This window comes from Petromyzon marinus, chromosome 74 (assembly GCF_048934315.1).
Source record: "Petromyzon marinus isolate PM22_M1 ecotype Great Lakes invasive population chromosome 74, UKy_Petmar_22M1.pri1.0, whole genome shotgun sequence".
Lineage (NCBI taxonomy): Eukaryota > Metazoa > Chordata > Hyperoartia > Petromyzontiformes > Petromyzontidae > Petromyzon > Petromyzon marinus.
In genome coordinates, this window is record NC_133740.1 from 7,820,386 (window position 1) to 8,085,260 (window position 264,875).

The 264,875-nt window shown below is 54.5% G+C and overlaps 7 protein-coding genes across 13 annotated transcripts in view; 5 read left to right on the forward strand and 2 right to left on the reverse strand.

Moving 5' to 3' along the window:
- Positions 1-6,960: 6,960 nt before the first annotated feature.
- Positions 6,961-39,683, reverse strand: RPAP2 (RNA polymerase II associated protein 2). The gene is made up of 13 exons (XM_032980770.2): positions 39,408-39,683; positions 36,102-36,159; positions 35,482-35,597; positions 33,964-34,062; positions 33,096-33,161; positions 31,389-31,477; positions 30,344-30,379; positions 26,277-27,078; positions 18,796-18,996; positions 18,095-18,201; positions 14,596-14,676; positions 12,073-12,141; positions 6,961-7,480 (listed from the first exon to the last, which is right to left on the reverse strand). Exons 6-13 carry the CDS (start codon positions 31,454-31,456, stop codon positions 7,333-7,335), a joined length of 1,512 nt encoding a protein of 503 aa, XP_032836661.2. The 5' UTR covers positions 31,457-31,477; positions 33,096-33,161; positions 33,964-34,062; positions 35,482-35,597; positions 36,102-36,159; positions 39,408-39,683; the 3' UTR covers positions 6,961-7,332.
- A 1,743-nt stretch (positions 39,684-41,426) lies between these two features.
- Positions 41,427-56,953, reverse strand: LOC116958238 (allograft inflammatory factor 1-like). Its single transcript, XM_076056060.1, has 7 exons — positions 56,489-56,953; positions 54,794-54,860; positions 52,344-52,405; positions 48,020-48,086; positions 47,487-47,528; positions 45,534-45,699; positions 41,427-43,079 (listed from the first exon to the last, which is right to left on the reverse strand). Exons 2-7 carry the CDS (start codon positions 54,804-54,806, stop codon positions 42,995-42,997), a joined length of 435 nt encoding a protein of 144 aa, XP_075912175.1. The 5' UTR covers positions 54,807-54,860; positions 56,489-56,953; the 3' UTR covers positions 41,427-42,994.
- A 6,239-nt stretch (positions 56,954-63,192) lies between these two features.
- On the forward strand, positions 63,193-108,015 carry KIFC1 (kinesin family member C1). 2 transcript variants are annotated; one of them, XM_032980764.2, is made up of 18 exons: positions 63,193-63,373; positions 68,289-68,402; positions 69,155-69,265; positions 70,209-70,350; positions 71,158-71,283; positions 74,672-74,728; positions 78,737-78,935; positions 81,859-82,057; positions 84,355-84,522; positions 86,919-87,041; positions 88,378-88,494; positions 91,030-91,209; positions 93,761-93,970; positions 95,914-96,052; positions 96,429-96,568; positions 96,739-96,812; positions 99,530-99,605; positions 103,639-108,015. In XM_032980764.2, exons 2-18 carry the CDS (start codon positions 68,382-68,384, stop codon positions 103,681-103,683), a joined length of 2,127 nt encoding a protein of 708 aa, XP_032836655.2. In that variant the 5' UTR covers positions 63,193-63,373; positions 68,289-68,381; the 3' UTR covers positions 103,684-108,015. The 2 variants fall into 2 exon arrangements, with proteins under 2 accessions (XP_032836655.2, XP_075912176.1); XM_076056061.1 differs by lacking the exon at positions 63,193-63,373 and having other exon boundaries at positions 68,268-68,402.
- An 8,459-nt stretch (positions 108,016-116,474) lies between these two features.
- On the forward strand, positions 116,475-140,161 carry LOC116958234 (uncharacterized). 5 transcript variants are annotated; one of them, XM_076056066.1, is made up of 5 exons: positions 116,475-116,546; positions 125,471-125,614; positions 127,570-127,716; positions 130,705-130,905; positions 136,126-140,161. In XM_076056066.1, exons 2-5 carry the CDS (start codon positions 125,563-125,565, stop codon positions 137,094-137,096), a joined length of 1,371 nt encoding a protein of 456 aa, XP_075912181.1. In that variant the 5' UTR covers positions 116,475-116,546; positions 125,471-125,562; the 3' UTR covers positions 137,097-140,161. The 5 variants fall into 5 exon arrangements, with proteins under 5 accessions (XP_075912181.1, XP_075912178.1, XP_075912177.1 ...); XM_076056063.1 differs by having other exon boundaries at positions 116,495-116,669; positions 127,591-127,716; XM_076056062.1 differs by having other exon boundaries at positions 116,497-116,669.
- A 1,410-nt stretch (positions 140,162-141,571) lies between these two features.
- On the forward strand, positions 141,572-225,989 carry DHX9 (DExH-box helicase 9). Of its 2 annotated transcripts, XM_076056067.1 has the most exons (29): positions 141,572-141,678; positions 145,376-145,524; positions 146,744-146,884; positions 148,068-148,209; positions 151,053-151,207; positions 153,878-154,026; positions 168,470-168,516; positions 169,785-169,921; positions 171,687-171,776; positions 174,206-174,367; positions 176,005-176,082; positions 180,831-181,022; positions 184,354-184,495; positions 190,213-190,295; positions 191,370-191,526; positions 193,393-193,496; positions 194,530-194,743; positions 199,263-199,357; positions 201,361-201,434; positions 202,204-202,356; positions 205,611-205,771; positions 210,244-210,355; positions 211,670-211,831; positions 217,174-217,301; positions 218,481-218,710; positions 222,696-222,811; positions 223,825-224,061; positions 224,769-224,881; positions 225,381-225,989. In XM_076056067.1, the coding sequence occupies exons 2-29, from the start codon at positions 145,414-145,416 to the stop codon at positions 225,668-225,670; spliced, it is 3,975 nt and encodes a 1,324-aa protein (XP_075912182.1). In that variant the 5' UTR covers positions 141,572-141,678; positions 145,376-145,413; the 3' UTR covers positions 225,671-225,989. The 2 variants fall into 2 exon arrangements, with proteins under 2 accessions (XP_075912182.1, XP_075912183.1); XM_076056068.1 differs by lacking the exons at positions 141,572-141,678; positions 145,376-145,524; positions 146,744-146,884; positions 148,068-148,209; positions 151,053-151,207 and adding an exon at positions 162,046-162,110 and having other exon boundaries at positions 153,955-154,026.
- An 11,270-nt stretch (positions 225,990-237,259) lies between these two features.
- LOC116936975 (laminin subunit gamma-1-like) lies at positions 237,260-263,556 on the forward strand. The gene is made up of 6 exons (XM_032944105.2): positions 237,260-237,771; positions 245,627-245,795; positions 254,143-254,477; positions 254,916-255,046; positions 255,848-256,011; positions 263,278-263,556. The coding sequence occupies exons 1-6, from the start codon at positions 237,283-237,285 to the stop codon at positions 263,394-263,396; spliced, it is 1,407 nt and encodes a 468-aa protein (XP_032799996.2). The 5' UTR covers positions 237,260-237,282; the 3' UTR covers positions 263,397-263,556.
- A 775-nt stretch (positions 263,557-264,331) lies between these two features.
- Positions 264,332-264,875, forward strand: part of LOC142907103 (uncharacterized) — a 16,801-nt gene continuing 16,257 nt past the window's right edge. The window contains exon 1 of the mRNA XM_076056183.1: positions 264,332-264,345. Within this exon, the coding sequence (XP_075912298.1) occupies positions 264,332-264,345 (14 nt within the window). The remainder of the gene's footprint in view (positions 264,346-264,875) is intronic.

Sequence of the window (264,875 nt, forward strand, 5' to 3'; positions counted from 1 at the left end):
AATCACCACTACCACCATCATCATCATCACGTCTCAATCACCACTACCACCATCATCATCATCACATCTTCATCACCACTACCACTATCATCATCACCACGTCTCAATCACCACTACCATCATCACCACATCTCAATCACCACCACCACCACCATCATCATCATCACGTCTCAATCACCACTATCACCATCATCACATCTCAATCACCACTACCACCATCATCATCATCACATCTCAATCACCACTACCATCATCATCATCACCACGTCTCAATCACCACTCCCATCATCATCATCACCACATCTCAATCACCACTACCACCATCATCATCACCACGTCTCAATCACCACTACCACCATCATCATCACCACGTCTCAATCACCACTACCACCATCATCATCATCATCACGTCTCAATCACCACTACCACCATCATCATCACATCTCAATCATCACTACCACCATCATCATCACGTCTCAATCACCACTACCACCATCATCATCACATCTCAATCACCACTACCACCATCATCATCATCACGTCTCAATCACCACTACCACCATCATCATCACATCTCAATCACCACTACCACCATCATCATCACATCTCAATCACCACTACCACCATCATCATCACATCTCAATCACCACTACAACCATCATCATCACATCTCAATCAGCACTACCACCATCATCATCACATATCAGTCACCCCTACCACCATCGTCACCACATCTCAATCAGCACTACAACCATCATCACGACATCTCAATCACTACCACCATCATCATCACATCTCAATCACCACTACAACCATCATCACCACGTCTCAATCACCACTACAACCATCATCATCATCATATCTCAATCACCACTACAACCATCATCATCACATCTCAATCACCACTACAACCATCATCATCATCACATCTCAATCACCACTACCACCATCATCATCACATCTCAATCACCACTACCATCATCATCACATCTCAATCAGCACTACAACCATCATCATCACCACGTCTCAATCACCACTACCATCATCATCATCATCACATCTCAATCAGCACTACTACGATCATCATCACCACGTCTCAATCACCACTACCACCATCATCATCATCATCACATCTCAATCACCACTACTACCACCATCATCACCACGTCTCAATCACCACTACCACCATTATTATCATCACATCTCAATCACCACTACCACCATCATCACCATATCTCAATCACCACTACCACCATCATCATCACATCTCAATCACAACTACCACCATCATCATCACATCTCAATCACCACTACCATCATCATCATCACATCTCAATCACCACTACCACCATCATCTTCACATCTCAATCACCACTACCATCATCATCACATCTCAATCACCACTACAACCATCATCACCACGTCTCAATCACCACTACCACCATCATCACCACGTCTCAATCACCACTACCACCACCATCATCACATCTCAATCACCACTACCACCATCATCATCACATCTCAATCACCACTACCACCATCATCATCATCACATCTCAATCACCACTACCACCATCATCATCATATCTCAATCACCACTACCACCATCATCATCATATCTCAATCACCACTACAACCATCATCATCACCACGTTTCAATCACCACTACCACCATCATCATCACATCTCAATCACGACTACCACCATCATCATCACCACCACATCTCAATCACCACTACCATCATCATCACAATCTCAATCACCACTACCACCATCATCATATCTCAATCAGCACTACAACCATCATCATCACATCTCAATCACCACTACCACCATCATCATCACATCTCAATCACCACTACCACCATCATCAAAACTCAATCACCACTACCACCATCGTCACCACATCTCAATCAGCACTACAACCATCATCACCACATCTCAATCACCACTACCACCATCATCAAAACTCAATCACCACTACCACCATCGTCATATCTCAATCACCACTACCACCATCATCATCACATCTCAATCAGCACTACAACCATCATCATCACATCTCAATCACCACTACCACCATCATCATCACATCTGTGTTAGTGTGCGAGTGTGTGTTAGTGTATGTTAGTGTGTGTTCGTGTGTGGGGAGCGATAGTGTAGCGGTTAGTGCGCTGCGCTATGAACCTGGCGACCCGGGTTGGATTCCCGCTCACGGCCAACACCAGTGACGATTATCTGAATCGGTCCCGGGCCTCCCCTAGGTCGACTCAGCCTCAAATGAGTACCTGGTGCGGTGTGTAAACATCGCCACTAGGGAGACAAAGGCGGTCGGGCGTGGTGCTGGCCACCCACCCCCTTGTGTACCATTCCGGCCTTCATAGGTGCTCGCTAACAGCACTTGCCCCTACAGTCTGTTAAGGCTATATGGGGGATCTTTGTTAGTGTGTTGTGAGGAGCTCGCAAATCCTTGAAAGATCTGGGCAAGGTCCCATCGGTGAGTTCCTCCGGCAGGCAAGGCTGCGTTGGCTGGGTCATGTAGCCCGCATGCCCAGCCACCGCATGCCCAGCCACCGCATGCCGAAACAGCTTTTGTTCGCCCGGATCGAGGGGGCTAAACGGGCGCGGCACGGGCTAGAGAAGAGATGGAATGACGTGGTACAGGAGGATGTGGTGCTGAGTGGACTTGCCGATGACTGGTACCAGCGGTGTCAAGATCGGCCTCTGTGGAGGAGGCTCGTGCAGGACGCTACTGGGCAGTTGGAGGTAGTCGCCCTCCAACAACAACGGAGGGCGGAGGAGCGACGCTCACAACAACAAGCTGAGGGCCGGGTGGCTAAAGCACAGCAGGTTGGCACAGTAGGGGGCACAGGTGGTGCACCAGCCAGCCATCTCAGTCAGTCGACCCGTGGCACCTGGGTCTGCCCCGTGACCTCCTGCCCACGGGCGTTCGACACTTCACGTGGCCTCAAGGTGCACATGGCCTGGCACAAGAGTCGTGGTGACGTCACCGCCACTTAGTGGCGAGTTGCTGGTGTGTGTGTTAGTGTGTGTGTGTTAGTGTGTGTGTGTTAGTGTGTGTGTGTTAGTGTGTGTGTTAGTGTGTGTGTGTTAGTGTGTGTGTTAGTGTGTGTGTGTTAGTGTGTGTGTTAGTGTGTGTGTGTTCGTGGTGGCAACAAGATTTGATTTCGAAGCGCATTTGTTGACTTCAACTTTATTGTCATCACGCGAGACGGAGACAGCTGCGATTGACCCAGCGCCGACTGGAAGGTCCCAGCTGGATTGGTCTACAGTGGGAAGGCGCTGGTGATGGTGGTGGTGACCATACTACTCACTCATTAACTCACTCACCCACTCAACCACTTACTCACCCACTCATTCATTCAATCACCCACTCACTCATCCACTCACCCACTCACCCACCCACTCACTCATCCACTCACCCGCTCACTTACCCACTCATCTACCAACTCACTCATCCACTCACCCAGCCACTCACCCACCCACTCACTCATCCACGCACCCACCCACTCACCCACTCATCCACTCACCCACCCACTCACTCACTCATCCACTCACCCACCCACTCACTCATCCACTCACCCACCCACTCACTCACTCACCCACTCACTCACTCACTCATCCACTCACCCAGCCACTCACCCACCCACTCACTCATCCACTCACCCACTCACCCACCCACTCACTCACTCACCCAGCCACTCACCCACCCACTCACTCACTCATCCACTCACCCACCCACTCACTCACTCATCCACTGACCCAGCCACTCACCCACCCACGCACTCACTCATCCACTCACCCACCCACCCACTCACCCACTCACCCAGCAACACACTCACCCCCAACACACTCACCCACCAACACACTCACCCACCAACACACTCACCCACCCATCCACTCACCCACCCACCACACACTCACCCACCCACCACACCCACCCACACCACCCACCAACACACTCACCACCCACCCACTCACCCACCCACCACCCACTCACCCACCAACCACTCACCCACCCACCACACCCACCCACCCACCCACCCCCACCACCACCCACCCACCCACTCACCCACACACACTCACCCACCCACCCACACACTCACCACCCACCCACCCACCTCACCCACCAACACACTCACCCACCCCCCCCACCCCCCCACCCCCCCACACACTCACCCACCCACCACTCACCCACCAACACACTCACCCACCCACCCACTCACCCACCCACCCACTCACCCACACTCACCCACCACACACTCACCCACCCACCCACGCACCACCCACTCACCCACCAACACACTCACCCACCCACCCACTCACCCACCAACACACTCACCAACACACTACCCACCCACCCACCACTCACCCACCAACACACTCACCCACCAACACACTCACCCACCCACCCACTCACCCACCACACACTCACCCACCAACACACTCCCCACCCACCCACCACCCACTCACACCCACCAACACTCACCCACCCACCCACTCACCCACCAACACTCACCCACCCACCCACTCACCCACCAACACACTCACCCACCCACCCACCCACCCACCCACCACCCCACCCCACCACCCACACTCACCCACCAACACACTCACCCACCAACACACCCCCACCAACACACTCACCCACCAACCACTCACCCACCAACACACTCACCCACCCACCCACTCACCCACCCACCCACCCCCCACAACACACTCACCCCCCACCCACTCACCCACCACACACTCACCCACCAACACACACCCTCACCCCCCACCACTCACCCACCCACACTCACCCACCACCCACTCACCCACCAACACACTCACCCACCCACCCACCCACTCACCCACCAACACACTCACCCACCACTCACCCACCAACACACTCACCCACCAACACACTCAACCCACCAACACACCCCACCAACACACTCACCCACCCACCCACTCACCCACCACCACACTCACCCACCAATCCACCCCTCACCCACCAACACACTCACCCACCCACCCACTCACCCACCAACACACTCACCCACCCACCCCACCACCCACCAACACACTCACCCACCCATCCACCCACTACCCACCAACACACTCACCCATCCACCCACTCACCCACCACCACCCACCAACACACCACCCACACACACCACCCACCCCACCAACTCACCACCAACACACTCACCCCCACCCACCCACCCACCCACCCACTCACCCCACCCACCCACCCACCCACTCACCCACCAACACTCACCCCACCCACCCACCCACCCAACACCCACCCACCCACCCACTCACTCACCACACACCACCCACCAACACACTCACCCACCCACCCACTTACCCACCCACACACCCACCCACCAACACTCACCCACCAACACACTCACCCACCCACCCACTCACCCACCAACACTCACCCACCCACCCACTCACCCACATAAACACACTCACCCCCACCCACCACTCACCCACCAACACACCCACCCACCCACCCACCCACTCACTCACCAACACACTCACCCACCCACCCACCCACTCACCCACCAACATACTCACCCACCAACACACTCCACCCACCCACCAACACTCACCCACCAACACACTCACCCACCCACCCACCCACCAACAAACTCACCCACCCACCCACTCACCCACCAACACACTCACCCACCCACCCACCCACTCACCCACCAACACACTCACCCACCAACACACTCACCCACCAACACACTCACCCACCCACCCACTCACCCACCCACACACTCACCCACCAACACACTCACCCACCAACACACTCACCCACCAACACACTCACCCACCCACCCACTCACCCACCAACACACTCACCCACCCACTCACCCACCAACACACTCACCCACCCACCCACTCACCAACACACTCACCCACCCACCCACCAACACACTCACCCACCCACCCACGCACCAACACACTCACCCACCAATACACTCACCCACCCACTCACCCACCAACACAATCACCCACCCACCCACTCACCCACCAACACTCACCCACCCACTCACCCACCAACACTCACCCACCCACCCACTCACCCACCAACACACTCACCCACCCACCCACTCACCCACCAAAACACTCACCCACCAACACACTCACCCACCAACACACTCACCCACCAACACACTCACCCACCAACACACTCACCCACCAACACACTCACCCACCCACCCCACCCACTCACCCACCAACACTCACCCACCCACCCACCCACCAACACACTCACCCACCCACACACTCACCCACCAACACACTCACCCACCCACCCACTCACCCACCAACACACTCACCCACCTACCCACCCACCAACACACTCACCCACCCACCCACTCACCCACCCACCCACTCACCCACCAACACACTCACCCACCAACACACTCACCCACCCATCCACCCACCCACCAACACACTCACCCACCCACCCACTCACCCACCAACACACTCACCCACCAACACACTCACCCACCCACCCACCCACCAACACACTCACCCACCCACCCACTCACCCACCCACCCACTCACCCACCAACACACTCACCCACCAACACACTCACCCACCCACCCACTCACCCACCCACCCACTCACCCACCCACCCACTCACCCACCAACACACTCACCCAACAACACACTCACCAACCCACCCACTCACCCACCCACCCACTCACCCACCAACACACTCACCCACCAACACACTCACCCACCCACCAACACACTCACCCACCAACACACTCACTCACCAACACACTCACCCACCCACCCACCCACTCACCCACCCACCCACTCACCCACCAACACACTCACCCACCAACACACTCACCCACCAACACACCCACCCACCCACTCACCCACCAACACACTCACCCACCCACCCACTCACTCACCAACACACTCACCCACCAACACACTCACCCACCCACCCACTCACCCACCAACACACTCACCCACCAACACACTCACCCACCAACACACTCACCCACCCACCCACTCACCCACCAACACACTCACCCACCCACCCACTCACCCACCAACACACTCACCCACCAAACAGTCTTGGAATGGGCACATCTGTTGTGCTGCGTGGTCGGGGTGGCAACAAGCCGCGACCGAGACTTCGGTCGCGGCGGCGATGTCGGGGAGAATTCTGGGTCGCTGTTGCGCTAAAGAGAAGGGGGGGGGGAGAGTGGATCTCCCCCCTACTCCCCTAAGGGGGGGACGAGAGGCAGGGGGGGGGTGAGGCGGGGGGGGGGGGGGGGGTGGCACCATCACGACGGGGGGAGGAGGTGGAGGAAGCGGCGGTCCAGATCCCCGGGATCCCCGTGGAGGCCGAAGCGGTCGAGGAGTTTGGAGACGTGGGCCCGGGAGGCCGGGAGGCTCCAAGCTTGGCCCAGGGGCCCCCCACGGACGGCCAGTCTGGTGGGGGGGCGGGGGGGGGTGGGGGGGCGGGTGGGGGGCGGGTGGCCATGGCGAGTGAAAGACAAAACACGAAAGGGCGACGCGCCAGCGCTAGGAGGAGTATAATGAGAGTGATGAATAATGGACGAGCGGAACGCCCGGTGATTTGTGGCAGCGCAGACGCGCGGGGGCCCACGGCGACTACCCCGGTACCCACGGCGACTGCCACGGTCCCCCACGAAGCCTAGCCAGGTACCCACGGCGACTACCACGGTACCCACACGCCTAGCCAGGTACCCACACGCCTAGCCAGGTACCCACAGCACCTACCTCGGTACCCACGGCGACTGCCACGGTACCCACGAAGCCTAGCCAGGTACCCACGGCGACTACCACGGTACCCACACGCCTAGCCAGGTACCCACACGCCTAGCCAGGTACCCACAGCACCTACCTCGGTACCCACGGCGCCTAGCCAGGTACCCACACGCCTAGCCAGGTACCTTCACGCGCCTACCCCAGTACCCACGGCGCCTACCACGGTACCCACGGCGCCTACCTCGGTACCCACACGCCTATCCAGGTACCCACACGCCTACCCCGGTACCCACACGCCGACCGAGGTACCCACACGCCTACCCCGGTACCCACACTCCTACCCCGGTACTCACACGCCTACCCCGATACCCACACGCCTACCGGGCCTCCCCTAGGTTGACTCGGCTTTAATTGAGGGCCTGCTGTGGTGTTGTAGCAGTAGTAGACGTTAGCACTGGAGAGACAAAGGCGGCCGGGCGTGGTGCCGGCCACCCACCCCCTCGTGTACCGTTCCGGCCCTTCATAGGTGCTCGCTAACAGCACTTGCCCCTACAGTCTGTTAAGGCTATATGGGGGATCTTTGTCTTTTTTTGTGATTGTGTGTGTGAGATTGTGTGTTTCTATGCGATTGTGCGTTTGTCTATGTGATTGTGTGTGTGTGTGATTGTGTGTGTGTGTGATTGTGTGTGTCTATGTGATTGTGTGTGTCTATGTGATTGTGTGTGTGTGATTGTGTGTGTGTGATTGTGTGTGTGTGATTGTGTGTGTGTATGTGATGATGTGTGTGTGTATGTGAATGTGTGTGATTGTGTGTGTCTATGTGATTGTGTGTGTCTATGTGATTGTGTCTATGTGATTGTGTGTGTGTGATTGTGTGTGTGTATGTGATGATGTGTGTGTGTATGTGAATGTGTGTGATTGTGTGTGTATGTGATGATGTGTGCGTGACTGTCCCTCTCTCTCTCACCCCACACGCACACGCACCTGGTCTCACCCATCAATAATTCAGCTTCCGGGGTTCAGGCAACTCTACACCTGCGGATCACGTGTCCCACCGCTGCCCCCCCCACCCTCCCCACCTTACCCCCTCCCCTCTCACCCCAATCATGACCGCACGCACACAGGTGAATTGGCGTGCACGACCTGTACACAAGTGTACTGTGTGTGTGTGTACTGTGTGTGTGTACTGTGTGTGTGTACTGTGTGTGTATGTACTGTGTGTGTGTACTGTGTGTGTGTGTGTGTACTGTGTGTACTGTGTGTGTGTATACTGTGTGTGTGTACTGTGTGTTTGTACTGTGTGTACTGTGTGTGTGTACTGTGTACTGTGTGTGTGTACTGTGTGTGATCTGTGTGTGTGTGTACTGTGGGGACTAAACGGGCGCAGCACGGGCTAGAGAAGAGATGGAGTGATGTGGTACAGGAGGACGTGGAGCTGAGTGGACTTGCCGATGACTGGTACCAGCGGTGTCAAGATCGGCCTCTGTGGAGGAGGCTCGTGAAGGACGCTACTGGGCAGTTGGAGGCAGTCGCCCTCCAACAACAACGGAGGGCGGAGGAGCGACGCTCACAACAACGAGCGGAGCGCTGGGTGGCTAAAGAACAGCAGGTTGGCACAGTAGGGGGCACAGGTGGTGCATCAGCCAGTCATCTCAGTCAGTCGACCCGTGGCACCTGGGTCTGCCCCGTGAACTCCTGTCCGCAGGCGTTCGACACTTCACGTGGCCTCAAGGTGCACATGGCCTGGCACAAGCGTCGTGGTGACGTCATCGCCACTTAGTGGTGAATGGCGGTTGTTGTTGAGGCGAGGTAGTTAACACCTCCTAGCCACATGCAAACTCCAAATTTTCAGCAGGCGTCGTCAGGGTCAGGATCAAACCCACGACCTCCTACACGGGGAGATGAGACACTGGGAGGGAGACTTCACGGGGAGATGAGACACGGCGTGGGAGACTTCACGGGGAGATGAAACACGGGGTGGGAGACTACACGGGGAGATGAGACACGGGGTGGGAGACTACACGGGGAGATGAGACACGGGGTGGGAGACTACACGGGGAGATGAGACACGGGGTGGGAGACTTCACGGGGAGATGAGACACGGGGTGGGAGACTTCACGGGGAGATGAGACACGGGGTGGGAGACTACACGGGGAGATGAGACACGGGGTGGGAGACTTCACGGGGAGATGAGACACGTGGTGGGAGACTACACGGGGAGATGAGACACGGGGTGGGAGACTTCACGGGGAGATGAGACACGGGGTGGGAGACTTCACAGGGAGGTGAGACACGGGGTGGGAGACTTCACGGGGAGATGAGACACGGGGTGGGAGACTTCACGGGGAGATGAGACACGGCGTGGGAGACTTCACGGGGAGATGAGACACGGGGTGGGAGACTTCACGGGGAGATGAGACACGGGGTGGGAGACTTCACGGGGAGATGAGACACGGGGTGGGAGACTTCACGGGGAGATGAGACACGGGGTGGGAGACTACACGGGGAGATGAGACACGGGGTGGGAGACTACACGGGGAGATGAGACACGGGGTGGGAGACTTCACGGGGAGATGAGACACGGGGTGGGAGACTTCACGGGGAGATGAGACACGGGGTGGGAGACTACATGGGAAGATGAGACACGGGGAGGGAGACTTCACGGGGAGATGAGACACGGGGTGGGAGACTACATGGGAAGATGAGACACGGCGTGGGAGACTTCACGGGGAGATCAGACACGGGGTGGGAGACTTCACGGGGAGATGAGACACGGGGTGGGAGACTTCACGGGGAGATGAGACACGGGGTGGGAGACTTCACGGGGAGATGAGACACGGGGTGGGAGACTTCACGGGGAGATGAGACACGGGGTGGGAGACTACACGGGGAGATGAGACACGGGGTGGGAGACTACACGGGGAGATGAGACACGGGGTGGGAGACTTCACGGGGAGATGAGACACGGGGTGGGAGACTTCACGGGGAGATGAGACACGGGGTGGGAGACTTCACGGGGAGATGAGACACGGGGTGGGAGACTTCACGGGGAGATGAGACACGGGGTGGGAGACTACACGGGGAGATGAGACACGGGGTGGGAGACTACACGGGGAGATGAGACACGGGGTGGGAGACTTCACGGGGAGATGAGACACGGGGTGGGAGACTTCACGGGGAGATGAGACACGGGGTGGGAGACTACATGGGAAGATGAGACACGGGGAGGGAGACTTCACGGGGAGATGAGACACGGGGTGGGAGACTACATGGGAAGATGAGACACGGCGTGGGAGACTTCACGGGGAGATCAGACACGGGGTGGGAGACTTCACGGGGAGATGAGACACGGGGTGGGAGACTTCACGGGGAGATGAGACACGGGTCCGTGGAGGTGTGGAGGGAGTGCCGGGTGTCCAGGTACGCGAGAGAGAGAGCGAGCGAGCGAGTGAGATTAGGTCGGATTTATCTAATCCTGATTGGATGGGCGCTGCGGAACAAAGGGACGGTGGAGATTCGATGAAACATAAAGCAGACAAAGAAATCACATCCGATTTCCCGGGCACGCACGCAGACACACGCACGCACACACACACGCGCGCACACACGCGCGTTCGGCTGCCCATGCGCGTGCGTGCGTACGTACGCGTGTGTGTGTGTATGTGTCACTTGGGCCGCTATTGGGTGTCATCTCCAGTGTCAAACTTCAACAATGAGGTCTCGAGCTCACGCACACACACACACACACACGTACACACACACGCGCGCGTACAGACATACGCACGTACACACATACGCGCGTACACACACACACACGCGTGCGTACACACGCGTGCGTACACACGCGTACACACACACACACGCGTACACACACACACACGAGTACACTCACACACACGCACACTCACCCATACGCAAAGTTCCCCCGTGAATCCTGAACAGGCTCCAGGGGCAAGTGCTGTGAGTAGCAGCAGCAGCGGTAGCAGCGCCTCTGAAGGCTACCGGCACTGTGGCGACACACGAGGGGGTGGGTGGCTACCAGCAACCACGCCCGGCCGCCTTTGTCTCCCCCAGTGGCGACGTTCACTACGCTACAACGCAGCACCAGGTTCTCGTTTGAAGCTGAGTCGACCTAGGGGAGGCCCGGCACTGGTTGAGAAGATGGTGGCGGGCGCACGAACCACTGTGCCCGCCCACCGTCCCGTGCCCCCCACCGTCCCGTGCCCCCCCCACCTTCCCGTGCCCCCCACCGTCACGTGCCCCCCCCCACCTTCCCGTGCCCCCCACCGTACCCGTGTAGCAGTGCGAGGGCGATGAGGGTCCAGGTGGCAGCCCTGTGGACGATGTTGGTGGGGCTCAGCCTGTGGTGGGGGGGGGGGGCAGTGGGGGGAGTGGTGGGGGGGTAGTGGGGGGGAGTGGTGGGGGGGAGTGGTGGGGGGGGTAGTGGGGGGGAGTGGTGGGGGGGAGATGTTTATGCTCCGTGATGGTGTTTACAGTGGCAGCACAAACGCATCCCAGCCTAGGGGCGATAGCCCCTTGGGAGGGGGGGGAGGTGTGGGGGGAGTAAGGGGGGGGGGTGTGGGGGGAGGGTGGGGAGGTGTGGGGGGAGCAGGAGGAGGTGTGGGGGGAGGGTGGGGAGGTGTGGGGGGAGCAGGAGGAGGTGTGGGGGGAGCAGGAGGAGGTGTGGGGGGAGCAGGAGGAGGTGTGGGGGTATTCAAAACGTGACGGAAAAATCACCCATCACAACCACCACCACGACCACCACCACTACCACCACCACGACCGCCATCACAACCACCATCACAACCACCACCACGACCACCACCACTACCACCACCACGACCACCATCACAACCACCATCACAACCACCACCACGACAACCACCACCACCACCACCACGACCACCACCACCATCACAACCACCATCACTACTACCACCACCACCACCACGACCACCAACACCACGACCACCAACGCCATCACAACCACCATCACTACTACCACCACCACCACGACCACCAACACCACGACCACCACCACCATCACAACCACCACCACGACCACCACCACTACCACCACCACGACCACCAACACCATTACAACCACCATCACTACTACCACCACCACCACGACCACCACCACGACCACCACCACCATCACAACCACCATCACTACTACCACCACCACCACCACGACCACCAACACCACGACCACCAACACCATCACAACCACCATCACTACTACCACCACCACCACGACCACCAACACCATCACAACCACCATCACTACTACCACCACCACCACCACCAACACCACGACCACCACCATCACAACCACCACCACTACTACCACCACCACCAACACCACGACCACCAACACCATCACAACCACCATCACTACTACCACCACCACCACGACCACCAACACCATCACAACCACCATCACAACCACCATCACTACCACCACCACCACCACCAACACCACGACCACCATCACAACCACCACCACCACGACCACCACGACCACCATCACAACCACCACCACCACTACTACCACCACCACCACGACCACCAACACCACGACCACCAACACCATCACAACCACCATCACTACTACCACCACCACCACCACGACCACCAACACCATCACCACCACCATCACTACTACCACCACGACCACCACCACCACGACCACCAACACCATCACAACCACCATCACTACTACCACCACCACCACGACCACCATCACAACCACCACCACCACGACCACCACCACCACGACCACCATCACAACCACCATCACTACTACCACCACCACGACCACCATCACAACCACCACCACCACGACCACCACCACCACGACCACCACCACCATCACTATCATCCTCCTCCTCCCATGCCTCCCGCTCCTCCCCACCCTTCCTCCTCCCCCTCCCCGAGGGACGCGGAGAGAAAATCCCCCAGGGCCTAATCCAGACACAAAGGCCACAGAGACAGGGGGACACGGGGACAGGGGGACAGGGGGACAGGGGAACACGGGGGACACGGGGACAGGGGGACACAGAGACACGGGGCCAGGGGGACAGGGGGACACAGAGACACGGGGACACGGGGACAGGGGGACAGGGGGACAGGGGGACACGGGGACACGGGGACACGGGGACACAGAGACACGGGGACACAGAGACACAGAGACACGGGGACGCGGGGTGACAGGGGGACAGGGGGACACGGGGACACAGAGACACAGAGACACGGGGACGCGGGGTGACAGGGGGACAGGGGGACACGGGGACACAGAGACACGGGGACAGGGGGACACAGAGACACGGAGACACAGAGACACGGGGACGCGGGGTGACAGGGGGACACGGGGACAGGGGGACACAGAGACAGGGGGACAGGGGGACACGGGGACAGGGGGACACGGGGACAGGGGGACACAGAGACAGGGGGACAGGGGGACACGGGGGGACACGGGGACAGGGGGACAGGGGGACACGGGGGGACAGGGGGACACGGGGGGACACGGGGACAGGGGGACACGGGGACAGGGGGACAGGGGGACACGGGGGGACAGGGGGACACGGGGACAGGGGGACAGGGGGACACGGGGGGACACGGGGGGACACGGGGACAGGGGGACAGGGGGACACGGGGGGACACGGGGACAGGGGGACAGGGGGACACGGGGGGACACGGGGGGACACGGGGGGACACGGGGGGACACGGGGGGACACGGGGGGACACGGGGACAGGGGGACAGGGGGACAGGGGGGGACAGGGGGACACGGGGGGACACGCTCCCCTCTCACCGCAAGTTGAGCACGAGGCTGGAGATGTCCCCAGCGATCTCGCGCAGCGATAGTTGCATGGGAGCCAGGATAGCGGGCAGCCTGGCACAGTGTCGACATCGTCGTTATCGTTAACATCGTTATTAACATCATCATCGTCAACACCATCATCATCAACATCAACACCATCATCATCAACATCAACACCATCATCGTCAACACCATCATCATCATCATCAACACCATCATCATCATCAACACCATCATCATCAACATCATCAACACCATCATCATCAACACCATCATCATCCACACCATCATCATCAACACCATCATCATCATCGTCAACACCATCATCATCAACACCATCGTCATCATCATCAACACCATCATCATCAACACCATCATCATCATCAACACCATCATCATCCACACCATCATCACCATCATCATCGTCAACACCATCATCATCAACACCATCGTCATCATCATCAACACCATCATCATCATCAACACCATCATCATCAACACCATCGTCATCATCATCAACACCATCGTCATCATCATCAACACCATCATCGTCATCATCAACACCATCATCGTCATCATCAACACCATCATCGTCATCATCAACACCATCATCGTCAACACCATCATTAACATCATCATCGTCAACATTGCTGTGGCTAGCTATGTGGGGAGCGCTGTGGGGAGCGCTGTGGCTAGCTATGTGGGTAGCGCTGTGGCTAGCTATGTAGGTAGCGCTGTGGCTAGCTATGTGGGTAGCGCTGTGGCTAGCTATGTAGGTAGCGCTGTGGCTAGCTATGTAGGTAGCACTGTGGCTAGCTATGCAGGTAGCGCTGTGACTAGCTATGTGGGTAGCGCTGTGGCTAGCTATGTAGGTAGCGCTGTGGCTAGCTATGTAGGTAGCGCTGTGACTAGCTATGTAGGTAGCGCTGTGGCTAGCTATGTGGGTAGCGCTGTGACTAGCTATGTGGGTAGCGCTGTGGCTAGCTATGTAGGTAGCACTGTGGCTAGCTATGTAGGTAGCGCTGTGGCTAGCTATGTGGGTACCGCTGTGACTAGCTATGTGGGTAGCGCTGTGACTAGCTATGTGGGTAGCGCTGTGACTAGCTATGTGGGTAGCGCTGTGGCTAGCTATGTGGGTAGCGCTGTGGCTAGCTATGTGGGTAGCGCTGTGGCTAGCTATGTAGGTAGCACTGTGGCTAGCTATGTAGGTAGCACTGTGACTAGCTATGTAGGTAGCGCTGTGGCTAGCTATGTGGGTAGCACTGTGGCTAGCTATGTGGGTAGCGCTGTGACTAGCTATGTAGGTAGCGCTGTGGCTAGCTATGTAGGTAGCACTGTGGCTAGCTATGTGGGTAGCGCTGTGACTAGCTATGTAGGTAGCGCTGTGGCTAGCTATGTGGGTAGCGCTGTGGCTAGCTATGTAGGTAGCACTGTGGCTAGCTATGTAGGTAGCGCTGTGGCTAGCTATGTAGGTAGCACTGTGGCTAGCTATGTAGGTAGCGCTGTGGCTAGCTATGTAGGTAGCGCTGTGGCTAGTTATGTAGGTAGCGCTGTGACTAGCTATGTGGGTAGCGCTGTGGCTAGCTATGTAGGTAGCGCTGTGGCTAGCTATGTGGGTAGTTAGCTATGTAGGTAGCGCTGTGGCTAGCTATGTAGGTAGCGCTGTGACTAGCTACGTGGGTAGCACTGTGGCTAGCTATGTAGGTAGCGCTGTGGCTAGCTATGTAGGTAGCGCTGTGGCTAGCTATGTGGGTAGCGCTGTGACTAGCTATGTGGGTAGCGCTGTGGCTAGCTATGTGGGTAGCGCTGTGGCTAGCTATGTAGGTAGCACTGTGGCTAGCTATGTAGGTAGCACTGTGACTAGCTATGTAGGTAGCACTGTGGCTAGCTATGTAGGTAGCGCTGTGGCTAGCTATGTAGGTAGCGCTGTGGCTAGCTATGTAGGTAGCACTGTGGCTAGCTATGTAGGTAGCGCTGTGGCTAGCTATGTAGGTAGCGCTGTGGCTAGTTATGTAGGTAGCGCTGTGACTAGCTATGTGGGTAGCGCTGTGGCTAGCTATGTAGGTAGCGCTGTGGCTAGCTATGTGGGTAGTTAGCTATGTAGGTAGCGCTGTGGCTAGCTATGTAGGTAGCGCTGTGACTAGCTACGTGGGTAGCACTGTGGCTAGCTATGTAGGTAGCGCTGTGGCTAGCTATGTAGGTAGCGCTGTGGCTAGCTATGTGGGTAGCGCTGTGACTAGCTATGTGGGTAGCGCTGTGGCTAGCTATGTGGGTAGCGCTGTAGCTAGCTATGTAGGTAGCGCTGTGACTAGCTATGTAGGTAGCGCTGTGGCTAGCTATGCAGGTAGCGCTGTGGCTAGCTATGTGGGTAGCACTGTAGCTATCTATGTGGGTAGCACTGTGGCTAGCTATGTAGGTAGCACTGTGGCTAGCTATGTAGGTAGTGCTGTAGCTAACTATGTAGGTAGCGCTGTGGCTAGCTATGTAGGTAGCGCTGTGGCTAGCTATGTAGGTAGCGCTGTGGCTAGCTATGTAGGTAGCGCTGTGGCTAGCTATGTAGGTAGCACTGTGGCTAGCTATGTAGGTAGCGCTGTGGCTAGCTATGTAGGTAGCGCTGTAGTTAGCGCTGTGGCTGGCACTGTGGCTAGCGCTGTGGCTGGCACTGTGGCTGGCGGTGTGGGCAGCACTGCGGGTAGCGCTCTGACCAGTGCTGTGGGTAGTGCTGTGGCTGGTGCTGGCGCTGTGGCTGGCGCTTTGGGCAGCTGTGAGTAACGCTCTGGCCAGAGTAACGGTCTGAGTAGCGCTCTGGCCAGTGCTGTGGGTAGCGCTGTGGGTAGCGATGTGGCTAGCGCTTTGGCTGGTGCTGTGGCTAACCCTGTGGCGAGTGCTCTAGCCAGTGCTGTGGCTAACCCTGTGGCGAGTGCTCTGGCCAGTGCTGTGGGTAGCGCTGTGGTTAGCGATGTAGCGAGCGCTTTGGCTGGTGCTGTGGCTAACCCTGTGGCTAGCGCTTTGGCTGGTGCTGTGGCTAGCGCTTTGGCTGGTGCTGTGGGTAGTGCTGTGGGTAGCGCTGTGGCTAGCGCTTTGGCTGGTGCTGTGGCTAACCCTGTGGCGAGCGCTTTGGCTGGTGCTGTGGGTAGTGCTGTGGGTAGCGCTGTGGTTAGCAATGTAGCGAGCGCTTTGGCTGGTGCTGTGGCTAACCCTGTGGCTAGCGCTTTGGCTGGTGCTGTGGCTAGCGCTTTGGCTGGTGCTGTGGGTAGTGCTGTGGGTAGCGCTGTGGTTAGCGATGTAGCGAGCGCTTTGGCTGGTGCTGTGGCTAACCCTGTGGCTAGCGCTTTGGCTGGTGCTGTGGGTAGCGCTGTGGGTAGCGCTGTGGTTAGCGCTGTGGCTAGCGCTTTGGCTGGTGCTGTGGCTAACCCTGTGGCTAGCGCTTTGGCTGGTGCTGTGGGTAGCGCTCTGAGCATCGCTGCGCTGTGTGCACGGGGCTACGCACGCTCCGTTCAGCTGCTGCACCACGAGGCGCCGTCGGATGAGGCACTGGGAGATGGAATCGACTGCAGGGACTACCACGGAGTAGTCCTCCTCCTCGTCCACCTCCTCCTACACACAGACAAAGGTCCCCCGTGTAGCCTCAAACAACCCGCCGGGGGCAAGCGCTGTTCAAAGCAAAGCTGCACACAACTAAAAAACTTAAGCAAAATTTTTTACTTAAAACTTTCGTGACTGCAGGGAATTAACATTCTTGGTGGTTCTATCGGTAAAGTGACGTAGATACAAAAAAATAAAATTAAATTAAAACAAATGCAAGCTATTTTTTTTTCGAATGAAAAATAAAAATACAACAAAAAATGAATTTAAAAAAAAAACATTTACATTTGATTTCTATTCTATTTATGATTTTCTACCTGCGTGACTTTACCGAAATAACCAACAACAAAACGAGAAACTACTTGATTTATGTCACCAGGCACGGCACCCACTCCTTCTCATCCACCTCCTGCACACAGACCAAGGTCACTCTCCCCCCCCCCTCTCCCCGCGCAGCCCCAAACACTCCGCACGGGGGCCAAGTGCCGCCAACACTAAAGCCATCAACCGTTCAACATTTTACCGCGTCAAGGCCCAACTCAACGCGAAGTTTGGCTCGTCACCCCCCCCCCCAAATGCCCCCCCCCCCGTGATCGACCTCCGAACCTCGTCCCCGCCGCTGCCGTGCGGCGCGAGGCGCCCGCCGTAGAACTCCGTCACGCGGAGCTCAGCCGCCCGAGTGTCCCTCCGCAGCGCCGCGTAGTCCGGCACGGGGCGGCTCGTGACCCCGGCGACCCCGGCGGGGGGTGGGGGTGGGGGTGGGGGTGGACACGCCGCTCCGCCGCTGCCCACAGTCCCTCGAGTCGCCTGGGGGGGGGCGGGGAGGGGGGGGGGCAGAGGGGTTCACGCGGTGAGAAGGGGGCAAAGTGCGCGGGACTCCATGTGTTCCAGCGTCGTCGTCAGCGTCGTCAGCGTCGTCGTCAACATCGTCGTCAGGGTCGTCGTCAACATCGTCGTCGTCATCAACATCGTCGTCGTCAACATCGTCGTCAACATCGTCGTCGTCGTCAGCATCGGCGTCGTCAACGTCGTCGTCAACGTCGTCGTCAACATCGTCGTCAACATCGTCATCAACATCGTCATCAACATCGTCATCAACGTCGTCGTCAACGTCGTCGTCATCGTCATTAACATCGTCATCAACATCGTCATCAACGTCGTCGTCAACGTCGTCGTCATCGTCATCAACATCATCATCAACATCGTCGTCAACATCGTCATCAACTTCGTCGTCAACTTCGTCGTCAACATCGTCGTCAACATCGTCGTCAGCGTCGTCGTCAACATCGTCGTCAACATCGTCGTCAGTGTCGTCGTCGTCAACGTCGTCGTCGTCGTCAACATCGTCAACATCGTCGTCAGCGTCAACATCGTCGTCGTCAACATCGTCGTAAAACCCCCCTCCAGAGTGGACAATGTTGGTCACGAAAGCCCCACGCGTTAAAACAGTTACCGCGGTGTTAACCAGGGCGGCCGTTGGGATTCGAACCGTCAACCTCAGCAACAAGCAGAGGGAAGAGAGGGGGGAAGGTGAGGGAGGGAGGGAGGGGAGGGAAGAGAGGGGGGAAGGTGAGGGAGGGAGGGAGGGAGGGGAGGGAGGGAGGGAGGGAGGGGAGGGAGGGGAGGGGAGAGAGGAAGGGGAGGGAGGGGAGGGAGGGAGGGAGGGGAGGGAGGGAGGGGAGGGAGGGGAGGGGAGAGAGGGAGGGGAGGGAGGGGGGAAGGTGAGGGAGGGAGGGAGGGGAGGGAGGGAGGGAGGGGAGAGAGGAAGGGGAGGGAGGGGAGGGAGGAAGGGAGGGAGGGAGGGGAGGGAGGGGAGGGAGGGGAGAGAGGAAGGGGAGGGAGGGGAGGGAGGGAGGGAGGGAGGGAGGGAGGGAGGGAGGGAGGGAGGGGAGGGGAGGGAAGGGAGGGGAGAGAGGAAGGGGAGGGAGGGAGGGAGAGAGGGGAGGGAGGGAGGTAGGGAGGGAGGGAGGGAGGGAGGGAGGGGAGGGAGGGAGGGAGGAGGGAGGGAGGGAGGGAGGAGGGAGGGAGGGGAGGGAGGGAGGGGAGGGAGGGAGGGGAGGGGAGAGAGGGAGGGGAGGGAGGGGGGAAGGTGAGGGAGGGAGGTAGGGAGGGAGGGAGGGAGGGAGGGAGGGAGGGAGGGAGGGAGGGAGGGGAGGGAGGGAGGGAGGGAGGGAGGGAGGGGAGGGAGGGAGGGAGGGAGGGAGGGGAGGGAGGGAGGGGAGAGAGGGAGGGGAGGGAGGGGGGAAGGTGAGGGAGGGAGGGAGGGAGGGAGGGGAGGGAGGGAGGGAGGGGAGAGAGGAAGGGGAGGGAGGGGAGGGAGGAAGGGAGGGAGGGAGGGGAGGGGAGGGGAGGGAGGGGAGGGGAGAGAGGAAGGGGAGGGAGGGGAGGGAGGGAGGGAGGGAGGGGAGGGAGGGAGGGGAGGGGAGGAGAGAGGAGGGGAGGGAGGGAGGGAGGGAGGGGAGGGAGGTAGGGAGGGAGGGAGGGAGGGAGGGGAGGGAGGGAGGGAGGGGAAGGAGGGAGGGAGGGAAGAGGAGGGAGGGGAGGGAGGGAGGGAGGGGAGGGAGGGAGGGAGAGAGGAGGGGAGGGAGGAGGTAGGTAGGGAGGGAGGGAGGAGGGAGGGAGGGGAGGGAGGGAGGGAGGGAGGGAGGGAGGGAGGGGGGAGGGGAGAGAGGGAGGGGAGGAGGGAGGGGAGGGAGGGGAGAAGGGAGAGAGTCTGCTCGCACAGGGAGTGTAGCAAACAGCACCACCTGCTGTTTACACCAAAAAAATCACAACTCGCCACACAGACACGCACACACGCGCAGACACGCGCAGACACACACAGACACAAGCGCACAGACATACGCGCAGACACACGCGCAGACACACGCACAGATACACAGGCACACGCACAGACATACACGCACAGACACACGCACAGACACACGCACAGATACACAGACACACGCGCACAGACACATGCACAGACACACGCACAGACACACACAGACAGACACACGCACACACGCGCACAGACCACAGACGGACGCACAGACACACACAGACACACACACACATGCACAGACACACGCACAGACACACACACAGACACACTTGTGCCAGGCTATGTGCACCTTGAGGCCACGTGAAGTGTCGAACGCCCGCTGGCAGGAGGTCACGGGGCAGACCCAGGTGCCACGGATCGACTGACTGAGATGACTGGCTGATGCACCACCTGTGCCCCCTACTGTGCCAACCTGCTGTGCTTTAGCCACCCGGCGCTCCGCTCGTTCTGAGCGTCGCTCCTCCGCCCTCCGTTGTTGTTGGAGGGCGACTGCCTCCAACTGCCCAGTAGCATCCTTCACGAGCCTCCTCCACAGAGGCCGATCTTGACACCGCTGGTACCAGTCATCGGCAAGTCCACTCAGCTCCACGTCCTCCTGTACCACATCACTCCATCTCTTCTCTAGCCCGTGCCGCGCCCGCTTAGCCCCCTCAATCCGGCCAAACAAAAGCTGTTTCGGTATGCGGTGGCTGGGCATGCGGGCAACATGATCCAGCCATCGCAGCCTTGCCTGCCGGAGGAGCTCACCGATGGGACCCTGCCCAGATCTTTCAAGGATTTGTGAGCTCCTCACACAATCCAGTCTGGTTAAACCCAGGATGGATCGTAGGCAGGCCAGCCTAAATATTTCCAACCGGCGAAGATGTTCCATTAGGGGGGTCCACGTTTCGCAAGCGTAGAGAAGGGAGGGAATGACCGTGGCCGAGAAGACCTGAAGCTTAGTGCGGAGCGACAGACCAGGTAGCTTCCACACAGCGTTACGCAACCGATGAAAAGATATTGCCGCTCGACTGATTCGGAGTGAAACCTCTGCTGTTAAACTGGAGCCAGTCATAAGCACACTGCCCAGGTATGGGAAACTCTCCACTCTCTCCACAACTGCCCCATCACCGATTGGGAGTTGTGGGGGTGGAGTGTCCGATGGTACAAAATACCCAGGCAGGTGCTTAGTTTTGGTGAAGCTGATGGTAAGGCCCGACCTCTTAGTGGCACGCTCCAGTCTCAGCAGCAGCGTCTCCAACTCCTCCTCTGACTGAGCAGCTATTACCAAATCATCAACATACATAACGTGGTTGAGCAATAGGGAGCCATCCTTTGACCGCACCCGGGCATCGATTAGCCTCCCATTATATCTGTACCATATGGAGATTCCCCCGGTACAGCTATTGAAGGCTTCACGAACTACGTGGTCAAAATAGATGTTAAATAATGTGGGAGCCAGAGGACATCCCTGTCGCACCCCAAGGTGTACACGGAATGGCTCTGACTCCCGGCCACGTAGTTTTACCCGGGCCCGCTCACCATCATGAAGGTCCTTAATGATCGTGAGCAGAGGGTCAGGTACTCCAAAAGCACGAAGAACGACCCAGAGCCCAGGCCTACTGATGGTATCATAGGCTTTGACCAGGTCAATAAAGCAGAGATGTAGGTCTTGTTGGAATTCCCTACACCTCTGCTGTAGCAGACGGACAGAAAATATGGCATCTGTGCAGGACCGCCCTTTCCTGAAACCGCATTGGGGCTCCGCAAGCCTCTCCTCAGCGTGCCTGGCAAGGCGATGCTGAATAAATAATCCTTGCCAGGACCTTTCCCGGCACACTGAGGAGTGAGATGCCCCTGTAGTTGTTACAGTCTGTGCGGTCCCCCTTCTTAAAAAGGGGGACCACCAGGGCATCCTTCCAATCCTGCGGAACCCGTCCAGTGGTCCAGACTGTTGTTATGATGTCATATAGAGCAGTCTGTGCACAAACGCCACCCTCCCTCATCATTTCGCTTGGGAGATCATCTCTGCCCGCTGCCTTTCCTGGTCTCAGACTCCGGATCGCCTTCAATACTTCCTCAGCAGATGGCACCTCAGCCAGCCACTCACAGGGGGTGACTTCTTCCAATATTTGAGGCACCGCAGCCTCAGCAGGTTCATCCTCACTTTGTGCCACGATGTTTTCCTGGCTGAGAGATTTTCCCTCCCCCAGGACCTCACAGAAATGCTCAGCAAATCTGCGAACCTGTTCCTGGGGGTCGGAGATTGGATCACCGTTTTTTCCCCTAATGATGGTAATAGGTGTGGCGCTGCAGGTTACTTTTTTGATGGAGTTAAATAGAGATTTGTGATCACGGGCCACTGAGGCAGACTCCATCTCCTCAGCAACCCGCGACCACCACCCATCCTTGCAGCGCCTCACGGCTCTCCGAACCTCCGAGCGAAGGCTGCGGTAAGCCTCCTCATTCTCTGACGTGGGATTCTGTAGCCGATGACAGTGGGCCTGTCGCTTTTTCTCAACCATCCTGAACACCTCCTCTGTCAGCCAGGGTCTCTGGGGAGGTCTGGACCGCGTACCCAAAGCAGCCATTGCAGCTGCATGAGTCACAGTCCTAAACCTCGCCCATTTACCCTCGACATCAGGAGGAGTCGGGGACGATGCCAACCCCAGCCGCAAGCGATGATGAAATTCTCGCTTGCAACTTTCATCAGATAACTGAGACCAGGCCACTTTATGTTGGAATGGGGTCCTGGGTGTACACCCACCACCGGAGTGGAAGAATGGCAGGCGCATCTTACAGATGACTAGTCGATGGTCAGAGGGCAGATCAGCTCCACGGTAGGTCCTGGTGTCAAGGACATGGGCTCGCATTCGCTGGTCCGTCACTATGTAGTCCAACAGATGTTCTTGCTTGGACCCGGCATGCATCCATGATGTTGTGTGGATGCGCCGATGCCGGAACAGCGTGTTGGTAATTACAAGCCCATGGGCTGCACAAAAATCTAGCAGCCTCCTACCGTTGTTATTGAGCTGATCTGGCCCATGCCCTCCAATCACTCCAGACCAGGTGCCAGTATCATGACCAACTCGGGCATTGAAGTCACCCAACATGATGACTCTATCCCGAGGGGCCACTTTAGCCAGCACCTGTGACAGGAGGTCATAGAAGGCATCTGACTCATCGGCTTTGCCTGCATCCCTCCACGGATGTTCATCTTCGGTGGGGGCATAAGTAACCACGACCACCATTCCTCGCCTCTGGTTGATGGGAAGGCGAGCCCAAAGTAGCCTGGGGCTTACAGCTTCCCACACCTCACCGCCACACTCCCACGCCCCCTTCATTCTTTTGTTCAAAAGAAGACCCACACCCTGTTGTTTGGCAGTCTGCTGCCCCGAGTAGAGGACTGTCCACCCCTCATGGTGGCAGGAGCCAGAGCCGGTCCACCGGACCTCCTGAATGCCGCATAGATCCAGGCGGTACCGGTCCAGCTCCCGACAGAGGAGTGGCAGCCTCTCCTCTGCAGTGAGCGTTCGAACATTCCACGTGGCCACCCGTAGTGGCTTTTCGTTGTTTCTGGAGTAGCCCCGAGGGTAGGTATTCAATCTCCTGGCTCCGCCAATTGGGGTTTGGCCAGGAGACGTCATAGACCTCTGGCCCCCGGGGCCTCCGGCACAAGCTTATTAGTTACATATTTCAGTTTAATTCGTGGTTTCGTGGTAATTAATTGAAGGTGGAGGGGTTACCAGCCCCTCGCACCCGTCCAGAGCCAGTGTTTAGCCCCAGTGGTGGACACATATGACATGAGGGGAGGATCCAATCAAAATTGGATCTCCCCCACAGTACTGTCCACGACAGAGTTGCCTGTCCGGCACCACGAGGAGGTAGGGGGTTGTTTTGCCACACACACACACAGACACACACACACACATACACACACGCATACACAGACACACAGGTGCATCAGCTGCCTCTGGGCTATGCTGTGCGTGCGTTGTCCTCATCAGCGATGGCGGTGGGTGGTGATGTTGGGGGGGGGGGGGGGTGGTGAGGTTGGGTGGTGGTGGTGAGGGTGGGTGGTGGTGAGGGTGGGTGGGTGGGGGTGGTGGTGAGGGTGGGTGGGGGTGGTGAGGGTGGGTGGGTGGGTGGGTGGTGGTGAGGGTGGGTGGGTGGTGGTGGTGGTGAGGGAGGGTGGGTGGTGGTGGTGAGGGTGGGTGGTGGTGGTGGTGGTGAGGGTGGGTGGGTGGGGGTGGTGGTGGTGGTGGTGAGGGTGGGTGGGTGGGGGTGGTGGTGGTGGTGGTGAGGGTGGGTGGGTGGGGGTGGTGGTGGTGGGTGGTGAGGGTGGGTGGTGGTGGTGGTGGTGGTGGTGAGGGTGGGTGGTGGTGGTGGTGGTGAGGGTGGGTGGGTGGTGGTGAGGGTGGGTGGGTGGTGGTGGTGAGGGTGGGTGGTGGTGGTGGTAGTGAGGTTGGGTGGTGGTGGTGAGGGTGGTGGTGGTGGTGAGGGTGGGTGGTGGTGGTGGTGAGGGTGGTGGTGGTGGTGGTGAGGGTGGGTGGTGGTGAGGGTGGGTGGGTGGTGGTGGTGAGGGTGGGTGGTGGTGGTGGTGAGGGTGGGTGGGTGGTGGTGGTGAGGGTGGGTGGGTGGTGGTGAGGTGGTGGTGGTGGGGTGGTGGGTGGGTGGGTGGGTGGGTGGGTGGTGGTGGGTGGGTGGGTGGGTGGTGGTGAGGGTGAGGGTGGGTGGTGGTGAGGGTGGGTGGGTGGGTGGTGGTGGTGAGGGTGGGTGGGTGGTGGTGGTGAGGGTGGGTGGGTGGGTGGTGGTGGTGAGGGTGGGTGGGTGGGTGGTGGTGGTGAGGGTGGGTGGGTGGGTGGTGGTGGTGAGGGTGGGTGGGTGGGTGGTGGTGGTGAGGGTGGGTGGGTGGGTGGTGGTGGTGAGGGTGGTGGGTGGGTGGGTGGTGGTGGTGAGGGTGGGTGGGTGGGTGGGTGGTGGTGGTGAGGGTGGGTGGTTGGGTGGGTGGTGGTGGTGAGGGTGGGTGGGTGGGTGGTGGTGGTGAGGGTGGGTGGTGGTGGTGAGGGTGGGTGGTGGTGAGGGTGGGTGGTGGTGGTGAGGGTGGGTGGTGGTGAGGGTGGGTGGTGGTGGTGGTGAGGGTGGGTGGGTGGTGGTGGTGAGGGTGGGTGGGTGGTGGTGGTGAGGGTGGGTGGGTGGTGGTGGTGAGGGTGGGTGGTGGTGGTGGTGGTGGGTGGGGGGCGATGAGGTTTGGGGGCGGGCGACGACTCCGCGTCTCTCTCACCCGCACCGCCGCCGCCGCCGCCGTCGCCGCTGCCACGGCGGCGGTGACGGGGGCCGGGAGGTCGTCCTCATCCAGCCGCTCGTCACGCCGGGCAGCGTCGCGACGGAGGAGGAGAGCGACGGCGTCGCGCGTCGCCCACTCGCTCAGCGCCCGGCGCGCCACCTCCACCGCCTCCACCGCCTCCACCGCCTCCACCGCACCGACACCGACACCGTCCCCGCCGGCGCCGGCGGCGGCGTCCCCCGGCGCCGGCGCCCCCTCCACCGCCAGCGGGCACGGCGGCGCGGGTGCGGCGGCGGCGGCGGCGGCGGCGACGGCGGTGCCCCGCGGTGACAGCGGCGCCCTGGCGCGCGAGCGAGCGATGGCGGCCGCCAGCGCCGCCGCCCCCTGCCGGCTTATCCCACGCGAGTCCCGGGGCGCCGTCGTCGCCGTCGCCGTCGTCGCCGTCGTCACGGAGACGAGCGGCGGGGGGCGGCAGCAAGGGGGGGGCGGCACTGCCACCTCCAGCTTCTGGGTGCAAGGGTCCGCAGGTGCAGGCCGCGCGACCTCCTCCACGTCGTCGTCGTCATCTCCGCTGGAGGTGCCGTGGGGGGCAGCGTGGGGGGCAGTGTGGGGGGCGGCCGTGGGGGGCTGCTCCACGTCGTCGTCATCATCATCGTCGTCATCTCCGCTGGAGGTGCCGTGGGGGGCAGTGTGGGGGGCAGCGTGGGGGGCGGCCGTGGGGGGCGGCGTGGGGGGCTGCTCCACGTCCCCCAGGGAGAGCCGCTCCACGCTGAGCCGCACCTCTTCGCCGGGCAGCCCGCTGCTCGCACACAAAAACAAAGGTCCCCCGTGTAGCCTGTGACAGACTGTGGGGGCAAGTGCTGTTAGCGAGCGGCACCTGTGAAGGCTACCGGCACTGTGGCGGCACACGGAGGGGGGTGGGTGGCCAGCAACCACGCCCAGCCGCCTTTGTCTCCCCCAGTGGCCATGTTCACTACGCTACACCAGGTACTCATAGGGGAGGCCCAGGACCGACTCAGATAATCGTCACAGGTGTTGGCCGTGAGCGGGAATCGAACTCTGGTCGTCGGGTTCATAGAGCAGCGTAGCGCTAACCGATGTCCCACCGCTCCCACACAGACACACACAGTGACACACACAGTGACACACACAGACACACACAGTGACACACACAAGCACACACAGGCACACACAGACACACACAAGCACACAACAACCTCCATTCGCCACTAAGTGGCGTTGAAGTCACCACGACGCTTGTGCCAGGCTATGTGCACCCTGAGGCCACGTGAAGTGTCGAACGCCCGCTGGCAGGAGGTCACGGGGCAGACCCAGGTGCCACGGGTCGACTGACTGAGATTACTGGCTGATGCACCACCTGTGCCCCCTACTGTGCCAACCTGCTGTGCTTTAGCCACCCGGCGCTCCGCTCGTTGTTGTGAGCGTCGCTCCTCCGCCCTCCGTTGTCGTTGGAGGGCGACTACCTCCAACTGCCCAGTAGCATCCTTCACGAGCCTCCTCCACAGAGGCCGATCTTGACACCGCTGGTACCAGTCATCGGCAAGTCCACTCAGCTCCACGTCCTCCTGTACCACATCACTCCATCTCTTCTCTAGCCCGTGCCGCGCCCGCTTAGCCCCCTCAATCCGGCCGAACAAAAGCTGTTTCGGCATGCGGTGGCTGGGCATGCGGGCTACATGACCCAGCCATCGCAGCCTTGCCCGCCGGAGGAGCTCACCGATGGGACCTTGCCCAGATCTTTCAAGGATTTGTGAGCTCCTCACACAATCCAGCCTGGTTAAACCCAGGATGGATCGTAGGCAGGCCAGCCTAAATGTTTCTAACCGGCGAAGATGTTCCATTAGGCGGGTCCACGTTTCGCAAGCGTAGAGAAGGGAGGGAATGACCGTGGCCGAGAAGACCTGAAGCTTAGTGCAGAGCGACAGACCAGGTAGCTTCCACACAGCGTTACGCAACCGATGAAAATATATTGCCGCTCGACTGATTCGGAGTGAGACCTCTGTTGTTAAACTGGAGCCAGTCATAAGCACACTGCCCAGGTATGGGAAACTCTCCACTCTCTCCACAACTGCCCCATCACCGATTGGGAGTTGTGGGGGTGGAGTGTCCGATGGTACAAAATACCCAGGCAGGTGCTTAGTTTTGGTGGGGCTGATGGTAAGGCCCCACCTCTTAGTGGCACGCTCCAGTCTCACCATCAGCGTCTCCAACTCCTCCTCTGAATGAGCAGCTATTACCAAATCATCAGCATACATAACGTGGTTGAGCACGTTATGTATGACCGCACCCGGGCATCGATCAGCCTCCCATTATATCTGTACCATATGGAGATTCCCCCAGTACAGCTATTGAAGGCTTCACGAACTACGTGGTCAAAATAGATGTTAAATAATGTGGGAGCCAGAGGACATCCCTGTCGCACCCCAAGGTGTACAGAGAATGGCTCTTGACTCCCAGCCACGTAGTTTTACCCGGGCCCGCTCACCATAATGAAGGTCCTTAATGATCGTGAGCAGAGGGTCAAGGTACTCCAAAAGCACGAAGAACAACCCAGAGCCCAGGCCTACTGATGGTATCATAGGCCTTGACCAGGTCAATAAAGCAGAGATGTAGGTCTTGTTGGAATTCCCTACACCTCTGCTGTAGCAGACGGACAGAAAATATGGCATCTGTGCAGGACCGCCCTTTCCTGAAACCTCATTGGGGCTCCGCAAACCTCTCCTCAGCATGCCTGGCAAGGCGATGTTGAATAATCCTTGCCAGAACCTTTCCCGACACACTGAGGAGCGAGATGCCCCTGTAGTTGTTACAGTCTGTGCGGTCCCCCTTCTTAAAAAGGGGGACCACCAGGGCATCCTTACAATCCTGCGGAACCCGTCCAGTGATCCAGACTGTTGTTATGATGTCATATAGGGCAGTCTGTGCACAAACGCCGCCCTCCCTCAGCATTTCGCTTGGGAGATCATCTCTGCCCGCTGCCTTTCCTGGTCTCAGACTCCGGATCGCCTTCAGTACTTCCTCAACAGATGGCACCTCAGCCAGCCACTCACAGGGGGTGACTTCTTCCAATATTTGAGGCATCGCAGCCTCAGCAGGGTCATCCTCACTTTGTGCCATGATGTTTTCCTGGCTGAGGGATTTTCCCTCCCCCAGGACCTCACAGAAGTGCTCAGCAAATCTGCAAACCTGTTCCTGGGGGTCGGAGATTGGGTCACCGTTTTTTCCCCTAATGATGGTAATAGGTGTGGCGCTGCAGATTACTTTTTTGATGGAGTTCAATAGAGATTTGTGATCACGGGCCACTGAGGCAGACTCCATCTCCTCAGCAACCCGCGACCACCACCCATCCTTGCAGTGCCTCACGGCTCTCCGAACCTCCGAGCGAAGGCTGCGGTAAGCCTCCTCATTCTCTGACGTGGGATTCTGTAGCCGATGACAGTGGGCCTGTCGCTTTTTCTCAACCATCCTGAACACCTCCTCTGTCAGCCAGGGTCTCTGGGGAGGTCTGGACCACGTACCCAAAGCAGCCATTGCAGCTGCATGAGTCACAGTCCTAAACCTCGTCCATTTACCCTCGACATCAGGAGGAGTCGGGGACGATGCCACACAGACACACACAGTGACACACACAGTGACACACACAGACACACACAGTGACACACAGTGACACACACAGACACACAGTGACACACAGTGACACACACAGACACACAGGGTAGGTGCACGAGAAAGTCACGGAACAGACCCAGGTGGCGTCATTCATTGACTGCTGTGCCAGGCTAGGTGCAGCAGGTCACTGGACAGCTCCCACGTGGTGCCACGCGTCGACCGACCGAGACGACTGACAGATGAGCCACCCGTGCCCCCTGCTGTGCCAACTTGCTGCTCATTGGCCGCCCGGCGCTCCGCTCGTTGTGCCCCCTTCTGCTGTCGTTGCTGGAGGTGACGACTGCCTCCAACTGGCCGCGTCCATGGCAACATCCCCAGGGGGATGGGGGGGGTGAAGGGGAGGGGGGAAGGGGGCGAGGGGGGTAACCTCTCACCTCTCACCGTCCCGCAGCAGCTTGAAGTTCGGGGTCCTGATGGTATCGAGGGACAAGGCACACACGCACACACACGTACACGCACACACGCGTACACGCGTACACGCGCACAAACACATGTACACACGGCACACGCGTACACATGTTAGTGGGCGAGTGAGTAAGAGCGTGGTTGAGTGGGTGGGTGAGTGGTTGAGGGAGTGAGTGGGTGGGTGAGTGGGCGAGTGGGCGAGTGAGTGGGTGAGTGGGTGAGTGGGTGGGTGAGTGGGTGGGTGAGCGAGTGAGTGGGTGGGTGAGTGGGTGGGTGAGTGGGTGAGTGAGTGTGTGGGTGGGTAAGTGGGTGAGTGGGTGGATGAGTGGGTGAGTGGGTGGGTGAGTGGGTGGGTGAGTGGGTGAGTGTGTGAGTGAGTGAGTGAGTGATCGAGCGAGCGAGTGAATGCGTGAGTGGGTGGGTGAGTGAGTGTGTGACTGAGTGGGTGAGCAGGTGAGTCAGTGAGCGGGTGAGCGGGCGAGCGAGTGGTTGAGTGATAAGAGTGCGGCAGTGGGTGATGAGTGGTTGAGTGAGCGAGCGAGCGGGTGAGCGGGCGGGTGAGCGGGTGGGTGAGCAGGCGGGTGAGCGGGTGAACCCATGGCTCGTGCGGGTGGTGCCACATGGGTGAGTTGGGGATCTGAGTGGGTGAGTGGTTGAGTGAGTGGGTGGGTGAGCGAATGGGTGAGTGAGCGGGTGAGCGAGTCAGTGGAAGCGTGAGTGGGTGAGCGAGTGAGCGAATGCGTGAGTTGGTGAGCGAGTGGGTGAATGGGTCAGTGAGTGGGTGAGTGAGTGGTTGAGTGAGTGCGTGAGTGGGTGGGTGAACGGGTGGATGAATGGGTGAGTGAGTGAGTTGTTGAGTGAGCAGGTGAGCGGACGGGTGAGCGAACGGTTGAGTGAGCGAGTGTGTGGATGGATGAGTGGGCGAGTGAGTGAGTGGGCGTTGAGTGAGCGGGTGAGCGAGTGGGCGGGTGAGTGAGTGGGTAAGTGAGCGGGCGGGTGAGCGGGTGAACCCACGGTTCATGCGGGCGGTGCCACATGGGTGAGCTGGGGATCTGGGCGAGGAAGGAGTTGGAGGCACGCATGCAGAAGTTGCTGCAGAAACTCTGACGGAGTGAGGAAGGGAGAGACAGAACATTGTGCATCTCACACAGGATCTTTCGCCTAGCGCATAGTAGCAGGCTTTCGCGACCACTATCTATCTAAAGTGAGGGAAAAAAGTATTTGATCCCCTGCTGATTTGTACGTTTGCCCACTGACAAAGAAATTATCAGTCTATAATTTTAATGGTAGGTTTATTTGAACAGTGAGAGACAGAATAACAACAAAAAAATCCGTAAAAACGCGTGTCGAAATTTTTATAAATTGATTTGCATTTTAATGAGGGAAATAAGTATTTGACCCCTCTGCAAAACATGACTTAGTACTTGGTGGCAAAACCCTTGTTGGCAATCACAGAGGTCAGACGTTTCTTGTAGTTGGCCACCAGGTTTGCACACATCTCAGGAGGAATTTTGTCCAACTCCTCTTTGCAGATCTTCTCCAAGTCATTAAGGTTTCGAGGCTGACGGTTTGGCAACTCGAACCTTCAGCTCCCTCCACAGATTTTCTATGGAATTAACGTCTGGAGACTGGCTAGGCCACTACCAGGACCTTAATGTGCTTCTCCTTGAGCCACTCCTTTGTTGCCTTGGCCGTGTGTTTTGGGTCATTGTCACCCCTGTTCTAGGCTCCTTGCCGGCAAGATAGAAAGCTGACATGTGGTACCCGGGTAGATTTTAGGACACAAACAACGGGGGAGAGCTGGGACTTCTAACGCGCTACTTGAATAAAAGACCATAATCTGTGTGTAGCTTTTAACAGGACCGTGGGGTGCAAGCGCTGTTAGCGAGCAGCAGCAGCAGCAGTAGCACCGATTCCCCGTGCAGACCTACGCAGGCTGCGCTACGAACCCGGCGACCCGAGTTTCGATGCCCGCTCACGGCCACGAACGCCGGTGAGGATTTAGGATTTATCTGAACCGGTCCTGGGCCTCTCCTAGGTCGACTCAGCCTCAAATGAGTACCTGGAGCAGTGCGTTGCGTCGTAAACGTGCGTGTGCCCGTGTGTGTGTGCCCGTGTGTGTGTGTGCGTGTGCCCGTGTGTGTGTGCCCGTGTGTGTGTGTGCGTGTGCCCGTGTGTGTGTGCCCGTGTGTGTGTGTGCGTGTGCCCGTGTGTGTGTGCCCGTGTGTGTGTGTGCGTGTGCCCGTGTGTGTGTGCCCGCGTATGTGTGTGCGTGTGCCCGTGTGTGTGTGTGCGTGTGCCCGTGTGTGTGTGTGCCCGTGTGTGTGTGTGCCCGTGTGTGTGTGTGCGCGTGTGCCCGTGTGTGTGTGCGTGTGCCCGTGTGCCTGTGTGTGCGTGTGCCCGTGTGTGTGTGTGCGTGTGCCCGTGTGCGTGTGCCCGTGTGTGTGTGCGTGTGCCCGTCCGTGTGTGTGGTGCCCGTGTGTGTGCCCGTGTGCGTGTACCCGTGTGTGTGCCCGTGTGCGTGTACCCGTGTGTGTGCCCGTGTGTGTGCCCGTGTGTGTGCGTGTGCCCGTGCATGTGTGTGCCCGTGTGCGTGTGCCCGTGTGCGTGTGCTCGTGTGTGTGCTCGTGTGTGTGCCCGTGTGTGTGTGTGTGCCCGTGTGTGTGTGCTCGTGTGTGTGCTCGTGTGTGTGTGCCCGTGTGTGTGTGTGTGCGTGAGCACCTTTCTCCGAGTGATGTCGTACACTCTGTTGCTCCGCACCGAGATGGCGTAGCGCTGCTTGGGAACCTGCGAGGCACGGCCACCACGTAGCCAACTGTGCTAATCGGAGCTGAGGGAATGGTGTATGTGTGGTATGTGGTGTGTGGTGTGTGTGCGGTGTGTGGTGCAGTGTGTGGTGTGTGGTGTGGTGTACGGCGTCGGTGTAGGGCATGGTGTAGGCTGTGCTGGTGTGGTGCGGTGCAGACGTTGACCAGGGCAGTGGGTACCCACGCAGGTGTGGTGTGCGGTGGTGTGGTGGTGTGCGGTGGTTTTGTGTGGTGTGGTGGTGGTGTGCGGTGGGTGGTGTGTAGTGTGGTGTGTGGTTTTGTGTGGTATGTAGTGTGGTGTGGTGGTGTGTGGTGGTGTGGTGTGTAGTGTGGTGTGTGGTTTTGTGTGGTGTGGTGGTATGCGGTGGTGTGGTGTGAAGTGTGGTGTGTGGTTTTGTGTGGTATGTAGTGTGATGTGCTGGTGTGTGGTGGTGTGGTGTGTGTAGTGTGGTGTGTGGTTTTGTGTGGTTTGTAGTGTGGTGTGGTGTGTGGTGTGTAGTGTGGTGTGTAGTGTGGTGTGTGGTTTTGTGTGGTGTGTAGTGTGGTGTGGTGTGTAGTGTGGTGTGTAGTGTGTAGTGTGGTGTGTGGTTTTGTGTGGTGTGTAGTGTGTAGTGGTGTGTGGTGTGGTGTGTAGTGTGGTGTGTGGTTTTGTGTGGTGTGGTGTGTAGTGTGGTGTGTGGTGTGGTGTGTGGTTTTGTGTGGTGTGTAGTGTGTAGTGGTGTGTGGTGTGGTGTGTGGCGTGGTATGGTGTGCATTGGTGTGGTGTGCGGTGTGGTGCTTACGTTGACCAGGGCGTTGTTGCACAGTGGGTACCCACACAGATGCTCGATGCTCCTCTCCTCCACCACATCCTCGTAGTGCGAGGGCAGGATCCTCGATCCCTGAGTCACACACGGGGGGGAGCAAGGCCGGCCCAGGACCGCTTCAGATAAATAATCGGCGGCGGCGGTTTCGGTGGGCGCGAGCGGGAGTCAAACTTGGTCCACTGCCGGGTTCGGAGCGCAGCGTGGCGCTAACACCGCGCCACCGCAGCCACACAAACCACACAACTCGGCCTGTGTGTGACTGCGTGTGACTGTGTGTGACTGCGTGTGACTGTGTGTGACTGCGCGTGGCTGCGTGTGGCTGTGCGTGGCTGCGTGTGACTGTGCGTGGCTGCGTGCGGCTGTGCGTGGCTGTGTGTGACTGCGTGTGACTGTGTGTGGCTGTGTGTGACTGCGTGTGACTGTGTGTTACTGTGTGTGACTGCGTGTGACTGTGTGTGGCTGTGTGTGGCTGCGTGTGACTGTGTGTGACTGCGCGTGGCTGCGTGTGGCTGTGCGTGGCCGTGTGTGGCTGACTGTGGCTGACTGTGGCTGACTGTGGCTGCGTGTGGTTGCGTGTGGCTGGCTGTGGCTGACTGTGGCTGACTGTGGCTGCGTGTGGCTGACTGTGGCTGCGTGTGGCTGCGTGTGGCTGACTATGGCTGACTGTGGCTGCGTGTGGCTGCGTGTGGCTGCGTGTGGCTGACTGTGGCTGACTGTGGCTGCGTGTGGCTGAATGTGGCTGACTGTGGTTGTGTGTGGTTGCGTGTGGCTGACTGTGGCTGCGTGTGGCTGCGTGTGGCTGCGTGTGGCTGACTGTGGCTGCGTGTGGCTGACTGTGGCTGTGTGTGGCTGAACTGTGGCTGCGTGTGGCTGACTGTGGCTGGCTGTGGCTGACTGTGGCTGACTGTGGCCATGCGTGGCTGACTGTGGCTGGCTGTGGCTGCGTGTGGCTGACTGTGGCTGACTGTGGCTGACTGTGGCTGCGCGTGGCCGTGTGTGGCTGACTGTGGTTGACTGTGGCTTCGTGTGGCTGTCTGTGGCTGCGTGTGGTTGCGCGTGGCTGACTGTGGCTGCGCGTGGCCGTGTGTGGCTTCGTGTGGCTGCCTGTGGCTGCCTGTGGCTGCGTGTGGGCTGACTGTGGCTGCGTGTGGCTGACTGTGGCTGTGCGTGGCTGACTGTGGCTGACTGTGGCTGGCTGTGGCTGACTGTGGCCGCGTGTGGGCTGACTGTGGGTGTGCGTGGCTGGCTGTGGCTGACTGTGGCTGGCTGTGGCTGACTGTGGCCGCGTGTGGCTGACTGTGGCTGTGCGTGGCTGGCTGTGGCTGACTGTGGCTGGCTGTGGCTGACTGTGGCTGCGCGTGGCTGACTGTGGCTGACTATGGCTGGCTGTGGCTGCGTGTGGCTGACTGTGGCTGCGTGTGGCTGACTGTGGCTGACTGTGGCTGACTGTGGCTGGACTGTGGCCGTGCGTGGCTGCGTGCACGCTCGACCCACACACTCCAGCAGCTCTCCGGCCGTGATGTTCCTCTCGAGGAGCCGCTCAACGGGCACGCTGCGCCAGCTCCTCGCACGACAGGCGGATCCTCACGGCGCGCTCCGTCTCCTCCCGCCTCGTGCGCCCAGCGCCACCACCGCCACCGCCACCACCGCCACCACCGCCACCACCGCCACCGCCACCACCACAAGGACAAAGGTTCACCCGGGAGGTCAGGTCATGCTCTCGTTTGCCACAAGTGCTGTGCGCGGTTAATGCAGTAATTGATGCCTTGCACGGGGAATCCATTTGGCGTTTGAGCATCCCAACACGGCGCCTTGCCAGAGAAGGGTCTGCAGCCGCTTATTCTTATTTGGATGATGACTCCGACGATGACCACGATGACGACGATCACGATGACGACGATGACGACGATGATGATGACGACGACGACGATCACGATGACGACGATGACGCTCACGATGACGACGACGACCACGATCACGATGTACGATCACGATGACGACGACGCTCACGATGACGACGATGACGATCACGATGACGACGATCACGATGACGACGATCACGACGACGCGGAGCGTTGTGACGAGGTGCGGGCGCAGTGACGGCGATGTTTTACCTCCTCCTCATCATCTCGTCATCTCCTCGTCCCGCGGTGCGAACGCCACACGCTCTCTCTACAGGGTGAGAGAGAGAGAGAAGGGAGAGGCAGGGGGAGATGAGAGAGAGGCAGGGGGAGATGAGAGAGGCAGGGGGAGATGAGAGAGAGGCAGGGGGAGATGAGAGAGAGGCAGGGGGAGATGAGAGAGGCAGGGGGAGATGAGAGAGAGGCAGGGGGAGATGAGAGAGAGGCAGGGGAGATGAGAGAGAGAGGCAGGGGGAGATGAGAGAGAGGCAGGGGGAGATGAGAGAGAGGCAGGGGGAGATGAGAGAGAGGCAGGGGGAGATGAGAGAGGCAGGGGGAGATGAGAGAGAGAGGCAGGGGGAGATGAGAGAGAGGCAGGGGGAGATGAGAGAGGCAGGGGGAGATGAGAGAGAGAGAGGCAGGGGGAGATGAGAGAGAGGCAGGGGAGATGAGAGAGAGAGGCAGGGGGAGATGAGAGAGAGGCAGGGGGAGATTAGAGAGGCAGGGGGAGATGAGAGAGAGAGAGGGGGAGATGAGAGAGGCAGGGGGAGATGAGAGAGAGAGGCAGGGGGAGATGAGAGAGAGGCGGAGATGAGAGAGGCAGGGGGAGATGAGAGAGAGAGGCAGGGGGAGATGAGAGAGAGGCAGGGGGAGATGAGAGAGAGGCAGGGGAGATGAGAGAGAGAGGCAGGGGGAGATGAGAGAGAGGCGGGGGAGATGAGAGAGAGGCAGGGGGAGATGAGAGAGGCAGGGGGAGATGAGAGAGAGAGAGGCAGGGGGAGATGAGAGAGAGGCAGGGGGAGATGAGAGAGAGGCAGGGGGAGATGAGAGAGGCAGGGGGAGATGAGAGAGAGAGAGGCAGGGGGAGATGAGAGAGAGGCAGGGGAGATGAGAGAGAGAGGCAGGGGGAGATGAGAGAGAGAGAGGCAGGGGGAGATGAGAGAGAGAGGCAGGGGGAGATTGAGAGAGGCAGGGGGAGATGAGAGAGAGGCAGGGGGAGATGAGAGGCAGGGGGAGATGAGAGAGAGGCAGGGGGAGATGAGAGAGAGAGGCAGGGGGAGATGAGAGAGAGAGGCAGGGGGAGATGAGAGAGAGAGGCAGCGGGAGATGAGAGAGATGCAGGGGAGATGAGAGAGAGGCAGGGGGAGATGAGAGAGAGAGGCAGGGGGAGATGAGAGGGAGAGGCAGGGGGAGATGAGAGAGAGGCAGGGGGAGATGAGAGAGAGCGGCAGGGGGAGATGAGAGAGAGAGGCAGGGGGAGATGAGAGAGAGGCAGGGGGAGATGAGAGAGAGGCAGGGGGAGATGAGAGAGAGAGAGGCAGGGGGAGATGAGAGAGAGAGGCAGGGGGAGATGAGAGAGAGGCAGGGGGAGATGAGAGAGAGAGAGGCAGGGGGAGATGAGAGAGAGGCAGGGGGAGATGAGAGAGAGGCAGGGGTAGATGAGAGAGAGAGGCAGGGGGAGATGAGAGAGAGAGGCAGGGGGAGATGAGAGAGAGGCAGGGGGAGATGAGAGAGAGGCAGGGGGAGATGAGAGAGAGAGAGGCAGGGGGAGATGAGAGAGAGAGGCAGGGGGAGATGAGAGAGAGGCAGGGGGAGATGAGAGAGAGAGAGAGGCATGGGGAGATGAGAGAGAGAGGCAGGGGGAGATGAGAGAGAGGCAGGGGGAGATGAGAGAGAGAGGCAGGGGGAGATGAGAGAGAGAGGCAGGGGGAGATGAGAGAGAGGCAGGGGAGATGAGAGAGAGAGGCAGGGGGAGATGAGAGAGAGAGAGGCAGGGGGAGATGAGAGAGAGGCAGGGGGAGATGAGAGAGAGGCAGGGGAGATGAGAGAGGCAGGGGAGATGAGAGAGAGGCAGGGGGAGATGAGAGGGAGAGGCAGGGGGAGATGAGAGAGAGGCAGGGGAGATGAGAGAGAGAGGCAGGGGGAGATGAGAGAGAGAGAGGCAGGGGGAGATGAGAGAGAGGCAGGGGGAGATGAGAGAGAGACGCAGGGGGAGATGAGAGGGAGAGGCAGGGGGAGATGAGAGGGAGAGGCAGGGGGAGATGAGAGGCAGGGGAGATGAGAGAGAGGCAGGGGGAGATGAGAGAGGCAGGGGGAGATGAGAGAGAGGCAGGGGGAGATGAGAGAGGCAGGGGGAGATGAGAGAGAGGCAGGGGGAGATGAGAGAGAGAGAGACAGGGGGAGATGAGAGAGAGAGGCAGGGGGAGATGAGAGGGAGGCAGGGGGAGATGAGAGGGAGAGGCAGGGGGAGATGACAGAGAGGCAGGGGGAGATGAGAGAGGCAGGGGGAGATGAGAGAGAGGCAGGGGAGATGAGAGAGAGGCAGGGGGAGATGAGAGAGAGGCAGGGGGAGATGAGAGAGAGGCAGGGGGAGATGACAGAGAGGCAGGGGGAGATGAGAGGGAGAGGCAGGGGGAGATGAGAGAGAGAGGCAGGGGGAGATGAGAGAGAGGCAGGGGGAGATGAGAGAGAGGCAGGGGGAGATGAGAGAGAGGCAGGGGGAGATGAGAGAGAGGCAGGGGGAGATGATAGAAAGGCAGGGGGAGATGAGAGGGAGAGGCAGGGGGAGATGAGAGAGAGAGAGGCAGGGGGAGATGAGAGAGAGAGAGGCAGGGGGAGATGAGAGAGAGGCAGGGGGAGATGAGAGAGAGAGGCAGGGGATATGAGAGAGAGAGGCAGGGGGAGATGAGAGAGAGAGAGGCAGGGGGAGATGAGAGGCAGGGGGAGATGAGAGGGAGAGGCAGGGGGAGATGAGAGGGAGAGGCAGGAGGAGATGAGAGAGGCAGGGGGAGATGAGAGGCAGGGGGAGATGAGAGAGAGAGGCAGGGGGAGATGAGAGGGAGAGGCAGGGGGATATGAGAGAGAGGCAGGGGGAGATGAGAGAAAGAGGCAGGGGGAGATGAGAGAGAGGCAGGGGGAGATGAGAGAGAGAGAGGCAGGGGGAGATGAGAGGGAGAGGCAGGGGGAGATGAGAGAGAGGCAGGGGGAGATGAGAGGCAGGGGGAGATGAGAGAGAGAGGCAGGGGGAGATGAGAGGGAGAGGCAGGGGGAGATGAGAGAGAGGCAGGGGGAGATGAGAGGGAGAGGCAGGGGGAGATGAGAGAGAGGCAGGGGGAGATGAGAGAGTTGTAGTGTGGCTGTAGTTGTTGTGGTGTGTGGCTGTGTTTTTTGTAGTGTGGCTGTTGTTGTGGCTGTAGTTTGGTTGTTGTGGCTGCAGTTTGGTTGTTGTGGCTGTAGTTTGGTTGTTGTGGCTGCAGTTTGGTTGTTGTGGCTGTAGTTTGGTTGTTGTTGTTGACGCACCTGGTCGCGAACTCATCGCTCTTGATCTCGCACTGTATCTAGCGGGTCTCGCACTGTACCCGCGGCGACCCCTCACCCCGGCGCGTGACGTCACGCGAGGCGCTGGTGACACGTGACGTCATGCGAGGTTCCGAGGGAGACGTCACGCGAGGCCGACCGGCGAGACGTGACGTCACGCGAGGCCGACCGGCGATACGTGACGTCACGCAAGAGCTTGCGATACGTGACGTCACCGCCTCAGAGACAAATTTCCCGCCCCGTGAATGAGCGAGTGGTTGAATGGGTGAGTGGGTGAGTGAATGGGTGAGTGAATGGGTAAGTGGGTGAGTAAATGGGTGAGTAAATGGGTGAGTGGATGAGTGAATGGGTGAGTGAATGGGTGAGTGAATGGGTGAGTGGGTGAGTGAATGAGTGGGTGAGTGGATGAGTGGGTGAGTGAATGAGTGGGTGAGTGAATGAGTGGGTGAGTGAATGAGTGGGTGAGTGAATGAGTGGGTGAGTGAATGAGTGGGTGAGTGGGTGAATGGGTGAGTGGGTGAGTGAATGAGTGGGTGAGTGAATGAGTGGGTGAGTGAATGAGTGGGTGAGTGAATGAGTGGGTGAGTGGGTTACAGCATGAGTGGGTGACTGAATGAGTGGGTGACTGAATGAGTGGGTGAGTGAATGAGTGGGTGAGTGAATGAGTGGGTGAGTGAATGCGTGGCTGAGTTAATGAGTGGGTGATTGGGTGAATGAGTGGGTGAGTGAATAAGTGGGTGAATGAATGAGTGGGTGAGTGAATGAGTGGGTGAGTGAATGAGTGGGTGAGTGGGTGAATGGGTGAGTGGGTGAGTGAATGAGTGGGTGAGTGAATGAGTGGGTGAGTGGGTTACATCATGAGTGGGTGACTGAATGAGTGTGTGACTGAATGAGTGGGTGACTGAATGAGTGGGTGACTGAATGAGTGGGTGAGTGAATGAGTGGGTGAGTGAATGCGTGGCTGAGTGAATGAGTGGGTGAGTGAATGAGTGGGTGACTGAATGAGTGGGTGACTGAATGAGTGGGTGAGTGAATGAGTGGTTGAGTGAATGAGTGGGTGAGTGAATGAGTGGGTGACTGAATGAGTGGTTGAGTGAATGAGTGGGTGACTGAATGAGTCACTCCCCCCGCATCTCTGATTTAGCAACGGTTGGCTACGTACGGTGCGAAAGAAGTTCAAGACACATACACTGCACAACACTATACGGGTATATACTACGCTACACTACACACTACACTAGTATATATTACAATACACACTACACAACTATACACTAAAATAACACACTAAACTATAAACTACACTAATATATACTACACTACTATACACTACACTATACACTACGCACTACACTATACACTACATTATACCACTATACACTACACTACTATACACTGCTATACACTACTATACACTTCACTGTACACTACACACTACTATACACGACACTACACACTACTATACACTACACTATATACTACACTACACACTACTATACAGTATACCATACACTACACTACTATACACTACTATACACATTAGTATATACTACACTATACACTACACAATACACTACGCAATGCACTACACACTACACTATTATACACGACATTACTATACACTACTATACACTACACTACTATACACTATACTATACACTACTATACACTACACTAGTACACACTACACTACACACCACTCTACACTACACTATACACTACACGAGTACACACTACACTACATACCACTATACACTACGCTATAAACTACATTGACAATTAACTTATTTAGAACTGATGTTTGCGTGTTTGTTTGCTCCCAACTCCGGATCTCGTCACGGTTTGGCTACGTACGGTGCGAAAGAAATTCCAACACACGCGCACACACACACACACAATTGCTCAAGTGCAAACCACACACTGCACGTGCTGGGAAAGGACCGGCACCCGCCAGAGGAACGTGGAATTTGTCTTCGCAAGGAAGGAGGGAGCAGTAGCCAGTGGCGATTAGCGGCGATTTAAAGATCATCCAAACAACATCAACAACAATCAACATCACATTGAGTTACGTCTCTAGACGATGTGCGAGTGGGTGAGTGAATGAGCCAAGTGAACGGATGAATATGTAAATGAGCGAATGACTTCAATGTGCGAGCGAGTCGGAGGGAGGGAGGGTGAGTGAATGAGCCAAGTGAATGGATGAATATGTAAATGAGCGAATGACTTCAATGTGCGAGCGAGTCGGAGGGAGGGAGGGTGAGTGAATGAGCCAAGTGAATGGATGAATATGTAAATGAGCGAATGACTTCAATGTGCGAGCGAGTCGGAGGGAGGGAGGGAGAGTGAATGAGTGAATGAGTAATGAGTATGTTGGTCACACGTCTGCCAGGGCAGGCCGGGCGCGGTTCTCTTGGAAGGGGAATGAGTGAATGAATGAAAGTGAGTGAATGAAAGCGAACGAAAGAAAGTGAATGAATGAGCGAATGAGGCGTCGTTCGGGGCTGGCTGGACACGGTCCCCCTCTGGCGGAATGGACGAGCGAATGAAGGCGGGTGAACGAAAGTGAATGAATCAAAGTGAGTGAACGAATCAAAGTGAATGAATGAACGAATGAGGCATCGTTCGGGGCTGGCTGGACACGGTCCCCTCTGGCGGAATGGACGAGAGAATGAAAGCGAATGAACGAAAGTGAACGAATCAAAGTGAGCAAACGAATCAAAGTGAATGAATGAGCGAATGAGGCATCGTTCGGGGCAGGCTGGACACGGCCCCCTCTGGCGGAATGGACGAGCGAATGAAAGCGGGTGAACGAAAGTGAACGAATCAAAGTGAGTGAACGAATCAAAGTGAATGAATGAGCGAATGAGGCGTCGTTCGGGGCTGGCTGGACACGGTCCCCTCTGGCAGAATGGACGAGCGAATGAAAGCGGGTGAACGAATCAAAGTGAGCGAACGAATCAAAGTGAATGAAGGAGTGAATGAGGCGTCGTTCGGGGCTGGCTGGGCACGGCCCCCTCTGGCGGAATGGACGAGCGAATGAAAGCGGGTGAACGAATCAAAGTGAGCGAACGAATCAAAGTGAATGAAGGAGTGAATGAGGCGTCGTTCGGGGCTGGCTGGGCACGGCCCCCTCTGGCGGAATGGACGAGCGAATGAAAGTGGGTGAACGAATCAAAGTGAGCGAACGAATCAAAGTGAATGAATGAACGAATGAGGCGTCGTTCGGGGCAGGCTGGACACGGTCCCCCTCTGGTGGAATGGACGAGCGAATGAAAGCGGGTGAACGAATCAAAGTGAGTGAACGAATCAAAGTGAATGAATGAGCGAATGAGGCGTCGTTCGGGGCAGGCTGGGCACGGCCCCCTCTGGCGGAATGGACGAGCGAATGAAAGCGAATGAAAGCGGGTGAACGAATCAAAGTGAGTGAACGAATCAAAGTGAGTGAATGAGGCGTCGTTCGGGGCTGGCTGGGCACGGCCCCCTCTGGCAGAATGGATGAGCGAATGAAAGCAGGTGAACGAATCAAAGTGAGCGAACGAATCAAAGTGAATGAACGAATGAGGCGTCGTTCAGGGCAGGCTGGACACGGTCCTCTTGGGAGCGACCCCGCTGGGGCGAGCCTCCTCCTCCTTTTTCGACTCGAACATCATGATCCTGGCGGGACACACAGACAAAGGTACCCCCGGTAGCTCTCGACACATTGTAGGGGCAAGTGCAGTGCAATACAATGACTTATTTGTATTTGATTTGTGTGCCAGCTGAGGTCCAAACACCACCGCGCGTCCCACCCACCCACCCCTACTAGGCTATGTGGCAGCTTATTTTGTTTCAATGATAGCAGATCAACGGAGCGTGCGACTCATGATCATCGACGTCGTCGTCATCATCATCAGCACGGCGTGGAAGTGTCGAGCGGCTGGCGAAGAGAGAGACGCAGACTCCAAATATACAGCAGCAGCAGCAGGCAGCAGGCATCGTCAGGGTCGGAATAGAACCCACGACCTCCTGTGTACCAGGCGAGGTAGTTAACATCTCCTAGCCACCGTGATGATGGAGAGAGAGAGAGAGACACGCAGACTCCAAATATACAGCAGCAGCAGGCATCGTCAGGGTCGGGACAGAACCCACGACCTCCTGTGTACCAGGCGAGGTAGTTAACATCTCCTAGCCACCGTGATGATGATGGGAGACAGCGAGAGAGAGACACGCAGACTCCACTTATACAGCAGCAGGCAGAAGGCATCGTCAGGGTCGGGATCGAACCCGCGATCTCCTGCGTACCAGGCGAGGTAGTCAACATCTCCTAGCCACATGCAAACTCCAAATATACAGCAGCAGGCGTCAGGGTCGGGATCGAACCTGCGACCTCCTGTGTACCAGGCGAGGTAGTTAACATCTCCTAGCCACATGCAAACTCCAAATATACAGCAGCAGGTGTCAGGGTGGGGATCGAACCCGCGACCTCCTGTGTACCAGGCGAGGTAGTCAACATCTCCTAGCCACATGCAAACTCCAAATATACAGCAGCAGGCGTCAGGGTCGGGATTGAACCCGCGACCTCCTGTGTACCAGGCGAGGTAGTCAACATCGAGCGACTAGCAGCACCTATTAAGGCTGACATGGTGCGTGACCAGCGCCACGCCCGCCCGGCCGCCTTTGTCTCCCTCTTGGTGATCTTTAATACACGCACCGCACCAGGTTCTGTATTCAAATTTTTTTAAGGCTGAGTCGACCTAGGGGAGGCCCAGGACCGGTTTAGATATTCGCCACTGTTCTTGGCCGTGAGCGGGGATCGAACTTGGGTCTCTGTAGTAGGGGGGGGGGGTTCACAATGGCCATGTTAGAGACACTGACCCAGCACCACTAAGACCCTGGGTTCAAGCCCTAGGTCTGGGTGTCTCTAGTAGGGGGGGTTCACAATGGCCATGTTAGAGACACTGACCCAGCACCACTAACACCCTGGGTTCAAGCCCTGGGTTTGGGTGTCTCTCTAGTAGGGGGGTTCACAATGGCCATGCTAGAGACATTGACCCAGCACCACTAAGAGCCTGAGTTCAAGCCCTGGATGTCTCGTGGAGGGTTCACAATGGCCATGCTAGAGACACTGACCCAGCACCACTAAGACCCTGGGTTCAAGCCCTGGGTCTGGGTGTTTCTCTAGTAGGGAGGGTTCACAATGGCCATGCTAGAGACACTGACCCAGCACCACTAAGACCCTGAGTTCAAGCCCTGGGTCTGGGTGTCTCTCTGGTAGGGGGGGTTCACAATGGCCATGTTAGAGACACTGACCCAGCACCACTAAGATCCTGGGTTCAAGCCCTGGGTCTGGGTGTCTCTCTGGTAGGGGGGGTTCACAATGGCCATGTTAGAGACACTGACCCACCACCACTAAGACCCTGAGTTCAAGCCCTGGGTCTGGGTGTCTCTCTGGTAGGGGGGGTTCACAATGGCCATGTTAGAGTCACTGACCCAGCACCACTAACACCCTGGGTTCAAGCCTTGGGTCTGGGTGTCTCTCTGGTAGGGAGGGTTCACAATGGCCATGTTAGAGACATTGACCCAGCACCACTAAGACCCTGGGTTCAAGCCCTGGGACTGGGTGTCTCTCTTTAGTAGGGGGGGTTCACAATGGCCATGCTAGAGACATTGACCCAGCACCACTAAGACCCTGGGTTCAAGCCCTGGGTCTGGATGTCTCTCTCTAGTAGGGGGGGTTCACAATGGCCATGCTAGAGACACTGACCCAGCACCACTAAGACCCTGGGTTCAAGCCCTGGGTCTGGGTGTCTCTCTAGTAGGGGGGGTTCACAATGGCCATGTTAGAGACATTGACCCAGCACCACTAAGACCCTGGGTTCAAGCCCTGGGTCTGGGTGTTTCTCTTGTAGGGAGGGTTCACAATGGCCATGCTAGAGACACTGACCCAGCACCACTAAGACCCTGGGTTCAAGCCCTGGGTCTGGGTGTTTCTCTTGTAGGGAGGGTTCACAATGGCCATGCTAGAGACACTGACCCAGCACCACTAAGACCCTGGGTTCAAGCCCTGGGTCTGTGTGTCTCTAGGAGCGGGGGAGAGGGGAGGAGTCACGACGGCCGTGCAGCGCTCACAGCTTCAGCACGGCAGACTTGTTGCCGAGCATCATGCGCAGGAAGTCTCGGTAGGAGATGGAGTCGAGCGACGCGGACGAGGACACCTCCTGGATCATCTTCTTGAGCTCCAGGTGAGTCCGCGCCTGCCCCAGGCGCTCCAGCATCTGCTTGAGGCCCATGAGCTCTGCGGAGGGAGGGGAGGGAGGGAGGGGAGGGAGGGAGGGAGGGGAGGGAGGAAGGGAGGGGAGGAAGGGAGGGGAGGGGAGGGGAGGGGAGGGAGGGAGGGAGGGAGGGAGGGAGGGAGGGAGGGAGGGAGGGGAGGGAGGGAGGGAGGGGAGGGGTGGGAGGGAGTGAGGGGAGGGAGGGGAGGGAGGGAGGGGTCAGAAGGAGGGAGGGCACCACCGTCATCATCCACATCACGAGCGGCATCATCATCATCAGCAGCGGCATCATCATCAGCAGCAATAGAAGCGGCAGCAGGGGCATCAGCAGCATCATCAGCAACGGCAGTAGCATCATCAGTAGCATCAGCAGTAGCATCATCATCAGCAGCAGCATCATTAGCTACAGCATCATCATCAGCAGCAGCAGCATCATTAGCTACAGCAGCATCATCATCATCATCAGCAGCAGCAGTAGCATCATCATTAGCAAGCACTTGCAACATCACCACCATCATGATCTTTATCAGCAGCAGTAGCATCATCATAATCATCAGCGGCATCAATAGCAGAATCCAGTTGAGCAATAAAGACCAACATCATCATCAGCAGCGTCATCGCAAGTAGCATCAGCTGAGCAACAGTGAGCATCGCCAGCATCATCAGCTGAGCAATAGTAAGCATCATCAGTATCAGCATCATCAGTATCAGCATCATCAGCTGAGCAATAGTGAGCATCATCAGTATCAGAATCATCAAGAAAGCAACAGTGAGCATCAGGAACATCGGTTCAGCATAAATAAGCAACATCGTCATCATTAGCATCATGATCAGCCGTGCTGCTGCTGATGATGATGATGGTGCTGATGGTGATGATGCTGATGGTGCTGATGGTGATGATGGTGCCGATGGTGCCGATGATGATGGTGCTGATGGTGCTGATGATGATGATGGTGCTGATGGTGCTGATGGTGGTGATGATGGTGCTGATGGTGCCGATGGTGATGGTGATGATGGTGCTGATGGTGCCGATGGTGATGGTGATGATGGTGCCAATAGTGATGATGATGGTGCCGATGGTGATGATGATGGTGCCAATGGTGATCATGATAGTGCCGATGATGGTGATGATGGTGATGGTGCTGATGGTGATGGTGCTGATGGTGCTGATGGTGCTCATGGTGCCGATGGTGATGGTGATGATAGTGCTGATGGTGCTGATGGTGATGATGGTGCTGATGGTGCTGATGATGATGGTGCTGATGGTGATGGTGCTGATAGTGATGGTGCTGATGGTGCTGATGATGATGGTGCTGATGGTGATGATGATGGTGCTGATGGTGCTGATGGTGGTGATGATGGTGCTGATGGTGCCGATGGTGATGGTGATGATGGTGCTGATGGTGGTGATGAAGGTGCTGATGGTGCCGATGGTGATGGTGCTGATGGTGATGATGATGGTGCTGATGGTGCTGATGGTGATGATGATGGTGCTGATGGTGCTGATGGTGATGATGATGGTGCTGATGGTGCTGATGGTGATGATGGTGGTGATGATGGTGCTGATGGTGGTGATGATGATGAAGCTGATGGTGGTGGTACTGATGGTGCTGATGATGATGGTGCTGATGGTGTTGATGGTGATGATGATGGTGCTGATGGTGGTGATGATGGTGCTGATGGTGCCGATGGTGATGGTGATGATGGTGCTGATGGTGATGATGATGGTGCTGATGGTGATGATGGTGGTGATGATGGTGCTGATGGTGGTGATGATGATGACGCTGCTGTGAGACATCAACACACTCACCAATGTCTCCTTCGTCATTCACGTCGAACTCCATGTACTTCTCTGCAAGAAGAAACACAATTTAGTAGTGTAGTGTATAATGTAGTGTGTAGTACAGTGTGTAGTGTAGTGTGTAGTGTAGTGTAGTGTGTAGTGTATAGTAGTGCAGTGTATAGTGTAGTGTGTAGTGTATAATGTAGTGTGTAGTACAGTGTGTAGTGTAGTGTATTGTGTAGTGTATAGTGTAGTGTATAGTGTGTAGTGTAGTGTATAGTGTAGTATAGTGTAGTGTATAGTGTAGTGTGAAGTCTAGTGTGTAGTGTAGTGTATAGTGTATAGTGTACAGTGTAGTGTATAGTGTAGTGTAGTGTGTAGTGTAGTGTATAGTGTAGTGTATAATGTAGTGTATAGTGTAGTGTGTAATGTAGTGTGTAGTTTATAGTATAGTGTAGTGTATAGTGTAGTGTATAGTGTAGTGTATAGTGTAGAGTAGTGTGTATAGTGTAGTGTATAGTATACTACGAATATAAAATGTAATTAATAACACCATTTACTTTTGAACGTCTCCAGTTTAGCTCCAAGGTCTTCCACGTCATCGTACTTAGAGGACTCCAAAAACTCCTGCACACAAAGACAAAGACCCCCCCCCCTCCTGAGTGTAGCCTCAACAGACTGTCGGGGCAAGTGCTGTCAGCGAGCAGCGGCGGGGTGGGTGGCCAGCACCACGCCCAGCCGCCTATGTCTCCCCAGTGGCGATGTTTGCTACACACAGCACCAGGTGCTCATTTGAGGCTGAGTCGACCTGGAGGTTGCCCACACACGGACACACGCACAGGTCCCTGGGCAGCCAACATGAACCCGCTAAGAGAGGCACCCGGACCCAGGGCTCGAACCCAGGGTGTCAGTGTCTCTGACACGCCCATGATAAACCCCCTCTGAAAGAGACACCCAGACCCAGGGCTTGAACCCAGGTTCTCAGTGTCTCTGACACGGCCACTATGAACCCCGTCTGAGAGAGACACCCAGCCCCAGAGCTCGAACCCAGGTTCTCAGTGTCTATGACATGGCCATGATAAACCCTCTGAGAGAGACACCCAGACCCGGGCTTGAACCCAGGATCTCAGTGTCTCAGACACGGCCATGATAAACCCCCTCTGAGAGAGACACCCAGACCCAGGGCTTGAACCCAGGGTCTCAGTGTCTCTAACACGGCCATGATAAACCTCCTCTGAAAGAGACACCCAGACCCAGGGCTTGAACCCAGGATCTCAGTGTCTCTGACACGGCCATGATAAACCCTCTGAGAGAGACACTCAGACCCAGGGCTCGAATCCAGGATCTCAGTGTCTCCGACACGGCCACTATGAACCCCCTCTGAGAGAGACACCCAGACCCAGGGCTTGAACCCAGGATCTCAGTGTCTCTGACATGGCCATAATAAACCCTCTGAGAGAGACACCCAGACCCAGGGCTCGAACCCAGGATCTCAGTGTCTCTGACACGGCCACTATGAACCCCCTCTGAGAGAGACACCCAGACCCAGGGCTCGAACCCAGGTTCTCAGTGTCTCTGACATGGCCATGATAAACCTCCTCTGAGAGAGACACCCAGACCCCGGGCTTGAACCCAGGATCTCAGTGTCTCTGACATGGCCATGATAAACCCTCTGAGAGACACCCAGACCCAGGGCTCGAACCCAGGTTCTCAGTGTCTCTGACACGGCCACTATGAACCCCCTCTGAGAGAGACACCCAGACCCAGGGCTTGAACCCAGGCTCTCAGTGTCTCTGACACGGCCATGATAAACCCCCTCTGGGAGAGACACCCAGCCCCAGGGCTCGAACCCAGGTTCTCAGTGTCTATGACATGGCCATGATAAACCCTCTGAGAGAGACACTCAGACCCAGGGCTCGAATCCAGGATCTCAGTGTCTCCGACACGGCCACTATGAACCCCCTCTGAGAGAGACACCCAGCCCCAGAGCTCGAACCCAGGTTCTCAGTGTCTATGACATGGCCATGATAAACCCTCTGAGAGAGACACCCAGACCCGGGCTTGAACCCAGGATCTCAGTGTCTCAGACACGGCCATGATAAACCCCCTCTGAGAGAGACACCCAGACCCAGGGCTTGAACCCAGGGTCTCAGTGTCTCTAACACGGCCATGATAAACCTCCTCTGAAAGAGACACCCAGACCCAGGGCTTGAACCCAGGATCTCAGTGTCTCTGACACGGCCATGATAAACCCTCTGAGAGAGACACTCAGACCCAGGGCTCGAATCCAGGATCTCAGTGTCTCCGACACGGCCACTATGAACCCCCTCTGAGAGAGACACCCAGACCCAGGGCTTGAACCCAGGATCTCAGTGTCTCTGACATGGCCATAATAAACCCTCTGAGAGAGACACCCAGACCCAGGGCTCGAACCCAGGATCTCAGTGTCTCTGACACGGCCACTATGAACCCCCTCTGAGAGAGACACCCAGACCCAGGGCTCGAACCCAGGTTCTCAGTGTCTCTGACATGGCCATGATAAACCTCCTCTGAGAGAGACACCCAGACCCTGGGCTTGAACCCAGGATCTCAGTGTCTCTGACATGGCCATGATAAACCCTCTGAGAGACACCCAGACCCAGGGCTCGAACCCAGGTTCTCAGTGTCTCTGACACGGCCACTATGAACCCCCTCTGAGAGAGACACCCAGACCCAGGGCTTGAACCCAGGCTCTCAGTGTCTCTGACACGGCCATGATAAACCCCCTCTGGGAGAGACACCCAGCCCCAGGGCTCGAACCCAGGTTCTCAGTGTCTATGACATGGCCATGATAAACCCTATGAGAGAGACACCCAGACGCAGGGCTTGAACCCAGGATCTCAGTGTCTCTGACATGGCCATGATAAACCCTCTGAGAGACACCCGGACCCAGGCTCGAACCCAGGATCTCAGTGTCTCTGACACGGCCATGATAAACCCTCTGAGAGACACCCGGACCCAGGGCTCGAACCCAGGATCTCAGTGTCTCTGACACGGCCATGATAAACCCTCTGAGAGACACCCGGACCCAGTGCTCGAACCCAGGATCTCAGTGTCTCTGACATGGCCATGATAAACCCTCTGAGAGAGACACCCGGACCCAGGGCTCGAACCCAGGATCTCAGTGTCTCTGACACGGCCATGATAAACCCCCTGACAGAGACACCCAGACCCAGGCTTGAACCCAGGTTCTCAGTGTCTCTGACACGGCCATGATAAACCCTCTGAGAGAAACACCCGGACCCAGGGCTCGAACCCAGGATCTCAGTGTCTCCCACACGGCCATGATAAACCCCCTCTGAGAGAGACACCCAGACCCAGGGCTTGAACCCAGGTTCTCAGTGTCTTTGACATGGCCATGATAAACCCTCTGAGAGACACCCGGACCCAGGCCTCGAACCCAGGATCTCAGTGTCTCTGACACGGCCATGATAAACCCCCTGACAGAGACACCCAGACCCAGGCTTGAACCCAGGTTCTCAGTGTCTCTGACACGGCCATGATAAACCCCCTGACAGAGACACCCAGACCCAGGCTTGAACCCAGGTTCTCAGTGTCTCTGACACGGCCATGATAAACCCCCTCTGAGAGAGACACCCCGACCCAGGGCTCGAATCCAGGATCTCAGTGTCTCTGACACGGCCATGATAAACCCCCTCTGACAGAGACACCCAGACCCAGGGCTCGAACCCAGAATCTCAGTGTCTCTGACACGGCCATGATAAACCCCCTCTGAGAGAGACACCCAGACCCAGGGCTTGAACCCAGGATCTCAGTGTCTCTGACACGGCCATGATAAACCCCTTATGAGAGAGACACCCAGACCCAGGGCTTGAACCCAGGCTCTCAGTGTCTCTGACACGGCCATGATAAACCCTCTGAGAGAGACACTCAGACCCAGGGCTCGAATCCAGGATCTCAGTGTCTCTGACACGGCCATGATAAACCCCCTCTGACAGAGACACCCAGACCCAGGGCTCGAACCCAGAATCTCAGTGTCTCTGACACGGCCATGATAAACCCCCTCTGAGAGAGACACCCAGACCCAGGGCTTGAACCCAGGCTCTCAGTGTCTCTGACACGGCCATGATAAACCCCTTATGAGAGAGACACCCAGACCCAGGGCTTGAACCCAGGTTCTCAGTGTCTCTGACACGGCCACTATGAACCCCCTCTGACAGAGACACCCAGACCCAGGGCTCGAACCCAGGTTCTCAGTGTCTCTGACATGGCCATGATAAACCCTCTGAGAGACACCCGGACCCAGGGCTCGAACCCAGGATCTCAGTGTCTCCCACACGGGCATGATATACCCCCTCTGAGAGAGACACCCAGACCCAGGGCTTGAACCCAGGTTCTCAGTGTCTCTGACACGGCCATGATAAACCCCCTCTGACAGAGACACCCAGACCCAGGGCTCGAACCCAGGATCTCAGTGTCTCTGACTCGGCCATGATAAACCCTCCGAGAGACACCCGGACCCAAGGCTCGAACCCAGGGTGAATCTCAGTGTCTCCGACACGGCCACTATGAACCCCCTCTGACAGAGACACCCAGACCCAGGGCTCGAACCCAGGTTCTCAGTGTCTCTGACATGGCCATGATAAACCCTCTGAGAGACACCCGGACCCAGGGCTCGAACCCAGGATCTCAGTGTCTCCCACACGGGCATGATATACCCCCTCTGAGAGAGACACCCAGACCCAGGGCTTGAACCCAGGTTCTCAGTGTCTCTGACACGGCCATGATAAACCCTCCGAGAGACACCCGGACCCAAGGCTCGAACCCAGGGTGAATCTCAGTGTCTCCGACACGGCCACCATGAGCCTAACATGGTGTCCTCACCTTGTTGATGCCCTCCAGTTTGTCTTCCTGCTGCTCCTTGAGCAACCCGTACGCCTTCCCACCTGGCAACAAAGACAAAGATCCCCCGCGTAGCATTAACGGGATGCTGGGGCAAGTGCTGTTAGCGGTCACACCTATGAAGGCCGGCACTGTGGCACACGAGGGGGTGTGGGTGGCCAACACACAACAAAAAAAAACAACCGCCATTCGCCACTAAGTGGCGGTGACGCCACCACGACGCCTGTGCCAGGCTAGGTGCACGTTCAGGCCACGTGAAGTGTCGAACGCCCGCTGGCAGGAGGTCACGGGGCAGACCCAGGTGCCACGGGTCGACTGACTGAGATGACCGAGATTACTGGCTGATGCACCACCTGTGCCCCCGACTGTGGCAACTTGCTATGCTTTAGCCACCCGGCGCTCCGCTCATTGTTGTGAGCGTAGCTCCTCTGCCCTCCGTTGTTGTTGGAGGGCGACTGCCTCCAACTGCCCAGTAGTCGCGTCCTTCACGAGCCTCCTCCACAGAGGCCGATCTTGACACCGCTTTACCGGTCATCAGCAAGTCCACTCAGCTCCACGTTCTCCTGTACCACATCACTCCATCTCTTCTCTAGCCCGTGACGTGCCCGTCTACCCCCTCCTATGCGGCTAAACATAAGCTGCTTGGGCGTGCGGTGGCTGGGCAGGCGGTGGATGGACGTGCGGTGGCTGGGCGTGCGGGCTACATGACCGAGGGGATCACACACACATGTATCGGTAATAATCGCCCACTACTGCCAGCAGACTGATGGCACCCCAGGTTACGCTTTAGAATATAACTGGACCAGCCCTGGGTCTCTCTGTCTTGATTTTTTTTAACCTTGTTAGACGAAATCGACTTGAACTCTCACACTCACTCACCCGAGCAATTACCCACACACCCACCATCTCACTCATTCACTCACCATCTCACTCAACCACCCACCATCTCACTCACTCACCCACCATCTCACTCACTCACCATCTCACTCACTCACCCACCATCTCACTCACTCTCCCACCATCTCACTCACTGACCCACCATCTCACTCACTCACCCACCATCTGACTCACTGACCCACCATCTCACTCACTGACCCACCATCTCACTCACTCACCCACCATCTCACTCACTCACTCACCATCTCACTCACTCACCCACCATCTCACTCACTCACCATCTAACTCACTCACCCACCATCTCACTCACCCACCATCTCACTCACTCACCCACCATCTCACTCACTCACCATCTCACTCACTCACTCACCATCTCACTCACTCACCCACCATCTCACTCACTGACCCACCATCTCACTCACTGACCCACCATCTCACTCACTCACCCACCATCTCACTCACTCACCATCTCACTCACTCACTCACCATCTCACTCACTCACCCACCATCTCACTCACTCACCATCTAACTCACTCACCCACCATCTCACTCACTCACCCACCATCTCACTCACCCACCATCTCACTCACCCACCATCTCACTCACTCACCCACCATCTCACTCACTCACCATCTCACTCACTCACTCACCATCTCACTCACCCACCATATCACTCACTCACCATCTCACTCACTCACCCACCATCTCACTCACTCACTCACCATCTCACTCACTCATCCACCATCTCACTCACCCACCCACCATCTAACTCCCTCACCATCTCACTCACTCACCCACCATCTCACTCACTGACCCACCATCTCACTCACTCACCATCTCACTCACCCACCATATCACTCACTCACCATCTCACTCACTCACCCACCATCTCACTCACCATCTCACCCACTCGAGATAAACCGAGAGATAGAGAGAGATCTAGAGAGAGAGAGGGGGAGATGGAGAGAGGGGGAGATGGAGAGAGAGGGAGATAGATATAGAGATGGAGAGAGAGATAGAGAGAGGGGAGATGGAGAGAGATAGAGAGACAGAGAGAGACAGAGAGAGAGGGGAGATGGAGAGAGAGGGAGATAGGGAGAGAGATAGAGAGAGAGATAGAGAGAGAGAGGGGGAGATGGAGAGGGGAAAGATTGAGAGGGGAGATGGAGAGAGAGATAGAGACAGAGAGAGACATAGAGAGAGGGGGAGATGGAGAGAGAGATGGAGACAGAGAGACAGACATAGAGATAGGGGGAGATGGAGAGATATAGAGAGATGGAGAGAGAGATAGAGAGAGGGGGAGATGGAGAGGGGGAGATTGAGAGAGATAGAGACAGAGAGAGAGAGAGACATAGAGAGAGGGGGAGATGGAGAGAGATAGAGAGGGGGAGATGGAGAGAGATATAGAGAGAGAGATAGAGAGAGAGAGGGGAGATGGAGAGAGAGAGAGAGAGAGGGGAGATGGAGAGAGAGGGAGATAGGGAGAGAGAGATAGAGAGATGGAGAGATAGAGAGAGAGAGGGGGAGAGAGTTACCTTGTCGGTTCATGGCTGCCTCGGCAATGGAGCAAGCGAGTCAGTTCCCTTGCTGAGCTTGGTTCCGCTTACACACACACATACACACATTCACATACACACACATTCACATACACACATACACACACATTCACATACACACATACACACACATTCACATACACACATACACACACATTCACATACACACATACACACATTCACATACACACTCATTCACATACACACATTCACATACACACATACACACATTCACATACACACATACACACACATTCACACATTCACATACACACATACACACATTCACACATACATACACACATACACACATTCACACATACATACACACATCCACACATCCACACATTCACACACTCATACACACACATACACACATTCACACATACATACACACATTCACACACTCATACACACACATACACAGACTCATACACAACAACAACCGCCATTCGCCACAAGTGGCGGTGACGTCACCACGACGCTTGTGCCAGGCTATGTGCACCTTGAGGCCACGTGAAGTGTCGAACGCCCGCTGGCAGGAGGTCACGGGGCAGACCCAGGTGCCACGGGTCGACTGACTGAGATGACTGGCTGATGCACCACCTGTGCCCCCTACTGTGCCAACCTGCTGTGCTTTAGCCACCCGGCGCTCCGCTCGTTGTTGTGAGCGTCGCTCCTCCGCCCTCCGTTGTTGTTGGAGGGCGACTGCCTCCAACTGCCCAGTAGCATCCTTCACGAGCCTCCTCCACAGAGGCCGATCTTGACACCGCTGGTACCAGTCATCGGCAAGTCCACTCAGCTCCACGTCCTCCTGTACCACATCACTCCATCTCTTCTCTAGCCCGTGCCGCGCCCGTTTAACCCCCTCGATCCGGCCGAACAAAAGCTGTTTCGGCATGCGGTGGCTGGGCATGCGGGCTACATGACCCAGCCAACGCAGCCTTGCCTGCCGGAGGAGCTCACCGATGGGACCGTGCCCAGATCTCACATATACACACATATAACAACAACCGCCATTCGCCACTAAGTGGCGGTGACGTCACCACGATGCTTGTGCCAGGCCATGTGCACACACATATACACACATACACACTCATCCATTCACTCACCCATTCACTCACTCGCTCACCGACTCATCCATTCACTCACCCACTCGCTCGCTCACCTACTCGCTCACTCATCCATTCGCTCACCCACTCGCTCACCCTGAATCCATTCACTCACCCACTCAACCACTCATCCACTCGCTCGCCCACTCGCACACCCACTTATCCACTCGCTCACCAACTCATCCATTCGCTCACCCACTCGTTCACCCACTCATCCATTCGCTCACACACTCATCCATTCGCTCACCCACTCGCTCACCCACTCATCCACTCGCTCACCCACTTATCCATTCGCTCACCCACTCGCTCACCCTGAATCCATTCACTCACCCACTCACCCGCTCAACCACTCATCCACTCGCTCGCCCACTCGCACACCCACTTATCCACTCGCTCACCCACTCATCCATTCGCTCACCCACTCGTTCACCCACTCATCCATTCGCTCACACACTCGCTCACCCACTCATCCATTCGCTCACCCACTCGCTCACCCACTCATCCACTCGCTCACCCACTGATCCATTCGCTCGCCCATTCACTCGCTCACCCATTCACTCACCTGCTTAACCACGTCCTTGCAGAGTCGCTTCCACACACGAATGCAAAGACCGGTTCAGATAATCGTCACCGGTGTTGGCCGTGAGCGGAAATCGAACCCGGGTGGCCGGGTTCATAGCTCAGCGTAGCGCTAACCGCAGCGCCACCGCTCCCCACACACACACACAAAGATCCCCCGTGTAGCCTTAACAGACTGCAGGGGAAAGTGCTGTTAACGAGTAGCACCTGTGAAGGCCGGAACGGAACACGAGGGGGTGGGTGGCCAGGAACACGAGGGGGTGGGTGGCCAGCACCACGCCCGACCGCCTTTGTCTCCCCAGTGGCGATGTTTACTACACAACGCACCAGCTACTCACACATACAAAGCTAAAGATCCCCCCGTATAATATACACAGACTGTTAGGGCAAGTGCGGTTAGCCAGCACCACAAAGGCACAGACACACACCACCACATACCCACACAACACACACACACCATACCCACACCACACACACACCATACCCACACAACACACACACACCATACCCACACCACACACACACCATACCCACACCACACACACACACCATACCCACACCACACACACACACCATACCCACACCACACACACACTATACCCACACCATACCCACACACCATACCCACACCACACACACACACACCACACACCATACCCACACACCACACACACACCATACCCACACCACACACACACCATACCCACACCACACACACACACCACACACCATACACCATACCCACACACCACACACACCACACACACACCCACACGCGCACCATACCCACACACCATACCAACACCACACACACACACACACACCCACACACACACCACACACCATACACCACACACACACCACACACACACCACACACACACCCACACGCGCACCATACCCACACACCATACCAACACCACACACACACCCACACACACACCACACACTATACACCATACCCACACACCCACACACACACCCACACACACACCACACACCATACGCACACCACACACCACACCTTTCCACACCCCCCCCCACGCCTACCCACGCCCCCCACACCCCCCTACCCCACACCCCCCCACTTCACACCTCCTCACCCCACGCCTCCCCACACCCCCCACCCCACACCTCCTCACCCCCCCCCCACCCCACGCCTCCCCACGCCCCCCACACCCCCCCACCCCACGCCTCCCCACACCCCCCCACCCCACACCTCCCCACACCCCCCCACCCCACACCTCCCCACACCCCCCCACCCCACGCCTCCTCACACCTCCCCACACCCCCACCCCCCCCACACCCCCCCACCCCACGCCTCCTCGATGGCGCAATCGGCAAAGAGAGAGGAAATGGGAAGTGGAAGTGAAAAGTGGAAGTGAAAGTGTCACAGCTTCCACCAGCATCGCACACACACACACGCGCACACGCACACACACACACACACACGTACACACACACGCGTACACACACACACGCACACACGCGCGCACATACACACACACACGCGCACACACACACACACGCGTACACACACACACGCACACACACGCACACACGCGCGCACATACGCACACACGCACACACACACGCACACACGCGCACGCACACACGCGCACACACACAAAAGACAAATATCCCCCGTATAGCCTTAACAGACTTTAGGGGCAAGTGCTGTTAGCGAGCACCTATGAAGGCCGGAACGGTACACGAGGGGGGTGGGTGGCCAGGACCACGCCCGACCGCACATACACACACATACACACACAAACATACACACGCACACACATATACACGCACATACACGCACACACATACAACAACAACCGCCATTCGCCACTAAGTGGCGGTGACGTCACCACGACGCTTGTGCCAGGCTATGTGCACCCTGAGGCCACGTTAAGTGTCGAATGCCCGCTGGCAGGAGGTCACGGGGCAGACCCAGGTGCCACGGGTCGACTGACTGAGATGACTGGCTGATGCACCACCTGTGCCCCCTACTGTGGCAACCTGCTGTGCTTTAGCCACCCGGCGCTCCGCTCGTTGTTGTGAGCGTCGCTCCTCCGCCCTCCGTTGTTGTTGGAGGGCGACTACCTCCAACTGCCCAGTGGCGTCCTTCACGAGCCTCCTCCACAGAGGCCGATCTTGACACCGCTGGTACCAGTCATCGGCAAGTCCACTCAGCTCCACTTCCTCCTGTACCACATCACTCCATCTCTTCTCTAGCCCGTGCCGCGCCCGCTTAGCCCCCTCAATCCGGCCGAACAAAAGCTGTTTCGGCATGCGGTGGCTGGGCATGCGGGCTACATGACCCTGCCAACGCAGCCTTCCCCGCCGGAGGAGCTCACCGATGGGACCTTGCCCAGATCTTTCAAGGATTTGTGAACTCCTCACACAATCCAGTCTGGTTAAACCCAGGATGGATCGTAGGCAGGCCAGCCTAAATGTTGCTAACCGGCGAAGATGTTCCATTAGGGGGGTCCACGTTTCGCAAGCGTAGAGAAGGGAAGGAATGACCGTGGCCGAAAAGACCTGAAGCTTAGTGCGGAGCGACAGACCAGGTAGCTTCCACACAGCGTTACGCAACCGATGAAAAGATATTGCCGCTCGACTGATTCGGAGTGAGACCTCTGCTGTTAAACTGGAGCCAGTCATAAGCACACTGCCCAGGTATGGGAAACTCTCCACTCTCTCCACAACTGCCCCATCACCAATTGGGAGTTGTGGGGGTGGAGTGTCCCATGGTACAAAATACCCAGGCAGGTGCTTAGTTTTGGTGGGGCTGATGGTAAGGCCCCACCTCTTAGTGGCACGTTCCAGTCTCAGCAGCAGCGTCTCCAACTCCTCCTCTGAATGTGCAGCTATTACCAAATCACACACACACACAAAGCACACACACATACACACGCACACACATACGCACACACACACATACACACGCACACATACGAACACACGCATACAGACGCACACACGCACACGACCACGCAGGATCGGACGAAGGGGGCTCTGGCAGCAGCTGTGGGTGCAGGCGACCCACGGACTCCGCGGTTTCAGGGAAGTTCCAAAGACAAAAGGTCCCGTGTGGGGAAATAAGAAGTTAGGAAAACAAGAAATAGGGTTTTGATATTATTATTTTTATTTTCAATTTATTTTAATTTGTAAAAAAATGTTTATTTTATTTTACAATTTTCATTGTGGGTTTTTTTTTTGCTTTCATTGTTTTCAATTTATTATGTTTTACTTTATTTGTATTCTTTCTAATTGTAATTTTATTTCGTTTAAAAAAAAATCTTCTATTTACGTGACTTTACCGAAAGAACCAAGAATATAGGCGTTCAGACGACGGCCTAATGCCAAGTGGATGCCTCTTGCGAGGAATCGTGGACTGCATGAACCACACACACACACAGGAATTGTGGTGAACATTACAAACATGGCTCTGATGATAATGATAATAATGTTACTTGGCCATTGACTTTGAAACTGATTGGTCCACAACAACAACAACAGCAGCAGCCGCAGGCTTCTCTCTGGCCACGTTTCACCACCGGTGTCAGAGCAGAGAACAACGCCTTAAGACGAGCAGGACAAGGGCAATGCCACACGTAGCCCAGAGCATTCAGAGCTCGGGGCGAGGCAGCTATGTCATGGGAGACACCTTTCTGCCTGTATCAAAGTATGAAAATTAAGAAATAGGTTCGGCAATTCCACCGCTGGATTATTATTTTTCTTTCCTCCTGAGGACGATCGCTCGTTGTGTTGCCCTCGAAACGTCACGTGATTTATTTTATTATTTTTTGTTTTTAAATTTTATTTTTCTACCCACGTGATGACTTTATCGAAAGAATCAAAGAGCGTGGATTCCTGCGGTCACGAAAGCTTCAAATCGAGATTAATAAATAGGGGTTAACAAAAAAACACAGCAATGTAATACAATAACACTGTTAGACATTATTGTAAAAATTTTTTATAAGAAGTCCATCCCACGTGTTAGTGAATTTTTTAAATTATATTTTAGGCAGGAAATTCGTTTTCAAATTTAGATTTTTTCTGGGGGGGGGGGGGGCCTAATAGATTTGGTCCTCCCCCCAATGTTGACTCCATGGCTAGGGCCTTGGTTAAGACGGCGGTCTAACACCAAGTGGATGCCTCTTGCGAGGAATCGTGGACTGCATGAACCACACACACACACACACAGGACTTGTGGTGAACATTACAAACATGGCTCTGATGATGATAATAATAATGTTACTTGGCCATTGACTTTGAAACTGATTGGTCCACAACAGAGGGCAGCGGCAGCGATAGGCTTCCCTCTGGCCTCGTCTCACCTCCCGGTGTCAAGAGCAGAGAACAACGCCTAAAGGGGAACGTGCATAAATGACGTCACGCACCTAGGGGGTCAGACATTTGTGACGCTGTGTGACGAGGGGGCGGGAGGGGGTTTGAGAAATGTGACGTCACATCAAAATGCGCAACTTTATAAATAAATATAGACAACACGTTCTACTTAATTAAATGGACTTCTTTAATAAATGTTTTCTCCTACAATATCAGAGCGCAGCGCCACATTAAATACGCACTACTACAATGACAATAGTTTAAAGCGATTTGAAGCATGTTTTATATATTTTTTTGGGGGGGGGGCGAGGGGGGGCAGAGCTTTGTGACGTCATTTTTGAGGGGGGGGGTCTGACTTTTTGTGACGTCGTGTGACTAGGGGGGGGGGGGCTCAAAAATTGTCCAAACTCGCGTGACGTCATTTATGGACGGCCCCGAAAGGCGAACAGTACAGGGACAATGCCACACGTAGCAGTGCATTTAGAGCTTGGGGGAGAGCAGCTTTATCATGGGATACACCTTTCTGCCTGTATCAAAGTTTGAGACATATACACGGTCCCTGCGCGTGTGGCCTTTAAACAGACGGTTTGGGCAAGGGCCATTTGCGAGCATGTACACAAATCTGAGGTTATTATTTTTTTAAGAAGCTTTTTGTTCTATATTCTGTGTGTTTGTGTGTTTCTCCCTTGCGATGGGACTTTGTAGGACGAACGCTGAGATTTATAAGGGGCACGGGGTGACCATTCAGGTCTGAGTTGTTCTGTAATCAGGTAGAGGGCACTGATCAGGGGGAGCAGGGGGAGGGGGGCGTGATACGGGGGGGGGGCGTTTTGAGGGAGGAGGGGCGTGTTGAGGGAGAGGGGGCGTGTTGAGGGAGAGGGGGGCGTGTTGAGGGAGGGGGGGCGTGTTGAGGGAGGGGGGGGCGTGTTGAGGGAGAGGGGGGCGTGTTGAGGGAGGGGGTGTTGAGGGGGGCGTGTTGAGGGAGGGGGGGGCGTGTTGAGGGAGAGGGGGGCGTGTTGAGGGGGGGGCGTGTTGAGGGGGGGGGCGTGTTGAGGGAGAGGGGGGGGTGTTGCGGGGGGTGGGCGTGTTGAGGGAGAGGGGGCGTGTTGAGGGAGAGGGGGGCGTGTTGAGGGAGGGGGGCGTGTTGAGGGAGGGGGCGCGTTGAGGGAGGGGGGGGGCGTGTTGAGGGAGAGGGGGGCGTGTTGAGGGAGAGGGGGCGTGTTGAGGGGGGGGGGGCGTGTTGAGGGAGAGGGGGCGTGTTGAGGGAGCGTGTTGAGGGAGAGGGGGCGTGTTGAGGGGGAGGGGGGGGCGTGTTGAGGGAGGGGGCGTATTGAGGGAGGGGGGGCGTGTTGGGGGAGAGGGGGGCGTGTTGAGGGGGGGGCGTGTTGAGGGAGAGGGGGGCGTGTTGAGGGGGGGGGTGTGTTGCGGGGGGGGGCGTGTTGAGGGAGGGGGTGTTGAGGGAGAAGGGGGCGTGCTGAGGGGGGTGGGGGGCGTGTTGAGGGGGGGGGGCGAGTTGATGGGGGGGGGGTGTTGCGGGAGAGGGGGGCGTGTTGCGGGAGAGGGGGGCGTGTTGTGGGAGGGCGTGTTGAGGGAGGGGGGGGGCGTGTTGCGGGAGAGGGGGGCGTGTTGTGGGAGGGCGTGTTGAGGGAGGGAGGGGGTGTTGAGGGAGAGGGGCGTGTTGAGGGGGGGGGGCGTGTTGAGGGGGGGGCGAATTGATGGGGGGGGCGTGTTGAAAGAGGGGGGGTGTATATTTTACCTACGTGACTTTACCGAATAAAACCAAAGAGTAATGAATCCTTGCAGTCACGAAAGCTTCAAATCTATGGGGGGGGGGGGTGTGTTGGAGGGGGGCGTGTTGAGAGGGGGGCGCATTGAGGGGGGGGGTGTTGAGGGGGGGGTGTGTGTTGACGGAGAGGGGGCGTGTTGATGGGGGGGGCGTGTTGACGGAGAGGGGGGCGTGTTGATGGGGGGGCGTGTTGAGTGGAAGGGGGCGTGTTGATGGGGGGCGTGTTGACGGAGAGGGGGGCGTGTTGATGGGGGGGCGTGTTGAGTGTAAAGGGAGCGTGTTGATGGGGGGGCGTGTTGACGGAGAGAGGGGCGTGTTGATGGGGGGGCGTGTTGAGTGTAAAGGGGGCGTGTTGATGGGGGGGCGTGTTGAGTGTAAGGGGGGCGTGTTGATGGGGGGCGTGTTGACGGAGAGGGGGGCGTGTTGATGGGGGGGCGTTTTGAGTGTAAGGGGGGCGTGTTGAGAGAGGGAGGGGTGTGCAAAGGCGTGGCCCGGCGACCGCGGCACAAAGCGGCGCATCCGATTGGCCGCGACAGCGAGCGCGGGGCTTTTAATTGGATGGGCCGCGGCCGCGCTCGGCCAATCGGGGGCCGCCTTTGAATTTTCAAACCCTCCCGCCCTTTGTGGCGGTTTTTAACGGTCGCGCGCCGAGTGGCACCGCGGAGGTCGAGACGAGGCGACTTTTAATCAAAGTTATTATTATTTTTTTAAATTAAAAATCAAACAAATCTTTAAGGTGAGTTAGTCGCTTTTATTGTTACGTTCACATTTTTTTGTTGTTTGTTGTTAAATATAGATAATCGCGAAACGTGTTTGTTTATTTAAACGCGTTGTGTGTGTGTGTGCGTGTCTCTCGTAACATTAACGCAATTGACAGTCAACGTGTAACTGTGTGTTTGACGGGGATTCATTGAAGGCCAAACCCCAGGGCCGCCTTTGTCTCCCTCATCAGCTGCGATGTTTAACTCGGACATACACACACGGCCACCGGGTAACTCTGTTTAAGGCTGAGGCGACCTAGGGGGAGGCCCGGTTCAGATAAATTTTCGTCATCCGCGTTGGGTTTTTGTTGGACGTGAAGCGAGCGGGGAGTCGAGACGGGCAAGTGCTGTTAGTTAGCGAGCGCCTATTAAGGCGGCGGGCACCGTGGCTGGCACACGAGGCGTGTGGTGGTGTGGCCGGGGAAAAAAGCAACCACGGTCCCCGGCCGCCTTTGTCTCTCCCGGTGGCGATGTTTGAATCGCACACCCCGCACCGCGTAACTCGGTTTAAGGCTGAGTCGACCCTAGGCGGTGGTGGGTGGTTGTAGTGGTGGTGGGTGGTGGTGGTTGTGGTGGGTGGTTGTTGTGGTGGTTGTGGTGGGTGGTGTTGGTTGTGGTGGGTGGTGTTGGTTGTGGTGGGTGGTTGTTGTGGTGGTTGTGGTGGGTGGTTGTTGTGGTGGGTGGTGGTGGTTGTGGTGGATGGTGTTGGTTGTGGTGGATGGTGTTGGTTGTGGTGGTTGGTTGTGGTGGGTGGTTGTGGTGGGTGGTGTTGGTTGTGGTGGTGGTTGTGGTTGGTGTTGGTTGTGGGTGGTGTTGGCAATCGAACTTGGGTATCTCGGAGCGCGCTAACCGCTGCGCCACCGCTCCCCGTCGCCACCACCACCACCCACAACCACCACCCACAACAACCACCACCCACAACCAACACCACCACAGGCGTGGCCGGCCTCGCCTGCCCGATGATGATTGGGAACCTTGTCCGGATCTCTGGCTAGGAGATGTTAACTACCTCGCCTGGTACGCAGGAGGTCGTGGGTTTGATCCCGACCCTGATAATGTCTGCTGCTGCTGTATATTTGGAGTTTGCATGTGGCTAGGAGATGTTGACTACCTCTCCTGGTATACAGGAGGTCGTGGGTTCTATCCCGACCCTGACGATGCCTGCTGCTGCTGTATATTTGGAGTCTTCGTGTCTCTCTCTCTCATCATCATCACGGTGGCTATGAGATGTTGACTACCTCGCCTGGTATACAGGAGGTCGTGGGTTCGATCCCTACCCTGACGATGCCTGCTGCTGTATATTTGGAGTCTGCGTCTCTCTCATCATCATCACGGTGGCTAGGAGATGTTAACTACCTCGCCTGGTCTATAGGAGGTCGTGGGTTTGATCCCGACCCTGACGACGCCTGCTGCTGCTGTATATTTGGAGTCTGCGTCTCTCTCATCATCATCATCACGGTGGATTGGAGATGTTAACTACCTCGCCTGGTATGCAGGAGATGGTGGGTTTGATCCCGACCCTGACGACGCCTGCTGCTGCTGTATATTTGGAGTCTGCGTCTCTCTCTCATCATCACGGTGGCTATGAGATGTTGACTACCTCGCCTGGTCTACAGGAGGTCGTGGGTTTGATCCCGACCCTGACGACGCCTGCTGCTGCTGTATATTTGGAGTCTGCGTCTCTCTCTCTCATCATCATCATGGTGGCTAGGAGATGTTAACTACCTCGCCTGTTATACAGGAGGTCGTAGGTTCGATCCCGACCCTGACGACGCCTGCTGCTGCTGCTGCATATTTGGAGTTTGGGTGTTTCTCTCTCTCCCTGTGGTCGCTTGGATTTTTCTCCAGGTCCTCCGTTTTTTTTATTCCATATTTAGATATAAACTTCCACGTGGTGATGTTTATGACGATGATCAGGCCACTAAGTTGAGCTGTCATTTGTGATATGCAGGTCGCCTCTGAAAAAGCACTACACAGCTCTGTGGGACTTGTATGTTGTTCCAATGTCATTCATACTCGTTTCCACTCATATCTCTGTGCTATTGAAGGGCCGTTGCCCAAAACGTCGCCTGTTTATATATGTACAGTGGCATTCTCATGAGGCCCCACGCGGTGTAAAACGAGTGCAAGTCTTCAACTCGTTTCCACTCTCATCTCTCTGCGCTGTTGAAGGGCCGGTGCCCGAAACGTCACCTGTTATAGAACATTGCCTCTTTTCAGGCCCACCGTGTTATTGACGCCTGAATCAGAATATAAATACTTTTGTTTAAACTGGAGGAATCCGAAGAGCTACAGAGCTCTTTTATCCGTCACCACCCAACACAGCCAACAAGTGAGGGTTAGTGCCACGTAAACAGAATGTGCCAATTGTCATTCCTACTCGTTTCACTCGTGCCAATGGGACTCCGGATGTTGGTCGCGAGAGCCTACGTGTTAAACAGACTCGACATTACTCTTTGGTTCTTTGGGTAAAGTCATCACGTAGGTAGAAAATTAATAGATCCCGACGTTTCGATCGCAACACAAGCAATCGTCATCAGGTGGTACAATCGGCAGTTTTTTTTCTTGCTGTGGTTGTCCCACCTGATGACGACTGCTTGCGTTGCAACAAGCTCTTTCTCCTACGTCAGCAGCTCCTCCTGCTGTGTTTGTTTCGCCTGATGACGGTCGCTTGAGTTGCGATCGAAACGTCGGGATCTATTATTTTTCTACTTACGTGATGACTTTACCCAAAGAACCGAAAGTGCGTGGATTCCTTGCAGTCACGAAAGCTTCAAATCAATATTGAACCGTGATCAGGCGAAACAAACGCAGCGGGAGAACTGCTGACGTCGGAGAAACAGCTGCTGCTTCTGCTGCCGCCGCAACAAGCTCTTTCTTACGTAGAGAGAAAATTAACAGATCACGACTTTTCCATCGCAACACAAGCAACCGTCATCAGGTGGGACAATGGGCAGTTTTTTCTTGCTGTGGTTGTCCCACCTGATGACGATTGCTTGTGTTGCAACAAGCTCTTTCTCCTACGTCAGCAGCTCCTCCTGCTGTGTTTGTTTCGCCTGATGACGGTTGCTTGTGTTGCAACAAGCTCTTTCTCCTACGTCAGCAGCTCTCCTGCTGTGTTTGTTTCGCCTGACGACGGTCCCTTGTGTTGCGTTCGAAACGTCGGGATCTATTATTTTTCTACCCACGTGATGACTTTACCGAAAGTACCAAAGAGTATGGATTCCTGCAGTCTCGAAAGCTTCAAATCAATATTGAACCGTGATCAGGTGAAACAAATGCAGCAGGAGAACTGCTGACGTCGGAGAAACAGCTGCTGCCGCAACAAACTCTTTCTCACGTAGAGAGAAAATTTATAGATCACGACTTTTCCATCGCAACACAAGCAATCGTCATCAGGTGGGACAATGGGCAGTTTTTTTCTTGCTGTGGTTGTCTCACCTGATGACGACTGCTTGCGTTGCAACAAGCTCTTTCTCCTACGTCAGCAGCTCTCCTGCTGTTTGTTTCGCCTGATGACGGTCGCTTGTGTTGCGACCGAAACGTCGATCTATTAATTTTCTACCCACGTGATGACTTTACCGAAAGAACCAAAGAGTATGGATTCCCGCAGTCACGAAAGCTTCAAATCAAGATTGACACTATGCATTATTGACAGCGGACAACTTTGGCCCCCCTTGTGGAGTGCTTGCCAAGTTTTATCGCTGAATGCTGCCAGTGGTGACGTGGTGTCACCGTTGTCTTTGGCTGTGATTTAATATTTCCGTCTTCTTGGCTTCGGTACAGCACTGTACATTTTTTAACAAATAGTTTTTTTCATTTTTGGTGAACCCCCCCAATGTTGCTTCACTCGTGCCAATGGGACTCTTGTCGTCTGAGTCTCGAGGCTTAAGCGAAATCGGCTTCATTCACTCATTCACTGACTCACTCTTGCCAATGAAACCATATCCTGGTCTCTTGAAGTTGGGGCAACCGTGGTGGCTAGGAGATGTTAACCACCTCGCTTTGTGTGCAGGAGGTCGTGGGTTCGATCCCGACCCTGATGATGGCTGCTGCTGTATAGTTGCAGTTTGCATCTCTCTCATCATCATCATCACGGTGGCTAGGAGATGTTAACCGCCTCACCTGGTCTGCAGGAGGTCGTGGGTTCAAGTCCCGACCCTGACAATGCCTGCTGCTGTATATTTGGAGTTTGCGTATCTCTCTCTCAGTGGCTAGGAAATGTTAACTACCTCGCCACACGGGAGGACGTTGGTTTGATCCCGACCCCGACGCCTGCTGTATATTTGGAGTTTGCTCGTCCCTTTCTCGCTCCCCGTGGTCGCGTGGATTTTTCTCCGGATCCTCCAGTTTTTCCGTCCCCATTTAGAATCAACTCCGCGCGTTTAGAGTATTTGGCTGCTATACATTTCCACGTGATGATAAGCCATTTCCTTGAGCTATCAATTGTGATTGCCAGGTCGCTTCTGAAAAAGAGCATGTCCTCTCTTCCACGGGGAGAGAGGACACCGAACTCCAAATATACAGCAGGCGTCAGGGTCGTGATCGAACGCACGACCCGCGTACCAGGCGAGGTAGCTAACGTCTCACCACGGGGAGAGAGGGCACGCAAACTACAAACATAAGCAGGCGTCAGGGTCGTGATCGAACGCACGACCTCCTGCGCACCAGGCGAGGTAGCTAATGTTTCGCCACGGGGGAGAGAGGAAATGCAAACTCCAAAATTCCAGCAGGCGTCAAGGCCGTGACCGAACCCACGGCCTCCTGCGTATCAGGCCGAGGTGGTTAACATCTCCTAGCCACCGCGGCGCCCCTTTGTTTTACAGGCCGTGTCTTCTTGTTTCTCACGCGCTTCGCACGTATGTCGAACTTCTTCCGCAACGCCCGCAGCCCGACCGTGCCAATCGGAGGTGCGGGTTTGACCACGCGGGCTCCACCACCGTCTCGCCCCCGTCGTCCCTTCTGCCCGGACCTCGAGTCGCGATGTCGTCGATAAACATCCGCGTAAGTTGACCCGGCCGACCCGGTGGTTTGACTGCGCTCGTCGGCTTGGCAGAGGGAGAGAGACGTGAGAGAGCGTCGGGGTCAACGCTGCCTCGCGCGTTGCTGGGGGAGCCCTCGTGATGCGTGCGTACGTATGCGTGCGTACGTGTGCATGCATGCGTGTGTACGTGTGTATGCGTGCGTACGCGTGCATGCGTGCGTTGAACTTCTTTCGCGCCGTACGTTGCAGACCGCGCCAATCGGAAGGGCGACAAGGGAGACGCAACAGCAAGTAAACCTAGAGACATGAGTTTGCAATGGTGTAGTGTACAGTGGTGTAGTGTATAGTGTAGTATATCGTGTAGTGTATAGTACTGTAGTGTACGGACATTGAACTTCTTTCGCACCGGATGTATTTGACCGCGCTAAGCGGAGGTGCGGGGGGGGAAGACCACAAACCAGACACAACAGCGAGCAGTTCTGAAGAAATGAGTTGGTCAATCGAGATGATGATTTCAAAGTGCAGCGTAGCTCCCAGCGGCTTCCGCGACATCGGCAAGGGGAAGAGCGTTCCAGACGGACGCAGAAGCGCGCGGATGCGGCGACCGCCGTCTGTGTTTCGACCGGTTAGCCAATAGCCGCCGCCGCCGCTGCTGCTACTCCGAGGATGACGACCGGAGTTTTGCGCGTGGGTCGGTCGGTCGGTCGGTCGGTCGGGCCGGTCAGCGTGCGTTGTCCCGCGTCAACGGCCAGCGCCGGCGTGCCTCCCGCAGGGGTGCGCCGACGGGGAGACGTCAGCGGAGGACGTGCCGGCGTGCGGCCCCACCTCTCGCCTGCCCGTGCGCAAGTTGGCCAAGCGCCCCCCAGAGGTGGACGGGGAATCCGTGAGTTGTCGCTCGCTCACTCGCTCGCCTCACTCCCCGCTCCGCTTCCCCCCCCCCTACGAACGCGACGCTCGTTTCGCCTATCGCCGAAATGGCCGCGGTACGACCTTGAAAGCGGACTTGGAATGCCGGGGCCGTAACGATAGCCGTTCAAACGAAGGAGGGGTCCGGCGCGCCACGCGGCTGCCTCCGTCCGAACATCGCTTGGCAGCGCGTCGACATTCGCAGGAGGCTGCTTGCCCGGTCAACCTTGCGCCGGGTGCCGGATCGGCCGAGCCTCGATTCAACGATCCGCGACACAACAGACACACAAAAAAACACGACCGTCGTGTATAGTATTGAAACGGTGAACACATCGCTTTAACAAAAATAAGCATACAAATAAAACTACGCTGTTATTTTTTTTTTTTTACCGGCATCAAGACCACTGCGGGAGGACGTGCGATGCGTTAAATAATTTACGATGTTCAGAATCGGAATGTTGACTTATTGCAACAGGAGGAATCCTGTGAGCTATAAAGCTCTTTGTCACAGGTGTTTAGTCGGGGGGGGGGGGCGGGGGGGCACGCGGTCAGAGCTTTACAACAACAATTGCAAAAACACAATAGGAGTGCAAAGTATGGGAAAGGTAAACTAATCGCTTTGAAAAACTATATACACACAAATGAAACTACATTCTTATCATGGAGGGGGGGGGGGGTGGGCACAGGGTCAGAACGTTAGAACAACAAAAACATGATAGTAGTGTGAAATATGGGAAAGGCAAATGAATCCCTTAAAACAAATGTACACAACTAAAACTAAACTGTGTTTTTAATACCTTACCAGGTAGTGCCCACTGCCACGGGAGGTCGTGCAGTGCGAGCTGCCTTGCTTGTGTCTCACACCCCCCCCCACATCCCCCCCCACACCCCCTGTCCGCTGGCCCTGTGCCGTGCGCCAGGTCGGCAAGAGGCAGCGTCTGGACGGCATGTTGCACGCGGACGGGGTAGGCAAGGGTCAGCAGCAACGCTCGCTCTCCACGTTGTCGCTGTACAGGCCCAGCGCGGCCACGCGGCCCGCCAAGGTCTTCTCGGCCATCACGTGTGAGTGTGGGGGTGTGTGGGTCTCTGTGTGACGTGCGTGTGAGTTTGTGTGGGTCTCTGTGTGAGTGCGTGTGGGTCTGTGTATGGGTCTCTGTGTGTGTGTGTGTGGGTCTCAGTGTGAGTGTGTGAGTGTATATTTGGGGCTCTGTGTGAGTCTATGGGGGTCTGTGTGAGTGTTTGTGGGTCTCTATGTGCGAGTCTATGGGGATCTGTGTATTAGTGTGTGTGTGGGTCTCTGTGTGTGAGTTTATGGGGGTCTGTGTGCGAGCATGTCTGTGTGTGTTAGTGTCTAGGTCTCTGAGTCTATGGGGGTCTCTGAGTGTGTGTGTGTGTGGTTCTCTGTGTGAGTCTTTGGGCGTCTGTGTGTGAGTGTGTGGGTCGCTGTGTGCATCTACAAGTTGGCACAGTAAGGGGGCACAGTGGTGCATCGGCCAGTCATCTCAGTCAACCCATGGCACCTGGGTCTGCCCCGTGACCTCCTGCCAGCGGGCGTTCAATACTTAACCTGCACACATAGCCTGGCACAAACGCCGTGGTGACATCACTGCCACTTAGTGACGAGTGGCGGTTGTTGTTGCATGTGCGAGGGTCTCTGTGTGTGTGAGTGTGCGTGTGTTTTTCGGTGCGAGTCTATTGGGGCCTCTTTGTGAGCGTGTGTGTGTGGGTCTCTTTGGTGGTGGTGGTGGTGTTAGCGGTGTGGTGGTGTTCCTAGTGATGCTAGTGGTGGTAGTAGTGTTAGTGGCGTGGCGGTAGTGGTGGCGTCAGTGGCGACGGCGGTGGTGGGGGCGGCCGTTTCTCTCTCTGCAGCCCGCCACACGTCGGCGCCCCAGCACGCCAAGGCCGCCGTCCAACCGAGGCACTTGGCGGGCCAGCTGTCCCGGGCCTCGCACGCTCGGCCGCCCGCCAGCGTCCCTTCCGCCGCGGTCGCCCGCGGTACGTTGACGGCGCTCGGCACAAAGGGGCAGCCGCCGTCGTGAAACGATTTGGTTTCGGCATCCGACTCTACGGCTGTCCGTGGGAGGATGATCGAGGATGCGCAGCACTCGAAAATAAGAATGCTTGAGCTGTGCTTGAGCTGTCATTGAGATGTCATTGAGCTGTGTATGAGTTGCGTGAGCTGTGATTGAGATGTCATTGAGCTGTGTATGAGTTGCGTGAGCTGTGATTGAGCTGTGTATGAGTTGCGTGAGCTGTGATTGAGATGTCATTGAGCTGTGTATGAGTTACGTGAGCTGTGATTGAGATGTCATTGAGCTGTGTATGAGTTACGTGAGCTGTGATTGAGATGTCATTGAGCTGTGTATGAGTTGCGTGAGCTGTGATTGAGCTGTGTATGAGTTACATGAGCTGTGATTGAGCTGTGTATGAGTTACATGAGCTGTGATTGAGATGTCATTGAGCTGTGTATGAGTTACGTGAGCTGTGATTGAGCTGTGTATGAGTTACATGAGCTGTGATTGAGCTGTGTATGAGTTACATGAGCTGTGATTGAGATGTCATTGAGCTGTGTATGAGTTGCGTGAGCTGTGATTGAGCTGTGTATGAGTTACGTGAGCTGTGATTGAGATGTCATTGAGCTGTGTATGAGTTACGTGAGCTGTGATTGAGATGTCATTGAGCTGTGTATGAGTTGTGAGCTGTGATTGAGTTGTGTATGAGTTACATGAGCTGTGATTGAGATGTCATTGAGCTGTGTATGAGTTGCGTGAGCTGTGATTGAGCTGTGTATGAGTTACATGAGCTGTGATTGAGATGTCATTGAGCTGTGTATGAGTTACGTGAGCTGTGATTGAGATGTCATTGAGCTGTGTATGAGTTACGTGAGCTGTGATTGAGATGTGATTGAGCTGTGTATGAGTTGCGTGAGCTGTGATTGAGCTGTGTATGAGTTACATGAGCTGTGATTGAGATGTCATTGAGCTGTGTATGAGTTACGTGAGCTGTGATTGAGATGTCATTGAGCTGTGTATGAGTTACGTGAGCTGTGATTGAGATGTCATTGAGCTGTGTATGAGTTACGTGAGCTGTGATTGAGCTGTGATTGTGCTGTGTATGAGTTACGTGAGCTGTGATTGAGCTGTGATTGAGCTGTGTATGAGTTACGTGAGCTGTGATTGAGATGTCATTGAGCTGTGTATGAGTTACGTGAGCTGTGATTGAGATGTCATTGAGCTGTGTATGAGTTACGTGAGCTGTGATTGAGATGTGTATGAGTTACATGAGCTGTGATTGAGCTGTGTATGAGTTACATGAGCTGTGATTGAGATGTCATTGAGCTGTGTATGAGTTACGTGAGCTGTGATTGAGCTGTGTATGAGTTACATGAGCTGTGATTGAGCTGTGTATGAGTTACATGAGCTGTGATTGAGATGTCATTGAGCTGTGTATGAGTTGCGTGAGCTGTGATTGAGATGTCATTGAGCTGTGTATGAGTTACGTGAGCTGTGATTGAGATGTCATTGAGCTGTGTATGAGTTACGTGAGCTGTGATTGAGATGTCATTGAGCTGTGTATGAGTTGTGAGCTGTGATTGAGTTGTGTATGAGTTACATGAGCTGTGATTGAGATGTCATTGAGCTGTGTATGAGTTGCGTGAGCTGTGATTGAGCTGTGTATGAGTTACATGAGTTGTGATTGAGATGTCATTGAGCTGTGTATGAGTTACGTGAGCTGTGATTGAGATGTCATTGAGCTGTGTATGAGTTACGTGAGCTGTGATTGAGATGTGATTGAGCTGTGTATGAGTTGCGTGAGCTGTGATTGAGCTGTGTATGAGTTACATGAGCTGTGATTGAGATGTCATTGAGCTGTGTATGAGTTACGTGAGCTGTGATTGAGATGTCATTGAGCTGTGTATGAGTTACGTGAGCTGTGATTGAGATGTCATTGAGCTGTGTATGAGTTACGTGAGCTGTGATTGAGCTGTGATTGTGCTGTGTATGAGTTACGTGAGCTGTGATTGAGCTGTGATTGAGCTGTGTATGAGTTACGTGAGCTGTGATTGAGATGTCATTGAGCTGTGTATGAGTTACGTGAGCTGTGATTGAGATGTCATTGAGCTGTGTATGAGTTACGTGAGCTGTGATTGAGATGTCATTGAGCTGTGTATGAGTTGCGTGAGCTGTGATTGAGATGTCATTGAGCTGTGTATGAGTTGCGTGAGCTGTGATTGAGCTGTCATTGAGATGTCATTGAGCTGTGTATGAGTTGCGTGAGCTGTGATTGAGATGGCATTGAGATGTCATTGAGCTGTGTATGAGTCGTGATTGAGCTGTGTATGAGTTGTGATTGAGCTGTGTACGAGTCGTCATTGAGCTGTGTGTAAGTCATCATTGAGCTGTGTACGAGTCGTGATTGAGCTGTGTATGAGTCGTCATTGAGCTGTGTATAAGTCATCATTGAGCTGTGTATGAGTCGTCATTGAGCTGTGTATGAGTCGTCATTGAGCTGTGTATAAGTCGTGATTGAGCTGTGTATGAGTCGTGATTGAGCTGTGTACGAGTCGTGATTGAGCTGTGTATGAGTCGTCATTGAGCTGTGTACGAGTCGTCATTGAGCTGTGTACGAGTCGTGATTGAGCTGTGTACGAGTCGTGATTGAGCTGTGTAGGAGTCGTCATTGAGCTGTGTATGAGTCGTGTTTGAGCTGTGTATGAGTCGTCATTGAGCTGTGTATGAGTCGTGATTGAGCTGTGTACGAGTCGTGATTGAGCTGTGTACGAGTCGTCATTGAGCTGTGTACGAGTCGTGATTGAGCTGTGTATGAGTCGTCATTCAGCTGTGTATGAGTCGTCATTGAGCTGTGTATGAGTCGTCATTGAGCTGTGTAGGAGTCGTCATTGAGCTGTGTAGGAGTCGTCATTGAGCTGTGTATGAGTCGTGATTGAGCTGTGTACGAGTCGTCATTGAGCTGTGTATGAGTCGTGATTGAGCTGTGTATGAGTTGTGATTGAGCTGTGTATGAGTCGTGATTGAGCTGTGTACGAGTCGTCATTGAGCTGTGTATGAGTCGTGATTGAACTGTGTATGAGTCGTCATTGAGCTGTGTATGAGTCGTCATTGAGCTGTGTACGAGTCGTGATTGAGCTGTGTATGAGTCGTGATTGAGCTGTGTACGAGTCGTGATTGAGCTGTGTACGAGTCGTGATTGAGCTGTGTATGAGTCGTGATTGAGCTGTGTACGAGTCGTGATTGAGCTGTGTACGAGTCGTCATTGAGCTGTTTATGAGTCGTGATTGAGCTGTGTACGAGTCGTCATTGAGCTGTAATTGAGCTGTGTGTGATCCGTGCCCGCGCTGTGTTTGTGCCGATTCCTCCTCTAGACAAGAAGTCCCTGGTGGCTTCGTCTGCTGCGACCTCTGCTGCACCTAAAGCAACAGGTGAGTGTGGTGCTGGCCAGCCACCACCTCGTATGCCGTGCCAGCCTTCATAGGCGCTGTTCGCAACAGTCTGTTGAGGCTACACGGGAGACCTTTGTATTTGTTGTGCGGTGGTGCAGCGGTTAGCGCTACGCTGCGCTAGGAACCCGGCGACCCGAGTTCGATTCCCGCTCACGGCCAACACTGGTGACGATTATCTGAACCGGTCCCGGGCCTTCGTGGGCCATCGCTGGGACTGCCACGATGTAAACCTTCTCAAGATCCGATTTCATTTTGCGTGAGCGGGTGATTATGGCCGTTGCCAGTATAGTTTCCGCGATGTTACGATTGGCCACCGGCCTTGGGACCATCAGCTCAGTCTGTGTGAGTCTAACTCGGTCAATGTAAGCCTGTGGGTCTCTATGTGAGTCTCCGGGTCTCTGTGTGAGCCTATGGGTCTCTGTCATTTAATGGGTCTCTATGCGAGTCTGTTGGTCTCTGTGTGAGTCTTTGGGGTCTCAATGCTAGTCTTTGGGTCTTTACGTGAGTTTATGGGTCTCGATGCGAGTCTGTGAGTCTGCATGCGAGTCTGTGGGTCCCTATGCGAGTCTTTGGGGTCTCAATGTGTGCCTATGGGTCTCTGTCATTCCATGGGTGTCTATGCGAGTCTGTGGGTCTCTATGTGAGTCTGTGGGTCTCTACGTGAGTCTTTGGGGTCTCAATGTGTGCCTATGGGTCTCTGTCATTCCATGGGTCTCAATGCTAGTCTTTGGGTCTCTACGTGAGTCTGTGGGTCTCTACGTGTGAGTCTGTGGGTCTCTACGTGAGTCTGTGGGTCTACGTGAGTCTGTGGGTCTCTACGTGAGTCTGTGGGTCTCTATGTGAGTCTGTGGGTCTATGTGAGTCTGTGGGTCTCTACGTGAGTCTGTGGGTCTCTATGTGAGTCTGTGGGTCTCTATGTGAGTCTGTGGGTCTCTGTCATTCCATGGGTCTCAATGCTAGTCTTTGGGTCTCTATGCGAGTCTATGGGTCTTTACGTGAGTCTTTGGGTCTCTACGTGAGTCTATGGGTCTCTATGTGAGTCTATGGGTCTCTGTGCGAGTCTTTGGGTCTCTATGTGAGTCTGTGGGTCTCTATGTGAGTCTATGGGTCTCTATGTGAGTCTATGGGTCTCTATGTGAGTCTGTGGGTCTCTATGTGAGTCTGTGGGTCTCTGTGTGGTGAGTCTATGGGTCTCTATGTGTGCCTATGGGTCTCTGTCATTCCATGGGTGTCTATGCGAGTCTGTGGGTCTCTATGTGAGTCTGTGGGTCTCTACGTGAGTCTTTGGGGTCTCAATGTGTGCCTATGGGTCTCTGTCATTCCATGGGTCTAATGCTAGTCTTTGGGTCTCTACGTACGTCTGTGGGTCTCTACGTGAGTCTGTGGGTCTCTACGTGAGTCTGTGGGTCTCTGTCATTCCATGGGTGTCTATGCGAGTCTGTGGGTCTCTATGTGAGTCTGTGGGTCTCTATGTGAGTATGTGGGTCTACGTGAGTCTGTGGGTCTCTACGTGAGTCTATGGGTCTCTATGTGAGTCTGTGGGTCTCTACGTGAGTCTGTGGGTCTCTACGTGTGAGTCTGTGGGTCTCTATGTGAGTCTATGGGTCTCTATGTGAGTCTTTGGGTCTCTATGTGAGTATGGGTCTCTGTGCGAGTCTTTGGGTCTCTACGTGAGTCTGTGGGTCTCTGTCATTCCATGGGTCTCTGTGCGAGTCTGTGAGTCTGCATGCGAGTCTGTGAGTCTCTATGTGAGTCTGTGGGTCTCAATGTGTGCCTATGGGTCTCTGTGTGAGTCGCTTGCGACCGAGCTGAGACCATCAAATCTCTACACTTGGGAACTCCGTTTAAGAATGAGAATTTGTATATGTTATTGGAGGAATCCGATGAGCTATGAAGCTCTTTTATACACAGGGGCGGAGCCATAGGGGGAGGCTGGGGGGGGGCTCAGCCCCCCTGAAATGTTGGGTAAATCGGTAATCGGGATAACCGGATATCCGGCTGCTGCAAAATGCTGGCGGCTGCCACCTTGTGTGCTGCCCTGCAGACTGCTACCTCGTGTGCTGCCCTGCAGGCTGTCACCTTGTGTGCTGCCCTGCAGGCTGCCACCTTGTGCTGCCCTGCAGGCTGCCACCTTGTGTGCTGCCCTGCAGGCTGCCACCTTGTGTGCTGCCCTGCAGGCTGCTACCTTGTGCTGCTGCCCTGCAGGCTGCTTGAGCGGCAGCCTTCTGAACTTATCGGCCACGTCAGCGGCCCCGACCTATTAATAAACTCCGCGTTCAAATCCAATAAAATTCGTTTTATAAATTTGTGGTGCCCATTGGAAAAACACAACACACTGGATATCTAATATTGAAGTCATCCCCCCCCCCTTCCCCCCCAAAGTCAAAATCCCGGCTCCGCCCCTGTTTTACACACATGTCCGGTAGCGGCCGTGGGGTCAGAGCGTAACAACAACAACGAACAAACAATGCAAAACCGCGATCGTGCAAAGTATAAGGGGGAGATGACACAAAATCACTTTTAAAAAAATATACGCAAATAAAAGTGACGTGTTTTAAAAAATAAAATAAAAAATAATCTCGCCAGGTGAGGCCCACCGAGCTGTTAACTCAAGTAACCAGTTCTAGATTTGAAGCTTTCGTGACTGCAAGGATCCACACTCTTTGCTTCCGTTCGGTAAAGTCACGTGGGTAAAAAATAAAACAACAAAAAATCACGACGTTTCGACCACAACACAAGCGGCCTTCATCGGGTGAAGCGCTGTCCTCCAGACAGTCTCGTCCCTTCACCTGATGAAGGCCGCCTGTGTTGTGGCCGAAACGTCGTGGGAATTTAATTGTGTTATTTTATTTTATCGACTTATTATTTTATTCTCATTCTACGCGGTGACTTTACCGAAAGAACCAAAGAAGATGAATATACCGTACCATTGAAAATTAGTGTTTAATGTTTCGGTTCGATTTAGAACATCTTTCCAATGATTGCTTAATTTGAAACCATCCATAATTTTGAAACCTGGCCACAAAACGCGAGCTCAACAAGAGTGGCTTTGTCGCGCGGGAATGCGTCGGCAGCAAAGTTCGCCTCGGGAACAGGAGACCCGCGCGAATGTGACCCGCGTGGAGGCTTCATCCGATTCGCGGATCAACCCTGGCGCCTGAGATTTTTTGACGCAAATCAACGAGGTCAACATTTTTTTGCCGTAGTAATTTAACGTGTTGCGGCCGTTCCAACTCCCCCAACACGCGCCGTTCGGTCTTTCTTTTTTCTTTCTTTTTTTTCTCTTTCTTTCTCTTTTTCTTTTTTTTTCTTTTTTCTTTCTCTTTTTTCTTTCTTTCTCTTTTCTTTCTTTCTCTTTTTCTTTCTTTTCTTTTTTCTTTCTTTCTCTGTTTCTTTCTTTTTTTCTTTCTGTTTCTTTCTTTTTTTCTTTCTCTTTTCTTTCTTTCTCTTTCTTTTCTTTTTTCTTTCTTTCTCTGTTTCTTTCTTTTTTTCTTTCTGTTTCTTTTTTTCTTTCCTTTATTTTATTCTTTCTTTCTCTTTTTTTCTTTCTTTTTCTTTCTTTTTTTCTTTCCTTTATTGTATTCTTTTTTCTCTTTCTTTCTCTTTTTCTTTCTTTCTCTTTTTTCTTTCTCTTTTTTCTTTTCTTTTTTATTTCTTTCTCTTTTTATTATTTTCTTTCTTTTTCTTTCTCTTTTTCTAATTTTTTCTAAATTTTTTCTTTTATTCTTTTCTTTCTTTTTCTTTCGTTCTTTTTATTTCTTTAGCTTCTTTCTTTTTCTTTCTTTTTTTCTTTTTCTTCTTTCTCTTTTTCTTTTCTTTCTTTTTCTTTCTGAAATTTTCTATCTTTTCTGTTTTTTTCTTTCCTTTTTTTCTTTCTTTTTCCTTCTTTTTTTCCCCCTTGTTCTTTTTTTTTTCTTTCTTCATTTTTCCTCCTTTTTCTTCATCCCTTTCTTTTCCCCTTTCCTCTTATTTTTTTTCCCCCGGCAGCGAGCGGCACGGCCCGGAAGCTGCCGGCGTGGGACATCAAGGGCCGCCTGGGCTTGATGGAGGCCAACTGGAGCCAGGACCAGGCGCGCATCAAGATGCTGGAGCAGATGGTGGGCGATCTGGAGGGGGTGCGCGTCCTGCGGGAGCGTGAGACGTCCGTGAGCAGTGAGCAGGTGTCGCGCCTACAGTCGGAGCTCAGGTGAGCGGTGAGCAAGGTGTCGCGCCTACAGTCGGAGCTCAGGTGAGCGGTGGGCGAGGTGTAGCGCCTACAGTCGGAGCTCGGGTGAGCGGTGGGCAAGGTGTGACGCCTACAGTCGGAGGTCAGGTGAGCGGTGGGCAAGGTGTGACGCCTACAGTCGGAGGTCAGGTGAGCGGTGGGCAAGGTGTAGCGCAGGGGTCGGGAACCTATGGCTCGCGAGCCAGATGTGGCTCTTTTGATGATTGCATATGGCTCGCAGATAAAACAAAATATTCTCACTTGTTTTAATCCATCCATCGATTTTTCACTGCGCATGTCCTGTTCAGGGCTGCAGGAGCAATTGTCCATTATTTTAATTGGATGATACTGGCCTACGTTTGCCGTTGCTGGGTAAAACAGGTAAACGCCCCCTTTTGAATCAGTCTGAGACTGCGTCTGCTCGGTCATTAGCTCAAAGCTAACCCTTCGACGAAGAAGATGGCGAAAAGAAAAAAAGACGACGAGTATCGTACATTTCAGGACGAATGGACCGAAGAATTCGCCTTTGTGGAGAGAGCGGGTTCTGCGGTGTGTCTAATTTGCAATGACAAAATTACATCGTTGAAACGGTCGAATGTAAAGCGGCACTTCGACACGCGCCACGCTACCTTTGCATCAAAATACCCTGCGGGAGACAGCAGAAAGAAAGCGTGCCAAGAGCTTCTGAGCAGGGTGCAAGCTAGCCAGCAGCAACTCCGCGTATGGACCCGGCAAGGTGACTATAATTCGGCTAGCTTTGCTGGTTCTTTAGCAATAGTGAGGAACGGAAAACCATTCACAGATGGCGAGTATGCTAAAACGTTCATGCTGGATGTAGCCAATGAACTTTTTGATGATCTTCCGAACAAAGACAAGATAATCAAACGGATACAAGACATGCCTCTGTCGGCAAGAACTGTTCATGATCGTACCATCGTGATGGCAAACAAAGTGGAGGAAACGCAAGTGAAGGACATAAATGCAGCGCCGTTCTTTTCTCTGGCTTTGGATGAGTCAACAGACGTGAGCCATTTGTCGCAGTTCAGCGTGATTGCAAGATATGCTGTTGGTGACACACTGCGCGAAGAAAGTCTTGCTGTTCTGCCATTAAAAGGGTCCACAAGAGGTGAGGATTTATTCAAGTCTTTCATGGAGTTTGCTCAAGAAAAAAGTCTACCTATGGATAAACTTCTCTCAGTGTGTACTGATGGTGCTCCGTGTATGGTGGGGAAAAACAAAGGATTTGTGGCGCTTCTCCGTGAACATGAAAATAGACCCATCCTAAGTTTCCATTGCATTATACACCAGGAGGCACTTTGTGCTCAGATGTGTGACAGGCAGTTTGGCGAAGTGATGTCGCTGGTCATTCGTGTGATCAACTTTATTGTTGCCCGAGCCTTAAATGATCGCCAGTTTAAAACACTGCTGGATGAAGTTGTAAATAACTATCCTGGTCTGCTTTTGCACAGCAATGTGCGTTGGTTGTCAAGAGGGAAGGTGCTTAGCCGTTTTGCGGCTTGCCTGAACGAAATCCGGACTTTCCTTGAAATGAAAGGCGTCGGGCATCCTGAGCTAGCCGACACCGAGTGGCTCCTCAAGTTTTACTATCTCGTAGATCTGACTGAACATCTGAACCAGCTCAACGTGAAAATGCAAGGCATTGGAAATACAGTGTTATCCCTTCAACAAGCTGTATTTGCTTTTGAAAACAAGCTGGAGCTTTTCATCACGGATCTTGAAACAGGTCGTTTACTACATTTTGAAAAACTGAGCCAATTTAAAGATGCATGCACAGCAAGTGAGCCCATTCAAAACCTTGATCTCCACCAGCTAGCTGGCTGCACATCCAGTCTCCTACAGTCCTTCAAAGCACTCTTTGGAGAATTTCGTGAGCACACTCGTCTTTTTAAGTTCATCACCCATCCAAACGAGTGTTCACTGAACACAGCCGACCTGAATTACATCCCTGGTGTCTCCGTCAGAGATTTTGATAGCAGAAGTGGCTGACCTGAAGGCCTCAGACATGTGGGTGAATAAGTTCAAGTCACTGAATGAAGATTTGGAAAGAATCACACGACAGAAAGCAGAGTTGGCGAGCAAGCACATGTGGACAGAAATGAAAAAACTCCAACCCGAAGACCAGCTGATTCTCAAAACTTGGAACGCGCTTCCTGTCACATACCACACACTGCAGCGTGTGAGTATTGCTGTATTGACCATGTTTGGATCTACGTATGCATGTGAGCAGTCATTCTCACATCTTAAAAACATCAAGTCCAACCTACGATCACGTTTAACAGATGAAAGTCTCAACGCTTGCATGAAGCTTAACCTCACCAAGTACCAACCCGACTACAAAGACATCAGCAAATCCATGCAGCACCAGAAGTCGCATTAATGGTGAGTGTTATAACAACATTATTTAAAAGAATAAATTCAGAGGCTTATTATACTGACATTTAGTTGAATTCACTTTTAAAATATATTATATGGCTCTCACTGAAATAAATTTCCAAATTTTTTGCTTTCATGGCTCTCTTAGTCAAAAAGGTTCCCGACCCCTGGTGTAGCGCCTACAGTCGGAGCTCGGGTTAGCGGTGGGCAAGGTGTAGCGCCTACAGTCGGAGCTCGGGCGAGCGGTGGGCGAGGTGTAGCGCCTACAGTCGGAGCTCAGGTGAGCGGTGGGCAAGGTGTCGCGCCTACAGTCGGAACTCGGGTGAGCGGTGGTCAAGGTGTAGCGCCTACAGTCGGAGCTCGGGTTAGCGGTGGGCAAGGTGTAGCGCCTACAGTCGGACCTCGGGTGAGCGGTGGGCAAGGTGTAGCGCCTACAGTCGGAACCCGGGCGAGCGACCCGTCGGTGAGCGGCCCCCCCCCCCTTCCCCCGTCCGTGTGTGCGCGTGCGCAGCAAGACCGAGACGGAGCTGGCGCCCCTCCGCCGCCAGGTGCTGGAGCTCACGGAGGAGCTGTCGGCGGCGGCGCGGGCCCGGCAGCGCGCCGAGCGCGACCTGGAGGCGCGCGACGCCGAGAACGCCGGGCTGCGGCGCTCCGTGGCCGAGGCGTCGGCGCTGCGCCTCGCCATGACGACGCAGATCGACGTAGTCGAGGTGGGAGCGGCGTGGTGGGCTGGGAGGTGTCGGCTCCCTCGCCGGGCGCGCGGGAGGTCGCGGGTAACGTCCACGGCGGCGGCGGCGGCGAGCTGTCGTTGGGGGGCATGGCGTTGCAATGAAAAACAAATAAAAATTTTTTTTTTTCTCAAAGTAAAAAGTGTACCTGGCCCGTTGGCACAGGCGGCCGCGACTGTTGTTGTTGTTGATGCTGTTGCAGTTGTTGTTGATGCTGTTGATTTTGTTCTTGTTGACGGTGCTATTTATAGTGTTATTGATGCTGCTGCTGCTGCTGCTGTTGTTCATGTTGTCGATGCTGCTGTTGAACGCTGCTACACCGTAAAAAGTGTACCTGGCCTTGGCACAGGCAGCCGCGACTGTTGTTGTTGATGCTGTTGTTGTTGATGCTGTTGATTTTGTTCTTGTTGACGTTGCTATTTATAGTGTTGTTGATGCTGCTGATCTTGTTGATGCTGTTTTTGCTGTTTGTGTTGACGAGTTTGTTGATGTTATGATGGAAAACGCTGTTGCTGTTGATGCAGGTTTCTGTTACCGTTGTTGATGCTGCCGCCGCTGCTGCGGACGCTGCTGCTGCTGCTGTTGTTGTTCGTGTTGTCGATGCTGCTGTTGAACACTGCTACACCGTAAAAAGTGTACCTGGCCCTTGGCACAGGCGGCCGCGACTGTTGTTGTTGTTGATGCTGTTGTTGCAGTTGTTGTTGATGCTGTTGATTTTGGTCTTGTTGACGGTGCTATTTATAGTGTTGTTGATGCTGCTGCTGCTGCTGTTGTTCATGTTGTCGATGCTGCTGTTGAACGCTGCTACACCGTAAAAAGTGTACCTGGCCTTGGCACAGGCAGCCGCGACTGTTGTTGTTGATGCTGTTGTTGCTGCTGTTGTTGTTGATGCTGTTGATTTTGTTCTTGTTGACGTTGCTATTTATAGTGTTGTTGATGCTGCTGATCTTGTTGATGCTGTTTTTGCTGTTTGTGTTGTCGAGTTTGTTGATGTTATGATGGAAAACGCTGTTGCTGTTGATGCAGGTTTCTGTTACCGTTGTTGATGCTGCCGCCGCTGCTGCGGACGCTGCTGCTGTTGTTGTTCGTGTTGTCGATGCTGCTGTTGAACACTGCTACACCGTAAAAAGTGTACCTGGCCTGGCACAGGCGCCGCAACTGTTGTTGTTGATGCTGTTGTTACTGCTGCTGTTGTTGTTGATGCTGTTGATTTTGTTCTTGTTGACGGTGCTATTTATAGTGTTGTTGCTGCTGCTGATCTTGTTGGTGCTGTTTGTGTTGCCGTTGTCGAGTTTGTTGATGTTACGATGGAAAACGCTGTTGTTGTTGATGCAGGTTTCTGTTACCGTTGTTGATGCTGCCGCCGCTGCTGCTGCTGTTGTTCGTGTCGTCGATGCTGCTGTTGAATGCTGCTACACCGTAAAAAGTGTACCTGGCCTGGCACAGGCGCCGCAACTGTTGTTGTTGTTGCTGTTGATTTTGTTCTTGTTGACGTTGCTATTTATAGTTTTGTTGATGCTGCTGATCTTGTTGATGCTGTTTTTGCTGTTTGTGTTGACGAGTTTGTTGATGTTATGATGGAAAACGTTGTTGCTGTTGATGCAGGTTTCTGTTACCGTTGTTGATGCTGCCGCCGCTGCTGCTGTTGTTGTTCGTGTTGTCGATGCTGCTGCTGTTGTTGTTGATGCTGTTGATTTTGTTCTTGTTGACGTTGCTATTTATACTGTTGTTGATGCTGCTGATGTTGTTGATGCTGTTTTTGCTGTTTGTGTTGTTGTCGAGTTTGTTGATGTTACGATGGAAAACGCTGTTGCTGTTGATGCAGGTTTCTGTTACCGTTGTTGATGCTGCCGCCGCTGCTGCTGCTGCTGTTGTTGTTCGTGTTGTCGATGCTGCTGCTGTTGTTGTTGATGCTGTTGATTTTGTTCTTGTTGACGTTGCTATTTATAGTGTTGTTGGTGCTGCTGATCTTGTTGGTGCTGTTTTTGCTGTTTGTGTTGCCGTTGTCGAGTTTGTTGATGTTACGATGGAAAACGCTGTTGCTGTTGATGCAGGTTTCTGTTACCGTTGTTGATGCTGCCGCCGCTGCTGCTGCTGCTGTTGTTGTTCGTGTCGTCGATGCTGCTGTCGAACGCTGCCACACCGTAAAAAGTGTACCTGGCCTTGGCACAGGCGGCCGCGACTGTTGTTGTTGATGCTGTTGTTGCTGCTGCTGCTGCTGCTGTTCGTGTCGTCGATGCTGCCGTCGAACGCTGCCACACCGACGCTGCCGCCGACAGTGCCGCCTGCGGGAGCGCGAATCGGCGCTGCGGGAGGCCGGCGAGCGCGAGGCGGCGCTGACGGCGGAGGTGGCGGCCCTGAGTGCGAGCCTCGACGAGCAGGCGCGGACGCTGCAGAAGTACGAGACGGAGCGGCGCTACCTGCACAACCTCGTGCAGGAGCTGAAGGTGACGGCGGGGGGCGGGGGGGGGTCCGGCGGAGGGGACCGGCGCTTGCCGGCGTTTGCCGGGGTTGAAGAGCTAAAGGGGGGGGGGGGGGGGGGGATGGGCGCACGCGATGGAACTCGCGGCGATTCGATGACTATTCTTAGTTCTTTCGGTAAAGTCACGTTGAAGGGAAACAATAAAATAATTTTAAAATATATATATATATAAAACAATAAAAAACCGTGACTTTACCGAAAGAACTGAGAATATGAATTACTGCAGTCACGAAAGCTTTAAAATCAAGATTCGATGACTGCCACCGACGTGCTGTACGCCAGGCGAGGTTAGCATTTCATAGCCACCGTGTCTCTAACACGGCCACTGTGAAACCCCCCTTCTTAGAGAGACACCCAGACCCAGGGCTTGAACCCAGGGTCTTAGTGGTGCTGGGTCAGTGTCTCTAACATGGCCATTGTGAACCCAGTCCTGCAAATGTAGATGCCACTGGTTCTTCACGTTCTGCAGATGCCACTGGTTCGTGTTCTGTAGATGTAGATGCCACTGGTTCTTCACGTTCTGCAGATGTAGATGCCACTGGTTCGTGTTCTGCAGATGTAGATGCCACTGGTTCTTCACGTTCTGCAGGTGTAGATGCCACTGGATATTCACGTTCTGCAGATGTAGATGCCACTGGATATTCACGTTCTGCAGATGTAGATGCCACTGGTTCTTCACGTTCTGCAGATGTAGATGCCACTGGTTCTTCACGTTCTGCAGATGTAGATGCCACTGGTTCTTCACGTTCTGCAGATGTAGATGCCACTGGTTCTTCATGTTCTGCAGATGTAGATGCCACTGGTTCTTCACGTTCTGCAGATGTAGATGCCACTGATTCTTCACGTTCTGCAGGTGTAGATGCCACTGGTTCTTCACGTTCTGCAAATGTAGATGCCACTGGTTCTTCATGTTCTGCAGATGTAGATGCCACTGGATATTCACGTTCTGCAGATGTAGATGCCACTGGTTCTTCACGTTCTGCAGATGTAGATGCCACTGGATATTCACGTTCTGCAGGTGTAGATGCCACTGGTCCTTGACGTTCTGCAGATGTAGATGCCACTGGTTCTTGACGTTCTGCAGATGTAGATGCCACTGGTTCTTCATGTTCTATAGATGTAGATGCCACTGGTTCTTGACGTTCTGCAGATGTAGATGCCACTGGTTCTTGACGTTCTGCAGATGTAGATGCCACTGGTTCTTCACGTTCTGCAGATGTAGATGCCACTGGTTCTTGACGTTCTGCAGATGTAGATGCCACTGGTTCTTCACGTTCTGCAGATGTAGATGCCACTGGTTCTTCACGTTCTGCAGATGTAGATGCCACTGGTTCTTCACGTTCTGCAGATGTAGATGCCACTGGTTCTTCACGTTCTGCAGATGTAGATGCCACTGGTTCTTCACGTTCTGCAGATGTAGATGCCACTGGTTCTTCACGTTCTGCAGATGTAGATGCCACTGCTTCTTCACGTTCTGCAGATGTAGATGCCACTGGATATTCACGTTCTGCAGGTGTAGATGCCACTGGTCCTTGACGTTCTGCAGATGTAGATGCCACTGGTTCTTGACGTTCTGCAGATGTAGATGCCACTGGTTCTTCATGTTCTATAGATGTAGATGCCACTGGTTCTTGACGTTCTGCAGATGTAGATGCCACTGGTTCTTGACGTTCTGCAGATGTAGATGCCACTGGTTCTTCACGTTCTGCAGATGTAGATGCCACTGGTTCTTGACGTTCTGCAGATGTAGATGCCACTGGTTCTTCACGTTCTGCAGATGTAGATGCCACTGGTTCTTCACGTTCTGCAGATGTAGATGCCACTGGTTCTTCACGTTCTGCAGATGTAGATGCCACTGGTTCTTCACGTTCTGCAGATGTAGATGCCACTGGTTCTTCACGTTCTGCAGATGTAGATGCCACTGGTTCTTCACGTTCTGCAGATGTAGATGTCACTGGTTCTTAACGTTCTGCAAATGTAGATGCCACTGGTTCTTAATGTTCTGCAGATGTAGATGCCACTGCTTCTTCACGTTCTGCAGATGTAGATGCCACTGGTTCTTCACGTTCTGCAGATGTAGATGCCACTGGTTCTTCACGTTCTGCAAATGTAGATGCCACTGGTTCTTCACGTTCTGCAGATGTAGATGCCACTGGTTCTTCACGTTCTGCAGATGTAGATGCCGCCGCCGCCGCCGCCATCTATTGCGCAGGGCGGTTGACCTTACGACTCTTGGTCCGAACGGGCAACTGGACGTACGGTGACGGGCCTTGTTCGTGCCTCTGACAGTCCGTAAGTGGAACGTTCGCAAGTAGAGGTGTCCCTGCCCTGCCTCCCGCCCCCCACGTCTGCGATGCGCAGGGCAACATCCGGGTGTTTTGCCGTGTGCGTCCCCTCCTCGGCGACGAGGTGTCCAAGTCTGCGGGCCACATCTGCTTCCCCAGCATGGACGACTCCGGCATCGCCCTCGTCAAGCAGGAGGAGGTAACCCGCAAGCCCGCACCTCGTCGCAAAGATCTCCACCCTGTAGCCTTAACAGACTGTTTGGGGCAAGTGCTGGAAGCAATCAGCCTGAACAGACTGTTCGGGGCAAGTGCTGTTAGCGAGTAGCCTTAACACGCTGGGTAGTTGAGACACCGATACAGAGACACTGGGTGGTGAGACACTGGGTAGTGTAACACTGGGTGGTGAGACACTGGGTAGTGAGACACTGGGTAGTGAGACACTGGGTAGTGAGACACTGGGTAGTGAGACACTGGGTAGTGAGACACTGGGTAGTGAGACACTGGGTAGTGTGACACTGGTGGTGAGACACTGGGTAGTGAGACACTGGGTAGTGTGACACTGGTGGTGAGATACTGGGTAGCGAGACACTGGTAGTGAGACACTGGGTAATGTGACACTGGTGGTGAGACACTGGGTAGTTGAGACACTGGGTAGTGAGACACTAAGTAGTGAGAAACTGGGTAGTGAGAAACTGGGTAGTGAGACACTGGGTAGTGAGACACTGGTACATAGACACTAGGTAGTGAGACACTGGGTAGTGCATACCGTGTCAACCCATACTGTTTACTGTATTCTTGTACTGGGGATATTGAGTCTTCGGGTCCATATGGCGTACAGCCGTTTCAATACGGGCACAGAAAACAATAATTGTCTCTAGGATGAACGTCGAGATTATAAGGGGCACGGGGTGACCAATGAGGCCTACATTTGTCTGCAACAAGGTAGGGGGACACTGATAATGGGTTGACAGGTATGTAGTAGTGTAGTGTAGTGTGGAGTGTATAGTGTAGTGTATAGGATGAACGTCGAGATTTACAAGGGGCACAGGGTGACCATTAAGGTCTGAATTGGTCTGCAACAAGGTAGGGGGACACTGATAATGGGTTGACAGGTATGTAGTAGTGTAGTGTATGGTGTTGTGTGGCGTGTATAGTGTAGTGTATAGGATGAACGTCGAGATTTACAAGGGGCACAGGGTGACCATTAAGGTCTGAATTGGTCTGCAACAGGGTAGGGGTGACACTGATAATGGGTTGACAGGTATGTAGTAGTGTAGTGTATAGTGTAGTGTGGAGTGTATAGTGTAGTGTATAGGATGAACGTCGAGATTTACAAGGGGCACGGGGTGACCAATGAGGCCTGCATTAGTCTGCAACAGGGTAGGGGTGACACTGATAATGGGTTGACCGCTATGGTAACGTGACAGCAACTTGTTTACGCGACGCCCGCGACCGGAGCAGCGTCGCCGCCGCCGCGCCGCGTTTGACCGCTAGCGCCGCGTTTGACCGCTAGCGCCGCCACGCGTGTCCCCCAGTCGCACACGGGGCGAGGGGAGTCGAAGCCACTCCGCTACGAGTTCTCGTTCGACAAGGTGTTCCAGTCGGGCTGCTCGCAGAGCGACGTCTTCCAGGAGATCTCGCAGCTCGTGCAGGTTTGCTCGCTCAATCGATCGCTCGATCGCTCGCTCATTCTCTCGCTCGCTCATTCTCTCGCTCTCTCTGTCGCTCAGTCTCTCTCTCGCTCGCTCACTCATTATCTCGCTTTCTCGCTCTCTCTCTCTCGCTCCCTCGCTCATTCTCTCTCGCTCGCTTTCGCTCGCTCATTCTCTCGCTCCCTCGCTCAGTCTCTCACTCTCTCTGTCGCTCACTCTCGCTCGCTCACTCTCGCTCGCTCACTCTCTCTCGCTCCCTCGCTCATTCTCCCTCGCTTATTCTCTCGCTCCCTCGCTCAGTCTCTCTCTGTCGCTCATTCTCTCTCGCTCTCTCGCTCGCTCACTCTCTCGCTTGCTCATTCTCTCGCTCCCTCGCTCATTCTCTCTCGCTCGCTCACTCTCTCTCGCTCATTCTCTTGCTCTCTCACTCTCGCTCGCTCATTCTCTCTCCCTCGCTCATTCTTTCGCTCTCTCTGTCGCTCATTCTCTCGCTCACTCGCTCGCTCTCCCTTGCTCATTCTCTCGCTCCCTTGCTCAGTCTCTCTCGCTCGCTCTCTCATTCTCTCGCTTTCTCATTCTCTCGCTTTCTCGCTCTCTCTCTCTCGCTCATTCTCTCTCACTCATTCTCTTGCTCATTCTCTCTCGCTCGCTCTCTCTCTCTCGTTCTCTCGCTCCCTCGCTCATTTTCTCGCTCTCTCGCTCACTCTCTCTTACTCATTCTCTTGCTCACTCTCGCTCGCTTGCTCATTCTCGCTTGCTTACCCCTCACCCTGACCGCTCGACAACAAGAACAGCCCCCTAGCATGTCGCTCGCCCTCAACCCCCTCGCCCTCAACCCCCTCAACCCCCTCAACCCCCTCAACCCCCTCAACCCCCTCAACCCCCTCGCCCTCAACCCCCTCAACCCCCTCGCCTTCAGCCCCCTCGCCTGTCGCTAACCCCTCAACCCCCTTGCCCTCAACCCCCTCAACCCCCTCGCCCTCAACCCCCTCGCCCTCAAACCCCTCAACCCCCTCAACCCCCTTGCTCTCAACCCCCTCAACCCCCTCGCCCTCAACCCCCTCGCCCTCAAACCCCTCAACCCCCTCGCCCTCAAACCCCTCAACCTCGCCCTCAAACCCCTCAACCCCCTTGCCCTCAACCCCCTCAACCCCCTCAACCCCCTCATCCCCCTCGTCCCTCAACCCCCTCAACCCCCTTGCCCTCAACCCCCTCAACCCCCTTGCCCTCAACCCCCTCAATCCCCTCGCCCTCAGCCCCCTCAACCCCCTCAACCCCCTCAACTCCCTCGCCCTCAAACTCCTCAACCCCCTCAACCCCCTTGCCCTCAACCCCCTCAACCCCCTCGCCCTCAACCCCCTCGCCCTCAAACCCCTCAACCCCCTCAACCCCCTTGCTCTCAACCCCCTCAACCCCCTCGCCCTCAACCCCCTCGCCCTCAACCCCCTCAACCCCCTCGTCCTCAACCCCCTCAACCCCCTCAACCCCCTCGCCCTCAACCCCCTCAACCCCCTTGCCCTCAACCCCCTCGCCCTCAACCCCCTCAACCCCCTCGCCCTCAACCCCTTGCCCTCAACCCCCTCAACCCCCTCGCCCTCAACCCCCTCAACCCCCTCGCCCTCAACCCCCTCAACCCCCTCGCCCTCAACCCCCTCAACCCCCTCGCCCTCAACCCCCTCAACCCCCTTGCCCTCAACCCCCTCGCCCTCAACCCCCTCAACCCCCTCGCCCTCAACCCCCTCAACCCCCTCGCCCTCAACCCCCTCAACCCCCTCGTCCTCAACCCCCTCGTCCTCAACCCCCTCGCCCTCAACCCCCTCAACCCCCTCAACCCCCTCGTCCTCAACCCCCTCGCCCTCAACCCCCTCAACCCCCTCAACCCCCTCGTCCTCAACCCCCTCGTCCTCAACCCCCTCAGCCTTCTCGCCCTCAGCCCCCTCAACCCCCTCATCCCCCTCAACCCCCTCAGCCCCCTCAACCCCCTCGCCCTCAACCCCCTCAACCCACTCGCCCTCAACCCCCTCAACCCCCTCAACGCCCTCAAACCCCTCAACCCCCTCAACCCCCTCAACCCCCTCGCCCTCAGCCCCATCAACCCCCTCGCCCTCAACCCCCTCGCCCTCAGCCCCCTCAACCCCCTCGCCCTCAGCCCCCTCGCCCTCAGCCCCCTCGCCCGTCGCTAACCCCTCAACCCCTCAACCCCCTCTCCGTGACCCTGTCCCACACGGAGTGATTTGCCGCCCTGACGCGGGCTCTCGTCTCCAATGGTGACGACGATGAGAACGACGATGACGATGATGACGATGACGACGACGATGATGACGACGATGAGAACGACAATGACGACGATGATGAGGAAGACGATGATGACGACGATGAGAACGACAGTGGCGATGACGACGACGACAATGATAACGACAGTGACGACGACGACGGCGACGACGATGACGACGATGAGGGCGATGACTAAGATGATGATGACGACCGTGACGACGATGTAAACCCCCGTGCACCCCACCCACCCCCGCCCCGCAGTCTGCGCTGGACGGCTACAACGTGAGCATCTTTGCGTACGGCCAGACGGGTAGCGGCAAGACGTTCACCATGGAGGGGCCCGACGGGGCCGACTTCTCGCCGCACACCGAGGGCGTCATCCCGCGCGCCGTCAAGCAGATCTTCTCGGCCGCCCGCCAGCTCGAGCCCAAGGGCTGGAACGTACGGCGCGGTCGTGCGTGGCTCGTGCGTGTTGGGGGGTGTGTGTGTGTGCGTGCGAGCGTGTGGGGTGTGAGGGCGCGTGAGCGTGTGTGAGCGTGTGGGGTGTGAGGGTGTGGGGTGAGGGTGTGGGATGTGCGTGCGTGTGATGTTGGGGGTGTACGGGTGTGTGTGAGCGTGTGGGGTGAGGGTGTGTGTGTGTGATGTTGGGGGTGTATGGGTGTGTGTGAGCGTGTGGGGTGAGCGTGTGGGCTGTGCGTGCGTGTGATGTTTAGGGGTGTATGGGTGTGTGTGAGCGTGTGGGGTGAGGGTGTGCGTGTGAGCGTGTGTGTGTGTGATGTTGGGGGTGTATGGGTGTGTGTGAGCGTGTGGGGTGAGGGTGTGCGTTGGTGGGGAGCGGTAGCGTAGCGGTTAGCGCGTTGCGCTGTAAACCTGGCGACCCGGGTTCGATTCCCGCTCACGGCCAACACCAGTGACGATTATCTGAACCGGTCCTGGGCCTCCCCTAGGTCGACTCAGCCTCAAATGAGTACCTGGTGCGGTGGATAAAAACATTGCCACTAGGGAGACAAAGGCGGTCGGGCGTGGTGCTGGCCACCCACCCCCTCGTGTACTGTTCCGGCCTTCATAGGTGCTCGCTAACAGCACTTGCCCCTACAGTCTGTTAAGGCTATACGGGGGATCTTTGTCTTTGTGTGATGTTGGGGGTGTATGGGTGTGTGTGAGCGTGTGGGGTGAGGGTGTGCGTGTGAGCGTGTGGGGTGAGGGGGTGTGTGTGAGCGTGTGGGGTGAGGGTGTGCGTGTGAGCGTGTGTGTGATGTTGGGGGTGTATGGGTGTGTGCTTATGACTGGCTCCAGTTTAACAGCAGAGGTCTCACTCCGAATCAGTCGAGCGGCAATATCTTTTCATCGGTTGCGTAACGCTGTGTGGAAGCTACCTGGTCTGTCGCTCCGCACTAAGCTTCAGGTCTTCTCGGCCACGGTCATTCCCTCCCTTCTCTACGCTTGCGAAACGTGGACCCCCCTAATGGAACATCTTCGCCGGTTAGAAACATTTAGGCTGGCCTGCCTACGATCCATCCTGGGTTTAACCAGACTGGATTGTGTGAGGAGCTCACAAATCCTTGAAAGATCTGGGCAGGGTCCCATCGGTGAGCTCCTCCGGCAGGCAAGGCTGCGATGGCTGGGTCATGTAGCCCGCATGCCCAGCCACCGCATGCCGAAACAGCTTTTGTTTGGCCGGATTGAGGGGGCTAAGCGGGCGCGGCACGGGCTAGAGAAGAGATGGAGTGATGTGGTACAGGAGGACGTGGAGCTGAGTGGACTTGCCGATGACTGGTACCAGCGGTGTCAAGATCGGCCTCTGTGGAGGAGGCTCGTGAAGGATGCTACTGGGCAGTTGGAGGCAGTCGCCCTCCAACAACAACGGAGGGCGGAGGAGCGACGCTCACAACAGCGAGCGGAGCGCCGGGTGGCTAAAGCACAGCAGGTTGGCACAGTAGGGGGCACAGGTGGTGCATCAGCCAGTCATCTCAGTCAGTCGACCCGTGGCACCTGGGTCTGCCCCGTGACCTCCTGCCAGCGGGCGTTCGACACTTCACGTGGCCTCAGGGTGCACATAGCCTGGCACAAGCGTCGTGGTGACGTCACCGCCACTTAGTGGCGAATGGCGGTTGTTGTTGTTGTATGGGTGTGTGTGAGCGTGTGGGCTGTGCGTGCGTGTGATGTTGGGGGTGTATGGGTGTGTGTGAGCGTGTGGGGTGAGGGTGTGCGTGTGAGCGTGTGGGGTGTGCGCGCGTATGTGTGAGCGTCTGATGTTGGGGCGTGTGGCTGTGTGAGCGCGTGTGAGGGTTGTGTGTGTGAGCTTCTAGTGTGGGGTGAGGTTGTGTGGGTGTGTGTGTGTGTGAGCACGTGATGTTGGGTGTGTGTGTGTGTGTGTGAGCACGTGGGAGGTTTGTGTCTCGCCCGTGCGCCATCTCTCATGCGTGTGTGAGGTTTTGTGTGTGAACTTGTGGAGTGTGTGTGGGGTGTGCGTTTGTGCGTGTGACGTTTGTGTCTCGCTAGTGCGCCGTCTGTAATGCTCGCGAGCGTGTGTGTGTGTGCGTGCGTGCGTGTGAGCGTATGATGTTTGGGCGATTGTGGGGTGAGGTTGTGTGGGTGTGTGTGTGTGCGTGCGTGTGTGCGAGCGTGTGATGTTGGGGGTGTGTGGGGTGAGGTTGTGTGGGTGTGTGTGCGTGCGTGTGAGCGTGTGTGTGTGTGTGTGCGAGCGTGTGAGCGTATGATGTTGGGCGATTGTGGGGTGAGGTTGTGTGGGTGTGTGTGCGAGCGTGTGATGTTGGGGGGTGTGTGGGGTGAGGTTGTGTGGGTGTGTGTGCGTGCGTGTGCGTGCGTGCGTGTGAGCGTGTGATGTTGGGCGTGTGTGGGGTGATGTTGGGCGCGTGTGCATGAGCACGTGGGAGGTTTGCGCCTCCATCCGCGCGCCATCTCGTGAGCGAGCCCCGCCCCCGCGCGTCTCGCGCCGTCTCCAACGCGTCTCGCGGGTGCCGCCCCGCAGTACACGTTCCGGGCCTCCTTCATCGAGATCTACAACGAGAACCTGCGCGATCTGCTGGCGGGGCCGCGCGCCGGCAAGTCCCAGCCGCTGGAGATCAAGCAGGCGCCCGCCAAGGGGAGCGGCGGCAGCGGCGGCAGCGGCGCCGCCGCCGCCGCCGCCCAGCTCACCGTCACCAACCTGCTGTACACCCCCGTCACCTCCGAGGCAGAGGTGCGTGCACGAGTGGAAAACGGGGAGCGGTAGCGTAGCGCTCGTATAATGCAGGTTTTTAATTTTTCGCGTGAGATAGCGCGAACGAACCCTAAACAAAAACCCTGTGTTTGTGGGTTATATTGGTCTCCAGAAGCCGACGTGGGTAGCGTAGCGGTTAGCGCAACGCCGCGCTACGAGGTCGATTCCCGCTCGCGGCCGACGCCGGTGACGGGTTTACCCGAGCCGCTCCCGGTGCCTCCCCTAGGTCGACTCGGCCTCAAACGAGTGCCCGGTGCGGTGTGCAGTAAACCTCGCCACCGGGGAGACAAAGGCGGCCGGGCGTGGTAGTGCTGGCCCACCGTTACCCCTCGTGTGCCGTGCCGGGCCTTCGTAGGCGCTGCTACGCGCTAACAGCGCTTGCCCCGACAGTCTGTTGCGGGCTACACGGTGGGGGAGGGGTGGGATCTCTTGTCTTGTGTATGCGTCTGGCCTGGCACACCGTCACTTGGTCGGCGAATGGCCGGTATTGGTATTGGTGCGTCTTGTAGTGTGCATGAGCATGCGAGTTGACGCACGCTGCCGCTGTGCTAGCGTGCTTCTGTGCTAGCGTGCTTCTGTGCTAGTGTGCTGCTGTGCTAGCGTGCTGCTGTGCTAGCGCGCTGTGCTAGCGTGCTGCTGTGCTAGCGTGCTGCTGTGCTAGCGTGCTGCCGTGCTAGCGTGCTGCAGTAGCACGCTGTGCTAGCGTGCTTCTGTGCTAGCGTGCTGTGCTAGCATGCTGCTGTGCTAGCGTGCTGCTGTGCTAGCGTGCTGCCGTGCTAGCGTGCTGCAGTAGCACGCTGTGCTAGCGTGCTTCTGTGCTAGCGTGCTGTGCTAGCGTGCTTCTGTGCTAGCGTGCTGTGCTAGCGTGCTGCTGTGCTAGCGTGCTTCTGTGCTAGTGTGCTTCTGTGCTAGCGTGCTGTGCTAGCGTGCTTCTGTGCTAGCGTGCTTCTCTGCTAGCGTGCTTCTGTGCTAGCGTGCTTCTGTGCTACCCGCTGTGCTAGCGTGCTTCTGTGCTAGTGTGCTTCTGTGCTAGCGTGCTTCTGTGCTACCCGCTGTGCTAGCGTGCTTCTGTGCTAGCGTGCTTCTGTGCTACCCGCTGTGCTAGCGTGCTTCTGTGCTAGCGTGCTTCTGTACTAGCGTGCTTCTGTGCTGGCGTGCTTCTGTGCTAGCGTGCTTCTGTGCTGGCGTGCTTCTGTGCTAGCGTGCTTCTGTGCTAGCGTGCTTCTGTGCTAGCGTGCTTCTGTGCTAGCGTGCTTCTGTGATACCCGCTGTGCTAGCGTGCTTCTGTGCTAGCGTGCTTCTGTGCTACCCGCTGTGCTAGCGTGCTTCTGTGCTAGCGTGCTTCTGTGCTAGCGTGCTTCTGTGCTGGCGTGCTTCTGTGCTGGCGTGCTTCTGTGCTAGCGTGCTTCTGTGCTAGCATGCTGCTGTGCTAGCGTGCTTCTGTGCTAGCGTGCTGCCGTGCTAGCGTGCTTCTGTGCTAGCGTGCTTCTGCGCTGGCGTGCTTCTGTGCTAGCGTGCTTCTGTGCTAGCGTGCTGTGCTAGCGTGCTTCTGTGCTAGCGTGCTTCTCTGCTAGCGTGCTTCTGTGCTAGCGTGCTTCTGTGCTACCCGCTGTGCTAGCGTGCTTCTGTGCTAGCGTGCTTCTGTGCTGGCGTGCTTCTGTGCTAGCGTGCTTCTGTGCTAGCGTGCTTCTGTGCTAGCGTGCTTCTGTGCTAGCGTGCTTCTGTGCTACCCGCTGTGCTAGCGTGCTTCTGTGCTAGCGTGCTTCTGTGCTAGCGTGCTTCTGTGCTACCCGCTGTGCTAGCGTGCTGCTGTGCTAGCGTGCTTCTGTGCTAGCGTGCTTCTGTGCTAGCGTGCTGCTGCGCTATTGCGCCGCTCCGCGATCTGACCTCGCGTTGCCCCCCCCCCCCGCCCCCCCCCCCAGCTGGAGCGCCTGCTGCTGATCGCCAAGGGCAACCGCTCCGTGGCGTCCACCGCCGCCAACAACCGCTCGTCGCGCAGCCACAGCGTCTTCCAGCTGCACATCCGCGGCAGCAACGAGGCGACGGGGCAGCAGTTCACGTGTAGGAGCACCCACGCACCAACGCACGCGCGCACGCACCAACGCACACGCACCAATGGTCACCACCGGGGAGACAAAGGCGGCCGGGACGTGCTGTTGTCCGCTCGCCCCCCCCACCCCCCTCGCGTGCTGTGCCCCCGGCCTTAAGAGGTGCTCCGTAACGGTCTCTTAGAGGCTACGCGGGGGATCTTTGTGCGAGCTTGTGGACGCGTGTATTCTGCGTGTTCACGCGTGCCTGCGTGTTCACACCTGCGTGTTCGTGCCTGCGTGTTCGTGCCTGCGTGTTCACGCGTGCCTGTGTGTTCACGCGTGCCTGTGTGTTTGTGCGTGCGTGTTCACACCTGCGTGTTCGTGCCTGCGTGTCCACGTGCGTGCAGCCCAGCTGAACCTCGTTGACCTGGCTGGCAGCGAGCGGCTGGACAAGTCGCAGTCGACGGGCGAGCGGCTCAAGGAGGCGCAGCACATCAACAGCAGCCTCACGAGCCTGGCGCTAGTCATCATGGCGCTGTCCAACAAGGTCCGCCGGCGCCACCCTCGCCACCCTCGCCCCCAACACCCTCGCCACCAACACCCTCGCCCCCAACACCCTCGCCCCCAACACCCTCGCCCCCATGACACCGTGTCGCCCGTCACCGTGTCTCCGTGTCACCCGTCACCGTGTCACCCCCCCGCCGTGTGTCGGTCCAGGAGCAGCACATCCCCTACCGCAACTCCAAGCTCACCTACCTCCTGCAGAACTGCCTGGGAGGGAACTCAAAGACGTAGGTGGCAGCACACCCACACCACGCGCACACACACACACCCACACCACACACACACGCACACACCCACACCACGCGCACACACACACCCACACCACGCGCACACACGCACCCACACCACCCGCACACACACCCACACGCACACCCACACCACGCGCACACACACACACCCACACCACGCACACACACACCACGCGCACACACACCCACACCACGCGCGCACACACACACCCACACCACCCACACGCACACCCACACCACGCGCACACACACACACCCACACCACCCACACGTACACACACACCCACACCACGCGCGCACACACACCCACACCACACACACCCACACCACGCGCACACACGCACACACACACACCCACACCACCCACACGCACCCACACCACCCACACGCACACACAAGCACCCACACCACGCGCACACGCACACACACCCACACCACGCGCACACCCACACCACCCACACGCACACACACCCACACCACGCGCACACACGCACCCACACGCACCCACACGCACATACACCCAACCAGACCACGCACACACAAGCACACACACTCACACCACACGCCCACACGCACACCACACGCACGCACCCACACCACACGCACACACACCGCCCACACCACCCACACGCACGCACCCACAGCACCCACATGCTTACACGCACGTACCCTCACGCACCCACACCGCCCACACTGCCCACACCACGCACGCACGCACACCCACACGCATCCACACCACCTACACCGCACACACCACGCACGCACACCCACACCACCCACAGGCACACACACCCACGCACACACACCACCCACACCACGCACACGTAAACACACACACGCACCCTCACGCGCCCACACCACGCACACACCCCCACACGCACACACCCCCAAACGGACCCACACCACACGCACACACCCACCTGCACGCACACCCACACAAAGACAAAGATCCCCGTATCGCCTACAGACTGTAGGGGCAAGTGCTGTTAGCGAGCACTTATGAAGGCCGGAATGGTACACGAGGGGGTGGGTGGCCAGCAACAGGTGCTCATTTGAGGCTGAGTCGACCTTGGAGAGGCCCGGGACCGGCTCAGATCATCACTGGTGTTGGCCGCGTGCGGGAATCGAACCCAGGTCGCCAGGTTTATAGCGCAGCGCTAACCACGACCCACCCACTCATTCACTCATTCATCCACTCACCCACTCATTCTCCCACTCATTCACCCACTCACCCACTCATTCACCCACTCATTCATCCATTCACCCACTCACTCACCCACTCATTCACTCATTCATCCACTCACCCACTCATTCACTCATTCATCCACTCATTCATCCATTCACCCACTCACCCACTCATTCACCCACTCATTCACCCACTCATTCACCCACTCATTCACCCACTCATTCATCCACTCATTCATCCATTCACCCACTCACTCACCCACTCATTCACCCACTCATTCACCCACTCATTCACCCACTCACCCACTCATTCACCCACTCTCCCACTCATTCACCCACTCACTCACCCACTCATTAACCCACTCATTCACCCACTCATTCACCCACTCTCCCACTCATTCACCCACTCACTCACCCACTCACTCACCCACTCATTCACCCACTCATTCACCCACTCATTCACCCACTCATTCACCCACTCATTCACCCACTCATTCACCCACTCACCCACTCATTCACCCACTCATTCACCCACTCATTCACCCACTCATTCACCCACTCATTCATCCACTCACCCACTCATTCACCCACTCACCCACTCATTCTCCCACTCATCCACCTATTCAACGACCCACTCGCGCTTGCAAAAGAGACCTCACCCTGGATCCCGCTCGTGTCCTCACCTGGTTGCCCAGAATGCCTCTGTGTGGCCTTAAATATCAGTTTAACACGTGGTGGCAGTAGTAGTAGGAGGTGGCTTTCCCGACCAATATTATCCACAATGGAGATGTTGTGGGTTAGATGGTGTAAATAAAAGTGCACACCTACCCACACACACACCCACGCGCTCACCCACTCACCCATGCACACACTCGCACGCACGCACCCACCCACACATGCACCGACTCACCCACACACACACACACATACCAACCCATCCACGCACTCACCCACGCAACCGATCACCCACCCACCCACTCGCGCATCCACCCACGAACTCGCGCATCCATCCACGCACACACCAACCCATCCACACACCAACTCACCCACACACCAACCCATACACACACTCACCCACATACCCACCCACACACACACTCACATACCCACCCACACACTCACTCGCGTACCCACACACTCACTCACTCACTCACGTACCTACACACACACTCACGTACCCACCCACCCACACACACCCACATACCCACCCACACACACACTCACTCACCCATGTACCCACACACACACTCACTCACGTACCCACCCAAACACTCACTCACATACCCACCCACACACTCACTAACGTACCCACCCACACACTCACTCACATACCCACCCACACACTCACCCACGTACCCACCCACACACTCACCCACGTACCCACCCACCTATACACTCACTCACGTACCCACCCACACACTCACCCACATACCCACCCACACACTCACTCACGTACCCACCCACTTACCCACGTACCCACGCACTGATCCACGTACCCACCCACCCCGCAGGTTGATGTTCATCAACCTCAGCCCTTCGGAGGACAACTTCTCCGAGACGCTAAACTCGCTACGGTTTGCAACAAAGGTGCGTGCGGTCAAGAGCTTGGGACTGTATGGTGACGGTGCGTGTGCGGCGATTGTGCGTGTGTAGGGTGTGTGTGTGTGTGTGGTCAGGGTGTGTGTGTGGTCAGGGTGTGTGTGTGTGGTCAGGGTGTGTGTGTGCGGTGATTGTGCGTGTGTAGGGTGTGTGTGTGTGTGTGGTCAGGGTGTGTGTGTGTGGTCAGGGTGTGTGTGTGTGGTCAGGGTGTGTGTGTGTGCGGTGATTGTGCGTGTGGTCAGGGTGTGTGTGTGTGTGGTCAGGGTGTGTGTGTGTGTGGGGTGGACAGTCCTCTACTCGGGGCAGCAGACTGCCAAACAACAGGGTGTGGCTCTTCTTTTGAACAAAAGAATGAAGGGGGCGTGGGAGCGTGGCGGTGAGGTGTGGGAAGCTGTAAGCCCCAGGCTACTTTGGGCTCGCCTTCCCATCAACCGGAGGCGAGGAATGGTGGTCGTGGTTACTTATGCCCCCACCGAAGATGAACATCCGTGGAGGGATGCAGGCAAAGCCGATGAGTCAGATGCCTTCTATGACCTCCTGTCACAGGTGCTGGCTAAAGTGGCCCCTCAGGATAGAGTCATCTTGTTGGGTGACTTCAATGCCCGAGTTGGTCATGATACTGGCACCTGGTCTGGAGTGATTGGAGGGCATGGGCCAGATCAGCTCAATAACAACGGTAGGAGGCTGCTAGATTTTTGTGCAGCCCATGGGCTTGTAATTACCAACACGCTGTTCCGGCATCGGCGCATCCACACAACATCATGGATGCATGCCGGGTCCAAGCAAGAACATCTGCTGGACTACATAGTGACGGACCAGCGGATGCGAGCCCATGTCCTTGACACCAGGACCTACCGTGGAGCTGATCTGCCCTCTGACCATCGACTAGTCATCTGTAAGATGCGCCTGCCATTCTTCCACTCCGGTGGTGGGTGTACACCCAGGACCCCATTCCAACCTAAAGTGGCCTGGTCTCAGTTATCTGATGAAAGTTGCAAGCGAGAATTTCATCATCGCTTGCGGCTGGGATTGGCATCGTCCCCGCCTCCTCCTGATGTCGAGGGTAAATGGGCGAGGTTTAGGACTGTGACTCATGCAGCTGCAATGGCTGCTTTGGGTACGCGGTCCAGACCTCCCCAGAGACCCTGGCTGACAGAGGAGGTATTCAGGATGGTTGAGAAAAAGCGACAGGCCCACTGTCATCCGCTACAGAATCCCACGTCAGAGAATGAGGAGGCTTACCGCAGCCTTCGCTCGGAGGTTCGAAGAGCCGTGAGGCGCTGCAAGGATGGGTGGTGGTTGCGGGTTGCTGAGGAGATGGAGTCTGCCTCAGTGGCCCGTGATCACAAATCTCTATTTAACTCCATCAAAAAAGTAACCTGCAGCGCCACACCTATTACCATCATTAGGGGAAAAAACGGTGATCCAATCTCCGACCCCCAGGAACAGGTTTGCAGATTTGCTGAGCATTTCTGTGAGGTCCTGGGGGAGGGAAAATCCCTCAGCCAGGAAAACATCGTGGCACAAAGTGAGGATGACCCTGCTGAGGCTGCGGTGCCTCAAATATTGGAAGAAGTCACCCCCTGTGAGTGGCTGGCTGAGGTGCCATCTGTTGAGGAAGTACTGAAGGCGATCCGGAGTCTGAGACCAGGAAAGGCAGCGGGCAGAGATGATCTCCCAAGCGAAATGCTGAGGGAGGGTGGCGTTTGTGCACAGACTGCCCTATATGACGTAACAACGGTCTGGACCACTGGACGGGTTCCGCAGGATTGGAAGGATGCCCTGGTGGTCCCCCTCTTTAAGAAGGGGGACCGCAAAGACTGTAACAACTACAGGGGCATCTCACTCCTCAGTGTGCCGGGAAAGGTCCTGGCAAGGATTATTCAGCATCGCCTTGCCAAGCACGCTGAGGAGAGGCTTGCGGAGCCCCAATGCGGTTTCAGGAAAGGGTGGTCCTGCACAGATGCCATATTTTCTGTCCGTCTGCTACAGCAGAGGTGTAGGGAATTCCAACAAGACCTACATCTCTGCTTTATTGACCTGGTCAAGGCCTATGATACCATCAGTAGGCCTGGGCTCTGGGTCGTTCTTCGTGCTTTTGGAGTACCTGACCCTCTGCTCACGATCATTAAGGACCTTCATGATGGTGAGCGGGCCCGGGTAAAACTACGTGGCCGGGAGTCAGAGCCATTCCCTGTACACCTTGGGGTGCGACAGGGATGTCCTCTGGCTCCCACATTATTTAACATCTATTTTGACCACGTAGTTCGTGAAGCCTTCAATAGCTGTACCGGGGGAATCTCCATATGGTACAGATATAATGGGAGGCTGATCGATGCCCGGGTGTGGTCAAGGGATGGCTCCCTATTGCTCAACCACGTTATGTATGCTGATGATTTGGTAACAGCTGCTCAGTCAGAGGAGGAGTTGGAGACGCTGCTGCTGAGACTGGAGCGTGCCACTAAGAGGTGGGGCCTTGCCATCAGCCCCACCAAAACTAAGCACCTGCCTGGGTATTTTGTACCATCGGACACTCCACCCCCACAACTCCCAATCGGTGATGGGGCAGTTGTGGAGAGAGTTGAGAGTTTCCCATACCTGGGCAGTGTGCTTATGACTGGCTCCAGTTTAACAGCAGAGGTCTCACTCCGAATCAGTCGAGCGGCAATATCTTTTCATCGGTTGCGTAACGCTGTGTGGAAGCTACCTGGTCTGTCGCTCCGCACTAAGCTTCAGGTCTTCTCGGCCACGGTCATTCCCTCCCTTCTCTACGCTTGCGAAACGTGGACCCCCCTAATGGAACATCTTCGCCGGTTAGAAACATTTAGGCTGGCCTGCCTACGATCCATCCTGGGTTTAACCAGACTGGATTGTGTGAGGAGCTCAAAAATCCTTGAAAGATCTGGGCAGGGTCCCATCGGTGAGCTCCTCCGGCGGGCAAGGCTGCGATGGCTGGGTCATGTAGCCCGCATGCCCAGCCACCGCATGCCGAAACAGCTTTTGTTTGGCCGGATTGAGGGGGCTAAGCGGGCGCGGCACGGGCTAGAGAAGAGATGGAGTGATGTGGTACAGGAGGACGTGGAGCTGAGTGGACTTGTCGATGACTGGTACCAGCAGTGTCAAGATCGGCCTCTGTGGAGGAGGCTCGTGAAGGATGCTACTGGGCAGTTAGAGGTAGTCGCCCTCCAACAACAACGGAGGGCGGAGGAGCGACGCTCAGAACAATGAGCGGAGCGCCGGGTGGCTAAAGCACAGCAGGTTGGCACAGTAGGGGGCACAGGTGGTGCATCAGCCAGTCATCTCAGTCGACCCGTGGCACCTGGGTCTGCCCCGTGACCTCCTGCCAGCGGGCGTTCGACACTTCACGTGGCCTCAGGGTGCACATAGCCTGGCACAAGCGTCGTGGTGACGTCACCGCCACGTAGTGGCGAATGGCGGTTGTTGTTGTTGGTCAGTGTGTGTGTGTGGTCAGGGTGTGTGTGTGCGGTGATTGTGCGTGTGTAGGGTGTGTATGTGTGGTCAGGGTGTGTGTGTGGTCAGGGTGTGTGTGTGTGTGGTCAGGGTGTGTGTGTGTGTGGTCAGGGTGTGTGTGTGTGTGTCGTCAGGGTGTGTGTGTCGTCAGGGTGTGTGTGTGCGGTAATTGTGCGTGTGTGGTCAGGGTGTGTGTGTGTGTGGTCAGGGTGTGTGTGTGTGGTCAGGGTGTGTGTGTGTGTGGTCAGGGTGTGTGTGTGCGTGTGTAGGGTGTGTGTGTGCGCGTGTGTAGGGTGTGTGTGTATGTGTGGTGGGGGTGTGCGGTGATTGTGCGTGTGGAGGGTGTGTAGGGTGTGTGGTGAGGGTGTGTGTGTGCGTGGTGATTGTGTGGTGTGCGCACGTGTGGTGAGAGGGTGTGTGCGTGGTGAGCTTGCGTGGCGAGCGTGGTTAATGCTGAAGTGCTGCTGTGGCTCGGAACACTTCGCCTCGCCGACCTCTGACCTCTGCCCCCTACCCTCTGCCCTGTCCCCTCTGCGTGACGACGGCGCAGGTCAACGAATGCGTCATCGGAACCGCGCAGGCCAACCGGACATAGACAACCACACACAGACAACCACACACAGACAACCGGACACAGACAACCGGACATAGACAACCGGACATAGACAACCGGACATAGACAACCGGACACGTGCGCTCGGGGCGGGGGGGGGGGGGTGAAGACCACTTTGAGAGTCCTGACGGAGAACTAAAACGGATAGTAGCCAGCCGCGGCTCGCGAAGCCGTGCGCTCGGGGTTTTATTTTGTAATGTTAGCCCAGGGTTCCTGTTTGCGCTCTCAATAGTAACGCGCCAAACAACAAATTCGGTTAGCGGTTCACCAGCGGGCAATGGTCTCCACGGGCCATCATCGCCACCACCGTCATCATCATAACCACGTCATCACGACCACCATCATCATCACCACTACCATCATCATCACCACCGTCATCGCCACCACCGTCATAACCATAACCACGTCATCACGACCACCATCATAATCACCACTACCATCATCACCACCATCATCGCCACCACCGTCATAATCATAACCACGTCATCACGACCACCATCATCATCACCACTACCATTATCATCACCACCTTCATCGCCTCCACCGTCATAATCATAACCACGTCATCACGACCACCATCATAATCACCACTACCATCATCACCACCATCATCGCCACCACCGTCATAATCATAACCACGTCATCACGACCACCATCATCATCACCACTACCATTATCATCACCACCTTCATCGCCTCCACCGTCATAATCATAACCACGTCATCACGACCACCATCATAATCACCACTACCATCATCATCACCACCATCATCGCCACCACCGTCATAATCATAACCACGTCATCACGACCACCATCATCATCACCACCACCATTATTATCATAATGATCATCATCACCACCATCATGATCATCATCACCACCATCATGATCATCACCACCATCATCATCACCACTACCATCATCATTGCCACCACCGTCATAATCATAACCACGTCATCATGACCACCAACACCACCATCTTTATAATCATCACCACCACCATCATCACCATTATTTTCATCATCACCACCATCTTTATCATCATCACCACCACCATTATTATCATCACCATCATGATCATCATCACCACCATCATGATCATCACCACCATCATGATCATCACCACCATCATTATTATCATCATCACCACCACAATCATTATCATCATCACCACCACCATCATCGCCACCATAACCATAACCTCATCATCGCGACCGCCATCATCACCGTCGTCAACATCGCCACCACCACCTTAACGGATTGATTGTTGGTGGCACGCAGCCTTCCAGCAGACTGTCCGGCGACGCTCATCTCTAGAAATGTATTTTAAATCTCGTAGAGCGGTGGAGCGTATCGTATAGTGTAGTGTTCTAGTATTGCGTTGTGTGCGTGTGTGTGTAGTGGTGTACGTTGAACTTCTTTCGCGCCGTACGTAGCCAGCCGTCGCTAGTCGGAGGTGCGGGTGGAAGGACAACAAACAGCAACAACAACAACAACGCCTCATGAAGGCCGGCACTGTGGCACGGAGAGAGAGGGGGGGGGGTGGCGTGGTTTGGCCAGCACCACAAAGACAAAGATCCCTCCCCGGCCCGTGTAGCCTCAACAGACTGTTGGGGCAAGTGCCACGAGCGAGCGGCAGCGCGCCTATGAAGGGCCGGCGCTGCGGCACGCGACGGGGAGGGTTGCCAGCGCCGTGCCACCACTGTCAGTCGCAGTCACCACTGTCAGTCGCAGTCACCACTGTCAGTCACAGCCACCACTGTCAGTCACAGCCACCACTGTCAGTCACAGCCACCACTGTCAGTCACAGCCACCACTGTCAGTCACAGCCACCACTGTCAGTCACAGCCACCACTGTCAGTCACAGCCACCACTGCCAATCGCCGCCACCACTGCCAGTCACAGCCACCACTGCCAGTCACAGCCACCACTGTCAGTCACAGCCGCCACTGACAGTCACAGCCACCACTGTCAGTCACAGCCACCACTGTCAGTCACAGCCACCACTGCCAGTCACAGCCACCAATGTCAGTCACAGCCGCCACTGTCAGTCACAGCCACCACTGTCAGTCACAGCCACCACTGCCAGTCACAGCCACCACTGACAGTCACAGCCACCACTGTCAGTCACAGCCACCACTGTCAGTCACAGCCACCACTGCCAGTCACAGCCACCAATGTCAGTCACAGCCACCACTGTCAGTCACAGCCACCACTGCCAGTCACAGCCACCACTGACAGTCACAGCCACCACTGTCAGTCACAGCCACCACTGTCAGTCACAGTCACCACTGTCAGTGGCAGCCACCAATCCCAGTTGGCCGCCGTTCGCCACCGAGCGACGGTGACGCGACCGCGGGCGCCTGTGCCAGGCCGGGTGCGCTTTGAGGCTGCCAGCGTGCAGCTGTCGAAGGCTCTCGCTGGCTGGCAGGGAGGAGGTCACGGGACAGACCCAGCAGGTGCCGTGGGTTGGCTGACCGAGATGACCGGTAGATGCACCACCAGCTGTAACCCCCTGCTGTGCCAGGCTAGGTGCAGGAGGTCACGGGACAGACCCAGCAGGTGCCGTGGGTTGGCTGACCGAGATGACCGGTAGATGCACAACCAGCTGTAACCCCCTGCTGTGCCAGGCTAGGTGCAGGAGGTCACGGGACAGACCCAGCAGGTCCCGTGGGTTGGCTGACCGAGATGACCGGTAGATGCACCACCAGCTGTAACCCCCCCTCCCCCCCCTTACTGTGCCAACTCGCTGCATTTTAACCGCTCCTTGAGCTTCGCTCCTCTGCGCTCTGTTGTTGCTGGAGGGGCGACTGCCTCCAACTGCCCAGTAGCAGCAGCGTCCTTCACGAGCCTCCACAGAGGCTGATCTCGAAAACCGGCAAATCCACTCGGCTCCACATCCTCCCGTACCGCATCGGCTCCATCTCTTCTCCAGCCCGTGCAGGGCCCGTTTAGCCCCCTCCATCCGGCCAAACAGAAGCTGCTTTTTGGGCTACCCACAGTGGCTGGGCACAGGGTGGCTGGGCTATGCGGGCTACATGGCCCAGCCAACGCAGCCTCGCCTGCCGGAGGAGCTCACCGATGGGAATGTGTCCAGATCGCTGCCAACCGTCGCTACCACCACCGTCACTGCTACCACCACCACCGTCACTGACACGACCACCGTCACCACCACCACGGGCGTTCCTCCTCGTGGTTGGGGGGGGGGGAGGGGGTTAGGTCCCTGGCTTTGCCAGTCGGGAGCGATGGTGCAGCGGTTAGCGGCGACGTCGCGCGTTACTTGACCCCGAGTCCGCGACCCGGGTTCGATTCCCCACTCGCGGCCCGCCAACAGCGATTATCTGTACCGGTCCTGGGCCCGCCCCTAGGTCGACTCGGCCTCATAACGAGTCCCTGGTGCGGTGGTGGAGTGTCGTGAAACATCGCCACTGGGGGAGAGGCGAAGGTGTCCGGCCGGGCACGGTTCCCGGGCCCACACCAAACACGTCGTGTGGCACAGCTGATGCTGCTGCTGCTCACTACTAACAGCACCTACCCACCCCCAGCAGTCTGTTCGAGGCTACAGGAGGGGATCGGTGATGGTGGTGGCGATGTTGCCGGTGGTGGCGCTGGCCAACCCACCCTTTCGTGTGCCACAGTGTCCCGGCCTTCACAGCTGCTGCTCCTGCTCGCTACTAACAGCACTTGCCCACCCAGCAGTCTGTTAGAGGCTACGGGGGGGGGGGGCGGGGATTTGTTGATGTTGGTGGCAGTGATGTTTGTGGTGCTGGCCACCCCCCACCCCCTCGTGTGCCACAACGCCAGGCCTTCGCTGCTGCTCGCTAACTAACAGCGCTTGCCCACCCAGAAGTCTGTTCGAGGCTACACGGAGGAGTGGTGGTGACGTTGTTGTTGGTGGTGACGGTGGTGGTGGTGGTGATGTTGGTGGCGCCGGCCACACCAAAGAACTCGTGTGCCGCAGTGCCGGTCGTCACGGCCGCTGCTTCCAGCGCTTGGCCCCCAGCAGCCTGTTAGAGGCTACGCGGGGGAGTGGTGGTGGCGATGTGGTTGGTGGTGACGTTGGTGATGTTGGTGGCGCTGGCCACACCAAAGACCTCGTGTGCCGCAGTGCCGGTCGTCACGGCCGCTGCTTCTAGCGCTTGGCCCCCAGCAGCCCGTTCGAGGCCACGCGGAGGGTCCGGGGATCTTGTTGGCACGCGGCCTCCGGGCTGTCCGTCTCTGGAAGCTCCCGCCCCCACCGCTTGCTGTCGTGTCGCTGTTGGGGCGTGAATGGGAATGGCTTGGGGGAGGTAAATAAAACACGAAAGAACCCACGTCTATTTAGCCTTTTGATGAGCGTCGTCTTTTTTTTGACGTTCGCTCGTTATGATTGTGCGTGACTGGGAGAGAAGTGGGCGGGAAGCGGGGGAAAGACGACACTACATGACGCACTACATTATACACCACGCTGTTGTTGTATGTGTAGGGGTGCTATGGGGAATAAACACATGGCACGGGAAGGTGTGGTTCACCCACACCTTGGTGGCTACAACAACGTCCGCTAAGGCTCCAGTGGGTATAAAGTGCGGGGAGCCAGGGAGCTCGGGGCAGAGTGTTGGGCCCGAGGCTGAAGCAACTGGTGAAGAAAGAAGGCCAGCTAGGTGATACCCTGGGACTCCTGTGACCGGTGCCCTTTTCAGGGCCGGCACAGCAAGCCAGTGGCGCGGCCCCAGAGCCCCAGAGTCAGAGTCCTTCTAAGGGCCGGTCTGGTCGGCGGGGTGCCGAGATCTGTGCCTAACCAGGGCCGGATCTGATAGCCTCCCTTAGAGCCCTACCAGGAGGAACTGGGAGCCTAGAGCTTAGGCTAGAGAGCCTGGGGTGTGTTCCTGAGTTATACGGGTGGAGGGGCCGCTACCCCTTCTAGTGTAACCCTTAAGGTTTAAATAAATAGTGCCGCTTCTATTCTGCCGTCTCCGTGTCCTGGAACCCACTGCATATGTATGAAAGTTCGACGAAAAAACGTGGGAACGTGTCCTTGAGCGACCCTTCGCATCAAGCAGACGCCAGGCGATGCGTCGTAACGCGTGGCGACGCGCGTATCGTACGGATGCCTGGGCTCCCCTTCTTCCACACGGGCGGCTGGTCGGGATCTTTCCCCCCCCCCCCCGCTGGATGAGCCGAGCCGGCACGACGCTCGTCCGCTGGCAGCTGGCACCCTCTCTCTTTCTGGGTTGATCGCCTGTCGCTGAGAATAACTCTCGAGCGATGCTCTGTCGGTCCACGCCGAACTCGGCGGAGAGCAATCGCCTCGCCCGCCCGCCCCCCCCTCCTCCTCACCGCGATTCACCGCACGTGTTTGTTGTCGATCACGAGGCCATGCCCCAGAGCTGCCTTGCTGTCCTCTTCCCGAGCTGCCGCGAGTCTTCCCGTCGAGCTGATGGTCGCCGTCTTCTGCCGCTGGTAGCCGGGATCTTGTCGAGCTGAATTGTCCGAAATGTTCTCCCCTCTGCGCGTCTCTTGCGAGAAAAACAAGACGCTTACTCCGTCATGCTCTCTCACAAAGGACCGGAACTTCCTTTGATCTCACTCATTGGTTTTTTTTCCGGTGAAGTCACGTATGTAGAAGTACAATAACATTGTATTAAAACAAAACAATCGCGACGTTTCGATCACAGCACAAGCGATCTTCAGCAGGTGTCAAGAACAAATCACGGAGGTAAATACAGCGCTGTCCTACCAGACAGTCTCATCCCTTCACCTGATGAAGGCCGCTTGTGTTGTGGCCGAAACGTGAGAATATTATTGTGTTATTTTATTTTATCAATTTATTATTTTATTCTCATTCTACGTGACTTTACCGAAAGAACCAAAGAAGAAAAAGATGAGAGACGAGAATTCAACAAACCTGAAAAAACATTATGTGAAACACAGCCAGTCAGGCCAACAACACAGTTAGACACTTCCTGGCGGACCACGAATTTCAGAAGAGTGTTACATTTCGTGTTCAACCTCTGGATTGCACATCCCAGCATAGACAGAGTGAAAAAATACGAGGTACACGGTCAGTAGATATATATACACACACACACACAAGTCCACCAAGAGGTAAGGAGGGAGGAAAGACGGATAGAGAGGCCAGGAGGGAGAGAGAGGGGGGGCCGGAGGGATGAACAGAAGCTTTAAATAGCAAAAAGAGTTGGGGGGGAGGGGGCCAGAGAGAGAGCCGTAAACAAGCGCATATTGCGGGGGGAACAGGCTTTGGGTGCACATTTAGGATAAAATTGCAACGGTAACTTCCCCGTAGAAGTGTGTTAATAAAGAATTAAAGCTTTCGTGACTGCCTTTGATCTCGCTGTGTGTTGTGGGGGGGAGGGCTGTACGTGTGTCCGTGTGTGTGTGTACCGTTCCGGCCTTCATAGGTGCTCGCTGACAGCACTTGCCCCTGCAGTCTGTTAAGGCTTTACGGGGGATCTTTGTCGTTATCTTTGTGTGGGGAGCGGTAGTGTAGCGGTTAGCGCGCTGCGCTGTGCTACGAACCTGGCGACCCGGGTTCGATTCCCGCTCACGGCCAACACCGGTGACGATTATCTGAACCGGTCCCGGGCCTCCCCTAGGTCGACTCAGCCTCAAAATGAGTACCTGGTGCGGTGTGTAGTAAACATTGCCACGGGAGAGACAAAGGCGGTCGGGCGTGGTGCTGGCCACCCACGCCCTCGTGTACCGTCCCGGCCTTCATAGGTGCTGCTCGCTAACAGCACTTGCCCCAACAGTCTGCTAAGGCTATACGGGGGATCTTTATCTTTGTGTGTGTGTGTGTGTCATATTTATTGAGGTAATGTGAGTTTCGTCAAGGCATGGTTCCCTGTCGCCTGCCTCAAGGCATCCCACCATCACAATGAAACAGATGCTCCAGATTGCCACCCCCCCCCCCCCCCCCGAAGTGCGTCCTTCTGTCTCACCCTCTGCACTAATTAATCTGGAAGGAGGAGGGGGGGGGTGTGCCCCCTGTCCGGGTCGAGTCCTCTCCCCCCCATGCTCTTCCCTCCCGGTGTGACGTTCCTTTGCCTCGCGCAAAGGGTGCGTTGAGGCTTTTGAAGTTGAACATTTATTTCACCTCGCAGTTTGACACCGTGCCACTTGCAGTTATGATTCCGCACGTCGTAGTAGTGTTTCCATCGTGGTTTTTGATTTTTATTTTTTTAAGAGGAGGTGCCCTCTGCCTGCGTATGCAAATTCTTATCACGCGCTGCTGGAAGACAAAGGCGGCCGGGAGGCTCTCTTTCTCTTTTGGGATGCATTTATCTTGGCCACGTGATCGACCCACCTCGCCTCATCTCTTCTGGCTGGCCCTCGGTTTAACACTGCATCATTATTATTTTGGTTTATGTTTCCCAGGATTTGTGATTGAACATTGTCATCATTAGACGTTACCTCCGGTAGTTAAAGGGTTTTATGAACTTTTCGCTCCCTTGTCTGCATCCAGGGATCCGAGCTTTTTTTATTTTCGAGGTCAGGGATATCCCGAGGCTGGAGATATAACCAAGCCCTCACTCGCTTGACTGTCAGAGTTCACATTCCTTGGTTTTTGCAAGGTCGCAAGATGTAATACAATTTAAGGTGAATAACGGTTAGCGTTAATATTATGTATGAGAAGTAATAACCCACTATTCAGATTGTAGTCTGGTGTGTGTTTTTTTTATCGTAGTGAGCGTGTGGATTCTCTACGATGTCGACTCATTTGTTGCCAAGTCCTGAACTTTAACCAGTTGTATTAATAGCAACGAAAGGGAAAATTATTTTAGGATTCGCCTGTGAGTGGCGGCTGATTGTCCGTGAGCTCAAAGAGGGGGTCTCTGATGTCCTAATTAGGAATTCCCCACCTCCCGCCTTTTCTCTTGTTTTGGGTTTATTACTTTGTATCGCTTCTCCGGCGGCCTGTTGTGTGTGAGGGGCGGCTGCTGTGAACGGAGGAGGAGGAGGTTGTTCATCTCACCCCCTCAGGCCTCCAGAGGGACACCACGAGCAAAAAAAATTGGCAACTCATTCTTAGTATCAATTTTTGGAAAAAGGCCGATATATACTGCACTATACACTACACTATACACTACATTCTACACTACATTATATATTACACTATACACTACACTATACACTGCACTACTATACACTGCACTACTATACACTACATTATACACTACACTACTATACACTACACTACTATACACTGCACTACTATACACTACATTATACACTACACTACTATACACTGCACTACTATACACTACACCATATACGACACTATAAACTACACTATACACTACACTATACACTACATTATACTACACTATACTTATACACTACTATATACTACACTATACACTACACTATACACTACATTCTACACTACATTCTACACTACACTATATACTACACTATACACTACACTATACACTGCACTACTATACACTGCACTACTATACACTACAATTATACACTACACTACTATACACTACACTATACACTGCACTACTATACACTGCACTACTATACACTACATTATACTACACTATACTTATACACTACACTACTATACACTACACTACTATACACTGCACCACTATACACTGCACCACTATACACTACACTTATACACTACATTATACACCACACACTACATTATACACTACATTATACACTACTATATACGACTGTAGTGCAATACTTCGTCCCCGGGTGTCAAGGATCACAGGGAGACCAGATTCTGTTCAGGAGTGCCGCAGTTTATTCCTTTTTCTCTCTCTCCACACTTCACCTCGTCGCTGGTACTCGCTACCCACCACACCCCTCTTCCTTTCTCTCCAAGCATCCCCGCCACGCAGCGTAGCGCTAACCACTACACCCACCACTCCCCACACAGAGACACACGGACAGAGATGCACAGAGACACGCGCACGCACAGAGACACGCGCACGCACAGAGACACGCGTACGCACAGAGACACGAAGAACCCCCGTATAGCCTTAACAGACTGTAGGGGCAAGTGCTGTTAGCGAGCACCTATGAAGGCCGGGACGGTACACGAGGGGGTGGGTGGCCAGCACCACGCCCGACCGCCTTAGCCCGTGCCGCGCCCGTTTAGCCCCCTCGATCCGACCGAACAAAAGCTGTTTCAGCATTCGGTGGCTGGGCATGCGGGCTACATGACCCAGCCAACGCAGCCTCGCCTGCCGGAGGAGCTCACCGATGGGACTTCAAGAATTTGTGAGCTCCTCACACAATCCAGCCTGGTAAAACCCAGGATGGATCGTAGGCAGGCCAGCCTAAATGTTTCTAACCGGCGAAGATGTTGCATTAGGCGGGCCCATGCCTTCCAATGATTCCAGACCAGGTGCCAGCATCATGACCAACTCGGGCATTGAAGTCACCCAACAAGATGACTCTATCCCGAGGGGCCACTTTAGCTAGCACCTGTGACAGGGGGTCATAGAAGGGATCTGACTTATCGGCTTTGCCTGCATCCCTCCACGGATGTTCGTCTGCAGTGGGGGCATAAGTAACCATGACCACCACTCCTCGCCTCTGGTTGATGGGAAGGCGAGCCCAAAGTAGCCTGGGGCTTACAGCTTCCCACACCTCACCGCCACGCTTCCACACCCCCTTCATTCTTTTGTTCAGAAGAAGAGCCAGATCCCTGTTGTTTGGCAGTCTCCTGCCCCGAGTAGAGGTCTGTCCACCCCTCATGGTGGCAGGTGTCAGAGCCGGTCCACCGGACCTCCTGAATACCACAGAGCTCCAGGCGGTACCGGTCCAGCTCCCGACAGAGGAGTGGCAGCCTCTCCTCCGCAGTGAGCATTCGAACATTCCACGTCGCCATACGCAGTGGTTTTTTTGCTGTTTCTGGAGGAGCCCCAAGGGTAAGGATTCAGTCTCCTGGCTCCACAAAATGGGGTTTGGCCAGGAGATGTCATAGACGCCTGTCCCCCTGGGGCCTCCGGCACAAGCTTAATAAATGTTTTGCCTCGTAGCTTGGTGGTAGTTCATTGAAGGTGGAGGGGTCACCAGCCCCTCGAACCCATCCAGAGTCCCCATTTGGCCGCTGCGGAGGCTACAAACACCACGAGGGGAAAGGCCAATCGGAATTGGCCCTCCCCCCACGGCACTGCCCATGACAGCGTTGCCCGTCCGGCACCACAGTTATTCGCTCATTCAATCAGTCGTTCACAAACTCACTCACTCATACATACTCAGTTAATTCGCCCATTCAATCAGTCGTTCACAATGTCACTCACTCATACACACTCAGTTATTCGCCTATTCAATCAGTCGTTCACAAACTCACTCACTCATACACACTCAGTTAATTCGCCCATTCAATCAGTCGTTCACAACTGACAGGGGAGTCAGTTGTGAGTGTGAAGAGATTGGTGGCTTACGGGAATGATCGAGAAGGGGGCGTGGTCAGGCGACGGAAGAGGGCGGTAGAGTCAGCCGGTGGAGTGAGCGTCCAGAGTCGGCGAGAATCATCTAGAAGGGGGGCGTGGCCTCGTGTCGGTATATAAGGGGGAGATGCGCGGGAGACTCGGGGCTGTTGCGATGGGGGGTCCCCGCCTGACATCAAGTGAACGTGTCTTCAATAAAGTGCCATCTCGAGAGAAGTGTGTCAAGTCGTCATTACACAAATAATAAAAGTTCGTAGACGATGACACCGCTGCATTGTGTTTCTGTCTTCCGGAGAAGTGGGTCGACTCCAGAACGGCTGAACACCTTGGAGGGGTTTGTGAAGGGCATTCCTGTCAACCCCTTATCAGTGTCCTACCGTATTACAGAACAATTCAGACCTTATTGGTCCCCTCTTACCCTTTATAAACCTCAACGTTCATCCTACAAAGTCCCTTCACAAGGGAGAAACACAAACAAATCGACAAACATGATGTTTTTTGTCCGTATTTAAACGGCTGTACGCCGTACAGACATGAAAACTTCAATTTCCCCTGCACAAGAATACGGGGTAAACCATATGGGTTGACAGGTATTCACTACCCAGTGTCTCTGTACCAGTATCTCACTACCCAGTGTCTCTGTACCAGTGTCTCCCTACCAGTGTCTCACTACCCAGTGTCTCTGTACCAGTGTTTCACTACCGAGTGTCTATGTACCAGTGCTTCACTACCCAGTGTCTCACAACCAGTGTCTCTGTAACAGTGTCTCCCTACCAGTGTCGCACTACCCTGTGTTTCACTAGCAGTGTTTCACTACCCAGTGTCTCACTAGCAGTGTTTCACTACCCAGTGTCTCACGACCCAGTGTCTCACTACCAGTGTCTCTGTACCAGTGTCTCACTACCCAGTGTCTCTGTACCAGTGTGTCACTACCCAGTGTCTCTGTACCAGTGTTTCACTACCCAGTGTCTCACTACCAGTGTCTCTGTAACAGTGTCTCCCTACCAGTGTCGCACTACCCAGTGTCTCCCTACCAGTGTCTCACTACCCAGTGTCTCACTACCCAGTGTCTCTGTACCAGTGTCTCTGTACCGGTGTCTCACTACCCAGTGTCTCGCTACCCAGTGTCTCGCTACCCAGTGTTTCACTACCCAGTGTTTCACTACCCAGTGTCTCACCACCCAGTGTCTCACTACCCAGTGTTTCACTACCCAGTGTTTCACTACCCAGTGTCTCACCACCCAGTGTCTCACTACCCAGTTTCTCTGTACCAGTGTCTCACTACCCAGTGTCTCTGTACCAGTGTCTCACTACCAGTGTCTCGCTACCCAGTGTCTCACTACCCAGTGTCTCCCTACCAGTGTTTCACTACCAAACCTGTCAACCCCTTATCAGTGTCCTACCTTATTAGAGACCAATTCAGACCTTATTGGTCACCCCTAACCCCTTATAAATCTCAACATTCATCCTAAAAAAAGTCCCATCACAAGTGTGAAACACAATTAAATAGACAATCACCACTACTACACTCACCACTAGTACACTCACAAGTACACTCACCCCTAGTACACTCACCACAAGTACAATCAGCACTACTACACTCACCACTACACTCACCACTATATACCTGTCAACCCCTTATCAGTGCCCTACCGTATTACAGACCAATTAATATCTTATTGGTTACCCCGTTCCCTTATGAATCTCAAAGTTCATCCTACAAAGTACAAACAGACAAACATTACGATTTCTTTTGCCCAAATTGAAACGGTGCTAATGCATATTCTTCGCTCTTTCGGTAAAGTCACGTTGAAGGCAAACAATAAAGTAATAAAATATATATAAAAAACTATAAAAAATTATCACGACGTTTCGACCATAACGCAAACGGTCATCATCTGGTGTGAAAAACCAACGGCAAGCAACATTTGAAAGAAGTGGCGGTTTGCATTTATTGAGACACTGCATTTAAACAAAGTATTATTTAATGATTCGCTTCCAAGCAGCACTAAGTCTGTAGCTATCTGAACGGTTAAAATTAGTTTTATTTCTCTCAATTTCTACAGATTTTTGGTGTTTATACTGTAGTTTAATTTATGGCGGCCATCTTACCACGGGGGGGGGGAGGGGGTACACAATACGGGAGGCGGTACTGATGCATTTAAACAATGTATTATTTAATGATTCGCTTCCAAGCTGCACTAAGTCTGTAGCTATCCGAACGGTAAAAATAATTTGTATTTCTCTCAATGTCGATTAAAAAAAAGGAATGTGTTTATACTGCAGTTACGTTTAGGGCGGCCATCTTACTACGGTTTGGGGGGTTACGGAGGTAGGGGGGGGGCGTTGCTGATCGCCACGTGACCTCCCCCCCCACCCTACGTAAGATGGCGGACCGGGCATCCACCCGCTGTCGTCTCCCCCAGGTAACATGGCGGCGACGACACCGCCCCGTACGCGCGGAGCGGCGAGCAAGGACGCTTACCTGGAAAGTCTGACCGGCGTCACGTCGAGACGCGGCATACGCCAGGGCGTCGCGGGAGACAAGAGTGAGTGACGGGGCACGAGGTTCACGAGAACGGGTGGATCGATAGGCGCGGCGGGGCACGGGGGTGCGTGGACATGCGGGCGGCACGGACGCGGACGCAGGTCGCTTCGCCGCGGTTAGGCGCACCGAGTTGGGTAGGGAAACCAGGCGAGGCCGTGGTCTCGTATCGATGCTAGGCCCGAGGCCCTTGCCACTGCGGTTAAACGATGGTGGTGATGAGGAAAGTCGTGGGCAATATTCCTCAGGTGTTGCTTTAAACTGAACCCCTGAGGGAAATGTGTGGCCAAGCCTTTGTTTAGGTTATTGACGTTCTCATCGGTAAGGCACGTTACTTCCTCTTTCGGTGACGGTGTGTGTATGTGTACAGTGCGGTGTGTGTGTATGTGTACAGTGCAGTGTGCTCAACTTTCTTTCGCACCGTACGTAGCCAACCGGCGCTAATCGTAGGTGCGGGGGGCAGGCAGTCCGAATTAAATTACTTTTTAATCTCTGGGAATCTTTGTGTCTAAACCTTCGTAAGTCTGTGTGGGTCTCTATGTAAGTCTGTGTGGGTCTCTATGTAAGCCTCTAAGTCTGTGTCTCTCTAAGTCTGTGTGTGTCTCTCTAAGTCTGTGTGTGTCTCTCTAAGTCTGTGTGGGTGTCTCTAAGTCTGTGTGTGTCTCTCTAAGTCTGTGTGTGTCTCTCTAAGTCTGTGTGTGTCTCTCTAAGTCTGTGTGGGTCTTTCTAAGTCTGTGTGGGTCTTTCTAAGTCTGTGTGGGTCTTTCTAAGTCTGTGTGGGTCTTTCTAAGTCTGTGTGGGTCTTTCTAAGTCTGTGTGTCTCTCTAAGTCTGTGTGTCTCTCTAAGTCTGTGTGCGTCTCTCTAAGTCTGTGTGCGTCTCTCTAAGTCTGTGTGGGTCTCTCAAAGTCTGTGTGGGTCTCTAAGTCTGTGTCTCTCTCTAAGTCTGTGTGTGTCTCTCTAAGTCTGTGTGTGTCTCTCTAAGTCTGTGTGGGTGTCTCTAAGTCTGTGTGTGTCTCTCTAAGTCTGTGTGTGTCTCTCTAAGTCTGTGTGGGTCTTTCTAAGTCTGTGTGGGTCTTTCTAAGTCTGTGTGTGTCTCTCTAAGTCTGTGTGTGTCTCTCTAAGTCTGTGTGGGTGTCTCTAAGTCTGTGTGTGTCTCTCTAAGTCTGTGTCTCTCTAAGTCTGTGTCTCTCTAAGTCTGTGTCTCTCTAAGTCTGTGTCTCTCTAAGTCTGTGTCTCTCTAAGTCTGTGTGCGTCTCTCTAAGTCTGTGTGTGTCTCTAAGTCTGTGTGGGTCTCTCTAAGTCTGTGTTTATCTCTAAGTCTGTGTCTCTCTCTAAGTCTGTGTCTCTCTCTAAGTCTGTGTGTGTCTCTCAAAGTCTGTGTGTGTCTCTCAAAGTCTGTGTGGGTCTATGTGTGTCTCTCTAAGTCTGTGTGTCTCTATGTGTGTCTCTCTAAGTCTGTGTGGGTCTCTCTAAGTCTGTGTAAGTCTCTCTAATTCTGTGTGGGTCTCTCTAAGTCTGTGTGTCTCTCTCTAAGTCTGTGTGTCTCTCTCTAAGTCTGTGTGTCTCTCTCTAAGTCTGTGTGTCTCTCTCTAAGTCTGTGTGGGTCTCTCAAAGTCTGTGTCTCTATGTGTGTCTCTCTAAGTTTGTGTGTCTCTATGTGTGTCTCTCTAAGTCTGTGTGTCTCTATGTGTGTCTCTCTAAGTCTGTGTGTGTCTCTCTAAGTCTGTGTGTGTCTCTCTAAGTCTGTGTGGGTCTCTCTAAGTCTGTGTGTGTCTCTCTAAGTCTGTGTGGGTGTCTCTAAGTCTGTGTGTGTCTCTCTAAGTCTGTGTGTGTCTCTCTAAGTCTGTGTGGGTGTCTCTAAGTCTGTGTGGGTGTCTCTAAGTCTGTGTGTCTCTCTAAGTCTGTGTCTCTCTAAGTCTGTGTCTCTCTAAGTCTGTGTGTCTCTCTAAGTCTGTGTGTCTCTCTAAGTCTGTGGGTCTCTCTAAGTCTGTGTGGGTCTATGTGTGTTTCTCTAAGTCTGTGTTTCTATGTGTGTCTCTCTAAGTCTGTGCGTCTCTCTCTAAGTCTGTGTGTCTCTCTCTAAGTCTGGGTGTCTCTCTCTAAGTCTGTGTGTCTCTCTCTAAGTCTGTGTGGGTCTCTCTAAGTCTGTGTGGGTCTCTAAGTCTGTGTCTCTCTCTAAGTCTGTGTCTCTCTCTAAGTCTGTGTGTCTCTCTCTAAGTCTGTGTGTCTCTCTCTAAGTATGTGTGTCTCTCTCTAAGTCTGTGTGCGTCTCTCTAAGTCTGTGTGGGTCTCTCTAAGTCTGTGTAAGTCTCTCTAATTCTGTGTGGGTCTCTCTAAGTCTGTGTGTCTCTCTCTAAGTCTGTGTGTCTCTCTCTAAGTCTGTGTGTCTCTCTCTAAGTCTGTGTGGGTCTCTCAAAGTCTGTGTCTCTATGTGTGTCTCTCTAAGTTTGTGTGTCTCTATGTGTGTCTCTCTAAGTCTGTGTGTCTCTATGTGTGTCTCTCTAAGTCTGTGTGTGTCTCTCTAAGTCTGTGTGTGTCTCTCTAAGTCTGTGTGGGTCTCTCTAAGTCTGTGTGTGTCTCTCTAAGTCTGTGTGGGTGTCTCTAAGTCTGTGTGTGTCTCTCTAAGTCTGTGTGTGTCTCTCTAAGTCTGTGTGTGTCTCTCTAAGTCTGTGTGGGTGTCTCTAAGTCTGTGTGGGTGTCTCTAAGTCTGTGTGTCTCTCTAAGTCTGTGTCTCTCTAAGTCTGTGTCTCTCTAAGTCTGTGTGTCTCTCTAAGTCTGTGTGTCTCTCTAAGTCTGTGGGTCTCTCTAAGTCTGTGTGGGTCTATGTGTGTTTCTCTAAGTCTGTGTTTCTATGTGTGTCTCTCTAAGTCTGTGCGTCTCTCTCTAAGTCTGTGTGTCTCTCTCTAAGTCTGGGTGTCTCTCTCTAAGTCTGTGTGTCTCTCTCTAAGTCTGTGTGGGTCTCTCTAAGTCTGTGTGGGTCTCTAAGTCTGTGTCTCTCTCTAAGTCTGTGTCTCTCTCTAAGTCTGTGTGTCTCTCTCTAAGTCTGTGTGTCTCTCTCTAAGTATGTGTGTCTCTCTCTAAGTCTGTGTGGGTCTCTCTAAGTCTGTGTGCGTCTCTCTAAGTCTGTGTGGGTCTCTCTAAGTCTGTGTGTGTCTCTCTAAGTCTGTGTGTGTCTCTCTAAGTCTGTGTGTCTCTCTAAGTCTGTGTGTGTCTCTCTAAGTCTGAGTCTCTCTAAGTCTGTGTGTGTCTCTCTAAGTCTGAGTCTCTCTAAGTCTGTGTGTCTCTCTCTAAGTCTGTGTGTCTCTCTCTAAGTCTGTGTGTCTCTCTCTAAGTCTGTGTGTCTCTCTCTAAGTCTGTGTGTGTCTCTCTCTAAGTCTGTGTGTGTCTCTCTAAGTCTGTGTGGGTCTCTCTAAGTCTGTGTGCGTCTCTCTAAGTCTGTGTGGGTCTCTCTAAGTCTGTGTGGGTCTCTCTAAGTCTGTGTGTGTCTCTCTAAGTCTGTGTGTGTCTCTCTAAGTCTGTGTGTCTCTCTAAGTCTGTGTGTGTCTCTCTAAGTCTGTGTGTCTCTCTAAGTCTGTGTGTCTCTCTCTAAGTCTGTGTGTCTCTCTCTAAGTCTGTGTGTCTCTTTCTAAGTCTGTGTGTCTCTTTCTAAGTCTGTGTGTCTCTCTCTAAGTCTGTGTGTGTCTCTCTAAGTCTGTGTGTGTGTCTCTCTAAGTCTGTGTGGGTGTCTCTAAGTCTGTGTGTCTCTCTCTAAGTCTGTGTGTCTCTCTCTAAGTCTGTGTGTCTCTATCTAAGTCTGTGTGTGTCTCTCTAAGTCTGTGTGTCTCTCTAAGTCTGTGGGTCTTTCTAAGTCTGTCTGTGTGGGTCTCTCTAAGTCTGTGTGGGTCTCTCTAAGTCTGTGTGGGTCTTTCTAAGTCTGTGTGGGTCTCTCTAAGTCTGTGTGTCTCTCTAAGTCTGTGTGTGTCTCTCTTAGTCTGTGTGGGTCTTTCTAAGTCTGTGTGGGTCTTTCTAAGTCTGTGTGTCTCTCTAAGTCTGTGTGCGTCTCTCTAAGTCTGTGTGCGTCTCTCTAAGTCTGTGTGCGTCTCTCTAAGTCTGTGTGGGTCTCTCAAAGTCTGTGTGGGTCTTTCTAAGTCTGTGTGTGTCTCTCTAATTCTGTGTGCGTCTCTCTAAGTCTGTGTGCGTCTCTCTAAGTCTGTGTGGGTCTCTCAAAGTCTGTGTGGGTCTCTAAGTCTGTGTCTCTCTCTAAGTCTGTGTGTGTCTCTCTAAGTCTGTGTGGGTCTCTCTAAGTCTGTGTGTGTCTCTCTAAGTCTGTGTGTGTGTCTCTAAGTCTGTGTGTGTCTCTCTAAGTCTGTGTGTGTGTCTCTAAGTCTGTGTGTGTGTCTCTCTAAGTCTGTGTGTGTGTCTCTAAGTCTGTGTGTGTGTCTCTAAGTCTGTGTGTCTCTCTCTAAGTCTGTGTGTCTCTCTCTAAGTCTGTGTGTCTCTATCTAAGTCTGTGTGTGTCTCTCTAAGTCTGTGTGTCTCTCTAAGTCTGTGGGTCTCTCTAAGTCTGTGTGGGTCTTTCTAAGTCTGTGTGTCTCTCTAAGTCTGTGTGGGTCTCTCTAAGTCTGTGTGGGTCTCTCTAAGTCTGTGTGTGTCTCTCTAAGTCTGTGTGGGTCTTTCTAAGTCTGTGTGTCTCTCTCTAAGTCTGTGTGGGTCTCTCTAAGTCTGTGTTGGTCTTTCTAAGTCTGTGTGTCTCTCTAAGTCTGTGTGTGTCTCTCTAAGTCTGTGTGCGTCTCTCTAAGTCTGTGTGTGTCTCTCTAAGTCTGTGTGGGTCTCTCTAAGTCTGTGTTTGTCTCTCTAAGTCTGTGTGTCTCTATGTGTGTCTCTCTAAGTCTGTGTGTCTCTCTCTAAGTCTGTGTGTCTCTCTCTAAGTCTGTGTGTGTCTCTCTCTAAGTCTGTGTGGGTCTCTCTAAGTCTGTGTGGGTCTCTCTAAGTCTGTGTGTGTCTCTCTAAGTCTGTGTGTGTCTCTCTCTAAGTCTGTGTGTCTCTCTCTAAGTCTGTGTGTCTCTCTCCAAGTCTGTGTGTCGTCGTGATGACGGGTGCTGTTATCACCAAACCGCTGCACGTTGGTACCCCAAGGGCTTGAGCCTTCACACCTGGACTTGTACCTATCCCCTCTGCAGTGTCCAGCTAGGGTGCTTTTTGCCCTTTGAGCCACCCAGCCATCTCAACGTGATTACATTAAACACACACACACACCCACCCCCTCCATGTCCCTCCCATAATGCACTCCGTGGTTTAATGTTTGACAGAGCTAGCTACAGATACCACAGGCATTGCAGAGGCATTGTAGCACTCCACGCTCACCGCCACCTCATTGTTCGCCCTTCCTCAGCCCCCCCAACACCCCCAGCTCTGCAGGTGGCAGCCCCTCTTTGAGTGAGTTTCATTCCGGATTAGGTAAGCGTATGCACGTTGAACTTCTTTCGCGCCCTACGTAGCCGACCGTCCTCGTCGGAGGCGCCGGGGAAGGACAAGAGTCTATGGGTCTCTGTGTGGTGAGTCTATGGGTCTCTGTGTGGTGAGTCTATGGGTATCTGTGTGGTGAGTATATGGGTTTCTGTGTGATGAGTCTATGGGTCTCTGTGTGGTGAGTCTATGGGTCTCTGGGTGGTGAGTCTATGGGTTTCTGTGTGGTGAGTCTATGGGTCTCTGTGTGGTGAGTCTATGGGTTTCTGTGTGGTGAGTCTATGGGTCTCTGTGTGGTGAGTCTATGGGTCTCTGTGTGGTGAGTCTATGGGTCTCTGCGTGGTGAGTCTATGGGTCTCTGTGTGGTGATTATATGGGTCTCTGGGTGGTGAGTCTCTGGGTCTCTGTGTGTTGAGTCTATGGGTCTCTGTGTGGTGAGTCTATGGGTCTCTGTGTGGTGAGTCTATGGGTCTCTGTGTGGTGAGTCTCTGGGTCTCTGTGTGGTGAGTCTCTGGGTCTCTGTGTGGTGAGTCTCTGGGTCTCTGTGTGGTGAGTCTATGGGTCTCTGTGTGGTGAGTCTATGGGTCTCTGCGTGGTGAGTCTATGGGTTTCTGTGTGGTTAGTCTGGGTCTCTGTGTGGTGAGTCTGTGGGTCTCTGGGTGGTGAGTCTATGGGTTTCTTTGTGGTGAGTCTGGGTCTCTGGATGGTGAGTCTATGGGTTTCTGTGTGGTGAGTCTATGGGTCTCTGGGTGGTGAGTCTGTGGGTTTCTGTGTGGTTAGTCTGGGTCTCTGTGTGATGAGTCTATAGGTTTCTGTGTGGTGAGTCTATGGACCTCTGTGTGGTGAGTCTGGGTCTCTGTGTGGTGAGTCTATGGGTCTCTGGGTGGTGAGTCTATGGGTCCGTGTGGTGAGTCTATGGGTCTCTGTGTGGTGAGTCTGGGTCTCTGTGTGGTGAGTCTATGGGTCTCTGTGATGAGTCTATGGTATCTATGTGATTAGTCTATGGGTCTCTGTGTGGTGTGTCTATGGGTCTCTGTGTGGTGAGTCTGTGGGTCTCTGTGTGGGTGAGTCTATGGTCTCCGTGTGGTGAGTCTATGGGTCTCCGTGTGGTGAGTCTATGGGTCTCCGTGTGGTGAGGCTATGGGTCTCTCTGTGATGAGTCTATGGGTCTCTATGTGATTAGTCTATGGGTCTCTATGATGAGTCTATGGGTCTCTGTGCGATGAGTCTATGGGTGTCTGTGTGATGAGTCTAGGCCTCTATGTGGTGAGTCTATGGGTCTCTGTGTGATTAGTATATGGGTCTCTGTGTGGTGAGTCTATGGGTCTCTGTGTGATGAGTCTAGGCCTCTGTGTGGTGAGTCCATGGGTTTCTGTGTGGTTAGTCTGGGTCTCTGTGTGGTGAGTCTGTGGGTCTCTGGGTGGTGAGTCTATGGGTTTCTGTGTGGTGAGTCTGGGTCTCTGGATGGTGAGTCTATGGGTTTCTGTGTGGTGAGTCTATGGGTCTCTGGGTGGTGAGTCTATGGGTCTCTGCGTGGTGAGTGTGGGTTTCTGTGTGGTTAGTCTGGGTCTCTATGTAATGAGTCTATGGGTTTCTGTGTGGTGAGTCTATGGACCTCTGTGTGGTGAGTCTGGGTCTCTGTGTGATGAGCCTATGGGTCTCTGTGTGGTGAGTCTATGGGTCTCTGGGTGGTGAGTCTATGGGTCTGTGTGGTGAGTCTATGGGTCTCTGTGTGGCGAGTCTATGGGTCTCTCTGTGATGAGTCTATGGGTCTCTGGGTGGTGAGTCTATGGGTCTCTGTGTGAGTCTATGGGTCTCTGTATGAGTCTATGGGTGTCTGTGTGGTGAGTCTATGGGTCTCTGTGCGAGTCTATGGGTCTCTGTGCGAGTCTATGGGTCTCTGTGTGGTAAGTCTATGGGTCTCTGGGTGGTGAGTCTATGGGTTTCTGTGTGGTGAGTCTGGGTCTCTTTGTGGTGAGTCTATGGGTCTCTGTGTGGTGAGTCTGTGGGTCTCTGTGTGGGTGAGTCTATGGGTCTCCGTGTGGTGAGGCTATGGGTCTCCGTGTGGTGAGGCTATGGGTCTCTCTGTGATGAGTCTATGGGTCTCTGTGTGATTAGTCTATGGGTCTCTGTGTGGTGAGTCTATGGGTCTCTGTGTGATTAGTATATGGGTGTCTGTGTGGTGAGTCTATGGGTCTCTGTGTGATGAGTCTAGGCCTCTGTGTGGTGAGTCTATGGGTGTCTACGAGTCTATGTATGCTGTATGTCTAACTGCGCTTGCACCGTACGTAGCCAACCATGCTAATAGTGAGGGGGTTCAAAGTATATTAGTTTTCCGTTTAGTATCGTAGTGTCGTGTGTATTGCAGTGTAGTGTATTGTATATAGTGGAGTGTGTATTGTAGTGTATAGTGGAGTGTGTACCGTGTAGTGTATAGTGTATTGTAGTATAGAGTGTAGTGTATAGTGGATTGTGTATTGTAGCTCACTGAAGTGGCTTATCACGTGGAAATTTATAGCAGCAGCCAAGTGCTCTGAGCGCGTGACGTTGATTCTCAATGTGGAGGGGAGAGCCGGAGGACCCCGGAAAAATAACGCACGGGACTACTAGGAGACAGACAGAGACACGCAAACTCTAAATATACAGCAGCAGCAGGCGTCGTCAGGGTCGGGATCGAACCCACGACCTCCTGTACACCAGGCGAGGTAGTTAACATCTCCTAGCCACCGTGATGATGATGAGAGAGAGACGCAGACTCCAAATATGCAGCAGCAGCAGCAGGCATCGTCAGGGTCGGGATCGAACCCACGACCTCCTGTACACCAGGCGAGGTAGTTAACATCTCGCTACACGCAAACTCCAAATATACAGCAGGTGTTGTCGGGGTCGGGATCGAACCCACGACCTCCTGTACACCAGGCGAGGTAGTTAACATCTCGCTACATGCAAACTCCAAATATACAGCAGGTGTTGTCGGGGTCGGGATCGAACCCACGCCCTCCTGTACACCAGGCGAGGTAGTTAACATCTCCTAGCCACCGTGATGATGATGCGAGAGAGACGCAGACTCCAAATCTACAGCAGCAGCAGCAGGCGTTGTCAGAGTCGGGATCGAACCCACGACCTCCTGTGCACCAGGCGAGGTAGTCAACACCTCGCCATCTTCTCATTGCCATGTGCTCCGTGTGTCGCGCCCCTACCGCCTCCGAGACCGTCGCCCGTTCCGCCGTGATCCGGCGCCGATGGCCACTTTGTCGAGGCCGAATTTATCGGCACGCGAAGTAAAAGATCGATCGATCGACGGTTCCCGTTTCGGCTTGCCCCCCCGCCCCCCCCCCCCCCGTGCTCCTGGTTTTCAGGCCCCTCCCGGCATCGCACGAAGGTGAAGCCGCCACGGGAGGACATCAGCCAGGGTGGGGAGGAGGTGGACGAGGAGGGGGAGGAGGGGGAGATGGATGGAGGAAGTTTGGAAAATTCGGATGACGAGTTGCCTGCACCGACAGGTGAGAGGTTGGTGTTGGCTGTGCGGTGGGTGCTGGGGTCTGTGATGGTCGGTGGCGGTGGTGGGTGGTGGTGGCGCCGCCGCCGAAGCGGATGGTGGTCGTGGTGTGTCGTTGGCGGCGATGGAGGGTGCTCGATGGTGGTTCCCTTGATCGCTGGTGGTTAGTGGAGTTGGCGGTGATCGTCGGGGGTGGTTGTGGTGGCGTTGGTGGCGGCGCCGATTTGAGGTCGTGGTGCGTTGACGGTGGCGGTGGGACCGACGGTGGTCGTGGTGCGTTGACGGTGGAGGTGCCGATATTGCCATTCTTGGACATGCGTATTACAAGTCCATGCACGTCGCTGCGGTCAATCTCGAATCCACGCCATCGCCCTCTACAGTACAGTAGTTGCAATCTCTTTACGCGGGGCGGGTTGGCGGAGTTTGGTTGATGTTGATCGGCGTGGCTCTGCTTGTCGTCCGCCCGGTGGGGCCCGAGTCTTCTGCTGGGCGGGAGCCAGGAAAGTGTTGTTATTGTTGTTGTTATTGTTGTTATTGTTGTTGTTGTCATCATCGCTGAGCTCCTCAATCCGTCGGTCAATCGGTCAATCGGTCAGTCAGTCGGTCGGTCGATCGTTTGCTTTCGTTCCGTGCCGAATGGGTAAATGATGGAAATTGTCGGTGGCGATGCGGATTTTTTTGTTGAGCGATTTATCCCGACCGTTTATTTCGCGAGCTCTTTATTTATGTATTTATTTATTTGCGGGACCGTGTGATGGCAGGGGAACGGAAAGCGTGGTTTTCGTTTGAACTTTAAATCGTGAGTTTTCAAACCTCTTTTTAAGTGTGTGCGCGTGTACGCACTCTTGTGATGAAACCGAGACCGGTACACATTCTTTGCAGCGAATTTGTGGCTTTGTTCATTAACAAACTTAATTTTAAAATAATAGGGTTTTTCCCCATTTTTTTTCCGGCAACAAAACTGAAACCTTATCACTAGGTGATTCATGCGTGCATGAACCACAATACTTGCAGTCAAAATGCAAATAAAGTACATGCCATGATAATATATGCGTTATATTCTTGGTTCTTTCGGTAAAGTCACGTAGAAGAGAAACAATAAAATAATTGTTTTATATTTTTATTATTTTATTGTTTCCCTTCTACGTGGTGGTGACTTTACCGAAAGAACCAAGAATGTGAATCCCTGCAGTCACGAAAGTTTTTAATCAAAATGTATGCATTGTCCTTGAAACTGATTGGTCCACAGCAAGGAACGGCTTCCTTTTGAGCCTCGACCCAACCTTAACTTTCTTAACTGAAACGTAGCTTACACATTTTTGCAGTGGTTTTTAGGCAAAGATCCGCGGGAAATGGTTCTACTTTTGGATTATCCCCACCCCCCCCCCCAGCGTAGGCGCGGATGATTGAGACTCTTAACATCAGTTCGTTTTCATAGTTTTTAGTTTGTTTATCACGAAGAATGACCAATATCATTCAGAACAAAGGGTCCATCGCGTGAAGTACAAATGTGTCGTAGCCCCCTTAGTCTGGCAAATCGCCCGACCTTGATGCTGGTCAATGTCATCGCCAAAACCCGGGCCGGCTTGCGTCGGGTGGTGGAGGGTTACGACAATGTTTGCGTTTTGGCGCGATCCAAACCCCGACCCAAAAAAAACCAACTCCTTCATCGCGGTTTGTGCGTGTGTGTGCGTTTTTGTTTGTGTGTGTGTGTGTATGTGTGTGTGTGCGTGTTTGTTTGTATGCTTGTTTGTGTATGTTTGTTTGTGTGCTTGTTTGTATGTGTGCTTGTATGTGTTTGTTTGTGTGCTTGTTTGTATGCTTGTATGTATGTGTGCATGTTTGTTTGTATGTGTATTTGTGTGCTTGTATGTGTGTTTGTGTTTGTTTGTGTGTGCTTGTGTGTGTGTGCTTCTATGTGTGCGTGTGTGTGTGTATGCGTGTTTGTTTTGAATGCAGATTTCCAATTGCGACGTTCAGGCCCCGCGCCCTCGGGATGGGCCAACGCGAGCGAGATGGAGCACGGCGATGGAGACAAATTGGAGGCCGGAGAGGAGAGCGAAACAGATGCTTGGCAACAATACACCAAAGCCGATACGGGAAAAGGTGAAGGATTGGTTGGGGGGAGGGGTGGGCGGGGGCGGGGGCAATTCGGTGGTGGCGGTGGTGTTGGTGGTGCCGGTGATCGTGGCGGTGGTGGTGATGGTGGTCGCGCGCCGATTTAGCGGCGGCGATGTTGGCGGTGGTGGTGGTGCTACAAACTCGGCGGCCCGAGTTCGATTTCCCCGCTCGCGACCAGCACCGGTGACGATTTTTCCGAGGCCGACCTGGGCCACTCCCCTAGGTTGACTCGGCCTCAAATGAGCAGCTGGTGCGGTGTGTGAACGTCGCCATGAGGGAGACAAAGGCGGCCGGGCATGGAGCTGGCCACCCCCCGCCCCCTCTCGCGTGCCGTGTCAGCCTTCATTGGTGCTGCCGCACGCTAACAGCACTTGCCCCGGCAGTCTGTTTGGGCTACGCGGGGCATCTTTGTCTTCGGCGTAGGTGACCACTGATCTACATAATCTAAACCGGTCGTGAGCCTCTCCCCTAGGTCGACTCGGCCTCGAACGATTTACCTGGTGCGGTGTGTGAGCGTCGCCACTAAGGGAGACAAAGGCGGCTGGGAGTGGCGTGGGGCTGGCCGCGTAATAGCGGGCGTAGCGGCACGCGGCGGCTAAAACACAGCGAGTAGTGGGCACAGTGCATGGGGCACAGGTGGTGCGTTATGCCAGGTCATCTCGGTCAGCCCCAGGGCACCACCTGGGTTTGTCACGTGACCTCCTCCCTGCACCTAGCCTGGCACAGTAGGGGAAGCACAGGTGGTGCATTATGCCAGGTCATCTCGGTCAGCCCTATGGAACCACCTGGGTTTGTCACGTGACCTCCTCCCTGCACCTAGCCTGGCACAGTAGGGGAAGCACAGGTGGTGCGTTATGCCAGGTCATCTCGGTCAGCCCCATGGAACCACCTGGGTTTGTCACGTGACCTCCTCCTGCACCTAGCCTGGCACAGTAAGGGGGGCACAGGTGGTGCATTATGCCAGGTCATCTCGGTCAGCCCCATGGCGCACCACCTGGGTTTGTCACGTGACCTCCTGCACCTAGCCTGGCACAGTAGGGGAAGCACAGGTGGTGCGTTATGCCAGGTCATCTCGGTCAACCTCATGGCAACACCTGGGTTTGTCACATGACCTCCTCCTGCACCTAGCCTGGCACAGTGCATGGGGCACAGGTGGTGCGTTATGCCAGTCATCTCGGTCAGCCCCATGGCACCACCTGGGTTTGTCACGTGACCTCCTGCACCTAGCCTGGCACAGTAGGGGAAGCACAGGTGGTGCATTATGCCAGGTCATCTCGGTCAGCCCCATGGAACCACCTGGGTTTGTCACGTGACCTCCTCCTGCACCTAGCCTGGCACAGTAGGGGAAGCACAGGTGGTGCCTTATGCCAGGTCATCTCGGTCAGCCCCATGGCACCACCTGGGTTTGTCACATGACCTCCTCCCTGCACCTAGCCTGGCACAGTAGGGGAAGCACAGGTGGTGCATTATGCCAGGTCATCTCGGTCAGCCCCATGGCACCACCTGGGTTTGTCACGTGACCTCCTCCCTGCACCTAGCCTGGCACAGTAGGGGAAGCACAGGTGGTCCGTTATGCCAGGTCATCTCGGTCAGCCCCATGGCACCACCTGGGTTTGTCACGTGACCTCCTCCTGCACCTAGCCTGGCACAGTAGGGGGGGGGCACAGGTGGTGCGTTATGCCAGGTCATCTCGGTCAGCCCCAGGGCACCACCTGGGTTTGTCACGTGACCTCCTCCTGCACCTAGCCTGGCACAGTAAGGGGGGCACAGGTGGTGCATTATGCCAGGTCATCTCGGTCAGCCCCAGGGCACCACCTGGGTTTGTCACGTGACCTCCTCCTGCACCTAGCCTGGCACAGTAGGGGGGGGGCACAGGTGGTGCGTTATGCCAGGTCATCTCGGTCAGCCCCATGGCACCACCTGGGTTTGTCACGTGACCACCTCCTGCACCTAGCCTGGCACAGTAGGGGGGGGGGGGCACAGGTGGTGCGTTATGCCAGGTCATCTCGGTCAGCCCCATGGCACCACCTGGGTTTGTCACGTGACCTCCTCCTGCCAGCAGCAGCAAGAGCCTTTCGACACGTCACGTGAAGGTGTCAAAGTGAACCCAGCCTGGCACAGGCTGCCGTGGCGACGTCGCCGCCACTCAACGACGTTGATGTCGGTGTTGATTTGACATGCGACCAATACCATCCACAATAGAGGTTTTTTTGTTGTCGTTTAAATTAGACCGCGTGAATATATAAACGTGTCGTGAAACCCGCCACCGCCGCCGCTACCACCACGACGGCACGGCCAATCGGTGTTCAGGGTTTGTGTCACCAAGAACCAAACGTGGCCACCCGGTTACTTGGTTCGGCACTATACCGGTTGTTGTGTGTTGGGGGAGTTAAACCCGCAGCAACAATTTACAATTCGAGTAGTGGCCGTGGCGTTTGGCCGGTAATCCCAACAGCAACAACAACAACCACAACAACAACCTCATATTCTTAGCTCTTTCGGTAAAGTCACCACGTTGAAGGGAAACAATAAAATAATAAAATCTATATATGAAACAATAAAAAAATTCTCACGACGTTTCGACCATGACGCAAACGGTCGAAACGTCGTGAGAATTTTTTTTATTGTTTTATATATATATTTTTGATTATTTTATTGTTTCCCTTCAACGTGGTGACTTTACCGAAAGAGCCAAGAATGTGAATTGCTGCAGTCACGAAAGCTTTAAATCAAAACAACAATCTCGTCAGGCGACAGCTGGCGCAGAGTTGTGGGGAGAAACACTCCTCCCCGCTCCGGTCTCTCTGTACGCCATCGAACCCAACCCCAAAAAAAACCAAAAAACCAAACCCCTCCTCCCGGTGACGTTTCGCCGATGTTGACGTCGTAAGCCGACGGTCGTGGTTACGACTTTGCCCCCCCCCCCCTCCCCCCCCCACCACCACCACCACCCTCCGCCCGTGGCGTCGACAGGCTCCGACTACAACGGCACCCTCTCGGAGGACGAACGCAACGTGGAGTCGACGGAACTGGACGGCGGGCGCATGAGACAGCGGAAACAGCAGCAGCAGCAACAGCGGCAGCGGCGGCGGCGGCAGCAGCAGCAGCAGCAGCGTAAGCGCGACGGGTGCCACAGCTACCGGGACCGACGGGACGTCCCGGCTGCCGGTCGCAGTGAGCGCAAGCGTTGTCGGGGGGGGCGGTGGTGGTGGTGGTGGTGCGGTTAGGGGCGGTGGTGTTTGCCGGGTTCAGTTGGGTCTCCCTAGCGTCGGAGTTTGGTCAAAGTGGCGACAGGGTCTCTGTGTGTGTGGTGAGTCTGTGTGGGTCTCTGTGTGTGTGGTGAGTCTGTGTGGGTCTCTGTGTGTGTGGTGAGTCTGTGGGTCTCTGTGTGTGTGAGTCTGTGTGGGTCTGTGTGTGTGTGTGAGTCTGTGTGGGTCTCTGTGTGTGTGGTGAGTCTGTGTGGGTCTCTGTGTGTGTGTGAGCCTGTGGGTCTCTGTGTGTGTGGTGAGTCTGTGGGTCTCTGTGTGTGTGAGCCTGTGGGTCTCTGTGTGTGTGTGAGTCTGTGTGGGTCTCTGTGTGTGAGTCTGTGGGTCTCTATGTGTGTGAGTCTGTGTGGGTCTGTGTGTGTGAGTCTGTGTGGGTCTGTGTGTGTGAGTCTGTGTGGGTCTGTGTGTGTGGGTCTGTGTGTGTGAGTCTGTGTGGGTCTGTGTGTGTGAGTCTGTGTGGGTCTGTGTGTGTGGGTCTGTGTGTGTGGGTCTGTGTGTGTGGGTCTGTGTGGGTCTGTGTGTGTGAGTCTGTGTGTGTGAGTCTGTGTGGGTCTCTGTGTGTGTGTGAGTCTGTGTGGGTCTCTGTGTGTGTGGTGAGTCTGTGTGGGTCTCTGTGTGTGTGGTGAGTCTGTGTGGGTCTCTGTGTGTGTGGTGAGTCTGTGTGGGTCTCTGTGTGTGTGGTGAGTCTGTGTGGGTCTCTGTGTGGGTGAGTCTGTGGGTCTCTGTGTGTGTGAGCCTGTGGGTCTCTGTGTGTGTGGTGAGTCTGTGGGTCTCTGTGTGTGTGAGTCTGTGGGTCTCTGTGTGTGTGGTGAGTCTGTGGGTCTCTGTGTGTGTGAGCCTGTGGGTCTCTATGTGTGTGAGCCTGTGGGTCTCTGTGTGTGTGAGTCTGTGTGGGTCTGTGTGTGTGAGTCTGTGTGGGTCTCTGTGTGTGTGGTGATTCTGTGTGGGTCTCTGTGTGTGTGGTGAGTCTGTGTGGGTCTCTGTGTGTGTGTGAGTCTGTGTGGGTCTGTGTGTGTGTGAGTCTGTGTGGGTCTGTGTGTGTGAGTCTGTGGGTCTCTGTGTGTGTGGGTCTCTGTGTGTTGTGAGTCTGTGGGTCTCTGTGTGTGTGGTGAGTCTGTGTGGATCTCTGTGTGTGTGGTGAGTCTGTGGGTCTCTGTGTGTGTGAGCCTGTGGGTCTCTATGTGTGTGAGCCTGTGGGTCTCTGTGTGTGTGAGTCTGTGTGGGTCTGTGTGTGTGAGTCTGTGTGGGTCTCTGTGTGTGTGGTGAGTCTGTGTGGGTCTCTGTGTGTGTGTGAGTCTGTGTGGGTCTCTGTGTGTGTGTGAGTCTGTGTGGGTCTCTGTGTGTGTGTGAGTCTGTGTGGGTCTCTGTGTGTGTGTGAGTCTGTGTGGGTCTCTGTGTGTGTGGTGAGTCTGTGTGGGTCTCTGTGTGTGTGTGAGTCTGTGTGAGTCTCTGTGTGTGTGTGAGTCTGTGTGGGTCTCTGTGTGTGTGTGAGTCTGTGTGGGTCTCTGTGTGTGTGTGAGTCTGTGTGGGTCACTGTGTGTGTGTGAGTCTGTGTGGGTCACTGTGTGTGTGTGAGTCTGTGTGGGTCTCTGTGTGTGTGAGTCTGTGTGGGTCTGTGTGTGTGAGTCTGTGTGGGTCTGTGTGTGTGAGTCTGTGTGGGTCTCTGTGTGTGTGGTGAGTCTGTGTGGGTCTCTGTGTGTGTGGTGAGTCTGTGTGGGTCTCTGTGTGTGTGTCTGTGTGGGTCTTTGTGTGTGTGAGTCTGTGTGGGTCTCTGTGTGTGTGTGAGTCTGTGGGTCTCTGTGTGTGTGTGAGTCTGTGGGTCTCTGTGTGTGTGGTGAGTCTGTGGGTCTCTGTGTGTGTGAGCCTGTGGGTCTCTATGTGTGTGAGTCTGTGTGGGTCTGTGTGTGTGAGTCTGTGTGGGTCTGTGTGTGTGAGTCTGTGTGGGTCTGTGTGTGTGAGTTTGTGTGGGTCTCTGTGTGTGTGTGTGAGTTTGTGTGGGTCTCTGTGTGTGTGGTGAGTCTGTGTGGGTCTCTGTGTGTGTGGTGAGTCTGTGTGGGTCTCTGTGTGTGTGGTGAGTCTGTGTGGGTCTCTGTGTGTGTGTGTCTGTGTGGGTCTCTGTGTGTGTGTGAGTCTGTGTGGGTCTCTGTGTGTGTGAGTCTGTGTGGGTCTCTGTGTGTGTGAGCCTGTGGGTCTCTGTGTGTGTGGTGAGTCTGTGAGTCTCTGTGTGTGTGTGAGCCTGTGGGTCTCTATGTGTGTGAGTCTGTGTGGGTCTGTGTGTGTGAGTCTGTGTGGGTCTGTGTGTGTGAGTCTGTGTGGGTCTGTGTGTGTGAGTCTGTGTGGGTCTGTGTGTGTGAGTCTGTGTGGGTCTGTGTGTGTGAGTCTGTGTGAGTCTCTGTGTGTGTGAGTCTGTGTGGGTCTCTGTGTGTGTGTGAGTCTGTGTGGGTCTCTGTGTGTGTGTGAGTCTGTGTGAGTCTCTGTGTGTGTGTGAGTCTGTGTGGGTCTCTGTGTGTGTGTGAGTCTGTGTGGGTCTCTGTGTGTGTGTGAGTCTGTGTGGGTCTCTGTGTGTGTGAGTCTGTGTGGGTCTCTGTGTGTGTGAGTCTGTGTGGGTCTGTGTGTGTGAGTCTGTGTGGGTCTGTGTGTGTGAGTCTGTGTGGGTCTCTGTGTGTGTGGTGAGTCTGTGTGGGTCTCTGTGTGTGTGGTGAGTCTGTGTGGGTCTCTGTGTGTGTGGTGAGTCTGTGTGGGTCTCTGTGTGTGTGTGTCTGTGTGGGTCTTTGTGTGTGTGAGTCTGTGTGGGTCTCTGTGTGTGTGTGTGTCTGTGTGGGTCTTTGTGTGTGTGAGTCTGTGTGGGTCTCTGTGTGTGTGTGAGTCTGTGGGTCTCTGTGTGTGTGTGAGTCTGTGGGTCTCTGTGTGTGTGGTGAGTCTGTGGGTCTCTGTGTGTGTGAGCCTGTGGGTCTCTATGTGTGTGAGTCTGTGTGGGTCTGTGTGTGTGAGTCTGTGTGGGTCTGTGTGTGTGAGTCTGTGTGGGTCTGTGTGTGTGAGTCTGTGTGGGTCTGTGTGTGTGAGTCTGTGTGGGTCTCTGTGTGTGTGGTGAGTCTGTGTGGGTCTCTGTGTGTGTGGTGAGTGTGTGGGTCTCTGTGTGTGTGGTGAGTCTGTGTGGGTCTCTGTGTGTGTGTGTCTGTGTGGGTCTCTGTGTGTGTGGTGAGTCTGTGTGGGTCTCTGTGTGTGTGAGCCTGTGGGTCTCTGTGTGTGTGTGTGAGTCTGTGGGTCTCTGTGTGTGTGGTGAGTCTGTGAGTCTCTGTGTGTGTGTGAGCCTGTGGGTCTCTATGTGTGTGAGTCTGTGTGGGTCTGTGTGTGTGAGTCTGTGTGGGTCTGTGTGTGTGAGTCTGTGTGGGTCTGTGTGTGTGAGTCTGTGTGGGTCTGTGTGTGTGAGTCTGTGTGGGTCTCTGTGTGTGTGGTGAGTCTGTGTGGGTCTCTGTGTGTGTGTGTGTGGGTCTGTGTGTGTGTGTGAGTCTGTGTGGGTCTGTGTGTGTGTGTGAGTCTGTGTGGGTCTGTGTGTGTGTGTGAGTCTGTGTGGGTCTCTGTGTGTGTGGTGAGTCTGTGGGTCTCTGTGTGTGTGAGCCTGTGGGTCTCTGTGTGTGTGAGCCTGTGGGTGTCTGTGTGTGTGGCGAGTCTGTGGGTCTGTGTGTGTGGCGAGTCTGTGGGTCTCTGTGTGTGTGAGCCTGTGGGTCTCTGTGTGTGTGAGCCTGTGGGTCTCTATGTGTGTGAGTCTGTGTGGGTCTGTGTGTGTGAGTCTGTGTGGGTCTGTGTGTGTGTGAGTTTGTGGGTCTCTGTGTGTGTGAGTCTGTGGGTCTCTGTGTGTGTGTGAGTCTGTGGGTCTCTGTGTGTGTGGTGAGTCTGTGGGTCTCTGTGTGTGTGGTGAGTCTGTGGGTCTCTGTGTGTGTGGTGAGTCTGTGGGTCTCTGTGTGTGTGAGCCTGTGGGTCTCTATGTGTGTGAGTCTGTGTGGGTCTCTATGTGTGTGAGTCTGTGTGGGTCTGTGTGTGTGAGTCTCTGTGGGTCTGTGTGTGTGAGTCTGTGTGGGTCTGTGTGTGTGTGGGTCTCTGTGTGTTGTGAGTCTGTGGGTCTCTGTGTGTGTGGTGAGTCTGTGTGGATCTCTGTGTGTGTGGTGAGTCTGTGGGTCTCTGTGTGTGTGAGCCTGTGGGTCTCTGTGTGTGTGAGCCTGTGGGTCTCTGTGTGTGTGAGTCTGTGTGGGTCTGTGTGTGTGAGTCTGTGTGGGTCTCTGTGTGTGTGGTGAGTCTGTGTGGGTCTCTGTGTGTGTGTGTGAGTCTGTGTGGGTCTCTGTGTGTGTGTGAGTCTGTGTGGGTCTCTGTGTGTGTGTGAGTCTGTGTGGGTCTCTGTGTGTGTGTGAGTCTGTGTGGGTCTCTGTGTGTGTGAGTCTGTGGGTCTCTGTGTGTGTGTGAGTCTGTGGGTCTCTGTGTGTGTGGTTAGTCTGTGAGTCTCTGTGTGTGAGGTGAGTCTGTGAGTCTCTGTGTGTGTGGTGAGTCTGTGAGTCTCTGTGTGTGTGGTGAGTCTGTGAGTCTCTGTGTGTGTGAGCCTGTGGGTCTCTATGTGTGTGTGAGTCTGTGTGGGTCTCTATGTGTGTGTGAGTCTGTGTGGGTCTCTGTGTGTGTGAGAGTCTGTGTGGGTCTGTGTGTGTGTGGGTCTGTGTGGGTCTCTGTGTGTGTGAGTCTGTGGGTCTCTGTGTGTGTGGTGAGTCTGTGTGGGTCTCTGTGTGTGTGTGAGCCTGTGGGTCTCTGTGTGTGTGAGTCTGTGTGGGTCTCTGTGTGTGTACGTCTGTGAGTCTCTGTGTGGTGAGTCTGTGGGTCTCTGTGTGGTAAGTCTGTGAGTCTCTGTGTGATGAGTCTGTGAGTCTCTGTGTGGTGAGTCTGTGGGTCTCTGTGTGGTGAGTCTATGGGTCTCTGTGTGTGTGCGTGAGTCTGTGGGTCTCTGTGTGTGATGCGCCCCTCCATTTCCCCACACCCCCGTCCACCTACCGGACACGTGCGAACAAGAGCTTTATCGCTCGTCGGATTCCTCCAGTAATAAACAAATCGGGATTTCTTCCTGCACCCACACCCCCACCTTCCGCAGGGCCATCGGCCGCCAAGGAGGCCGCCTCCGGCGGCAGGGACGGGCCGCCGCGGCCACCGCGGCCGCCGCTGCTGCTGGCGGGCGTGACGTTGGCGGCGTTGGCGGTGTTGGCGGCGGCGGCCTGGTGGTGGTGGTGGTCCGCAGGAGCCGGCCGCGGCCGCGGGTCGCCGGGGGCCGCCGGGCGCCCCGGCGCGCCGGAGCCCCCGCACTCGGCGGTGTTCGGCGAGCGCCTCGAAGCCGCCCGCCGGCGCCACCCCTCGCAGTGCGACGAGCTGTGGCGCCGCGTCAACATCACCCTGCGGCGCCACCTGGCCGCGCTGGCCGACGGCGACCCCGGCACGCCGAGCCAGCCGGCGACGCTGCTGCTGGCGTCGGGCCCCCGGGGCCTCCGCGCCGCCGAGGGTCTGGCGGCCGGCCTGGCGGCGGCCTACGGCGACGCCGCGGCCGCCGCCGCCGCCGAGGGCGACGGCCGCGGCGGCGGCGGCGGCGGCGGCGGCGGCGGCCCGCGGGCGACGGTGACGCTGAGCGGCGCGGAACTGTCGGGGATGTCGGGCGACGAGGCCAAGCTGGCGTTGGACGAGCGGCTGCGGTCGGCGCTGGGCGCCGGCGGCGCCGGCGTGGCGCTCGTGCGGCTGGAGCGGCTGCCGCCGGCGTCGACGCTCATGCTGTACGCGTACTGCGACCACGAGACGGCTAAGTTCAAGCGCGCGCTCATCGTCTTCACGGTGCTGCTCGACGCCGGCGGCGGCGGCGGCGGCGGTGGCGGGGAGGCCTCCGGCGGCGGGGAGGCCTCCGGCGTCGGGGAGGCCGGCGAGGGGAGCTGCCGGGCCCTGCGGGATTTCACGGACCGGGTTTACGCGTCGCTGCGGCGGGCGCTCGTGGGGCCGAGGCTCGACCTGGACAAGTTTGCGGGGCTGTGGAGCCGCGTGGCCACCGTGGTGCTGCCCGTGCAGCCCGAGGGGTCGCCCTGATAGGTCGCCGTCGTCGTCGTCACCGTGACTGTCGTCACCGCGATCATCGTCGTCACCGTGACTGTCGTCATCGTGATCGTCGTCACCGCGATCGTCGTCGTCGTCACCGTCACCGCGATCGTCGTCGCCGTGATCGTCGTCATCATCGTGATCGTCGTCACCGCGACTGTCATCACCGCGATCGTCGTCGCCGCGATCGTCGTCGTCATCGTGATCGTCGTCACCGCGATCGTCGTCGTCGTCACCGTCACCGCGATCGTCGTCGCCGTGATCGTCGTCATCATCGTGATCGTCGTCACCGCGACTGTCGTCACCGCGATCGTCGTCGCCGTGATCGTCGTCGTCATCGTGATCGTCGTCACCGTGATCGTCGTCACCGTGACTGTCGTCACCGCGATCGTTATCGCCGGCCAAGGCTTAATTTCAGTTCCCCGGCACGGCACGGCACGACACGGCGAGTATCACTCTCGCTATCGCACGTGGCAACTTCGTCGCTTTTAAAGTAAGCCCTGTTGGGTCACATGGCAAGTCTATGGGACCTGCGCAAGTCTATGGGGGACCTGTGTGAGTCTATGGGGGACCTGTGTGAATCTATAGGTCTCTGTGTGAATCTATGGGTCTCTGTGTGAATCTGTGGCTTCTGTGTGAGTCTATGGGGCACCTGTGTGAATCTATAGGTCTCTGTGTGAATCTATGGGTTCTGTGTAAGTCTATGGGTCTCTGTGTGAATCTGTGGTTTCTGTGTGTGTCTATGGGGGACCTGTGTGAATCTATAGGTCTCTGTGTGAATCTATGGGTTCTGTGTAAGTCTATGGGTCTCTGTGTCAATCTGTGGCTTCTGTGTGTGTCTATGGAGGACCTGTGTGAATCTATAGGTCTCTGTGTGAATCTATGGGTTCTGTGTAAGTCTATGGGACCCCTGAGTCTGTGGATGTTGTGTAAGTAAGTCTATGGGTTCCGTGTAAGTCTGTGGGTCTCTGTGTGAATCTGTGGCTTCTGTGTGTATCTATGGGGACCCCCTCTGAGTCTGTGGACGCAGCGTCCTTCTGCAGGTGCCTATGTTAGTCCGTGTGGGGTCTCTTTAAGCCCTAAGAAGTGTAAGAATCTTGCGTTAATATATGAATGTATGCACCATGCATTAAATTTCCAGTATCTTGCAGTCCGAATGATCACCATTGTCGTCGTCGTCATCATAATCATCATCGTCTCCATCGTAAAACGCCACCATCATCGCCGCCATCGCCGTCATCACCATCATCATTGTCTTAATCGTAAAACGCCACCATCATCACCGTCATCATTTTCTTCATCGTAAAACGCCACCATCATCGCCGTCATCACCGTCATCATTGTCTCCATCGTAAAACGCCACCATCATCACCGTCATCACCATCATCATTGTCTCCATCGTAAAACGCCACCATCATCGCCATCATCACCGTCATCATTGTCTTCATCGTAAAACGCCACCATCATCGCCGTCATCATTGTCTCCATCGTAAAACGCCACCATCGTCGCCGCCATCGCCGTCATCACCGTCATCATTGTCTCCATCGTAAAACGCCACCATCATCGCCGTCATCACCGTCATCATTGTCTCCATCGTAAAACGCCACCATCATCACCGCCATCACCATCATCATTGTCTCCATCGTAAAACGCCACCATCATCACCGTCATCATTGTCTCCATCGTAAAACGCCACCATCGTCACCATCATCACCGTCATCATTGTCTCCATCGTAAAACGCCACCATCATCGCCGTCATCATTGTCTCCATCGTAAAACGCCGCCGCCGCCGTCACCTCCACCCCATCGCCGCCACCTGATTCAAGTGACGATGAACCTGGGACCGTGTTGCGTTGCAGCAGGGACGCGGTTCGCGGGGGCAGCAGCAGCGGCGGCGGCGTTAAGGTTCGGAGGCACGCGGCGACGTCCCGTGAAGGGTTACCGGCGGCGGACTCGCCGATGGCGCGGCACGCCGTGGTCAGCTGACCCCCCCCGCCCTCTCTCTCTGCCCCCCCCCCACCATCAACCACGACGAGTGAGAGGAGCCAGGAGGGATGGTTTGGCCGGAGCGCGCGCGAGTGAGGTTGGAGGAGTGCCGGGGGATAGAATCGGTCCAGGGCCGCCACTCTGTCCCCTTGGGATCGATTTGTAACCACTGAGCCCCCCCTACCATCCACCGCACACGGCCCACTCCCTTGTCAAATGCACTGGACGTTGACGGCGAATGTATCTTGTGCACGTGGGTTGATGCGTGTGTGTCTGTGCGGTGTCTGTGCAGTGTCTGTGCGGTGTCTGTGTGTCTGTGCGGTATGTGTGGCGGTGTCTGCGTGTGTGTGTGTTTGTGCGGGTGTGTCTTTGCGGTGTCTGTGTGTGTCTGTGTGCGGTGTGTGTGTGTGTATACCGTGTGTCTGTGCGGTGTCTGTGCGGTGTCTGCGTGTTTGTGTCTGTGCGGTGTCTGTGTGTGTGTGTGTGCGTGTGTCTGTGCGGTGTCTGTGCGGTGTCTGCGTGTGTGGCGGTGTCTGCGTGTTTGTGTCTGTGCGGTGTCTGTGTGTGTGTGTCTGTGCGGTGTGTGTGTGTGTCTGTGCGGTGTGTGTGTGTGTCTGTGCGGTGTGTGTGTGTCTGTGCGTGTGTCTCTGCGTGGGGAGCGGTGATGCAGCAGCTAGTGCTACGCTGCGTTACGAACCCAGCAAGAGGCCCGAATTCGATTCCCGCACACGGCCACCAAACACCCGGTGTCGATTATCTAAACCGGTCGTGGGCCTCCCCTCCCCCCCCCCCTGTAGGTCAACTCGGCCTCAAGCGAGTACCTGGTGCCGTGGTGTGTAGTAGTAAACATCGCCACTGGGGGGAAGACAAAGGCGGCCGGGCGTGGATGCTGGCCACCCACCCCCTCTCGCGTGCCACAGTACCGGCAGCCTTCACAGGGCGATCCGAGTGGCTAGCAGAACTTGCCCCCAAACATATCTGTTGGGGGGGCGGGGGGGGGCGCGTGGTAGATATTTGTCTTTGTACGTGGAAGCAGTGATTGAAATAAATCTCGTGATACCAAAGAACGTTCCCTAAACTGGCATCTTTTGATTTAAAGCTTTCGTGAACGCAGGGATTCACATTCTTGGTTCTTTCGGTAAAGTCACCACCGCGTAGATAGGGAAACAATGAAATGATAAAAAATATAAAACGATAAAAAATTCTCACGACGTTTCGACTGCAACACAAGCAATCATCATCAGGTGTGAAAACCACAGCAAGACATTTTTTTAAAAAACGGCCACCTTTTTTTGGCTGGGTCCACGTGCCGGATTCGGTCATTCTAAACTAAGATATTTCAGAAAAATGTTTGAATTTTTTTTTCGTATTTTTATACCAGGTAAGGCTCACTTGAGCTCGATCGGTCTTGTTCAAGCCAGGTGGGGTCTCTCAGCTCGGTCCAACTCAACTCCTGGCAACTTGACCACACGGATGCCGATTCCCAGACGATTGTCAAACAACCCTCGTGGGTGATGGAGCGGCTTGGCAAAGGAACGAGTGCGTGGGTGGGTGGGTGAGTGGGTGGATGAATGGGTGGGTGGGGAATGTGTGGGTGGATGAATGGGTGGGGAATGTGTGGGTGGTTGGGTGGGTGGGTGGATGAATGGGTGGATGAATGGGTGGGTGCGTGAGTGAATGAGTGGGTGGGTCAATTAGTGGGTGAGTGAATGAGTGGTCAATGAATTAGTGGGTGCTTGAGTGGGTGAGTGGGTGGATGAATGGGTGGGTGGGGAATGTGTGGGTGGGTGAGTGGGTGGGTGGGTGGATGAATGGGTGGGTGCGTGAGTGAATGAGTGGGTGGGTCAATTAGTGGGTGAGTGAATGAGTGGTCAATGAATTAGTGGGTGCTTCAGTGGGTGGGTGGGTGAGTGGGTGAGTGAATGAGTGGGTGGGTGAGTGAATGAGTGGTTGGGTGAGTGAATGAGTGGGTGAGTGTTTGGGTGGGTGAGTGGGTGGGTGAGTGAGTGTGTGAGTGAATGAGTGGGTGAGTGAGTGAATGAGTGGGTAGTTGAATGAGGAAGTAGGAGGGGAAAGAGCAAGTAGGAGGGGGGAGGGAGAAAGTAGGAGGGGGAGGAAGTAGGAGGGGGGAGGGAGAAAGAAGGGGGGAGGGGGAGAGAGAAAGAAGGGGGGGGAGGGGGCGGGAGGAAGTAAGAGGGGGGAGGGAGGAGGAGGGGGGAGGGGGAGGGAGGAAGGAGGAGGGGGGAGGGAGGAAGTAGGAGGGGGGAGGGGGAGGGAGGAAGTAGGAGGGGGGAGGGGGAGGGAGGAAGTAGGAGGGGGGAGGGGGAGGGAGAAAGTAGGAGGGGGGAGGGGGAGGGAGGAAGTAGGAGGGGGAGGGAGGAAGTAGGAGGGGGGAGGGGGAGGGAGGAAGTAGGAGGGGGGGAGGGCACGGAGGAAGTACGAGAGAGGGGGAAGAGCAAAGGAGGGGGAGGAGTGGACGTGGCGGGTCACGTGGCCACCCGCGCCGACCAATGGGCGCGCGGCGTCTCGGCCACGCCGCGCCGCTGCTGAATTTGGCTTCGCGCAGACGGCGACCCATCGGAGCGGTGAGTTGGGTCCCCGCTCGTGCTGAGCGCGGGGTCAGACGCGTTCACAAGCTACACGAACCGCACGCACCACACCGTGACACACGCCACACGCCGGGGGGTGTAGCCAGCGGCAGCGGCGGTGGGTTTGCGAGGTTCGGCGTGAGCGAGCGGCGGCGGCGGCGGTGGCGGTGGTTGCGGCCTAGTTCTAGTCGAGGCCTGAGTGTTCCCTCATAATAATGTCATTTAACATATCACTACTTATAATAATTTAATTTAACATCACTACTTATAATAATGTTATTTAAGATATCACTACTTATAATAATGTTATTTAAGATATCACTCATAATAATGTCATTTAACATATCACTACTTATAATAATGTCATTTAACATATCACTACTTATAACGTTATTTAACATATCACTACTACTAATAATGTTATTTAAGATATCACTCATAATAATGTCATTTAACATATCACTTATAATAATGCCATTTAACATATCACTTATAATAATGTCATTTAACATATCACTCCTTATAATGTTATTTAAGATATCACTACTTATAATAATGTTATTTAAGATATCACTCATAATAATGTCATGTAACATATCACTTATTATAATAATGTCATTTAACATATCACTACTTATGTTATTTAAGATATCACTCCTTACAATAATTTAATTTAACATCACTACTTATAATAATGTCATTTAATATATCACTACTTATAATAATGTTATTTAAGATATCACTACTTATAATAATGTAATTTAACATATCACTACTTATAATAATGTTATTTAAGATATCACTCGTAATAATGTAATTTAACATATCACTACCTATAATAATAATGTAATTTAACATATCACTACTCATAATAATGTAATTTAACATATCACTACCTATAATAATGTAATTTAACATCACTCCTTATAATGTCATTTAACATGTCACTTATAATAATGTAATTTAACATCACTCCTTATAATGTAATTTAAGATATCACTCATTATTGTAATGTAACATATCACTACTTATAATAATGTCATTTAACATATCACACTCCTTATAATAATGTCATTTAACATCACTACTTATAATAATGTCATTTAATATATCACTACTTATAATAATGTTATTTAAGATATCGCTACTTATAATAATAATGTCATTTAACATATCACTCCTTATAATAATGTTATTTAAGATATCGCTACTTATAATAATGTAATTTAACATATCACTCCTTATAATAATGTCATTAGCATCACTCATTATAATAATTTAACATATCGCTACATTTAATGATTACATTAACATCACTTATTATAACATTTGCTATTTTTCCACAATAGTTGACGACTCGAGTTCAACTTGTTATATTTAAAGACTTGATCCATCGGAAACCGCTCAATTTAAAGATTCCGTTCTGTGTTTGTTATTGTAAACAAACGAAAAATTCACTCAATAGTCTATATGGGAAGCTCTACTATCTTTTACCGTTTTGGAATTACCGTGGTACCTCGGTACACATCGTCAATTCGTTCCAGGAGGTAGGAGGACTCGTACCCAAAATGACGAATACCAAACGAATTTTTCCCATAAGAAATCAAGGGATAGGAAATATTCCCTTCCAGAGTATAAGAAATGATATTTTATATGGCATATTATAGATTAATGGGGTTGCATAACATTATTTAGACACTACTTGTTACTAAAATGAATGCATAAATAAATTAAAATAATTTCGATTTAAAAAATAAGTTTAAAAAATGCAACTTAACATCGCTTTACCTTAACTGAGAGGCGTTAAAATGACAAAAAAAACAACACGTGAAAATGAACAGAGAGTTACAGCCAAGGGGGGTTGTGCACGGAACGAGATCTACGGGCAGACTGAGGAGCGGCGCTTTGTCTCGGTCGTGAACGGGGTCTACTCGGGAACGCGGCGACTCATCCCGACCCATACAAGTTCTAGCAAGACGTCGTACCCCAAGACGTCATATCCCAAGCAAGGCGTCGTACCCCAAGACCTCGTACCCCAAGCAAGACGTCGCATGCCAAGCAAGGCGTCATATCACAAGACGTCGTATCACAAGCAAGACGTATCCCAAGCGAGACGTCGTACCCCAAGCAAGATGTATCCCAAGGCGTCGTATCACAAGACGTCGTATCACAAGCAAGACGTATCCCAAGCAAGACGTCGTACCCCAAGACGTCGTACCCCAAGCAAGACGTCGCATGCCAAGCAAGGCGTCGTATCACAAGGCGTCGTATCACAAGACGTATCACAAGCAAGACGTATCCCAAGCGAGACGTCGTACCCCAAGCAAGACGTATCCCAAGGCGTCGTATCACAAGACGTCGTATCACAAGCAAGACGTATCCCAAGAAAGACGTTGTACCCCAAGCAAGGCGTCGTATCACAAGACGTCGTATCACAAGCAAGACGTACCCCAAGCAAGACGTCGTACCCCAAGACGTCGTACCCCAAGCAAGACGTATCACAAGCAAAGGCGTATCCCAAGACGTCGTATCACAAGCAAGACGTATCCCAAGCGAGACGTCGTAACCCAAGCGAGGCGTCGTATCACAAGACGTCGTACCCCAAGACATCGTATCCCAAGCGAGGCGTCGTACCCCAAGACATTTTTTTCCTCTCGTCAAAACACGACGTAGACCAAATTCGACGTATTCCAAAGCGGTCGTATACCGAGGTACCACTCACTGTATTCAGATGTGTAAATCATGAGACGCGCATTTTTGTTCATTCCGAAATATCTCGAAAGCATCTCCTCGGTTCTTTCGGTAAAGTCACGTAAAATGGAAATAAAATAATATTTTAAAATGGAAATAAAATAATATTTTAAAATGGAAATAAAAGAATATTTTTAAATGGAAATAAAATAATATTTTAAATGGAAATTATATTATTTCCATTTTACGTGACTTTACCGAAACAACCAAGAAGATGAATCCCTGCACTCACAAAAGCTTTAAATCGAAATCTCAAAAGCCATCAAAGATACAACCCACCCATGGTTTTAATGTTTTTTGCCATCTAACGCTCTATCAAAGGAACAAAAAAAAAAACCTTAATCTGATATGTTGAACGGTTTCTGAATGGCACCACGCAAACAAAACGTGTTAATGGGGCACTTAAACATCGAGATTTGGGGGCCTTAAAATGAAAAATCTGAGATTTTCAGATCTCTCTCTCTTCCTTTTATTAGTGTCCTAAAATCTACCTGGGTAGCAGATGTCATCCTTCTACCTTTTCGGCAAGTACCCTCAAGAATTTTCAAACGTACGGATTAAGGCCTTGATTGATATATAGATTGTAGATAGATTTCTCTCCCTAAAAGCTGCCTGGGTTACCAAATGTCAGCTGCCTACCCTTTCGGGAAGTACCCTATAGATTTTGATTTAAAGCTTTCGTGACTGCAGGGATTCATGTTCATGGTTTTTTCGGTAAAGTCACCACCACGTAGAAGGGAAACAATAAAATAAAATAAAAAAAGATATAAAACAATAAAAAATAAAATTTAACATTTTATTGTTTTGTATATTTTATTATTTTATTGTTTCCCTTCTACGTGGTGACTTTACCTCGTAGATGTTTGAGACGTACAGATTAACGACACTTGCCCCAACAGCCTGTTAAGTCCATGATGGGGAATCTTTTGTCTCTGTTGTGCAGCAGGGGGAGAGGCGTTGTGAGGAGGTGGAGAGACCGACATGGCCGACATCAAGAACCACCTCTACGCGTGGTGTGGCAAGCGCAAGCTCACGCCCACCTACGATATCCGCTGTGGGAACAGCAAACACCGTCCCACCTTCACCTGCGAGGTGCGGCTTATACCGACGCGGCCGCTATGGCTACTGCTCGACTCTCGTAGAACACCTCCTGTTTCTCTCGCTCGTGTGTCACCTCCCCACGTGTCTCTCTCCCCACGTGTCTCTCTCCCCGCGTGTCTCTCTCGCTCGTGTGTCACCTCCCCGCGTGTCTCTCTCCCCACGTGTCTCTCTCTCCCCGCGTGTCTCTCTCCCCGAGTGTCTCTCTCCCCGCGTGTCTCTCTCCCCGCGTGTCTCTCTCCCCGCGTGTCTCTCTCTTCCCGCGTGTCTCTCTCCCCGCGTGTCTCTCTCCCCACGTGTCTCTCTCCCCACGTGTCTCTCTCTCCCCGCGTGTCTCTCTTCCCGCGTGTGTCTCTCTCCCCGCGTGTCACCTCCCCGTGTCTCTCTCTCCCCGCGTGTCTCTCTCCCCGCGTGTCTCTCTCCCCACGTGTCTCTCTCTCCCCGCGTGTCACCTCCCCGCGTGTCTCTCTCCCCACGTGTCTCTCTCCCCACGTGTCTCTCTCTCCCCGCGTGTCTCTCTCCCCGCGTGTGTCTCTCTCCCCGCGTGTCTCTCTCCCCGCGTGTCACTCTCCACACGTGTCTCTCTCCCCGCGTCTCTCCCCACACGTGTCTCTCTCTCCCCACGTCTCTCCCCACGTGTCTCTCTCTCCCCGCGTGTCACCTCCCCACGTGTCTCTCTCTCCCCGCGTGTCTCTCTCCCCGCGTGTCTCTCCCCGCGTGTCTCTCTCCCCGCGAGTCTCTCTCCCCGCTTGTCTCTCTCCCCGCGTGTCTCTCTCCCTGCGTGTCTCTCTTCCCGCATGTCTCTCTCCCTGCGTGTCTCTCCCCGCATGTCACCTCCCCACGTGTCTCTCTCCCCGCGAGTCTCTCTCCCCGCGTGTCTCTCTCCCCGCGTGTCTCTCTCCCCGCTTGTCTCTCTCCCCGCTTGTCTCTCTCCCCGCGTGTCTCTCTCCCCGCGTGTCTCTCTCCCCGCGTGTCTCTCCCCGCGTGTCTCTCTCCCCGCTTGTCTCTCTCCCCGCATGTCTCTCTCCCCGCGTGTAGCACCTCCCTGTGGATCACACCTCACCATGCATCACACCACCTCACCGCGCGTCACACCTGCTCCTCACCGCACGTGTGTCACACCTCGCCGCGTGTCACACCTCCTCCTCACCGCGCGTGCACCACCCCTCGTCACACCTCCTCGCCGCGCGTGCGTCACACCTCCTCGCCGCAGGTTCGCGTTGAAGGCTACACCTACACCGGCATGGGCAACTCGACAGCGAAGAAAGATGCACAGAGCAACGCGGCGCGCGACTTCGTCAACTACCTCGTCCGCATCGGCGAGATGAAGCCTGAAGAGGTGCCGGCCCTCTCGGTGAGACCCGCACCGCGCTCTGCCACCCCCTGCCCACCCCCCCCCCCCTTCCCCTTTCACGAACGCACGCTCACTCACCCGCTCGCTGAGCAGTTCGCCCGCTCGCTCGCTCACCCGCTCGCTTAGAAGTTGGCTGAGCTGTTTGTTTGCTCACTCGCTCAGCTCACCCGCTCACTTAGCAGTTCGCTGAGCAGTTTGCTCACACGCTCATTCACTCACCCGCTCACTTAGCAGTTCGCTGAGCAGTTTGCTCGCTCACTCGCTCACTCACCCGCTCACTTAGAAGTTGGCTGTGCGGTTTGCTCGCTCACTCACCCACTCACTTAGAAGTTGGCTGAGTGGTTTGCTTGCTCACTCGCTCACTCACCCGCTCACTTAGCAGTTCGCCCGCTCACTCACTCACCCGCTCACTTAGAAGTTGGCTGTGCGGTTTGCTCGCCCACTCGCTCACTCACCCACTCACTTAGAAGTTGGCTGAGTGGTTTGCTTGCTCACTCGCTCACTCACTCACCCACTCACTTAGAAGTTGGCTGAGCAGTTTGCTCGCTCACTCACTCACCCGCTCACTTAGCAGTTGGCTGTGCGGTTTGCCCGCTCACTCGCTCGCTCACCCGCTTACTTAGAAGTTCGCTCAGTAGCTCGGCCACTCGCTCACTCACTCACCCGCTCTCTTAGAAGTTGGCTCGCTCACTCTCTCGCCCACGAACTGGAGTGCTCGCGCAAACTCACGCTCACCAAATCACTTGCTTCCTCACTAGCCACGTCACTCGCTTGCCCGCACGATCGCTCACTCACTCGCCCACGAACTGGAGTGCTCGTTCGCTCACTCGAACGCTCACCGAATCGCTTGCTTCCCCAGTCTCCGCATCGCTCACTCAATCTCTTAACGTGCTCGCCATCTCACCAAATTCATCATCACTCTCTTGTCTGCTTGATCACTCAACTCGCTCGCCCACTCGCCGGCTCACTCGTCCTGCCCGATCGCTCGCTTGTAAGCTCAATCGTTCGCTCGCTCAATCGCTCGCCTGGCCTCGGTCACTCACTCGCCCACCCGCACCACCCAACCACCCAGCCATGAAGATACAAAACCCGCGTTGTTGCTGCTGTTGAAGCTTGCCGAGCCGTCTGCCGCTAATGCGAGCACCGTGTTGTCCCGTGAATGCGTTCCGTGCGTGGGTTGAAGGCGCCGCTCGCCCTTCCGATGAGCAGTCCGTTGACGGAGGGGCCGCCGTCGCTGCCGGGAGAGGGGATACTCCCTACGGGGGGTCCCCTACCCCCTCACCTCGCCCTGGGAGGGGGGCAGGGCGGAGGACTCGCCCCCCAAGGTATGCGGCCGCAAAACAAAACAAACAAACAAAAAAACTGGACGCGCGGTGAGAGTCTCCATTTGTCCCCCGTGCGGTCTGTCCGAATCCTGTTGCGGATCAACTTTCCGCGCCCGGGATTGATTGTTGACGTGAATTAATGTAATGACTCGTGGATTTCTCTCCCCTTGAGCCCCAAATGAATGAGCTTAAAAGCAGCTGCACTTTGCCCGTCGTGCAAATGTTCATTCGCGAGCCGCGCGTGCTGAAGCCGAACAAGCGCGTTGCTCCGGTTAATACGTAAATCCATCTTCTTTGGTTCTTTCGGTAAAGTCACCACGTAGAATGAGAATAAAAGTAATAAAATGACGCGGTAAAATTCTCACGACGTTTCGGCCACAACGCAAGCGGCCGTCTTCAGGTGAAAGGTACAGAACTGTCGGGACGACAGAGCTTCAGTGAACGATGTTAAGATTCGTGTCGCGACTTTTAAGCTGGTTGGGAGAAGTGAGGCACCTTGACAAAGGGGTTTACATATCAAATAGCTGAGGGATTCTCTTGTGACTGGTCACAGGAATGGCTATGTTGAAGTCAAAACCTACACATCCACATAGGTAACTAGTAATTTAGCATTGAAATAGCTAAGAGATTAGCTTGTGACTGGTCACAGAAATGGCTATGTTAAAGTCAAAACCTCCACATCCACAGAGGCAACTAGTAATTTAGCATTGAAATAGCTTAGGGATTAGCTTGTGCAAATAGCTGAGGGATTAGCTTGTGAATGGTCACGGGAATGGCTATGTTAAAGTCAAAACCTACACATCCACAGAGGCAACTAGTAATTTAGCATTGAAATAGCTAAGGGATTAGCTTGTGACTGGTCACGGAAATGGCTATGTTAAAGTCAAAACCTACACATCCACAGAGGCAACTAGTAATTTAGCATTGAAATAGCTAAGGGATTAGCTTGTGACTGGTCACAGGAATGGCTATGTTAAAGTCAAAACCTACACATCCACAGAGGCAACTAGTAATTTAGCATTGAAATAGCTGAGGGATTAGCTTGTGAGTGGTCACGGAAATGGCTATGTTAAAGTCAAAACCTACACATCCACAGAGGCAACTAGTAATTTAGCATTGAAATAGCTAAGGGATTAGCTTGTGACTGGTCACAGGAATGGCTATGTTAAAGTCAAAACCTACACATCCACAGAGGCAACTAGTAATTTAGCATTGAAATAGCTTAGGGATTAGCTTGTGCAAATAGCTGAGGGATTAGCTTGTGAATGATCACGGAAATGGCTATGTTAAAGTCAAAATCTACACATCCACAGAGGCAACTAGTAATTTAGCATTGAAATAGCTTAGGGATTAGCTTGTGCAAATAGCTGAGGGATTAGCTTGTGAATGGTCACGGAAATGGCTATGTTAAAGTCAAAACCTACACATCCACAGAGGCAACTAGCAATTAAGCATTGAAATAGCTAAGGGATTAGCTTGTGACTGGTCACGGAAATGGCTATGTTAAAGTCAAAACCTACACATCCACAGAGGCAACTAGTAATTTAGCATTGAAATAGCTAAGGGATTAGCTTGTGACTGGTCACAGGAATGGCTATGTTAAAGTCAAAACCTACACATCCACAGAGGCAACTAGTAATTTAGCATTGAAATAGCTAAGGGATTAGCTTGTGACTGGTCACGGAAATGGCTATGTTAAAGTCAAAACCTACACATCCACAGAGGCAACTAGTAATTTAGCATTGAAATAGCTAAGGGATTAGCTTGTGACTGGTCACGGAAATGGCTATGTTAAAGTCAAAACCTACACATCCACAGAGGCAACTGGTAATTTAGCATTGAAATAGCTAAGGGATTAGCTTGTGACTGGTCACAGGAATGGCTATGTTAAAGTCAAAACCTACACATCCACAGAGGCAACTAGTAATTTAGCATTGAAATAGCTAAGGGATTAGCTTGTGACTGTTCACAGGAATGGCTATGTTAAAGTCAAAACCTCCACATCCACAGAGGCAACTAGTAATTTAGCATTGAAATAGCTAAGGGATTAGCTTGTGACTGGTCACAGGAATGGCTATGTTAAAGTCAAAACCTACACATCCACAGAGGCAACTAGCAATTAAGCATTGAAATAGCTAAGGGATTAGCTTGTGACTGGTCACAGGAATGGCTATGTTAAAGTCCACTCGATGGAGGTGCCGATGGTGGTTCCCTTGATCGCTGGTGGTTAGTGGAGTTGGCGGTGATCGTCGGGGGTGGTTGTGGTGGGATTGGTGGTGGTGGCGGCGGCGCCGATTTGAGGTCGTGGTGCGTTGACGGTGGTGGCAGTGGAGGTGCCGATATTGCCATTCTTGGACATGCGTATTACAAGTCCATGCGCGTCGCTGCGGTCAATCCCGAATCCACGCCGTCGCCCTCTACAGTACAGTAGTTGCAATCTCTTTACGCGGGGCGGGTTGGCGGAGTTTGATTGATGTTGATCGGCGTGGCTCTGCTTGTCGTCCGCCTGGTGGGGCCGAGTCTTCTGCCGGGCTGGAGCCAGGAAAGTGTTGTTATTGTTGTTGCATACATCGATCGGTCGATGGCTAGTATGGATTTGCCTCCGGGTCCTCCGGTTTTTTCCCTCCACGTCGAGAATCAACGTGCGTTTCGAGTATTTGGCCGCTGTAAATTCCCCGCGTGATGACGATGTGTACCGCTGAAGCCACCTGATCATTTGCGGATAGCCAAGTAGTTGTGCAGTTCGGTGGGGCCTATACATGGTAAAATAAAAAAAATAAAAAAATAATGTCGCTTCAAACTGGAGCCTCATAACTACACATCTGTCCTCTCCCGTGCGTTAGGGTTTGGTGGTGGTGGTGGCGGCGGCGGCGGCTACGGCGGCGGCGGCGTTGGCGGTAGCGGCGGTGGTGCTGGCGGTGACGGTGGCTACCAGTGCGACAGAGGCATTAACCTGAAAGAGTACTACATAAAGAAGGAGAAGGAGGAGAACGAGGCGGTGAGTGTGTGGGGGGAATGGCACGCACACCGAAGACAACATGCCCCACCGCGCGGCTGGTGTGTAGCTCTTCATACACGCTTCCTTTGAACTCGCTGTTCTGTCTGTTTGTTGTTGTTGTTGTATCCTCAAATCTTGTAACTCAATTGTAACCCACTTCCAAATGTGGTATCGATTGCAAACTTGGTATACTTATGTCACACTGATGACAATACCGTATTCATCTTCTTTGGTTCTTTCGGTAAAGTCACCACGTAGAATGGGAATAAAATAATAAATTAATAAAATAAAATAACACAATAAAATTCTCACGACGTTTCGGCCACAACACAAGTGGCCTTCATCAGGTGAAGGGACGAGACTGTCTGGTAGGACAGCGCTGGAGCGAGAATTTTATTGTGTTATTTTATTTTATTAATTTATTATTTCATTCTCATTCTACGTGGTGACTTTACCGAAAGAACCAAAGAAGATGAATCCTTGCAGTCACGAAAGCTTTAAATCGAAATGTAATACTATATTCTATCATTAAAAATAAAAAATATATATTTTTAAACATTGTTTTTTTTACATGTTATGTTTCGGCTTGGCTCTAATTGTCCACGCTCAACTCACGGTGGCTGTAATTGGACCACGGTCCCCTTACGTCATGGGCAAACTTCGGGGTCCGCTTCCTGGAGTCGTGGGAGTCCTTCCATCACTCGTACGGGTACATTTCATTAAAGCGCGTTTGAAACGAAAAGCATTTTCAAACATTGCTTATTCAATAGCCACCCCTGGCCGCCGCAAACGATGGCAGCTCAACGAAAGTGGCCCGCCATCGCCGCCATCGCCGCCATCGCCGTGCGGTAAAATTTATCGCAGCAGCCAAATTCCTCCTTAGGGACGCGCGTTGGCGTCGATTGTCAAACGTGGAGGGCGAAAAGCCGGAGGGGGCGTCCCCCGGAGAAGATCGACGCGACCACGGGAGGGAGAGAGAGAGAGAGAGAGTCGGCAAGGAAACGGCGGAGGAACTTGCCGCGATCCGATAACTCCGTCGAATTTCGCCGTCTAGGAAGTCTGAAACTAAAACTGACGTCGTACAACGAAGGTTTTTTTGGGGTGAGATCGCGCGCACGTGCAAATAATGTGTCGTGGCCCTCCACCACCCGGCAGCCAATTAGAAAGGGATTTGTCACGTGAACTAAAACGCTGCCATCAGTTGCTTCTTTAGCCCACCAATGTGTGTGTGTTGGAGAGTTAATCGGCCAACATTTACAATTTTGAGTGCCAGCGAAACGTCGTACTCGCAATTGTGAATGTTGCGGATTTACTCTCCCAACACACCGGTGGGCTGAAGTGGTAAACTAATTGGCGTTTTGTTTTTCCGTGACAAATCCTCTGCTAATTGGTTGTGTCGGGTGGCGGAGGGTTGTGACACGTTTATACTCAGGAGATCTCACCCGAATAATATTGGTCGCGAAAGCCCACGTGTTGAACTGAGCTCGTCAAATTCATGCGGTATGAATATCTATTAAAAAAAAAAATCTAATTGTATAACATTGTTTTACCAGCTAAGGCCCACTGAGCTATGTAGCTCTTATTCTTAGCTCTTTCGGTAAAGTCACGTTGAAGGTGAAACAATAAAATAATAATATATTTCATTGTTTCAACGTGACTTTACCGAAAGAGCTAAGAATATGAATTGCTGCAGTCAAGAAAGCTTTAAATCACAATATGTAGCTCTTGTTTAGCAGCGACCTGGCCATCACAAATGGCAGATCAACGAAGTGGCTTACCATGCGGAAATGTACAGCGGCCGAACGCTCGAAACGCACGTTGATTCTGAATGTGGAGGGGAAAAAGCCGAAGGACCTGGAGACATATCCACACGATCATGTTGGGGAGAGAGAGAAACTCCAAAAGAACACGCGTCAAGGTCGGGATCGAACCCACGACCTCATGCGTACCAGGCGAGGTAGTTAACATCTCATAGCCACGCGCAAACTCCAGATATACAGCAGTCGTCATGGTCGGGATCGAACCCACGACCTCATGCGTACCAGGCGAGGTAGTTAACATCTCACAGCCACGCGCAAACTCCAGATATACAGCAGTCGTCATGGTCGGGATCGAACCCACGACCTCATGCGTACCAGGCGAGGTAGTTAACATCTCACAGCCACGCGCAAACTCCAGATATACCGCAGTCGTCATGGTCGGGATCGAACCCACGACCTCATGCGTACCAGGCGAGTGAGTTAACATCTCCTGGCCACCGTGGCACCATTTTCAGCCATGACCCCCACCCGTAACCATTTCGGCCTTCTTTGGTTCTTTCGGTAAAGTCACCACGTAGAATGAGAATAAAATAATAAATTAATAAACTAAAATAACACAATAAAATTCTCACGACGTTTCGGCCACAACACAAGCGGCCTTCATCAGGTGAAGGGACGAGACTCCAGCGCTGTCCTCGAGGCAGTCTCGTCCCCTTCACCTGACGAAGGCCGCTTTGTGTTGTGGCCGAAACGTCGTGAGAATTTTATCGCGTTTATTTTTATTTTATCGATTGCTTATTTTATCCTCATTCTACGCGGCGGCGACTTTACCGAAAGAACCGAAGAGGATGAACCCTTTGCAGTCGCGAAAGCTTTAAATCGAAACTTTTCCGCCCTCTTCCCTGTCAAGACGCTGGAGTCGGAGGAGGTCGACCTGAACGCCGGGCTGCACGGCAACTGGACGCTGGAGAACGCTAAGTCGCGGCTCCACCAGTACTTCCAGAAGGAGCGCATCCAAGCTGACTACACCTACAGCCAAGTGGGGCCCGACCACAACAGGTTGGGGGTGGTGGTGGTGGTGGTGGTGAGCGGCCCTGGACAGGGGGGCCGTACCATTGCTGTTGGGGGAGGAGGCTGTGGGGGGGGGTAGGGACTGGCTTGTTAGGGATGTACCACTGAGAAGGGGGGGTGAGATGGATATGTGACTAGGATTGTACCACTGAGGCAGATAGTGAGGGGGGTGAGATGGATGTGACTAGGGATGTACCACTGAGGCAGATAGTGAGGGGGGTGAGAGGGATGTGACTAGGGTTGTACCACTGACACAGATAGTGAGGGGGGTGAGATGGATGTGACTAGGGTTGTACCACTGACACAGATAGTGAGGGGGGTGAGATGGATGTGACTAGGGTTGTACCACTGACACAGATAGTGAGGGGGGTGAGATGGATGTGACTAGGGTTGTACCACTGACACAGATAGTGAGGGGGGTGAGATGGATGTGACTAGGGTTGTACCACTGACACAGATAGTGAGGGGGGTGAGATGGATGTGACTAGGGTTGTACCACTGAGACAGATAGTGAGGGGGGTGAGATGGATGTGACTAGGGATGTACCACTGAGACAGATAGTGAGGGGGGTGAGATGGATGTGACTAGGGTTGTACCACTGAGACAGATAGTGAGGGGGTGAAATGGATGTGTGACTAGGGATGTACCACTGAGACATAGTGAGGGGGGGTGAGAGGGATATGTGGCTAGGGGTGTACCACTGAGGCAGATAGTGAGGGGGGTGAGAGGGACAGTGGCTAGGGTTGTACCACTGAGACAGATAGTGAGGGGGGTGAGAGGGATAGTGGCTAGGGTTGTACCACTGAGACAGATAGTGAGGGGGGTGAGATGGATGTGACTAGGGTTGTACCACTGAGACAGATAGTGAGGGGGATGAGAGGGATATGTGACTAGGGTTGTACCACTGAGACAGATAGTGAGGGGGGTGAGATGGATGTGACTAGGGTTGTACCACTGAGACAGATAGTGAGGGGGGTGAGGGATATGTGGCTAGGGTTGTACCACTGACACAGATATTGAGGGGGGTGAGATGGATGTGACTAGGGATGTACCACTGAGACAGATAGTGAGGGGGGTGAGATGGATGTGGCTAGGGTTGTACCACTGAGACAGATAGTGAGGGGGGTGAGATGGATGTGACTAGGGTTGTACCACTGACACAGATAGTGAGGGGGGTGAGAGGGATAGTGGCTAGGGTTGTACCACTGAGACAGATAGTGAGGGGGGTGAGAGGGATAGTGACTAGGGTTGTACCACTGAGACAGATAGTGAGGGGGGTGAGAGGAATAGTGACTAGGGTTGTACCACTGAGACAGATAGTGAGGGGGGTGAGAGGGATAGTGGCTAGGGTTGTACCACTGAGACAGATAGTGAGGGGGGTGAGAGGGATAGTGACTAGGGTTGTACCACTGAGACAGATAGTGAGGGGGGTGAGATGGATGTGACTAGGGTTGTACCACTGAGACAGATAGTGAGGGGGGTGAGATGGATGTGACTAGGGATGTACCACTGAGGCAGATAGTGAGGGGTGAGAGGGATATGTGACTTGGGATGTACCACTCAGACAGATAGGGGGGTGAGAGGGATATGTAGCTAGGGCTGTACCACTTAGACAGTTGACGATGGGGGGGGCGGGGGGGTGAGAGGGATATGAAACCAGGGATCTACCACTGAGACACCTGCCAAGGGGGTGGTGGTGGGGGGGGGTGGCCTTAAACTCAACAGTGGGATGTAGACATTGGAACGTCAGGTGCCGGGGACAAAGTAAAAAAACACACAAGATGGGAAAGTAACATTGACGTTGCTGCTGTCTTGTGGTCGACGAGAGAGAGAGAGAGATAGAGCAAGGGGGGGAGGGGCAGAGAGTGGGAGAGCAAGTGTTGTCGTTAAGGCATTCATCGTCGTCATCGTCGTCGTCGTCGTCATCGTCGTCGTCATTTACGATAGGCGGCTCCGCAGAACCTTGGAGGAACACACAAAAAAAAATCCGTTTTCACTCGCGCTACCGCTCGCGATAAATCGGCCACGGGGTTGTGGATCGCGGGCGCTCTGCCTGAGCGAGCGGGAAACGAGTTAGGACCGGTCGGGGTCGTGGCAAAGAGGCCGCGACCCCGCCCGCGAGCCATCCGTGACCCCCGAGAGTGTGTTGTAACGCGCACACGATCCGCTCCGTGGTAAATAAATAAATAAAAATCCCGCATGGCCTTTCCCTCTACTGCCCTGGTCGATAAATAATTTATAGACTCGCGCAGAGAGGCCCGTAGACTCGCGCAGAGAGACCCGTAGACTCACCACACAGAGACCCGTAGACTCACGCAGAGACCCGTAGACTCACGCAGAGACCCATAGACTCACACAGAGAGACCTGTAGACTCACACAGAGAGACCCGTAGACTCACACAGAGTGACTCGTAGACTCACACAAAGAGACTCGTAGACTCACACAGAGAGTCCCGTAGACTCACACAGAGTGACTCGTAGACTCACACAAAGAGACTCGTAGACTCACACAAAGAGACTCATAGACTCACGCAGAGACCCGTAAACTCACACAGAGAGACCTGTAGACTCGCACAAAGAGACCCGTAGACTCGCACAGAGAGTCTCATAGACTCACACAGAGAGTCTCGTAGACTCACACAGAGAGACCCGTAGACTCACACAGAGAGACCCGTAGACTCGCACAGAGAGACTCGTAGACTCGCACAGAGAGACCCATAGACTCGCACAGAGAGACCCGTAGACTCGCACAAAGAGACCCGTAGACTCGCACAGAGAGACCCGTAGACTCGCACAGAGAGTCTCATAGACTCACACAGAGAGACCCGTAGACTCGCACAGAGAGACTCGTAGACTCGCACAGAGAGACTCGTAGACTCGCACAGAGAGACTCGTAGACTCGCACAGAGAGACCCGTAGACTCGCACAGAGAGTCTCATAGACTCACACAGAGAGACCCGTAGACTCGCACAGAGAGACTCGTAGACTCGCACAGAGAGACTCGTAGACTCGCACAGAGAGACCCGTAGACTCGCACAGAGAGACCCGTAGACTCGCACAGAGAGACCCGTAGACTCGCACAGAGAGACCTGTAGACTCGCACAAAGAGACCCGTAGACTCGCACAGAGAGTCTCGTAGACTCGCACAGAGAGACTCGTAGACTCGCACAGAGAGACTCGTAGACTCGCACAGAGAGACTCGTAGACTCACACAGAGAGACTCGTAGACTCACACAGAGAGTCTCGTAGACTCGCACAGAGAGACTCGTAGACTCGCACAGAGAGACTCGTAGACTCGCGCAGAGAGACCCGTAGACTCACACAGAGAGGCCCGTAGACTCACACAGAGAGGCTCGTAGACTCACACAGAGAGTCTCGTAGACTCGCGCAGAGAGACCCGTAGACTCACACAGAGAGACTCGTAGACTCGCACAGAGAGGCCCGCAGACTCACACAGAGTGACCCGTAGACTCATACAGAGAGACCCGTAGACTCACACAGAGACTCATAGACTCACACAGAGAGACCGTAGACTCACACAGAGAGACCCGTAGACTCACACAGAGAGACTCGTAGACTCACACAGAGAGACCCGTAGACTCGCACAGAGAGTCTCATAGACTTACACAGAGAGACCCGTAGACTCGCACAGAGTGACTCGTAGACTCGCACAGAGAGACTCGTAGACTCACACAGAGAGACCCGTAGACTCGCACAGAGAGACTCGTAGACTCACACAGAGAGACTCGTAGACTCGCACAGAGAGTCCCGTAGACTCGCACAAAGAGACCCGTGGACTCACACAGAGAGACCGTGGACTCACACAGAGAGACCGTAGACTCGCACAGAGAGACCCGTAGACTCGCACAGAGAGACCCGTAGACTCACACAGAGAGACCCGTAGACTCACACACAGAGACCCGTAGACTCACACAGAGACCCGTAGACTCGCGCAGAGAGGCCCGTGGACTCGCACACAGAGACCCGTAGACTCGCACAGAGAGACCCGTAGACTCACACAGAGAGACTCGTAGACTCGCACAGAGTGACCCGTAGACTCATACACAGAGAGACCCGTAGACTCGCACAGAGAGTCTCATAGACTCACACAGAGAGACCCGTAGACTCACACATAGAGACCCGTAGACTCGCACAGAGAGTCTCATAGACTCACACATAGAGACCCGTAGACTCACACAGAGAGACCGTAGACTCGCACAGAGAGACCCGTAGACTCACACAGAGAGACCCGTAGACTCACACAGAGACTCATAGACTCACACAGAGAGACCGTAGACTCACACAGAGAGCCTCGTAGACTCATACACAGAGACCTGTAGACTCACACACTGACTCATAGACTCGCACAGAGAGACCCGTAGACTCACACACAGAGACCCGTAGACTCACACAGAGAGACCCGTAGACTTGCACAGAGAGGCTCGTAGACTCGCACATAGAGACCCGTAGACTCACACAGAGAGACTCGTAGACTCGCACAGAGATGCCCGCAGACTCACACAGAGTGACCCGTAGACTCATACAGAGAGACCCGTAGACTCACACAGAGACTCATAGACTCACACAGAGAGGCCGTAGACTCACACAGAGAGCCTCGTAGACTCATACACAGAGACCTGTAGACTCGCACAGAGAGACTCGTAGACTCGCACAGAGACCCGTAGACTTGCACAGAGAGACTCGTAGACTCGCACACAGAGACCCGTAGACTCACACAGAGAGACTCGTAGACTCGCACAGAGAGCACCCATAGACTCACACAGAGACCCGTAGACTCACACACAGAGACCCGTAGACTCACACAGAGAGACTCGTAGACTCGCACAGAGAGACTCGTAGACTCGCACAGAGAGACTCGTAGACTCGCGCAGAGAGACCCGTAGACTCACACAGAGAGACCCGTAGACTCACACAGAGACCCCGTAGACTCGCACACAGAGAGACCCGTAGACTCACACAGAGACCCGTAGACTCACACACAGACCCCGTAGACTCACACACAGAGACCCGTAGACTCACACACAGAGACCCATAGACTCACACAGAGAGACCCGTAGACTCACACATAGAGACCTGTAGACTCACACAGAGAGACCCGTAGACTCACACAGAGAGACCCGTAGACTCCCACAGAGAGACCCGTAGACTCGCACATAGAGACCCGTAGACTCGCACAAAGAGACCCGTAGACTCCCACAGAGAGTCTCATAGACTCACACAGACTGACCCGTAGACTCACACAAAGAGACCCCGTAGACTCGCACAGAGAGACCCGTAGACTCACACAGAGAGACCCGTAGACTCGCACAGAGAGACTCGTAGATTCGCACAGAGAGACTCGTAGACTCGCACAGAGAGACTCGTAGACTCGCGCAGAGAGACCCGTAGACTCACACAGAGAGACTCGTAGACTCACACAGAGAGTCTCGTAGACTCGCGCATAGAGACCCGTAGACTCACACAGAGAGACCCGTAGACTCACACAGAGAGACCCGTAGACTCGCACAGAGAGTCTCATAGACTCACACAGAGAGGCTCGTAGACTCGCACAGAGAGACTCGTAGACTCGCACAGAGAGACCCGTAGACTCACACAGAGAGACCCGTAGACTCGCACAGAGAGACTCGTAGACTCACACAGAGAGACTCGTAGACTCGCACAGAGAGACCTGTAGACTCGCACAGAGAGACTCGTAAACTCGCACAGAGAGACCCGTAGACTCACACAAAGAGACCCGTGGACTCACACAGAGAGACCGTAGACTCGCACATAGAGACCCGTAGACTCGCACAGAGAGACCCGTGGACTCACACAGAGAGACCCGTAGACTCACACACAGAGACCCGTAGACTCACACACAGAGACCCGTAGACTCACACAGAGACCCGTAGACCCGCGCAGAGAGGCCCGTGGACTCGCACAGAGAGACAGTAGACTCACACAGAGAGACAGTAGACTCACACAGAGAGACCCGTAGACTCACACAGAGAGTCTCGTAGACTCGCACAGAGTGACCCGTAGACTCATACACAGAGAGACCCGTAGACTCGCACAGAGAGTCTCATAGACTCACACAGAGAGACCCGTAGACTCACACATAGAGACCCGTAGACTCGCACAGAGAGACCCGTAGACTCACACAGAGAGACCGTAGACTCACACAGAGAGACCCGTAGACTCACACAGAGAGACCCGTAGACTCGCACATAGAGACCCGTAGACTCACACAGAGAGACCGTAGACTCACACAGAGAGCCTCGTAGACTCATACACAGAGACCCGTAGACTCACACACTGACTCGTAGACTCACACATAGAGACCCGTAGACTCGCACAGAGAGACCCGTAGACTCACACAGAGAGTCCCGTAGACTCGCACAGAGAGACCCGTAGACTTGCACAGAGAGGCTCGTAGACTCGCACATAGAGACCCGTAGACTCACGCAGAGACTCATAGACTCACACAGAGAGACCGTAGACTCACACAGAGAGCCTCGTAGACTCATACACAGAGACCTGTAGACTCGCACAGAGAGACCCGTAGACTCACACAGAGACCCGTAGACTTGCACAGAGAGACTCGTAGACTCGCACACAGAGACCCGTAGACTCACACACAGAGACCCGTAGACTCGCACACAGAGACCCGTAGACTCAAACAGAGAGACCCGTAGACTCACACAGAGTGACCCGTAGACTCACACAGAGAGACCCGTAGACTCACACAGAGAGACTGTAGACTCACACAGAGACCCGTAGACTCGCACACAGAGACCCGTAGACTCAAACAGAGAGACCCGTAGACTCACACACAGAGACCCGTAGACTCACACAGAGAGACTGTAGACTCACACAGAGACCCGTAGACTCGCACAAAGAGACCCGTAGACTCACACAGAGAGACCCGTAGACTCACACAGAGAGACCCGTAGACTCACACACAGAGACCCGTAGACTCACACAGAGACCCGTAGACTCACACAGAGAGACCCGTAGACTCACACAGAGAGACCCGTAGACTCACACAGAGAGGCCCGTAGACTCACACAGAGACCCCGTAGACTCGCACAGAGAGGCCCGTAGACTCGCACAGAGAGAGAGAGACCCATAGACTCACACAGAGAGACCCATAGACTCACACAGAGAGACCCGTAGACTCACACACAGAGACCCGTAGACTCACACAGAGACCCGTAGACTCACACATAGAGACCCGTAGACTCACACACTGACCCGTAGACTCGCACAGAGAGACCCGTAGACTCACACAGAGAGACTGTAGACTCGCACAGAGACCTGTAGACTCACACACAGAGACCCGTAGACTCACACAGAGACCCGTAGACTCGCACAGAGAGTCCCGTAGACTCACACAGAGACCCGTAGACTCGCACAGAGAGACCCGTAGACTCGCACAGAGAGACCCCGTAGACTCACACAGAGGGACCCCGTAGACTCATCACGCAGAGACCCGTAGGCTCATCACACAGAGACCCATAGACCCGTCGCACACAGAGACCCATTGACAGGTGGTGACTCTTATCGGCAAAGTTCCCAAACCCATCCACGCCACGATCACCGCCAAATTCCAAACCAAGCAAGTGCAGTCGTCCGTGGGCGCGTCCGCGGTGCCGCAATCGGCCCCGAGGGGGGGGTGGGGTGGGGGGGGGGGGGTGGGGGGGTAGGGGGTGGGGGGCTGGATGACGCGCCCGCGGTCGGCGTACGACTATCCCCGGCGTGACGGCCCGCGGTGCAGGAGCCCGGAGCGGCCCGCTGATCGTTAGCCGGGTGGTCCCGCACCCACCCACCACCACCACCACCACCCACCCACCCAACCACCCAACCCCGACCAAGCCACCACCACCGCGACCGGCGCCAACGTCGCCGCCGGTGGCGGCGGTGGAGGCTGTGGTGCCGGGCCCGATAGGGTGTTCCGGCGGCGGCGGCGGGGGGTGTAACCATGACCGTTGTTGTCGTTTCCTCCAGGGCTCTGTGGATGCGCAGTGCCGGTTCCGTTAGCCACAGCAGCGCCCTCACCGGCACCCTCTCACGTACGGCACACCCTGTCTTCCTCCTCCTCCCCCTATCCCCCCCCCCTACCCCCCCCTACCTCCCACCTCCGTCGTGTGAACGCCGATGCACGAAGCGACGACTTTTACCCGATCCCCACGATTGTGCTCTCCCCGCTCGCTCGCTCGACCGCCGACAGTCACGGCGTCGGCCCGTGTCGGACTTGCGGGATTCTTTGGGCGCCGCCGTGCGTGGGTACCCCCCCCCCCCCCCCCCCCCCCCCGGCGGCAGTGCCACCGAGGCTCGCGAGTTGGCGAGCCTCGGTGGCACCCCGCCCAGATGCGGACGTCACGGAGGTGTCGGTGCTGCTGCTGCTGGAGCCCGTAGACTAGCCCTGGAGCCCGTAGACTAACGCTGGACCCGTAGGCTAGCGCTGGAGAGCCGTACACTAACGCTGGAACCCGTAGACATAACGCTGGAACCCGTAGGCCAGGGGTCGGGAACCTTTTTGACTAAGAGAGCCATGAAAGCAAAAAATTTGGAAATTTATTTCAGTGAGAGCCATATAATATATTTTAAAAGTGAATTCAACTAAATGTCAGTATAATAAGCCTCTGAATTTATTCTTTTAAATAATGTTGTTATAACACTCACCATTAATGCGACTTCTGGTGCGGCATGGATTTGCTGATGTCTTTGTAGTCGGGTTGGTACTTGGTGAGGTTAAGCTTCATGCAAGCGTTGAGGCTTTCATCCGTTAAACGTGATCGTAGGTTGGACTTGATGTTTTTAAGATGTGAGAATGACTGCTCACATGCATACGTAGATCCAAACATGGTCAATACAGCAATACTCACACGCTGCAGTGTGTGGTATGTGACAGGAAGCGCGTTCCAAGTTTTTCATTTCTGTCCACATGTGCTTGCTCGCCAACTCCGCTTTCTGTCGTGTGATTCTTTCCAAATCTTCATTCAGTGACTTGAACTTATTCACCCACATGTCTGAGGCCTTCAGGTCAGCCACTTCTGCTTCAAAATCTCTGACGGAGACACCAGGGATGTAATTCAGGTCGGCTGTGTTCAGTGAACACTCGTTTGGATGGGTGATGAACTTAAAAAGACGAGTGTGCTCACGAAATTCTCCAAAGCGTGCTTTGAAGGACTGTAGGAGACTGGATGTGCAGCCAGCTAGCTGGTGGAGATCAAGGTTTTGAATGGGCTCACTTGCTGTGCATGCATCTTTAAATTGGCTCAGTTTTTCAAAATGTAGTAAACGACCTGTTTCAAGATCCGTGATGAAAAGCTCCAGCTTGTTTTCAAAAGCAAATACAGCTTGTTGAAGGGATAACACTATTTCCAATGCCTTGCATTTTCACGTTGAGCTGGTTCAGATGTTCAGTCAGATCTACGAGATAGTAAAACTTGAGGAGCCACTCGGTGTCGGCTAGCTCAGGATGCCCGACGCCTTTCATTTCAAGGAAAGTCCGGATTTCGTTCAGGCAAGCCGCAAAACGGCTAAGCACCTTCCCTCTTGACAACCAACGCACATTGCTGTGCAAAAGCAGACCAGGATAGTTATTTACAACTTCATCCAGCAGTGTTTTAAACTGGCGATCATTTAAGGCTCGGGCAACAATAAAGTTGATCACACGAATGACCAGCGACATCACTTCGCCAAACTGCCTGTCACACATCTGAGCACAAAGTGCCTCCTGGTGTATAATGCAATGGAAACTTAGGATGGGTCTATTTTCATGTTCACGGAGAAGCGCCACAAATCCTTTGTTTTTCCCCACCATACACGGAGCACCATCAGTACACACTGAGAGAAGTTTATCTATAGGTAGACTTTTTTCTTGAGCAAACTCCATGAAAGACTTGAATAAATCCTCACCTCTTGTGGACCCTTTTAATGGCAGAACAGCAAGACTTTCTTCGCGCAGTGTGTCACCAACAGCATATCTTGCAATCACGCTGAACTGCGACAAATGGCTCACGTCTGTTGACTCATCCAAAGCCAGAGAAAAGAACGGCGCTGCATTTATGTCCTTCACTTGCGTTTCCTCCACTTTGTTTGCCATCACGATGGTACGATCATGAACAGTTCTTGCCGACAGAGGCATGTCTTGTATCCGTTTGATTATCTTGTCTTTGTTCGGAAGATCATCAAAAAGTTCATTGGCTACATCCAGCATGAACGTTTTAGCATACTCGCCATCTGTGAATGGTTTTCCGTTCCTCACTATTGCTAAAGAACCAGCAAAGCTAGCCGAATTATAGTCACCTTGCCGGGTCCATACGCGGAGTTGCTGCTGGCTAGCTTGCACCCTGCTCAGAAGCTCTTGGCACGCTTTCTTTCTGCTGTCTCCCGCAGGGTATTTTGATGCAAAGGTAGCGTGGCGCGTGTCGAAGTGCCGCTTTACATTCGACCGTTTCAACTATGTAATTTTGTCATTGCAAATTAGACACACCGCAGAACCCGCTCTCTCCACAAAGGCGAATTCTTCGGTCCATTCGTCCTGAAATGTACGATACTCGTCGTCTTTTTTTCTTTTCGCCATCTTCTTCGTCGAAGGGTTAGCTTTGAGCTAATGACCGAGCAGACGCAGTCTCAGACTGATTCAAAAGGGGGCGTTTACCTGTTTTACCCAGCAACGGCAAACGTAGGCCAGTATCATCCAATTAAAATAATGGACAATTGCTCCTGCAGCCCTGAACAGGACATGCGCAGTGAAAAATCGATGGATGGATTAAAACAAGTGAGAATATTTTGTTTTATCTGCGAGCCATATGCAATCATCAAAAGAGCCACATCTGGCTCGCGAGCCATAGGTTCCCGACCCCTGCCGTAGGCTAACGCTGGACCCGTAGGCTAGCGCTGGACCCGTAGACTAACGCTGGACCCGTAGACTAACACTGGACCCGTAGGCTAACGCTGGACCCGTAGGCTAACACTGGACCCGTAGACATAACGCTGGACCCGTAGGCTAGCGCTGGACCCGTAGACTAACACTGGACCCGTAGACTAACACTGGACCCGTAGGCTAACGCTGGAACCCGTAGACTTAACACTGGACCCGTAGGCTAACACTGGAACCCATAGACTAACGCTGGAACCCGTAGACTAACGCCGGACCCGTAGACTAACGCTGGAACCCGTAGACTAACGCTGGAACCCGTAGGCTAACGCCGGACCCGTAGACTAACGCTGGAACCTGTAGGCTAACGCTGGAACCCATAGACTAACGCTGGAACCTGTAGACTAACGCTGGAGCCCGTAGACTAACGCTGGAACCCGTAGAGTGACAATCGGAGATTCTCAGAGACCCACAGACATACATAGAGGCCCACACAGATTCACACAGAGACCCACAGACATACATAGAGACCCTGCAGACCGCACCCCTGACGCTTACAGTGAGGGAAAAAAGTATTTGATCCCCTGCTGATTTTGTACGCTTGCCCACTGACAAAGCAATGATCAGTCTATAATTTTAATGGTAGGTTTATTTGAACAGTGAGAGACAGAATTACAACAACAAAATCCAGAAAAACGCATGTCAAAATTTTTATAAATTGATTTGGGCAAACATACAAACTTACATAGAGACCCGCAGACTTACATAGAGACCCACACAGATTCACATAGAGACTCACAAACTTACATAGAGACCCGCAGACTTACATAGAGACCCACACAGATTCACATAGAGACTCACAGACTTACATAGAGACCCGCAGACTTACATAGAGACCCACACAGATTCACAGAGACTCACAGACTTGCATAGAGACCCGCAGACTTACATAGAGACCCACACAGATTCACATAGAGACTCACAGACTTACATAGAGACCCGCAGACTTACATAGAGACCCACACAGATTCACATAGAGACTCACAAACTTACATAGAGACCCACACAGATTCACATAGAGACTCACAGACTTACATAGAGACCCGCAGACTTACATAGAGACCCACACAGATTCACATAGAGACTCACAGACTTACATAGAGACCCGCAGACTTACATAGAGACCCACACAGATTCATATAGAGACTCACAGACTTACATAGAGACCCACACAGATTCACATAGAGACTCACAGACTTACATAGAGACCCACAGACTTACATAGAGACCCACACAGATTCACATAGAGACTCACAGACTTACATAGAGACCCACACAAATTCACATAGAGACTCACAGACTTACATAGAGACCTACACAAATTCACATAGACTCACAGACTTACATAGAGACCCACAGACTTACATAGAGACCCACACAGATTCACATAGAGACTCACAGACTTACATAGAGACCCACACAAATTCACATAGAGACTCACAGACTTACATAGAGACCCACACAAATTCACATAGAGACTCACAGACTTACATAGAGACCCACACAAATTCACATAGAGACTCACAGACTTACATAGAGACCCACAGACTTACATAGAGACCCACACAGATTCACATAGAGACTCACAGACTTACATAGAGACCCACACAAATTCACATAGAGACTCACAGACTTACATAGAGACCCACACAAATTCACATAGAGACTCACAGACTTACATAGAGACCCACACAGATTCACATAGAGACTCACAGACTTACATAGAGACCCACAGACTTACATAGAGACCCACACAGATTCACATAGAGACTCACAGACTTACATAGAGACCCACAGACTTACATAGAGACCCACACAGATTCACATAGAGACTCACAGACTTACATAGAGACCCGTAGACTTACATAGAGACCCACACAGATTCATATAGAGACTCACAGACTTACATAGAGACCCACACAGATTCACATAGAGACTCACAGACTTACATAGAGACCCACAGACTTACATAGAGACCCACACAGATTCATATAGAGACTCACAGACTTACATAGAGACCCACACAAATTCACATAGAGACTCACAGACTTACATAGAGACCCACACAAATTCACATAGAGACTCACAGACTTACATAGAGACCCACACAGATTCACATAGAGACTCACAGACTTACATAGAGACCCGCAGACTTACATAGAGACCCACACAGATTCACATAGAGACTCACAGACTTACATAGAGACCCGCAGACTTACATAGAGACCCACACAGATTCATATAGAGACCCGCAGACTTACATAGAGACTCACACAGATTCATATAGAGACTCACAGACTTACATAGAGACCCACACAGATTCACATAGAGACTCACAGACTTACATAGAGACCCACAGACTTACATAGAGACCCACACAGATTCACATAGAGACTCACAGACTTACATAGAGACCCACACAAATTCACATAGAGACTCACAGACTTACATAGAGACCCGCAGACTTACATAGAGACCCACACAGATTCACATAGAGACTCACAGACTTACATAGAGACCCGCAGACTTTCATAGAGACCCACACAGATTCACATAGAGACTCACAGACTTACATAGAGACCCGCAGACTTACATAGAGACCCACACAGATTCACATAGAGACTCACAGACTTACATAGAGACCCGCAGACTTACATAGAGGCCCACACAGAATCACATAGAGACTCACAGACTTACATAGAGACCCACAGACTTACATAGAGACCCACACAGATTCACATAGAGACTCACAGACTTACATAGAGACCCGCAGGCTTTCATAGAGACCCACACAGATTCGCATAGAGACTCACAGACTTACATAGAGACCCACACAAATTCACATAGAGACTCACAGACTTACATAGAGACCCACACAGATTCACATAGAGACTCACAGACTTACATAGAGACCCACACAAATTCACATAAAGATTCACAGACTTACATAGAGACCCACACAGATTCACATAGAGACTCACAGACTTACATAGAGACCCGCAGGCTTTCATAGAGACCCACACAGATTCACATAGAGACTCACAGACTTACATAGAGACCTGCAGACTTACCGAATTCTATATTTTTGTTGCCGACACCCCCCCCCCGTCGCTCCCCATCTTACGCTATCAATCGATCCGTCGAGGATATATCATCGCCGCGCCGATTCGTTGGCACGCGACGATGCGCGGATGGAGTAATGCCCGTCGGTTAGTACGGAGCCGCGTCAAACGCAGACCCCTCCCCCCACCCCGTCCCCCCGTCCCCCCCACCCCGTCCCCCCGTCCCCCCGCCTTCTTTTGATTGGCTGACGTCCGCCCGCTCGCGAGTTCCGTCTTGGCGTCGCGTCGCGGCCCGCGCGGCAAATTCGCCCAACCGGCGCGCCGGAGTCGCCGGTGCCGGCGGCTCTCCGCTCGCGCCGCCGCCGCTGCCGTGGTGTTTACGTTGCCCGTGTCGCCCTCTCCGCCTCCCGGCAAACCGCAGGAGCTTCATAGCCGAGATGCAGCTCTTCATCAAGAAGCTGGGACGAAGTGAGAACTCGCGTCGTCACTGTCGCCATCGTCGCCATCATCATCGTCACTGTCGCCACTGTCGTCACTGTCGCCATCATCGTCACTGTCGCCATTATCGTCGTCACTGTCGCCATCGTCACTGTCGTCACTGTCGTCACTGTCGTCACTGTCGCCACTGTCGCCATCATCATCGTCACTGTCGCCATCATCATCGTCACTGTCGTCGTCCTCATCGCCACTGTCGTCACTGTCGCCATCATCATCACTGTCGCCATCATCATCGTCACTGTCGCCATCATCATCGTCACTGTCGCCATCATCATCGTCACTGTCGTCATCATCGCCACTGTCGTCACTGTCGCCATCATCATCGCCACTGTCGTCACTGTCGCCATCATCATCGTCACTGTCGTCACTGTCGCCACTGTCGCCATCATCATCACTGTCGCCATCATCATCGTCACTGTCGCCATCATCATCGTCACTGTCGCCACTGTTGCCACTGTCGTCACTGTCGTCATCATCGTCACTGTCGTCACTGTCGCCATCATCATCGTCACTGTCGTCACTGTCGTCACTGTCGTCACTGTCGTCACTGTCGTCACTGTCGTCACTGTCGTCACTGTCGTCACTGTCATCATCATCGTCACTGTCGCCACTGTCGTCACTGTCGTCATCATCATCGTCACTGTCGTCACTGTCGTCATCGTCACTGTCGCCATCATCATCGTCACTGTCGTCACTGTCGCCATCATCGTCACTGTCGCCATCATCATCGTCACTGTCGTCACTGTCGCCATCATCGTCACTGTCGCCATCATCATCGTCACTGTCGTCACTGTCGTCATGATCACCGCCGCCGCCGGCACCACAACCGTCGCAACGATCACGGCACCGCCTGCAGCCCCTTGCGTATCCCACCCCCCACATCTCCCCACGTGTCCCCCCCCCCCCCACATCTCCTCGCGTGTCCCCCCCCCCCCCACATCTCCTCGCGTGTCCCCTCCCCCCACATCTCCTCGCGTGTCCCCCCCCCCCCCCACATCTCCTCGCGTGTCCCCCCCCCCCCCACATCTCCTCGCGTGTCCCCTCCCCCCACATCTCCTCGCGTGTCCCCTCCCCCCCCACATCTCCCCGCACCCCCTTGCACCCTCCTCACCGTCTCCACGCGGTCGCCGCCCCGTCCCGCGCCCTGCCGCTGTGCCTCTCCTTCGTCTAAATCCCCCCCCCCCCGCCCCCCCCGCCCCCCCCCCCCCGCCCCCCCACCCCGCCCCCCCCCCCGACAGAGATCTTTGCGCGCGAGCACGGCTCCAACAAGAAGCTGGCGGCCCAGTCGTGCGCTCTGTCGCTGGTGCGCCAGCTCTACCACCTGGGCGTGGTGGAGCCCTTCTCAGGCCAGACCAAGAAGAAGGAGATCGAGGCCGTGAGCTACGGGGGGGGGGGGGCCTGGGGGGGGGGGGCCTGGGGGGTGGGGGGGTAGGGGGTGCCTGGGGGGGGGGCATACCTGGGGGGGGGGGGGTGGCGGTGCTTACACGTCGCACCGCGCACCCCGGCCACTCATCATTTGAGGCCGAGCCGACCTAGGGGCGGGGAGGCCCCAGGATGGGGGGGGGGGCGCCATGAGCTGGGGTGGAACCCCCGGGGGGCCGTAGGTAGGCCCAGCGGCGCGCCAACCGCTGGCGCTGCCGCCACGTGTCACCCCACGTGTCACCCCACGTGTCACCCCACGTGTCACCCACGTGTCACCCCACGTGTCACCCACGTGTCACCCCACGTGTCACCCACGTGTCACCCCACGTGTCACCCTCGTGTCACCCCACGTGTCACCCCACGTGTCACCCACGTGTCACCCAAGTGTCACCCACGTGTCACCCACGTGTCACCCCACGTGTCACCCACGTGTCACCCAAGTGTCACCCACGTGTCACCCCACGTGTCACCCTCGTGTCACCCACGTGTCACCCTCGTGTCACCCTACGTGTCACCCACGTGTCACCCACGTGTCACCCTCGTGTCACCCAAGTGTCACCCCACGTGTCACCCACGTGTCACCCACGTGTCACCCTCGTGTCACCCTCGTGTCACCCCACGTGTCACCCACGTGTCACCCTCGTGTCACCCACGTGTCACCCACGTGTCACCCCACGTGTCACCCACGTGTCACCCACGTGTCACCCCACGTGTCACCCACGTGTCACCCTCGTGTCACCCACGTGTCACCCACGTGTCACCCACGTGTCACCCACGTGTCACCCACGTGTCACCCACGTGTCACCCACGTATCACCCCACGTGTCACCCTCGTGTCACCCACGTGTCACCCTCGTGTCACCCACGTGTCACCCCACGTGTCACCCACGTGTCACCCACGTGTCACCCACGTGTCACCCACGTGTCACCCCACGTGTCACCCACGTGTCACCCACGTGTCACCCACGTGTCACCCCACGTGTCACCCACGTGTCACCCACGTGTCACCCACGTGTCACCCAAGTGTCACCCCACGTGTCACCCACGTGTCACCCACGTGTCACCCACGTGTCACCCCACGTGTCACCCACGTGTCACCCTCGTGTCACCCTCGTGTCACCCACGTGTCACCCACGTGTCACCCACGTGTCACCCACGTGTCACCCACGTGTCACCCTCGTGTCACCCCACGTGTCACCCACGTGTCACCCACGTGTCACCCCACGTGTCACCCACGTGTCACCCACGTGTCACCCCACGTGTCACCCTCGTGTCACCCCACGTGTCACCCACGTGTCACCCCACGTGTCACCCTCGTGTCACCCACGTGTCACCCACGTGTCACCCCACGTGTCACCCACGTGTCACCCACGTGTCACCCCACGTGTCACCCACGTGTCACCCACGTGTCACCCACGTGTCACCCACGTGTCACCCTCGTGTCACCCACGTGTCACCCACGTGTCACCCACGTGTCACCCACGTGTCACCCACGTGTCACCCTCGTGTCACCCTCGTGTCACCCACGTGTCACCCCACGTGTCACCCCACGTGTCACCCCACGTGTCACCCCACGTGTCACCCATGTGTCACCCACGTGTCACCCCACGTGTCACCCACGTGTCACCCACGTGTCACCCACGTGTCACCCACGTGTCACCCACGTCACCGCCCCCCTCACCACCCTCTCGCCCCTGCCCCCCACCCCCCGCGGTGCAGCTGGAGCCCTTTAACGTGGTGGTCCCTCCTGAGGTGGAGGAGCAGCTGCACGGCGTGGTGCAGGAGCTGGGCCTGCAGCCTGTGCCCCCGGTGAGCAACCATCCTGACCCTCACAGCCTGACCCTGACCCTTAACCTGACCTTACCGTGACCTTACCCTGACACCCTGACCTTACCCTGACACCCTGACCTTACCCTGACACCCTGACCTTACCGAGACCTTATCCTGACACCCTGACCTTACCCTGACACCCTGACCTTAACATGACCTTAACGTGACCTTACCCTGACCCTTAACCTGACCCTTACCCTGACACCCTGACCTTACCCTGACACCCTGACCTTACCCTGACACCCTGACCTTACCCTGATCCTTAAAGCCTCACCCTTACGGCCTGACCTTACCCTGACCCTTACCCTGACCTTACCGTGACCTTACCCTGATCCTTAAAGCCTCACCCTTACGGCCTGACCTTACCGTGACTCTTACCCTGACCTTACCGTGACCTTACCCTGATCCTTAAAGCCTAACCCTTACAGCCTGACCTTACCCTTACCCTGACCTTACCGTGACCTTACCCTGATCCTTAAAGCCTAACCCTTACAGCCTGACCTTACCCTGACCCTTACCGTGACCTTACCGTGACCTTACCCTGACCCTTACCCTGGCATTTACCCTGACCCTTACCCTGACCCTTACCCTGACACTTACTCTGACACCCTGACCCTTGCCCTGATACCCTGACCCTTACCCTTTGCCTGTGTGTCCACCTGCCTGGGTATTTTGTGCCATCAGACACTCCACCCCCATCAGCTCCCCAATTGGTGATGGAGCAGTTGTGGAGAGAGAGTGGAGAGTTTCCTGTACCTGGGCAGTGTGCTCATGACCGGCTCCACTTTGACAGCAGAGGTCTCGCACTGAATCAGTCGAGCTGCATTATCTTTTCAGCGACTGCGTAACGCTTCGGGTCTTCTCGGCCACGGTCATGCCCTCCCTTCTCCACGCTTGCGAAACGTGGACCTCCCTAATGGAACATTCAGGCTGGTCCTGCCTCCGATCTAGCCTGGGTTTAACCAGCAGGCTGGATTGTGTGAAGAGCTCACAAATCCTTGAAAGATCTGGACACGTTCCCATCGGTGAGCTCCTCTGGCAGGCAAGGCTGCGCTGGCTGGGTCATGTAGCCCGCATGCCAAGTCACCGCATGCCTAAACAGCTTTTGTTTGACCGCATAGAGGGGGCTAAATGGGCGCGGCACGGGCTAGAGAAGAGATGGAGTGATGCAGTACGGGAGGATGTGGAGCTGGGTGGACTTGCCGATGACCGGTACCAGCGGTGTCAAGATCGGCTTCTATAGAGGAGGCTCGGGAAGGACGCTACTGCTACCGGGGCAGTTGGAGGCAGTCGCCCTCCAGCAACAACGGAGGGCAGAGGAGCGACGCTCACAACAACGAGCGGAGCGCCGGGCGGCTAAAATGCACGTGGTGCATCTGCCAGTCATCTCAGTCAGCCCATGGCACCACCTGGGTCTGTACCGTGACCTCCTCCTGCACCTAGCCTGGCACAGTAGGGGGTTACAGCTGGCGGTGCATCTACCGGTTATCTCAGTCAGCCGACCCGTGGCACCTGCTGGGTCTGTACCGTGACCTCCTCCTGCACCTAGCCTGGCACAGTAGGGGGTTACAGCTGGTGGTGCATCTACCGGTCATCTCAGTCAGCCGACCCGTGGCACCTGCTGGGTCTGTCCCGAGACCTCCTCCTGCACCTAGCCTGGCACAGTTGGGGGGTTACAGCTGGTGGTGCATCTACCTGGTCATCTCAGTCAGCCGACCCGTGGCACCTGCTGGGTCTGTCCCGAGACCTCCTGCCAGCGGGCCTTCGACACTTCAAGTGATTGCTTCAACGTACACATAGCCCCGGCACAAGCGCCGTGGTGCCGTCACCGCCACTTGGTGGCGGTTGTTGTTGTGGTTGTTGAGCTCCGTGCCGGCCCTCACAAAGGTGCTCCTCGCTAACGGCACTTGACCCAACGGCCTCTGAAGGTTTCGATTTGAAGCTTTCGTGACTGCAAGGATTCGTCTTCTTTGGTTCTTTCGGTAAAGTCATCCACCACGTGGAATGAGAATAAAATAATAAATTGATAAAATAAAATAACGCGGTAAAATTCTCACGACGTTTCGGCCACAACACAAGCGGCCTTCTTCAGGTGAAAGGAACAGACCTCTGTCGTCCCGACACGTTCATTGAAGCTCTGTCGTCCCGACGGGTCTGTTCCTTTCACCTGAAGAAGGCCGCTTGCGTTGTGGCCGAAACGTCGTGAGAATTTTATTGTGTTATTTTATCAACTTATTATTTTATTCTCATTCTACGTGGTGGTGACTTTACAGAAAGAACCAAAGAAGATGAGTCTCTGAAGGCTACACGGATCCATATTTTTTTGCGCGCGTGCCCCCCTCCCCCCCTCCCCCCGCGTGCCCCCCTCCCCCCCTCTCCACCTCCCCCCCCCCCTCACCACCGTGTAGGCGGCCAATCCGGGGGAGGCGGTGAGCCTCACGGTGAACAAGCTGGCTCACTTTGAGCCGTCTGCACGCCAGACCTTCACCGGCGTCGTGCCCTGGTCGCCGCCGCAGATGAACTGGAACCCGTGGACGAGCGGCAACATCGACGAGGGTCCGCTCGCCACCGTGAGACGCTCGCTCGCACGCTCGCACGCTCACACACTCGCACGCTCACACACTCGCACGCTCACACGCTCGCACGCTCACACGCCACCGTGAGACGCTCGCTCGCACACACGCTCGCACGCACGCTCGCTCGCACGCTCGCCACCGTGAGACGCTCGCACGCTCGCACGGACACGTGTGCTCGCACAAAGACGAAGACAAAAGATGCCCCGTGTAGCCTGCAACGGACTGTAGGGGGCGAGCGCTGCTAGCGAGCAGCAGCGCCTGCGAAGGCCGGCACGGCACACGACGGGGGTGGGGGTGGCCAGCACCGCGCCCGGCCGCCTTTGTCTCCCCCAGTGGCGATGTTTACTGCACACCGCACCGGGTGCTCATTTGAGGCCGGGTCGACCTAAGGGAGGAGGCCCAGGACCGGTTCAGATAATCGTCGCTGGGTGGTGGTGGTGGTGGTGTTGGCCGTGAGCGGGAATCGAAGTCTGGTCGCCGGGTTCGTAGCGCAGCGTGGCGCTAACCGCTACTACACTGCCGCGTACACACACATGCACACACACGCACACGTACACACACGCACACGCGTGCACATGCACGCGTACGCACAGACACATGCGTGTACATGCGCGGAGCACACACGCGCGTACAAAGACGCGCGTACAAAGACAAAGGTCCCCCAAGTGCTGTTAGGCCGGCACGGCACGGCGCCCGACCGCCTTTGTCTCCCCCAGTGGCGATGTTTGCTGCACACCGCACCAGGTGCTCATTTGAGGCCGGGTCGACCTAGGGGAGGAGGCCCAGGACCAGTTCGGATGATCGTCACCGGTGTTTGTGGCCGCGAGCAGGAATCAAACTCGGGGTCGCTGGGTTCCTAGTGCAGCGCGCTGACTGCTACACTACCACTCTCTATGCACGTACACACGTACACACACACGCATGCATATGTACACACACGTGTGTGCGTACCCGAGGTGAGGCTGCTGCTGATGATGATGATGGATATGCTTACGTCGCTGATGATGCTGATGATGATGCTGCTGCTGATTGCGATGGCGAATCTGCCGATGTTTCTGGTGACGATAATGATGCTGACGCTGATGATCACAACGACGATGATGCTTCTGCTGCTGATGACGATGATGACGACGATGATGACGATGGTGATGACGAAAACGGTGATGATGGGGACGCTGACGAAGACGATGATGCTGATGATGACGACGATGACGACGATGACGACGATGACGCTGATGACGACGGTGACGATGGCGACGCTGACGAAGACGATGATGACGACGATGATGACAATGATGCTGATGACGAAAACGGTGACGATGGGGACGCTGACGAAGACGATGATGCTGATGACGATGATGACGATGATGCTGATGACGATGATGACGACGATGACGTTGATGACGACGACGACAGTGACGATGGCGACGCTGACGAAGACGACGATGATGATGATGACGACGACGATGATGATGACGACGACGATGACGATGATGATGATGATGACGATGATGATGATGACGACGATGACGCTGACGACGACGACAATGATGATGATGATGACGACGACGACGATGATGATGATGACGACGGCGGCGGCGGTGGTGGTGGTGGTGTCGCGTGCGTGGCAGGCGACCCCGGAGATGGTCAGCAGGGATCTGCACAGCGCCCTCATCTACAAGATGGAGAACGACGACAGCTACAAGCAGGCACGCCGTTGAATCCGAATCTTGATTTATTACCGGAGCAGGAATCCGATGAGCTTATTATAGCACGATGCAACATTTTCACAGATTTCCAGTAAGCGGGCACGGGTGGTCTAGAACCTTAAAACAACAACAAAAACACGATGGAGGAGTGCAAAGTATAGTGAAGGTAAAAAAATATATATTAAATTTTGATTTAAAGCTTTCGTTACTGCAGGGATTCATATTCTTGAGTTCTTTCGGTAAAGTCACCACGTAGAAGGGAAATAATATAATAACAATACGAAATATTGCTTTATATTTTCATTATTTTTTTACCGAAAGAACCAAGAATATATATTTTTGGTTCTTTCGGTAAAGTCACGTAGATAGGGAAACAATAAAATAGTAAAAATATAAAACAATAAAATTCTCACGACGTTTCGACTTGCAACACAAGCAATCATCGTCAGGTGTGAAAACCACAGCAAGAACATTTGAAAAATGTTTTTTTAAACGTTAGCACCACGCAGAGCAATTTGGCAATAATTTAGAGGAGGGGGGAGACGAAAATAATGGATGTGGTCTGAAAGCCACCTGATGATCATTGCTTGTGTTGCAGTCGTAACGTCGTGAGAATTTTATTGTTTTATATATTTTTTATTTTATTGTTTCCCTACCTACGTGGTGACGTTACCGAAAGAACCAAGAATATGAATCCCTGCAGTCACGAAAGCTTTAAATCAAAATTTAACCAAGAATATGTAAAAAAAAAATAACTTTAAAAAAAATACACGTACAAATAATTTTTTTTTTTATAATCCTGATTTTAAGTTTTGGTGACTGCAAGGAATCCCCCATAGTCTTTTGGTTGTATCGTCAAAGTCATCACGTATTTATTATAATTATTTTACCAGCTAAGGCCCACCGAGCAAATTAACTTATTTTTCAGAAGCCACCTTGCCACCCAAGGTGATAGCTCAACAAAGTGACTCGTCATCACGTGGACACCGATGGCAGCAGATGAATCTACAATAACCTTGGAAGTTATTCTGGATTTGAAGTTTTCCATGACTGCAAGGGATCCATGCTCTTTGGCATCTTTCGGGTGAAGTCGTCACGTAGATGAAAAAATGTAAGAAAATAATAATGAAAATAATAAAATGATAATAACTAGGTTAAATCACGACGTTTCGGCCGCGCAACGCAAGCGTCCGTTAATTTGCTCGGCGGGCCTTGGCTAGTTGCGTCCGCTGGCGTCACGGCCGAAATGTCGCGATTTAATTTAGTTGTTTTCGTTTTATTCTTTTCATCATTCCTCTTATCATTTTTCACCTACGTGATGAGTTTCGCCGAAAGGACCAAATAGTTGTGGAACCTTCAAGTAACGTAGACGCAGTCTTGATTCGAAGCTTCCGTGTACTGCAGGTAAAGTCATCACGTGGTGGGTAGAAAATTAACGGGTCGCCACGTTTCCATCGCAGCGCGAGCGACCGCCATCGGGCGAGACAAACGCGGCAGGAGAACTGCTGACGTTAAAAGAAGAGCTGGTTGCGGCGGCGATCTTCGTCCTGATGATGGTCGCTTGTGTTGCGATGGAAACGACGTGACCTATTAATTTTCTACCTACGTGAGAGAGAGCTTGTTGCGGTGGCAGCTGCTGTTTCTCCGACGTCAGCAGTTCTCCCGCTGCATTTGTTTCACCTGATCACGGTTCATTCTTGATTTGAAGCTTTCGAGACTGCAAGGAAATCCACGCACTTTTGGTACTTTCGGTAAAGTCATCACGCGGGTAGAAAAATAATAGATCCCGACGTTTCAATCGCAACTCAAGCGACCGTCATCAGGCGAAACAAACACAGCAGGAGGAGCTGCTGACGTAGGAGAAAGAGCTTGTTGCAACACAAGCAGTCGTCATCAGGTGGGACAACCACAGCAAAAGAAAAACTGCCGATTGTCCCACCTGATGACGATTGCTTGTGTTGCGATGGAAAAGTCGTGACCTATAAATTTTCTCTCTACGTGAGAGAGAGCTTGTTGCGGCGACAGCAGAGGCAGCAGCTGTTTCTCCGACGTCAGCAGTTCTCCCGCTGCATTTGTTTCGCCCGATCACGGTTCAATCTTGATTTGAAGCTTTGGTGACTGCAAGGAAATCCACGCACTTTTGGTTCTTTGGGTAAAGTCATCACGTAGTAGGCAGCAAAAGAAACAAATGAAAAAACTAAATTAAATCGCGACGTTTCGGAGGCAACACAAGCTTCCCCCGTCTTCAGGTGGGGAACCGTTACAGCCAAAAACCACTGTAATTAAGTGAAGAGCAATAAGTTGTGACTTGTTGTCACGTTGTCTGTTAGAAAACTCTTAACAGACAAATGTTGATTTAAAGCTTTCGTGACTGCAGGGATTCATACTCTTGGTTCTAGATTTGAAGCTTTCGTGACTGCAAGGATCCATACTCTTTGGCTCTATTCGGTAAAGTCACGTAGGTAAAAAAATAAAAATTCCCTTTTCACACCATCAATAGGTAAACTCCCCCTCCCCCCCCCCGCGCCAACCAGTATGTGCACCCGCATGTACACTACCTCTATGCTAAGTCGGCCAATCAAATGCTAATTTTTTTTATGCTAATTCTTTTGTCAAGGCACCTTGTTTCCTCGCACACAGCCTAAAGGTCCGCGGTCTGAGCGTGACTGTGTTTCACTCCAGCTCTGTCCTCGAGACAGCCTGGTCCCTTCACCTGATGAAGGCCACTTGTGTTGTGGCCGAAACGTTGTGATTTGTTTGCTATTTATTTATTTATTTTCCTGCGTGACTTTACCGAATAGAGCCAAAGAGTATGTTCTTGGTTCTTTCGGTAAAGTCACCACCACGTAGAAGGGAAACAATAAAACAATTAAAAAAAATATCTAAAACAATAGAATTCTCACAGCAAGAACATTTTCTTGCTGTGGTTTTCACACCTGATGATGATTGCTTGTGTTGCAGTCGAAACGTCGTGAGAATTTTATTGTTTTGTATTTTTTATTATTTTATTGTTTCCCTTCTACGCGACTCTAAACAGACAAGTGGAAATCCTCCCCGTAGAGGGCATTCATTCTAGATTTGAAGTTTTCTTGACTGCAGGGATCCACACACTTTGATTCTTTCGGTGAAGTCGCCACCACGTTGGTAGCAAATTGACTTCACCGAAAGAACGGTGAAGTCAAGAGGAAGACGAGGAAGATTATGGCCGATTTCTCCCACCCTGGACACTCTCTGTTTCAGCTACTCCCCTCCGGCAGAAGGCTTCGGTCCATCAGGACCAAAACCTCACGCCATAAAAACAGTTTCTTCCCATCTGCTGCTGGCCTGTTAAACAAGGCCAAGGGCTAACACTGTTTTTAACATTTGATCTACATAACGACACGTTGCTGATATTAACTATGTTTCCCTATTTGTATTTTTAAATTATATCTTAAAGCTATTTTATATTCGATATTTATTTAATTTTATATACTTCAGCCCCTTAGTGTTAGACTTTTAACCCTTATTATAGTAAGACTTGTTTAAAACTTATTTAAGATTTTAGATTCCTATATGTTGAATGTATGCACCATCCTGCCAAAGTAAATTCCGTGTCGGTGTGAACTTACATGGCGAATAAAACCCTTTCTGATTCTGAACCAAGCAGTCACATAGACCTTCTATGTGTCGTCCCGACAGGTTTGTTCCTTTCACCTGAAGAAGGCCACTTGTGTTGTGGCCGAAACGTCGTGAGAATTTTATCGTGTTATTTTATTATTTTATTCTCATTCTACGTGGTGACTTTACCGAAAGAGCCAAACGGTCACACAGACTCATCATGTTTCATTGGCTCCTGGCCCGGCACGTCGCCCTGTCGGTCCTGGTGACGATTTGTCGATCAACGTTGATGGAATTCGTGAGCAGTAATTGACGAGTGTCGATCAATATTGATGGATCCGTGATCGATGTTGATGTGTCCGTGATAAATAATTGACGACCGTGGCGGTGGTGGTGGTGGTTGAGTCTGCGGCGACTGTCGGTGACTGGCGGTTGTGGTGGTGGCGGTGGTAGTGGCGACTATCAGTGACTGTGTGGGTGGTGGTGGTGGCGACTGTTTCAGTGACTGTGGCGGTTGTGGTGGCGGTGGTAGTGGTGACGACTGTCAGTGACTGTGGCAGTGATCATGTAGGTGGTGGTGGCGACTGTGTCAGTGATTGTGGTGGTTGTGGCGGTGACTGTGGTAGTGGTGGTGACCGTGGTGGTGGCGACTGTCAGTGGCTGAGGTGGTTGTGGCGGTGACGGTGGTGGTGACCGTGGTGGTGGTGGTCGTGGTGGTGGTGACCGTGGTGGTGGCCGTGGTGGTGGTCGTGGTGGTGGTGACCGTGGTGGTGACCGTGGTGGTGGTCGTGGTGGTGGTCGTGGTGGTTACCGTGGTGGTGGTGACCGTGGTGGTGACCGTTGTGGTGGTGGTGACCGTGGTGACCGTGGTGGTCGTGGTGGTGACCGTGGTGGTGGTGACCGTGGTGGTGGTGGTGACCGTGGTGGTGGTGACCGTGGTGGTGGTGACCGTGGTGGTGGTGGTGACCGTGGTGGTGACCGTGGTGGTCGTGGTGGTGACCGTGGTGGTGGTGGCCGTGTCAGTGGCTGTGGTGGTGGTGACGACCAATGGTGGTGGTGACCGTGATGATGATGGTGGTGGTGATTGTGTTGACTGTGTCAGTGACCGTGCGTGTCCCCTCCCGCCCAAACCCCCCCCCAACCCGGCGCAGATGAGCGGCGAGCGGCTTCAGCTGCCGATGGCCGAGTTCCGTGAACAGCTGCTGACGGCGGTGCGGGAGCACTCCGTGGTGATCGTACGCGGCCAGACGGGCTGCGGCAAAACCACGCAGGTGCCGCAGTTCATCCTCGACCAGTTCATCCTGGACGGCCACGGAGCCGACTGCAGCATCGTCGTCACGCAGGTACCTAACGACCACCCCCCCTCCTCACCGCCACCACCGCCACCACCGCCACCACCACCACCACGACACCACTGCCACCACCACCGACACCACCGCCACACAACCGCAACACCCACCACCACACCCCCACCACACCCTGACGCCTGCTGTATATTTGAAGTTTGCACGTGGCGAGATGTTAACTGTCTCGCCTGGTATGCAGGAGGTCGTGGGTTCCATCCCGACCCTGATGACTCCTGCTGTATATTTGGATTTGCATGTGGCTAGGAGATGTTAAATACCTCGCCTGGTGTACAGGAGGTCGTGGGTTCAATAATGACCCTGACGCCTGCTGTATATGTGGATTTGCATGTGGCTAGGAGATGTTAACTACCTCGCCTGGTATGCAGGAGGCCGTGGGTTCCATCCCGACCCTGATGACTCCTGCTGTATATTTGGATTTGCATGTGGCTAGGAGATGTTAACTACCTCGTCTGGTATACAGGAGGTCGTGGGTTCAATAATGACCCTGACGCCTGCTGTATATGTGGATTTGCATGTGGCTAGGAGATGTTAACTACCTCGCCTGGTATGCAGGAGGCCGTGGGTTCCATCCCAATCCTGATGACTCCTGCTGTATATTTGGAGTTTGCATGTGGCTAGGAGATGTTAACCACCTCGCCTGGTATGCAGGTGGTCGTGGGTTCAATAATGACCCTGACGCCTGCTGTATATTTGGAGTTTGCATGTGGCTAGGAGATGTTAACTACCTCGCCTGGTATGCAGGTGGTCGTGGGTTCTTGCCCGACCCTGACGCCTGCTGTATATTTGGAGTTTCCATGTGGCTAGGAGATGTTAACTACCTCGCCTGGTATACAGGTGGTCGTGGGTTCGAGCCCGACCCTGATGCCTGCTGTATATTTGGAGTTTGCATGTGGCTAGGAGATGTTAACTACCTCGCCAGGTATGCAGGAGTTTGTGGGTTCGAGCCCGACCCTAACGCCTTTCTGCTGTACATATTTGGATTTTGCGTGTGCCTCTCTGTCTCTCTCTCACTCATCGTGGTGGTCGTGTGGATTTTTGTTCCTCTGATCGTCCTCCGGTTTTTTCCCCTCCACATTTGAGAATCGACGTCACGCGTTTTAGAGGGTGTTTGGCTGCGGCCGTAAATTTCCGCGCGGTGATGATGGTGATGATGACGAGCCACTTCGTTGAAGCCGTCACTTGCGACCGAAAAAGAGCTGCGGTTGATCGACATTATCCGCCGGTCCCCGGGCTGATCCGGCAAAACCGCTCCAAAGGCTGTGACCAGCCCCGCGATTGGCACTGCCGTGCGTGTGACTAAACACAGTCGCTACGCTTGATTTCAGTGTCAAGGAACAATTCAGCTCACTCTACACTACATGCAACTTAATGAAAATACTGCACGTATATCCACATCAGCCCCATGCAGAGTCTTCGATAATTGCGGTGGTGAGTACGGTGCAGTAAATACGGTAACTTTTTTCACGGTAGGATATTCATTTTTGGCTATTTCTGTGCTTTTTTTATACCAATTTGACACCGTAAACAAATTTAAAACACTTTTGATTTTAAAGCTTTCGTGACTGCAGTGATTCATATTCTTGGTTCTTTCGGTAAAGTCACGTTGAAGGGAAACAATAAAATAATAAAATATATATAAAACAATAAAATTCTCACGACGTTTCGACTGCAACACAAGCAGCCATCATCAGGTGTGAAAACTAACGGCAAGAACATTTGAAAGAAGTGGCGGTTTGTATTTATTTCTTATTTTTAAACGTTAGCACCACGGATAGCTATCGAAACGTCGTGAGAATTTTATTGTTTTATATATATTTTATTGTTTCCCTTCAACGTTACTTTACCGAAAGAACCAAGAATATGAATCACTGCAGTCACGGAAGCTTTAAATCAAAATTTAACCGCCTCTACGGGGAGGCTTTCCACATAACAACAAACTCCGGGATAAGAAGGCTCAGCTGATCGAGTTTCTCACCTTTCTGAAGAGATGCCGCGACTCTGTGGTAATACCAATCCGTGGCGCTAACGTTTAAAGATAAATAAATGAAGACCGCCACTTCTTCCAAATGTTCTTGCCGTTGGTTTTCAACACCTGATGATGACTGCTTGTGTTGCAGTCGAAACGTCGTGAGAATTTTATTGTTTTATATATATTTTATTATTTTATTGCTTCCCTTCAACCGTGACTTTACCGAAAGAACCAAGAATATAAATTTTAAAACGCCTTTAAACAAACGTAGAGCGCAACACGTAACAGAAATATCACTCGCTCATTGTTTTTTTTCGGTAAAGTCACGTATGTAGAGATACAATAAAATTGTATTAAAGCAAAAAACAATCGCGACGTTTCGATCACAACGCAAGCGATCTTCATCAAAGTGTCAAGAACAAACCACGGAGGTAAATACAACAATAAAAAGATGAGAGACGAGAATTCAACAAGCCTGAAAAAAACATTACGTGAAGCACATCCAGTCAGACCAACAATACAGTTAGACACTTCCTGGCGGACCACGAATTTCAGAGGAGTGTTCAATTTCGTGTTCAACCTTTGGATTGCACGTACCGGCATAGATAGAATGAAAAAATACGAGGTACACGGTCGGTACTAATACATATGCAAGTCCACCAAGAGGTAATGTATTTCTACCGACCGTGTACCTCGTATTTTTCATTCTATCTATGCCGGTATGTGCAATCCAAAGGTTGAACACGAAATTTAACACTCCTCTGAAATTCGTGGTCCGCCAGGATGTGTCTAACTGTGTTGTTGGCCTGACTGGATGTGGCTTCACGTAATGTTTTGTCAGGCTTGTTGAATTCTCGTCTCTCATCTTTTTGTGTTTGTATTTACCTCCGTGATTTGTTCTTGACGCCTGATGAAGATCGCTTGCGCTGTGATCGAAACGTCGCGATTGTTTTTTTTCTGTTTGAACATCATTTTATTGTACCTCTACACACGCGACTTTACCGAAAAAAAACCAATGGGTCATTTTGTGCAGTCACGAAAGCTTTAATAACACGAACATCGTTCAAGAACGCGCAAAAATGTTAAATAGCGATGATGATGATGATAATTCGTGATTGTAGGGCGTCTTTGAAAGTCCCCGCCCGACCCCCCCCCCCACCACCAAGCCGGTGGATTATTATCGCCGATCGACCGCATATAGCTCTGGTGACGAAATCCGGTCACTCGGCCGTTCGGCGCCCCGTGCCGAGAAATCAACCGGCGGCGGCGGCGGCGCCACGGGGGGGGGCTTTACCGTCCTGGTTACCGTTGTCGTTGTCGTTGTTGCCGCCTCGCCAGCCGCGCCGCATCAGCGCCGTGTCGGTGGCCGAGCGGGTGGCCTTCGAGCGTGGCGAGGACGTGGGCCAGAGCTGCGGCTACAGCGTGCGCTTCGAGTCCATCCTGCCAAGGCCCCACGGCAGCATCCTCTTCTGCACCGTCGGTAACTCACGCACGCACGCACCGTGGCTACTGGGGCCACAACCGGCACCGCCAACAAAAACAAAGACAAAGATCTCCACCGCCCCCCCCCCTCCCCCGCCGCCGTACGTGTAGCCTTAACAGACTGTTGGGGAAAGTGCCGTTAGCGAGTAGCAGCACCTATAATCCTTAGTTCTTTCGGTAAAGTCACGTTGAAGGGAAACAACAACAAAATAATAAAATATATATTTCATTATTTTGTTGTGAAATATATATGAAATATATATTTCATTATTTTGTTGTTGTTTCCCTTCAACTAGACTTTACCGAAAGAACTAAGAATATGAATTACTGCAGTCACGAAAGCTTTAAATCAAAATTTAGCAGCACCTAATGAAGGCTGGAACGGCGCACGGAGGGAGCGGGTGGTCAATGCCACGCCCGGCCGCCTTTGTCTCCCCAGCGGCGATTGTTTTTTTGTTTTTTTTACACACCGCACTCGGTACTCATTTGAGGCTGAGTCGACCCACGTGAAGGCCCAGGAACCGGTTCAGATAATCGTCACCGGTGTCGGTGGCCGTGAACGGGAATCGAACTCGGGTCGCCGGGTTCGTAGCGCAGCGTAGCGCTAACCGCTACTACACCACCGCTCCCACATACAACAACAACAACAACAACCGCCATTCGCCACTAAGTGGCGGTGACGTCACCACGACGCTTGTGCCAGGCCATGTGCACCTTGAGGCCACGTGAAGTGTCCCGCACACACAGACTAACACACACACTCGCCCAAATACACAAAGACAAAGATCCCCCCGTGTAGCCTTAACAGACTGTAGGGGCAAGTGCTGTTAGCGAGCACCTATGAAGGCCGGCACGGCGCACCATGGGGGTGGGTGGCCAGCACCACGCCCTGCCCGTCCGCCTTTGTCTCCCCGGTGGCGATATTTCCTCAGCGTGCGCATGTGTGTGTGTGTATGCTGATCAGAGCGTGCGCGTGTGTGCTGACTGGAGTGTGTGTGTGTGTGTATGTTGACCGGAGCGTGCACGTGTGTGCTAATCAGAGTGTGTGTGTGTGCTGACCAGAGTGTGTGTGTGTGCTGACTGGAGTGTGTGTGTGTGCTGACTGGAGTGTGTGTGTGTTTGTGTGTGCTGACTGGAGTGTGTGTGTGCTGACTGGAGCATGTGTGTGTGTGCTGACTGGAGTGAGCGTGTGTGTGCTGACTGGAGTGAGTGTGTGTGTGTGTGCTGATCGGAGTGTGTGTGTGTGCTGATCGGAGTGTGTGTGTGTGCTGACTGGTGTGTGTGTGTGCTGACTGGAGTGTGTGTGTGTGTGTGTGCTGACTGGAGCGTGTGTGTGTGCTGACTGGAGCGTGTGTGTGTGTGTACTGACTGGAGCGTGTGTGTGTGTGTGCTGACCGGAGCGTGTGTGTGTGTGCTGACCGGAGCGTGTGTGTGTGTGCTGACTGGAGCCTGAGTGTGTGTGTGCTGACTGGAGTGTATGTGTGTGCTGACTGGAGCGTGTGAGTGTGTGTGCTGATCGGAGTGTGTGTGTGTGCTGACTGGAGTGTGTGCTGACTGGAGTGTGTGTGTGTGTGTGCTGACTGGAGCATGTGTGTGTGTGCTGACTGGAGCGTGTGTGTGTGTGTGCTGACTGGAGTGTGTGTGTGTGTGCTGACTGGAGCGTGAGTGTGTGTGTGTGCTGACTGGAGTGTGTGTGTGTGTGTGTTGACTGGAGCGTGTGAGTGTGTGTGCTGACCGGAGTGTGTGTGTGTGCTGACTGGAGTGAGTGTGTGTGTGTGTGCTGACTGGAGCGTGTGTGTGTGTGTGCTGACTGGAGCATGTGTGTGTGCTGACTGGAACATGTGTGTGTGTGTGCTGACCGGAGTGTGTGTGTGTTGACTGGAGTGTGTGTGTGTGTGTTGACTGGAGTGTGTGTGTGTGTGCTGACTGGAGCGTGTGTGTGTGCGCTGACTGGAGTGTGTCTGTGTGTGCTGACTGGAGTGTGTGTGTGTTGACTGGAGTGTGTGTGTGTTGACTGGAGTGTGTGTGTGCTGACTGGAGTGTGTGTGTGTTGACTGGAGTGTATGTGTGTGTGCTGACTGGAGTGTGTGTGTGTGTGTGCTGACTGGAGCGTGTGTGTGTGTGTGTTGACTGGAGTGTATGTGTGTGTGCTGACTGCAGTGTGTGTGTGTGTGTGCTGACTGGAGCGTGTGTGTGTGTGTGCTGACTGGAGTGTGTCTGTGCTGACTGGAGCGTGTGTGTGTGCTGACTGGAGCGTGTGTTTGTGTGTGTGCTGACTGGAGCGTGTGTGTGCTGACTGGAGTGAGTGAGTGTGTGTGTGCTGACCAGAGTGTGTGTGTGTGTGTGTGCTGACCAGAGTGTGTGTGTGCTGACTGGAGTGTGTGTGTGTGTGCTGACTGGAGCGTGTGTGTGTGTGTGTGTGCTGACCGAGTGTGTGTGTGCTGACTGGAGTGAGTGTGTGTGTGCTGACTGGAGCGTGTGTGTGTGTGTGCTGACTGGAGTGTGTGTGTGTGTGCTGACTGGAGCGTGTGTGTGTGTGCTGATGGAGCGTGTGTGTGTGTGTGCTGACTGGAGTGTGTGTGTGTGTGCTGACTGGAGTGTGTGTGTGTGCTGACTGGAGTGTGTGTGTGTGCACGTGTGTGCTGACCAGAGTGTGTGTGTGTGTGTGCTGACTGGAGCCTGTGTGTGTGTGCTGACTGGAGTGAGTGTGTGTGTGTGTGTGCTGACTGGAGCGTGTGTGTGTGTGTGCTGACTGGAGCGTGTGTGTGTGCTGACCGGAGTGTGTGTCTGCTGACTGGAGCGTGTGTGTGTGCTGACCGGAGTGTGTGTGTGTGTGTGTGTTGACTGGAGCGTGTGTGTGTGCTGACTGGAGTGAGTGTGTGTGTGTGTGTGCTGACTGGAGTGAGTGTGTGTGTGTGTGTGCTGACTGGAGTGAGTGTGTGTGTGTGCTGACCGGAGTGTGTGTGTGTGCTGACTGGAGTGAGTGTGTGTGTGTGCTGACTGGAGCGTGTGTGTGTGTGTGTGCTGACTGGAGTGAGTGTGTGTGTGTGCTGACCGGAGTGTGTGTGTGTGTGTGCTGACTGGAGTGTGTGTGTGTGCTGACCGGAGTGTGTGTGTGCTGACCGGAGTGTGTGTGTGCTGACCGGAGTGTGTGTGTGTGTGTGCTGACTGGAGTGAGTGTGTGTGTGTGTGCTGACTGGAGTGTGTGTGTGTGTGCTGACTGGAGTGAGTGTGTGTGTGTGCTGACTGGAGCGTGTGTGTGCTGACTGGAGCGTGTGTGTGTGTGCTGACTGGAGTGAGCGTGTGTGTGCTGACTGGAGTGTGTGTGTGCTGACCGGAGTGTGTGTGTGCTGACTGGAGTGAGTGTGTGTGTCTGCTGACGCTGACTGGAGTGAGTGTGTGTGTGTGCTGACTGGAGTGAGTGTGTGTGTGTGCTGACTGGAGCGTGTGTGTGTGTGCTGACTGGAGTGAGTGTGTGTGTGTGTGTGTGTGCTGACTGGAGTGTGTGTGTGTGCTGACTGGAGCGTGTGTGTGTGTGTGCTGACTGGAGTGAGTGTGTGTGTGTGCTGACTGGAGTGAGTGTGTGTGTGTGTGTGCTGACTGGAGCGTATGTGTGTGTGTGCTGACTGGAGCGTGTGTGTGTGTGCTGACTGGAGCGTGTGCGTGTGTGTGTGTGCTGACTGGAGTGTGTGTGTGTGTGCTGACCGGTGTGAGTGTGTGTGTGTGCTGACTGGAGTGTGTGTGTGTGTGTGCTGACTGGAGTGTGTGTGTGCTGACCGGAGTGTGTGTGTGTGTGCTGACCGGTGTGAGTGTGTGTGTGTGCTGACTGGAGTGTGTGTGTGTGTGCTGACCGGAGTGCGTGTGTGCTGACCGGAGTGCGTGTGTGTGTGCTGACTGGAGCGTGTATGTGTGTGTGTGCTGACTGGAGTGTGTGTGTGTGTGTGCTGACTGGAGTGAGTGTGTGTGTGTGCTGACCGGAGTGTGTGTGTGTGTGTGCTGACTGGAGTGTGTGTGTGTGCTGACCGGAGTGTGTGTGTGCTGACCGGAGTGTGTGTGTGCTGACCGGAGTGAGTGTGTGTGTGTGCTGACTGGAGTGAGTGTGTGTGTGTGCTGACTGGAGCGTGTGTGTGCTGACTGGAGCGTGTGTGTGTGTGCTGACTGGAGTGAGCGTGTGTGTGCTGACTGGAGTGTGTGTGTGCTGACCGGAGTGTGTGTGTGCTGACTGGAGTGAGTGTGTGTGTCTGCTGACTGGAGTGAGTGTGTGTGTGTGCTGACTGGAGTGAGTGTGTGTGTGTGCTGACTGGAGCGTGTGTGTGTGTGCTGACTGGAGTGAGTGTGTGTGTGTGCTGACTGGAGTGTGTGTGTGTGCTGACTGGAGCGTGTGTGTATGTGTGTGCTGACTGGAGTGAGTGTGTGTGTGTGCTGACTGGAGTGAGTGTGTGTGTGTGTGTGTGCTGACTGGAGCGTATGTGTGTGTGTGCTGACTGGAGCGTGTGTGTGTGTGCTGACTGGAGCGTGTGTGTGTGTGTGCTGACTGGAGTGTGTGTGTGTGTGCTGACCGGTGTGAGTGTGTGTGTGTGCTGACTGGAGTGTGTGTGTGTGTGTGCTGACTGGAGTGTGTGTGTGCTGACCGGAGTGTGTGTGTGTGTGCTGACCGGTGTGAGTGTGTGTGTGTGCTGACTGGCGTGTGTGTGTGCTGACCGGAGTGCGTGTGTGTGTGCTGACTGGAGCGTGTGTGTGTGTGTGTGCTGACTGGAGTGTGTGTGTGTGTGTGCTGACTGGAGTGAGTGTGTGTGTGTGCTGACCGGAGTGTGTGTGTGTGTGTGCTGACTGGAGTGTGTGTGCTGACCGGAGTGTGTGTGTGCTGACCGGAGTGTGTGTGTGCTGACCGGAGTGAGTGTGTGTGTGTGCTGACTGGAGTGAGTGTGTGTGTGTGCTGACTGGAGCGTGTGTGTGCTGACTGGAGCGTGTGTGTGTGTGCTGACTGGAGTGAGCGTGTGTGTGCTGACTGGAGTGTGTGTGTGCTGACCGGAGTGTGTGTGTGCTGACTGGAGTGAGTGTGTGTGTCTGCTGACTGGAGTGAGTGTGTGTGTGTGCTGACTGGAGTGAGTGTGTGTGTGTGCTGACTGGAGCGTGTGTGTGTGTGCTGACTGGAGTGAGTGTGTGTGTGTGTGTGCTGACTGGAGTGTGTGTGTGTGTGTGCTGACTGGAGCGTGTGTGTATGTGTGTGCTGACTGGAGTGAGTGTGTGTGTGTGCTGACTGGAGTGAGTGTGTGTGTGTGCTGACTGGAGCGTATGTGTGTGTGTGCTGACTGGAGCGTATGTGTGTGTGTGCTGACTGGAGCGTGTGCGTGTGTGTGTGCTGACTGGAGTGTGTGTGTGTGTGCTGACCGGTGTGAGTGTGTGTGTGTGCTGACTGGAGTGTGTGTGTGTGTGTGCTGACTGGAGTGTGTGTGTGCTGACCGGAGTGTGTGTGTGTGTGCTGACCGGTGTGAGTGTGTGTGTGTGCTGACTGGAGTGTGTGTGTGTGTGCTGACTGGAGTGTGTGTGTGCTGACCGGAGTGCGTGTGTGTGTGCTGACTGGAGAGTGTGTGTGTGTGCTGACTGGAGTGTGTGTGTGCTGACCGGAGTGCGTGTGTGTGTGCTGACTGGAGAGTGTGTGTGTGTGTGCTGACTGGAGCGTGTGTGTGTGTGTGCCGCCCCCACCGCCTACAGGTGTGCTGCTGAGGAAGCTGGAGTCCGGCCTGCGGGGCATCAGTCACGTGATCGTGGACGAGATCCACGAGAGGGACCTCAACGTGAGCCATCGCTCCACACCCGTCCATCCGTGTGTCCGCGTGGCAGTGTGCCGTGCGGCTGCCACCCCACCCGTCCGTCTGTGTGTCTGTACGGGTCTCTGTGGGTCTCTGTGAGTGTGGGTCTGTGTGGGTCTCTATGGGTCTCTGTGAGTCTCTGTGAGTGTGGGTCTCTGTGGGTCTCTGTGAGTGTGGGTCTGTGTGGGTCTCTATGGTTGTGGGTCTCTGTGAGTGTGGGTGTGTGTGGGTCTCCATGAGTATGGGTCTGTGTGGGTCTCTGTGAGTGTGGGTCTCCATGAGTATGGGTCTTTGTGGGTCTCTGTGAGTCTCTGTGAGTGTGGGTCTCTGTGGGTCTCTACGGTTGTGGGTCTCTGTGAGTATGGGTCTCTGTGGTTCTCTCGTGGTTTTCTGTGAGTGTGGGTCTCTGTGGGTCTCCATGAATATGGGTCTGTGTGGGTCTCTACGGTTGTGGGTCTCTGTGAGTATGGGTCTCTGTGGGTCTCTGAGTGTGGGCACTGTGGATTTCCATGAGTATGGGTCTCTGTGGGTCTCTGTGAGTGTGGGTCTCTGTGGGTCTCCATGAGTATGGGTCTGTGTGGGTCTCTACGGTTGTGGGTCTCTGTGAGTATGAGTCTCTGTGCGTCTCGATGGGTGATGGTCTGTGTGGGTCTCTGTGAGTATGGGTCTCTGAGTATGGGTTTCTGTGGGTCTCTGTGGGTCTCGATGAGTGATGGTCTGTGTGGGTCTCTATGAGTATGGGTCTCTGTGGGTCTCTATGAGTGTGGGTCTCTGTGGGTCTCTATGAGTGTGGGTCTCTGTGGGTCTCTATGAGTGTGGGCCTCTGTGGGGGTCTCTATGGGTGTCAGTCTCTGCGGGTCTCTATGAGTATGGGTCTCTGCGGGTCTCTGAGTATGGGTCTCTGCGGGTCTCTATGAGTGTGGGTCTCTGCGGGTCTCTGCGAGTGCGGGCCTCTGTGGGGCTCTCTCCGGTCGTGCGCCTCTCTATGGGTGTCAGTCTCTGCGGGTCTCTGCGAGTGGCTCCTCCGCGGTTTGGTGTTTTTTTTGCCTGCCCCGTCAGTCGGACTTCCTGCTCGTGGTGCTCAACGACGTGATGCGCACGTTCCCGGACGCGCGCATCGTCCTCATGTCGGCCACCATCGACACGACGATGTTCAGCGAGTACTTCGGCTGCTGTCCCGTCATCGAGGTGCACGGGCGAACGTTCGCCGTGCAAGGTGAGCGCCTGACACCGGCCCACGCGCTGTTAGCGAGCAGCACCGGCGAAGGCCGAGGACACGGCGCACGGGGGCGGGGTGGGTGGTGGGTGGCCAGCGCCACGCCCGGCCGCGATGTTTTACACACACCGCGCCATTTGAGGCTCGAGCCGAGCTAGGCGAGGCCCAGGACCGGTTCAGAGAGTCGTCACCGTTGTTGTTGTTGTTGCGCGAGCGGGGATGGAACCCGGGTCGCCGGGTTCGTAGCGTGGCGAGCTAACCGCTCCCCGCACGCACGCACGCACGCACGCACACGCTCACACGCACACGCACACTCGCGCACACACACTCACGCACTCACGCACACACGCACACATGCACGCACACTCACGCACACACACACTCACGCGCACACACACTCACACTCACGCGCACACACGCTCACACGCACACTCACGCACACACACTCACGCGCACACGCTCACACGCACACTCACGCACACACACTCACGCACACACGCACACACACTCACGCACACACATACACATACTCACGCACACACACACACTCACGCACACACGCACACACGCACACACGCACACTCACGCGCACACACTCACGCGCACACACTCACGCTCACACGCACACACGCACACTCACGCACACACACTCACGCACACACGCACACACACTCACGCACACACATACACATACTCACGCACACACACACTCACGCACACACGCACACACGCACACGCACACACGCACACTCACGCACACACGCGCACGCACTCACGCGCACGCACTCACGCTCACGCACACACGCACGCACACACACGCACACGCACACACGCACTCACACTCACGCACACTCACGCACACACACACGCACTCACGCACACGCACACACGCATGCACTCACACGCACGCACACACGCACACACACACACACCGCCACAAAGACAAATATTCCCCCCCCCCTTCCTCCCCGTGTAGCCGTGTTTGTAAGCCATAGATAATAGTCGTCCCCCTGCCTCTGGCCAGCTCTGTCTCCCTATCGCGAGCCTGAGGCCTGAGTTTCCCCCCTAACCCAGTCGGCTCCCAAGCTCCCCGCGGTGTTGTGGTTCACCTCCTGCCCCCCCTCCCCTCCTCTCGCCCTCCCCCCCCACCTCGCCCCCCCCACCTCGCCTCCCCCACCTCGTCCCTCACCCCCACCACGACGAATTGGGGGGCGACGGCCTCCGGGTCCCCCTGTGCTTTTAGGGGGGTGGGGGCTCGACGAACCTCCCCACCCCCGCGCCCTCTGACGTCGTCAACGGTGACGGACGTCACACTTCCGGTTTAGTTTGAAGTCGTCGGGGTCGGGGCGGTGGTGGGGGAGGGTGGGGGTGGGTGGGGGTGGGTGGGGGAGGGTGGGGGTGGGTGGTGCGGGTGGGGGTGGGTGGGGGTGGGTGGGGAGGGTGGGGGTGGGTGGGGTGGGTGGGGGAGGGTGGGGTGGGTGGGGGTGGGTGGGGAGGGTGGGGTTGGGTGGGGAGGGTGGGGTGGGGTTGGGTGGGGAGGGTGGGGAGGGTGGGGGTGGGTGGGGGTGGGTGGGGAGGGTGGGGGAGGGTGGGGGAGGGTGGGGGAGGGTGGGGGTGGGTGGGGGAGGGTGGGGGAGGGTGGGGGAGGGTGGGGGAGGGTGGGGGTGGGTGGGGAGGAGGGTGGGGTGGGTGGGGCGGGTGGGGGTGGGTGGGGGTGGGTGGGGGAGGGTGGGGGTGGGTGGGGAGGGTGGGGGAGGGTGGGGGTGGGTGGGGAGGATGGGGGTGGATGGTGGGGTCACGTGGTGTGAAGTGTGATTTGCCCCCCTCCCCCCCCCCCGCTCCGGGACGGCTCTGTACTGGCGGCAGAGTACCTGCTGGAGGACTGCATCCAGATGACGAACTTCGTACCGCCCCCTCCGGACAAGCGCAAGAAGGACCGGGACGACGACGGCGGTGGAACTGACGAGGAGGTGCGAGTTCGCGCGCACGCCTGAGTGCGTGTGTGTGTGGGTGCGTGTGTGTGTGGGTGTGTGTGTGTGGGCGTGTGTGTGTGCGTGTGTGTGGGTGCGTGTGCGTGTGTGTGGGTGCGTGTGTGTGGGTGCTTGTGTGTGGATGCGTGTGTGTGGGTGTGCGTGTGTGGGTGCGTGTGTGTGGGTGCGCGTGTGTGGATGCGTGTGTGTGGGTGTGGGTGTGCGTGTGTGGGTGCGTGTGTGTGGATGCGTGTGTGTGGGTGTGGGTGTGTGGGTGCGTGTGTGTGGGTGCGCGTGTGTGGATGCGTGTGTGTGGGTGTGGGTGTGCGTGTGTATGCGTGTGTATGGGGAGCGATAGTGTAGCGGTTAGCGCGCTGCGCTATGAACCTGGCGACCCGGGTTTGATTCCCGCTCACGGCCAACACCAGTGACGATTATCTGAACCGGTCCCGGGCCTCCCCTAGGTCGACTCAGCCTCAAATGAGTACCTGGTGCGGTGTGTAAACATTGCCACTAGGGAGACAAAGGCGGTCGGGCGTGGTGCTGGCCACCCACCCCCTCGTGTACCGTTCCGGCCTTCATAGGTGCTCGCTAACAGCACTTGCCCCTACAGTCTGTTAAGGCTATATGGGGGATCTTTGTCTTTGTCTTTGTGTGCGTGTGTGGGTGCGTGTGTGTGGATGCGTGTGTGTGGGTGTGTGGGTGCGTGCGTGTGTGCGTGTGTGCGTGTGTGTGTGGGTGCGTGTGTGCGTGTGTGCGTGTGTGTGTGCGTGTGTGGGTGCGTGTGTGGGTGCGCGTGTGTGTCTGGGTGCGTGCGTGTGCGTCCGTGTGTCTGCGCGTGGTTGCGTTTGTTTGTGCGCGGGGAGCGGCGGTGCAGCGGTGAGCGCGGCGCGCTACGAACCCGGCGACCCAAATCCGATTCCCGCTCACGGCCCGACACGGGCTTTCCGCCTCGCCACAGCGTGTTAAGCCGAGACTCGCCACCGCCGCCGCCTAACCCCCCGACCCCCCGACCCCCCGACCCCGGACTCAGGTGAACTGCAACCAGATTTGCGCCGCCGGCTACTCGGAGGCTACTAAGCGCGCGATGGTGCAGCTCAGCGAGAAGGAGCTGTCCTTCGAGCTGGTGGAGGCGCTGATCCGCTACATCGGCACGCTCAGCGTGCACGGCGCCATCCTCGTTTTCCTGCCCGGCTGGAACCTCATCTTCGCGCTGCAGAAGTACCTGGAGAACCTGCCACACTTCGGTGAGGGCGGGGGGGAGAGGGGGGACTTGTCGTGGTGGCGAGTTGCTTCGTGGAAGCCGTGGAGTCAAGCCTATGAGTCTCACCCCTAGCCATAGTGTCAACCCTATAACTCTAACCCTAGTCATAGCGTCAACCCTATAACTCTAACCCTAGTCATAGTGTCAACCCTATAACTCTAACCCTAGTCATAGCGTCAACCCTATAACTCTAACCCTAATCAGTGTCAACCCAAAAACGCTGACCATAGAGTCAGCCCTATAACTCTAACCCTAGTCATAGTGTCAACCCTATAACTCTAACCCTAATCAGTGTCAACCCTATAACACTGACCATAGTCAGTGTCAACCCTATAACTCTAACCCTAGCCATAGTGTCAACCCTATAACTCTAACCCTAGCCATAGTGTCAACCCTATAACTCTAACCCTAGCCATAGTGTCAACCCTATAACTCTAACCCTAGTCATAGCGTCAACCCTATAACTCTAACCCTAGTCATAGTGTCAACCCTATAACTCTAACCCTAGTCATAGTGTCAACCCTATAACTCTAACCCTAGTCATAGTGTCAACCCTATAACTCTAACCCTAGTCATAGTGTCAACCCTATAACTCTAACCCTAGTCATAGTGTCAACCCTGTAACTCTAACCCTAGTCATAGTGTCAACCCTATAACTCTAACCCGAGTCATAGTGTCAATCCTATAACTCTAACCCTAGCCATAGTGTCAACCCTATAACTCTAACCCTAGTCATAGCGTCAACCCTATAACTCTCACCCTAGTCATAGCGTCAAACCTATAACTCTAACCCTAGTCATAGCGTCAACCCTATAACTCTAACCCTAGTCATAGCGTCAACCCTATAACTCTAACCCTAATCAGTGTCAACCCTATAACTCTAACCCGAGTCATAGTGTCAAACCTATAAGTCTCACCCTAGCCATAGTGTCAGCCCTATAACTCTAACCCTAGTCATAGTGTCAACCCTATAACTCTAACCCTAGTCATAGCGTCAACCCTATAACTCTAACCCTAGTCATAGCGTCAACCCTATAACTCTAACCCTAGTCATAGTGTCAACCCTATAACTCTAACCCTAGTCATAGTGTCAACCCTATAACTCTAACCCTAGTCATAGTGTCAACCCTATAACTCTAACCCTAGCCATAGTGTCAACCCTATAACTCTAACCCTAGCCATAGTGTCAGCCCTATAACTCTAACCCTAGTCATAGTGTCAACCCTATAACTCTAACCCTAGTCATAGCGTCAACCCTATAACTCTAACCCTAGTCATAGCGTCAACCCTATAACTCTAACCCTAGTCATAGTGTCAACCCTATAACTCTAACCCGAGTCATAGTGTCAAACCTATAAGTCTCACCCTAGCCATAGTGTCAACCCTATAACTCTAACCCGAGTCATAGTGTCAACCCTATAACTCTAACCCTAGTCATAGCGTCAACCCTATAACTCTAACCCTAGTCATAGCGTCAACCCTATAACTCTAACCCTAGTCATAGTGTCAACCCTATAACTCTAACCCTAATCAGTGTCAACCCTATAACTCTAACCCTAGTCATAGTGTCAACCCTATAACTCTAACCCGAGTCATAGTGTCAATCCTATAACTCTAACCCTAGCCATAGTGTCAGCCCTATAACTCTAACCCTAGTCATAGTGTCAACCCTATAACTCTAACCCTAGTCATAGCGTCAACCCTATAACTCTAACCCTAGTCATAGCGTCAACCCTATAACTCTAACCCTAGTCATAGTGTCAACCCTATAACTCTAACCCTAGTCATAGTGTCAACCCTATAACTCTAACCCTAGTCATAGTGTCAACCCTATAACTCTAACCCGAGTCATAGTGTCAATCCTATAACTCTAACCCTAGCCATAGTGTCAACCCTATAACTCTAACCCTAGTCATAGCGTCAACCCTATAACTCTAACCCTAGCCATAGTGTCAACCCTATAACTCTAACCCTAATCAGTGTCAACCCTATAACACTGACCATAGTCAGAGTCAGCCCTATAACTCTAACCCTAGTTATAGCGTCAACTCTATAACTCTAACCCTAATCAGTGTCAACCCTATAACTCTAACCCGAGTCATAGTGTCAAACCTATAAGTCTCACCCTAGCCATAGTGTCAGCCCTATAACTCTAACCCTAGTCATAGTGTCAACCCTATAACTCTAACCCTAGTCATAGCGTCAACCCTATAACTCTAACCCTAGTCATAGCGTCAACCCTATAACTCTAACCCTAGTCATAGTGTCAACCCTATAACTCTAACCCTAGTCATAGTGTCAACCCTATAACTCTAACCCTAGTCATAGTGTCAACCCTATAACTCTAACCCGAGTCATAGTGTCAATCCTATAACTCTAACCCTAGCCATAGTGTCAACCCTATAACTCTAACCCTAGTCATAGCGTCAACCCTATAACTCTCACCCTAGTCATAGCGTCAAACCTATAACTCTAACCCTAGTCATAGCGTCAACCCTATAACTCTAACCCTAGTCATAGCGTTAACCCTATAACTCTAACCCTAGTCATAGCGTCAACCCTATAACTCTAACCCTAATCAGTGTCAACCCTATAACTCTAACCCGAGTCATAGTATCAAACCTATAAGTCTCACCCTAGCCATAGTGTCAGCCCTATAACTCTAACCCTAGTCATAGTGTCAACCCTATAACTCTAACCCTAGTCATAGCGTCAACCCTATAACTCTAACCCTAGTCATAGCGTCAACCCTATAACTCTAACCCTAGTCATAGTGTCAACCCTATAACTCTAACCCTAGTCATAGTGTCAACCCTATAACTCTAACCCTAGTCATAGTGTCAACCCTATAACTCTAACCCGAGTCATAGTGTCAATCCTATAACTCTAACCCTAGCCATAGTGTCAACCCTATAACTCTAACCCTAGTCATAGCGTCAACCCTATAACTCTCACCCTAGTCATAGCGTCAAACCTATAACTCTAACCCTAGTCATAGCGTCAACCCTATAACTCTAACCCTAGTCATAGCGTCAACCCTATAACTCTAACCCTAATCAGTGTCAACCCTATAACTCTAACCCTAGTCATAGTGTCAACCCTATAACTCTAACCCTAATCAGTGTCAACCCTATAACTCTAACCCTAGTCATAGTGTCAACCCTATAACTCTAACCCTAGCCATAGTGTCAACCCTATAACTCTAACCCTAGTCATAGTGTCAACCCTATAACTCTAACCCTAGTCATAGTGTCAACCCTATAACTCTTAACCCTAGTCATAGCGTCAATCCTATAACTCTCACCCTAGTCATAGTGTCAACCCTATAACTCTAACCCTAATCAGTGTCAACCCTATAACGCTGACCATAGTCAGTGTCAACCCTATAACTCTAACCCTAGTCATAGCGTCAACCCTATAACTCTAACCCTAGTCATAGTGTCAACCCTATAACTCTAACCCTAGTCATAGTGTCAACCCTATAACTCTAACCCTAGTCATAGTGTCAACCCTATAACTCTCACCCTAGCCATAGCGTCAATCCTATAACTCTAACCCTAGCCGTGGTTGTAAGCCATAGATAATAGTCGTCCCCCTGCCTCTGGCCAGCTCTGTCTCCCTATCGCGAGCCTGAGGCCTGAGTTTCCCCCCTAACCCAGTCGGCTCCCAAGCTCCCCGCGGTGTTGCGGTGCACCTCCTGCCCCCCCCCCCTCCTCTCGCCCCCCCCCCACCTCGCCCCCCACCATGAGTGGCGGCCAGAGCCGGCCCCTGGGGGTACACGACGAACCTGAGGGGGGGCGGGGGGGGGGGGCTCGTTCACGTTGGGAGTTGGCATCATTCAACAGCGGCCGCGTTTGAAATCGTCTCTCTCTCTCTCTCTCCGCCCGGGTTTGGTTCGGGTTACGCGTCGCGACGGTCAATTGCTGCGACTGCCGGGTCGAGCGTCGCCGCTTGGGGAAGACAAAGGCGGCCGGGCGTGGTTGCTGGCCGCCCCGCCCGCCCGCCCGCCCGCCCCTCTCGTGCGCGACGGTGCCGCCGGCCTTCGCAGGTTTTGCTCGCTTAACAGCACCTTGCCCCAGTGGTCTGTCCGGCCTACCGCTTTGACGGGGGAATCATCCTTTGTCTTTGTGTACCCGAACACGAACCCGGCGACCTGAGTTCGATTAATTATCTGAACGGGTCCTGGGGCCCTCTCGTAGGTCGACTCGGCCTCAAGTGAGTACCCGGTGGCGTGTGTGGTAAAACATCGCCACTGGGGGAGACAAAGGCGGCCGGGCGTGGTTGCTGGACACCCCCACCCCCCCCTCGTGTGCCGTGCGGGCCTCACCCCCTACCTCACCCCCCGCCCCCCCCCCCCCCAGTGGCAGCGCTGAGAAAGTAGCGCCCGCCCCCCTACTCACTCTCCTACCCACACACCACCCACCCACCCCCTACTAACAGCACTTGCCCCTGCAGTCTGTTGAGGCTACACGGGGGGATCTTTGTCTTTGCGTGGTGAGCAGGGGGGGGGCGGTACCGCATCCTGCCGCTCCACTCGCAGATCCCTCGAGAGGAGCAGCGTCTCGTGTTCGACAGCGTGCCTGACAACGTCACCAAGGTGCCGTCGCTGCTATCGGCATCGTCGTCATCGTCGTCATCGTCGTCATCGTCGTCGTCGTCGTCATCATTGACGTCGTCATCGCTGCTATCGACATCGTCGTCATCATCATGGTCGTCGTCACCACCATCGTCATCGTCGTCGTAACCACCGTCACCATCATCGTCACCACCACCATCGTCATCATCATCATCGTCGTTGCCACCGCTGTCATCGTCATCGTCATCATCATCACAGTCACCGACACCACCGTCACCAACATCGTCACCACCCCTTTCACCGTCATCGTCGCCACAGTCACAATCATCGTCGTTACCAACCGTCGTCATCGTCATCGCCGACACCGCCGTCACCAACATCGTCGCTACCGTCACCATCATTGTCACCACCGTCGTCATCATCATCGTCGTCACCACCATCATCATCATCATCGTCGTCGTAACCACCGTCACCACCGTCACCATCATTGTCACCACCGTCGTCACCATCATCATTGTCACCACCGTCGTCATCATCATCGTCGTCACCACCATCATCATCATCATCGTAACCACCGTCACCACCGTCACCATCATTGTCACCACCGTCGTAATCATCATCGTCGTCACCGTCATCATTATCATCGTCGTCGTCGTAACCACCGTCACTACCGTCACCATCATCGTCACCACCGTCGTCACCATCATCATCATCGTTGCCACCGCTATCATCATCGTCATCATCATCACAGTCACCGACACCACCGTCACCAAAATCGTCACCACCCCTTTCACCGGCATCGTCACCACAGTCACAATCATCGTCGTTACCAACCGTCGTCATCGTCATCACCGACACCGCCGTCACCAGCATCGTCACTACCGTCACCAACATCGTCACTACCGTCACCACCGTCACCAACATCGTCACTACCGTCACCACCGTCACCAACATCGTCACCACCGTCGTCACCATCATCATCATCGTTGCCACCGCTGTCATCGTCATCATCATCACAGTCACCGACACCACCGTCACCAACATCGTCACCACCCCTTTCACCGTCATCGTCACCACAGTCACAATCATCGTCGTTACCAACCGTCGTCATCGTCATCGCCGACACCGCCGTCACCAACATCGTTGCTGCCGTCACCACCGTCACCAACATCGTCACCACCGTCGTCACCATCATCATCATCGTTGCCACCGCTGTCATCGTCATCGTCATCATCATCACAGTCACCGACACCACCGTCACCAACATCGTCACCACCCCTTTCACCGTCATCGTCACCACAGTCACAATCATCGTCGTTACCAACCGTCATCATCGTCATCGCCGACACCGCCGTCACCAACATCGTCGCTGCCGTCACCACCGTCACCATCATTATCACCACCGTCGTCATCATCATCGTCGTAACCACCGTCACCACCGTCACCATCATTGTCACCACCGTCGTCACCATCATCATCATCGTTGCCACCGCTATCATCATCGTCATCATCATCATCATCACAGTCACCGACACCACCGTCACCAACATCGTCACCACCCCTTTCACCGTCATCGTCACCACAGTCACAATCATCGTCGTTACCAACCGTCGTCATCGTCATCGCCGACACCGCCGTCACCAACATCGTCACCACCCCTTTCACCGTCATCGTCACCACAGTCACAATCATCGTCGTTACCAACCATCATCATCATCACCGACACCACCCTCACCAGCATCGTCGCTACCGTCACCACCGTCACCATCATCGTCACCACCGTCGTCACCATCATCATCATCGTTGCCACCGCTATCATCATCGTCATCATCATCATCACAGTCACCGACACCACCGTCACCAACACCGTCACTACCGTCGTCATCGTCGCGACTACCGTCATCATCGCTTCCACCTTTATCATCATCATCGTCGTCGCCGCCGCCGTCACCACCGCTGTCGTCATCGTCACCACCGCACTGTGACTGCCCCTCTCTCCCCCGCCGTGTCTCCTGGTGCACCAGGTGATCCTGTCGACCAACATCGCCGAGACGAGCATCACCATCAACGACGTCGTCTACGTCATCGACTCCTGCAAGTACGGCTCCCCCCCCCCGCTCACGGCCAACACCGCCGGTGACGATTATCTGAACCGGTTCTGGGCCTCCACCTAGGTCGACGCGGCCTCAAAAGAGTACCCGGTGTAGCGGTGTAGCGTCGTTAAACATCGCCACCGGGGAGAGACAAAGGCGGCCGGGCGTGGTGATGCTTGGCCACCCACCCCCCTCGTGTGCCACGGTGCCGGCCTTCACAGACGCTGCTCGCTAACAGCACTCGCCGCTACAGTCTGTTGAGGCTACACGGGGGATCTTTGTTTTGTAGCGGTCAGCGCTACGAACCTGAGGACCCGAATTCGATTCCCGCTCACGGCCAACACCGGTGACGATTATTTCGAACCGTTCCTTGGCTCCCCCCCCCCCCCTCTCCCCCTAGGTCGACTCGGCCTCAAATGAGTACCTGGGGCGATGTGTAAAATCATCGACCACCGGAGGAGACAAATTGCGGCCGGGCCGTTGTTGCCGGCCACCCACCCCCCCATCGTGTGCCACGGTGCCGGCCTCCACGGTCGCTGCCGCTCGCTAACAGCGCTTGCCCCTACGGTCTGTTGAGGCTACACGGGGGGGGGGGGGGCTTTATCTTTTGTGTGTGTGCGCGTGTGTGCGCGTGTGTGCGTGCGTGCACCTGCTTGTGCGTGCGAGCACAAGCCAAGCCATTGGGCACCTCCTGGCAGCGGGCCGCTCGCCACCTCTCACGTGACTCGGGCAACGGTTGCCGTCGTTGCCAAACGGCGTCTGTTCGTTTGGCAGGCAGAAGGTGAAGCTGTTCACGTCGCACAACAACATGACCAACTACGCCACCGTCTGGGCGTCCAAGACCAACCTGGAGCAGCGGCGGGGACGCGCCGGTCGCGTACGTGCCGGCTTCTGCTTTCACCTGTGCAGCCACGAGCGTTTCAGGCGGTGGGTGGGGGGGGTGGTGGTGGGGTGGGGGGGTGGTGGGGGGAAGTGGTGGGTGGAGGGAAGTGGAGTGAGGGGGTGGAGTGGTGTGGTGGTGGGTTGGTGTGGTGGTGGGTTGGTGAGTGGGGGAGTGGTGGGTTGGTGCGGTGGTGCGGTGGTGGGTTGGTGCGGTGGTGCGGTGGTGGGTTGGTGCGTTGGTGGGTGGGGGGAAGTGGTGTGGTGGTGGGTGGTGTGGTGGTAGGTGGGGGGGTGGTGGGTGGGGGGGAGTGGAGTGAAGGGGGTGGAGTGGTGGTGGTGGGTTGGTGTGGTGGTGGGTTGGTGCGGTGGTGGGTGGTGAGTGGGGGAGTGGTGGGTGGTGCGGTGGTGGGTGGGGGGAAGTCGTGGGTGGGGGGAAGTGGTGTGGTGGTGGGTGGTGTGGTGGTGGGGGGAAGTGGTGGGTGGGGGGGTGGTGGGTGGAGGGGAGTGGAGTTGGGGGGGGGGTGGCGGCAGTTGCGGGGAACCCGCCAACCGCCGGGACGTACGTATGTTTGAACCGCGAGTTAAGCGTGTTACTTGTGTTACTTGTGTTACGTGTGTTAAGTGTGTTAAGTGTGTTACTTGTGTTAAGTGTGTTACTTGTGTTAAGTGTGTTACTTGTGTTAAGTGTGTTACTTGTGTTACTTGTGTTAAGTTTGTTAGTTGTGTTACTTGTGTTAAGCGTGTTAAGTGTGTTACTTGTGTTACGTGTGTTACTTGTGTTAAGTGTGTTAAGTGTGTTACTTGTGTTACTTGTGTTACGTGTGTTAGTTGTGTTAAGTGTGTTACGTGTGTTACTTGTGTTAAGTGTGTTAAGTGTGTTACTTGTGTTACTTGTGTTAAGTGTGTTAGTTGTGTTACTTGTGTTACGTGTGTTACTTGTGTTAAGTGTGTTACTTGTGTTACTTATGTTACGTGTGTTAAGTGTGTTACTTGTGTTAAGTGTGTTACTTGTGTTACTTGTGTTACTTATGTTAAGTGTGTTACTTGTGTTACTTGTGTTAAGTGTGTTAAGCGTGTTACTTGTGTTACGTGTGTTACTTGTGTTACGTGTGTTACTTGTGTTAAGTGTGTTACTTGTGTTAAGCGTGTTACTTGTGTTACTTGTGTTAAGTGTGTTAAGCGTGTTAAGCGTGTTAAGTGTGTTAAGCGTGTTACTTGTGTTACTTGTGTTAAGTGTGTTAAGCGTGTTTAGTGTGTTACTTGTGTTAAGTGTGTTATTTGTGTTACTTGTGTTACGTGTGTTAAGCGTGTTACTTGTGTTACTTGTGTTAAGTGTGTTAGTTGTGTTACGTGTGTTACTTGTGTTACGTGTGTTACGTATGTTAAGTGTGTTACTTGTGTTACTTGTGTTAAGTGTGTTAGTTGTGTTACGTGTGTTACTTGTGTTACGTGTGTTACGTGTGTTACTTGTGTTACGTGTGTTACTTGTGTTACTTGTGTTACACGTGTTACTTGTGTTACTTGTGTTACGTGTGTTACTTGTGTTACGTGTGTTAAGCGTGTTACGTGTGTTACACGTGTTACTTGTGTTACTTGTGTTAAGTGTGTTACTTGTGTTACTTGTGTTAAGTGTGTTAAGCGTGTTAAGCGTGTTTAGTGTGTTACTTGTGTTAAGTGTGTTATTTGTGTTACTTGTGTTACGTGTGTTACTTGTGTTACTTGTGTTAAGTGTGTTAGTTGTGTTACGTGTGTTACTTGTGTTACGTGTGTTAAGTGTGTTACTTGTGTTACTTGTGTTAAGTGTGTTAGTTGTGTTACGTGTGTTACTTGTGTTACGTGTGTTACTTGTGTTACGTGTGTTACTTGTGTTACTTGTGTTACACGTGTTACTTGTGTTACTTGTGTTACGTGTGTTACTTATGTTACGTGTGTTACTTGTGTTACGTGTGTTACGTGTGTTACTTGTGTTACGTGTGTTACTTGTGTTACACGTGTTACTTGTGTTACTTGTGTTAAGTGTGTTACTTGTGTTACTTGTGTTAAGCGTGTTACTTGTGTTACGTGTGTTACTTGTGTTACTTGTGTTACGCATGTTAAGCGTGTTACTTGTGTTAAGTGTGTTACTTGTGTTAGTTGTGTTACGTGTGTTACGTGTGTTACTTGTGTTACGTGTGTTACGTGTGTTACTTGTGTTACGTGTGTTAAGCGTGTTACGTGTGTTACACGTGTTACTTGTGTTACTTGTGTTAAGTGTGTTACTTGTGTTACTTGTGTTACACGTGTTACTTGTGTTACTTGTGTTAAGTGTGTTACTTGTGTTAAGCGTGTTACTTGTGTTAAGTGTGTTACTTGTGTTAAGCGTGTTACTTGTGTTACGTGTGTTACTTGTGTTACACGTGTTACTTGTGTTACTTGTGTTAAGTGTGTTACTTGTGTTACTTGTGTTAAGCGTGTTACTTGTGTTACGTGTGTTACTTGTGTTACTTGTGTTACGCATGTTAAGCGTGTTACTTGTGTTAAGTGTGTTACTTGTGTTACTTGTGTTAAGCGTGTTACTTGTGTTACGTGTGTTACTTGTGTTACTTGTGTTACGCATGTTAAGCGTGTTACTTGTGTTACGTGTGTTACTTGTGTTACGTGTGTTACGTGTGTTACTTGTGTTACGTGTGTTAAGCGTGTTACGTGTGTTAAGCGTGTTACACGTGTTACGTGTGTTAAGCGGGGTCGGAACGTCGTCACGACGACAACAAAAACAACAACGGCAAATCACCGCGAAAGCCGAAGCCGGTGGTGGAGGCGCCGGGCGGATCGCGCGTTGATGTTCCCCAACTCCCCTCCCCAACCACCACCACCACCATCACCACCACCATCACCACCACCACCACCATCATCACCACCACCATCACCACCACCACCATCACCACACTACCACCACCATCACCACCACCATCACCACCATCATCACCACCACCACCACCATCGCCACTATCACCACCACCACCACCATCACCACCACCACCATCACCACCACCACCACCATCACCACCACCACCACCATCACCACCACCACCACCATCACCACCATCACCACCACCATCACCACTATCACCACCACCACCATCACCACCACCATCACCACCACCATCACCACCACCACCACTACAACCACCATCACCACCACCACCACCATCACCACCACCTCCACCACCACCACCACCATCACCACCCCCACCACCACTACAACCACCACCACCACCATCACCACCACCACCACACTACCACCACCACCAACACCACAGGCTGGAGTCCCACCTTACCCCCGAGATCTTCCGCACCCCACTCCACGAGGTGGCGCTCAGCATCAAGCTGCTGCGGCTCGGCGCCATCGGCCACTTCCTGGCCAAGGCCATCGAGCCGCCACCCCTCGACGCCGTCATCGAGGCCGAACACACACTCAGAGGTGGGGGTGGGGGGCAGGGTGGGGGGCAGGGTGGGGGGTGGGGGTGGCGAGGTGGGAGGGGGTTGGTGGGTGGGAGTTGAGCGGGTGGGGCGGGTGGGAGGTGGGGGGGGCAGGGTGGGTGGAGGGAGATGGTGAGGGGGCAAGGGGTGGGGGGAGGAGTCACACAGAGACCCATAGACTCACCACATAGAGACCCATAGACTCATCACACAGAGACCCATAGACTCATCACACAGAGACTCACCACACAGAGACCCATAGATTCATCACACAGAGACCCATAGACTCATCACACAGATACCCATAGACTCATCACACAGAGACCCATAGACTCACCACACAGAGACCCATAGATTCATCACACAGAGACCCATAGACTCATCACACAGAGACCCATAGACTCACACAGTGACCTATAGACTCATCACACAGAGACCCATAGACTCATCACACAGAGACCCATAGACTCACCACACAGAGACCCATAGACTCATCACACAGAGACCCACAGACTCATCACACAGAGACCCATAGACTCACCACACAGAGACCCATAGACTCATCACACAGAGACCCACAGAGTCATCACACAGAGACCCATAGACTCATCACACAGAGACCCATAAACTCATCACACAGAGACCCATAGACTCACCACACAGAGACCCATAGACTCACCACACAGAGACCCATAGACTCATCACACAGAGACCCATAGACTCACCACACAGAGACCCACAGACTCATCACACAGAGACCCATAGACTCATCACACAGAGACCCATAGACTCATCACACAGAGACCCATAGACTCATCACACAGAGACCCATAGACTCATCACACAGAGACCCATAGACTCATCACACAGAGAACCCATAGACTCATCACACAGAGACCCATAGACTCATCACACAGAGACCCATAGACTCATCACACAGAGACCCATAGACTCATCACACAGAGACCCATAGACTCATCACACAGAGACCCATAGACTCATCACGCAGAGACCCATAGACTCATCACACAGAGACCCATAGACTCATCACACAAGAGACCCATAAACTCATCACACAGAGATCCATAGACTCATCACACAGAGCCCCATAGACTCATCACACAGAGACCCATCGACTCATCACGCAGAAACCCATAGACTCATCACGCAGAGACCCATAGACTCACTCACACAGAGACCCATAGACTCGTCACACAGAGATCCATAGACTCGTCACACAGAGACCCATAGACTCACCACACAGAGACGCATTAACTCACCAAACAGAGACCCATAGACTCATCACACAGAGACCCATAAACTCATCACACAGAGATCCATAGATTCATCACACAGAGCCCCATAGACTCATCACGCAGAGACCCATAGACTCACCACACAGAGACCCATAGACTCATTACACAGAGACCCATAGACTCACCACACAGAGACCCATAGACTCATCACGCAGAGACCCATAGACTCATCACACAGAAACCCATAGACTCATCACGCAGAGACCCATAGACTCACCACACGGAGACCCATAGACTCATTACACAGAGACCCATAGACTCACCACACAGAGACCCATAGACTCATTACACAGAGACCCATAGACTCATCACACAGAGACCCATAGACTCATCACACAGATATCCATAGACTCGTCACACAGAGACCCATAGACTCATCACACAGAGACCCATAGACTCATCACACAGAGACCCATAGACTCATCACACAGAGACCCATAGACTCGTCACACAGAGACCCATAGACTCATCGCACAGACCCATAGATTCATCACACAGAGACCTATAGGCTTATCACACAGAGACTCATCGACTCATCACACAGAGACCCATAGACTTGTCACACAGAGACCCATAGACTCATCACACAGAGACCCATAGACTCATCACACAGAGACCCATAGACTCATCACACAGAGACCCATAGACTCATCACACAGATGCCCATAGACTCGTCACACAGAGATCCATAGACTCGTCACACAGAGACCCATAGACTCGTCACACAGAGACCCATAGACTCACCACGCAGAGACCCATAGACTCACCACACAGAGACCCATAGACTCATCTTCTTTGGTTCTTTCGGTAAAGTCACGTAGAATGATAATAAAATAATAAATTGATAAAATAAAATAACACAATAATATTCTCACGACGTTTCGGCCACAACACAAGCGGCCTTCATCAGGTGAAGGGGGGCGAGACTGTCTGGTAGGACAGCGCTGGAGTGAAAGAGCCACGTTCAGATACGGCCTTTAAGCTCTGTGAGAGGAACAAAGCGCCTTGACAAATGAATTAGCATATAATTTAGCATTGAAATGGCTGAATGATTAGCTTGTGACTGGTCACAGAAATAGCTATGTTAAAAGTTAAAGCATACACACCCGCAGAGGCACCCATTGTTAAAGGGATTAGCATATAATTTAGCATTGAAATAGCTAAGTTAAGGCATACACATCTTGACAATGGAATTAGCATAGAATTTAGCATTGAGAAAGCTGAGTGATTAGCTTGTACCTGCTGCAGAAATAGAGCTTGTACCTGCTGCAGAAATAGCTACGTTAAAGTCAGAGCATACACATTCACCGAGGCCCTTAGTACAAATCAAACAGGAGAATTTAGCATTGAAATAACTAGGCGAATCCAGCATTGAAACAACTGAGTGATTAGCTAGTGACTGGTCACAGAAATGACTACACATCTGAGCTATTCACAGTACTATATAGTGAACCAATAAAAACTAAAATATAAATTACCTTCATGTTATCAATAAACTCTATATTCTCCAATCAGCTAAGCTACCAACAATAACTCGTTATATATCACAATGCTATATGGCGAAAAAATGGGTGGATTCTTACCCTCAAATTTTAGCACCACGGATAGCTACGGGCCCCGTTCAGACGGACGAGTTCGTCCATGGTCGGAACAGAGGAGGGGGAGAGAGACAGCTGCGAGGCCCTAGTATGCTCCATATTGTAAAACTATACCATTAACCGTGGTGTGAGAGGTATTAAGAGGCAATGCTGGCGAAAGAGCTGCGGTCTGAAGGTCATCGTAAAAATACAATTAATTAAGAACAGAAATGATTTAAAACATCTTTCCAGTGGTTACTAAGCCTGAATCCATCTTCTCGGTTGAAATTGTCTCTGTGCTTGTATATGTGCATGGCCTCATGAACGAATCTCTCATGGTAGCCGGTTGGTTTGCAAAGAACCTCCGTCTTGGAGAAGTCAATGTCATGTGAGCCCACTGAATTATAACAGTGATCTGCCACGGCAGAGGAGTTCGTCCTACCGTGTTTCAAGTCTGCTTTGTGTTCGCGGATGCGGTCCGAGATATGTCTTTTGGTTTCTCCAATGTAGCTACTACCACAGAGGCACTTTAGTTTGTAAACGCCCGGGTACTGTATGTCTGGAACAGCATCTTTTACAGATGGAACTAAATCACGGATTTTATGTACTGTGTTGAATCGGACCTGGATCTTGTGTTTGTTCAGGATTTTGGAGATCTTTTTAGTGACCCCTGCAATGTAGGGTAAGGTGATGGTTTTGAGTGGCTCCACAAGAGGATCCTTCTTCATGACTGGAGTGATGGCTTTGCGGATTGTGTAGTCGGAGTAGCCATTAGCCCTGAGAGCCTGGTGTACGTGCTTGAGTTCACTGGTAATGTGTTCCTGGTCGGAAATGCATTGGGCTCTATGGTATAGAGTCTTGATGAGGGAGTTCTTCTGGGATGGATGGTGGTGGGAATCCGGTTTCAAGTAAGCATCTGTATGGGTAGCTTTCCTGTAGACAGAGTGGCTCATTGAACCATCATGTCTTCTTTTAATTAAGACATCCAAAAAGGGTAGTTTGTTATTTTATTTTATCAATTTATTATTTTATTATCATTCTACGTGACTTTACCGAAAGAACCAAAGAAGATGAATCATTGCAGTCACGAAAGCTTTAAATCGAAACCCATAGACTCATCACACAGAGACCCATAGACTCACCACACAGAAACCCATAGACTCACCACACAGACCCATAGACTCGTCACACAGAGACCCATAGACTCATCACACCGAGACCCATCACACTGCGACTCATCACACAGAAACCCATAGACTCACCACACAGAGACCCATAGACTCATCACACAGAAACCCATAGACTCATCACACAGAAACCCATAGACTCACCACACAGACCCATAGACTCGTCACACAGAGACTCATCGACTCGTCACACAGAGACCCATAGACTCGTCACACAGTGACCCATAGACTGACCACACAGTGACCCATAGACTCACCACACAGAGACCCATAGACTCATCACACCGAGACCCATCACACTGCGACTCATCACACAGAGACTCATAGACTCATCACACGAGGGGGGCGCCCGTGTGACCTTGACCCCTTGACCCCTTGACCCGCCCGCCACAGAGCTGGACGCGCTGGACGTCAACGACGAGCTGACCCCGCTGGGCCGCATCCTAGCTCGCTTGCCCATCGAGCCGCGGCTCGGCAAGATGATGATCCTGGGCTGCATATTCCAGTGAGCGGGAGTGTACACACCCACGTGTACACACCCACACGTGTACACACCTCTACACGCACGTGTACACACCACGTGTACACACCCACGTGTACACACCACGTGTACACACCCACGTGTACACACCACGTGTACACACCTCTACACGTACATGTACACACCCACGTGTACACACCACGTGCACACGTCTACACGCACGTGTACACACCTCTACACACACATGTACACACGCACGTGTACACACCACGTGTACACACCCACGTGTACACACCCACGTGTACACACCTCTACACGTATATATACACCTCTACACGTATATATACACAGCCACGTGTACACACCTCTACACGAGCGCGTGCACACACACACGTGTACACACCACGTGTACACACCTCTACACGCACGTGTACACACCCACGTGTACACACCTACACGCACGTGTACACACCTCTACACGCATGTGTACACACCCACGTGTACACACCACGTGTACACACCCACGTGTACACACCACGTGTACACACCACGTGTACACACCTCTACACGTACATGTACACACCCATGTGTACACACCACGTGTACACACCTCTACACGCATGTGTACACACCCACGTGTACACACCTCTACACGAGCGTGTACACACGAACATGTATACACCTCTATATGAGCGTGTACACACCCACGTGTACAAACGGACATGTACACACCTCTACACGAGCGTGTACACACACATGTGTACACACCTCTACACGCATATATACACAGCCACGTGTACACACCTCTACACGAGCGCGTGCGCACACACACGTGTACACACCCACGTGTACACACCTCTACACACACGTGTACACACCCACGTGTACACACCTCTACACACACGTGTATACACCCACGTGTACACACCTCTACACGAGCGTGTACACACCCACGTGTACACACCTCTACACGCACGTATACACAGCCACGTGTACAGACCTCTACCCGAGCGCGTGCATACACACACGTGTACACACGCACACGTGTACACACCTCTACACGCACGTATACACAGCCACGTGTACACACACCTCTACACGAGCGTGTACACACCCACGTGTACACACACCTCTACACGCACGTATACACAGCCACGTGTACACACACCTCTACACGAGCGTGTACACACCACGTGTACACACCTCTACACGCACGTGTACACACCTCTACACACACGTGTACACACCCACGTGTACACACCTCTACACGCATCGCTTGCGTGACTGGTGGCTCCCCCTCCCTCCTCCCCCCCTGCCCCCCTGCCCCCCCCCGCTCAGGGTTGGCGACGCGCTGGCCACCATCGCCGCCGCCACGTGCTTCCCCGAGCCGTTTGTGAGCGAGGGCAAGCGGCTGGGCTACGTGCACCGCAACTTTGCCGGCACGCGGCACTCGGACCACGTGGCGCTGCTGTCCGTCTTCCAGGCCTGGGACCACGCGCGGTGAGCCGGGGAGGCGGGTGGGGGAGTGGGGTGGGGTGGGTGGGGTGGGTGGAGTGGGGTGGGTGGGCGGGTGGGCGGGTGAGTGGGCGAGTGGGCGGGTGGGCGGGCAAGTGGGCGAGTGGGCGGGTGAGCGGGCGAGTGGGCGGGTGAGTGGGGTGGGTGGGTGTTGTGGGCAGGTGGGTGAGTGGGGTGGGTGGGTGAATGGGCAGGTGAGTGGGGTGGGTGAGTGGAGTGGGTGGGGTGGGCGGGTGAGTGGGGTGGGTGAGTGGGGTGGGCGGGTGAGTGGGCGAGTGGGCGGGTGAGTGGGCGAGTGGGCGGGTGAGTGGGGTGGGTGGGTGTTGTGGGCAGGTGGGTGAGTGGGGTGGGTGGGTGAATGGGCAGGTGAGTGGGGTGGGTGAGTGGAGTGGGTGGGGTGGGCGGGTGAGTGGGGTGGGTGAGTGGGGTGGGCGGGTGAGTGGGCGAGTGGGCGGGTGAGTGGGCGAGTGGGCGGGTGAGTGGGGTGGGTGGGTGTTGTGGGCAGGTGGGTGAGTGGGGTGGGTGGGTGAATGGGTGGGGGAGTGGGGTGGGTGAGTGGAGTGGGTGGGGTGGGCGGGTGAGTGGGGTGGGTGGGGTGGGTGAGTGGGGTGGGTGAGTGGGGTGGGTGAGGCGGGTGGGTGAGTGGGGTGGGTGAGTGGGGTGTGTGGGTGGGTGGGTGGGTGAGTGGGGTGGGTGAGTGGGGTGGGTGAGTGGGGTGGGTGGGTGGGTGGGTGAGTGGGGTGGGTGAGTGGGGTGGGTGGGTGGGTGAGTGGGTGGGTGGGTGTGGGTGTGTTGGTGGCAAGAGGATGTGTAGGCAGGGTGTGTGTGAGAGGGAGGGTGGGACAGCGGGGGTGGGTAGGTGGGTGAGAGGGTGAGTGGGTAGGTGGGTGAGAGGGTGAGTGGGTAGGTGGGTGAGAGGGCGAGTGGGTAGGTGGGTGAGAGGGCGAGTGGGTAGGTGGGTGAGAGGGTGAGTGGGTAGGTGGGCGAGTGGGTGAGTGGGTAGGTGGGTGAGAGGGTGAGAGGGCGAGTGGGTGAGTGGGTGAGAGGGTGAGGGGTAGGTGGGTTGGTGGGTGAGAGGGTGAGTGGATAGGTGGGTGAGAGGGCGAGTGGGTAGGTGGGTGAGAGGGTGAGAGGGTGAGTGGGTAGGTGGGTGAGAGGGTGAGAGGGTGAGTGGGTAGGTGGGTGAGAGGGTGAGTGGGTAGGTGGGTGAGAGGGCGAGTGGGTAGGTGGGTGAGAGGGTGAGTGGGTAGGTGGGCGAGTGGGTGAGTGGGTAGGTGGGTGAGAGGGTGAGAGGGCGAGTGGGTGAGTGGGTAAGAGGGTGAGGGGTAGGTGGGTTGGTGGGTGAGAGGGTGAGTGGATAGGTGGGTGAGAGGGCGAGTGGGTAGGTGGGTGAGAGGGTGAGAGGGTGAGTGGGTAGGTGGGTGAGAGGGTGAGAGGGTGAGTGGGTAGGTGGGTGAGAGGGTGAGTGGGTAGGTGGGTGAGAGGGCGAGTGGGTAGGTGGGTGAGAGGGTGAGTGGGTAGGTGGGCGAGTGGGTGAGTGGGTAGGTGGGTGAGAGGGTGAGAGGGCGAGTGGGTGAGTGGGTGAGAGGGTGAGGGGTAGGTGGGTTGGTGGGTGAGAGGGTGAGTGGATAGGTGGGTGAGAGGGCGAGTGGGTAGGTGGGTGAGAGGGTGAGAGGGTGAGTGGGTAGGTGGGTGAGAGGGTGAGAGGGTGAGTGGGTAGGTGGGTGAGAGGGTGAGTGGGTAGGTGGGTGAGAGGGCGAGTGGGTAGGTGGGTGAGAGGGTGAGTGGGTAGGTGGGCGAGTGGGTGAGTGGGTAGGTGGGTGAGAGGGTGAGAGGGCGAGTGGGTGAGTGGGTGAGAGGGTGAGGGGTAGGTGGGTTGGTGGGTGAGAGGGTGAGTGGATAGGTGGGTGAGAGGGCGAGTGGGTAGGTGGGTGAGAGGGTGAGAGGGTGAGTGGGTAGGTGGGTGAGAGGGTGAGAGGGTGAGTGGGTAGGTGGGTGAGAGGGTGAGTGGGTAGGTGGGTGAGAGGGCGAGTGGGTAGGTGGGTGAGAGGGTGAGTGGGTAGGTGGGCGAGTGGGTGAGTGGGTAGGTGGGTGAGAGGGTGAGAGGGCGAGTGGGTGAGTGGGTGAGAGGGTGAGGGGTAGGTGGGTTGGTGGGTGAGAGGGTGAGTGGATAGGTGGGTGAGAGGGCGAGTGGGTAGGTGGGTGAGAGGGTGAGAGGGTGAGTGGGTAGGTGGGTGAGAGGGTGAGAGGGTGAGTGGGTAGGTGGGTGAGAGGGTGAGTGGGTAGGTGGGTGAGAGGGCGAGTGGGTAGGTGGGTGAGAGGGTGAGTGGGTAGGTGGGCGAGTGGGTGAGTGGGTAGGTGGGTGAGAGGGTGAGAGGGCGAGTGGGTGAGTGGGTGAGAGGGTGAGGGGTAGGTGGGTTGGTGGGTGAGAGGGTGAGTGGATAGGTGGGTGAGAGGGCGAGTGGGTAGGTGGGTGAGAGGGTGAGAGGGTGAGTGGGTAGGTGGGTGAGAGGGTGAGAGGGTGAGTGGGTAGGTGGGTGAGAGGGTGAGTGGGTAGGTGGGTGAGAGGGCGAGTGGGTAGGTGGGTGAGAGGGTGAGTGGGTAGGTGGGCGAGTGGGTGAGTGGGTAGGTGGGTGAGAGGGTGAGAGGGCGAGTGGGTGAGTGGGTGAGAGGGTGAGGGGTAGGTGGGTTGGTGGGTGAGAGGGTGAGTGGATAGGTGGGTGAGAGGGCGAGTGGGTAGGTGGGTGAGAGGGTGAGAGGGTGAGTGGGTAGGTGGGTGAGAGGGTGAGAGGGTGAGAGGGTGAGTGGGTAGGTGGGTGAGAGGGTGAGAGGGTGAGAGGGTGAGTGGGTAGGTGGGTGAGAGGGTGAGAGGGCGAGTGGGTAGGTGGGTGAGAGGGCGAGTGGGTAGGTGGGTGAGAGGGCGAGTGGGTAGGTGGGTGAGAGGGCGAGTGGGTAGGTGGGTGAGTGGGTAGGTGGGTGAGAGGGTGAGTGGGTAGGTAGGTGAGAGGGTGAGTGGGTAGGTGGGTGAGAGGGCGAGTGGGTAGGTGGGTGAGAGGGTGAGTGGGTAGGTGGGTGAGAGGGTGAGAGGGTGAGAGGGTGAGTGGGTGAGAGGGTGAGTGGGTAGGTGGGTGAGAGGGTGAGAGGGTGAGTGGGTAGGTGGGTGAGAGGGCGAGTGGGTAGGTGGGTGAGAGGGCGAGTGGGTAGGTGGGTGAGAGGGTGAGAGGGCGAGAGGGTGAGTGGGTAGGCGGGTGAGAGGGTGAGAGGGTGAGAGGGTGAGTGGGTAGGTGGGTGAGAGGGTGAGTGGGTAGGTGGGTGAGAGGGCGAGTGGGTAGGTGGGTGAGAGGGCGAGTGGGTAGGTGGGTGAGAGGGCGAGTGGGTAGGTGGGTGAGAGGGTGAGTGGGTAGGTGGGTGAGAGGGCGAGTGGGTAGGTGGGTGAGAGGGCGAGTGGGTAGGTGGGTGAGAGGGCGAGTGGGTAGGTGGGTGAGAGGGCGAGTGGGTAGGTGGGTGAGAGGGCGAGTGGGTAGGTGGGTGAGAGGGTGAGTGGGTAGGTGGGTGAGAGGGCGAGTGGGTAGATGGGTGAGAGGGCGAGTGGGTAGGTGGGTGAGAGGGCGAGTGGGTAGGTGGGTGAGAGGGTGAGTGGGTAGGTGGGTGAGAGGGCGAGTGGGTAGGTGGGTGAGAGGGCGAGTGGGTGAGTGGGTAGGTGGGTGAGAGGGTGAGTGGGTAGGTGGGTGAGAGGGCGAGTGGGTAGGTGGGTGAGAGGGCGAGTGGGTAGGTGGGTGAGAGGGCGAGTGGGTAGGTGGGTGAGAGGGTGAGTGGGTAGGTGGGTGAGAGGGCGAGTGGGTAGGTGGGTGAGAGGGCGAGTGGGTAGGTGGGTGAGAGGGCGAGTGGGTAGGTGGGTGAGAGGGCGAGTGGGTAGGTGGGTGAGAGGGCGAGTGGGTAGGTGGGTGAGAGGGCGAGTGGGTAGATGGGTGAGAGGGCGAGTGGGTAGGTGGGTGAGAGGGTGAGTGGGTAGGTGGGTGAGAGGGCGAGTGGGTAGATGGGTGAGAGGGCGAGTGGGTAGGTGGGTGAGAGGGCGAGTGGGTAGGTGGGTGAGAGGGTGAGTGGGTAGGTGGGTGAGAGGGTGAGTGGGTAGGTGGGTGAGAGGGCGAGTGGGTAGATGGGTGAGAGGGCGAGTGGGTAGGTGGGTGAGAGGGCGAGTGGGTAGGTGGGTGAGAGGGTGAGTGGGTAGGTGGGTGAGAGGGCGAGTGGGTAGGTGGGTGAGAGGGCGAGTGGGTAGGTGGGTGAGAGGGTGAGTGGGTAGGTGGGTGAGAGGGCGAGTGGGTAGGTGGGTGAGAGGGCGAGTGGGTAGGTGGGTGAGAGGGTGAGTGGGTAGGTGTGTGAGAGGGAGGGTGGGACAGCGGGGGTGGGGTAGGTGGGTGAGAGGGTGAGTGGGTAGGTGGGTGAGAGGGCGAGTGGGTAGGTGGGTGAGAGGGTGAGTGGGTAGGTGGGTCAGAGGGCGAGTGGGTAGGTGGGTGAGAGGGTGAGAGGGTGAGTGGGTGAGAGGGTGAGTGGGTAGGTGGGTGAGAGGGTGAGAGGGTGAGAGGGTGAGTGGGTAGGTGGGTGAGAGGGTGAGTGGGTAGATGGGTGAGAGGGCGAGTGGGTAGGTGGGTGAGAGGGCGAGTGGGTAGGTGGGTGAGAGGACGAGTGGGTAGATGGGTGAGAGGGTGAGTGGGTAGGTGGGTGAGAGGGTGAGAGGGTGAGAGGGCGAGTGGGTAGGTGGGTGAGAGGGTGAGTGGGTAGATGGGTGAGAGGGCGAGTGGGTAGATGGGTGAGAGGGTGAGTGGGTGAGAGGGTGAGTGGGTAGGTGGGTGAGAGGGTGAGAGGGTGAGTGGGTAGGTGGGTGAGAGGGTGAGTGGGTAGATGGGTGAGAGGGCGAGTGGGTAGGTGGGTGAGAGGGCGAGTGGGTAGGTGGGTGAGAGGACGAGTGGGTAGATGGGTGAGAGGGTGAGTGGGTAGGTGGGTGAGAGGGTGAGAGGGTGAGAGGGCGAGTGGGTAGGTGGGTGAGAGGGTGAGTGGGTAGGTGGGTGAGAGGGCGAGTGGGTAGGTGGGTGAGAGGACGAGTGGGTAGATGGGTGAGAGGGTGAGTGGGTAGGTGGGTGAGAGGGTGAGAGGGTGAGAGGGCGAGTGGGTAGGTGGGTGAGAGGGTGAGTGGGTGAGAGGGCGAGTGGGTAGGTGGGTGAGAGGGTGAGTGGGTGAGTGGGTGAGAGGGTGAGGGGTAGGCGGTGGCAACGTTGACGTCGGTGCCCCTCCCCCACCGCCCTTCCTCCTCCTCCCCCCCCCCCCCCCAGGTTGGGCGGCGAGCAACGCGAGATTCAGTTCTGTGACTACAAGCGCCTCAACATGTCCACGCTGCGCATGACTTGGGAGGCCAAGGTGCAGCTCAAGGATATCCTGGCCAACGCCGGCTTCCCCGAGGGTACGGCAGGAGGAGGACCCACGTGGCGGTGCACGGCGGCGGCGGCGGCGGTGGTGGTGGTGGTGGTGGTGTTGGTGGTGTTGGTGGTGGTGGTGTTGGTGGTGGTGGTGGTGGTGTTGGTGTTGGTGGTGTTGGTGGTGGTGGTGTTGGTGGTGGTGGTGTTGTTGGTGGTGGTGGTGTTGTTGGTGGTGGTGGTGTTGGTGGTGGTGGTGGTGGTGTTGGTGGTGTTGGTGGTGGTGTTGGTGGTGGTGGTGTTGGTGGTGGTGGTGTTGTTGGTGGTGGTGTTGGTGGTGGTGGTGTTGGTGGTGGTGTTGGTGGTGGTGGTGTTGGTGTTGGTGGTGTTGGTGGTGGTGGTGGTGTTGGTGGTGGTGGTGTTGTTGGTGGTGGTGGTGTTGTTGGTGTTGGTGGTGTTGTTGGTGGTGGTGGTGGTGTTGGTGGTGGTGGTGGTGGTGTTGGTGGTGGTGGTGTTGGTGGTGGTGGTGTTGGTGGTGGTGGTGTTGTTGGTGGTGGTGTTGTTGGTGGTGGTGTTGTTGGTGGTGGTGGCGCAAAAGTGGCGGTGGTAGTGGTGTTGTTGGTGGTGGTGTTGTTGTTGGTGGTGGTGTTGTTGTTGGTGGTGGTGGTGTTGTTGTTGGTGGTGGCGCAAAAGTGGCGGTGGTGGTGGTGGCGACGAGAGGATGGTGGTGGTGGTGGTACAAGATGGTGGTGGTGGCGGTGGTGGTGGTGCGAGGGTGTGGGGAGCGGTGGTGCAGCGGTGTCGCGTGCTGCGCTACGAACCCGGCGACCCGAGTTCAATTTGCCGCTCACGGCCAGCACCGGCGGCGGCGATTTTCTCAACCGGTCCTGGGCCTCCCCTAGGTCGGCTCGGCCTCAAATGAGCACCCGATGCGGTGCGTGGTAAACATCGCCGCTGGGGAGACAAAGGCGGCCGGGCGTGGTGATGCTGGCCTACCCCCACCCCCTCGTGTGCCACAGTGCCGGTAGCCTTCATAGGTGCTGCTCGCTGACAGCACTTGCCCCAGCAGTCTGTTGAGGCTACACGGGTGGGGGGGGAATCTTTAGTTTGTGATGCAGCCCAATCAACCCCTCATTAACCCCCGTGATCCCCTTGCTTGACCCCCTCTGTGTGCGCCCCCCCCCCCCCCAAAAAAAAAACCCCCCACTCCCCCCCCAAACCGACAGACTCCCTGATGAACCAGACGTTCAACGTGTCGGGCCCGGACTCGAACCTGGACGTGGTGACGTCGCTGCTGTGCATGGGCGTCTACCCCAACGTGTGCGTGCACAAGGAGAAGCGGAAGATCCTGACGACGGAGGGTCGCAGCGCGCTCATCCACAAGTCGTCCGTCAACTGCCCCTTCAGCTCGCAGGAGATGAAGTACCCCTCGCCCTTCTTTGTCTTCGGGGAGAAGGCACGTCGCTCTCGCACGTCGCACGCCGCTCTCGCACGTCGCCCTCGCACGCCGCTCTCGCACGCCGCTCTCGCACGCCGCACGTCGCTCTCGCCGCACGTCGCACTCGCACGTCGCACGCCGCACGTCGCTCTCGCACGTCGCTCTCGCCGCACGTCGCTCTCGCACGTCGCTCTCGCCGCACGTCGCTCTCGCACGTCGCTCTCGCACGTCGCTCTCGCACGTCGCTCTCGCACGTCGCTCTCGCCGCACGTCGCTCTCGCACGTCGCCCTCGCACGTCGCGCTCGCACGCCGCTCTCGCACGTCGCTCTCGCACGTCGCACGCCGCACGTCGCTCTCGCCGCACGTCGCTCTCGCACGTCGCCCTCGCACGTCGCGCTCGCACGCCGCTCTCGCACGTCGCTCTCGCACGTCGCTCTCGCACGTCGCACGCCGCACGTCGCTCTCGCACGTCGCACGCCGCACGTCGCTCTCGCCGCACGTCGCACTCGCACGTCGCTCTCGCCGCACGTCGCTCTCGCCGCACGTCGCTCTCGCACGCCGTTCTCGCACGTCGCTCTCGCACGTCGCTCTCGCACATCGCCCTCGCACGTCGCTCTCGCACGTCGCTCTCGCACGTCGCACGCCGCACGTCGCTCTCGCCGCACGTCGCTCTCGCACGTCGCACGTCGCTCTCGCACATCGCCCTCGCACGTCGCTCTCGCACGTCGCACGCCGCACGTCGCTCTCGCCGCACGTCGCTCTCGCACGTCGCACGCCGCTCTCGCACGCCGCTCTCGCACGCCGCTCTCGCACGTCGCTCTCGCACGTCGCTCTCGCACGTCGCCCTCGCACGTCGCGCTCGCACGCCGCTCTCGCACGTCGCTCTCGCACGTCGCTCTCGCACGTCGCACGCCGCACGTCGCTCTCGCACGTCGCACGCCGCACGTCGCACGCCGCACGTCGCTCTCGCCGCACGTCGCACTCGCACGTCGCTCTCGCCGCACGTCGCTCTCGCCGCACGTCGCTCTCGCACGCCGTTCTCGCACGTCGCTCTCGCACGTCGCTCTCGCACGTCGCACGCCGCACGTCGCTCTCGCACGTCGCACGCCGCTCTCGCACGTCGCTCTCGCACGTCGCTCTCGCACGTCGCACGCCGCACGTCGCTCTCGCCGCACGTCGCTCTCGCACGTCGCCCTCGCACGTCGCGCTCGCACGCCGCTCTCGCACGTCGCTCTCGCACGTCGCTCTCGCACGTCGCACGCCGCACGTCGCTCTCGCACGTCGCCCTCGCACGTCGCCCTCGCACGTCGCTCTCGCACGTCGCACGCCGCACGTCGCACGCCGCACGTCGCTCTCGCACGTCGCACGCCGCACGTCGCTCTCGCACGTCGCCCTCGCACGTCGCCCTCGCACGTCGCTCTCGCACGTCGCACGCCGCACGTCGCTCTCGCACGTCGCACTCGCACGTCGCTCTCGCCGCACGTCGCTCTCGCCGCACGTCGCTCTCGCACGCCGTTCTCGCACGTCGCTCTCGCACGTCGCTCTCGCACATCGCCCTCGCACGTCGCTCTCGCACGTCGCACGCCGCACGTCGCTCTCGCCGCACGCCGCTCTCGCACGCCGCTCTCGCACGTCGCTCTCGCACGTCGCTCTCGCACGTCGCACGCCGCACGTCGCTCTCGCCGCACGTCGCTCTCGCACGTCGCCCTCGCACGTCGCGCTCGCACGTCGCTCTCGCACGTCGCACTCGCACGTCGCTCTCGCCGCACGTCGCTCTCGCACGTCGCCCTCGCACGTCGCGCTCGCACGTCGCTCTCGCACGTCGCCCTCGCACGTCGCTCTCGCCGCACGTCGCTCTCGCCGCACGTCGCTCTCGCACGCCGTTCTCGCACGTCGCTCTCGCACGTCGCTCTCGCACATCGCCCTCGCACATCGCCCTCGCACGTCGCTCTCGCACGTCGCACGCCGCACGTCGCTCTCGCCGCACGTCGCTCTCGCACGTCGCACGCCGCTCTCGCACGCCGCTCTCGCACGTCGCTCTCGCACGTCGCTCTCGCACGTCGCACGCCGCACGTCGCTCTCGCCGCACGTCGCTCTCGCACGTCGCCCTCGCACGTCGCGCTCGCACGCCGCTCTCGCACGTCGCTCTCGCACGTCGCTCTCGCACGTCGCACGCCGCACGTCGCACGCCGCACGTCGCACGCCGCACGTCGCCCTCGCACGTCGCCCTCGCACGTCGCCCTCGCACGTCGCTCTCGCACGTCGCACGCCGCACGTCGCTCTCGCCGCACGCCGCTCTCGCACGCCGCCCTCGCACGTCGCTCTCGCACGTCGCACGCCGCCCTCGCACGTCGCTCTCGCACGTCGCCCTCGCACGTCGCTCTCGCACGTCGCTCTCGCACGTCGCACGCCGCACGTCGCACGCCGCACGTCGCTCTCGCACGTCGCACGCCGCACGTCGCTCTCGCACGTCGCACGCCGCACGTCGCTCTCGCACGTCGCTCTCGCACGTCGCTCTCGCCGCACGCCGCTCTCGCACGTCGCTCTCGCACGCCGCTCTCGCACGCCGCTCTCGCACGTCGCTCTCGCACGCCGCTCTCGCACGTCGCACGCCGCACGTCGCTCTCGCACGTCGCACGCCGCACGTCGCCCTCGCACGTCGCTCTCGCACGTCGCTCTCGCCGCACGTCGCTCTCGCCGCACGTCGCTCTCGCACGCCGTTCTCGCACGTCGCTCTCGCACGTCGCTCTCGCACATCGCCCTCGCACATCGCCCTCGCACGTCGCTCTCGCACGTCGCACGCCGCACGTCGCTCTCGCACGTCGCTCTCGCACGTCGCACGCCGCACGTCGCTCTCGCCGCACGCCGCTCTCGCACGTCGCTCTCGCACGCCGCTCTCGCACGTCGCTCTCGCACGCCGCTCTCGCACGTCGCACGCCGCACGTCGCTCTCGCACGTCGCACGCCGCACGTCGCCCTCGCACGTCGCTCTCGCACGTCGCTCTCGCCGCACGTCGCTCTCGCCGCACGTCGCTCTCGCACGCCGTTCTCGCACGTCGCTCTCGCACGTCGCTCTCGCACATCGCCCTCGCACATCGCCCTCGCACGTCGCTCTCGCACGTCGCACGCCGCACGTCGCTCTCGCCGCACGCCGCTCTCGCACGTCGCTCTCGCACGCCGCTCTCGCACGTCGCTCTCGCACGTCGCACGCCGCACGTCGCTCTCGCCGCACGCCGCTCTCGCACGTCGCTCTCGCACGCCGCTCTCGCACGTCGCTCTCGCACGCCGCTCTCGCACGTCGCACGCCGCACGTCGCTCTCGCACGTCGCACGCCGCACGTCGCCCTCGCACGTCGCTCTCGCACGTCGCTCTCGCCGCACGTCGCTCTCGCCGCACGTCGCTCTCGCACGCCGTTCTCGCACGTCGCTCTCGCACGTCGCTCTCGCACATCGCCCTCGCACATCGCCCTCGCACGTCGCTCTCGCACGTCGCACGCCGCACGTCGCCCTCGCCGCACGTCGCTCTCGCACGTCGCCCTCGCACGTCGCCCTCGCACGTCGCTCTCGCACGTCGCTCTCGCACATCGCCCTCGCACATCGCCCTCGCACGTCGCTCTCGCACGTCGCACGCCGCACGTCGCCCTCGCCGCACGTCGCTCTCGCACGCCGCTCTCGCACGTCGCCCTCGCACGTCGCCCTCGCACGTCGCTCTCGCACGTCGCCCTCGCCGCACGCCGCTCTCGCACGTCGCTCTCACACGCCGCTCGTCGCTGGTGTCACACATGCGTCGGTTAGCCGCCGGGAGCTTGTGGCGTCGGTGGCGCCGGTGACGTCGGTGACGGGTGAATGTCGGTTTGGTTTGACGACGGCGGTGGTGACGGTGCGAGCGGAAGGAGAGGCGATGGAGCCGAGATGGTTTGACCGCCTACCTGGCCCTGTGCCTCCCCCCTCCCACCACCTCCCCCCCCCCCACCTCCCCCCCCCACCTCCCCCCCCCCCACCAGATCCGCACGCGAGCCATCTCGGCCAAGACGATGACGATGGTGGCGCCGCTGCAGCTGCTGCTCTTCGGATGCAAGAAGGTCGTGGCCGAGGGGGGCATCATCTACGTGGACGACTGGTGGGCCATCCCCCCCCCCCCCACTCCCCCCCACTCCACCCCACCCCCCACTCCCCTCCCTTTCCTTACCCTCTCCTCCCCACTTCTACAATCCCATCTCCCCTCTCCTCTCCTCCCTTCCCTTTCCACCGTCTCCCATCTCATCTCTCCCATCATCTCCTATCTCTCTCCTCTTCTCCATTCCCATCATCACAATCGTCGTCACCATCATCACCATCATCACCTCCGTAATAATCTCCCATCTCTCCCCTCTTCGCAAATCCCAACGTCGCCGTCATCATCACCATCATCACCATCATCACAATCATCACCATCACCATCATCTCTGTAATCATCTCCCATCTCATCCCTTCTCCAAATCCCAACGTCGCCGTCATCACCACCATCATCACCATCATCACAATCATCATCATCATCACCTCCGTAATAATCTCCCATCTCATCCCCTCTTCTCAAATCCCACATCACAATCATCACAATCACCTCCGTAATCATCTCCCATCTCATCTCCTCTTCTCAAATCCCACATCACAATCATCACAATCATCACCATCATCACCATCATCTCTGTAATCATCTCCCATCTCATCCCCTCTTCTCAAAATCCCACATCACAATCATCACAATCATCACCATCTCTGTAATCATCTCCCATCTCATCCCCTCTTCTCAAATCCCACATCACAATCATCACAATCACCATCATCTCCGTAATCATCTCCCATCTCATCCCCTCTTCTCAAATCCCACATCACAATCATCACCATCATCATCACCACCATCATCTCCGTAATCATCTCCCATCTCATCCCTTCTCCAAATCCCATCGTCATCATCATCACCATCATCTCCGTAATCATCTCCCATCTCATCCCCTCTCCAAATCCCATCGTCATCGTCGTCGTCGTCGTCACCACCGCCGCCGCCGCCGCCACCACCATCATCTCCGTACCAATCTCCAATCCCTCCCCGCCCCGTCGTCCCGCCCACCGCCCCACCGCCGCCCCCGTCAGGATCAAGCTGTCCCTGTGCCACGAAACGGCAGCGGCGCTGCTGGCGCTGCGTGCTGCCGTCGACGCCCTGCAGGTGGAGGTGACGAGGGACCCGGCGGCGGCGCCGCAGGCCTCGCCGTGCAACGCCCGCATGCTGGACGTGGTGCGTGCCCTCTCCTGCCCGGCCGCCTCCGGCATCGACATGGAATCGGGCGGAGGAGGCGGCGGAGGAGGCGGCGGAGGCGGATTCAACGTCAGGTGGCTGCCAGTGTCGTCCGTCGTCGTCGTCGTCGATAACGTTGCCACCGTCATCGATACCGTCGGCACCGTCATCGTCATCATCGTCGATACCGTCAGCACCACCACCATCATCATCATCATCGATATCGTCAGGACCACCATCATCATCGATACCGTCAGCACCACCACCATCATCATCATCGATATCGTCGGCACCACCATCATCATCATCGATACCGTCAGCACCACCATCATCGATACCGTCAGCACCACCATCATCATCGATACCGTCACCACCACCATCATCGATACCGTCAGCACCACCACCACCATCATCATCAATACCATCAGCACCACCACCATCATCGATACCGTCAGCACCACCACCACCATCATCATCAATACCATCAGCACCACCACCACCATCATCATCATCGATACCGTCAGCACCGCCACCACCATCATCGTCGTCGATACCGTCACCACCACCATCATCATCGATACCGTCAGCACCGCCACCATCATCATCATCATCGATACCGTCACCACCACCGCCGCGATCTTCATCGTCATCATCGTCGGTGCCGTTGATGGCCGTGGGCGGTAATGGAACGTGGCTCACCGCGTTTGTAGTTTGTAGCCATTGCTGTTCCGACTAATGCCCGCCCGCCCGCCCGCGCGTGCATTGCGGTTGCGTCACCCTTTGTGTGCCGCCCTCCGTCCAGGTTTGGCGACGGGCCTCGCCCGCCCAAGATGGCCCGTTTCGACGGGCAGGGCTCGCGAGGGTCCAGGGGCGGCGGATACGGGGGCGGCGGATACGGGGGTCGCGGATACCAAGGTGATCTTCGGGGCTCGCGGCGGAGGGGCGGGGGGCGGGGGGGCGGGGGGGGTGGGGGTCACCGTGGGGTTCAGGCCACCGCTTAGACAGAAAATAAAATAAAAGGCTTTTTTTTTTTTAAATCCGGGCAGCTAGGATTGCGGTTGCGGTGGTGGCCGTAGCGATGGTTGTGGTGGTGGCAGGTTGTGGTGGTGGCGGCGGTGGCGACGTTGGCAGCGGCGGTGATGGTTGCGGCTGTGGTGGCGGTGATGGTGGCGGCAGCGGCGGCGGTGTTGGCCACTCCGCACCTGGCTCCGCCTGTTGTAACCCAGCAGCAGCGGCAGCAGCGGCGGCTCGGGCTGTGGTGGATCACGCTATCCCGGCGTGCCTCCTCGGCGCCCGCCGCCGGTGTGCGGTGATCCACCAACCCCCTCGCGGCTTGCTGCCTGCCACGAGCGCCGACGCGGCCCGGTCGACGCCCGCTTGCCCTGACCCTCGCGCGTCTCCCTTTTGCTGACAGGCGGCGGCGGTGGCTACCGAGGAGGAGGAGGAGGCGGTGGCTACGGCGGCGGCGGTGGCGGTGGCTACGGCGGTGGCGGTGGCTACGGCGGCGGTCGCGGTGGTGGCTACGGCGGCGGTGGCTATGGCGGCGGTGGCGGCGGTGGCTATGGCGGCGGTGGCGGCGGTGGCTACGGCGGCGGTGGCGGCGGCTACCGTGGTGGTCGCGGTGGTTATGGTTACGGTGGTGGTTACGGCGGTGGTGGTGGCGGTGGTGGTGGTGGCGGTGGCGGCGGTGGAGGTGGTTATTAATAACCAAGACATGCGTGGCTGATCTCGGCGCGAGGGGAGGAGGGGGTAGGAGCTGGCCGATTTCTCCACCGTGGTAAAAACAACAAAAAATGGGGATGGGTCGGATAGAGGTCAGCGGAGGTCAGAGGTCAGGTGTTGGCCACTCACCCCCCCCCCCCCTTCTCCCCTCACCCCAACTCGTCCCTGGCGTTGTTTAATTTTGTTGTTTTGTTGTTGTTGTTGTTGTTGTCGAAGCGACGGCGCCCAGGCGTGCAGCGGCAGCAGTACGCCCGTCTAGGTTTTTCAATAAAGAAGTAAAAATGTAATGGCGGCACCGGAACCGTTTCACCCCCTTGGTGTTAAATTTTGATTCCCGCCACCATCCATCACAGAAGAATTCTCTCATCAAGACTCTGTATCATAGAGGCCAATGCATATCCGACCAGGAACACATAAGCAGTGAACTCAAGCACGTACACCAAGCTCTTAGGGCTAATGGTTACTCCGACTATACAATCCGCAAAGCTATCACTCAAACCATGAAGAAGAACCCTCTTGAGGAGCCTTTCAAAACCATCAGTTTACCCTACATTGCTGGGATCACAAAAAAGATCTCCAAAATCTTGAATAAACACAAGATCCAGGTCCGTTTCAACACATTACATAAAATCCGTGATCTGGTTCCGTCTGTAAAAGATGTGATTCCGGACATACAGTACCCTGGTGTCTACAAACTAAGTTGCCTCTGTGGTAGTAGTTACATTGGAGAAACCAAACGCCATATCTCGGACCGCATTCGTGAACACAAAGCAGACCTTAAACACGGTAGGACCAACACCTCGGCCGTGGCAGATCATTGTTCTAATTCAGTAGGCTCACATGCCATTGACTTTTCCAAGACAGAGGTTCTTTGTAAGCCATCTGGCTTCCATGAGAGATTCGTTCATGAGGCTATCCACATATACAAGCACAGAGACAATTTCAACCGAGAAGATGGATTCTATCTTAGCAATCATTGGAAAGATTTGATAAACCATTTCAGGTCTTAATTGATTGTTCACGCTTACAGTGGCTTTCAGACAGCATACATTATAAAAAAATTCGTCTCCCCCCTCCTCTTTTCAGAATATAGATGGACTAGTCCTAAATAAACTGCGAAATCGTTGCGCGTGGCGCTAACGTTTTTTATAAATAAATAAATGCGCCGTTTAAAAATAAATTTATGCAAACCAACACACCTGAAGACGACCGTTTGAGTTATGGTCGAAACGTCGTGATAATTTTTTTATTGTTTTATATATTTTATTATTTTGTTGTTTCCTTTCAACGTGACTTTACCGAAAAAACTAAGAATATATACCCCTTGGTGTTGTTACGTTCCGCGGTGTCTATGGGTCTGTGTGGTGTCTCTATGGGTCTGTTTGGGGTTGTGGGTGTCTTTGGGTCTGTGGGGTGTCTATGGGTCTATGTGGTGTCTATGGGTCTGTTTGGGGTTGTGAGTGTCTATGGGTCTATGGGGTGTCTATGGGTCTGTTTGGGGTTGTGGGTGTCTATGGGTCTATGTGGTGTCTATGGGTCTGTTTGGGGTTGTGGGTGTCTATGGGTCTATGTGGTGTCTATGGGTCTGTTTGGGGTTGTGGGTGTCTATGGGTCTATGTGGTGTCTATGGGTCTGTTTGGGGTTGTGGGTGTCTATCGGTCTATTTGGTGTCTATGGGTCTGTTTGGGGTTGTGGGTGTCTATAGGTCTGTGTGGTGTCTATGGGTCTGTTTGGGGTTGTGGGTGTCTATCGGTCTATGTGGTGTATATGGGTCTATGTGGTGTCTATGGGTCTGTTTGGGGTTGTGGGTGTCTATGGGTCTATGTGGTGTCTATGGGTCTGTTTGGGGTTGTGGGTGTCTATGGGTCTGTGGGGTGTCTATGGGTCTGTTTGGGGTTGTGGGTGTCTATGGGTCTGTGTGGTGTATATGGGTCTGTGTGGTGTCTATGGGTCTGTTTGGGGTTGTGGGTGTCTATGGGTCTGTGTGGTGTCTATGGGTCTGTTTGGGGTTGTGGGTGTCTATGGGTCTGTGGGGTGTCTATGGGTCTGTTTGGGGTTGTGGGTGTCTATGGGTCTGTGTGGTGTCTCTGGGTCTGTTTGGGGTTGTGGGTGTCTATGGGTCTATGTGGTGTCTATGGGTCTGTTTGGGGTTGTGGGTGTCTATGGGTCTATGTGGTGTCTATGGGTCGGTTTGGGGTTGTGGGTGTCTATGGGTCTATGTGGTGTCTATGGGTCTGTGTGGTGTCTCTGGGTCTGTTTGGGGTTGTGGGTGTCTATGGGTCTATGTGGTGTCTATGGGTCTGTTTGGGGTTGTGGGTGTCTATGGGTCTGTGTGGTGTCTATGGGTCTGTTTGGGGTTGTGGGTGTCTATGGGTCTGTGTGGTGTCTCTATGGGTCTGTTTGGGGTTGGGGTGTCTATGGGTCTATGTGGTGTCTATGGGTCTGTTTGGGGTTGTGGGTGTCTATGGGTCTATGTGGTGTCTATGGGTCTATGTGGTGTCTATGGGTCTGTTTGGGGTTGTGGGTGTCTATGGGTCTATGTGGTGTCTATGGGTCTGTTTGGGGTTGTGGGTGTCTATGGGTCTGTGTGGTGTCTCTATGGGTCTGTTTGGGGTTGTGGGTGTCTATGGGTCTATGTGGTGTCTATGGGTCTATGTGGTGTCTATGGGTCTGTTTGGGGTTGTGGGTGTCTATGGGTCTGTTTGGGGTTGTGGGTGTCTATGGGTCTGTTTGGGGTGTCTATGGGTCTGTTTGGGGTTGTGGGTGTCCATGGGTCTGTGTGGTGTATATGGGTCTGTGTGGTGTCTATGGGTCTGTTTGGGGTTGTGGGTGTCTATGGGTCTGTGTGGTGTCTATGGGTCTGTTTGGGGTTGTGGGTGTCTATGGGTCTGTGGGGTGTCTATGGGTCTGTTTGGGGTTGTGGGTGTCTATGGGTCTGTGTGGTGTCTCTATGGGTCTGTTTGGGGTTGTGGGTGTCTATGGGTCTGTGGGGTGTCTATGGGTCTGTTTGGGGTTGTGGGTGTCTATGGGTCTGTGTGGTGTATATGGGTCTGTGTGGTGTCTATGGGTCTGTTTGGGGTTGTGGGTGTCTATGGGTCTGTGTGGTGTCTATGGGTCTGTTTGGGGTTGTGGGTGTCTATGGGTCTGTGGGGTGTCTATGGGTCTGTTTGGGGTTGTGGGTGTCTATGGGTCTGTGGGGTGTCTATGGGTCTGTTTGGGGTTGTGGGTGTCTATGGGTCTGTGTGGTGTCTCTATGGGTCTGTTTGGGGTTGTGGGTGTCTATGGGTCTATGTGGTGTCTATGGGTCTGTTTGGGGTTGTGGGTGTCTATGGGTCTATGTGGTGTCTATGGGTCTGTTTGAGGTTGTGGGTGTCTATGGGTCTATGTGGTGTCTATGGGTCTGTTTGGGGTTGTGGGTGTCTGGGTCTGTGGGGTGTCTATGGGTCTGTTTGGGGTTGTGGGTGTCTATGGGTCTGTGTGGTGTCTATGGGTCTGTTTGGGGTTGTGGGTGTCTATGGGTCTATGTGGTGTCTATGGGTCTGTTTGGGGTTGTGGGTGTCTATGGGTCTGTGTGGTGTCTCTGGGTCTGTTTGGGGTTGTGGGTGTCTATGGGTCTATGTGGTGTCTATGGGTCTGTTTGGGGTTGTGGGTGTCTATGGGTCTATGTGGTGTCTATGGGTCGGTTTGGGGTTGTGGGTGTCTATGGGTCTATGTGGTGTCTATGGGTCTGTGTGGCGTCTCTGGGTCTGTTTGGGGTTGTGGGTGTCTATGGGTCTATGTGGTGTCTATGGGTCTGTTTGGGGTTGTGGGTGTCTATGGGTCTGTGTGGTGTCTATGGGTCTGGTTGGGGTTGTGGGTGTCTGGGTCTGTGGGGTGTCTATGGGTCTGTTTGGGGTTGTGGGTGTCTATGGGTCTGTGTGGTGTCTATGGGTCTGTTTGGGGTTGTGGGTGTCTATGGGTCTATGTGGTGTCTATGGGTCTGTTTGGGGTTGTGGGTGTCTATGGGTCTGTGTGGTGTCTCTGGGTCTGTTTGGGGTTGTGGGTGTCTATGGGTCTATGTGGTGTCTATGGGTCTGTTTGGGGTTGTGGGTGTCTATGGGTCTATGTGGTGTCTATGGGTCGGTTTGGGGTTGTGGGTGTCTATGGGTCTATGTGGTGTCTATGGGTCTGTGTGGTGTCTCTGGGTCTGTTTGGGGTTGTGGGTGTCTATGGGTCTATGTGGTGTCTATGGGTCTGTTTGGGGTTGTGGGTGTCTATGGGTCTGTGTGGTGTCTATGGGTCTGTTTGGGGTTGTGGGTGTCTATGGGTCTGTGTGGTGTCTCTATGGGTCTGTTTGGGGTTGGGGTGTCTATGGGTTTATGTGGTGTCTATGGGTTTGTTTGGGGTTGTGGGTGTCTATGGGTCTATGTGGTGTCTATGGGTCTATGTGGTGTCTATGGGTCTGTTTGGGGTTGTGGGTGTCTATGGGTCTATGTGGTGTCTATGGGTCTGTTTGGGGTTGTGGGTGTCTATGGGTCTGTGTGGTGTCTCTATGGGTCTGTTTGGGGTTGTGGGTGTCTATGGGTCTATGTGGTGTCTATGGGTCTATGTGGTGTCTATGGGTCTGTTTGGGGTTGTGGGTGTCTATGGGTCTGTTTGGGGTTGTGGGTGTCTATGGGTCTGTTTGGGGTGTCTATGGGTCTGTTTGACCTGCCCATCACTAAGACATAGCAGCTGAATCCAGTGGCTTAGCAGCAGCAGCAAGTGGAAATGTATCGCAGTGGTCAAAACACTCTAAACGCGTGGCGATTCTGGATGTGGAGGGGGGATAAAAACGCCGAAGATCTGGAGGCAAATCCACGCGACCAAGGGGAGAGAGACCTCCTGAATACCTGGCGAGGTAGTTAACATCTCCTAGAGGACGTGATGATGATGATGAGTGAGACGCAGACTCCACATATACAGCAGCGTCAGGGTCGGGATCGAACCCACGACCTGTATACCAGGAGAGGTAGTTAACATCTCCTAGCCATTGTGATGATGAGTGAGACGCAGACTCCACATATACAGCAGCAGGCGTCAGGGTCGGGATCGAACCCACGACCTGTAGACCAGGCGAGGTAGTTAACATCTCCTAGCCACCCTGATGATGATGAGATAGAGACGCAGACTCCAAATATACAGCAGCAGCAGGCATCATCAGGGTCAGGATCGAACCCACGACCTGTATACCAGGCGAGGTAGTTAACCTCTCCTAGCCACCGTGATGATGATGATGATGAGAGACACAGACCTCCTGTAGATCAGGCGAGGTAGTTAACATCTCCTAGCCACCGTGATGATGATGATGATGAGAGACAGACCTCCTGTAGATCAGGCGAGGTAGTTAACATCTCCTAGCCACTTCAGGGTTCCTAGGCCTTACGAACCCGGCGACCCGAGTTCGATTCCCGCTCACGGCCACCAACATCGGTGACGATTATCTAAGGGGCCGTCCATAAATGACGTCATGCACCTGGGGGGGGGGGGGGTCAGACATTTGTGACGATGTGTGACGAGGGGGGGGAGGGGGTTTGAGAAATGTGACGTCACATCAAAATGCGCAACTTTATAAATAAATATAGACAACACGTTCTACTTAATTAAATAGATATAGTAATAGGTTTTACCCTTTTAACTGGCACAAAAACTGACACCTTTATTCAAGGCATCATGTTTGCAATAACCACAACACAAGCAGTCAAAATGCAAACAAAATAGACAACTCTGATAATAATATGCACTATCCTTGAATTTGATTGGGATAAATATTTTCTCCTACAACATCAGAGTGCAGCGCCACATTAAATACGCACTACTACAATGACAATAGTTTAAAGAGATTTGAAGCATGTTTTATATATTATTTGTGGGGGGGGGGGGGGGGGGGCAGAGCTTTGTGACGTCATATTCGAGGGGAGGGGGTCTGACTTTTTGTGACGCCGTGTGACGTCATTTATGGACGGCCCCTAAACCGGTTCTGGGTCGACTCCGCCTCAAATGAGTTACCTGGTGCGGTGCGTAGTGAACATCGCCACTGGGGGAGACAAAGGCGGCCGGGCGTGGTGGTGCTGCTAGCCACCCACCCCCCTCGTGTGCCACAGTGCCGGTAGCCTTCATAAGGTGCTGCTGCTGCTGCTGCTCGCTGACAGCGCTTGGCCCCATCCTCGGGGGAGCCACAGGACCGGTTCAGATAATCGTCATCGGTGTTGGTGGCCGTGAGCGGGAATCCAACTCGGGTGGGCCGGGTTCGTAGCGCGGCGTAGCGCTAACTGTTGCGCCACCGCTCCCCACACACACACACAGACAGACACCCGTAATCTACCCATCCCACTCACAGCAAACATAGACAAAGATCCCCCGTGTAGCCTCCAACAGACTGTCGGGGCAAGTGCTGCTGGCGAGTAGCGCTCACCTCGACTACACTGGTGCTACCCCAGTCAACCACTCACTCACCCACTCACTCACCCACTCACTCCACTCACCCACTCACTCACCCACTCACTCACCCACTCACTCACCCACCCAGTCACCACCCACTCACTCACCCACCCAGTCACTCACCCACTCACTCACTCATCCACCCACTCACCCACGCACTCACTCAGCCACTCAGTCACTCACTCACCCACTCACCCACTCACTCAGTCACCCACCCACTCACCCACTCACCCACCCACTCACCCACCCACTCACCCACCCACTCACTCACCCACCCACTCACTCACCCACTCACTTACCCCACTCACCCACTCACTCTCCCCACTAACCCACTCACTCACCCACCCACTCACTCACCCACCCACTTACCCACTCATTCACCCACTCACCCACTTACCCACTCACGCACCCACCCACTCACCCACCCATCCACTCACCCACTGACCCACTCATTCACCCACCCACCCACTAACTCACCCACCCATCCACTCACTCACCCACTCATTCACCCACTCACTCACCCACTCACCCACTCACTCACTCACCCACCCACTCACTCACCCACTCACCTCACTCACTCCACCCCATCCACTCACTCACCCACTCCATTCAACCACTCACTCACCCACTCACACCACCCACTCACCCACCCACTCACTCACCCACTCACCCACTCACTCACTCACTCACCCACTCACTCACCCACCCACTCACTCACTCACTCACCCACCACTCACTCACTCACCCACCCACTCACCCACCCACTAACTCACCCACCCATCCACCACTCACCCACCCATCCACTCACTCACCCACTCATTCACCCACTCACTCACCCACTCACTCACCCACCCACTCACTCACCCACTCACCCACTCACTCACTCACTCACCCACTCACTCATCTCACCCACTCACTCACTCACCCACCCACTCACTCACCCACTCACTCACCCACCCAGTCACCCACTCACTCATCCACCCACTCACTCACCCACTCAGTCACCCACCCACTCACCCACTCACTCACCCACCCACCCACCCACTCACTCACCCACCCACTCACCCACCCAGTCACCCACTCACTCACCCACCCACCCACTCACCCACCCACCCACCCACTCACTCACTCACTCACCCACTCACTCACTCAGTCACCCACTCATTCACCCACTCAGTCACCCACCCACTCACCCACTCACTCACCCACCCACCCACTCACCCACCCACTCACTCACTCACCCACTCACTCACCCACTCATTCACTCACCCACTCACTCACTTACTCACCCACTCACTCACTTACTCACCCACCCACTCACCCACCCACCCACCCACTCACCCACCCCACTCACCCACCCCACTCACCCACTCACTCACCCACCCACTCACTCACTCACCCACTCACTCACTCACCCACTCACTCACCCACTCATTCACTTACTCACCCACCCACTCACCCACCCACCCACCCACTCACCCACCCACCCACTCACTCACCCACTCACTTGCCCCACTCACCCACTCACTCACCCACTAACCCACTCACTAACCCACTTAACCCACTCACTAACCCACCCACTCACGCACCCACCCACTTACCCACTCATTCACCCACCCACTACTCACCCACCCATCCACTCACCCACTCATTCACCCACTCAACTCACCCACTCGCTCACCCACCCACTCATTCACCCACACACTCACCCACCCACTTACCCACTTATTCACCCACCCACTAACTAACTCACCCACCCATCCACTCACCCACTCACTCACCCACTCATTCACCCACTCACTTACCCACTTATTCACCCACCCACTAACTCACCCACCCATCCACTCACTCACCCACTCATTCACCCACTCAACTCACCTCACTCGCTCCCCACCCACTCATTCACCCACACACTCACCCACCCAGTCACCACCCACTCACTCACCCACCCAGTCACTCACCCACTCACTCACTCATCCACCCACTCACCCACTCACTCACTCAGCCACTCAGTCACTCACTCACCCACTCACCCACTCACTCAGTCACCCACCCACTCACCCACTCACCCACCCACTCACCCACCCACTCACCCACCCACTCACTCACCCACCCACTCACTCACCCACTCACTTACCCCACTCACCCACTCACTCACCCACTAACCCACTCACTCACCCACCCACTCACTCACCCACCCACTTACCCACTCATTCACCCACTCACCCACTTACCCACTCACTCACCCACCCACTCACCCACCCATCCACTCACCCACTTACCCACTCATTCACCCACCCACCCACTAACTCACCCACCCATCCACTCACTCACCCACTCATTCACCCACTCACTCACCCACTCACCCACTCACTCACTCACCCACCCACTCACTCACCCACTCACCCACTCACTCACTCACTCACCCACCCATCCACTCACTCACCCACTCATTCACCCACTCACTCACCCACTCACCCACCCACTCCCCACCCACTCACTCACCCACTCACCCACTCACCACTCACTCACCACCACCCACCCACTCACTCACTCACTCACCCACCCACTCACTCACCCACCCACTCACCCACCCACTAACTCACCCACCCATCCACTCACTCACCCACCCATCCACTCACTCACCCACTCATTCACCCACTCACTCACCCACTCACTCACCCACCCACTCACTCACCCACTCACCCACTCACTCACTCACTCACCCACTCACTCACTCACCCACTCACTCACTCACCCACCCACTCACTCACCCACTCACTCACCCACCCAGTCACCCACTCACTCATCCACCCACTCACTCACCCACTCAGTCACCCACCCCTCACCCACTCACTCACCCACCCACCCACCCACTCACTCACCCACCCACTCACCCACCCAGTCACCCACTCACTCACCCACCCACCCACTCACCCACCCACCCACTCACTCACTCACTCACCACCCACTCACTCACTCACTCAGTCACCCACTCATTCACCCACTCAGTCACCCACCCACTCACCCACTCACTCACCCACCCACCCACTCACCCACCCACTCACTCACTCACCCACTCACTCACCCACTCATTCACTCACCCACTCACTCACTTACTCACCCACTCACTCACTTACTCACCCACCCACTCACCCACCCACCCACCCACTCACCCACCCCACTCACCCACCCCACTCACCCACTCACTCACCCACCCACTCACTCACTCACCCACTCACCTCACTCACCCACTCACTCACCCACTCATTCACTTACTCACCCACCCACTCACCCACCCACCCACCCACTCACCCACCCACCCACTCACTCACCCACTCACTTGCCCCACTCACCCACTCACTCACCCACTAACCCACTCACTAACCACTAACCCACTCACTAACCCACCCACTCACTCACCCACCCACTTACCCACTCATTCACCCACCCACTAACTCACCCACCCATCCACTCACCCACTCATTCACCCACTCAACTCACCCACTCGCTCACCCACCCACTCATTCACCCACACACTCACCCACCCACTTACCCACTTATTCATCCACCCACTAACTAACTCACCCACCCATCCACTCACCCACTCACTCACCCACTCATTCACCCACTCACTTACCCACTTATTCACCCACCCACTAACTCACCCACCCATCCACTCACTCACCCACTCATTCACCCACTCAACTCACCCACTCGCTCACCCACCCACTCATTCACCCACACACTCACCCACCCACTTACCCACTCATTCACCTACCCACCCACTAACTCACCCACCCATCCACTCACCCACCCATCCACTCACCCACCCATCCACTCACCCACCCACTTACCCACTAATTCACCCATCCACTAACTCACCCACCCATCCACTCACTCACCCACTCATTCACCCACCCACTCATTCACCCACCCAACTCATCCACTCACTCACCCACCCACTCATTCACCCACCCACTAACTCACCCACCCATCCACTCACCCACTCACTCAACCACCCATCCACTCACCCACTCACTCACTCAACCACTCACCCACCCACTTACCCACTCATTCACTTACCCATCCACCCACCCACCCATCCACCCACTCACCCACTCATTCACCCACCCACTCACCCACCCACTCACTCATCCACTCACCCACCCACTCACCCACCCACTCACCCCACCCAGTCACCCACCCACTCACCCCACCCAGTCACTCCCTCACCCACTCACTTACCCACTCACCCACCCACCAACTCACTCACCCACCCACCCACTCCCCCACTCACCCACCCACTCCCCCACTCACCCACCCACTCACCTACTCACCCCACCCGCACTAGACAAAGACAAAGCGCCCCGTGTAGCCTTGGACAACGCTGTTGGGGCAAGTGCTATTGACGAAGGGCGCTGACCCCAACTACCCTGGCGCAACACCCAGTCAACCACACCTACTCACCCACTCACTCACCCACACACTCACCCACTCACTCACCCACTTACCCACTCGCTCACTCACCCACTCACTCACCCACTCACTCACCCACTCACCCACACACTCACCCACTCACTCACCCACTCACCCACACACTCACCCACTCATCCACACACTCACCCACACACTCACCCACTCACTCACCCACTCACCCACACACTCACCCACTCACTCACCCACTCACTCACCCACTCACCCACTCACTCACCCCCTTACTCACCCACTCACTCACCCACTCACTCACCCACCCACTCACTCACCCACTCACTCACCCACTCACTCACCCACCCAGTCACCCACCCACCCACCCAGTCACTCACCCACTCACTCAACCCATCCACTCACCCAGTCACTCACTCACCCACCCACTCACTCACCCACCCACTCACCCATCCTCACCCCCTCGCTCCCACCCACCCAAGCCCTCTACCCACCCCCTCCCCCACCCACCCTCACCCCCACCCACCCCCACCCCCACCCACCCCCTCCCCTTGTCACCCTCCCCCCCACCCCCTCCCCCACCCACCCTCACCCCCACCCCCTCCCCCACCCACCCTCCCCCCCACCCCCTCCCCTTGTTACCCTCCCCCCACCCACCCCCCTCAATCCTCGCGGCATCGCGGGAGGCGATGGCGGCACTCGCTGGCACTTCCTCGGCATCTCTCACCACCACCACCACCTCATCTCACCACCACCACCTCATCATCCTCATTGTCACAGCCCTGACGCTTTCTCCTCTGTCACAGTCCCTGGCCCCACCACCACCACAACCCCAACCACAATCACCACCACCACCACCCCCGTCATCATCTCGCTGCGTCGACGCCGCCACGCGTGTCCCCAGGAGGTGTCAGCCCGACTTCGAGAACGCCGCCTACGGCCGCGAGGTCATCGCCTCGGCCACGTGCGGTGTCTCCAGGCCCGAGGAGTTCTGTCCGCAGCCAGGCAGCCCTTCGCTGCTGCTGCTGCTGCGGCGGCGTCAGCAGCAGCAGGATCAGCAGCAGCATCAGCAGCAGGATCAGCAGCAGCAGCATCAGCAGCAGGATCAGCAGCAGCAGCATCAGCATCAGGGTGGTCAGCGCAGCGATGAAGTCGCGAGAAGACCCTTGCAGTGTCAGGTGTGGGTCGCTCGTGTGTTGTGAGTGAGTTGTGAGTGTGTTGTGGGTGTTGTGAGTGAGTTGTGAGTGTGTTATGGGTGTTGTGAGTGTGTTGTGGGTGTTGTGAGTGAGTTGTGTGTGTGTTGTGAGTGAGTTGTGTGTGTTGTGAGTGTGTTGTGGGTGTTGTGAGTGAGTTGTGTGAGTTGCTCGTGTGTTGTGAGTGAGTTGTGAGTGTGTTGTGGGTGTTGTGAGTGAGTTGTGTGTGAGTTGTGAGTGTGTTGTGGGTGTTGTGAGTGTGTTGTGAGTGTGTTGTGGGTGTTGTGAGTGAGTTGTGAGTGTGTTGTGGGTGTTGTGAGTGTGTTGTGGGTGTTGTGAGTGAGTTGTGAGTGTGTGTGAGTTGTGAGTTAGTTGTGGGTGAGCTGTGAGTGTGTTGTGAGTTGTGTGTGTTGTGTGTGTTGTGAGTGTGTTGCGGGTGAGTTGTGAGTGTGTGTGAGTGAGTTGTGGGTGTTGTGAGTGTTGTGAGTGTGTTGTGGGTGTTGTGAGTGAGTTGTGGGTGTTGTGAGTGAGTTGTGTGAGTTGTGAGTGTGTGTGAGTTGTGGGTGTTGTGGTTGTTGTGAGTGAGTTGTGTGTGAGTTGTGAGTGTGTGTGAGTTGTGGGTGTTGTGGTTGTTGTGAGTGAGTTGTGAGTGAATTGTGTTGTGAGTTGTGAGTGTGTTGTGAGTGTGTTGTGGGTGTTGTGAGTGTGTTGTGAGTGAGTTGTGAGTGTGTTGTGGGTGTTGTGAGTGTGTTGCGGGTGAGTTGTGAGTGTGTGTGAGTGAGTTGTGGGTGTTGTGAGTGTTGTGAGTGTGTTGTGGGTGTTGTGAGTGAGTTGTGGGTGTTGTGAGTGTGTTGTGGGTGTTGTGAGTGAGTTGTGTGAGTTGTGAGTGTGTGTGAGTTGTGGGTGTTGTGGTTGTTGTGAGTGAGTTGTGTGTGAGTTGTGAGTGTGTGTGAGTTGTGGGTGTTGTGGTTGTTGTGAGTGAGTTGTGTGTGAGTTGTGAGTGTGTGTGAGTTGTGAGTGTGTTGTGGGTGTTGTGAGTGTGTTGTGGGTGTTGTGAGTGTGTTGTGAGTGAGTTGTGAGTGTGTTGTGGGTGTTGTGAGTGTGCTGTGGGTGTTGTGAGTGAGTTGTGGGTGTTGTGAGTGTGTTGTGGGTGTTGTGAGTGAATTGTGTGAGTTGTGAGTGTGTGTGAGTTGTGGGTGTTGTGGTTGTTGTGAGTGAGTTGTGTGTGAGTTGTGAGTGTGAGTGAGTTGTGGGTGTTGTGGTTGTTGTGAGTGAGTTGTGTGTGAGTTGTGAGTGTGTGTGAGTTGTGAGTGAGTTGTGAGTGTTGTGAGTGAGTTGTGAGTGTGTGTGAGTTGTGAGTTAGTTGTGGGTGAGCTGTGAGTGTGTTGTGAGTGTGAGTGTGTTGTGGGTGTTGTGAGTGAGTTGTGAGTGTGTTGTGAGTGTCTGTGAGTTGTGGGTGAGCTGTGGGTGTTGTGGGTGTTGTGAGTGTGTTGTGAGTGTGTTGTGGGTGTTGTGGTTGTTGTGAGTGAGTTGTGTGTGAGTTGTGAGTGTGTGTGAGTTGTTAGTGTGTTGTGGGTGTTGTGAGTGAGTTGTGTGTGAGTTGTGAGTGTGTGTGAGTTGTGGGTGTTGTGGTTGTTGTGAGTGAGTTGTGTGTGAGTTGTGAGTGTGTGTGAGTTGTGAGTGTGTTGTGGGTGTTGTGAGTGTGTTGTGGGTGTTGTGAGTGTGTTGTGAGTGAGTTGTGAGTGTGTTGTGGGTGTTGTGAGTGTGCTGTGGGTGTTGTGAGTGTGTTGTGGGTGTTGTGAGTGAGTTGTGTGAGTTGTGAGTGTGTGTGAGTTGTGGGTGTTGTGGTTGTTGTGAGTGAGTTGTGTGTGAGTTGTGAGTGTGAGTGAGTTGTGAGTGAGTTGTGAGTGTGTTGTGGGTGTTGTGAGTGAGTTGTGAGTGTGTGTGAGTTGTGAGTTAGTTGTGGGTGAGCTGTGAGTGTGTTGTGAGTGTGAGTGTGTTGTGGGTGTTGTGAGTGAGTTGTGAGTGTGTTGTGAGTGTCTGTGAGTTGTGAGTGAGTTGTGGGTGAGCTGTGGGTGTTGTGGGTGTTGTGAGTGTGTTGTGAGTGTGTTGTGGGTGTTGTGGTTGTTGTGAGTGAGTTGTGTGTGAGTTGTGAGTGTGTGTGAGTTGTGAGTGTGTTGTGGGTGTTGTGAGTGAGTTGTGTGTGAGTTGTGAGTGTGTGTGAGTTGTGGGTGTTGTGGTTGTTGTGAGTGAGTTGTGTGTGAGTTGTGAGTGTGTGTGAGTTGTGAGTGTGTTGTGGGTGTTGTGAGTGTGTTGTGGGTGTTGTGAGTGTGTTGTGAGTGAGTTGTGAGTGTGTTGTGGGTGTTGTGAGTGTGCTGTGGGTGTTGTGAGTGAGTTGTGGGTGTTGTGAGTGTGTTGTGGGTGTTGTGAGTGAGTTGTGTGAGTTGTGAGTGTGTGTGAGTTGTGGGTGTTGTGGTTGTTGTGAGTGAGTTGTGTGTGAGTTGTGAGTGTGAGTGAGTTGTGGGTGTTGTGGTTGTTGTGAGTGAGTTGTGTGTGAGTTGTGAGTTGTGTGTGAGTTGTGAGTGTGTGTGAGTTGTGAGTGAGTTGTGAGTGTGTTGTGGGTGTTGTGAGTGAGTTGTGAGTGTGTGTGAGTTGTGAGTTAGTTGTGGGTGAGCTGTGAGTGTGTTGTGAGTGTGAGTGTGTTGTGGGTGTTGTGAGTGTGTTGTGGGTGTTGTGGGTGTTGTGAGTGAGTTGTGAGTGTGTTGTGAGTGTCTGTGAGTTGTGAGTGAGTTGTGGGTGAGATGTGGGTGTTGTGGGTGTTGTGAGTGAGTTGTGAGTGTGTTATGAGTGTGTGTGAGTTGTGAGTGAGTTGTGGGTGAGCTGTGGGTGTTGTGGGTGTTGTGAGTGTGTTGTGGGTGAGTTGTGAGTGTGTTGTGGGTGTTGTGAGTGAGTTGTGAGTGTGAGTGAGTTGTGAGTGTGTGTGAGTTGTGAGGGTGTTGTGAGTGAGTTGTGAGTGTGTGTGAGTTGTGAGTTAGTTGTGGGTGAGCTGTGAGTGTGTTGTGAGTGTGTTGTGAGTGTGAGTGTGTTGTGGGTGTTCTGAGTGTGTTGTGGGTGTTGTGAGTGTGTTGTGGGTGTTGTGCGTGAGTTGTGAGTGTGTGTGAGTTGTGATTGTGTTGTGGGTGTTGTGAGTGAGTTGTGAGTGTGTTATGAGTGTGTGTGAGTTGTGAGTGAGTTGTGGGTGAGCTGTGGGTGTTGTGGGTGTTGTGAGTGTGTTGTGAGTGTGTTGTGGGTGAGTTGTGAGTGTGTGTGAGTTGTGAGTTAGTTGTGGGTGAGCTGTGAGTGTGTTGTGAGTTGTGTGTGTTGTGTGTGTTGTGTGTGTTGTGTGTGTTGTGAGTGTGTTGCGGGTGAGTTGTGAGTTAGTTGTGGGTGAGTTGTGGGTGTTGTGGGTGAGTTGTGAGTGAGTTGTGTGTGAGTTGTGAGTGTGTTGTGTGTGAGTTGTGTGTGTTGTGAGTTGTGGGTGTTGTGAGTGAGCTATGGGTGTTGTGAGTGGTGTGAGTTGTGTGTGTTGTGAGTGTGAGTTGTGGGGGTTGTGAGTGAGTTATGGGTGTTGTGGGTGTTGTGAGTGAGTTGTGGGTGCTGTGAGTTGTGTGTGTGAGTTGTGGGTGTTGTGAGTGAGTTGTGGGTGTTGTGTGTGTGTGAGTTGTGGGTGTTGTGAGTGAGTTGTGGGTGTTGTGGGTGTGAGTGAGTGTGAGTTGTGATTGAGTTGTGGGTGTTGTGAGTGTGTGAGTTGTGTGTTTGTGAGTTGTGTGTGTTGTGAGTTGTGGGTGTTGTGAGTGAGTTGTGGGTATTGTGAGTGTGTGAGTTGTGCGTGTGTGTTGTGAGTTGTGGGTGTTGTGAGTTGTGGGTGTTGTGGGTGTTGTGAGTGTTGTGTCTGTGTGTGAGTTGTGTGTGTTGTGAGTTGTGGGTGTTGTGAGTGAGTTGTGGGTGTTGTGAGTGTTGTGAGTGTGTGTGTGAATTGTGGGTGTTGTGAGTGAGTGTGAGTTGTGGGTTTTGTGAGTTGTGAGTGTGTGTGAATTGTGGGTGTTGTGAGTGTGTGTGAGTTGTGTGTGTGAATGTGTGTGTGAGTTGTGTGAATGTGTGTGTGTGTCTATGTAAGGGTGTGTGCGTATATGTGTCTAAGTGTATGTGTGTCTATGTAAGTGTGTGTGTCTATTTAAGGGTGTGTGTATGTGTGTCTATGTATGGATGTGTGTGTGTCTATGTAAGGATGTGTGTATGCGTGTGTGTATCTAAGTGTGTGTGTGTCTATGTAAGTGTGTGTGTGTCTATGTAAGTGTGTGTGTGTGTCTATGTAAGGATGTGTGTGTCTATGTAAGGATGTGTGTGTGTGTGTCTAAGTGTGTGTGTCTATATGTGTGTGTGTCTAAGTATGTGTGTCTATGTAACTGTATGTGTGTCTAAGTGTGCCTAAGTGTGTGTGTCTATGTAAGTGTGTGTCTATGTAAGTGTGTGTGTAAGTGTGTGTGTCTATGTAAGTGTGTGTGTCTAAGTGTTTGTGTCTATATAAGTGTGTGTGTCTAATTATGTGTGTCTAAGTGTGTGTGTGTCTATGTAAGTATGTGTGTCTATGTAAGTGTATGTGTGTCTATGTAAGTGTGTGTGTGTGTCTAAGTGTGTCTAAGTGTGTGTGTGTCTATGTAAGTGTGTGTGTCTAAGTGTGTGTGTCTATGTAAGGGTGTGTGTCTAAGTAAGTGTGTGTCTAAGTGTGTGTCTAAGTGTGTCTCAGTGTGTGTGTCTATGTAAGGGTGTGTGTGTGTCTAAGTAAGTGTGTGTCTAAGTGTGTGTCTAAGTGTGTCTCAGTGTGTGTGTCTATGTAAGGGTGTGTGTGTGTGTCTAAGTAAGTGTGTGTCTAAGTGTGTGTCTAAGTGTGTGTCTAAGTGTGTCTAAGTGTGTGTGTCTAAGTGTGTCTAAGTGTGTGTCTAAGTGTGTGTGTCTAAGTGTGTCTAAGTGTGTGTCTAAGTGTGTCTAAGTGTGTCTAAGTGTGTGTCTAAGTGTGTCTCAGTGTGTGTGTCTATGTAAGGGTGTGTGTGTGTCTAATTAAGTGTGTGTCTAAGTGTGTGTCTAAGTGTGTGTCTGGTGTATTCACTTTGACCTGTGGGGTTCAGGGAAACGTTCAACGAGGAAGAGACCCTCAGAGAGGGCCGCGTCTCACGCACACACAAAGACAAAGACAAAGTTCCCCCGTGTAGCCTGTACCAGACTGTAGGGGCAAGTGCTGTTAGCGAGCACCTATGAAGGCCGGCACGGCACACGAGGGGGTGGGTGGCCATCACCACCCCCGGCCGCCTTTGTCTCCCTAGTGGCGATGTTTACACATCACACTGGGTACTCATTTAAGGCTGAGTCGACCTAGGGGAGGCCTAGGACCGGTTCAGATAATCGTCACCGGTGTTGGCCGTGAGCGGGAATCGAACCCGGGTCGCCGGGTTCGTAGCGTAGCGCTAACTGCTACACCACCGCTCCCCACACAGACACACACAGACTCGCCACACAGAGACCCACAGACTCACCACACAGAGACCCATAGACTCACCACACAGATACCCACCCCACAGACTCACCACACAGATACCCATAGACTCATCACACAGAGACCCATAGACTCATCACACAGAGACCCACAGACTCACACAGAGACCTATAGACTCACACAGAGACCTACAGACTCACCCACACAGAGACCCATAGACTCACCCACACAGTGACCCATAGACTCACCACACAGAGACCCACAGACTCACCACATAGAGACCCACAGACTCACCACACAGATACCCATAGACTCATCACACAGAGACCCACAGACTCACTCGCATAGAGACCCATAGACTCACACAGAGACCTACAGACTCACCCACACAGACCCATAGACTCACCACACAGAGGCCCATAGACTCACCACACAGAGACCCATAGACTCACACAGTGACCCATAGACTCACCACACAGAGACTCACAGACTCACCCACACAGAGACCCACAGACTCACACAGAGACCCACAGACTCACCCACACAGAGACCCACAGACTCACACAGAGACCCATAGACTCACCCACACAGAGACCCACAGACTCACACACACAGAGACCCACAGACTCACACACACAGAGACCCACAGACTCACACACACAGAGACGCATAGACTCACCCACACAGAGACCCACAGACTCACCCACACAGAGACCCATAGACTCACCCACACAGAGACCCACAGACTCACCCACACAGAGACCCATAGACTCACACAGAGATCCATAGACTCACACAGAGACCCATAAACTCAGAGACCCATAGACTCACACAGAGACCCATAGACTCACACAGAGACCCATAGACTCACACAGATACCCATAGACTCACACAGAGACCCATAGACTCACCACACAGAGACCCATAGACTCACACAGAGACCCATAGACTCACCACACAGAGACCCACAGACTCACCACACAGAGACCCATAGACTCACACAGAGACCCATAGATTCACACAGAGACCCATAGACTCACACAGAGACCCATAGACTCACACAGAGACCCACAAACTCACACAGAGACCTACAGACTCACCACACAGAGACCCACAGACTCACCACACAGAGACCCATAGACTCACCCACACAGAGACCCATAGACTCACACAGAGACCCACAGACTCACACAGCGACCTACAGACTCACCACACAGAGACCCACAGACTCACACACACAGAGACCCATAGACTCACACAGAGACCCATAGACTCACACAGAGACCCATAGACTCACACAGATACCCATAGACTCACACAGAGACCCATAGACTCACACAGAGACCCATAGACTCACACAGAGACCCACAAACTCACACAGAGACCTACAGACTCACCACACAGAGACCCACAGACTCACCACACAGAGACCCATAGACTCACACAGAGACCCATAGACTCACACAGAGACCCATAGACTCACACAGATACCCATAGACTCACACAGAGTCCCATAGACTCACCACACAGAGACCCATAGACTCACACAGAGACCCATAGACTCACCACACAGAGACCCACAGACTCACCACACAGAGACCCATAGACTCACACAGAGACCCATAGATTCACACAGAGACCCATAGACTCACACAGAGACCCATAGACTCACACAGAGACCCATAGACTCACACAGAGACCCACAAACTCACACAGAGACCTACAGACTCACCACACAGAGACCCACAGACTCACCACACAGAGACCCATAGACTCACCCACACAGAGACCCATAGACTCACACAGAGACCCACAGACTCACACAGCGACCTACAGACTCACCACACAGAGACCCACAGACTCACACACACAGAGACCCACAGACTCACCCACACAGAGACCCATAGACTCACCCACACAGAGACCCACAGACTCACCCACACAGAGACCCATAGACTCACACAGAGACCCATAGATTCACACAGAGACCCATAGACTCACACAGAGACCCATAGACTCACACAGAGACCCACAAACTCACACAGAGACCTACAGACTCACCACACAGAGACGCACAGACTCACCACACAGAGACCCACAGACTCACCACACAGAGACCCACAGACTCATCACACGGAGACCCATAGACTCACCACACAGAGACCCACAGACTCACCACACAGAGACCCACAGACTCACCACACAGAGACCCATAGACTCACACAGAGACCCATAGACTCACACAGAGACCCATAAACTCAGAGACCCATAGACTCACACAGAGACCCTCCACCCCCCCCACCTGCCCAGGTGTGTGACGCCCGCGTGCCCGAGCTGAGCCACGGAGCGGAGTTGATGACGGACTTGGGTGGTGAGGGTGGCGAGGGGGGTGAGGGGGGTGACACGTGGTGGCAGAGCCCCACGATGCTGCACGGCACCGGGCAGGAGGGGCACCCCACCACGCTCACCCTGCAGCTGGGTGAGACGCCCTGCACAGTGAACCCTGCACCCTGCACAGTGAACCCTGCACAGTGCACCCTGCACCCTGCACAGTGAACCCTGCACAGTGAACCCTGCACAGTGAACCCTGCACAGTGCACCCTGCACCCTGCACAGTGAACCCTGCACAGTGAACCCTGCACCCTGCACAGTGAACCCTGCACAGTGAACCCTGCACTCTGCACAGTGCACCCTGCACCCTGCACAGTGAACCCTGCACAGTGCACCCTGCACCCTGCACAGTGAACCCTGCACAGTGAACCCTGCACCCTGCACAGTGAACCCTGCACAGTGAACCCTGCACTCTGCACCGTGAACCCTGCACCGTGAACCCTGCACCATGAACCCTGCACTCTGCACCCTGCACCCTGCACCGTGAACCCTGCACTCTGAACCCTGCACCCTGCACTCTGAACCCTGCACAGTGAACCCTGCACTCTGAACCCTGCACTCTGAACCCTGCACTCTGCATCCTGCACCCTGCACAGTGAACCCTGCACCCTGCACAACAAACCCTGCACGATGACAAAACCGAGTAATATAAATTGTTGTTGTCATGCGTAACCTCGCGACTGTTAATGTTTGACGTGCGAGTTCGCGACATGGCCGTGATGTAAGCGTGTAACATGTTACACGCGCAGAACGTGTGTGTGTGTTACATGTTACACGCGCAGAATGTGTGTGTGTGTAACATGTTACACGCGCAGAACATGTTACATACACACGTTCTGCGCGTGTAACATGTTACACGCGCAGAACGTGTGCGTGTGTTACATGTTACACGCGCAGAACGTGTGTGTGTGTAACATGTTACACGTGCAGAACGTGTGTGTGTAACATGTTACACGTGCAGAACGTGTGTGTGTAACATGTTACACGTGCAGAACATGTGTGTGTAACATGTTACACGTGCAGAACGTGTGTGTGTAACATGTTACACGTGCAGAACGTGTGTGTGTAACATGTTACACGTGCAGAACGTGTGTGTGTAACATGTTACACGCGCAGAACGCGTGTAACATGTTACACACGCAGAACGTGTGCGTGTGTTACATGTTACACGTGCAGAACGTGTGTGTGTAACATGTTACACACGCACAGAACGTGTGCGCGTGTAACATGTTACACGCGCAGAACGTGTGTGTGTAACATGTTACACACGCAGAACGTGTGTGAACGTGTGTGTGTAACATGTTACACACACACGTTCTGCGCGTGTAACATGTTACACGCGCAGAACGTGTGCGCGTGTAACATGTTACATGCGCAGAACGTGTGTGTGTAACATGTTACACGCGCAGAACGTGTGCGCGTGTAACATGTTACACGCGCAGAACGTGTGCGCGTGTAACATGTTACACGCGCAGAACGTGTGTAACATGTTACACGCGCAGAACGTGTGTGTGTAACATGTTACACGTGCAGAACGTGTGCGCGTGTGTAACATGTTACACGCGCAGAACGTGTGTAACATGTTGCATGCGCAGAACGTGTGCGCGTGTAACATGTTACACGCGCAGAACGTGTGTGTGTAACATGTTACACGCGCAGAACGTGTGTAACATGTTACACACGTTCTGCGCGTGTGTAACATGTTACACGCGCGCAGAACGTGCGTGTGTCAATCCTACTGCCGGATGCTGTTCTGTTCTGTGGGTCTCTGTGAGACCCATACTCACAGAGACCCATACTCATAGAGACCCACAGAGACCCGTACTCACAGAGACCCATACTCATAGAGACCCACAGAGACCCGTACTCACAGAGACCCATACTCATAGAGACCCACAGAGACCCATACTCATAGAGACCCATACTCATAGAGACCCACAGAGACCCATACTCGTAGAGACCCATACTCATAGACCCACAGAGACCCATACTCAAAGAGACCCACAGAGACCCACACTCATAGAGACCCACAGAGACCCATACTCATAGAGACCCACAGAGACCCATACTCATAGAGACCCACAGAGACCCATACTCAAAGAGACCCATACTCATAGAGATCCACAGAGACCCACAGAGACCCATACTCATAGAGACCCACAGAGACCCATACTCAAAGAGACCCACAGAGACCCACACTCATAGAGACCCACAGAGACCCATACTCATAGAGACCCACAGAGACCCATACTCATAGAGACCCACAGAGACCCATACTCAAAGAGACCCACAGAGACTCATACTCATAGAGACCCACAGAGACCCACAGAGACCCACATAGACCCACAGAGACCCATACTCATAGAGACCCACAGAGACCCATACTCAAAGAGACCCACAGAGAGCCACACTCATAGAGACCCACATAGACCCATACTCATAGAGACCCACAGAGACCCACAGAGACCCATACTCATAGAGACCCACAGAGACCCATACTCAAAGAGACCCACAGAGACCCACAGAGACCCATACTCATAGAGACCCACAGAGACCCATACTCAAAGAGACCCACAGAGACCCATACTCAAAGAGACCCACAGAGACCCACACTCAAAGAGACCCACAGAGACCCACACTCATAGAGACCCACAGAGACCCATACTCAAAGAGACCCACAGAGACCCATACTCAAAGAGACCCACAGAGACCCACACTCATAGAGACCCATAGAGACCCATACTCAAAGAGACCCACAGAGACCCACAGAGACCCATACTCATAGAGATCCACAGAGACCCATACTCATAGAGACCCACAGAGACCCACACTCATGGAGACCCACAGAGACCCATACTCATAGAGACCCACAGAGACCCATACTCAAAGAGACCCATACTCATAGAGACCCACAGAGACCCATACTCATAGAGACCCACAGAGACCCATACTCAAAGAGACCCACAGAGACCCACACTCATAGAGACCCACAGAGACCCATACTCAAAGAGACCCACAGAGACCCATACTCAAAGAGACCCACAGAGACCCACACTCATAGAGACCCATACTCATAGAGACCCACAGAGACCCATAGAGACCCATACTCATAGAGACCCACAGAGACCCATACTCAAAGAGACCCACAGAGACCCATACTCATAGAGATCCACAGACCCATACTCATAGAGACCCACAGAGACCCACACTCATGGAGACCCACAGAGACCCATACTCATAGAGACCCACAGAGACCCATACTCAAAGAGACCCACAGAGACCCATACTCAAAGAGACCCACAGAGACCCATACTCAAAGAGACCCACAGAGACCCATACTCAAAGAGACCCACAGAGACCCATACTCAAAGAGACCCACAGAGACCCATACTCATAGAGACCCACAGAGACCCACACTCAAAGAGACCGACAGAGACCCATACTCATAGAGACCCACAGAGACCCATACTCAAAGAGACCCACAGAGACCCATACTCATAGAGACCCACAGAGACCCACAGAGACCCACATAGACCCACAGAGACCCATACTCATAGAGACCCACAGAGACCCATACTCATAGAGACCCACAGAGACCCATACTCAAAGAGACCCACAGAGACCCATACTCATAGAGACCCACAGAGACCCACAGAGACCCACATAGACCCACAGAGACCCATACTCATAGAGACCCACAGAGACCCACAGAGACCCACAGAGACCCATACTCATAGAGACCCACAGAGACCCACAGAGACCCATACTCAGAGACCCACAGAGACCCATACTAATCGAAACCCACGCAAAAAGTGAACTTTTTATTTTACAAAGTAAGGCTCCACTAAGCTACGTCGCTCCTATTCAGAAGCCACCTGGCCACCACGAACGATTTCTCAACAAGGCGGCTTATCACCACTGTGTGGACATTTATAGCAGAAGACAAACACTCCAAAAGCGTGTCCATGTCGACTCTAAATGTGGAGGGGAAAACCGGAGGACCCGGAGAAAAATCCACGCGACCACGGAGAGAGAGAGAGAGGCACGCAAACTCCAAATATACAGCAGCAGCAGCAGGCATCGTCAGGGTCGGGATCGAACCCAGGACCTCCTGTAGACCGGGCGAGGTAGTTAACATCTCCTAGCCACCGTGATGATGATGAGAGAGAGAGAGACGCAAACTCCAAATATACAGCAGCAGCAGGCATCGTCAGGATCGGGATCGAACCCACGACCTCCTGTACACCAGGCGAGGTAGTTAACATCTCCTAGCCACCGTGATGATGATGATGATGAGAGAGAGACACGCAAACTCTAAATATACAGCAGCAGCAGGCATCGTCAGGGACGGGATCGAACCCACGACTTCCTGCATACCAGGCGAGGTAGTCAACATCTCTGGCTGTGACATTGGGGGCCAAAGTCCACACCTGTAGCCCAGGTATTTAGTGTTTCTTTGGTAACCTCTCCCTGTCTCCATGTGTGGGTGGGTGTGTTGTTGTGTGGGTGGGTGGGTGTGTGGGTGTGTTGTTGTGTGGGTGGGTGTGTGGGTGGGTGTGTTGTTGTGTGGGTGGGTGGGTGTGTTGTTGTGTGGGCGGGTGGGTGGGTGTGTGGGTGGGGGTGTTGTTGTGTGGGTGGGTGTGTGTGTGGGTGGGTGTGTTGTTGTGTGGGTGGGTGGGTGTGTGGGTGGGTGTGTGGGTGGGTGTGTTGTTGTGTGGGTGGGTGGGTGTGTTGTTGTGTGGGTGGGTGTGTTGTTGGGTGTGTGGATCAGTGGGTGTGTTGTTGGGTGTGTTGTTGGGTGTGGGTGGGTGTGTTGTTGGGTGTGTGGGTGGGTGTGTTGTTGGGTGTGTGGGTGGGTGTGTTGTTGGGTGTGTGGGTGGGTGTGTTGTTGGGTGTGTGGGTGTGTGGGGGGGGTGTTGTTGGGTGTGTGGGTGGGTGTATTGTTGGGTGTGTGGGTGGGTGGGTGGGGGGTTGTTGGGTGTGTGGGTGGGTGGGGGGGTTTGTGTTGTTGGGTGTGTGGGTGGGTGTGTGGGTGGGTGGGTGTTTTGTTGGGTGTGTGGGTGGGTGGTTGGGGGTGTTGTTGGGTGTGTTGTTGGGTGTGTGGATGGGTGGGTGGGTGTGTTGTTGGGTGTGTGGGTGGGTGTATTGTTGGGTGTGTGGGTGGGTTGTTGGGTGTGTGGGTGGGTGGGTGGGGGTGTTGTTGGGTGTGTGGGTGGGTGTGTTGTTGGGTGTGTGGGTGGGTGGGCTGTTGGGTGTGTGGGTGGGTGGGCTGTTGGGTGTGTGGGTGTGTGGGTGGGTGTGTTGTTGCGTGTGTGGGTGTGTTGTTGGGTGTGTGGGTGGGTGGGCTGTTGGGTGTGTGGGTGGGCTGTTGGGTGTGTGGGTGGGTGGGCTGTTGGGTGTGTGGGTGTGTGGATGGGTGTGTTGTTGCGTGTGTGTGTGGGTGGGTGGTTTGTTGTGTGGGTGTGTGTGTGTGTGGGTGTGTTGTTGTGTGTGTGTGTTGTTGTGTGTGTAGGTGTGTGTGTGTAGGTGCTCGCTAACAGCACTTGCCCCTACAGTCTGTTAAGGCTATACGGGGGATCTTTGTCTTTGTGTGTGGGTGTCTGTGTGTGTTGCTGTGTTTGGGGAGGGGTGGTGTAGTGGTTAGCACCACGCTGCACTACGAACCCGGCGGCCCGGGTTCGTTCCCCACTCACGGCCACCAACACCACCAGTGACGATTCTCTGTATCAGTGCTGGGCCTCCCCTAGGTCGACTCGGCCTCAAATGAGTACCTGGTGCGGTGTGCGGTAAACATCGCCACTGGGGAGACAAAGGCGGCCGGGCGTGGTGCTGGTCACCCACCAGTAGCAGCCTTCATAGGTTGTGCTTCCCGATGGCAGTGATGTTCATGATGGTGACGTTGATGGTGGTGATGGTGGTGATAGTGATGATGATAGTGGTGATGACGATGATGGTGGCAATGATGGTGATGACGTTGATGGTGGTGATGGTGATGATGGTGGTGATAGTGATGATGATAGTGGTGATGACGATGATGGTGGCGATGATGATGGTGGCGATGATGATGATGGTGGTGATGGTGATGACGTGGATGGTGATGGTGATGACGTTCCTGACGTCGTCTTCGTTATTGTTGACGTTGTTATTGTTGACGTTGTTGTTGACGACGATGTTGTTGACGTTGTTATTGTCGCTGTCGTTTTTGACGTTGTTGCTTTTGACGTTGTTGTTGACGTTGTTGCTTTTGACGTTGTTGTTGACGTTGTTGACGTTGTTATTGACATTGTTGTTGACGTTATTGATGTTTTTGTTATGGTGTTGTTATTGATGTTGTTGATGTTGTTATTAACGGTGTTGTTATTGATGTTGTTGTTGATGTTGTTATTGTCGTTGTTGACGTTGTTGCTGTTGACGTTGTTGGCGATGTTGACGTTGTTATTGACATTGTTGTTGATGTTATTGATGTTTTTTATTTACGGTGTTGTTGTTGACGTTGTTATTTATGGTGTTGTTTTTGACGTTGTTGTTGTTGACGTTGATGTTGTCATTAACGGTGTTGTTGTTATTGACATTGTTGTTGATGTTGTTGATGTTGTTATTAACGGTGTTGTTATTGATGTTGTTGTTGATGTTGTTATTAACGTTGATGTTGTTATTAACGGTGTTGTTGTTATTGATGTTGTAGATGTTGTTGATGTTGTTATTGACGTTGTTGTTATTGACGTTGTTGATGTTGTTGATGTTGTTATTGACGTTGTTGATGTTGTTGATGTTGTTATTGACGTTGTTGATGTTGTTGTTGATGTTGTTGATGTTGTTATTGACGTTGTTGATGTTGTTGATGTTGTTGATGTTGTTATTGACGTTGATGTTGTTGATGTTGTTATTAACGGTGTTGTTATTGACGTTGTTGATGTTGTTGTTATTAATGATGTTGTTGTTATTGACGTTGTTGTTATTGATGTTGTTGATGTTGATGTTGTTATTGACGTTGTTGATGTTGTTGTTGATGTTGTTATTAACGGTGTTGTTGTTATTGACGTTGTTGATGTTGTTGTTATTAATGATGTCGTTGTTATTGACGTTGTTGATGTTGTTATTAACGGTGTTGTTGTTATTGACGTTGTTGATGTTGTTGTTATTGACGTTGTTGATGTTGTTGTTATTGACGTTGTTGATGTTGTTATTGACGTTGTTGATGTTGTTGTTATTGACGTTGTTGATGTTGTTGTTATTGACGTTGTTGATGTTGTTGTTATTGACGTTGTTGATGTTGTTGTTATTGACGTTGTTGATGTTGTTGTTATTGACGTTGTTGATGTTGTTATTGACGTTGTTGATGTTGTTATTGACGTTGTTGATGTTGTTGTTATTGACGTTGTTGATGTTGTTGTTATTGACGTTGTTGATGTTGTTGTTATTGACGTTGTTATTAACGGTGTTGTTGTTATTGATGTTGTTGTTGTCGTTGTTGACGTTGTTGTTGTTGTTGACGTTGTTGCTTTTGACGTTGTTGTTGGCGATGTTGACGTTGTTATTGACATTGTTGTTGATGTTATTGATGTTGTTTTTTACGTTGTTGTTGTTGACGTTGTTATTTATGGTGTTGTTTTTGACGTTGTTGACGTTGTTGATGTTGTTATTAATGATGTTGTTGTTGTTATTGACGTTGTTGATGTTGTTATTAATGATGTTGTTGTTATTAACGGTGTTGGTGTTATTGACGTTGTTGATGTTGTTATTAATGATGTTGTTATTATTATTGACGTTGTTGATGTTGTTATTAATTATGTTGTTGTTGTTATTGACGTTGTTGATGTTGTTATTAATGATGTTGTTGTTATTATTATTGACGTTGATGTTGTTATTAATGATGTTGTTGTTATTATTATTGACGTTGTTGATGTTGTTATTAACGGTGTTGTTGTTGTTATTGACGTTGTTGATGTTGTTATTAATGATGTTGTTGTTGATGTTATTGATGTTGTTATTAACGGTGTTGTTGTTATTGACGTTGTTATTGACGTTGTTGTTGTTGTTGTTATTGACGTTGTTGATGTTGTTATTAATGATGTTGTTATTGTTGTTATTGATGTTGTTATTAACGGTGTTGTTGTTATTGACGTTGTTGATGTTGTTATTAATGATGTTGATGTTGTTGTTGTTGATGTTATTGATGTTGTTATTAACGGTGTTGTTGTTATTGACGTTGTTGATGTTATTAATGATGTTGTTGTTGTTGTTATTATTAACGCTGTTGTTGTTATTGAAGTTGTTGATGTTGTTAATGTTGTTATTAACGTTGTTGATGTTGTTATTAATGATGTTGATGTTGTTATTGACGTTGTTGATGTTGTTATTGACGTTGTTGATGTTATTAATGATGATGATGTTGTTATTGATGTTGTTGTCACCCGCCCCGCCCCCCCGCCCAGGCAAGGCGTTCGAGTTGAGCTACGTGCGACTCCGCTTCGTCTCCAGCCGCCCCGAGAGCGTCGCGTTGTTCAAGCGGCCGCACGTCGCCAGCGTCGCCTGGCAGCCGCTCCACTACTTCAGCGCCAGCTGCGCCGCCACCTACGGCATCAAGCCGGCCACCGCCACCGCCGGCTACGACGAGGAGGAGGAGGAGGAGGACGAGGAGGAGGTGCCGTCGGCGTTGTGCACCGACCAGGACAGCGACATCTCGCCGCTGACGGGCGCCAGCGTCGCGTTCAGCACGCTGGAGGGGCGGCGCGGAGCGCAACGCTTCGACCGCAGCCCTGCACTGCAGGTGGCGGTGGTGGCGGTGGTGGTTGTGGTGGTTGTGGTTGTGGTGGTTGTGGTGGTGGTGGTGGTGGTGGTTGTGGTGGTGGTGGTGGTGGTGGTTGTGGTGGTTGTTGTGGTGGTGGTGGTTGTGGTGGTGATGGTGGTGGTGGTGTTGTGGTGGTGGTGGTTGTGGTGGTGGCGGTGGTGGCGGTGGTGGTGGTGGTTGTGGTGGTTGTGGTGGTGGTTGTGGTGGTGGTTGTGGCGGTGGTGGTTGTGGTGGTGGCGGTGACGGTGGTGGTGGTGGTTGTGGTGGTGACGGTGGTGGTTACGCTGCACGTGGCTGGCTGTGGTCCAACAATTCTGTTGTTGTGGAGGTGGAGGAGGAGGGAGCAAACCTCCCCCTCGCGATGACCCCCACGGTGACCCCCGTGATGCCCCCCCCCTCTCCCCCCCCCGGGTGCAGGAGTGGGTGACGGTGACGGAGCTGCGTGTGTCCCTCGACCGACTCAACACGTTTGGGGACGAGCTCTTTGGAGACCCCTCGGTGCTGCGCTCCTACTACTACGCAGTGTCTCAGCTCGACGTGGGGGCCCGGTGAGGACCCCCCTCCCCTCACCCCTCACCCCTCACCCCTAACCCCTCACCCCTCACCCCTAACCCCCACTCCTCACCCCCTCCCCTCACTCCTCACCCCCTACCCGCCCCTCACTCCTCTACCTCACCCCCCCCCCCCCCCCCCCCCAGTGGCAGCGCTGAGAAAGTAGTGCCCACCCCCCTACCCACTCTCCTACCCACCACCCACCCACTCACCCACTACCCACCACCCACCCACCCCCACCCCCCACCCACCACCCACCCCCTACTAACAGCACTTGCCTCCTACGGACTGCTGGAGGCTATACACGGCAGCGGTGGTGGTGGACGGTGATGGTGGGCGGTGATGGTGTGTGGGTGGTGGGTGGTGATGGTGTGTGGGTGGTGATGGTGGGTGGTGATGGTGATGGTGGGTGGTGATGGTGATGGTGGGTGGTGGTGGGTAGGTGGTGATGATGGGTGGTGATGGTGGGTGGTGGGTGGTGATGATGGGTGATGATGGGTGGTGATGGTGATGTGATGGGTGGTGATGGTGGGTGGTGATGGTGATGTGATGGGTGGTGATGTGTGGGTGGTGATGGTGGGTGGTGATGGTGGGCGATGATGGTGGGTGGTGATGATGGGTGGTGATGGTGATGTGATGGGTGGTGATGTGTGGGTGGTGATGATGGGTGGTGATGATGGGTGGTGATGGTGATGTGTGGGTGGTGATGGTGGGTGGTGATGGTGGGTGGTGATGGTGGTGACGTGATCTTCGCCTTGCCCCTCGTGTGTCCCACCCACCCACCCGCCGACCCCCAGCTGCAAGTGTAACGGTCACGGCGACTCGTGCGTGTGGCGTGACCGCCGCCTGGTGTGCAGCTGCCACCACCACACGGAGGGCGACGACTGCGAGCGCTGCGCCCCCACGCACCACGGCCGCCCCTGGGCACGCGCCACGGCAAGCAACGCACACGAGTGCCTGCGTGAGTGGGCACACACACACCTCGACATGCACACACACACCTGTACACACACACACCCCGACATGCACACACACACACACCTGTACACACACACACACACCCCGACATGCACACACACACACACACACCTCGACATGCACACACACACACACACACCTGTACACACACACACACACCTGTACACACACACACACCCCGACATGCACACACACACACACACACCTCGACATGCACACACACCCCCACCTGTACACACACACACACACCTCGACATGCACACACACACACCCCGACCTACACACACACACCTGTACACACACACACCCCGACATGCACACACACACACACACACCCCGACATGCACACACCCCGACATGCGCACACACACACACACACACACCCGGAACTGCACACACACACACCCCACCTGCACACACACACACCCCGACCTGCACACACACACACCCCGACCTGCACACACACACACACACCCCGACATGCACACACACCCCGACCTGCACACACACACACACACACACCTCGACATGCACACACACACACCCCGACCTGCACACACACACACACACCTCGACCTGCACACACACACACACACCCCACACCTGTACACACACACACCCCGACATGCACACACACACACACCCCTCGACATGCACACACACACACCCACACCTGTACACACACACACACACCCCGACATGCACACACACACACACACACCTCGACATGCACACACACACACACACCACACCTGCACACACACACACACACCTGTACACACACACACACACCCCGACATGCACACACACACACACCTCGACCTGCACACACACACACACACCTCGACATGCACACACACACACACACCTGTACACACACACACACCTGTACACACACACACACACACCCCGACATGCACACACACACACACACACACCCCGACATGCACACACACACACACCTGCACACACACACACACACCCCGACCTGCACACACCCACACCCGGCCTGACGAACCCCGCCTGGCCCTGCCCGCCGGGCTCACCGGCCCGTTCAGTCGCTCGCTTACTCGCTCAGTCATTCAAGTCGGTCAGTCAGTCACGTGTTCGCGTATTCAGTCGTGCGGACGAACAACCATTCGCCCCCCTAGCCCGCCCGCTCACCCACCCATTCATTTCCTCACCCACCCACCAACCCACCATCACTTGACGCGTAAATTCCCATAGACTCACACAGAGACCCACAGAGTCCCATCTACTCAGATGGAGACCCACAGAGACCCATAGACTCACACAGAGACCCATAGACTCACATGGAGACCCATAGACTCACACAGAGACCCATAGACTCACACAGAGACCCATAGACTCACACAGAGACCCATAGACTCACACAGAGACCCATAGACTCACACAGAGACCCATAGACTCACATGGAGACCCACAGAGTCCCATCTACTCACATAGAGACCCACAGTGTCCCATAGACGCACACAGAGAACCATAGACACATATGGAGACCCATAGACTCACATGGAGACGATAGACTCACACAGAGACCCATAGAGTCACATGGAGACCCACATAGTCCCATCGACTCACACAGAGACCCATAGACTCACACAGAGTCCCATCGACTCACACAGAGACCCATAGACTCACATAGAGACCCATAGACTCAGATAGAGACCCACAGAGTCACATAGACTCACAAAGAGACCCATAGACTCAGATGGAGACCCATAGACTCACAAAGAGACCCACAGAGTCCCATAGACTCACACAGAGACCCATAGACTCACACAGAGTCCCATAGACTCGCACAGAGACCCATAGACTCACATGGAGACCCATAGACTCACACAGAGACCCATAGACTCACAGAGTCCCATAGACTCGCACAGAGACCCATAGACTCACATGGAGACCCATAGACTCACACAGAGACCCATAGACTCACAGAGTCCCATAGACTCACACAGAGACCCATAGACTCACATGGAGACCCATAGACTCACACAGAGACCCATAGACTCACAGAGTCCCATAGACTCACACAGAGACCCATAGACACATATGGAGACCCATAGACTCACAGAGACCTATAGACTCACATGGAGAACGATATACTCACACAGAGACCCATAGACTCACATAGAGACCCACAGAGTCCCATAGACTCACACAGAGACCCATAGACTCACACAGAGACCCACAGACTCACACAGAGACCCATAGACTCGCATAGAGACCCAAAAACTCACACAGCCTGGCTACCAAGCCCCCCTCCACCCCCTTCTCCCCCACCCCGTGGACACCTGCGCAGTTGCACCGCCTGCACTCCCTCCCCCTCCCCCACCACCCCTCCCCCCACCACCCCCCCCACCGCCCCTCCCCCCACCACCCCTCCCCCCCTCTCTGTGGGCCTGGCCCAGCACCTGCCCCGGGTTCCCAAGGAAGTGGCGCGCTTCGTGATGTTGTTGTTGATGTTGTTGTTGATGTTGTTGATGTTGTTGTTTATGTTGTTGATGTTGTTGTTTATGTTGTTGATGTTGTTGTTTATGTTGATGTTGTTGATGTTGTTGTTTATGTTGATGATGTTGATGTTGTTGATGATGTTGTTGATGTTGTTGATGTTGATGATCTTGTTAATGTTGTTGTTGATCTTGTTGATGTTGTTGTTGATGTTGATTATCTTGTTGATGTTGATGATCTTGTTGATGTTGTTGTTGATGTTAATGTTGTTGATGTGGTCATGTTATTGATGTTGTTGATGATCTTGTTGATGTTGATCTTGTTGATGTTGTTGTTGATGTTGATCTTGTTGATCTTGATCTTGTTGATGATGTTGTTGATGATCGTGTTGATGTTGTTGTTAATGTTGTTATTGTTGTTAATGTTGTTGTTGATGTTGTTGTTGATGATCTTGTTGATGTTGTTGTTGATGATCTTGTTAATGTTGTTGATGTTGATGATGTTGTTGATGATCTTGTTGATGTTGTTGATGATCTTGTTGATGATGTTGTTGATGTTGTTGTTGATGATCTTGTTGATGTTGTTGATGATCTTGTTGATGTTGATGATCTTGTTGATGTTGTTGTTGATCTTGTTGATGTTGTTGTTGATGATCTTGTTGATGTTGTTGTTGATGATCTTGTTGATGTTGTTGTTGATGTTGTTGTTGATCCTGTTGATGTTGTTGATGATGTTGATGATGTTGTTGATGTTGTTGTTATTGATCTTGTTGATGTTGTTGTTGATGATCTTGTTGATGTTGATGATCTTGTTGATTTTGTTGATCTTGTTAATGTTGTTGATGTTGATGATCTTGTTAATGTTGTTGATGTTGATCTTGTTGATGTTGTTGATGATCTTGTTGATGTTGTTAATGTTGATGTTGTTGTTGATGTTGATGTTGTTGTTGATGTTGTTGTTATTGTTGTTAATGTTGTTGTTGATGTTGTTGATGTTGTTAATGTTGTTGTTGATGTTGTTGTTGATGATCTTGTTACTGTTGTTGTTGATGTTGATGAAGTTGTTGTTGATGATCTTGTTGATGTTGTTGTTGATGATCTTGTTAATGTTGTTGTTGTTAATGTTGTTGATGTTGTTAATGTTGTTGTTGATGTTGTTGTTGATGATCTTGTTGATGTTGATCTTGATGATGTTGTTGATGATGTTGTTGATGTTGTTGTTGTTGTTGTTAATGTTGTGATGATCTTGTTAATGTTGTTGTTCATGTTGTTGATGTTGTTTACTGGTGGGGGATGTTTGGGTTCTGAGAGGACAAAGGAGGTGGCGGCATTTGTAACTGTGTGTGTGTGTAGCTGTGTATCTGTGTGTGTGTAGCTGTGTGTGTGTGTAGCTGTGTGTGTGTAGCTGTGTGTGTGTGTGTAGCTGTGTGTGTGTGTGTGTAGCTGTGTGTGTGTGTGTGTAGCTGTGTGTGTAGCTGTGTGTGTAGCTGTGTGTGTGTGTAGCTGTGTGTGTGTAGCTGTGTGTGTAGCTGTGTGTGTGTGTAGCTGTGTGTGTGTGTGTGTAGCTGTGTGTGTAGCTGTGTGTGTGTGTAGCTGTGTGTGTGTAGCTGTGTGTGTGTGTGTAGCTGTGTGTGTAGCTGTGTGTGTGTGTGTAGCTGTGTGTGTAGCTGTGTGTGTGTGTAGCTGTGTGTGTGTGTGTAGCTGTGTGTGTGTAGCTGTGTGTGTGTAGCTGTGTGTGTGTGTGTGTAGCTGTGTGTGTAGCTGTGTGTGTGTGTGTGTAGCTGTGTGTGTGTGTAGCTGTGTGTGTGTGTGTAGCTGTGTGTGTGTGTGTAGCTGTGTGTGTGTAGCTGTGTGTGTGTAGCTGTGTGTGTGTAGCTGTGTGTGTAGCTGTGTGTGTGTGTGTAGCTGTGTGTGTAGCTGTGTGTGTAGCTGTGTGTGTGTGTAGCTGTGTGTGTGTGTGTAGCTGTGTGTGTAGCTGTGTGTAGCTGTGTGTGTAGCTGTGTGTAGTTGCGTGTGTGTGTAGCTGTGTGTGTAGCTGTGTGTAGTTGCGTGTGTGTGTAGCTGTGTGTGTAGCTGTGTATGTGTAGCTGTGTGTGTGTGTAGCTGTGTGTGTAGCTGTGTGTGTGTGTAGCTGTGTGTGTGTGTAGCTGTGTGTGTGTGTGTAGCTGTGTGTGTAGCTGTGTGTAGTTGCGTGTGTGTGTAGCTGTGTATGTGTAGCTGTGTGTGTGTGTAGCTGTGTGTGTAGCTGTGTGTGTGTGTGTAGCTGTGTGTGTGTGTGTATGTGTAGCTGTGTGTAGTTGCGTGTGTGTGTAGCTGTGTGTGTAGCTGTGTATGTGTAGCTGTGTGTGTGTGTAGCTGTGTGTGTAGCTGTGTGTGTGTGTAGCTGTGTGTGTAGCTGTGTGTGTAGCTGTGTGTGTGTAGCTGTGTGTGTGTGTAGCTGTGTGTGTAGCTGTGTGTGTGTAGCTGTGTGTGTGTGTAGCTGTGTGTGTAGCTGTGTGTGTGTGTGTGTAGCTGTGTGTGTGTGTAGCTGTGTGTGTAGCTGTGTGTGTGTGTAGCTGTGTGTGTGTGTGTGTAGCTGTGTATGTGTAGCTGTGTGTGTGTGTAGCTGTGTGTGTAGCTGTGTGTGTGTGTGTAGCTGTGTGTGTGTGTAGCTGTGTGTAGTTGCGTGTGTGTGTAGCTGTGTGTGTAGCTGTGTATGTGTAGCTGTGTGTGTGTGTAGCTGTGTGTGTAACTGTGTGTGTGTGTGTAGCTGTGTGTGTAGCTGTGTGTAGTTGCGTGTGTGTGTAGCTGTGTGTGTAGCTGTGTATGTGTAGCTGTGTGTGTGTGTAGCTGTGTGTGTAGCTGTGTGTGTGTGTGTAGCTGTGTGTGTAGCTGTGTGTAGTTGCGTGTGTGTGTAGCTGTGTGTGTAGCTGTGTATGTGTAGCTGTGTGTGTGTAGCTGTGTGTGTAGCTGTGTATGTGTAGCTGTGTGTGTGTGTAGCTGTGTGTGTGTGTGTAGCTGTGTGTGTGTGTAGCTGTGTGTGTAGCTGTGTGTAGTTGCGTGTGTGTGTAGCTGTGTGTGTAGCTGTGTATGTGTAGCTGTGTGTGTGTGTAGCTGTGTGTGTAGCTGTGTGTGTGTGTAGCTGTGTGTGTGTGTGTAGCTGTGTGTGTAGCTGTGTGTGTAGCTGTGTGTGTGTGTGTAGCTGTGTGTGTAGCTGTGTATGTGTAGCTGTGTGTGTGTGTAGCTGTGTGTGTAGCTGTGTGTGTGTGTGTAGCTGTGTGTGTAGCTGTGTGTAGTTGCGTGTGTGTGTAGCTGTGTATGTGTAGCTGTGTGTGTGTAGCTGTGTGTGTAGCTGTGTGTGTAGCTGTGTGTGTGTGTGTAGCTGTGTGTGTGTGTGTGTAGCTGTGTGTGTAGCTGTGTGTAGTTGCGTGTGTGTGTAGCTGTGTGTGTAGCTGTGTATGTGTAGCTGTGTGTGTGTGTAGCTGTGTGTGTAGCTGTGTGTAGTTGCGTGTGTGTGTAGCTGTGTATGTGTAGCTGTGTGTGTGTGTAGCTGTGTGTAGTTGTGTAGCTGTGTGTGTGTGTAGCTGTGTGTGTGTATCTGTGTGTGTGTGTAGCTGTGTGTGTGTAGCTGTGTGTGTGTAGCTGTGTGTGTGTGTAGCTGTGTGTGTGTGTAGCTGTGTGTGTAGCTGTGTGTGTAGCTGTGTGTGTGTAGCTGTGTGTGTGTGTAGCTGTGTGTAGTTGTGTAGCTGTGTGTGTGTGTAGCTGTGTGTGTGTAGCTGTGTGTGTGTGTAGCTGTGTGTGTGTAGCTGTGTGTGTGTAGCTGTGTGTGTAGCTGTGTGTGTGTAGCTGTGTGTGTGTGTAGCTGTGTGTGTGTAGCTGTGTGTGTGTAGCTGTGTGTGTGTGTAGCTGTGTGTGTGTGTAGCTGTGTGTGTGTAGCTATGTGTGTGTGTGTAGCTATGTGTGTGTGTGTAGCTGTGTGTGTGTAGCTATGTGTGTGTGTGTAGCTGTGTGTGTAGCTGTGTATGTGTGTAGCTGTGTGTGTGTAGCTGTGTATGTAGCTGTGTGTGTAGCTGTGTGTGTAGCTGTGTGTGTGTGTAGCTGTGTGTGTAGCTGTGTGTGTGTGTAGCTGTGTGTGTAGCTGTGTGTGTAGCTGTGTGTGTGTGTAGCTGTGTATGTGTAGCTGTGTATGTGTGTAGCTGTGTATGTGTGTAGCTGTGTGTGTGTAGCTGTGTGTAGTTGCGTGTGTGTATGTGTGTAGCTGTGTGTGTGTGTGTGTGTAGCTGTGTGTGTGTAGCTGTGTGTATCTGTGTGTGTGTAGCTGTGTGTGTGTGTGTGTGTAGCTGTGTGTGTGTATCTGTGTGTGTGTGTAGCTGTGTGTGTGTAACTGTGTGTGTGTAGCTGTGTGTGTGTATCTGTGTGTGTGTGTAGCTGTGTGTGTGTGTGTAGCTGTGTGTGTGTAGCTGTGTGTAGTTGCGTGTGTGTGTAGCTGTGTGTGTGTGTAGCTGTGTGTGTAGCTGTGCGTGTGTAGCTGTGTATAGCTGTGGTGTAGCTGTGTGTAGCTGTGTGTGTGTGTAGCTGTGTGTGTGTGTAGCTGTGTGTGTAGCTGTGTGTGTGTGATTCATACCGAGTGAGCTTCATGCCAAAACGACGCCGTCTCTTATCCACCCCCCGCCCCCCCCCCTGTACTCCCCCCACCCCACCGTGACCTCCCCCGTGACCTCCCCCGTGACCTCCCCCGTGACCTCTCCCGTGACCCCCCCTCCCCCCTCCCTCCCTCCCTCCCTCCCTCCCCCCAGCGTGCGAGTGCCAGGGCCTGGCCGCCCGCTGCGAGTTCGACCCCGGAGCTGTTTGCCCGCACCGGGCACGGGGGCCGCTGCATGGGCTGCGTGGGCAACACGGCGGGCGCCCGCTGTGAGCTGTGTGCCCCGCGGCATCACCGGGCACCGCGCTCGCAGGGCCCTGCAGGCCCTGCCGGTGTCACCCGCTCGGTGCGCCGACTCGCTAACACCGACGCTACCGACGCCGCCCTACCGCACCACCGCCGCGCTACCAACGCCACCACCACCACCACCAGCCTACGACACCACCACCCTACCACCACCACCCTACCACACCACCACCACCCTACCACACCACCACCCTACCACACCACCCTACCACCACCAACCACCACGCTCCCACACCACCGCCACGCTACCAACGCCACCACCACCACCCTAACACACCACCACCACCACTACCCTACCACACCACCACCCTACCCCACCACCACCACCCTACCACACCACCCTACCACCAACAACCACCACCCTCCCACACCACCGCCACGCTACCAACGCCACCACCACCACCCTACCCCACCACCACCACCCTAACACACCACCACCACCCTACCCCACCACCACCCTACCCCACCGCCACCAGCCTACCACACCACCCTACCACCACCAACCACCACCCTACCACACCACCGCCACGCTACCACGCTACCACACCTTGCCACCACCTCCACGCTAACACACCACCACCACCACTCTACCACACCACCACACCACCACCACCACCCTACCCCACCACCACCACCACCCTACCCCACCACCACTACCCTACCACACCACCGCCACCACCCTACCCCACCACCACCACCACCCTACCCCCACCAGCCACCACCCTCCCACACCACCCCAACACACCCCACTACCACCCTACCACACCCCCACCACCCTACCATACCACCCTACCATACCACTCCACCACCACCACCTCACCTCACCATCACACTCCACCACCACCCCACCCACACTCCACCACCACCTCAATGGGCTATTCGATCGTCAGCTGTTCAATGAGATGTTCAATCAGCTGTTAAAGCCATTCAGATAGCTGTTAAATCAGCTGATTCATCAGCTGTTCGGTCGGCTGTCAAAGCCGTTCAGTCAGCTGCTTAATCAGCTGTTGAGTCAGCTGTTATGAAGCCATTCAGATAGCTGTTAAATCAGCTGCTCAATCAGCCGTTCAGTCAGCTGTTAAAGCCGTTCAATCAGCTGTTCAATCGGCTGTTCAATCGGCTGTTCAATCGGCTGTTCAATCGGCTGTTCAATCGGCTGTTCAATCGGCTGTTCAATCGGCTGTTCAATCGGCTGTTCAATCGGCTGTTCAATCGGCTGTTCAATCGGCTGTTCAATCGGCTGTTCAATCGGCTGTTCAATCGGCTGTTCAATCGGCTGTTCAATCGGCTGTTCAATCGGCTGTTCAATCGGCTGTTCAATCGGCTGTTCAATCGGTGTTTCAATCGGCTGTTCAATCGGCTGTTCAATCGGCTGTTCAATCCGGCTGTTTCAATCGGCCTGTCAATCGGCCGTTCAATCGGTAATCGGCCGTTCAATCGGCCGTT

Excerpts from the sequence above, each read along its gene's own strand:
- RPAP2 (XM_032980770.2), bottom strand. The coding sequence starts at position 31,456 with ATGCGTGCCTCCAACTCCTTCCTCGCCCAGATCCCCAGCTCACCCATG. Across the intron at positions 14,677-18,094 it reads GTGCAGCAGCTGAACGGAGC|GCTGCCCGCTATCCTGGCTC; the intron begins GTGCGTAGCCCC and ends ACACTGTGCCAG. Across the intron at positions 7,481-12,072 it reads GCCCTCGCACTGCTACACGG|ACTGGCCGTCCGTGGGGGGC; the intron begins GTACGGTGGGGG and ends CCCCCCCACCAG.
- LOC116958234 (XM_076056062.1), top strand. The coding sequence starts at position 116,552 with ATGGCGGCGACGACACCGCCCCGTACGCGCGGAGCGGCGAGCAAGGAC. Across the intron at positions 116,670-125,470 it reads GGGCGTCGCGGGAGACAAGA|GCCCCTCCCGGCATCGCACG; the intron begins GTGAGTGACGGG and ends CCTGGTTTTCAG. Across the intron at positions 130,906-136,125 it reads CGTCCCGGCTGCCGGTCGCA|GGCCATCGGCCGCCAAGGAG; the intron begins GTGAGCGCAAGC and ends CACCTTCCGCAG.
- DHX9 (XM_076056067.1), top strand. The coding sequence starts at position 145,414 with ATGGCCGACATCAAGAACCACCTCTACGCGTGGTGTGGCAAGCGCAAG. Across the intron at positions 202,357-205,610 it reads AGCCACGAGCGTTTCAGGCG|GCTGGAGTCCCACCTTACCC; the intron begins GTGGGTGGGGGG and ends CCAACACCACAG. Across the intron at positions 210,356-211,669 it reads ATCCTGGGCTGCATATTCCA|GGTTGGCGACGCGCTGGCCA; the intron begins GTGAGCGGGAGT and ends CCCCCCGCTCAG.
- LOC116936975 (XM_032944105.2), top strand. The coding sequence starts at position 237,283 with ATGGCGGCACTCGCTGGCACTTCCTCGGCATCTCTCACCACCACCACC. Across the intron at positions 245,796-254,142 it reads CACGCTCACCCTGCAGCTGG|GCAAGGCGTTCGAGTTGAGC; the intron begins GTGAGACGCCCT and ends CCCCCCGCCCAG. Across the intron at positions 255,047-255,847 it reads CAGCTCGACGTGGGGGCCCG|CTGCAAGTGTAACGGTCACG; the intron begins GTGAGGACCCCC and ends GCCGACCCCCAG.
- KIFC1 (XM_032980764.2), top strand. The coding sequence starts at position 68,382 with ATGTCGTCGATAAACATCCGC. Across the intron at positions 87,042-88,377 it reads CCCTCGTCAAGCAGGAGGAG|TCGCACACGGGGCGAGGGGA; the intron begins GTAACCCGCAAG and ends CGTGTCCCCCAG. Across the intron at positions 91,210-93,760 it reads TCGAGCCCAAGGGCTGGAAC|TACACGTTCCGGGCCTCCTT; the intron begins GTACGGCGCGGT and ends GCCGCCCCGCAG.
- LOC116958238 (XM_076056060.1), bottom strand. Across the intron at positions 47,529-48,019 it reads TAAACTGGAGACGTTCAAAA|AGAAGTACATGGAGTTCGAC; the intron begins GTAAATGGTGTT and ends TTCTTCTTGCAG. Across the intron at positions 45,700-47,486 it reads GAATGACGAAGGAGACATTG|AGCTCATGGGCCTCAAGCAG; the intron begins GTGAGTGTGTTG and ends CTCCCTCCGCAG.